The sequence below is a fragment of the Esox lucius genome, chromosome 8 (assembly GCF_011004845.1).
Source record: "Esox lucius isolate fEsoLuc1 chromosome 8, fEsoLuc1.pri, whole genome shotgun sequence".
NCBI lineage: Eukaryota > Metazoa > Chordata > Actinopteri > Esociformes > Esocidae > Esox > Esox lucius.
The window spans coordinates 5,499,227-5,787,584 of record NC_047576.1 but is presented as its reverse complement, the minus strand read 5'-3'; the positions used below and the strand labels follow the sequence as shown (position 1 = coordinate 5,787,584).

The 288,358-nt window shown below is 44.3% G+C and overlaps 10 protein-coding genes across 41 annotated transcripts; 7 read left to right on the top strand and 3 right to left on the bottom strand.

Moving 5' to 3' along the window:
* Positions 1-60,199: 60,199 nt before the first annotated feature.
* boka (BCL2 family apoptosis regulator BOK a) lies at positions 60,200-71,394 on the top strand. 2 transcript variants are annotated; one of them, XM_010896437.3, is made up of 5 exons: positions 60,200-60,454; positions 60,684-61,068; positions 62,601-62,729; positions 67,226-67,389; positions 70,205-71,394. In XM_010896437.3, the coding sequence occupies exons 2-5, from the start codon at positions 60,846-60,848 to the stop codon at positions 70,328-70,330; spliced, it is 642 nt and encodes a 213-aa protein (XP_010894739.1). In that variant the 5' UTR covers positions 60,200-60,454; positions 60,684-60,845; the 3' UTR covers positions 70,331-71,394. The 2 variants fall into 2 exon arrangements, with proteins under 2 accessions (XP_010894739.1, XP_010894740.1); XM_010896438.4 differs by lacking the exon at positions 60,200-60,454 and adding an exon at positions 60,464-60,532.
* Positions 71,395-73,984: 2,590 nt separating this feature from the next.
* Positions 73,985-81,468, top strand: atg4b (autophagy related 4B, cysteine peptidase). 2 transcript variants are annotated; one of them, XM_034293792.1, is made up of 13 exons: positions 73,985-74,084; positions 75,120-75,221; positions 75,454-75,525; positions 75,701-75,799; positions 76,694-76,795; positions 77,335-77,407; positions 77,593-77,672; positions 78,595-78,797; positions 78,970-79,045; positions 79,282-79,427; positions 79,912-79,968; positions 80,232-80,328; positions 80,720-81,468. In XM_034293792.1, exons 1-13 carry the CDS (start codon positions 74,075-74,077, stop codon positions 80,791-80,793), a joined length of 1,191 nt encoding a protein of 396 aa, XP_034149683.1. In that variant the 5' UTR covers positions 73,985-74,074; the 3' UTR covers positions 80,794-81,468. The 2 variants fall into 2 exon arrangements, with proteins under 2 accessions (XP_034149683.1, XP_034149682.1); XM_034293791.1 differs by having other exon boundaries at positions 78,967-79,045.
* On the bottom strand, positions 81,466-99,013 carry dtymk (deoxythymidylate kinase (thymidylate kinase)). Of its 4 annotated transcripts, none has more exons than XM_020048696.3 (7): positions 98,884-99,009; positions 95,770-96,164; positions 95,016-95,147; positions 93,470-93,578; positions 92,615-92,705; positions 92,026-92,223; positions 81,466-81,955 (listed from the first exon to the last, which is right to left on the bottom strand). In XM_020048696.3, exons 2-7 carry the CDS (start codon positions 95,873-95,875, stop codon positions 81,845-81,847), a joined length of 747 nt encoding a protein of 248 aa, XP_019904255.3. In that variant the 5' UTR covers positions 95,876-96,164; positions 98,884-99,009; the 3' UTR covers positions 81,466-81,844.
* A 945-nt stretch (positions 99,014-99,958) lies between these two features.
* On the bottom strand, positions 99,959-107,919 carry agxta (alanine--glyoxylate and serine--pyruvate aminotransferase a). 2 transcript variants are annotated; one of them, XM_010896429.4, is made up of 11 exons: positions 107,579-107,919; positions 106,887-107,079; positions 106,484-106,548; positions 106,030-106,130; positions 105,829-105,899; positions 104,654-104,738; positions 103,974-104,072; positions 103,742-103,811; positions 103,307-103,402; positions 101,009-101,137; positions 99,959-100,192 (listed from the first exon to the last, which is right to left on the bottom strand). In XM_010896429.4, the coding sequence occupies exons 1-11, from the start codon at positions 107,735-107,737 to the stop codon at positions 100,085-100,087; spliced, it is 1,176 nt and encodes a 391-aa protein (XP_010894731.2). In that variant the 5' UTR covers positions 107,738-107,919; the 3' UTR covers positions 99,959-100,084. The 2 variants fall into 2 exon arrangements, with proteins under 2 accessions (XP_010894731.2, XP_010894734.2); XM_010896432.4 differs by lacking the exon at positions 107,579-107,919 and adding an exon at positions 107,412-107,534.
* A 466-nt stretch (positions 107,920-108,385) lies between these two features.
* zgc:103559 (uncharacterized protein LOC494056 homolog) lies at positions 108,386-116,610 on the bottom strand. 2 transcript variants are annotated; one of them, XM_013134793.3, is made up of 11 exons: positions 116,056-116,606; positions 115,288-115,439; positions 114,758-114,872; positions 114,342-114,488; positions 113,293-113,338; positions 113,067-113,160; positions 112,463-112,649; positions 111,770-111,908; positions 109,591-109,763; positions 109,123-109,155; positions 108,386-108,770 (listed from the first exon to the last, which is right to left on the bottom strand). In XM_013134793.3, the coding sequence occupies exons 1-11, from the start codon at positions 116,206-116,208 to the stop codon at positions 108,624-108,626; spliced, it is 1,386 nt and encodes a 461-aa protein (XP_012990247.2). In that variant the 5' UTR covers positions 116,209-116,606; the 3' UTR covers positions 108,386-108,623. The 2 variants fall into 2 exon arrangements, with proteins under 2 accessions (XP_012990247.2, XP_012990248.2); XM_013134794.3 differs by lacking the exons at positions 108,386-108,770; positions 109,123-109,155 and having other exon boundaries at positions 109,637-109,821; positions 116,056-116,610.
* Positions 116,611-121,895: 5,285 nt separating this feature from the next.
* Positions 121,896-186,822, top strand: kif1aa (kinesin family member 1Aa). 24 transcript variants are annotated; one of them, XM_029121574.2, is made up of 51 exons: positions 121,897-122,354; positions 127,467-127,643; positions 142,861-142,934; positions 143,403-143,585; positions 143,763-143,831; positions 144,564-144,742; positions 146,596-146,707; positions 147,158-147,235; positions 147,665-147,730; positions 147,823-147,919; positions 148,140-148,218; positions 148,999-149,141; positions 149,875-149,919; positions 153,672-153,874; positions 154,027-154,106; positions 154,230-154,305; positions 156,210-156,289; positions 156,383-156,489; positions 156,668-156,748; positions 157,614-157,794; positions 158,235-158,307; positions 158,418-158,511; positions 158,740-158,888; positions 159,107-159,285; positions 159,547-159,684; positions 160,566-160,940; positions 164,064-164,182; positions 164,434-164,519; positions 164,717-164,852; positions 165,182-165,347; positions 165,704-165,794; positions 165,907-166,025; positions 166,313-166,368; positions 166,838-167,056; positions 167,879-167,987; positions 168,782-168,848; positions 168,965-169,049; positions 169,360-169,465; positions 172,603-172,629; positions 176,225-176,248; positions 177,117-177,231; positions 177,679-177,812; positions 178,026-178,087; positions 178,251-178,396; positions 178,857-179,048; positions 179,359-179,430; positions 179,573-179,697; positions 180,256-180,414; positions 180,931-181,123; positions 181,778-181,896; positions 182,277-186,822. In XM_029121574.2, the coding sequence occupies exons 2-51, from the start codon at positions 127,538-127,540 to the stop codon at positions 182,317-182,319; spliced, it is 5,817 nt and encodes a 1,938-aa protein (XP_028977407.2). In that variant the 5' UTR covers positions 121,897-122,354; positions 127,467-127,537; the 3' UTR covers positions 182,320-186,822. The 24 variants fall into 24 exon arrangements, with proteins under 24 accessions (XP_028977408.2, XP_028977407.2, XP_028977409.2 ...); XM_029121575.2 differs by lacking the exon at positions 149,875-149,919 and having other exon boundaries at positions 121,896-122,354; positions 164,413-164,519; XM_029121576.2 differs by lacking the exon at positions 149,875-149,919 and having other exon boundaries at positions 160,611-160,940; positions 164,413-164,519.
* Positions 186,823-186,894: 72 nt separating this feature from the next.
* On the top strand, positions 186,895-197,392 carry scly (selenocysteine lyase). Of its 2 annotated transcripts, none has more exons than XM_010896425.5 (13): positions 186,895-187,068; positions 187,836-188,059; positions 188,546-188,655; positions 188,819-188,919; positions 189,087-189,288; positions 189,694-189,821; positions 190,207-190,347; positions 190,517-190,623; positions 190,821-190,857; positions 191,300-191,383; positions 192,255-192,357; positions 194,051-194,126; positions 195,420-197,392. In XM_010896425.5, exons 2-13 carry the CDS (start codon positions 187,839-187,841, stop codon positions 195,571-195,573), a joined length of 1,464 nt encoding a protein of 487 aa, XP_010894727.2. In that variant the 5' UTR covers positions 186,895-187,068; positions 187,836-187,838; the 3' UTR covers positions 195,574-197,392. The 2 variants fall into 2 exon arrangements, with proteins under 2 accessions (XP_010894727.2, XP_010894726.2); XM_010896424.5 differs by having other exon boundaries at positions 190,207-190,359.
* A 104-nt stretch (positions 197,393-197,496) lies between these two features.
* LOC105025638 (espin like) lies at positions 197,497-221,564 on the top strand. The gene is made up of 14 exons (XM_034293769.1): positions 197,497-198,905; positions 200,710-200,900; positions 203,443-203,629; positions 203,846-204,028; positions 204,324-204,455; positions 215,192-215,362; positions 216,288-216,401; positions 217,209-217,313; positions 217,418-217,531; positions 217,676-217,846; positions 218,250-218,414; positions 218,810-219,073; positions 219,496-220,218; positions 220,469-221,564. The coding sequence occupies exons 1-14, from the start codon at positions 198,612-198,614 to the stop codon at positions 220,952-220,954; spliced, it is 3,300 nt and encodes a 1,099-aa protein (XP_034149660.1). The 5' UTR covers positions 197,497-198,611; the 3' UTR covers positions 220,955-221,564.
* Positions 221,565-221,722: 158 nt separating this feature from the next.
* On the top strand, positions 221,723-230,073 carry klhl30 (kelch-like family member 30). Its single transcript, XM_010896423.5, has 8 exons — positions 221,723-221,900; positions 222,665-223,619; positions 223,994-224,177; positions 225,343-225,429; positions 225,785-225,940; positions 226,218-226,406; positions 227,617-227,762; positions 228,670-230,073. Exons 2-8 carry the CDS (start codon positions 222,846-222,848, stop codon positions 228,916-228,918), a joined length of 1,785 nt encoding a protein of 594 aa, XP_010894725.2. The 5' UTR covers positions 221,723-221,900; positions 222,665-222,845; the 3' UTR covers positions 228,919-230,073.
* An 811-nt stretch (positions 230,074-230,884) lies between these two features.
* On the top strand, positions 230,885-287,068 carry crocc2 (ciliary rootlet coiled-coil, rootletin family member 2). The gene is made up of 39 exons (XM_020048839.3): positions 230,885-231,216; positions 231,828-232,038; positions 234,243-234,352; positions 248,742-248,912; positions 250,086-250,169; positions 250,275-250,390; positions 254,090-254,234; positions 256,542-256,648; positions 257,117-257,323; positions 258,389-258,485; positions 259,772-259,861; positions 260,401-260,520; positions 260,990-261,189; positions 261,315-261,497; positions 262,781-262,925; positions 263,841-263,987; positions 264,432-264,662; positions 266,938-267,131; positions 267,402-267,529; positions 268,745-268,914; positions 269,063-269,242; positions 269,786-269,920; positions 270,254-270,397; positions 275,464-275,702; positions 276,034-276,193; positions 276,371-276,538; positions 277,065-277,223; positions 277,452-277,677; positions 278,841-278,992; positions 279,328-279,448; positions 279,701-279,864; positions 280,026-280,219; positions 280,404-280,509; positions 281,025-281,165; positions 283,142-283,291; positions 283,385-283,588; positions 283,966-284,097; positions 285,034-285,213; positions 286,318-287,068. The coding sequence occupies exons 1-39, from the start codon at positions 231,154-231,156 to the stop codon at positions 286,390-286,392; spliced, it is 5,949 nt and encodes a 1,982-aa protein (XP_019904398.3). The 5' UTR covers positions 230,885-231,153; the 3' UTR covers positions 286,393-287,068.
* The last annotated feature ends 1,290 nt before the right edge of the window (positions 287,069-288,358 follow it).

Below are 288,358 nucleotides of genomic sequence, written 5' to 3'. Positions count from 1 at the left end.
TTCAAGAGGTACCCCTAACACAGTGACTATGTTCTTCAAGAGGTACCCCTAACACAGTGACTATGTTCTTCAAGAGGTACCCCTAACACAGTGACTATGTTCTTCAAGAGGTACCCCTAACACAGTGACTATGTTCTTCAAGAGGTACCCCTAACACAGTGACTATGTTGGTTTTCAAGAGCGCTGCGAGACTTAGACTGTTTCTGTTCCATTCTGGAGAATGAGGCAGCTGTACCCTGCCGTCGGGCTGAGCCGTGTGGCCAGATGTTGTTGAGGAACAGGTGGCTGTGGGCAGTCCACGGATTAGCATGGCTCTGACAGACACATCAGAACTCACAGACATCAAAGAAAGGGCTCAGTGCAGGGTCACTAATGATCTGTAGAAAGAGACAAGCAATGAAAAAGGTGAGGGGAGTGGCTAATTTCTGAGACTGAGAGGGTGGAAGACATCCCTAACATCAGAGACTGAGAGGGTGGAGGACATCCCTAACATCAGAGACTGAGAGGGTGGAGGACATCCCTAACATCAGAGACTGAGAGGGTGGAGGACATCCCTAACATCAGAGACTGAGAGGGTGGAGGGCATCTTTAACATCAGAGACTGAGAGGGTGGAGGACATCCCTAACATCAGAGACAGAGAGGGTGGAGGACATCCCTAACATCAGAGACTGAGAGGGTGGAGGACATCCCTAACATCAGAGACCGAGAGAGTGGAGGACATCCCTAACATCAGAGACTGAGAGGGTGGAGGACATCCCTAACATCAGAGACCGAGAGGGTGGAGGACATCCCTAACATCAGAGACAGAGAGGGTGGAGGACATCCCTAACATCAGAGACTGAGTGGGTGGAGGACATCCCTAACATCAGAGACAGAGAGGGTGGAGGACATCCCTAACATCAGAGACTGAGAGGGTGGAGGACATCCCTAACATCAGAGACTGAGTGGGTGGAGGACATCCCTAACATCAAAGACTGAGTGAAAGATACATTTATCTTTTTTCTTATCTGTTCCATATGATAGTTGTATATTTTTGGCAAAATATTGCTTCATGTTTTGTTGATAATGGCATTCGATAGCATGACAGCATGAAACTCTACAACTAATGTGGAAATACAATTCAAATACAGTAACTGAGGTATATCGAGAAGGACAGAGTCATGTCATAATCAATATGTACCAAACTGTGACGCACTTACAGAAAGTTTGGCATCGCAAGACATGAAAAGGTGAAGTGGAGGTGAAGAGGAAAAGACCAAAACTACAAGAGACAACATGAATATCAACATGTTAGCCTGGGCTTGGGAAGTGCTTTTGAAGGTGGTTTTTGGGCAGTGCTTTTGAAGGTGGTTTTTGACAGAATGTAATCTATATGGTGTTAACATCATGAACCATCTAAACTGCATTTTCAGCTGCCTTTGCACACACAGACACACATACACACACACACACACACACACACACAGACATATAAACAGACATGCACTTTCTCCCAAAAACAAAGATCCACCAGGTAGGGATTTTGCAGTGATCCAAAACACATTTTTGCTTGTATTGCACTGCACTAATTTCATTGTAAATGGTCATATAAACTGGATAATATGTTTTTTACATGCATATATGCTTGGACTTAATTTACACTACTGTTAATAGTAGCACTATCACATGAAAACTACAAAAGTGGCGCTATCAAGTGATAACTACATAGCTAGTGCTATTAGGTGATAACTACAAAACTAGGGCTATCATGTGAAAAATCCAACTGTTTCAACTTGTCTTCACAGTTCTCAGAACTGTCCCAACACCGCTGCAGAGTAATGGAGATATGATGATCCTTCAAAGTGAGCAGAAATTGACAAATTAAACACAACCGCAAAAAGCACATCAATCTGGCTTTAGCCGAATTAAGACTGTACGAAACTAAACCTCCCCATACCACTTAAGTGTAACCAAGCGTGAACTTTTCAGAAGTTGACTTGATGAGATGTTTCCCTTGCCAGACTGCAATTAGGCAGGACAAGCCTGAATCTCTCAGCCGCTCCCGACAAACCCCCCCCCCCCCTCGGTTCACCCGTGTCATATTTCCTAGTCTTTGATCTCTACCAACCCCATTCATTAAGCAAATACAACACACTGCCACTTAAGGTTCGCAATGGGGCCCTTAACATCTAATAAATAATGCATTCACCCTGCAATCAAAATGTTAGACGCGCTTTGATGGAAGCACCTTCACATCTTAGCTATGACAAGGCCGAGTGCGGGTTGACTGGGGAGGGAGAAGGCACGAGTACAAATGCTGTGACAATGGTAAGCGCTGAATTACCAAGAGTCATTAGGAAGCAACAGTTGTATGTTTCCACTCGTCTAGGGTGACCAGACTGTCTGAAGAACCTGGGAATGTTGGCGAAGAGACCAGTATAGCCCACCAGACGGAGGCTAGGTTCAGTAAGAAACAGGAAGGGGTGCGTGTGATTGTAAGCTTGAGGGAAATTAGCGATTTAATTGTCACCAGTAGATTGAAAAAAAAAAGATTGATTGACAAACATTTCTAAGTTTCGCTCTGGTGAAGAAAGCTAAAATGTGTCGGGATTATATATATTCTTTGCAACTGCAGACTACAAAACAACATGTTTTCATAGCTTTATACACCATATAATAGATCTCTAGCTAAGTAGTGTATCCAGGTGACCGTTATTCACAAAACAACAGATCAGTTAAAAACCACAAAACCCATAATGCTCTCTGAAAGTACTTTTTATTTTCTAGGGAATGTGCTGTTTACATAAACATGGCACCCGATCCAAGTTTGGGGTGGGCTTCTTCTACCATGTTGATCAGGGCCGGCAGGGGGTCTCTTTCATTCCAGCTTGACTTTATTAGGCTAACTCTGACCCCTTAAATCCTCCTGTGACCCCTCCCTCTTCTGCGCAATGTTCAAATAAACATCCAGCAAAAACTATTATTCCTCTCCCTGCTCAGCGATGTTTTCTGCGGTCCTTCCATCATTTTTATCTCCTATTTGTTTTTCCCTCCTTCATACTGTGATGCAAGACATGCTCTGGCCTTTGCCCCCCCCCCACCCCCCCACCCCCCTTCTCATAGTAGTACAGGCCGACGGAGGCTCTACGTGTTGACTCTGTGTCTGCTGGGTGTGAGACCACAGGCATGATATCGCTTTCATATGTACGAGAGCGTATTCAGTGTTCGCACGGTGAAGTGAACAGAGTGATTAGCAAAAAAACTAAACGGAAAAAAGGGTCCCATCATGCCGAAAGTTAAAGTGAGCCTTGACATGCTTTAAATCTAGGATGACTCCCCGCTGTTCTGTGAACGCCAACACAGGACGCAAGTTTCCTTTACAAAACCCTGTAACTGTTAAATTATCTGTGCCTCCTTTGCAACTCACATGTGAATTGGGTAAAATTGCATTAAACTCAAAAAGGGAGTTAAATAATGCCGCCCTTTGTAAATGGTGGCTCTTTTCCCGCCCTTCTTTTACCTATTTCCTGTATTTTTCGTAATTGGAATCCTGTCTGTAGGCTTCCAGCCTAGGGCCTCCTAGCAGATAATTTCCACAATTTTGACCCCCCCCCCCCCCCCCCCCAAAAAATAAACCATGACCAGGTCCTCCTCTTCTTAGGTGCCGTCGCTAAGCTTAGATATTTTCCCCTTTAATCAATCCCCCCTCCATGTATTAAAGCAGGGTGAAAACAATAACACATGACTAGGTTCCTTGGCTTTAATAAGGACTTTGTTGAATAACTGTCCTCTTTATGCACTTAGGGAGCCCTTCAGTGGTGACACAAGTGGGATTGCCCAGTGTTTAAAAAGAAGAGGGAGGGCGCCTTGAGGGATTGGCTGAGTAATTTAATAAGATGTAATGCCCCCCCCCCCCCCTCCACACACACACACACACACATACACACATTAGCGGCTAATTCCTTTTCTGAGATAGGGAGGATGACGAAAATATTTTTGTCTCCAATGGACTCCAGAATGACTTGATCCTGGGGATGGTATTGAACCCTCTCAAGACTGTTAGTTTCAGGTACTTGCCTGTCTCGTCCCAGAAACAGAGAAGTGAATATTAGGAAAAGCTGTTGAATGTTACTCACTGGGGATAGGTGTTTCCTTCACGTGTTTTTAACAATGCAGGGAGTTCTGTGAGTAACAGGGAAAGTATTTTTGGCTATAGTAAGAACTAAAGTATAATAAAGTCTGGCTTATAATTTTGTTGAAAAAACTCTGCATCATGTATATGTAATTGCCCACCAAATATAACAGAACATGTCGTGCATTGACTTTTGCTATATGTTTCATTTAGGAAATAGTTATTTTAGGATTGATTGGTGATTTATACCTGCATTTGTTTAATGACTCCATGATTATGCATTTTAGGATCAGTGACCATGGGGACCTTAATATTGGCCAGCTAGTCAGATATGAATCTGAGCAGGAAGATACATCGTTTACCTAATACAGCGTGAAAGAGGCACTGTGTTGAATCCTGCCTCAAATCAATAACACAACTTGTCTCCTCCTCGTCTTCCCTTACCAAACAAGACTGGAATAGTGATAGTTAGTCCATGGGGGTTTAGCATGGGAAGGATAATGTATAAAGGGAGTAGAAGAAGGGTACAAGTCAATGCAAACTGATAGGGGGACTAGGGAATATCTCAGACATTCATTTACATTTTGTGGGGAAATGTCCTACAGAAAATATAAACATTACCTTAAAACATTAACTGTAGATGTCTACTGGTCATTTCTACTTGTATTTATACTAGGAGTTCAGTAAAAAAAAAAAAAAGTATATATTGCCCCTTAAATGTAGATATGTCTGGTACTTAAAAAAAGAGAAAAAAGAAAAACAAGAAAATCATAAAATGACTTTGTCACTTGAGCTCTTGAAAAATGTCTTTGGTGAAGCCTGAGAAGATTGCCAGGCCTGATCTTAGTAGGTCTACTAACAGTGACAATGACAGCGTCAGTAGAATGGTAGGGTCATGTGAGGAAGGGAGGGGAGACAGCAATGAACAGTGTCCAAAAGCAGCAACGAGTCCTCGTAAGTGCAAGTATGAATTTCTGTGGTTTAATACAAGCTTCTGATCCATCAATATAGACAGCCTACATGATAGCTCCAGTATTCACCGCTAGGCTGATTTGTTGACTGCTAACTGCTGGTAGCTCGCAGCACGTTCATAAGTAGCTTGTGACACAATTCTGCATGACCACATGTAGACAAACTATCATAAACCAATCTCACAAGTATTCAGACACTGCAGGCTCCGCAGTTACTATTTATTCTACGCAACACTGACTTTAAGTCACCACTATTTAGCTGTTTTTAGCTTAAAAAGCCAAACCTAACACAGTATCTGGCAATTAAATTTGCAGCATGGAGCCTCCTGTCTGTCTGTGTGGGGCAGGCTTTGATCACTCCGTCTGTAGCCAGTTGCTAATGATTCATCGTTCTTGTGGGATGACAGGAATACTTTGAACTTTCCCTAGAACTGCAAAGCTTCGTTTCCCTGGCAGACGTACATCATTTCTATAGGAGTACATCATTTCTATTTACTATTTGTATGAAAAAGTAGAAGCGGGTTTTGAGATTCTTCCAAGACCAACAGGTTATCTCTCTAGATGCCCAATTAAAGAGACAAATGTGCTATTAAAGGTGAACAACTGTAACCTTCTTCAGGAGGATGTGGCAGGACACAGGTTGTTCAAACGAAAAGTGATGATGATGATGATGATGATGATGATGATGATGATGATGATGATGAGGAGGACTCGGATAGGAACAGCACACAAAACAATGACTGACCAGAAACACCAGGGCAGGAGGAAATGAAATAGGGACATAATGAGAGGGAAATGAGATACATGTGAAGGCTTAACTAGACACAGGTTAAATCAATCAAAGAACGTAGAAACAGAACCCTCTAGACACTGAACATAGAAATGTAACAGCCGGCACGGTATAGGCCATACCCGGCTGTTACGACAAACAATAAACCTAATAATGAAACTATTCATATGTAATGTAATCACTCATATGTACTGATATGACAAGAAACAGGGGAAAAGAAACAGAGGCAACATAATTTCGCTTATCTGTTCTAAAAATTCCTCCCACAATCTTAGGTTGAGAGACAACATCACTGCCATTGCCAACACTGAAAACTAGCTGTTAAACCACTATCAACAGCTGTGAATCCTGATCCAGCCTTTACGCATCAGTAGTACAGTCCCCCCTCAGCTCCTCATCACTGTCTGCTTTCTGTCTGGCTGCTGGTCAAACTTGAAAGATATTCGGGGGAAGGGTCATCGGCTGCCACCTGCACTCCACCAAGGAGCTACATGACTCAAGGGCAAGTTTGCCTGCAGAAAAGACCATAACAGACCCCTCCCACCACAGGTAGCCATGGTTCCTGTAATCAGCACCTGTAATGCAATGCATCAGGTAGTACTGGTCAATCATGACTAAAAAAGTCGAGCCACCTCGACAGTGTGGCCATCAGGAAACGCAGCAAGACACATCCAAATCCAGACAAACTTTGAAACAATGCATGCAATTAAAGTAAACGGAAAAGCAATCTCTTCATGCAGGAAAAGTTGCGCTCCTACGGCTAGAATTGGAATCAGGTGCATCGGAACAGGTGCAAATGATTAGAAAAGGAATAGAGGGCAACTTGGGAGGGTCCAGCGTTCCAGAAAGATTACAAACTTGGTTTGGTGTGGTCTTAACCATATGGGTGTGTGGTAACGCATCATGCCAAGATCAAAAGACCCATCCATGGCCCTAAGAAAAAAGATTATTAATGCCCATGAGTATGGGAGGGGTTACAAAGCCATTTCCAAGGACTTCAAAGCACAATCATTCCACTGTCCAAGGGATCATCTACAAATTGACAGAATTCCAGAAAACGGTCAATCTACCTAGGGCAAGATGTCCCACCAAATCCAGGCAAGCTGATTGAAATATGCTTCAAGAGGTCTCTAAGAACCGCAGGGTAACATTAAGGGATCTACAGGCCTTTCTTGCCACAATCATTTTTGAAAGTATGTTAGTCAACTGTCAAAAAAAGAGACTGCACAAACTTCGCCTGTATGGGAGGTTAAGAAGGTAAAAGCATTTGCTCTCAAAACGAATATCCGAACACAACTGGCGTTTGCTGAGACAACACGTGGGTATATAGAGATACCACTGGAAGAATGTGCTCTAGACAGATTAGTCAAAAGTGGAGTTGTATGGTTGCAATGACAGACAACGTGTTTGGCAAAAAGAAAACACTGCCTTTGAAAAAGCATAGAGGTGGTGGCATTATGATTTGGGACTGCTTTGCTGCCTCAGGGTCTGGTCAACTTGATATTATTGAGTCTACTAAGAATTCCATTTAGTACCAGAAAAGTGAGGCCATCTGTCAAAAATGTGAAGCTAAACCGTACATGAAACAGGACAGAATGGCTAAAAAATTATAAATTGAGGATTATGGAATAGACAAATCAAAGCCTCAAAGATCTCTATCCTATCGAAATGCTGTGGCGATTTCACCAAGTGATAATTCTCCAAGTGATGTACTTATTTTTCCCATGACTGTAAATGCATATCTGTACAGACCAGTTGTGTATTGTGGCCCTGTACAGTGAGCCAATGCAAAGGTAGCTAAAAGGAACTAAGAGGGAAAGTTGTGAAGGACACAGGGGAATGTTCATGAAAATAATCCTTGAATGTCCCGGTCAGGTTGATTGTTCATGGAAAGTGTAAGGCAGGACAAGACCCTGCTTAGATCCTTCCAAATCTGGAGTCTGTCACAGCCACGACAGGTCATGTGCATGTGACAACCATGTCCTAACCACACCACCAATTTGGCCAGAATGATAGGTTAGCAAGATGAAAATGAATGCGGCCGACCTGTATCCAATCAAAAAGGTGTGGCATGATTTGACAATTGCCGTCCATCAATGCTCCCCAAGGAACTTGGCAAAGCTCAAATAATTTTAAAAAGAAGAATGGTCAAATTTTCTCAAATCTAGGCTTGCAGCGTTGGTAGCGACATATCCTAAAATACTTACAACTATAATTACTAATAAATATTAATTATCAACGTGTGCAGACTTCACGTACGAGATTTAATTTCTCAAAGATAATTTCTATTCCCAATAATATTATTTTTTTTAAATCCACCTAAATAAATAGCTAAATAAAGATCAGAGGGGTGTAGACTTTTTGTCAGCACCTCAGTTGTGTCTGTGAGCACAGACAGACGATGACCACCAAGGTGAACGTCCAGTGACCGCAGACTCCACAGGTTCGCGCGGGAGACCATTGCCATACTGGATGAGGCAGTGCATTTCAAACGGGTCTCCAGACAACGTTGGCACTGGCCTCCAGGAGAACCACGCTATCGCATTGCTGGTCACCCCGCTCGTGTGTCCGTGTGACAGAGCAGGGACCAGCTCAGTGTAGACGGATGCCAGGGAATTCAGGTCGGTCATGGAAACAGCTGCGGGTTCCAGGATATCCTTCGGTGTCGCAGCAGTCACTGCCGGTTGAGAGAGACTTTCACTCTCATGTCATTATGACAAAGAGGAGAAACCCTCGGTGGAATCATGTTTATTATGTTTATTATTTGTTTGGTCTTCTTTCCGGCACAGACTTGTGCCGATAACTCATTAGTGGACTGGAATGCACGTACGACTAGGCTGTGTGGTTTTCATTTCACCTCTTACAATGTAGGCAATTAGTGTAAGGAGCTCTGGAAGAGAGCCTCGGATGAGAGCTAAATGATTCTGATGACATAGAGCCCCTATACAGTTTAGATACATATATACATGAGTCTCTCTCTCTATATATATACATATGTATGTGTATATTTACAGTATGTATATAATGTAGCCCCTTACAATTACTGATACATGTTTTATTGTTAATTGTGATTTAGCATCTTGTAATGGGTGTATTTTCATATTTGCATGTTGTTCATGGTTTATTGTGGTAATGTGGGGCTCAGCTGTGAAAGAGACCCGGGTCTCAGTTGATTTCTCTGTACGAATAAAGGAAAATAAATAAAATAATAATGCTCCCATCTGCTGCTTTATATGCTTGTATGGGTCAGTTATTGGTGTGTATAGGGTGTTGAAGAAGCCAGGATACTTAGATCAAAAGGTTATCAACGAATGAATAAGTCCAAACATGGAGCGAGATTGGTGTAGCCTGCATCCCACTACTGGCTTGAATCTGAAGGTGAGATTGGTCGGTTCTGGTCAGTCCCTGAAAACAGATGCATCTGCTTGGAGGGCCAGTAAGCTCCGGGGGGATGGGGCAGTATTAAATGGGTGCCCTGACTCTCTGTGTTAAGAGCCCTTAGCAATTATTCTAAGACCATCGAGTCCAACGTAATGATTAAAATGCAAAATAATGATATGATGATTTAGTTGCTTGTCCACAGAGGTAATATTTATCCAGACATTATCTTGGAGGGCCACTCAATAGCAGTGCTGGGAAAGGAACACAGCGCTAATCACATTAGGGTGCGAGGCAAGACTTCACGTGTCCAGTGGAACTCTGCTGGCAGAACACGCCGTTGGCAACACCAGGTGGTGTTCAGTTCTCACAAGGCGGCCACTACAAAAACGGAAATATGAAAACAAATGCCTCTGCCAAGTCGCTCACCAAACGCATCCAAATGCGTTCGGAGGCCTGGTTTCGGAGACGGACACTCCCACAACCACCACACTTTGTGTCGAGACTGTACAAGCTCTTCCCAGTCTTTTTTTTACACAGGAGACACTTGGCCTTCACTACATACAATAGGAGCTAGTGTAACTTGTCTACTACATAATGCCACAAATTGTCTGTAGGCGCCGAGCCCGCCAGCATCTGTAAGGACCGTGATCGAATACCGCATTACCCACAATTCTGCCGTTAACCTGCCTACAGTCCCGGATTGACATATTACCTGGATTGACATATTGAGTGGCTCCACCCCTTTAACAATAACAGTCAACACGATTGGCCTGCTCCTTTAAGAGTTTAGCAGTAATTACGTTCAGAACATTGAGTTCTGTCACCGTTCAAACTACTGTTTCGATAGAATACACTCGTTTCAAAGTAAAAAAAGATTTATGTTTTACTACGTTATAGGGAGAAATTGTCAGTATAAAGATCAAACATACAATATGAATTACTGACCACCAGGTGTCACTACTGTGCACTCTGTTGAAAAGCTTAGACAACATTTATGTTTTTCGACATGTGCCTCAAATGTTTCCTGTCACCATTTTTAAAACATGGCCAACATGAGTGCCCCACAAAAAGAAGGCAAACCAGAATTAATATACACACTAATTTAGGATATGGAGTAATCAAACAACCCTAAATCAGCTCTCAGCTTCTCTGAATCACTGTGCCAAGAGCTCTTAAATATCAGATGGATCAGTGCAGATGAAACCCCTTCTGACTAATTAGGACAACTGGTGTAAAGCAACCTGACCAAAGAGGATGATTTCAATCAATGCGACCAACATGCTAACATCCTGAAGTAAATATTTGTGATTTCTTTAATGGAGAATGAACTAAAAAAGTAATTTATTTCAGTGATTTTGTTGGCAGTGAGTATCAGATGGTCGAGGAGACAGTGGTGACATAAGGGGCTACACTGTGTGAGCAGATATAAAATTGTGACAAAAAATCAAAGAAATATACAGTCAGCGGTCCACTGGTAGGTGTAGATAGGGGAGATTGACGTGTAGTAGTTCTGGGATGACGGTGAAAGAAATGGTTCAAAAATGGCATCCTTGCGTTCATGAGAGCGAGGGAGAACTAGTCGGGGGTAAAATGTCCTGGTGATTGATTGGCCTTTGTGAGTCAAACACACAGTAGAACCAGTTTAGTTTATTCAGCAGAGAGGATGCTTGTAGCCAGGGGGGCCTTTGGTTTGATGCCTTTCCAGACAGGCGAGCAGTCATTGCTGGAGAACTTGCTGGAGACTTTAAGCTTCTTGGCTAACCTATTTCCTGATTGAAGATTTTTTTTGGCTTCGCTATAGAGGGCTCTGTACCTGCTCCAGAGACCCTCCTCTTTGGCATTACCTCTGCAGTATGAGCTATGATGGGTAGGATGGCATGCACTGCATAGAATGTGCCTGAGTGACTGAAAATATGCTCTTCTCTCAAATGTCATGGCTGAGTTACTGTTTCGTGAGTTTCTGCTTCGTATTTTCTATCCCATAACACATTATTGTTAGCATTTTGTTACGTTATCTCTATTGACTTTTTACAATGTGGGGAATTGTAAAATTAAGTATTCAGTTTAACTAAGATCTATACAGTACAATTATTCCCAGTCATGTGAGTACAACACTTTACAGCGAGATATGATACATCAACTTAGTTTTATTGTACTTTTCAATAGAGAATGTATACATTTTGTCACTGAGTTTGGATGGTAAGAAATATGAGTAATTAAGGCAGTCCTTAACTACTGTATAACTTAATGGTTTAGTTCCAACTATCAATACGACATAAATTGTCCATTCTTCACCCATTCAATTCGAGGTCCATTGACAATAATGTTTCCAAAGTTTGCCATTTTTTTTTGCTTCTGGGTTTGTTATCTACATCAATAAACAGAATTGTGAGTAAAGGAATAATTAATTGAAAATAAAAGTTTCACTTTCATTGCCCTGGGCCTTGATATAAATTGTTTACATGCATTTGTACATGAACGGTGTCACTCTCAGATGTATCTAAAAAAACATCAACGTTATTTCTACCATATGTTGAATCTTTAATGTAAGAAAATATCTATGTTATATCTGCAGTAATAATAGAATTTTCGTTTTTACAACATTAATATACCAAAAAATATTTAGGGAGTGTACAGATGTGCATGGAAACAGCCAACAGGGGCAAGAGCAATTCCTCAGTAATTTTCTGCTTGTTCAAATTCTACACGGTTCACTCAATTTCCTTTAAAGTGAAAAAAAAAGCATTTCATAGTTGGGAATCTTTGTGCCATCTCAATCGTTTTTTAAATTTTTATATTTCTATTGTTAAATGCTGTCGCAATAATTAGATAACTTCACACGAAGTGTGAGCACACAACATCCTGACGAATAGCTCACACAATGGACAATGTCCTGTGTAAATCCTGACTTTTCTTCAGGTTTTGAAACCCATTTTATTTGCGCAAAACGTAACTGAATGCTTGAGTTTACCCACATTTCCCGCAGCATGGGTGAAGGTAAGCCACTTTCATCCATCACTGTTGGATAAACACAAAAAAAGAAATTGTATATGCCAAAAAATGTATTGGAAGCTGAGACATTGGCCTAGGTCCACAAAGATACAAAGCAAACAGGGATAAACAGATGTAATATATGTAATTCTAGATTAGGGGGAACATGCTCAATGCTGTTTGTCTTGAACGAACAGAAGCAGGGCCACTGCAATTGCGGGTATTTCATCTGAATTTTTTACCACAATCTGTCAACACAGACACAAAATACATTAATTTAGGCTGAGCCAAGGATTTGCTCTCAACTGATTTGTAATTTGCATATTTGCAAGTGCATACTTCTTAGAAGATGTATTTTCTCCATCCTAGCATCATACTTTTTATATAGCCTTTGATGTGTTTAGAATTCTAAGTAGAATTTTCCTCTGAATCCAAATATGGACATTCAAATCCATTGGGAATAAGTGAAAACACCAGAAAGACATATTTCTTTTTATGAATTCTCAGTCAATTCCAGCACCTGGGCCTCAATCCAAAGGATGTGGTCATTGCAGATTATTCGGGCGTTCGCTGATAACAAGTTAGTCTGACATTTTTGTACGGTAAATCTTTTTTTTAATTATGATGGTTTCACACACCACACCCCTGTTAAAATGCCAGGTTCTAGTGATGTAAAAGAATGAGACAAAGATAAATCATGTCAGAACTTTTCCCTTTAATGTGACCCATAACATGAACAATCCCACTGAAAAACAAACTGAAATCTTTGAGTGGGAAAAATTTTAAATAAAAAACAATAACCTGGTTGCATAAGTGGCACTTTAACAGGGGTGTGTAGACTTTTTATATCCACTGTAAATGAGCTCAGGATGCATTTCCACCAACAGGGTGGGCAATTTAGGATCAGCTTTGCATTTTAGTTCTTAGTGAATAATATTGTATGGACACATTCTAAAACAGCATTTTTATTCTAATACGTTTGGAATATAGCCTTTGCTCTGAATTGATAAATGGAATTTCAGGATTTTAAAACAATCAGCCACAGTTATTTAGTGTATTTTTGTTTTACGTGTAATAATGTATTTACTTTAACCTCATCTCAGGCTTGTTTTCACAACCATATGCATTTGACAGTAAGTCAGCTAAATTCCTGAACAATAAAATATAGGTCAGAGTGAGGGAGAGTCAGTACATTCCTGTATCAGTCATTCTGTTCATAAACAAGGTACTTAACGTCAATTGGTCCCAGGTTGTTGCTGTAAAATAAGAGTATGTTCGTAGTTATACTTACCTGGTTAAATAACGTTACAAAAAATAATATATACAAATTTAAAGTTCCTGGCCGTGTTGACCGTATGTGTGGGGTTTTGCAATGTGGGGATTATTTCATTGCAACAGGCAAACATAACCAAGTGCAGCTGAAGTACTTAAAAAGGATTCTAGTTGAACCCAGGTCTGCAAATGAGTTGGACTCTGACCCAGCAGGTCCTGTGTTCTCTTCTGTTGTTTTGAGTTTGGCGACAATTAACCCAGACAACAGAAAGAGGAGTCATATTGACTAGGAGGGTGAAAGCCGTTCCTTTGAAGTGCAGCCCTGTGACAGTGCATTGGAGCGTGGAGGCATTATCAAATTTGTCAAACATTTGGTGGATTGGAACTTCTCTAATTCAAACGGGCAGACAGACAGTTTGCCGAAGCGCCTTGTGAAATCCAAGCCTTATTTACCCCGCCGACGGATCGGAGCGAATGGAATAAATATGTAAACCCGACCTGGGTCTCGAATCGTGCCTGTCTCTTCTCATTCCCCGTCGTATTCACTCCTGAATTTCAAACCTTCGAGCTCCATTAGCAATAATGAAGTGTAAAATATTCTTTAATACACCTTTTGGAAGGCACAGACACAGCTGAGAGAAAAAAGCACGGCGAAATTCCACGCCACTCAGATCATTTTAGGATGGGGCCGTTTGACGCTTTTGAAAACGGATCCACCGAAAGAGAACCTTCCTTTGTCTCTGGTTTGAATCAAAGGCTTACAGAAATATGTCTTGATGGAAGTAAACTGTTCTTAATGGGAAGCATGTGACTTCAGGCAGTGGCGGAGCACTCCAAGGGAATGGAGCCGGGCACTTTCTCATTAGAGGCAGAATAGCGCCACCATGATGTGCTGCAAATGCTGTTTTGTGGGGTAAAGGTCAGAATGATTTTAAAAGGCTCCTACTTGGTGACACTTTGGAAATTCCTCAAATTGACCTTTAGTCTGGCAATAATATCTCCTTTTAAGCAACTTTAAACAATTCATTCCAAATTAATAAGATGCTGTGGGAATACCATGTGATCAATACCATTTTCTTTTCATTCTTTATTTATCAAGTTCTACCCTCTTTTTTCCCAATTTTTTAGGTCCAATTAGTGGTAAAGACCTTTTCTTTTCTCAGCCACTCCCACTGGGATAGGGAGAGTCGAAATCGAGACGACGTCTTCTCAGCCATGCCTAGTCCACCAGGAAGGAAGAGGAATCGACGCATCGAAGAAAACGCTCCATTGACTAACGACTCTAGTTTTGCTCGTGGTGTGATCAACAACTTAGTTGTAGTCTGCTAATTGGTCGTGTCTGTACATTAGATGCTAACAGAATGAAGTCATTCATAACATTAAACTCCAAAAAAACGCGGCATAGTTGCAGTTGGATGTTTTTAGTCCAGACTCCTTTTTTCTGTCTCTGTAACACTAATTGCAGATGGCCATAAGCTGTCCAATCAAATACATACACATAGCCAGAGTAATTAATATTCCCTCTCTCATGGTCCAGGCAGTCCATTTAATCCCTTGGCAGTTTATCCAGTATAATCAGTGAGTGGCCTCCTCAGCAAAGCCTGTGACTTGAATGCCATAATTAGCATCATTGAATTTTTTTCCTCCCTCCGATTCCGACGTTCAAATAGCCAGGAAACAAGTCCCTTTGCTAAGTAGCCCCTATTGCTCAAAGCACTTGTGCCGAGTCGTAGTTGCAGGCCGAATGAAAGCACAGTAAGTGTACGTGTTTCTGTGTGGAAGACTAGCCAAGCTGTAGCAACTACCAGCAATGGTTAGGAGAAGTGACCAACAGGAAGAGATGGACCAGTCATGCTCAGCCAGGTTTTGTGATTGGGTGTGTGAGCTCACATACCTGTCTCCATCTACTTACCTGTCTCCCTTTACTTACCTGTCTCTATCTACATACCTGTCTCCATCTACATACCTGTCTCCCTCTACTTACCTGTCTCCATCTACATACCTGTCTCCATCTACATACCTGTCTCCATCTACATATCTTTCTACATCTACTTACATGTCCCCATCTACATACCTGTCTCCATCTACATACCTGTTTCCTTCTACATACCTGTCTCCATCTACTTACCTGTCCTACTCTACATAACTTTCTCCCTAACCTCTGCTTAACCTCTGCTTCAACCACCATTGAAATGTTCATTTAGGCTGGACAGCTGAGGGGAAAAAATAGCATCGCTTTGTTTGTTTCAATAGCCCACAGTAAAGTTAAGCTTGAGCTTCAGTTTAAAGCACTAATTACCTCGGTCACATGACACATCTGTCTTCCGGCAAATTGCTTGAAAGATGTGTTTACACGTAAATAGCTTAGGCTAAACTTGTTTGGACTCAAGTTAATGTTCTAATGCACTGGTATCTCATCATCATCTCATCGAAAGCCTCCCAGTCAGTGTTTACAATATCTTGTCAGAAATGACATAAGCAAATGAACAAGCCAAAGTCAATAAGCTTGTGAGTCTCCTCGTATCGGCAAGACAACCACAATATGGTTCATCAGACTAAATTAATGGACAATAGTGTAAGTAGAGCCTTAGAGGTCCTGAGTTTGAACATTTAGAGCAATTATTCATTATCCTTCAGTATTCACTTTACAGAAATTACTGCTGACGGATCGGTGCAGCTTCTGCAGTAATGCAGTCGATGTATCGGTCTGTCGTGGTGAAGAAAGAGCTGAGCCGCAAGGCGAAGCTCTCGATTTACCAGTCAATCTACGTTCCTACTCTCACCTATGGTCATGAGCTTTGGATCATGACCGAAAGGACAAGATCCCGGATACAGGCGGCCGAAATGAGTTTTCTCCGCAGGGTGGCCGGGCGATCCCTTAGAGATAGGGTGAGAAGCTCGGTCACCCGGGAGGAGCTCAGAGTAGAGCCGCTGCTCCTCCACATCGAGAGGGGTCAGCTGAGGTGGCTTGGGCATCTTTTTCGGATGCCTCCGGAACGCCTTCCTGGGAAGGTGTTCCGGTCCCGTCCCACCGGGAGGAGACCCCGGGGAAGACCTAGGACACGCTGGAGGGACTATGTCTCCCGGCTGGCCTGGGAACGCCTCGGTGTCCCCCCGGAAGAGCTAGAGGAAGTGTCTGGGGAGAGGGAAGTCTGGGCATCCCTGCTTAGACTGCTGCCCCCGCGACCCGGCCCCGGATAAGCGGAAGAAGATGGTATGGTATGGACAGTGTTATCTTTCTTGGTGTTTCTCAATTCTCCATTAAACAGACTGTGGCAATTTTTACTATTTACATAGGAAATCAAGGTTTGCTTGAGAGGACCGGTCTATGATGTTGTTTTCTCTGAGTTGGGAACCTGTGATTTCTTCAGTTTGCTATCAGTCACAGTGGTCAGGTAATCCGCTATGATGTGTGATTAGAGTTGGATAGCTTTCCGGTTTACTTGTGGTGTCTTTCCGATAGATTTTCTTTTTACATGCTGTCCTGGGGCTTGGTTGGTTGGGGTTGATGAACTGAGCCTGGGAACCAACTGGCTGAGGAAAATCTTCTTTTTTTTTTACTGCAAGACTATGAGAAAATGTTAAAAGACTTGAATGGGGCAAAACCATGACTATATGTTTGACTGGTCAAACCTGAAATGCTTGTTTTCATATTTTTTGTATTATAAAATTATACATACAAAGGTTCACACCTACTGAGTTCCTTTGTCAGGTCAATGAATACAACAGTAAGAATAATAACTAACAGTACTATGCCCAGATCTAAAACCCGACTGATATCTGTTAAAAATGCAATTTTCTGATAAGAAAGAATGCAACTCTATGTTTACCAAAGACACCAGGATTTCAGCAAGGCAAGACAGTTTAGGAAAAGTATATATTTTTTTTTTTATTACGTTTAAGAATAACTCCAGAAATGAGTGTTAGTTGAATATGTTTATTAGAGCAATATAATAATTAATATGTTGTCATTAATTTAAATCGATTACTAGATTACATTTTTCACTTTGACATTATGGACTTTTTTGTGTTCATCAGTGAACAAAATCTCAACTTTTCAACAGTCCTAGTTAAAGTCTAACTCCGTTCCACCTCCTTTACCCACTCCATCTGAACTGAAAACATTGTGATCATCTGGGCAATAATTAGCATCAGTTGTGTTCTTTGAATATAAAGCTTCAGGTAAGATAATGATGTTTGTCCGGGTTTGACTGAGCTACCTAAATGTTAATGATATCAGACTTTTACGAAATACTATTTAAAGGTTTAACAACAAAAGCCCCTAACTGTGCTAAAATGTTTCAATTCATCATGGTCCTTCTTGGCCAATCAAGCTATAATACTGACTTTTAAGCTTTAAGGGAAGACTAACTTGAAACATTTTATTGAATGTTTATAAAGAAGTATTTTAATTTGCATAATGTAAATTAGATCTAAAACTGTATCTTTGGGACTGTTTAAGCTATCGAAATCTATCTTCTATTCTATTCATAAAGCTATCGTTTATGCTTCTATTGGCATAATTCTCTTCCACGTGATGAATCCTGAGTTTATCTTTTCAATTGCAACATACTCTTGCATGTACAGTTTCAACTGAATGGTGCCATCTCTCTTTCTTTTTCTGTCTCTTTCCATCTCTCTCACGCTCTCTATTTATCCCTCCATATTCAAGCCATAAATGCCACAGAGAGAGTGAGATTAATCCATTTCCGTGTCAGTTCAATAAGAACCTCCCCATCCAGTTAGTTACATCACGGCGACTCAAATCATCTGCCGAACATCCACGGGGTGGTCACGACCCCCCCTTAACCCCCCTCCTGACTGGAGAGTACATGAAGAAGACCCTGGATGAGAGAGGCTTTGTCTTCTTCCCATTAAACATCCCTGCCCTCTCTGTCTGCCCTGATTGCATCCATGTGCTCTGACTGGATACTTGGGGTCAGCACTCTACTTACTCACGCCAGTGAGAACACACACACACACCTGGGCACGGAGACACACATAGATAGGTTCACACAAACACACACACAGACACACACGGTAATTATCCTTGCAGTGGTATTCATGGTGAAGGCCTAAATGGAGACGATCAGTGCTGAGCAGAAAGGAAGGATGATCTGGACGAGCGTGGTGCCGGAGAATACCGAAACACTGACGCATGGAGTCTGTTACTCTGGCACTGATTCTCCACAAAAATCCAACGTTGGGTTCCTGAGGAGATCTGGCAACAATTACAGAACGTGACGTCTCACCAGAACACGGCTTGATAGGCCAAACGGCGTCATCTGCGTTCAATCCTCTCTTCTGTTCTGCCCTGAAGCCACGAGAGGTCGTGGATTTGAACCTGAAAACGGAGCGCAAATTGCAGTCACACTTGCAAAGGAACCAGTCAAGGCCAGTGAGGGAGAAGGAATTAGCCAAACCCCTCCACTTCCCTCAGATCTCCTCTCTTTACACCCCTCTTCCATGGATGTCGGGAATACCAGACAGACTATACATAGACTACACACCAACACATAGACTACACACCAACACATAGACTACACACCAACACATAGACTATACACCAACACATAGACTACACACCAACACATAGACTACACACCAACACATAGACTACACACCAACACATAGACTGTACACAAAGACATAGACTACACACCAACACATAGACTACACACCAACACATAGACTACACACCAACACATAGACTATACACAAAGACATAGATAATACAGCAACACATAGATAATACACCAACACATAGATAATACACAAAGACATAGACTATACACCAACACATAGACTATACACAAAGACATAGACTATACACCAACACATAGATAACATACCAACACATAGATAATACACCAACACATAGACTATACACCAACACATAGATAATACATCAACACATAGACTATACACAAAAACATAGACTATACACCAACACATAGATAACACACCAACACATAGATAATACACCAACACATAGACTATACACCATCACATAGAATATACACAAAGACATAGACAATACACCAACACATAGACAATACACCAACACATAGATAATACACCAACACATAGACAATACACCAACACATAGAATATACACCATCACATAGACTATATACAAAGACATTGACTATACACCAACAAATAGAGTACACACCAATACATAGACTATTCACAAACGCATAGACTACACACCAACACAGACTATACACAAAGACATAGACTATATACCAGATAGACTATACACCAAATAATCTATACACATAGACTATACACCACATAGAAAATACACAACATAGTCTATACAACTATACTATACAACACAGGTATATAATATACATAGACTTAATAAAATACACCCTGCACAGCAATCACACACAAAGAAACATAACAAACATACAGGGATAATAGACATTCAATTCTTGACCTCATCATAACTGTAAGGACATGTTGTTTTAATTAGTATAGCGAACAGTAAGGACATGTGTTTGACTAGTAAAGTGAACAGTAGGGATATGATGTTTTGACTAGTATAGAGAACTGTAAGGACATGTCGTTTTAACTAGTATAGCGAACAGTAAGGACATGTTTCGACTAGTATAGCGAACAGTAAGGACATGTTGTTTTGACTAGTATAGCGAACAGTAAGGACATGTTGTTTTGACTAGTATAGCGAACAATAAGGACATGTTGTTTTGACTAGTATAGAGAACGATAAGGAGTTTTTTTTTTTTTTTTTATCTCCTGACTTCAAAGTATGAGACGTAAAGTTAACGGCATCAAAGCAGCTCAATAAAATATTATGCTAGTGGAAGGGGCAGGTTTTCTCAACACAATAGCCAGTACTCCCGTGTCCATACACTTTCATCTGGGGAAGGGATCATTTGCATAAGGGGTCAGAGTTCAAAGTCATTTCACAACCAGATTTTTTATTTTGCAACTCAACCATTCTGTGCTCATGAAATGAGAACAAAGTGGCTGACTTAACAAAGCCCCTGTCCAAAAAATTAAAACACTTTCTGCTCACTTAATCCATCAAGAGAAATTCTCATCTAAATCCTTGACCTACGAAGCGGGAGCTTAGTGGAACTTTGATTTGTCAACGATGACCACAACAAAGTAGAAGGCCGTTTGATCATTGACTTTCCCACTGCCCTCCATAGCCTCTTTTGGAGGCTGGGTTGGTTTAGGGTGGAGGCTAGGTAGGTTTAGGGTGGAGCGTGGGTCAATTTGGGATTTGAGGATGGGTTGGATCCTGGTGGGGAAGGTCACCATCAAAGAGTTTGCTGACACCAAAGTCCACAATTCTTAGATAGGGATGTCAGCTCACCATTTCATATTTATAGTAATCTGCTGCACGACAATGCATGCATCATCTGAACAGGGGAACACACTCTGGTGTTGTACTGCAGTCCACTGGTCGATGCACGCGTCGTCTGAACAGAGGAATACACTCTGCTGTTGTACTGCAGTCCACTGGTCGATGCACGCGTCGTCTGAACAGAGGAATACACTCTGCTGTTGTACTGCAGTCCACTGGTCGATGCACGCGTCGTCTGAACAGAGGAACACACTCTGGTGATGTACTGCAGTCCACTGCTCGATGCACGCGTCGTCTGAACAGAGGAACACACTCTGGTGTTGTACTGCAGTCCACTGGTCGATGCACGCGTCGTCTGAACAGAGGAACACACTCTGGTGATGTACTGCAGTCCACTGGTTGATGCACGTGTTGTCTGAACAGAGGAACACACTCTGGTGTTGTACTGCAGTCCACTGGTCGATGCACGCGTCGTCTGAACAGAGGAATACACTCTGGTGATGTACTGCAGTCCACTGGTCGATGCACGCGTCGTCTGAACAGAGGAACACACTCTGGTGATGTACTGCAGTCCACTGCTCGATGCACGCGTCGTCTGAACAGAGGAACACACTCTGGTGTTGTACTGCAGTCCACTGGTCGATGCACGCGTCGTCTGAACAGAGGAACACACTCTGGTGATGTACTGCAGTCCACTGGTTGATGCACGTGTTGTCTGAACAGAGGAACACACTCTGGTGTTGTACTGCAGTCCACTGGTCGATGCACGCGTCGTCTGAACAGAGGAACACACTCTGGTGTTGTACTGCAGTCCACTGGTCGATGCACGCCTCGTCTGAACAGAGGAACACACTCTGGTGATGTACTGCAGTCCACTGGTCGATGCACGCGTCGTCTGAACAGAGGAACACACTCTGGTGTTGTACTGCAGTCCACTGGTCGATGCACGCGTCGTCTGAACAGAGGAACACACTCTGGTGTTGTACTGCAGTCCACTGGTCGATGCACGCCTCGTCTGAACAGAGGAACACACTCTGGTGATGTACTGCAGTCCAAGCACCCCGATACATGAAGTCTCAGCCAGTAAAACCCCTCTGGTCCTTTTCTTCAAGGTAAAGCCTTCAGTAAACAATGGCTGACGAAGTAGCTCCTTTCCCACCGGAAAAATGCCCCACACCTTAGATCAAGGGTTCCCAACCAGGGGCACTAGGACCTGTGGGGGTACTTGGCCTAGCCACAAAGTGTACTTGAGAAGACTCATGGGACCATGGGCTTACTGGATAAATGCACATAGAGGGGTACTTCAGGGGTACTCCGGAGAGAACAAAATTTAGTCATTGATACAGACACCAGAAAACCCCCGGCCATAGTCCATACTTTAACTTTCTTCTCCGTGTAGAATGAGCGCAACTTAATGCGTTTTATATTTTACAAAATCAACTTTTATTGGAGGTGACTTTCAAGCTTCAACATCCATCAAATTATATAAACAGAAAAAAGCTTCAGGGCAGCCTGGAATGAGATACATTGTACAATAGCAGCAGCATTGATTGCATGGAGTGGCGTACCTGAACAGAAACCCTCAACACCTTACATACCGGTCAACTCAAACCACATCTGCCAGTGGATGCTGACATATTACATAGACACCATGACACCTCAAGATACAACCGCCATAACATACATACTGTGAGGGCCAAAAGTATTTGGACAGTAACCATCTTTTGTTGTTATGGCTCTGAATCCCTCCAGCACTGGAGGATCTGAGATATTAATATGACAGAGGTCTACGTAGTGCCTAGGTAGTGCCTACGTAGTGCCTAAGTAGACTTTTACGAAAATCGTTGTGAGCACACCGGGTTGTGCAGGACAAACGAATAGCTCCTACTAATGGAGAGGACCTGCCTCTGAGGGAAGAAGGGGGGGGGGCATCACCCCTACCCATAGTGCCTCTGCCCCTCCAGACCTTTTAATGCGAACATACACAAACACACGTACACACACACACAACCACACACACACCTCTTGCCAGCTCTATGCAGACCTGATAGAAACCATAACCAGGAGGATCTCTGGTGGGTTCAGGAACGCCGCACACTAACACAGTTCCAATTACCCTGTAACCTAAGCCTCAACGCTCTGTAGGCATAGAGAGTGTGTGTGTGTGTGTGTGTGTCTGTCTATGTGTGTAGTGAGGGGTTGAGAGAAAGTCGGACATGTAGGCCGCTTGATATAGGTTGATGCAGGGAGGGAGGGACAGAATCAATTAAAAACTGTCAGGAAGAGAAAGGCTGCATTAAAGATATAGAAAAGAGGGCCATGCAGGTAGAGAGAGGGAGAGAGAATGGTTGGACAGGTGAGGAGATAGGAATCTCCATCCTCTGCCAGTAATCAGCGCCTACAGATGCTGTGTCTTCATTTGAGCCAGATTCACATGGCAGGAAAATAACCCTAAATCAACAGGAAACGTGAGGGGGTTTGTACATTTTCTGCTAGAGCAATTCGAGTTCAACTATGTTATAGTTGAAATGACGGACAATCAAAGCCATTTTACAAGTTCAAACACACCTCCAAGTGACATTTCTTCCTTTGCAGAATAATCCTTGGAACAACAGGACGATCAAATTAGGATCCAGCATCTTTATAGCTCAGCCAGGGCAGAATAAGCCTTTTCCCTCACTCCGGCACTCCACTGAGGGCAGTGAATAAATACATGATATAGTGTTCTCCATGATCCGTTATTTAACAGGGGCCGTATCTGAGGAGACAGGTAAGTATCAGACTAAAGATGTTATGGTTACCTTTTTTATTTATTTATTTTTACCTGGAGGCGGGTTAAGAAATAGGCCAGCAATCTGAGTTCCAGTCTACATATTACACTGCACCAGTGAAGTTAGCCTGCCTCCGATATAGATTTTCTTCTGGCCTGGTTTAAAAGGAATGGTTCAGACTCATCTGCCTGTTCTCGACATAGAGGCCTACAAGTAAATAATACCTGGGTGCGGTTTTTAATGCGCTGGCCGGTACTACCACAAGGAATGCTTTAACATTGTACTACAGTGCTCTACAGTAGTGCATCTGGCCATCGACCCTGTCAGGCGGCATTTGAATAACACCTCCATATCAGTCTTACTCAGCAGATACTTCAGAATGTCCCAGGTCCATCTTGGCGGCCCCTGTGGCCTGTCAGGAGGGCCCGAGGTTCCCAGCCATTTAGACGTGTATACACAGCCGACCAAAAGAGGTTGTTCTGAACTTATCCCAGACACCTCACCTTTGACCCCTTAGGGGGACCCCGATCTGTGGGGAACCACTGAACCCCTGGTTCTGCTCGCCGCCAGGCTTCGGCAACGGACCTGACACTCGCGTGACGGAGGTCCCGCGGGTCCGCGAGGTTGAGGAAACGCAGAGCAAGGTGGACCGGGTTCACTCCAGCGGGCCTCGACTCTGAAGCGGGGGGACTCCCTGAACTTCGTGGCCCTGGCATTTGAGGATCTCCAAGATGTCGGGTGGCTGTGCTTAGAGGACAATCCCCATAAGGGGCCCGAAACCTGGGTGAGTGAGAGACATAAGAGCAGAGTTCATACCATGTATACATTCACAGGCCTAGAAAATACACCCTGGCGCTTTGTGTTCCAATCAAGGGGGAGATTACACAGTGACTGCATCACTTCACTCTCAATCTCAACACAACACACGTTACTCGGATGGACAGATGAGCCTTGGCACTACGGCCGCATTTCGGGATTAAACTATTAAATACAAATTCACCGTATATGACCAGAGGAGTCAATTCAAAACATCTGTCATTGCCTTCACCTATTTTCCAGGTCACGTGAAAAGGATAACTGTGCCAGCAAGTGAAATTAACAGCGTACTTCATGTTGACATGCAGACATAGTCTCCTAGAACGAAGAGGGCGATGTTTTGGCTGTTTGCATCAGTTGCTATGAGATGGGGAATTTCTCATTTTGAGGGTCAATATCGTAATGCATATAATTTAGGCCGAAGAGAGCTCTTCTATGTAATTACGATAATCTTGTGCTTTCTGAAGACGACTGGAGATTCTGTCGTCTTGTGCTTGTAGAGCAGAGAGAATTGAAGCTGTCTGGTGAGTATTCAACCTTGCAGTGAGTCTAACAGCATGTATACTAGAACAACAAATGCAAAACATTTCCAGGTACTCTATTATTGTATTGTTTAGTGGGCCACTAACTCCTCCAAATCACTATCGGCTGTTTGTTGTACGTTTATCAGATGAAACCATGTGTGGACTATTTGCCTGTTGAAACGGAAGTACTGTATTTACCTTCTCACCCAAACAAAACATCATGCAAGCACTCCGGTGCACGCACAAACACACACACACACACACACACACACAAAATACCGCACACGGGAACATATGGGGCATTTGATGGTTTAACTCACGAACTGCCCTGTGTGTAGAAAACAAGCTGGACTCTAATGAATGAGGTTAAATGGTGCATGCGTTTTCATGATAGTTCAGAGAAACACAGCAGATTTTTTAGCATTAAAGGGAAGCAGTACACAATCAGACATATTTTTCTCTGGCAACGAGCTCAATGTAGGCAAGCTTAGCTTGATTATGAAAGTGAGTCTTCATTGCAGGGGACCGACCCACCTCGCGGAGAAGTTAGAGCACGATTAAGTGAGGAAATCCCTGCTGACGACGACGCCCCCCCACCAACATCCAGCGATGCTTTGCCTTAAAACCACACCTCAGGCAGAGGCACGGTCGAGGCTTGAACTTAGAATATAGTGACTGAGACCCCTACACCACCTGGGAGACCATCATATTTCTTTCTTTTTTTTATGCAGTTCCACATTGGCTCAGAGGAAGCGAATCCAATTAATAGATAAACTTCAGGACGTGACGTCCCATCAGATTGTAAGGATGTGCTTCTAAAGAGTGCGCTCAAGTGTAAATTAAGGACTTGAATTTATTAAAGCCAGAGTTAGCCAAACACCATTAACCTACTATACCCTCTCCACTGATGCTCTCCACAAGGAAGGCAATATAGTCTGTTTTAAATTGCACAGGGCCCCCGAGATTATGACAAAGTCTGTGGTTCTTCTTCCTTGAATAGCCGAAAACCTATTTTGATTGGTCCTGACAAGCTCTCGTGATGTTCTGCAGGCCAGGAGCACTTCAAAACCTGTAGGCCTTCATTAGAGATGTCGTAATTGTTTTGAGGCGCTGATTGAGTAGGGTGTACTTGAGGACTTCCAATCATGGGGAAACTTTAGAAAATCATACTTTCTCTTGGATCATTGTACTGTAAATATGACATGGTGCCATAATGAATCCTTCTCCCACTATGGCATTGGGACCAGCCTCTTCCCACAGGTCCACATCAGCAAGACCTGAACTCCCTTTCTGGGCAACAAACAATAAATCAAGAGACTTGGAGATGGGAAGAGAACACGTCCACTGTGGAAAGAAGGAGGTGAAGACAAGCTCTGGAGTGGAACTCTCCTCTTTTCACTCTATCACTCTGACCTCTCTTTTCTCTCTATCACTCTGACCTCTCTCTCCTTCCCTCTTTTCTCTCCATCACTCTGAACTCCCTCCTTCCCTCTTTTCTCTCTATCACTCGTTTTCTTCTCGCTATTCTTTCAGCCTTTCCCCTATTTTACCTTCTCTCTCTTCTTCTCTCCCTCTAAACCCTTCACACTCTCAGTTGCTCTGTCTCTTTCTCGTCCTAAAGCCCTCTCTCTCTCACTCTCTCTCTTTCTCTCACTCTCTCTCTCTGGCTCTTCCTCCCTCACCCTGAGCCCTTCTCACTCTCACCTCGCTCTCTCTTTCCCCGCCCTCTTCCCGAGCTTTGATTAATCTCCGCTGTCAGGGGAAGTTCCTGTGTTTAGGTCCCAACAGGCAGGTTGCCCACTCCACATCTGGAACCTCTCCCCATGCCGTCCCCCACACACACACACGCACACACACAGAGAGAGAGAGAGACACACACACACACACACACACACACACAAACAGAAACACCCACACACACACACACACGCACACACACAGAGAGACACACACACACACAAGCATGAAAAGCAACACACTTTTCCAGTTGTACTGCTTCCTTCCGCTCCCATCCTAATCGGATCATATTTGTTTCTTACAAGGGACTTTGTGGGTTCTCCTCAAAAGTCCATTTAACTCTCTTCCTCTTTTTCCATTTTCACAAGGACTCATGATCACACTGCCAACAGTAGGCACAGAAAATACTGAAAATGTTAGCTGGACTCAAGTCTTCCAGTGAATACCAAAGCTGGAATCACTGTGGTATCACTCACATGAACGACAATGAGCCAAGAGAGAAACCTTCCAGAATGACACCGCTATAAGGAAAGACCAGTGAGCTAAGAGAGACACCTTCCAGAATGGCACTGCTATAAGTAAAGACCAGTGAGCTACGACACTGGAGAAGCCTTCCAGAATGGCACTGCTATAAGGAAAGACCAGTGAGCTACGACACTGGAGAAGCCTTCCAGAATGGCACTGCTATAAGGAAAGACCAGTGAGCTAAGACACTGGAGAAGCCTTCCAGAATGGCACTGCTATAAGTAAAGACCAGTGAGCTACGACACTGGAGAAGCCTTCCAGAATGGCACTGCTATAAGGAAAGACCAGTGAGCTACGACACTGGAGAAGCCTTCCAGAATGGCACTGCTATAAGGATTGTAAAAATAAAAAAAACAACCATGACTGTGCCCAAAAGAAACAGGGTTGTTGATGTAGTACACAAGTCTCAAATGGGCCCTGATAACTGTAGAATACTAAGCAATAAGACACAAGATGGTGTGGTAAATGGCCAATATACCACAGCTAACAGTGGTTCTTAGGCATGATGCATGATCCAGAACCTGGACACAGCGCTTTGCTGTGGTATATTCGCCATATTTCACACGATCAGCATTCATGATAAAACCACCCGGTTTGTAAGCATTATATAAGCACTAATAAGCAATTAAAAACTTTAATATTCTCCTTTTCACTGCCAAAGAAACAGGGCAGGCATTTAGCAGCTCATCACCAAAACAGGCTCCTCGCAGGGAATAATAAAAGGTTATATTTTAACATTAATGAACATAAAATACACAAACTTCAGACGCTATTTTTGAAACACATTTCACTGGTCCTTTCAGCATACCGAGGGGAGGTACTCTGAGAATTCACAAAAAAAAAATGAGTTGCATGGGACAGCGGAGAAATGCATGGAGACAGACGAGGGGATGTAAGCTACAGGGCCACTGGGAGCTGCACTCCATCATTCTCAGGCCTGCTAGAGACAGGCCGGTTTTGGACCTTCCACTCTGATGTCCTCTGTCTCTAGACAGGCCTCCTGTAACTTCATTAGGACCACTCACACACAAATGCTATTGTCAAGTGTCACCTGCTGCTGTCCAGGAGTAGGTAAGTGTGGTAGTGTGCGTGGTATTTTGTGTGTGTGTGTGTGGGCTCTGGTTAGTTGTCTTGGGAAGGGTTCTGTTGATGTAAAGCATTGGGCTCAGGCTGTGTGTAGTTCAAGACGGCTTCACAAGGCTCAATCTGCAGCCGATCTGCACCGGGACAGGGCTGCGATGTCATACTGCCTCTCAGTGGAGTGAGGCCAGACTACATGTCATAGGTGGCTTTAAGCTGCAGGCAGCTGCTCTGTGACATCATCACCCATGCCCTGGCTTCTAGTTCCTGATTGGCTGTGGCATATGTCTCCTCCACCTACCTTTGGTGCATCAGTTAGGTGCTACAGTCCTTGATAAAACCACATAAATGCCATGATAGTTTGTCTTTATTCTATCCACGTTAGACTTGTACATCTAAGATGTATCGATACCACTATTATCACTATTAATTAACATTGTTTAATTTCTGTAATAACTAGTCATGTTAATTTCTAGTAACCTTAATATGAAAATGTATATCAGTAGCAGAATCACTACAACAATTTCAATACCAACATCTACTACTACAATTACTACTACCATTACTTCTACTACCACTACTGAAACTGTTACTACTGCTTGTACAACTACTACTACTACTACTGCTACTTGTACTACAACTACTACTGCTAAAACTACCACTACTACTACCACTAAAACTACTAGTACTTCTACTACTACTTCTCCTACTACCACTATTACCACAAGTGCTACTGTTACCACTGTATATTGTGATTATCTCAGTGAGGCTGGAACTAATATATTGTGTAATTGGGCAGACGCTCAATTAAGTTCTGGGTCCATTCTGTGTATGTTAAGAGATTGGAACTGGAACGGAAAGCGCCAGCAGCCACACACTGGAAAGTCTATGTAAAGTCATATCCGTCCTCCGCTTTGCAATAGTGTTGTAAAATAAAGCGCTGGGCTGAGCGAGGATTTTGCAGCGCAAGGTTTTTTGCAAAGCTCTCAGTCCTCTTTTCATCAAGTGGTCCTGAAGAACCACGGGAATTGAGGAGGTTCGGGGGTTATGAGAGAGATGAAGGGAATGAGAAGGTTCACTGGAAATTTGAGTCGCCAAACAAGACAGATTGATGGAGATGAAAACAAGAGCCAACAGATGGTCTAAGGAAGTTTTAATAAAAATTAAAGGTTTTATTATTTTGAAATCAAAACAAAATAAACAAAATTTCTTCTTAGAAAATATGTTTTTGCCTAATATGCCAATCGACGAGGCCCGTGGTTTGTTTCAAACATTTTGTAAGAGGATTTTGGTTGAGATTGTGATGTTTGAAAACAAGACATGTGAACTACTTTGTACTAACTACTTTGAAATAATTACTTTGAACTAACTAATTTTAACTAACTACTTTGAAATAATTACTTTGAATTAACTAATTTGAACTAACTACTGTGAAATAATTACTTTGAACTAACATATTTGAACTAACTACTTTGAAATAATTACTTTGAACTAACTAATTTTTACTAACTACTGTGAAATAATTACTTTGAACTAACATATTTGAACTAACTACTTTGAAATAATTACTTTGAACTAACTAATTTTTACTAACTACTGTGAAATAATTACTTTGAACTAACATATTTGAACTAACTACTTTGAAATAATTACTTTGAACTAACTAATTTTAACTAACTACTGTGAAATAATTACTTTGAACTAACATATTTGAACTAACTACTTTAAAATAATTACTTTGAACTAACTAATTTTAACTAACTACTGTGAAATAATTACTTTGAACTAACATATTTGAACTAACTACTTTAAAATAATTACTTTGAACTAACTAATTTTAACTAACTACTGTGAAATAATTACTTTGAACTAACATATTTGAACTAACTACTTTGAAATAATTACTTTGAACTAACTAATTTGAACTAAGGACTTTGAAATAATTACTTTCGCTCAACATCCCCAGTTGACCCGACAGAGCCATCAGCGTCAAATTGATCGTAGAACTTACTCTATATAATAATTTATAACTTATTCTATATAATCATTTATAACTTACTCTATATAATCATTTTTTGATGGGGGAATTGCGGTTGGTTTTGGGGCGGTAGGGCTGTTGATTTACTAAAGTGGTAATACAACTTTAGATTTTAATACGAAGTCAGTACAGATTACAACACTTTAGAGATTTGACAAGGACAGACAGACAGACACAGACCTGGAAATGAAAGGAAGGACAGCGAGCAGCTAAGACCGGTGTGAGCCAGGGAGAGGGGGGAGAGTGGGGGGGACGGGTGAGTTCACTTGTCCTCCTCCAATTCAGCAGTGAAACAATACTACGCCTGTCAGGCTGTCATCACCCGAAGGCACAGAAGGAGTGCGAAGGCTGGAGAAGCACATCAATGACTATTGTCTGAGCGGGGTTCGGGTTAGCCAAATCTCACTCAGTCACGTTAGTACAAAATCACGACACGGTATGAGTAATGACCCCTGCTCAGGGACTGTAAGTCAAAAAGCTTGATATTTGGTTGGAACTTTAAAAAACTTTGTTCATACACAATCACACACACACACACACACACGTGTGAATGACTAAACACATCACATGCACAGCAACCCACATACGTGCAAGGTGACACCCATATCACACACCCATTCTGTTGCAATCAAATACACACACACACACACACTCACACACACCCACACTATTTGAAACAATGTATTTAATTATATTTACATTACCTTACTCCAAGTTGGGCTCTGTTTTTGATTTAGCCATTTATTGTTTTTTTTGACAGAATGTATTAAAAGTGGTGCAAGGAGGGAGCGGGAATAAACATCCTGGAAATCTGAATGAGTGCCTGTGTGATCTTTAATCCTAGAGCTCCCTGAGGCTCCAGTACATTGTAAACAGGCTACAATTAGTTTTATGCTCTCAACTCTTTTGTCCAACACTGTCTACCAGGACTGTTGTCCAATACAGTCTACAGAACTGGAACCCTGTTGTCCAATAATGTCTACCTTTACTTTATTGTCCAATACTGTCTACCAGGACTCTACTGCCAAATTCTGTCTACCATGAACCAACTCTCCAAAAGCCCAGTGAAACACATGGCCACACAAACACCCCCACTGGTAAGCTGACACACATTTATTTTACCTAACCCCTAACCTTAACCAATACCATAACTTTAACCAAACCCTAACCATAAAATCAATATCCTAACCTTTATTAATTAACTCCTGTACCAAATCCATAATGACTAACTTAACCCTTAAACTAAACTCCAAGTCAAATAAATCTTCTTGTCAAAGTGAGGCCCAGACCAAAATGTCTTCTGCATAATTTTTTTAATAGTTTTTATATTGTAGTGAGTGGCTAGTGAGGACCTTGAGTGGTGAGTTGGTAGTGAGGACCTTGTTTGGTGAGTGGGTAGTGAGGACCATGGGTGATGAGTGGGTAGTGAGGACCATGGGTGATGCGTGGGTAGTGAGAACCTTGGGTGGTGAGTGGGTAGTGAGGACCTTGGGTGGTGAGAACATCTGAAATTGAGGAATTTTGTTGGTGAGGACCTTGGGTAGTGAGGACATTTGGTCCATGTAAATTAACACTATGTCCTCACTACGATAGTAAAACAGGAACACACACTCGCTTCACAGTTTGATGGGTTCAAACTGTTTTTCTTAGTAATGTGCAACAATATACACTCCTTGACAACTCACTTTGTGTCTCAAGGATGAAGTGGAGGAATTTCTCACTAATTTAGTATTTCAAACTTTTTTCTGGATACGGTAGAAAGGCATAACGCTGTGACGCCCCAGGTTTACACACAGTGGTAAAAACCCAAAGTAAAGCAGCGCTCGCCACTTCCTCAGCAATTGCAGTGATATAGACCCAAGCAACTTGGACGTTGTAATGATTCATATTACAATGTAATGATTCTGGTGGTCCACGGTTTATTTAACTTCAGCCCACTACATGTATAATATCGCAGCTCTATCTGACCTGAGAATATCTGACTGTTATTAGTTTTCCGAGAGCCCGAAGAAGCGTCCTGTCCCCTATGTAGTGTGCATTGAGGCCCACAGGGCTCCAGTTAAAGTAGTGCACTATGAAGGGGATAGGGTGCCCTTTGGGCTGCTCCGAAACTCAATAGACTTCTCAGTTCATGTCGTTCATGTAAATCTCCCTCTTTGGTCGTCCCCGTACATACACATCTCCAATGTGGTTCTGGTTATGAAGAGAAATGGGTAGACAGAGAAAGAGGAGAGCCCCTGTGTAAATGTTCCTTTAAGTCAACATGTTTGAGCACACTTTCGCCGAGATTTTGACGTACAGAACTATAAACAGTGTAAAATAAATACCTGCAAACGATAAAGGAGCACTTTGCGCTTTATCAGTCCCTCATGATACATATATGTTTGTGTGTGTGTGTGTGTTTCTGACTTGCGTCGGCAAACTGTGCTTAAATCTGAATAACTTGGGAACTCTTTTCCTGTCCCCATTTTGAAAAATAGGCAATTATTTGGCTTGAATGAAAAGCAATCAAGTCTGGCATCCCCATTTAGCCAAGTACACAAGTGTGTGTGTGTGTGTGTGTACAAGGCTGAAACGGCTTTCTCCAGTTAAGCACAGCATCCTAGACAGAAGCATTATCCTATAAACACCGTCAGCTAATCAGTCAGCCAATCAGTGAGTCAGTCAGTAAGTCAGTCTGCCAGCCCGACATTCCAGCACGAAACTCCTCTTTCCTCCCTCAACCCCAGTAACTCAGATCTGTTTTGATAGTCAGGTAACAGACTCTGCTCTCCATAGTAAGACATTCAGCGACTTGGCTTTGTGTCCATATGTGAGTGTTCCATTGGACGGTTGTCCTAGCCAGGGGACATTTTAGGACATTCTCAGATTCACATACTCTCCCCTCCTTGAGAAGATTGCCAAACAGATTCACATACTCTCCCCTCCTAGAGAAGATTGCCAAACAGATTCACATACTCTCTCCTCCTTGAGAAGATTGCCAAACATATTCACATACTCTCCCCTCCTTGAGAAGATTGCCAGACAGATTAACATACTCTCCCCTCCTTGAGAAGATTGCCAAACAGATTCACATACTCTCTCCTCCTTGAGAAGATTGCCAAACATATTCACATACTCTCCCCTCCTTGAGAAGATTGCCAAACAGATTTACATACTCTCCCCTTCTTGAAAAGATCGTCAGACAGATTCACATACTCTCCCCTCTTTGAGAAGATCACCAAACAGATTCACATACTCTCCCCTCCTTGAGAAGATTGCCAGACAGATTAACATACTCTCCCTTCCTTGAGAAGATTGCCAAACAGATTCACATACTCTCTCCTCCTTGAGAAGATTGCCAAACATATTCACATACTCTCCCCTCCTTGAGAAGATTGCCAAACAGATTTACATACTCTCCCCTTCTTGAGAAGATCGCCAGACAGATTCACATACTCTCCCCTCTTTGAGAAGATCACCAAATAGATTCACATACTCTCACCTCGAGAAGATTGCCAAACAGATTCACATACTCTCCCCTCCTTGAGAAGATCGCCAAGAGCAAAATGTATACATACGTTTCTGCAGGGATGTAAAATTACAAAGTAAAAGAACTTGGTTGTATTCACCAGTTTTGAGAAGTTCCTAATTAAGACTTAAAGATAGGTGAAAGTAGTTTGTAACTGACAAGTGACCTAAATTGTAAATTATTCACTCCTTTTATTGTATTACCCACTGGTTAATTATGAATGCCCTCTACCTGGTGATTTAGGTCTTAATTACAATCGTCCCTAAAGTGGTGAACAAAGCCAAACCCAGCCAAGTACTAATACTTTGTACTTATCAAACCTCTGGACTTCTGTGTGTCAAACATTTTCAAAACAGACAAAATATGAAGTCCACTTTTATCCCAAAAGGATCTTAAGGCAAACAGGGACATATTGTTGAAGACAAAAAATACGGGGCCCAAGGGGCCAGTCGAGGCAGGCACAATCTGCCTCAGCCAGTGGTGTTGGCCCGGGGAGGCCCGGGGAGGCCCGGGGAGGCCCGGGGAGGCCCGGGGAGGCGATCAGCTCCGTCAGATATGTCCCGGTATGAACGTCCTATTTGAGCGAGCTGTGTATTAAGAAGAAGGACGTGTGTTTGGACTTTCACGTCCACCACACCTACAGTGGAGCCGTTTTGACATGGCAAGGCCAACATTCGAAATTGGATATCACGGAAAAGACAAATTACTAGACAACACGGAAAGCCAGAGAACGTGCAGTTTTCTCTGATCCGACATTTCACATCGCCTCTCATAGCCTCGTATCACAGCGTATTCCACCCGCTTGACTGACGCAGCGTTCAGGGGCGCCAGCGGTTTCTGGTCACAGACCACTGAGCACGGCCCTATAAATGTCATTCCTTCTCATGGAGGTGAACTTTGGTGGGGGGGGGGGGGGCTGATGAAAGCAGTATCAGTCTTGTGGTTATGTGTTTCCCAGTCACACCCGAAACCACCTGCCACTCATGCTGTTTCATCCCCAATGCCGGGTGAGAACGTGGATGGTGGAAACCTTGTTAGTGTTGCCTGCAATTAAGGTTCTTGAGCGTCCGCCTCCGCTTGTCCACCTGGCATTTTTGGGCTGTTCCGTTTGCGCCTAGTTGGACCTGTTGGTCTAGGTAATATACAGCTTTCTGCGTTAGAAATACCGGGGTCAATTTCTAGTCCCAGCACCCCCAAGCACCCCCCCCCCCCCCCAAAAGCTTTTCTGCAAGTCCAGCATCGATCCAGTTTCTGTTTGTGGAGATGTGTCGTTAGTGTGCAATGGGGTGGGAAGGGAAAATCAAACATGGTTTGGATCAGGATTTATGAGCAGTCATGAAATTTGTTTGGCACCGCACAGCCTTCTTTGGTGGTTAGCGCATTTCATGCATCGCAGTAGTGAAACTTTACAATCCTTAAGATGGAGCTTTCATTATCCTACTGTGTCACAGCACAATGCCAGTGTTTCTCTGCAATGGGATTCAAGGAATCTTTCGTTTGTACTCTGTATTGTATATGTATGTAGGAGTGTGTGTGTGTGTGAGTGTGAGAGAGAGAGAGAGAGAGAGAGAAAACGTGTGTTTGTGTGTCTGAAGCAGCAGTGGCAATGCTCATCAGGTGGTGTAATAGCACCCTGGTTGTTTCACCTCACCCCCAGCTCTGGTCACCGCTCCAGGCCCGCATGCAGGCTGTCCTGACACCCGGAGGCGGGGCCTCTGGCAGGGTCTTCCCTAGGCGGTGTCTGGTTTCCATGGTTGTAGCCTGTGGCCCTTGAGGGTGTCTCAGTCTGCCTTCGGGCTCCCGCTTTGCTGGCCTGCTCACCTCACTCCGGACACAAGCCCATCTCCCTTAAATTATTCATTCCTGACTTAACTGTAGAGCTGGAGAGTGCGATATAAAAGGACCAGCAATCGGATCCGGAATTTATTCACACCATATTATATCTTTAGACCCGTATAACAGCCCATTAGGTTTCCCTTGAGGCCTGCAACATTTGGCAAATTATTCAAATTTAGATTTTTACATAATATGGAACCAGACCAACTGGGTCTCCCCGAACGTGCTTTTTCCGACAAGTATACAGTTCAGTTTCCATGAGCGTTGGAAAGGGACAGCCTTTCAAGTAACTTCCACTTGAAGATGTTACCAAGGTCACACTATCTTAACTCCTCCATGGCCGCTGGTTACTAATTGGTTGAATAGCGCAGAACAGAACCTCCTTGTCAAGCCCACAATCTTGGAGATCTAGTTTCAGGTGTTCTTTTCAAAAAAAAATTGTGGCCTTGTCTCACAGCCGTTTGTGTTTTATTAGCTTGCATATGACGACCATAGGAACTGGTCATACGGTATACATAGAGTCAGGGGCTACGATATGGTAGCAACAAATTTGGATCTGACCTCAGCACTAACAGAACAGTTTTGTTAGAGCCGGTTCATGCATTCCAAAGAAAGACGTATCTTTATTTGCTTTGTTTCTGGGGGTCATTCTAGATATCACACAACTTTTCCCGTTTTTGTGACACAATCCATGTTTGGGTTTTTAACAACATAAGCTACACCAACGGTGACTAGAGCAGAGAGCAGGGACTTAGCAGCTTTTGCCCAGAACTGGGGAAGTGAGGGAATCCGATGGGATTTCAAAGGAAACTGTGACATTGTGCCTTTCAGTCTGTGCTACAGGAATTAAGAAATGGATCATTATTGTCTGGTGTATGTGTGTGTGTGTGTGTGTGCGTGCGTGTGTCAGTTTTATTAAAGGGATACTGCACGATTCTTGCATTCAGTACCTTTTTCTATAACTAAGAGTTGTTTTCTATCACCAAACCTCTGAGACACCTCTGTTATGTTGCCTATTGAGGTTGGATGGACATTAATGCTTGTTGCAGAACCCACTGCTATCTAGTGGAGCAGTAGAGAATGAGGGAGTGAGTGTCAGGTGAGATGGTTCCTAATGTGTATCTTCTGTAAGAAATCAACCAGCAAGTCTATGGCTACCGTCCTGGGGGCCCCACCTGGCCCAGCTACCAAAAACACCCTTTTTTTTAACATCGTAAATCAAATGGAAATGACTGTGCAATGCAAATAAATATAGGACGGGTGGAAGTGGATTGGAGGCAGGAAGCAGAGGGTCCGGAGCCAGTCCAATCACGGTCTGGCAAATGAATTCTGCTAAGGTGACATCATGGACTGACTATAAACCTTTGGTTCATGCAGCTTGGAAGAGACGGCTGGTTATCTTATAGTCTTGGTTATACAACTATAGAGGTTAGATTACGTTGGGAAGCTCACTAGCTTACCCTCTCACATAATAACAGAGCAATACACACACATGCATATACACACACACACACACACACACAGTTAAGCTCAAGGACAGTCCTGAAAGAGTGTGCGCACTAATGCCTGTCTGTGTACATGTCTCTATGCATGTGTGCTTGTGGGAGGTCGCCACGTTATCCATTTTTGTGAACTTGTGACCGTCTGGCAGAGAGCTCGCCGAAATGGTCCAACCTCTTCCCCTCAGAGCCCGGCATTCACGTCATTCTCCCTTTACCATTCCGTGGCGGCGGTGGGGGTCATTTTAAAGAGAATTACAGTTTATCTACAAGGGATCTGTTAAAAGATCAGGTTGTATGGTAATGGAAGACACTTGAGAAAACTATAGCAGAGCCTGATGTGGGAGGGATTGAAAATGAGAGACAGAGAGAGAGGGAGACAGACAGAGAGGAGGAAAGAGGAAACAAAATAAGAAAGGACCTCCACATTGCTGTGTTCTTACGGTTAGTGGAACTGTGGTCGGCTGGTGACAGCAGCCTGGCTTTCACATGCCCAGTAGGAATCTGACAAAACCCCTCGGCCATAACCAGCGTTGTTAGACTGGCCAGGCTCAGCTAACGCTGTGTCTAATTTCCTGGTTTCTTGGTTGTGGCAGCGGAGGCTGGGGACCAGGAGCTATCAGGACCTTGCCTGGGACGCCAGCTTCCACTCTGCCCACCCACATTTTCCCTGGCTCACCCCCATGCAGCCAGCATGGCTTGCCTGACCGCTGTTTTGACAAGTGCTTTAGACATAATAGCCCGAATGTCACTGGGAACCCTGCTGGCCTGCCAAAAATGCTAACTAACCATAACAGTAATTAGTCAGGAGGAGAATGGGGGGGGTGGGGGGGGGTGGATTTAATGCTAGCAGCAGCAGTGTTGTGGTGGTAGCCAATGTGGGCAGGACTGGATCTGGGCCTGATTGACTGAGGGGAACTGGAGGGAGAGAGAAATTCTGGCGGGACAGACTAGAATTTTCAAGGCCCGCCACAGAGCAGCACTGGAAAAGGTGAGACTACATGGGGATGGTTTGGGTTTTTCATCACCCATCTGTGGAGCGCACTGCGGCGCGTGGAGCTCCCTTGGAATCACTGTCACTGAGGTACTTCTCCAGTTAACCCTAATTGCTCCCCAGAAAGCCAATGTAGCAGGCCCCCTACAATTTGGATGGGTTAATTTAAGAGTAATTGACATACCTGAAGCAATGGAAAAGCACTGTCATCCCACAATCTGGGATGTGGATTATGTAACGGTGCAATCACTCAACCCTGTCGTTTGGACCGTGCGCACGGGATCCCGACTGCTAAAGGGTATGGTCGGAACCTCCAGGGGCGGCGGCGTATATTGCATCATCAGGGGCTGTTACTGGAGCTCTCTACTGCGTTAGACACAATCAGCCACTATTGTCAGCACACGCTAAGCACAATTGTTTAGCCGCTGAAGGGTGTGGCTTCTCTTTCACATCTTGGAACACAAATGATCTCAACCAGACAACTAAGAGAGGCAAGATCTCAGACCACTTCAGGTCTCTGTCCTCTGACATAATATTTTCCTAAGAAGCCTACTTGGATTCTATACGCTTGCATCAAGCTTAAATGTAGATAGACGGGCCCAATGGAACATTTTACCTTTTCTGCATCACTGATGCATCACAAATTCTTCTTCAGGAAAGTCTTAGCTCCTCCCAGATCTAATCTGGTTGTTGGGAGATTTGAACTCAAATAACTACCGATTAAAGACCACTATAAAAAATATTTTAAATTCACTTTTGAAGTGAGCATACACAGTATCTTATCAATATGACATGTTGTCAGCACACCCTCAACAGATCCCATCAAGGCTAAATGTAAGGAGAACCTAGGCCATGACATTTTTATATCAGCCTGGAAGGACTGTTTGGAGCACATTCACACCTTTTCAAACAGTTCCAGACAACCTTCCACAAATAACACTATTCATTTGTGACAACAACAAAACACATGCTATATTTTCTTGAATAGTTATTCCTTTTGTGATTTCAATATAATATACACTCACCTAAAAGATTATTAGGAACACCTGTTCAATTTCTCATTAATGCAATTATCTAATCAACCAATCACATGGCAGTTGCTTCAATGCATTTAGGGGTGTGGTCCTGGTCAAGACAATCTCCTGAACTCCAAACTGAATGTCAGAATGGTAAGAAAAGGGGATTCAAGTAATTTTGAGCGTGGCATGGTTGTTGGTGCCAGACGGGCCGGTCTGAGTATTTCACAATCTGCTCAGTTACTGGGATTTTCACGCACAACCATTTCTAGGGTTTACAAAGAATGGTGTGAAAAGGGAAAAACATCCAGTATGCGGCAGTCCTGTGGGCGAAAATGCCTTGTTGATGCTAGAGGTCAGAGGAGAATGGGCCGACTGATTCAAGCTGATAGAAGAGCAACTTTGACGGAAATAACCACTTGTTACAACCGAGGTATGCAGCAAAGCATTTGTGAAGCCACAACACGCACAACCTTGAGGCGGATGGGCTACAACAGCAGAAGACCCCACCAGGTACCACTCATCTCCACTACAAATAGGAAAAAGAGGCTACAATTTGCATGAGCTCACCAAAATTGGACAGTTGAAGACTGGAAGAATGTTGCCTGGTCTGATGAGTCTCGATTTCTGTTGAGACATTCAGATGGTAGTCAGAATTTGGCGTAAACAGAATAAGAACATGGATCCATCATTCATCATGCCTGTTACCACTGTGCAGGCTGGTGGTGGTGGTGTAATGGTGTGGGGTATGTTTTCTTGGCACACTTTAGGCCCCTTAGTGCCAATTGGGCATCGTCTAAATGCCACGGCCTACCTGAGCATTGTTTCTGACCATGTCCATCCCTTTATGATCACCATGTACCCATCCTCTGATGGCTACTTCCAGCAGGATAATGCACCATGTCACAAAGCTCGAATCATTTCAAATTGGTTTCTTGAACATGACAATGAGTTCACTGTACTGAAATGGCCCCCACAGTCACCAGATCTCAACCCAATAGAGCATCTTTGGGATGTGGTGGAATGGGAGCTTCGTGTCCTGGATGTGCATCCCACAAATCTCCATCAACTGCAAGATGCTATCCTATCAATATGGGCCAAAATTTCTAAAGAATGCTTACAGCACCTTGTTGAATCAATGCCACGTAGAATTAAGGCAGTTCTGAAGGCGAAAGGGGGTCAAACACAGTATTAGTATGGTGTTCCTAATAATCCTTTAGGTGAGTGTATTTACCCATTGAGAAAGGTTTTCACTGTAGAAAGCCTGCGGACAATTCAGGAGAAAGTTTGTGAATACAGATTACAGATTGAATTGGATTTTGTTTTGTTTTCTTACCTACAAAATGTGTTTTTCGAGGAAGATAGTCAGCTGGGGTGTTTGAGGTCTCGTTGGAACAGCAAGCGTACGCGTTGACCGGATAATGACAAGCTGATTGCCCGCGTAACCACATGAGAAGCGTGCAATGGAGCATGAACCCATCCCAGACTAAATGATGTATCTGACTCCTTCACAAAGTGTTGCGGCTTACCAAGAGCTTGGAGTCATTAGCTGAAGTCATCCTTAGGACAAATCAGTCGCGCTGTCGCTACAACTGTGGTGATTAATCACCTTGTTTCGATTGAAGCAATGATGAAAATTTTGATAATCTACTAATGATAATAATCTAGGTAAACTGATGTTTATTAAACATTTTACCAGCTTTTTCTCCCTTCCCCAGTTGCGTCATATCCAATTGTATCTAAGGCTCTGTCTCATGGCTACAACTCCCAATGGAATCCGAAGGGCTAATGATGCACCAAGTCATTCCGCTTGGTGCATCATCAGGTGTGTTACATTTCGGGTTAAGTCAGGTGTGTTACATTTCGAGTTAAGTCAGGTGTGTTACATTTCGGGTTAAGTCAGGTGTGTTACATTTCTGGTTAACCTAATTTTGCAATCCTCTTAAAAATCTATTATTTCAGTACTATGATATCTACAAAATTTGCCTCAGAAGTGTTATCACAAGTGCATCTGTGTTTTGATAGATGTTAGCGGAAGCACATCCCCCTTTTTCATTTCTGAAATTTCTAGGCCGGATAAAAACATGTACCTGTGTATGTAGCTTGGTTTCTGCACACAAATTAAACTATTTTGCTCAATGAAATCTAATCATAATTAAATTAACCCCTTGTGCATAATCACTGTGAGTATAATGCTGCAAATTCACTAGACATCCAACATTGTCATGGAGCGCACAGCAATGTAGATTTATTTGTTTATATTTATTTAGCTTCCCCCCAAAAAAGTCAGGAGTCAATCAGAAATGGATTATATTTGTAGAGTCAAGACAGGTAATAAACCTTACAGCATAGAGCCAGGGGTCCAGTGACCATTCATCTCCTGAAAGTTTGAAAAATGTCCATTGGGTTTAGCTGTTGGATTAGCCAGATTGACCCTTGTTGTTTGAGCTGTAGCATCTCTCCGTCTACCTTGGCAACATAATTGACAGGTCAGCAGAGCCTGATTGTTCATGTAATATATCATCTTAAAGCTATTTCAGCATAATGTCTTGGTCTTTTTGCATAACTAGCAATGTGCATTGAAGTAGTTAAGCACTAGCTAAATATAATTAGTGCTTTTACTAGCTACAAGGATCATTTAATGTTTAATGATTGTGCCAGTCTGTTATAACCTACAGTTGAATACAAATCCCATAAGAAATAAAAGATGTTTTGCCTGCTCACTCATGTTTTCTTTAAAAATGCTACATATATTACCAATTATCAGAGGGTATGCAAACATTTGAGCACAACTGTATATGGTTTCTTCTTTGCACGGTAGAGATTTAACTTGCATTTGTGAATGCAGCGACATACTGCGTTCACAGACAAGGGTTTTCGGAAGCATTTCCACTACAGAATCGTGTCTGTTTTTAATGCAGACACAGAGGGCCCGAAGATTACTGCCATACAATATAGTCTTTTGGCCTTGTCCCTTGCATACAGGGATTTCTCCGTATTCTCTGAATCTGTTAATGATATTATGTATCGACGATGAGATCCCCAAACTCTTTGCAGTTTTACGTTGAGCAATGTCATTCTTAAATTGTTGCACAATTTGCCTGTGCAGTCTTTCACTGAGTGGTGAACCCCTCCCCATCTTTACTTCTGAAGGACTCATCCTCTCTGGGGTGTTCTTTTTTATACCAAAACATGTTACTGACCTGTTGCCAATTAACCTAATTAGTTGTGAGATGTTCCACCAGGTTTTTTTGCCCCTTTCCCAGCTTTTTTTAAATGTGTTGCTGGCATCAAATTTAAAGTGGACATGCAATTTTCAAAAAACAATAACACTTCCAAGTTTCATCATTTGATATGTTATCTTTGAACTCTTTTCTATTGAATTTAGGGTTTAAATTATTTGCACATCATTGCATTCTGTTTTTCTTTACAATTTACACAGCGTCCCATCTATTTTGGAAACGGGGTTGTACAAATGTAGCAACCTACACAATAAGCTGGATGAAAAATAGTTTTCTAGAACAGCTCTGATTTGTGAGGAAGGCTACTTGATGTTGTTCTACGTTTTGCAATGCATGTGGATTCACTGAGGTAATTTGTGGGGGAAATGTTTTTGACAGTTGCCCCGTGCAGCTGTTTGTGTGTGACATCGAAGTGTTATGCATATTAATGAGGATAAAGCACAAGTCTGTGGCACAAGAGCCAGCTGAAGAGGCAATAAACCCAAAATGAATCCGAATTTTGCTACAGTTATTGGCTGTTATGGGGGTTCATATCATTGGGGATGATTAAAACGATATTTAGCTAACATATGTAAACCTTACTAAGATTTCCCAGCCACTGGTCAGCTAGAGGCACAGCCAAGGATCAAGAATGGAATAAAATCTGTTCATTATTATGTTGCTATGATGCTAGCATTGGCGTAGTTATACTGTCCTGATGCTCATGTAGTGAAAACTCTGTCCATGTCTATAAAAATGTTAGAGCCAATGCCAGACCAACACAGACCTTTGTATTCATATCAAGCCACATCAAAAACGAGGCCAGGTTCATTTGGGAAGTAGAGAGAAAGACTGCAATGGTGAGTCACATTGTCTCATAATTAAAAAGCCATTGAAACTGTTAAACAATAACCCTGGTGTTTAATCTCACCGAACAGGCAGAATGTAATCACTGTCTACAAAATATACAGACGACCACACACAAACATGTGCATGGACACAAACACACACCCCCTCACACACATACAAACACACACAAACACACACATTCATGGAACAAAGAGTTATCTGATAAGAGCTACTAGTATTTATTGATTTATAAGAAATAAACACAGAACTACGAAAATCAGTGAGCCACCTAATAACAAATGGTTGAATTCTTGTCTCAGAATCGTCATTACAGACCTACATTTGGCCGGGATTATGACAACTGGCAATGTTATTTCCGGACAATAAGTCCACAAAGAGCTACACAGATTTTCTAGATGATTGGCTTGGACAGACTATTTTATGAGCTGTCCTTCAAAAAACGGATGGCAAATTATTTCAGCCGTGCTGTGTAGAACGCTTAACGCACGTAAATCAATGCATGTACACACGCTAAAACACACAAAGTATAAAAGATATGACGTGATTGCGTGGCAGAAGAGGCGCGACAGCAACCCTTGTCGGAAATCTAAAATGACTGCCACTCGTTGTTTGTCGTGTACATCGTTTATCAAGGGCTTCAACGGAGCAGTGAAATACAGCGTTAACTGTCAGTCCAGACCACTGAGGGAAATATTTGATATGAGAAGCAGACCACGTTAAGCTGATGCACTGGGACTCCTAGCCTTTTTGTTTACTCATAGGAAAATAAATGTGTCTGTGATTCAGGGAAGATGGCTGTTTCCTCTAGGCCAGGGCTTTTCCTACAAGAACTTCTATTAGGCATGGGGTATTGGTCCTGCCTTTTTCAATCAAAACAAAGTGAAAGCGAACAGAATGAGAATCCAAAACGAAAGCCGTTATTGAATGGGAACATCTACATCAACGGTCACAAATCAAAGGTGCAACATACCGCAGAATCAGGATGCAGACATTACCTGAAGAGGGATGAACGTCCTAAAAGCCTGCAGGCCAACCGGAAAAGTATGAATGGGCCGAAGCAGTGTTGGATAGGAGATCTTCAGAAAAACTCCCTCAGGTCGTTTGGGGTCAGGTCACTGCTCGTTCTTAGGCACGGTGACTGAGCCTGCGGTGATAAGTAGCACTCTTCATTCAGGAGCGCTGGGAATAGACGATGACATTTCAGCGAGAAGTAGTGGCCCTGTCTTTGTGTACACATATGACACAAACCCTGTCATGTTACTTCCTGAAACTAGAGCCACATGAGAATGGGATTGATTCTCTCCAGAGGATTCAGGGGGCTTTAAGGGGTCACCTGCCGTGCCATTATGGGAACCAGAAATACGGTAATTAGCTGTAAAAGAAATAGAACATGTTTGAAAAAGAAATTGGAGCGAGCTACTGGGAACTGTGACATCATTGTAGGGAGCATGGAGATAGCATGGGAATATCAGAAACCTCTTGATGTCGAGGAATTTGGTCTCAGTCTTTTCAATACAGACAATTTAGGCACATGGTCATTGTTTGACATGCTTGTCATCTCGGGACAGTTTGATTACAGGCCCAGTGTTTGTTTTATAGGGGCACCGACATCACTCATATGTGGCTCATGTTTTTGTGTACACCAGCAAGAATACTTCATATTGTATCTGCAAATCAACTCCAGAATTAATGTTGCCTTCTTTCCACTTTTTTTGTTTTTGCAATCATAAATTAAAGATAAGACCACACAATTGGAGGAGTTAGCTGTTATTGCTGCATATCAAACTGAGATACTAAAGGACAGTTGGATTTACAGTGTCTTAATTCCTCCATTTGTTTTATGGGCATGGGAACAGACAATAACATACACCCAGACGCAGAAACTGAAATACACACACACACACACACATAGCACAAACAACACACACACGCTCACATACTTCAGAACAGTCAGTGTGACATCTGCTTCTGCCCTTAGGTCTTCTTGAACTTCCAGACGTCTTAACTGGAGGGAAAAACAAATTCACATCACACACTCCTGCAATCACCCATTTGCACACGCACCCATTCATCTTCTCCAGAGGTCTCTTGAACCAACACATCTCCAGTGTTTGCCAACCGGCTGATGTGGAGACTGTACTGGTCGCTCCATGTCCTTATCTCACCGCGCCGTCTACAGACACCTTGATTCATGGGACTGGGTGTTGTAGTCAAAACAATTATTCAGAAATCTATTTCCCAGCGTCCCCACACGCTCATGGTCTTCCTCGCAATCTTCCTCTTCAGTGCCCAGGTGATCACATGCAACCAGCCTATTAAAAATTATTGACTATATTTTCATATAGTTCATCAAATGATGCATAATGAGAAAGAATTGTTTCATATGTTTGTCATGATTTTTATTGAATGACAATGTTGGACAATAACAACACACATGAAGACATTTGGGTAAAATGTTATAAACGTACATTAAATTAAATTGCCCTTCATCCAACCTGTTCTTTCCGAGGTACAGCCCCAAAGAGAACTTGTCAAATAGTCATGGCTTGAGTAAAACATTATTATTAATGACTGATGTAATCTGGTTTCCTTGAATGTATCAGCTTTGATTAATACGTGACTAGAAGTGTATTTGTTGAGACCCAAAATCACCTCAGTTTTTCCACTCAAGGCCTGAAGGGTAAACTGCAGAATTAAAGAAATTACACTTAAAATAAAAACACATTTCAGTCATACAAAAGGGCTTTGAGAATGGAGTGGAATGTTGGCAGGAGCCTTGAGCAGAATTAACTACTTGAAACATCCTTTTCAAATTCAAGTTCCTTATTGTTTGAGTAAAATAGGTTTCCCCTGCTCTCTCTCTTTTTTACACTTTTGACTTTTATTTTAATGGATCTGATTTGTCAAGCAAGAAGAGGTAAATTCCGCATTTTCAAGTGGCATTTGTCGAGCAAACGGCAACATCACTTTTTATTCTCCCTAAAAAGTCTAATCCTCCTTTGTGTCTAGCTGTTCAATAACTCCTAATTTCACCCTCTTTTCCAATTTCTGTAGTCCCAGTTCCCTTTGGCATGAGGAAACAGGCAGCTGTCCAACACATCAACTCTTCTGTCTGTTCTCATCGCGCTCCCACTTCACACACACACCCTCATTAGGGATATTGTAATGATCTTGGCCTGACTATCTGGATCAATCTCTGAAGCTTTAAATCAGATAGAAAGACCCAAGTGCTCTTGTGTTCCTTCATGCATCTAAACGATTGTACCTTCTCGTCAGTCTCTGCCTCTTCCACACTCTCTCTTTCCCTCTCTCCCTCTCTTTCCCCACTTCCTCTTAGTATCTCTCTATCTCGCTTGATCTCAGTCACTCTCTCTCTGATTGCCACACCTGCCTTTCTATCTTTGTCTTTCTTCTCCCACCCTGCCCCCTCACATTTTATCTTCTTTAATTGGAGACAGTGACTGGTTTAGGAAGCTTAAAGACCGTTCCTCACTTCCTCCTGAAGTCTACTATCACATCACATCAGACTTCTGAAAGTTCAACATTGGGGGATGGGTTGTTTTCTTTAATAAAGTTGATGTCTCAAAGTTTGTTCTGAGTATCAGCAGATCCCACTGTTGGGCTGTTCTAACTTGGTAATATCATTCAGGCCCATAGAGAGGACACCATGCAAAGACAAAGGATGCATGTCTGTTTGGTCGGGACCAAACCAGGTTAGAACAGTCCAACAACGGGATCTGAACTAGGGTCACTACACAACTTATCAACCACTACACAACTTATCAACCACTACACAACTTATCAACCACTGCACAACTTATCAACCACTACACAACTTAGAAACCAGGGCCACTACACAACTTAGAAACCAGGGCCACTACACAACTTAGAAACCAGGGCCACTACACAACTTAGAAACCAGGGCCACTACACAACTAAGAAACCAGGGCCACTACACAACTTAGAAACCAGGGCCACTACACAACTTAGAAACCAGGGCCACTACACAACTAAGAAACCAGGGCCACTACACAACTTAGAAACCAGGGCCACTACACAACTAAGAAACCAGGGCCACTACACAACTTAGAAACCAGAGTCAGTACACAACTTATAAACTAGGGTCACTACACAACTTATAAACTAGGGTCACTACACAACTTAGGAACCGGGGCCACTACACAACTTATAAACTAGGGTCACTACACAACTTATAAACTAGGGCCACTACACAACTTACAAACCGGAGTCAGTACACAACTTATAAACTAGGGTCACTACACAACTTATAAACTAGGGTCACTACACAACTTACAAACCAGGGTCACTACACAAACAGCCAAGCTCATGCATGTTGATGGGTGCAAGGTCCAACACTTTATCACCAGCTCTGTGTATTCTCAAATGTGTTCTGGGCCACTTTTGAGAACCAAGACATGTTCCGCCAGAGAGTTTAAAAAGCTCGTTGATGTTAACAAGTTGGAAAGGTTGGGTGGTGTTAACAACCCACACTCGTTCAGTAACACAGGCAATTGATCTCTGTGCCATGCGTAATTAATGAGCCAGTTTTTTTGTGTTAACAGTGAGTTGGCATAGACAGGAAGCCATATTTTACTGCTGCAATGAGAAAAGAACCTGCACAAATACCTTCTCATACATGAAAAGCGGGGAGGGGGAGGATAAGCAACTTTTAAATACATTTATTCTACCTTCTGAAATTCAAAGGCCTCACACCCTTTTGATGACAGTGGTCTGTGGTTCAGATCATTGTTGTCTCTCAATATGAACCATATGACATGTTGCTTCAGAGATGGACAATACAGTCCATAATAAAATCCCTGACTGTTTTTTTTATTTCTTCATTAAACTATTTACTACTTTAATGACCGTACAGTTTTCAACTAACAATCACCCTGATTAGCCACCGTATTCTTTTACATTTGAGTAATTTGGGAGACACTTTAGAAGACACTAAATTTAGACCATCGCAAGATAGTTAGGTGGTATAGCAAAATTAGTATTAATTTCAAACGCAGAATTCTATTCTATGAGTAGCCGACATTACGTGTAGCTAGGCCTAAATATCTTTTCGAGTTTCATTGTCTGCTCTGCCATTAATATCCCTACAAGTACCAGAAAACGTTATTTTAAAAGAGCTAGGTCTACATTTTAGGGCACTTCAAAAACTAGGCTATTAAAAATGTACAGGACCACTTTGACATTACATCCGCTAATTTGGGCAGAATTTGCTAGGACTGATATAAGGCTAACCGATATCTTACAACTCCCGGAGTTTTAACCTACAGTACATCCCTGCCCAGAGACTTTGTGTAGCAAATGTTTGATTGCATCGCTACCCAACACCTAGAAGGGCTGTCACTCCAAATATAGGAGCCATGGTCTGCTTCTTGAGTACCGTGTGTAACGGCGGGAGTGTTTATGTGGGTCAGAAATTCCACTTCAAAGAGCATATTCAATTACGACATCTAACACACTCCAAATAACCCGCAGTTTTCCTGGTGGCACTCAGTTTTGTACTTTTCACTGCTCTTTTGTTGTTTTACCTAGCAAAGTCGCTATGGGTGAAATTGTCTGCTAAATGGCTACATCGTAAAAGTACAATGTTTTTTGGAATTTCCACTCGGCAACTCCCTGGAACCTACACTTTATTTCAAGGAGCTTTCAGATGCCAATAGGGTGACAGAGCAAGCAATAAGCAAAGTGTGTTCCTCGTCACAATTGTGCCTGCCATTACCTGATTAATTGAGCCAGTCCGGCCTGGATGTTTGTTGAGGTTTTGGAACGTGCTGGACACTACTGACCCTACGGCCTCTTTATATGATAGAGAAATCCAGGGCTGTCCGATCGATTAGTGACTACTCTCTAAGCACCTCGCTAATGTCAGAGCTTAATAAAAGCCTGCTGTGCTTTCCACCTGTTCTCAACAGATAGGCAGCCGTGACAACGTCTCCTGGTCGTGCATAGCTGCGGAGGAAGGGGCTGTTGACTGAAAGTTAAATATCTAGCATGTCTGATTGCAGTTAAGTTTTAATGAATTCACGTTGTCTTGGCTTCCTCCTTCCATAGGCGTGCTGGTCAGATAGGAGGTTTTGGATGTGGTTGTTCCAAATAGAAGGCTGTGCACAGCGTGGCCCAATAAAGCCCGGGCGCTCTGAAACTCACTGATAAGAGCTACAGGGAGAGGCGGCGTCAGCTGACTACTAATGCAGCTCCTCTTGTTGTTCCTCATGGACTGTCCTTTCAGTCGCAATAGACTCGTCCGCTCTTAGGTTATTCCGAGGGGTGGGCGAACAACGGAGGCAGTTTACCTAATCCTTTGTCTCTTTTCTTGCTTTTTTATATTTCAGAGCTGTGTTTACTTGATCCTTTAATAATCACATGGTACAGGCCATTTAGCACATGTTTTCATTCAAAGCGATTTACAGTCATTCGTGCATTATTGTAATGTTTGGGTTGCCCTGGGAATTATGTTTGTATTGTATTACATATTACTTTTAGCCATTTATCGTTCAAGGCTGTTTTGTTCCGGTGGTAGCTGAGTTGATGGCACAATATATGTCCTATTGACAAGGGATTTTGAATTGACATACATTTGTGGATTGACTTCAACACGTAGATTAAACTTATATTTAACTTGAGACAAAAAGTAAACCAAAGCCGTGTCTTTCAAGTTAACAATATGTACAGTGAGTAATGTGATGCAACGCAGCCGCCCACTCTCCTTATTCCAGAGCTTCGATAGCAGACATCGACATTTCGGCAAGCAAACAGGCAGAATAGGCGTTATAATCCGCAGAATTGATTTGGCAGTCCTAATGTGTGGAGCACCTGGTGCCGAATACCAACAGCCCAAGTGAAAGCCATTGTGCGCACCGACGATTCCAACAGAAGAGAAACGTCTTTGTCGAGAGCGAGACCATTAGCGTCCATTCAGCCTTCGCATTGCGTTGGTTTCCAGTGTCTCGGCTTGCAAGGCCGGTCAGTACTAAAAGCTAAAACCTCTTACTCTACGATCTGTCAAGGGGCCGTCATGTTAATGAATTCCAACAGGTCTATTTGGCAGCAATAAGGGACTGTGGGGACGGCTGAGAGCAGAGCAGAGCGTGTCTGACAGATCTCTACTCAAGATGGAGCCCCAATGTTTTATTTCAATACACTGCGAGCGAAAGAGAAAGAGATCACAATCCTGTCAAACAACCGTTTTAGCTTACCTACTGCAATGGGGTGGTATTCCTCGCGCATCGCAAGATAAACAGGAAGAGCAAAGAAAATAAAAATAAAAGAGTTTCAAACAAGTTGCTATAAAACAAGATGGTTCTCTGGTATAATGAAAATAGTGCAGGCTTTGCTTGGTGGCACAAACCCGACTTCATCGTGTTAGCCCAAGCACTCGAAAACGATCATGTCAACCTAAATTAAATTATACAACTTCAGTCATCTGGAAAGAATTAGAACAGTAACAATATCTGCCCATGGATCGGCCAGCGTTTAGTACCACCATATTTCAAGGGTGTAATTTCTCAAATTAGTGCAGAGATTGTGCCTTTGGTGCATGACTATAATGTGTCTGCAGGATTTTCAACAGGTAGACAATCACTGGGGACAGTGTTTTGAAATGCCAAAGGGTTTCACTGCCAGTGATAAATATTATGGTGTAATAACTGTTTTGAGTGTTGCCATTTACATTTCAAGCATAACTGATGAGCGAGAGGAAACTACGGTTTACTGGAGACAGGGTTGCCTCGTGATTAGAGCATCGCACCAATAACTGAAGGGTTGCTAAACCGAATCCCATCAAGGGGAAGTCATTTTTTCCCTGAGAAAGATACCTCAAATTGCTCCCAGGTTGTTGCTGAAAATAACTTTGTGTTTTCAGTCCTACTTACCTGCCAAAACAAGAAAAGAACTGACAGAACTCTCAGTGGAGAACTCAGGTTCAAAGACCGGTTGAGATCAGCTGACCCGGACCAAACAAAACAGACAGAACACACACACACACACATATACACACACACACACACACATATACACAAACATACATGCACACAAAAACACAAACACACCCCCACTGGGACACTCTTCCTACATGGCTTTAACAACTATAGGGGCAAGTGGTGCCATACAGGTTGGGAGGTTGAATGTGGACAACGTGGGAGTGTGCATGCGTGTGTGTGTGTGTGCGTGGGTGTGTGTGCATGTTCACACGTGCTCGCATTTGTTCAAGTCCTGGCATAAACATAGAATCAGCTATTTTCTTATTTCTTAATGTCTAACTGCAAAACTACAGAGAATCAGAGTGAAATTATATTTATTGTGATTTGAAGGACAAATCTGATCCTAAACCAGCATTTCCCTCAGATCTTATCACACATGTTTGCATTTCTAACCTTGAGAGTAGACATACCACTTGGAAGAATTCCCCTTGTGAAAAATGCAGAAACCGCTCAGCCCCTCGAACGAACTGTCTCCTTCAATAATTCATACCTCCTTCACCATGAAGTCAACTTAACGAGGCCCCAAGACGTGGTATCATTGCCCCATCTAGTGGCCAGTTGTAAATTGGCAAACGCGTCCTATTTTCACGGTTTCATCTCAAAGGACCGAATCCAGCAGGGAGGAGCACCACACAGCCGGTTTTACTTTAGACCGTCTCGGTAAAGTACAACAACTTGTGACTTCCACCTTTATTCACGTACAGAACCGACTGAACCCGTTCCCGGATCTCCCCGGGCCCTAGAAGCCTGACTCCTACTAGTGTTGTCATGGCAACGACGACTGGAGTTGGCAAGACAACGGGGGAAGGGCGGGTGGGCAACAGTTTTCCAGCTACTGGCCGGAGCTACGGAATGAGTCAGCTTACTGGAGATGGGGAGGAGGTGGTTTTGGTTCAGGGGTTAAATTGGGTCGGGAGCCAGCAGGAGCTGAGCTCCCGCACATATGGTCGAAATGAGACCTAGAGGGAGCTGAGCTCCTGTACTTTCACTGGCCAGCAGTTTTACATTTTAGACACAACTGGAAAGTGCAAAGAAGGGCTCCCCCACTTCCCAAATCTCAATTTAACCCCTGGTTGGGTTCACACACACAGACACACACAAACCACACACAGGAGGTTAGAGAAGGTGGGTACAGTGTTTTCCCCATTCTCTGGGTTTTGCGTTCTCCTATAGAGGGCAACTGGAAGAGGAGTGTCAAAAGTTCTGGGGCAAAATTTCAGGAAAGCACACCGCAGTTTTCTTCCAGCAGTTGGCAGGCCAGACCAGAAGATATCACGCCCCGCCGAGCCAGCAAGCAGACAGATGATGGAAAATCCAGAGTAGCACTGCTTGGATTGCACGCCAAGCATTTAGCTACAAGAGTTTGTTCCCCCTCCACCTGCATGAGTTCACACATAGCCTGAAGGTTCCTGTAGTCACGCGAATAAAAACGCATCTGTTTGTGAGTAGCCTACATCAGCGAGGGAACACTGTCATGCAGAGCACGGAGAGCCGTTCTGACCGACCTGGGTCAAGATGATGGAGCAAGATGGACTCCCAGCGATGGAGTTAAGATAGTGCAGCCTTTTTCCACTGCGAAAAAGGTATTGTACACCTTACCATAGACCACAGCTGCTGGTGGTGCAAGATTCTCAAATGTGTGTCCTTGAGGCCAGCAACTCTCCCAACAAGTCACTAAGACAGACACCTGAAACCAATCAGCTCTAAAGTTTGAATGGATTCAACTGTGAAACGTGTTGCATTTTACCGAATGGTACTGGTCCCCCAAAACATTTGTGGAGACCAATCTACACATGGATCGCAGACACGCACAGACACACAAATGTCTGTCCCCGTTAGAAGCCATGAGTGTGAGCCTGGAGAGCCGGCACTCTGGAGGTGGAGAACTCTGTAATAACACATAACGAGGGCTCACTCACTGGCACGCCCCACAACAGGACATTTTCTGGAGGACCCAAAAGCTTGCTGCGTCAAATTTCACAGTAAGTGACATTTTAGAGGCCTGCCCTGTCACAGGGGCTCCTGCCATTAGGAGCAGATATGTGTCCTGGTGCGTTCGTGGATGTTTTAGTCATCGGATTGGCTGTTTAGCGGTGGTCACCCTTCAGTCAGACCTTGTGTTTTTGTTTTGGCTGTGTGAGTTATGCTCCTGGGTCCTGCCTTCCCTGTTTGATGACATCACCAGAGATGAAAATGCAGACACAGTCAGGGAAAGTGTGGTAACTACGGTAACTTCCTCACTTCCCAAGATATCGGGTTCCTTTATATTTTCTATCTGGAAGAGTAATATGGTAGAAAGTACACATACGGGATTCTGTAACGTTGAGGTAAGGCACGACCAAGATTTAGAGGTGGTGCAACAAGGCTCTTTAATAAACAGGTTTAAATACCAACAGGCTCAAAAACAAACGACTGAAACAGCAACATCACAATAAAACAACGACCAACACCAAACCTAGGGAACTGGGGAAACTAAATAGGGTGTAACAAGGGGGCAATGAGACACAGGTGAAATCAAATACCACAGGGGATTGAAACAAAACATAGAAACACACAAACTAGAACTAAAACACGTTAAACACAGAAGTGCAACAGCAGGCACACACTGGGCATGCCAGGCTGTTACAGATTCATAGAGGATTCCTGAAATGTCTGACTTCTGCTTTATGCTCCTCTTATTATACAACAAGCGTACAACAGACATGTTAAAATAGTCCTTCTGTAGAGTGCTCTGTATGTACAAAAAAAAACACCATGTGTTCTGGAGTACTTCCCACACAAGGCCAGTACATATATATAAATTCACCTTCACATATAATCAACTGTACAAGATTCGTAGGGGATGTTTCCAAAACTGTTTACATTCCGGTCAGAATTATATAACAGTTTGTTACATTGCAATTGATAAAAAGAAATAGAGTAAATCTCTGACTCTGAGCATGAAGTGACAGAACTGGGTGATGCTGTACAGGAGCTTAGCGAACCACAGTGGGAGCTAACTGTTGAATACTGGCTTGGCTATTAGAAGAACTTTTAGGCCTACTCAAGAGTTTTTGTAAAAGCAGTGGAGGCTGTCAGACAGTAAAACTGCAACACAAACTGGCCACACTACATGCAAGGAAATATCAAGAGGAAGGAAAACTTTAAAAAAAAAACTTAAGTGAAACAAATTTAAAGAACAGAACAATCGCATGCAAATTATATAAAATCGGTAAATTCATAGCTGGAACTATCCTTGTGGGGTGTATACTGCTATCCACTTTAGTGACAGGCTAGACAGATTTAATAAATGTCAGTTGTGTTTTAATGTTTGCTTTCAGTGTCCCCTCCTTTGCATTTTATTTCCCAATGACATTTGGCTCATTTAAAATGAAAGTGTCATCCATGCCATGGAAAAACCTGTTACTCCAATTTGGTCCTCATTTGGCTGAGCACTACCACATTAATTGTCCCGTATCCTTTTCCCGCGATCTTACATCCGACACTGTTAAATAAAACAATGTGCGAGTGCTTAAGATCCTGTTCAATCCTCCTCATTGCCTGGTGGCTTTCTTTACTCAATCACGTTAAGTGCTCCTTGTCATGGGACTGTTTGTCTAATTCCTGAGCCGAGCCAGAGCATGTGTTTGTCTTAGGTTTGTTTAAGTGTTTCAATAAATCCCAGGCAACTTAACTCAATTTCCCAGTCTTTATTTGTCCGTTTGCGGGGTTGCTGTCCAACAGCCTGCCCCCTGTTGCTCTACACCCAGCGGGCGCTCGGGGAGAGTCGGTCCGAATCCACAAAGAACGGGCCGTTAAACTGCACTTCATATCCCGTGTCTGCTTCCTCAAACACACGTATTGCTGTGGTCATAATTTAACTTCTTACGCCAATGCATCATCATGATCCGGGACATTATCCGGGACACTTCATCTTAAACCTTGGCCGCTTTTTTTTGGGCTGACAGGCCGGGGGTGGAGTTGGAGTTGTAACACAACACTGGGTGTTTATACTTCGGCTGTCACAATTCAGACCCAATGTTATCACTGTCGTCCCCCCCCCCCCCCCCCCCCCCCCCCATTCTGTTTCTCCATGCTGCCCCCTTTCCCCCAATTTCTGTCTGTCTGTCTGTCTTACTGCCCTTGTCTCTTTATGTCTTTGCCTTTCTTCTGTCTGTATATGATGGTAATGCTTTAAACTGGATGAGGTGAATTAGAGCCAAGGAAGTTGCTCTAGCATCGCTGCTTAATATGGGTCCTAAATGATACTATATTTCCAGAATGACTTACAGCGATGAGGGTTACATGCCTTATTTAAACCAGCAATCTTTGATGTTCCTCAGGGTTCCAGACCAAGGTCAAGGGGTCAAACCAGTGCTGCTTTGTTTACTGGCACAATGTTTTAAATATTAGGCAACTAACTTCATTGGCCACCCCTGTATTGGGTCTGTTGATCTCCACTCAAGCAAGGCACTTAACTCTTGGCGCTCCAGGCTCACGAGTGTCTGACAGAGAGTTGAGACATACAAAAAGTACTGAGTACAATGCTCAAAGGCCCCTTGGTCTCAAAAACAATTTGGTCCAGATGTTCTTCTATTAAAATTGTCCATCGGCATCCAGCCACGGAAACCTAATGACGCCATTTTAGATAGGGTTAGCCACACCGGCATGACCAGCCATCAGTATCACCACACCCTTACATAGACATCTCGTCATTGAATCAACACAGGCAGCACCAAGGAAGCCATCTCAATTTTTTACGTAGTCAGCTGACTTCTTTAAACACCCGATGGCTGTTTGTGGGAAAACCAGTTGAAAAGTGTGTTGTTGTTTTTTTACAGGTATAGAGCCACGGTTGACAATTCACTGCCATCTGCGGTTGAAATCCTAACTCCGGATGACCACGCATTGGGGGGGGCTACTTCTAGCGCACTGCATGGAATCCTGGGAAATGTCCTTAAACTCTAGGACCCTCGAACTCAACTCGTTACCACAAGGCCAGTTCCACTCTGTCTTTTGTGTCGCAGCCCACTAATAAGAGACTGGGTGCAATTTATGGCAAAACACCAGCAGGCTCCCTGCCATAGGAGGTCTGCCCCAATTGTTCTCAAAACTGTTTCAAAACTGTGCACAAAGGCGATGCCTATTCTGATGCAGTCTTTTGCAAACCAATTGCATCTGTCCATCTCTCTAAGTTTTCCTGTGCCCATCTTGGCTCTTTACCAGAAGATGGCAGTGAAGGTCTCATCATGTACATAGCAGGGCTGTTCATAACCAGGGCTCTCCAATGTCGGTCCTGGAGGGACAAAATACTACTGGTTTTCATTAACTCAACTGGCTTCCTGTCTCCCAACACAATTGATTGCAAGATTCTTCTTCTGACCCAGAACACTCTCCCCCACCCTGACCACGATACAATAAAAACTAGAATATGTCTGTAGAAATATCTTTACTAAGTGATGAGTGTTGAAGGAACTTTCCCATATCTAATATGCATTTCAAAATATGTATCAGATACGAAACAAATATTTGACCATGTTCCTTTTCTCAGTAATACAATCCCTCATTGAAAAAGTCAGCATATGCATACCTTGAAACGTCTCTCCTGAACCTTGTGAACGTAACGTGAGAACCAATGCCACATGTAACTAATGCGGTTAATAGTTTGTTGCGCAACTGATCTGGTTCTGACAGTAAAATACTTTGGTCTGATGAAGCAATCAGATCTGATGAAGCAAGTGGAAGTCACAGGTGAAAACAAACAATGCTGTGTTGTCTCACTGCTTTCACATGGTTGTAACACTTGTTTTTGGCCCAGCAGTACAATTTGTAGACGACTGTCAAAACGATTTGTGACAATGAACTTCTCACTCCACATAGCTATTCCATTCCCCCTCCACTGTAAATGCTTTATACTGACTATTACTAGTATTTTAAAATTAGTAGCATGTTGATCATCAACACGGATGGAGCTATGTATAGCAGGCGAGATTATTTTAAAACTTCCTTATAGTTCCCAACTATGGTGAGAACTGTAAGAAGTAAATAAATATACCTGAAATGAAGCTCTTTGCTTTATTACAGGTAAAAGGTTGAATTGTCAGCATGGCATCCTGTATCAGGTCAGTCCGAAGTCCCACTCATCACTTTGTTATACTTGTGTACAAAGCTCTGCTACAAAAATTGTCAGGATGCCTCACTTTCTGTTTAAGGTTCATGGGAATGATTCGTTCTTGAGGATCCACTAGTCTCCACTGATCAAAGTCATCCATCTTTTTTCAGATATGTGCAGATTAAGTTATGTAACCTAACAAAATAAGATGGATGACTGTTTTCTTGGTCGCACTTGTTGGGGGGAAAAACTAAATTTTTAAATACTTTGTTGATACCTTTTTTCACTGAGGCCTAGTAGGTTTTGATGTAATTAACTTTCCTGTGAACTTATGTAAATTGGCAAGTAAAACTCTAAGTTTTATTTGGCTATAAAACTCTTTCTGATTCTAATATCTAGCTACTTAGTTGCGGTCAAAGCTAGCTGTATCAGGTAAACTGAAAATGTTTGCCTACTCTTGTTCAGCAAGCAGTTCTCGTCTGCTTCTTTTGATAAATCCCAGGAACGTATAGCTGTGGTCAAGGTTTATATTTAGGATTGGACATCCATTAAAGATTATAACTGATTGTTCTGGGAAAACCCGACATATTAGACATATTCCCAGATTCTTTTGAATTGTTCTTTAAATGTTTTCTGTTTGAGTGATGTATTTTGTAAAAATGGCACTATCTCTGGTCCGTACAAAGAAGCACCACTCCACAACATGTCCCCTCTGTCAAGTCATCTGGCCTTCGTAACTGCGTCTTTCAGAACCCGACTGTTGTAACTCTGGTTAAAAAGGGATTATTTGAAACGCACATTGTGCTGACTCAATTGTAATTAGCCGTATTGTAATTAGCCGTATTGTAATTAGCCGTATTGTAATTAGCCGTATTGTAATTAGACATATTGTAATTAGCCGTATGTAATGTCCACTTTCAACGTTTGGGATGGAAACTGACCTCAGTATGATATTTCCATCTGTAGGTTTTCTAAAGTAAATGTGTGGAGGTGTGAAAAAACTGATTTTGCTGACGTTGAGATAAAAAAATATATATATATGTGTAATTCTTGCTGTGCTCTGTGGATATTTTGATGTTTTCCTTCGTGATCAACAATGATCAGTTGGGGAATCCTTTGGAAGGTATTCTCTGGGCATGCCTGAACAAAACATCTTGTTCCTCAGAAATGATAGTTTGCGAAGGTGTGGTAAATCCAGGTGTGGTTGTTTTCAATTCAAGCGAATTCTCGCTAAATACACTTATGAGGTATTCTAGCCACAAGGTGAATTGCGTATTGTCTAAAAGATTGGAATCTTTGAAATAGAATTGAGTGTTCTTAAAGTTGTATGACTCACTTTTTCCTGCCTCATCTATTCTGGTAAATGGCATTATTTACATTGAAACACAGACATTTAAATTGATGAGTTCAAATAGTCCATCTCTCGACACTCTACAGACTATCTATAGATTACCTACTAGTAGATTTCAACTATCTACTAACTCCCAACCTTAATCCTTATCCTAACTCAACTCAACCCTTAAACCATACCTTTTTTTTCACTTAGCCCTTACCATAAACGTAGAAAAGCAGTTGCTTATCAACATAGTTTTCCTATATTTTATTGATACATTTAAATGTCTAAATCACACGCGGATGGACACGAGGACTCTCAGAAACATGTGTATCCTAATTCATTACATGATTAAGCTACCAAGTATTGAAATGTGACAGTGAAGCCTTTGACATCCTGCAATCCAATAAACTACTCCCAGACAAAGTCCTTCTGCTTTGTACATCCATTGTTTTGTTTTTTTCCCCCCACTGAACTAAAATCACAAACACTTATAGAGGAGAATAAGAATACCATACTTAAAATCCTGGTTGATCCACCAGGGACAACCATTTCTGATGGCATGTTTAAAAAATCCTCAAGGGCCATCCACAATCTTTGTATATTAGCTGCAGAATTCTTCCTTTAGTTTCCAAAGATAACATTCCATTTCAGTCAGAGCATGTGAGGAGGGATGTCCATAAGGGGCATTGCTAGCCTGAAGGGAAGTGGTGCCCCAGCTATCTGCCCTTTGCCAGGCTGACCAAACACCTTGCTCCAGGAAACGCTTTGCCAGAAAGCTAGTCCTACAGAAATATGTTGCTTCAGCTATCATTAAAAGCTTATATTTTTTTTCACAGTAGGATGTCGTAATTACAAGTTACAACATGAGTTCATAAAATATGTAATTATACTTGATACTATGATTCTCTAGTTAGTGATGGCTAATTTACAGTGTGTAGGGTAAGTATTGTTAATATGGCACATGTAAATCTGTTAATGTAAATCTAAAGGGTTCCAGACCGGTGCTTGTTGTTTATTATTGGAGAAGGGGGTGTACATTTTTATTGACAAGCCATCTACACCATTCTAAAAGAGGATGGCGATGAAAAATAACGGTCATCACTGCCTTTATAATGTTTTTGCACAACATAATAAGGCAACACCTTGTTTGTAAAAAGAAACACTTTCTATTTCACTTATCCGTATCAACTAATGTTTTGGCTACAACTACTAATCATAAGGATTCCCTAGAAATGTGTCACTACGTAAGGTCACGGGGGCTAGTCACCAGCAGATAATGAACTCGTTCGTGTTGCATTTCCCGGAGCTCGGGTTGGTTGGAAATTTCTAATTAGCACAGTTTGATAAACATAAATCGCATGCTTGCTCCGCACACTTTGAGCACCGGACCATGTCAGTCGAACTCACTCGGTGTATGGTTATCTCCGCCTTTTAGACAAACTATCCATAGAAGGAAACTTTGCTCGAGTGTGGGGGCGCGCTTTTGTGCGCACGGGGAGTTGGCAACCAACTGTGGGCCAAACAGTATTTATTGGTCAAGATAGCTTTTCGAATTATTATTAAGGAACTGGAGCCATGAAGACTTCACTGCTGTTTATTTTAACTGAAAACGAATTGCTTTAAAATAAGCGATATGAACAAGTGATATTTTAGCTTGATCCCAACGACGCGCATTGTGCGTGTCTACAGGATTGGATTGCATTGTCCAGAGCCGAAAGGTATTGGTACATTACCTATTCAGGTTATGTCATTGTATCAAAGGAAAGTTAAGTGATATAGCCGTTTATTTTCCAAAGGTATGTGATCATAATCAGAAATTTAGCCTGTGTGTGATAATGTATGTCAAAACAATGTCGGTAGGTCAAATCAGCCAATAATTCAAAGACGATGAGTTTGTGTGACTGCATAATGGTAGACAAATTAAATAATCCCTGCTCTTCCATACAGGGAGCTCCAGTTCGGAACGCCCTTAGCCCAAGGGAGGGGGTTAGAGAAGTAGCGTTCTGGTGACAGAGAGGACCTTACACGGCGATCGAGGTGGAGGCGCGGGCGGATCAGAGCCAGCGCAAGGCGGGTTGTTGGTGATTAACTGCCGCTGGTGACTGGGGTATGGAGATGCTGCGTCGTTCCTCAGTATTCGCAGCAGAAGTGATGGAAGTGTTTGACCGTTCCCCCACAGACAAGGAGCTTGTATCACAGGCAAAGGCGCTATGCAGGGACTACATCAATTCCAGGCTGAATCGAACAGGGATTGGGTGGTCGAAACAGGATAATATGTTGTCTGCATCGGGCGGGACGCTTGGAGAGGTGTCCTCTGTCCTCCTTTGGTTAGGTAAGAGTGCTTCAGTGCGCACTTTGTGTACATGCATTGGTGCGTTACCGCTGTCTGTGCGAATGACCGACGACGGACTGCACACCTTTAGAACTGGAAAGGCCACGTATGTCCATTTAACCAAAACTTAATTTAAAACTGAAATCATGTAAATTTTTATACCTCTCCTTGATATCACTCTGTTGAACATTCGGTTTTCAGAGGATTGTTTTGTTTTCCCGGGGCGCCACAAAAAGCCTACAAGAAAAGAATGCCATTCGTATGTTTTGAAGAGAGAAGATTTATATAAAATAATCTCTTTTACCCCTTAAATAACCAGTAGTTTCTACAGCACCATGGTAACATATTGTCTGCAGTGACATAAACCAATGAAAAGGCTTAATTTGATAGTTAACTTAATAATAGCCTTTGTTCTAATGACGACCAAGATCTTTATGAACACAATCAAAATATTATTATTCCCAATATTTTAACTACTAGTATATTTATTTAACAATTAAAATGACCCCCTGTTGGCAGGAAGGGGATCCCAGAATGCCTGGCCTGCAGCTCTTGGTTATTTTAGCCATATTTACCAGGATCTGTTGAATCCTCTCTAGTGTACAAACATCCAACTGCTGCCATTTGTGGAGGTTGCTTAGGCTGCTCCGTGCTGGACACCACACCGTATGTGTTTTCTTTTTCTCCCTTCGATAAAAGGAATTGAAGTCTGTCTTGTAATACAAAGGTAGATCCACAACTGAATCAGTGTGAAGCCCACATAGACTGTCACATGATCATCCAGACCCCTGTTACTTAGCAGCAGCCAAATACCTCAACCATTCTTGACGAATTATGGTGTAGGTTCATGCCTCTCAAATCTGGTTTTGTATTGTTACTATTTTTATAAATGGCAGCCAATTATATTTAGTCTGCAAATTTTGGCCTGAGCCCCTGGTCAAAGGTAGTGCACTAAACAGGGAATAGGGTGGTATTTGGAGCACCCCATTAGTCAACCTTGGGATCAAAGGCACCTGGTCTGATGCAGCTCAGCTAATAGCAGATACCAGTAAATCAACGGGAATCCAGCAATATAGCTTATTTAAAAATTAGGCACCTGAAGTAGGTTCTGTAGCGCTAGTGAACATCCCTAGCCTGGTTCCAGATCTGTTTGTGCTGTTTTCCCAATTTCTATCATCGACAATAACCTTAGTAGTACACTATTAAGCACATGGTCTGGTCTTAGGCCAGGCTGAGAATCAACTCATTGGAACCTATTTAGTTGTTCCCCAGGTGATGAGTTGGAGTAACTGATTAGCTCATGGCCTGTTCATTTGTTCCCCAGGTGATGAGTTGGAGTAACAGATTGGCCCATGGCCTGTTCATTTGTTCCCCAGGTGATGAGTTGGAGTAACAGATTGGCCCATGGCCTGTTCATTTGTTCCCCAGGTGATGAGTTGGAGTAACTGATTGGCTGATGGCCTGTTCTTTTGTTTCCCAGGTGATGAGTTGGAGTAACTGATTGGCTGATGGCCTGTTCTTTTGTTCCCCAGGCGATGAGTTGGAGTACCTGCGGCCTAACATTTACCGCAACGTAGCTCGGCAGCTCAACATCACCGTGGCATCTGAGAGCGTGGTGTCGGACGCCTTCCTGGCCGTGGCTGCAGAGATCTTCTCCACGGGTAATTAAAGCGAGTGGGACGTTGGAGAGGGCCTGCCTTGTGTTGTCACGCTCTAGGGACCCCTTGTGGTAGGGTGATGCGCCTGCAAGCTCAGTCATGGTTGTTGGTCCCACCTCCAGTGTTTATGTGCCAGCAAATCTCCTCACGGAGCAAACGGTGTGATAAGAAGAGGAAAGCTTTGCAAAATGCTTGTGTTTAAGTGCTGTCTGATGACTAGCCCGGGGCTGTTTGAACAACACAGTCCTGGCTGTCATGTATCTGTGTTACATTAAATATTCACTGTAAGTTTCATGGAGAAGAGAGATAGATGACAGAGTGGATGCTAGGAGCCTTTAGCCATGTGTTTGGTTTAGAAAAGGAACTGAAACTCATTATCCAACAATTAAAAAATTCAAATTTAAAAGAAGAAGTTGGGTTCATTTTAAGGAAGAACGTCTACAGAAATAGAGACCAGACCTGGTACCATTTACAGTGTGGTACACCCACCATGGGCCCTGTCATGCCAAATAGTGTTCCCCGCTAGAAAAAAAACATCCCCCTCTGTGTCACAATGGGATTTGAGTACTAGTTTATGGGACGTTGCTATTACCTGTTAAATTCTGACACAAATTTTGAGTCTGTTGCTAAGCTGGTTGCTTGGTTGTATTTTTCCTAGTACAGTTGGCACATGACTAAGAGGGTGGACGGTTTTAGATCAATTTTACCTGATAAGCGCTTGCTACCTTTGCGCATGTAAAACTCTCTCCAAGGACAGTGTTATTTACAGTTGCTAGCTAGCTAATTTAAATAAACACATTATGTTACCATGTGATTAGATGAACAAAAATCGCTGTAGGAGCCCAGTTGTCACAGAAATAAGAACGTCAGCAGCATTGTTGTGGAAAAATTAGATTTGTTTACATAGTGGAAATGGCTTTAGCATCATTTATGCTTCAATGATCTCAAATAAATTGGAGCATTAGCTAATCCTACCTTTGCTATAGCAGCGGATGATATAAGTTCTTGAACCTCATTGTCACGCTAAGGGGATATTTTTTGGCAGGGGACACTGTTTTTGGCATGACAGCCCCACTCTAAAGTAGTGACTAGGGAATACCATGCAATTTGGATGTCGGCTCTGGTCAAAAGAAGTGCAATATTTAAGGAATACAGTGTCTTCTCAGACACACACCACCTCTCTACAATGTGTAGCCGCTTTTTTACAGATCCGTTTTTGAAACGATTTACTGGAAGATGTCGAGCTTAGTTCCGCAGAAGATGGTGAGAATAAACAATTTCTGGACATTTCTGTCAGAGTACCGTCGTTGCCGCCTATACATTAAGACTGAAAGCTCTCAGAGCTTTGGGGGACTTTCTGATGTCTAAACACACCGTGGCCACCTGGAGTCTGTTGAACAGATGGGAGTCTGAGGCTGCAGTAGATTCGATGGACACTCATTCCTCCTGGAGGACATTTTAAAACCATACTTATCCTTGATCTGATGGTTATAGATGCACTGAAAGGTAATTCATGGATATACAATTGTCCTCTCTTCTCCCCTCACCCAAATATCTTGATGTCCTACAACGTTGTCTCCTTGCAGCAATTCCCTTCACGAGTTGAAGATCGTGTCGTGTCTTCCTCCTAGTCCGGGGCATCTCCACCAGGCATATTTTGTTATATATTCTGATTCCCACACTTCCAACCAGAAAGTCAGTCAGATCAGGAACGTGTAAGGACACACTCATTTGACTGGTGACCTCAGATAACTTTTGTAAGTACCTGAAGTATGCAGGGCGTGTTGGGATCCATTGAGCATCAAGCCACGTGTCAGCCAGCAGTATAGTCAAGGCCTGAACTTAGACTGTGGTGGACCAGCCATATATTTAGAGATCTAAGGTTAACTTTCTAATACAGTTCTAATTCTAGACATTCCGTTACACAGCTTTGGTGAAATATTCTCCATGCTACGTTAATGGAGAGCGGGTACTGCTGGCACAGACTGTTTCAGTGTAAGTGCATCATAGCTCTGAAACTGCAACAACTCTGGCTGGGCTGAAGATGGTCTCAGGACTATAGATAGAAAGCTTTTGTTCTCTGACAGAACCAAATAAACACAGGGCAGAGAGAACCCTGGAACTCTGGCAGAATGTTGCAATGTGAGAGAGAGGGAAATCCAGTTTTGTTAGGCCCCACCCAGCCAGCCAAGACAGTTTATTTCACATCTCTAATAGCCTCTTGTCCTCAGGGACAACCAGAGCTGTTCCCCGACAATCCTTTACCACCATTCAGCTGTAACAGCGTTGAAATGCTTTTTTGACATTTGAAAGACTTTTTCATTTGCCCTAGTCAGCACTTTTATTATTTCCTTTCAGTTCCTGGGCAAGCTTACTCAAGCTTATGCACATTTTGAAGAATTTTTTTAATCCCTGTCTGATCAGTTAAAAAGGCATATGAGGAGTGGCAATGGCAAACCTCCAGCCTGTATTACTAAACCAAACCTACTCTCCCAAACTGCTAAACAGACATAATAGACAGTGTTTACTGACTCTGAATGTCTCAAACTGCTAAACAGACATAATAGACAGTGTTTACTGACTCTGAATGTCTCAAACAGTTAAAAACACAGACATAATAGATAGTGTTTACTGACTCTGAATGTCTCAAACAGTTAAACACACAGACAACTGTGGTTGTAACACCAGGGCGAAATTAGATCATATCTCTACTCCATACATCCTGTTAGTAGGCAGAAAAGCTGCTGAAACTCTCCAACAGCTTTGCCTTTGTAACCAAACTCAGTTCCAAGTCACTCCTCATAGACCTGGACCAATGTGAGAAAGGCTTTCATTTGGGATGGGCCTTTCGACACCCCTGGCTGGCTTTATGGAGTCAGAACTTTCATCAGTGTTCTTTCAGCCAGCGTCCACCACGACTACTTAAGTTGTTGCTGCGTCACAACGTGAACGGTCTGGATTTGAAGGACAAAAAAAGGCAACCTGCATTCACAATCCGTACCAATGGGGCCTTGTTTTCTGCTCCACCCTTCGGTTGGAATATTCATTACTTCAGTGTTCGCCGACTTGTGTGGGAGTCAGAAATAACCGTTGTTTTCGTGAGGTCTGTGAGATCGACAGCTTCGGCTGAGTCACCGCTCGCTCCCCGGAGCCCTGGTTGTCCCCGAAAGCAGAGCTGGTCCTGTCGTCACTCTGCCCAGTGTCCTGGGGAGGAAGCAATGGGTGGTGGTGTCGTAGATTAGCTCTCACTAAAACCGCAGGGTAGAAACTAGAGCCTGATATCCTATACAGTGAGCTACTTTTAATAGGGAAAGGGCTGTCATTTGTATATAGGAAACCGTTCGCTGTCCTTCTGTTCATTGTCTCCACCACAGCGCATCCGACGGTGCGCGAGATATGAAAAGGCTCTCGCTCTGACTGATGTGACCGGTGTCTTTGTTCGTTGTAGGTCCACGCCGTCAGTCATGAGGGGAGGGCACGGCCTAGTTTGGTGTTTCTAAGACCTCTCTTGGGGAGCCCCAGACATTTCACCAATATGTTGTAGCAACAGTGTAGCTTAGCTGACTGGTCCGCACAAAAGCTTGACGATCGAGAGGCAAGTTGAATCTTATGTGGTGTGAAAGACCTGACACCATTGTCCTGTTGGCCTGTGCTGGGCTTCGACACACTGGTCCTGGGCTTCGACACACAATATTTCAACTAAGGAATTTGAAGCTGAGCTACAAATGTCGATGCAGGGCTATTAACATTCCCTGTAGTCTGAAGGCCTCACCATAAATGGTAGCATACTAGATCAAATCTTCACTGAATCCAAGTGGTTCAGGTTTGATAAACATCTACTGTCTGAGCTAATAAGGAATAACATAACCCTCCCCTAGCTAGTCTGACTGTGCTTTCTTGTTTTGCAAGAGATAGGCTGAAAGTCAATATGCTGCTCTGTAGTTACATAACTCATGCTCTTTTTCTGTCTCCCCTCAATCCTACTGTCTCTCCCTTCCTCTCACTCCCACTCCTACCCTCCCTCTTTATCTCCTTTCTCATTCTAACATCTTTTCCTGACTGCCCCCCCCTTTCCCTGTCTCTGCTCCTCTTCACTGGAGGCTGTGGCTGAGATGCCCCTCAGCTCCTCCAACACACTTAGCTCTTTCAGACATGTGACTTAAAGCTTCATTGCATAATGGCCACCCAGACTACACGCGACACGGTCTCGTAAAACCTCAAACCGTGAGCTCACGTAACTGCTGTCCAGTTCGAAGTTATATACATTGGATTAATGATGTTAAGCTTAGCTTAAAAAAAAAAAACACACCTTTTGCTAAAAAAGCAGCCCTGGCTACGTTTGAGACTGTTGTGGATGGTGGAATTGTCAGAGGAGACGGGAAACCCTGTCAATGTGTCCGAACGTCACGTGACTGACATCGAAGACTGAGCAGCCGTTATGACTAATGTCTGTGGGTCTTCCTGGGTGTCCATCCGTCTGACTGTGCATCTCTCCTCAGGTGTAACATGGGGGAAGGTGGTGTCCTTGTATGCGGTGGCGGGAGCCCTGGCGGTGGACTGCGTGCGGCATGGTTATCCCGCCATGGTCCACACCATCGTAGACTGCATGGGGGAGTTTGTCCGCAAGAGCCTGGTCTCCTGGCTGAAGAGGAGAGGGGGCTGGGTAAGAGCAACTGGGGAACTCGACATTGTAGACGTCAACCGAACTGGACGTTGGAGGTCCCAAGCACTTTCTGGATGATGGACAGAGTAGTACACATGATGGACCACGTACAGAGTAGTACACATTATGGACAACATACTGAGTAGTACACATAATGGACGATGTACAGAGTAGTACACATAATTAATGAAGTAGTACACAAGTTAGAGACTCTTTCAAAATTACTGGCTGAAACTTTACAAAGATTTGAGACAGCATTTTTAAAGGTGCTTCAACTGAAAGATATCTCACAGCAAGAGGGCACTACCCCTTTTTTATAGATACTTTTTTTTTTACAATTTCACACATTCTTTTGACACTACAGCAAAATCCATGAAAAACCTGAGCAAATCATGACTCACTGCGCTAGGCTTCTGAAGAGGAGATTAAAGGATTTCAAATACGGCCCCACACATTAATACAGGTCTCTTTTTTTGGCAGTCAGTTTACTAATCAGAAAAGTTACTCTGTACACTGGGTAAAACAAACCGATCTAGAGACAATGAGAATTAACATTGCTTATCTCTTACTTGTCCTCTTTTGCAATGGAGTTTTAAGTGATTGACTGAGTCTCTCTGTTGCTTATGGCTCTTTTTTTACAATAAGCTATGTGTTAATGATGGATAGAGCTAACTTTAATCCAGAATTATACACACCCCCTCCGGAGTTTGAAGTTAGTTGTGAAAGTTGTAATATCATGATGCACTTTGCTGTTGTGAAACAGGGCAGTGTATCAGCAGTTCTCCTGCTTTACAGATCAGATACTGCAGACCGTATATAGCTATATAAGACTTGTCAGCTAACATGTTTAAAAACCCATTGATTTTGTTGTAATGTATAAGTTACTCAGACATCGTTCAGGATCGGTATAGCATATGCGGTACAATCTTTTATTTATTTTTTGTGCTGAACTGCCAAAGAAAGATCAGTGCAGACAGTATACAATTAACAAATCATCTACAGCTCCAGAAATAATTAAGAGACCACTGCACCTTTTTCTTTCCTTTCCAAAAAGGTTTTGAGGGAGGTTTTGAGTGAGGAACAGAAGCGTTCAATTTGCAGTAGTCTCTTAATTTTAACGCTTCTGTTACTCACTCAAAACCTTCCTTTTCAACTTTTTGGGGGGGAAAAGTGCAGTGGTCTCTTAATTCAGAGCTATATATCAGGTCGGGAGTTGTCCTTACATAACCATCTACCTATAAGATTAGCTGTTATCCTTAAGTAGTCATCTGCCTATCAGGTCAAGAGTTGTTCTTATATCCTTGAGGTTTCCAAGAAGACAATTGCTAAAAAATACTACTTCTAGTACATTATCCTTTAAGGTAGAATCACTTTGACTTTTTTAAGCAGTAGTTGTCTCCATAAGAACTACAAAAACAAATATTGCCAAATTTTTGTTAGCCATGACTTGAACCTCTACAGAATGTGTATCATTATATTGCTGCTCAGACAACATTGGATTGAAATATGCAGCCGAGCGTGGTTCTCAGACGGTGCTCAGAGTTGAGGCCTACAAAGGATCATTGGCCCAAATCTGTGAGTTTTGCTCCGTTGGCAAAGTATAGAAGTGAACAAAGAGCCCCTGATCAGCGGGGCTGAGATTGCATCCCCAATGACACACTTCTCCCTATCTTATGCACTCCATAGGGCCCTATTCCCTGTGTAGCGCTCTACTTTTGACCGGGATCACGTATGCCATCTGTACCCAAGTCTTGGCACGGTTCTTTGGTTGGTAAACATGGTAGATCACTGATGATGGCGCTACATGCGCTAATCCCATCCCCACGTTCTGTTGATGCCAGTTGAAGCAAGGTTTCCCAAGGCATCTTGACCTGTCCGTCAACATATTTGTGGGGCATTTGGCTGCGTCAGACGGGCCGTCCAATTCTGATTATCTTTTTTTTCACCCTAATTGGACCAATCACATCAAATCTTTTCACGCCAGGCAGTTTTCGAAGCGGCAAAAATGGGTCAGAGGGAAAAGAAAATGTACCCCAAACTCTAGTTTGGTCTTTGTTTTAACATGCATCCATTGACAACCAGTATGACCTGGACTGGGGAACTCTGTGGGAGGAAAGAAAACACAATATTGGTTGCTAAATTTTGCCTGTTTATTTTGTTTTATGTAATTCTCCTTAGAGGTCTTGATGACTGTTTACTTTATTGGCACTCGACACCTTTGACCCGTTATTGGAATGTAGAATTTCGAAATCCTCCTTGTTAAGATAACAGGGCCAGTTTGGGCAGTGACACTGTGTGTAAGTCATTAAGAGTACTTTTCTCCCCAGAGACATTGTAAAGGCTTTTTTAAATAAACATTTTAACCACTTATCGTATATCCACTTGATAAGACCAACCCAGCATTTCACAAACACATTTCCTAATGTAGTACGTCCTGTGTACATCACTGCTTGCAGTTCACTATGTATCTGGTTACTTACTAACTCCTAAATGGTTCCTCACACTGTAAATGAATTTAACAAGTATGTAGGGCATCCCACAACTGGAACTTTGAACCGTGAGTCTGTGGTGCCCAACCTCTGCTCAAAGGTCCATGTCTGCATCCCAGTCACCCACCCATCTCTCACACCCATTCCAACCTGTTATGGGTGTAGGTGCAGTCACTGGTGACAAGTAGTCAGTGCTGTTTTTGCAAATGCGTATTGGGAAGCTTGAAAGTGCACGCATTGGGCAGCGGTTAAAAGTATTGGGATGTAGCCAATGTCTGTTTTGTGTTGGTAAATAACTCTGTTTTGTCACCTGTCTTCTTTCACAGGTGGATATTACAAAGTGCGTGGTAAACACGGACCCAAGCTTCCGCTCCCATTGGTTGGTTTCTGCAGCGTGCACCTGTGGACATTACCTGAAGGCCGTTGTGTTTTACCTGCTTCGGGACAAGTGACCCTGGAAGACCTTGGTCCCTTGAACCTGTAGAAGATAGGTCAAGCTAGCCTGGTGTCCAATCTGTTGTTTTTCTTGACTTTTCCATTGCTGTCATGTTTGGCATGACAGTGTGTGATGAGGATTTGGCATGATAGCACTAATAGATTCGGGACCAGGGTTAGGACGGCCAGCCACCCTCCAGCTGTCCGTTTGGAACCCATCACTGCTCTAGATATGCTCTTGTTTACACCTGCAGATGATTGCACCGAACCCTCTCTACTGGCACTGATGCTCCATGGGCCTTCACAAACTAACAAGCTACTGGCCTGGAGCGTGAATTAGCCTGTTAGCCTCTGCTTGCACACACTTTATGGTGTTTCATTAATGTTGTAACAGTCATCTTTGTTGACGTCCCTCCAGCTGGATTGTGAGGTAGTGTTCTAGTCATACAGACCCACTATATTACAGAATTGAATACAGCAGATCTAGTCATATAGATCCCACATAAATATAGAACAGAAAACCACCCGTCAAGCTTTGACTTTATTGGGAATTTCCTTTCAATATCTCATTCTGTCCCTGGGTTTGGATGTATATTTTGTCTGAGTTTCCCTCAGAGAGAAATTTTTCTTGCTTGCTTCACGCTTGCATTATTCTTGGACATCCACTGTATGCATGTCAAAGAAATGGAATATGGTCCAGGCAGAGTTCCTGTATAAACCTGTATTTTTCAGTCAGCTGTCTTACTCCCACAGTGGAAAATAATGACCACAAACAATCACTTTAGATGACAACCTATGGATGGTGGTCAGGGGAATGTAAAGTAAATTGGACTTCGCTAAGTGAAATCACTCTCAATTTATAACGAAATACCGTTATAATATCGTGAAATGTGTTTGCCTGCATGCTGTTATGTTCCCTGTATGTGATGATGCACGCACTTGATTTCAGTATTGCCCTTTGACCAAAGTAACTGGAAGTGTAGGATTGGTGTAATGAAATGTTCATAGAACAGTATTCAATTATGAAATCCTCCATCACCTGAAACTAAAATCCCATTAAAAATGCTGTCGGTTTACTTTTCCCCGAAAAATTATTTTTATCCTGTGAATAACTACAAAATAGCTGACTTGTACACTATTTCTGGCATGCCGCACTGAGTGTCTTTAGAAATAAAATTATTTAAATGTCCATGTTTTACTCCATCAGCTGATAGAAATTGATTTAGTACTCTGTATATTTTATTCATTCACAGTGTGGGGGGGGGGGGGGGGGGGGGGGGCTGATTTCTATCTGGACAGACAGAGGAGTCAAGCCTTGTCGGTGGTGCTGTACACAAAACTGATGCACTAAAAATGGCTGCTGTTATAAGTGCGTCTCCAAGAAAACCAGTTTGTCCGAGACCTGCCTTTAATTAGAGACCCTCACAGGGCTGCTGGGTCCTTGACGTTGTCCTTGGAGCATGTGCAGATCAACGAGCGGAAGTGTTACCAGTTATATTTAACCTCTCCCTTTCCCAGTCGGTAGTCACCCCGCCGCCTCAAAATGTTCACCGTCCAAAATGTTCCATCATCCAAAACAGGCCAAGGTGACCAAGCTAAATGACTGTCATACGCACAGCTGTATGTTGCTCTGACAGAACTACAGGGTCAAGCGCCGCACTGAACATGCCCTACCCTGCCTGGACAAGAGGAATACCTCCAGTAATGGAAGGCTGTTTTTCAACAAGAGCTCAGCCGTCGCAACCCCTCAGTGGAAGGCCATTCAGCTCCAGCCCTGGAGGCCCAGAACACATCTGTTTTTCATCCTCTCCCAAACCAGGGACTGATTCAGACATGGGAAACCAGTTGAGGGCAATAAAACAAGGTATTTCGGTTTCCCACAACCAGAGTTATAGCCATTCCATAGAGCCACAGTTCCATAGAGCCACAGGTCCATAGAGCCACAGGTCCATAGAGCCACAGTTCCATAGAGCCACAGTTCCATAGAGCCACAGTTCCATAGAGCCACAGTTCCACTTGCAATGTCCTTTTGTTGTTACTGACACAGCTATGTAGTTATTTCATCAAAGGTTTGGAATGGAAATCAAACAGTTATTGAGGTTAAAGTATTACATTCTCAGTATTTGCTTTAGGGTTTTTGTGTACATTGTGGGTAAAAGAAAAACATCTATAACAATTCTTATCTGGAACATGATCCAGGAGGTAGGCATGGTCAGGCACTGCCATTAGCTGGAAATTTCACCGAAAGGTGCAAACTACTAGTTAGACATGGGAGTTAGATGAATAGACCCTTTCCATTTTTTTTAATTCTGTTTACATGATTTTGTATTTGCAAGTACGTAGATGTACTATTGTGGAGATAGTCATTGTATATAAGATAACATTTATTAACCAACTGCATTGATTAGAAACAGAGACGCAAGTCCTGACAACATCTGCTATAGTTTATGTGACACTGAACAATACAGCTTTTAAAAAAATTGCATGAACATTTGGCCGACTTTAAAATGAATGGTCCAAAAGCCCAAGTCATCCGTACATATTTACATAGCAAACTTATTTATCATGATTTGACGCCACCTTGTGTCAGTTACAAGTACAGGATACTGAGATGAAATGTTTGTATTGTAGAATGCTTGAAAGGTACCGTGGGGGAAAAAGTATTTTCAACTTAATTTCTATTAAAAAAAACATGCAATGTCATGGTTAAAAACAATAGGTATTACAGCTCATTATGCTGAGTAAACAAGAGATCACGAGACAAATTCCTTTGTTCTCTTACTTTCTGTGCTAGGGCTGTTGCAAGTGAGTTCACCAAGATTCGCCGATCGTTATGCTATGGGTTGCAAGAAATCACATTCAGTACATGAGATCAATTCTACTCACAGATCTGCGAAGACGTTGCGCCTAGAATTTCAGACGCCTCTTATTGGATGAAAAATAGTTGCCCCGCCCAAAACAGAACATCCGATTGGATACCATAAATAAAATTATGCAGTCTTGATTTTATTGGCTGTATTATTCATGTCAGTTAGACGGACCAACAACAAGATGGGGGTTAGAAGGGATACAGCATTTTGTTAAAATGACGTCAAATTTGTGCAAAAAAAAGTTTGTGAAACTTGTATACCGACTTCAATTTTAGCGTTTGTTTTTACACAAACACAAAAAGGTTGTCGTTAATGTCGTAGTTGTACTTTGGGTAAATCTCAATCAGGGATAATGACGATAGTTGTCAGATTAGCTACACTTGCTACCTGCGTATCTCAAGGTTCTGCAGACAGATGTGACCAAGCGTAATATTGAAAAAACTAAGTTAACAACCCTAAACGAAATGCAACTGCTCCACAAAAAAAAACGTGTCTACCCGGTTGGTAAAAAGGAACAATAGATATAGAACAGTCATTGCCTTATTTCTATTGAAGGAACTGTCCTGCATTACGAATCAGTCTTTTACCCCAACATGTCATCTAGCATCCCAAAGTCATTACCTTTAGCCAGTATTCCAAGTTTTCTCCCTCATCCCACAAAATAAACGAACGAAAATATAAATGCAACAATTTCAAACATTTGACTGAGTAACGGTTCATAAGGAAATCAGTCAACGAAAGGAATTAGTTAGGCCAAACATCATGTTGAATTTTTGTTTATATCTCGGATGGGAACTCAAACTCCCGAGTAAGAATGTGACGTCACGGACATTAGCTGCATCCCTTCTAGCTATGACCCAACAACAAGGATAGGGTGAAGCAACTGTCGGGATGGATGCAGGTAGGAAGTCTTAAGGAATATCGTTACTTAATGTGAGTGTATTTTTGCCCGCTTCAGAACAAATGCAAGCATTGTAACTCTATTTCTTACAGGAGTCCAAGTTGTACTGTACATCAGTTTAGTTTATCTACATCTATTTTTAATGGGAATCAATGGTCAATAATAGCTACGTTGCCTACACTAGTTAACGCGTTAGCTAGCTAGCTGGCTAACGTTGCTACTAGTACTGCAAGTAGCTGTTAACTAAATAGTCCTAATTGCTTAAAATTAATTGTATAGTTAATTAGTTAGCGATAAACATGTTAGTGAGTTGGATAACTACATCTAATCTGGTATTCAGTGTATGTTGGACTGAAAACAGCTAATATGAAATGAGCCCAGGTTTAGCGAAGGCAATTTCCTATCATAGGCTTTACAGATCCGCGTTGGCTACGTTAGCAGAACTGGGTCTCTGACTCGCAAGGAAAATCGTTGTTTTCGACTACTCTCAAACATTCTCGTCCGGTGTTAGTAGGTAGCCAGCTACCAACAACTGCGGAAAGGGTGGTCTCATAGCTAGCAGTCCAAATATATTGCAGTGTCATTCTCTGTCGCAATCCCATCCTTGGCTGTCCACCTAGACAGCAAGCTAGCTCAGCTGTCAAATTATATTGACTGAGTGAGTATTTTGCAGTGCTGGAAGTGGTTGGATCTTAATTACCTACATTACAGTAGTCATCAAATGTTAGAGAAGTGAATGTACAACAACAGTGACAAAAACAGTCAGAGTGGTAAATTCCATGAGGAAGTCCGACCTGAGTCCGACCTGAATTGTTATTAATGATTTAAACATGGATGTGTACTGTGACAAGGTGTTCTGTTTCAGTTCTGTCTAGTTCACTTTATAAGAGCATAGCGCTTTTAAAACCAGGGTTTTGGTTTCAGTTCCCTTGGGGTCCAGTACTAAGAAAGCATGACAATGAATGCGCTCTCTACTGTTAGTCCCTCTGAATGAGTGTCTGTCAACATGATTGAAATGTAAATCCTGTATTTCAGCTACTCTCACATACGACACACTTCGCTTTGGAGAGTTTGAAGATTTCCCAGAGACCTCAGACCCTGTGTGGATCTTAGGGAAAGAATTCAATGCACTAACAGGTGACCTTAAAGGATATCTTAAAGCAGGACTATAGCATAAAACATTACTGATATGAAATGCACAGAGAGATGGTGTCAGGGGATATCACGTTTTAATCTCAATACATTCACGTGTCATCATCCACATACAAATGATGGGAATGTAGCACAAACACACATAAGCAATGATGTGGAAATGCAAATGCAGCAAAAGGCATATATTTTAGCTAGCTCTTTACCTGTGTTTATCCAGAGAAGGAAGATATTTTCTCAGATGTCACTTCACGACTATGGTTGACTTACAGGAAAAACTTCCCACCCATTGGTAAGTAGCCCAAAGAAACACCGTCATTTTCAAATACCGACTTGTAGTTTTTGGACTGTCCCGCAGCCTAAAAACTACAAACGTTTTACAAATACAATACCATAGCTTTTCAAGTGTATTCAATTCAAATGCATTCAGCCTATCGGGGTAAAGGTTATGTTCCAATGTGTTCCAGGAGGGACAGGCCCTACGTCTGACACAGGCTGGGGCTGCATGCTCCGATGCGGACAGATGATCTTAGGAGAGGCCCTGATTTGTAGGCATCTGGGAAGAGGTGTGCATGTCTGCTTTATTAATTCTGTACTGTGATCGGTTGCCTTAGACTTCCAGTGTCCTTTTGTTGTTATGATGTATTTTTTTTCATCAAAGGTTTTGAATTGAAATCAAACAGTTATTGAGGTTAAAGTATTACATTCTCAGCTTTTGCTTTAGGGTTTTTGTGTACATTGTCTGTAGAAGAAAAAAAAAATCTAAAACACTTCTTATCTGGAACACGATCCAGGAGGTAGGCGTGGTTATGTCAGGCACTATCATTAGCTGGAGATTTCGCCAAACTGTGCAAACTTCTAGTTAGCTGGCAGAATTTTGGAAAAAGGTATTGGGGGCAGATTAGACAAAAAGTACCATATAGCATATTTATGGCTAGAGGAAGGTTTGGAGGATAAAAGTAACTGTCCAAGATCCACAGCACCACCTAATATCTGATTTATGGCAGAAGAGGTATTATTGCTTGGGCATTTATGGCTGCCACTGGATCTGGCTCATTTGTCTTCATTGATGATATAACCAGTGACTGCAACAGCAGAATAAATTCTGTAGAATGCAGAAACACCTTGTTTGTTAAAATACAAGCAAATGACTTCAAGCTCATTGGACGGCGCTTTTTATAAATGGTTTATCCAATATGTACACACATTCCCACAAATACAAGTTGGGAATTATCTACATGTTAACATTATAGTAGCTGTATTATTGTATATCCAAACCTGTGGCTTATATAGAGCCAAAAGAAGAAATGCTTCACTGACCCAATCATTCCTAATTAACGATATGGCAAATTATCTCCAGTGGTACTGGTACATGTCTCCTATTGCACTGTACTAAGTACTTATGTACAATGGAATTCTTGTTTCACACAGTCAATGATAATGGTGGTTTTGTTAAGCAGACTGGAGATGGGTGAGAGGCCAGCCACAGAAAGAAGAGTACATCAGTATCCTCAACGCTTTCCTTGACAAGAAAGACAGCTACTATTCCTTACACCAAATTGGTAAATACTTTATACTGTAGTGGCAAAGGTTTTGGTCATGCTGAATGGTAAACTTGTGTCCCAGTTTCAGCTTTCTTGCAGGGGGCAGGTTTTCGTCTCCTCAGAAGGTCTTCCTTTTCTGTATATAGTTCCATTAATTTCTCCTTATTTTGCTATGATGAGAAACATCCCCATAACATGATGCTGCCACCACCATCAGCAGGGATGGTGTTCTTTTTTTTTTGCTGTGCCATGTTTAATGCTGGTAATCAATTTTAGCTTTTTTGTAGACCCCTGGTTTTGCCACCTAGTTATAGCTCCTAGTAGTCTTCAAATAGGTCAACGAAAGGCTATCTTGATTTTTTTGGCTTTTAAGACCTAGGGAGGCTTACCCATTATGACCTCTCACGTTTGTATTTTTTTTCTGTATAATTAATTGAATTTCACAATTAAAAGCCAAGTGTGGGGTACCCTTTTCATTTGTTGACAAAGTTGGTATAATGGTGTCTCTTTATATTGTGGTAATGCTAACAGCAGTTGTCTCTCTGTGTCTTCTGCAGCCCAGATGGGAGTTGGTGAAGGGAAATCTATAGGGCAGTGGTATGGACCTAACACAGTGGCACAGGTACTCAAGTAAGTAGACAAGGCTTATTACTGCTAATTGCCTTAGACCAAATGCAAATACTCTGCGAAAGGAATTGGAACAATATGAAGTAGTTGGGAATGACAGCACTAACCAGCGGGACCCCAGGCTATGGCTGTACATGTTTTGCTGTAGATGAGTACTGTTAAAAATTGTGTGTCCGGCTTCCCAACAGGAAACTGGCAGTGTTCGACTCATGGAGCCGTTTGGCTGTTCACGTTGCCATGGACAACACTGTGGTAATTGAGGAGATCAGTGAGTAGTGAAATCTGTTCAACTATGGCCTCTGTGTATGTCAAGACATTTATGGTATGTTTGTTCTCGAGTCGTTGTGTATGTCTGGAGGGTGATGTCATCTGTAATCCACAGAGAGGTTGTGTATGTCTGGAGGGTGATGTCATCTGTAATCCACAGAGAGGGTGTGTATGTCTGGAGGGTGATGTCATCTGTAATCCACAGAGAGGTTGTGTATGTCTGGAGGGTGATGTCATCTGTAATCCACAGAGAGGTTGTGTATGTCTGGAGGGTGATGTCATCTGTAATCCACAGAGAGGTTGTGTATGTCTGGAGGGTGATGTCATCTGTAATCCACAGAGAGGTTGTGTATGTCTGGAGGGTGATGTCATCTGTAATCCACAGAGAGGTTGTGTATGTCTGGAGGGTGATGTCATCTGTAATCCACAGAGAGGTTGTGTATGTCTGGAGGGTGATGTCATCTGTAATCCACAGAGAGGTTGTGTATGTCTGGAGGGTGATGTCATCTGTAATCCACAGAGAGGTTGTGTATGTCTGGAGGGTGATGTCATCTGTAATCCACAGAGAGGTTGTGTATGTCTGGAGGGTGATGTCATCTGTAATCCACAGAGAGGTTGTGTATGTCTGGAGGGTGATGTCATCTGTAATCCACAGAGAGGTTGTGTATGTCTGGAGGGTGATGTCATCTGTAATCCACAGAGAGGTTGTGTATGTCTGGAGGGTGATGTCATCTGTAATCCACAGAGAGGGTGTGTATGTCTGGAGGGTGATGTCATCTGTAATCCAGAGAGGTTGTTTAGGTCCGGAGGGTGATGTCATCTGTAATCCACAGAGAGGTTGTGTATGTCTGGAGGGTGATGTCATCTGTAATCCACAGAGAGGTTGTGTATGTCTGGAGGGTGATGTCATCTGTAATCCACAGAGAGGTTGTGTATGCCCTGGCTGGACTACGGGGGAGGAGCGTGTGCGGACCCCCAGGGTGGGATGTCGGAGCCCAACGGCTGCCTGGAGGGGGCCTGTGCCCTGGCTGAGGAGGAGACGGCTCTCTGGAAGCCCCTGGTTCTTCTCATCCCCCTGAGACTGGGCCTGAGCGATATCAACGAGGCCTACATCGAGACCCTGAAGGTGGGGCAGCGGTGTTAGTGTTTCAACCATTACAGTTTCAATTGATTGACTGAATTGGCTGTTTTGGTTGCTAAATGACCAGGACATTACCGGCTATGATATTAAAGCTTGGACATTGCATCGTTGCTGGAGTGCCTCCTAAAATTCCCTCTGATGTGTCTCTTTATAGCAGTGCTTCCAGCTGCCTCAGTCTTTGGGTGTCATTGGAGGGAAACCCAACAGTGCCCATTACTTTATAGGATATGTTGGTATGTTCAGTACACTAACATCACATGGGCCTTTAGGGATTTGAGTGCTAAAATTTGTTATAAAAAATGGATGTGTATATGTAAATAAAATGATTTATAACTACACATCTACAATTATTTAGGCAATGAACAAGCTGTTAAATGTCAGAAGACTCGACTTCTGACATTTGCGCCCCCTACGGGCCGTTCTGGGTAGCTCCCTGCTGACATTGTCTCTGGTGCCCGCCCCCATGCAGGGGAGGAGCTGATCTATCTGGATCCCCACACCACCCAGCCAGCGGTGGAGCCCGGTGAGGACGGCCAGGTCCCGGACGACACCTACCACTGTCAGCACCCACCCTGCCGCATGCACATCTGTCAGATTGACCCCTCCATAGCAGTGGTAAGACAGCCCCGGCACCCTGACCCGGCAACTGTGACTAGGGTGTGGCGTGGACAGGAAAACGCCACTCTCATCCCGCTTACGCAGCACTTAGTAGAAACCAGCGAGATGCGGACACCGACGTTATTTGCCAAGCGGCTGGTTTTGATCGATTGCCTCCCGTAAACCGCCGGAAAAGGTTGAGTCGTGAAACAACTCTGCCGTTCCAGCCGAAACCCTAGTCCCTGTTGCCGAGGGCGAAGTGTTAGTGACCGGATTTGGGCTGAAGATGGCTTGCCTCTGGTTGCTAAGCAGCAGGCAGTAACTTCATGATTGTGTCAGCAAAGTACCACTGTGTTATTTTGCTGACCACCGTTTGAAGTGAAGGACTAAATCGCCCGCTGGTGCGCAAATGGCTCCCGAAATCTATAGAGGTGTTGGCGTTTGCCTTAACAGGGTGTTTTGACACAGTAAAGCAGCCATGCTGTTTTGTCATCCTCGCCAGGGTTTCTTCTGCAGAACGGAGGACGACTTCGACGACTGGTGTGCGCGCGTTAGAAAGGTATGCAGGACAAACACACACACACACGGCTTGTTAAATCCCACTGACGTGACACTGTCTGAGGGGGTGTCACCTCCTTTCCTACCCAGCATGTCTAGAGGCTGCTAGAACGTCCGGCCAAAGTGGGATCTAAATGAACGGGGGGAGGGGAGCCACTGTTGCTGAGGTTGGGACGGGACGGGGCCTGGGATCAGTAGGCGCTGTGCTGCTGCATTCAGCTCAATGTAATAACGATGATGTTTCATCTGGCCCGTCCTCCACAGTTGTCCCACTCTAGAGGAGGCCTGCCCATGTTTGAACTGGCTGACCGTCAACCATCCCACTTCTCCTGCTCCGTGGACGTTTTGAACCTCGCGCCTGGTAAATGGAAAACCCTCACTGACAGGCTGTTTGTTTTTCCTCCGTGGGACGGGTGGGGCGGGAAGGCATTATGAGGCCGGGATTCAGTCAGATGGGCGTTGTTGGCAAGCATGTTGCACTACCGACAAAGCACTTTTCCAAGGCCCTTTCTCTGACTGTCAGGGGGCCTGCGTTCCTGCTAACAATATCTGATTTCAGTGGAAATTACCTTTTAAATGTCAAGTGCTGCTCGTAAATCAACCGCTCGTCTTTGAATCTCGACGAGGACTGTGCGATTGAGTTGTAGAGAATGATTCGATTTCACCTGGACAATATGTCTACTTAAAGTCAATACATATAAATAAATGATGCTGTGTTAACATTTTTAACAGAATGCCCCCTCCCCCTTTAGATTTCTTTGATTCCGATAGGTTGGAGAGGTTCTTTGATTCTGAGGACGAGGAGTTTGAGATCCTGTCCCTGTGACAAAAGAGGACAATGATGAAGAGAAATGATCTGGCCTGGCAGAATCCAAACTATTCCTCGCTGAAGCTACAGGGGACCGGAGACATCACTAACCAGTCTGGCACAGAGGGTGTAGTGGTGCGCCTTACACAGTTGTCTTTTGAACAGCCAGTGACTGACTGACTTACTGCTCTGTGTCCAATGAGACTCCTTGCTAGGAGGTGTTACAAGGTGGCAGGATCTCTCAGGGCGAATTCAGCTTCAGATAGGTGCATCTTCACATTGTCCTGTCTTCATTTTAAGTCTTAACACTTTAAATGTTTACTTTGAAGTGACATGGTGCCTTCCCCCCCTCTTAACAGGCTGAAAGGCCACGCACCAGTTGACTGTGGTGTTTTGTCAAGACCTCGGGTTAGATCCACAATGGCTCACTCTTGGCCTATGTCACTGATATCTAAAGTCTGTTTTAACTGATGTAAAAATGTTAACCAAAATTTGGTTGAGTGAAATGTGTAGATTGCTGGTATTACCCTTGGTTCATCAGGCCCCCTTTTGGACATGAGATGAATTGCCTTCACAAGGACGTTTCTTTTTTTGGACCAAAGTCCATGTTAGGTCCACTTATGTTAACAGGGCCCTTAGGAGTATGGTGGTCACGTGTCAAAAAAGAAAATCACTGTACAGAACACTTGCTCATTTCAAGATTATTTATTTAGTCAATGCATAAAGAATGCTTAATGGACAAGACCGATGGAAATGGGGAAAAATATAGTTACAGCTTGGATTTTTGTGGTCCTCAGCGATTAATTATTAAAATATTATTATACACCATCTCTAATATTGCACAATTTATTTGCAGCATTGTTTCATTTCTTTTTCCCCCCAAACGGTTCGGCTTGTGACGACACGTTAGGAGGACAAGGCCTCCGTGTGATCTGAGGACTTGGTTCCAGACGTGTGTCATGTTCGCACCAAACCGTGGGAAAAAACCCCCCACAACTAATAAGTCTGATGTGCTTTTTCTGTTGCAAACATTTTTGAGACAACATGCCATATTGAACATGACATTAGGTCACTTCCAGAGGTGCCCAATGGGCTGAGTCATAGCAGTTGTAATGGCTTCTATAGTGTGGTTCTTGATGTCTGCGTGCACATCTTCAATGTTCCTGGATGCATCAATAACCTTAGAGAAGACAAAACAACAGGGACGTCATGTACTTTCAGAAAGGCAACATACAGTACATCTTTCTACACGAGACATCAAATTCAACAAAATATTTTAAAGCCCTTTTTAAATCAGCAGGTGTCAGAGCTTTTACAGATAGCCATCCAGAAACCCCATTGAGCAAACAAAAGGGCTTAATTTCAGCTCTAGACCTTGCTGCTGGTTCACCTTTTTTCCTGAGACGAACTGCATTGTGGGATTGTTGACGTGCTGTACCCTGCCTGCTGTTACCTACCTGGCTACCTGCCAAACTTTTTCGAATTTACTCGATATAAACTAATTGGTCAAAATTCTATTTTAGAGTTTTACCAACGCAATATTTATCTGTTGACCTCTTACCCAACTTTTCTACACCGGGACTCTTTTTGGACATAATTAACAGAACTACTCACCCCTGAACACCCGAGGCTAAGTATCATTACAATGCCTTTTCACTGTAATTGTTGTAGCAACAACACGGAGGAGAATGTTCGTCTTAAGTTAAAGATAGCAGAGTTAGAGGCTCGGCTTCTGACGCAAATGCCAGGCAAGGATTATGCTAGTGTAGAAATAGAAAAATCTGCGTCAGTGCCACCAGGTAGAAACGATAGTTTTGTTAGCCCCCCGGCACAGCTCCTGCAGCCGGGCAATAACTTTCTCTTGGTCACTGGGAAGAAATGCCGTCGACCAGTTAAACCTGAATCGTTGCTAAAACCAACTGAGACTTTGAACAGGTTTTCCCCACTGGAGTCGGAGTCAAGACCCGAGCCGTCTTCGGAGGGGAATGGTCGGCAGGCATGTTCTACCGGTGGACTTGAAAAACTGAAAACTTTAGTCATTGGCGATTCCATCACACGCAGTATTAGACTAAAGAATCAGCCGGCGATCGTACATTGTTTACCGGGGGGCAGAGCCACCGACGTAGCCGCAAATCTGGGGTTGGTGCTAGCGAAGTCTAAAACTGGCAAGTATAGAGAGTACAGAGATATTGTTATCCACGTTGGCACCAACGATGTTAGGATGAAACAGTCAGAGGTTACGAAGCAGAACATAGCATCAGCGTGTAAATTAGCTAGAAAGATGTGTCGGCATCGAGTAATTGTCTCTGGCCCCCTCCCAGCTAGGGGTGGTGACGAGCTCTACAGCAGACTTGCGCAACTCAATCGCTGGCTGAAAACGGAGTTCTGCCCGTCGCAGGAGGTAGAGTTTGTAGATAACTGGCCTTCTTTTTGGGACTCTCCCAGAAATAGGGCCAGGCCTGATCTGCTGAGGAGCGACGGACTCCATCCTAGCTGGAGTGGTGCTCTTCTTTTGTCTAGGAACATTGACAGGAGTCTCACTCCTATAGCTTTAACATGAGATAGGGTGCAGGTCAGGCTGCAGGCTGTTAGCCAGCCTGCTAGCATAGTGGAGTCTGTCAATAGCATAGCCAGAGTAGTTAGTACAGCTTTACCTATTGCCACTGTGACTCGTTCCAGGCTGAGAAAAGTTAAACAAGGTAGTGCTAACAAAAACAACCTTATTAAGATAAAGCCTTCCTCCACCTCGGTCAAAAATAAAAATAATTGTATCACTTCGCATCTCAAAATGGGACTCCTAAATATTAGATCTCTTGCTCCAAAGGCAGTTGCGGTAAATGAATTAATCTCTGATCATAAACTAGATGCTATTGGTTTATGTGAAACGTGGCTAAAGCCTAAAGAATTCACTGCCTTAAATGAGGCCTCTCCTCCTGGCTATACTAGTGATCATATCCCTCGTGCATCCCGAAAAGGAGGGGGTGTCGCTAATATTTATGACAGTAAATATAAACTTACTCTCAAACATATCACAGAGTTTCATTCTTTCGAAGTTTTACTCATGAAAGTTAACCAGGCCGATAAATCATTTTACATAGCTACTATTTATAGGCCCCCCGGGCCATACACATTGTTCCTCAATGAGTTTCCAGAATTCTTGTCTAACCTTGTAGTCATGGCAGATAGTATTCTAATTTTTGGCGATTTCAATATCCATATGGAAAACCCCCATGATCCTCTTCAAAAAGCCTTTCAAGCCATAATCGACTCAATGGGTTTCATCCAACATGTCTCAGGTCCAACACATTGCCACAATCATACCTTAGATTTAGTCCTGTCACGAGAAATAGATATTGTAGATCTAATAATTTACCCCCAAAATCCTGGATTATCGGATCACTGTCTTATTACATTTACCGTTAAAACAAGAAATTCACTTGCCCCCCAAACAATGAGTTTCAAAAGCCGTACTATAAATTCTCGGATTACAAATAAATTCCTTGATATTCTTACTAGTTCGCTCTTAAATGACAGAGTAAATAAATCTGTAAACGATCAAATCGAGGATCTAAACTCAATACTGCGAAATACATTAGACATAGTTGCACCACTAAAAACTAAAGAAATACGCAACAAGAAACTTGCTCCTTGGTACACCGACAATACTAGAGCACTTAAGCAAGCCTCCAGAAAATTGGAGCGAAAGTGGCGCTCCACCAAGTTGGAAGTATTTAGACTAGCCTGGATAGACAGTACAGTACAATACCGAAAATCACTCACGTCTGCTCGATCAGCTTATTTCTCCAACCTGATTGAGGCGAACAAAAACAATCCAAAATTTCTCTTTGATACAGTTGCAAAGTTAACAAAAAAGCAAAGCTTAGCATGTGAAGTGGGTCTTCACTTTAGTTGTAATGAATACATGAACTACTTTGATGAAAAGATCGTCACCATTAGAAAACAAATAACTGAATCCCTAAATAGTTATGGTCCTAAAAATCTCGGTTGTCCGGAAAATTTCCGGAGCCTCCCTGATCAGGTGTCAATGGGGACACTTGAGTTTTTTGATACCGTATCGCTCGACACATTTACAAAATTTGTAATGAGTTCTAAACCCACAAACTCTCAGCTAGACCCGATTCCTACAAAATTACTTAAGGAGTTATTTCCTGTGCTAGGTCAGCCAATGCTGAACATAATAAATTGCTCCCTTTCCTCCGGATGCGTACCAAACTCACTAAAAATTGCGGAAATTAAGCCTCTTCTAAAAAAATCTAATCTAGATCCCGACATATTAAACAATTATAGGCCAATATCGAACCTCCCGTTCCTCTCAAAAATCTTAGAAAAATGTGTTTCCCAACAACTGAATGCCTTCCTAAAGACAAAAAACATTTATGAAATATTCCAGTCTGGTTTTAGATCCCATCATAGTACTGAGACTGCACTCGTGAAGGTAACAAATGACCTTCTAATGGCCTCAGACAAAGGTTCCGCATCCGTCCTGTTGCTTCTTGATCTTAGTGCTGCTTTTGACACTATTGATCACTCCCTTCTCTTAGAGAGACTGGAAACCAATATTGGGCTACGTGGACATGTTCTAGCCTGGTTTAAATCTTATTTATCTGAAAGATATCAGTTCGTTAGTGTGGATGGCATATCCTCTGACAAGTCAAAGGTATGCTTTGGAGTTCCTCAAGGCTCGGTTCTGGGCCCATTACTTTTCTCACTATACATGCTCCCTCTGGGCGATGTAATCCGAAATCACAATATTAACTTTCACTGTTATGCTGATGACACACAGTTATATATTTCAATGAAGCATGGAGAAGCCCCTAAATTAGCTATTTTGGAAGCATGCGTTTCAGATATTAGGAAGTGGATGACAGAGAATTTCTTGCTCTTAAACTCAAATAAAACAGAAACGCTCCTTTTAGGACCCAAAAAACAAAGAGCGTTGTTAGCAGATCTCACTGTGAACCTCGACGGCTGCATGGTCGTATCCCAAAAAACTGTAAAAAACCTTGGCGTTACCCTTGACCCTGACCTCTCCTTTGAAGAACATATAAAATATGTCTCAAGAGTAGCTTATTTTCATCTTCGAAACATCGCAAAAATTAGAAACTTCCTATCAAAAACTGATGCAGAAAAATTAATCCATGCTTTCGTTACTTCTAGATTAGATTACTGCAATGCTCTTATCTCTGGTTATCCAGACAAATTAATAAATAAACTTCAATTAGTGCTGCACACAGCTGCTAGAATCCTAACTAGAACAAAAAAATTTGAACACATTACTCCTGTCCTGGCATCCTTACATTGGCTGCCTGTTAGGGTTAGGGCTGATTTTAAGGTTTTACTCTTAACCTATAAATCAATACATGGACTTGCTCCTACTTACCTTGCTGAAATGATCCAGCCATATATACCTACACGTAACCTTAGATCGCAAGACGCAGGCCTTTTAATTGTACCTAGAATTTCTAAACAAACAATTGGCGGCAGGGCCTTTTCTCATAGAGCTCCACTCCTGTGGAATGATCTGCCAATTAAGGTTAGAAATGCAAACTCAGTGCAAACTTTCAAGTGTCTACTAAAAACTCATCTCTACAGCACGGTTTATAATTAGGTGTAGCCTGGCCCGGGGGTGTGAAGGTGACCTGTAGGCTTGATACTGTCCACCCTTGCTGTCTTGCCAGGTGGGCTCTCGTCGCCACTGGGATGCCCTCCCTCCAATGCCCTTCGGGGGAAGAGTCACTGGCTTGTTGTTGATTCTCTATTGCGCACTTGTGCAGTTGGGCTGTACGCTACTAGCAATACTCGGCCCTCATTCAGGGGGGTTGCGGTTGGTGGGTGTCCCTTTGGTTGATGCCTGGCAATGTGGTTGGATTGATTTCCTGCCTGTTGGGCCCTGTCCGGGGCCTCCCCCGGACAGGGCCACAGTGTCACCGGACCCCCCCGTCTCAGTTTCCAAGGTGTTACGCTGCTATATTATTGTGCTGGGGGACATGAGGGATGTACTACTAACTTTTCTCAGTTTCCTCCAATTTTAAATTTTAGAAGGAGATGAGGTCCTGGTCCACACCTGCGGATTACCTGGTTTGGGGGGACCGTTGCTGTTCCTGTCCTTGTCCACCTGGTCATACTTCTGACCTAGTCTAAAATCAAATATACTCTGGATTTAGCCAAGAGAAATTTATTTATTATTCCAATTGGACTCTTAATATCTCACCCGGCACAGCCAGAAGAGGACTGGTCACCCCTCTGAGCCTGGGTCCTCTCTAGGTTTCTTCCTAAAATTCGACCTTCTTAGGGAGTTTTTCCTAGCCACTGAAATTCAACACTACTGTTGTTTGCTCCTTGGGGTTTAAGGCCGGGTGTCTCTGTAAAGCACTTTGTGACAACTGCTGTTGTAAAAAGCGCTTTATAAATAAATTTTGATTGATTGATTGATTGATAATGGACATTTCCAAATAAGGACGATCCTAGTCTCCTCAAAGAGATTATATCAAATGTATTTATAAAGCCCTTTTTAGCAGCAGATGTCACCATGCTTTTACAAAACACCTGGCCTTAAACCCCAATGAGCAAACAATAGTAGGGTTGACTTTCATTGGCTAGGAAAAGCTCCCTAAGAATGCCAAAATTTTGGAAGAAACCTAGAGAGGACCCAGGCTCAGAGGGGTGACCAGTCCTCTTCTGGCTGTGACAGGTGAACATATTAAGATTACAATTGTAATAATTAATAAATACGTGTGGTTTGAGTCTAGAGTCTATTTAAACTCAGTCCAGGTCGGAAGCATGACCTAAAGGACAACACGGGAGGGGGAGGTGTCAGCACAGTGGCAGCTGAAATCGTCAGGCATCGTCTCAATCTGCAACACAACAAGGAGGACTCTGGACAGGGACAAAAACAGGTACCCCAAGCCAGGTACTCCGCAGATGTGGACCAGGACCTCATGCCCTCCTGAGTTCAAAACAGGAGGAGACTGGGAAAATTCAGGAAATCAATCAAATTTCAATAAAAAAAAAATTATAAAGCCCTTTTTACAACAGCAATTGTCACAAAGTGCTTTACAGAGACACCCGGCCTTAAACCCCAAGGAGCAAACAACAGTAGAGTTAAATTTCAGTGGCTAGAAAAAATTCCCTAAGAAGGTCGAATTTTAGGAAGAAACCTAGAGAGGACCCAGGCTCAGAGGGGTGACCATGTATTCCTCATATCAGTAAGGATTTATTGTGAAGAAGGAGAACTGACCCTACTCCCCCAGCACAATAATATAACTGCGTAAGACCTTGGGACTGAGACAGGGGTCAGGCAACACTGTGGCCCTATTTGGGAGAGGCCCCAGACAGGGCCCAACAGGCAGGAAATCAATCCACCCACATTGCCAAGCATCAACCAAAGGGACACCAACCATCTGCAAACACCCTGATGAGGGCCGAGTATTGCCAGCAGAGTACAGCCCAATTACACAAGTGCGCAACAGAGAGACAACAAGCCAGTGACTCCACCCCCAAGAGGCATTGGAGGGAGGGCCTCCCAATGGCGATGAGAGCCCACCTGGCAAGACAGCAAGGGTGGACAGTATCAAGCATTTCTGGTCACCTTCATGACCCTGGGTCAGGCTACACCTAATCATAGACCAGCACGGTAGAGATGAGTCTTTAGTAGACACTTGAAAGTTTGCATTTCTAACCTAAATTGGCAAATTGTTCCACAGTAGTGGAGTTCTATGAGAGAAGGCCCTGCCTCCGGCTGTTTGTTTAGAGATTCTAGGTACAATTAAAAGGCCTGCATCTTGCGATCGTAGGTTACGTGTAGGTATGTAAGGCTGGATCATTTCAGCGAGGTAAGTAGGAGCAAGTCCATGTATTGATTTATAAGTTAACAATAAAACCTTAAAATCAGCCCTAACCCTAACAGGCAGCCAGTGTAAAGAGGCTAGTACAGGAGTAATGTGTTACATTTTTGTTCTGGTTAGGATTCTAGCAGCCGTGTGCAGCACTGATTGAGCACTAATATACACAGGTTATGTACGCCAGGCAACTTTGAAACCGCTTTCACCAGTCCAATCTAATCAGGTCAGCAATTTCTAGGAAATCTGCATGCCTTTAGTTATGCCTTTTTAGCATTCTGCATTTTTATATTTGATGTTTTCTTTGGACCACATGAATAGGGCTGCAACTAATTATTATTTTGGTAGTCGACTAATCTGTTGATAATTTTTTCAATTAGTCGATCAGTCAACGATTAATTTTGTCACGCCCTAGGTCTCTGCTTCCTGGGGGCAGGGCTCCAGTCCATGTTTTACTTAACCTGCTCAACTCTGCACACCTGTGAATGTCACCTAGTTGTCCAGTCTCTGCCTTAACATAACATAAGTTCCCATAGCAAATTAAAATAATGACCCATGAAGCATATGAATATGAAACTTAAGCTTGATAGCTTAATTAAATCTTTGTAACATTAATGTGACCACAATAAACAAAATAAACCCTCCTATTATGCTAAAAAAAAAAAATACATCCACTATGTTATGGGTCAAATTGACCCGCACAATTCAAACACACAAGACAGTCAAAGAATCAAGTAAAAACAGCAACAACTTTTTGTCTTATCAGACATTTCAGAAAGCAGAAATACAAGACATTTTATAAAAAATAAAAAAACGATATTCAAGAACTACTTGTTAAACATATTTCCTTTCTCACAAGATTTTTCAGTTTCCCCAAGTAGGTTTTTCCCCCCTATTGGTCAATAGTATCCCTTCAGTCTTTCTCTCCACATGTTGAACACAGTGTGTGTGTGTGTGTTTTCTGCAGATGTATTTATTGCATTCTACACAAGTGGTGCTTGTTTTACTGTCTTGTCGAGGGGGGCTGAGCTGGCATCTTTTCCGTTTCTTGCCACTGCCTGTATCCACTAGATCCATTTCTGGTGGATTGGAGGCCTGTCTTGATGGTCCATGCAAGTTTACACTTCCCAGTGTAAACTTGCATATTCCATGCATAGCTTGATGTGGCATCATATGCTGCCCATATTTTGATGCCATAATTTGCAGGCTGGTTTGACATATACCGTCGGAAGGGACAGCGTCCTCTGAATGGAACAAGGCATTCATCAACTGTAACATGAGGACTGGGATTGTACAGTAACGGTAGAATCTCTGATTGCAGCTAGTTTGTCTCTTTCACGTCGACCCGGTCTGGTATAATGGTTATCAAAGCGAATCACCCGACAAATTGTGGAATTCTTGTAGAGACATTGTTGCCTGAAATATTGGCCTTCCATTCTCTTCATTCCACAGGCTGACCGGTAGACTCCAGCTAATAAGAGCAATCCAATCCAATGCATGCATGCAAGTCAATCCGGTCCAGTGGCTTCCAGTTCTTTTGAAACACACGGCTCCTCTCCAAGTTGGTCATGTCCAGTACAATCTTCTTTATTGCTAGGGGTGAAAGAGCTCAAAAGCTGATTGTATGTCATGGACTCGAGTGACGGCAAATCGTGTAGGCCCCGGGACCATTTGTATTACATTGGAAGCGGAGAGTCTACCTTGACTTCGTTGTGGTGACGGTGACCATTCAATATGACCATCATTAGACTTTCATGTCTTCTCTTGGTAATGGTTGTTGCATGCTTTCTCGCTCATCTGATGGAGGGGATGGTACGACAGACTCCTCCTCTGAATCCTCTTCACTGAAGACAAAATCTGGATCATCAACAGCATTGTCCTCTATCTCTGAAATGTCCTCTGTCTCTGAAACCTCTTATTTTTCACTGTCACAGTCCAGAATTTGTGATAAGACTTCATTGACTGAAAATCTTTGAGCTAATTTTTGAGTGTCTGTGTCAGAGACCTGCTGCTTTTTCACCCAAACACAATTCAAAAAGTGCAACCAGGACCAGTCAAAACAATAAATCAAAAAGACACTTCCTTTTTTTTTTTTTGCACCTGTGCAAATATATATATACACATGAAAGCCTCCGGGCCAAAATGACCCACAACATCATGTTTGTATACAGAATCTACACAGACATTCCACAACACATCAGTGTCCACATTTTGCAGTTAGGTTCATGACCCTAAATGAGAAAAAGTCATGTAATTTCATGGCGAAAAAGAGTGGTTAACTAGTATTTTAGACAACGCAAAAGTGGAAATGGGTCAAATTGACCCACAACATAAGAGCAGGGTTAAATGAGGATGCTCTCTGTCAAGACTTCAGCCATTTGAGGGGTGTATGAGCCTCTCTTCAGGCCAAACACATCCACACGCATTTGCTTAGTACTACTAAAACAGAAGGAACAAAACAATAAGCTGCATTAATTAACAAGTTGAAGTTTATCATAGCATAGACAGTACCCAATCTGTATTAAACTGAACTCATTACATATCTTACAACTGAATTACTGATATACTCCAACACACAGACTAACTAGCTACCGTTAAGTGGAGCAGGTTTACTATTCAGAATGAACAATAATATCAACGCAAGGAAAGAAAATAGGGAAGGCGAGACAGGGTAGGCTACTCCTATAATTCACTGATTTAATATTGCACTAAACGCGTTAGCTAACAACTGAAATAGCGTTCTCTCAGACAGCACCATCCATGAGACCTTGATTCCAGGCGGATAAACAAAAACAAAAACATTACGACACTAATATTATAGCTAGTTGACTAAAGCACGAAATGCTCCCAAAACGTACCCACCCGGAGCAGACATCACAGCTCCAGGGTACTTGCGTTTATGATGTTTATGCATCCACCGTAGTGCTGCCGTGAAATGTCAACTCTGCTTCACAGCGTTGTTTGCACTGAACTTGTTTCACTGGTGTGTTTTTGCCGAAATGCTCCCGTACTAATGAAAGTTTTTCTGAGGTCTTTCTCTCCGCTGCTCCATCATTCATACTTCTTCATGAGTAATATCGTTGCAGTCATGGCAGACAATGGAAGCGATACTGCCCCCAGCACTTCCTATAGTGCATTGCAGTTACAAATGAACAAAAATATTCTTAAGGTGAAAAGTGCCAAGATTGCCGTCTCCCCCCTAAATACTGAAATTCCGAGTTTGACAAATGTTTATAACCAACGTCGTCGATTATGTCGACTAATCGTTGCAGCCCTACACAAGAGTAGCTGTCATCTTTGGTGTTAGCCAATGGGAATGCAAACAAAACAGAAACCCTGATAGAAACAACGCAGGATTCAGAGTTCAGCTCCCCACAGTGATTAATCTTACCTGCCAGTTTACCGATGAGTCCTTCATCAATTCTTCAAACCTCTGCTGCACAGCCCTCTGGAAGACACTGGTCTCGTATCTCTCTGTGCCGAAATGGCCTCGCCGGGCAGCCTCCGAGGGGTTGACGTTCAGGAACATCACCAAGTCTGGCTTGGGCAGCCCCACGTCTGGGTTCTTGCACCAGTCCAGAGTGAAACCCTGCACACATTCAACAACGAGCGTGAAACCCTGTGCACCTTCAACAACCGACATCCTGCCGTTTGATAACGAACATGGTGCGGACACTTGTAACAAAACTCTAGGAAAGGTTACAGAAGGTAGACAGGAAGCCTAATGGGTAAAGGAGTTTGGTGGAAAATCTGTTTAATTCTTGAGCAAGGCATATAGACCCAATAACTTAAAGGTCTGGCTCAATGGTGGATCCTCTTGTTGTGCCAAAGGAGAGTTGGACATGCAAACATTTTTCACAAATTCTCTACATGACCATGTATGAACAGGAAATGGGCATACAAAGTTGACTAAGTGTACAGGAAAGATGATTCTATTCACCAGCTTGGCACTGGTGAAAACGGTGTGTGTTGGAACTTACAGGCTTGGCACTGGTGAAAGCGACTCCAGAGAAGGCGTATCTATCCACCACTAGAGTGATGCCCTGTTCCAACTTCTCCTTCATCAGAGGCCTGAAGAGCAGTGTCATTAACAACAGCATTAACACTATCACCCAGTCTTTGACTACTAGGCTGATCATCATTACAACACGATAAACACCTGATGTACTTTAAGCTGTTGAATGTGAGGTATGTTTTGTTAATCATATCAATAGGACACAAGGTATCGTACGTTCCAAAAGTCGCAATGTTTTGTCGAGCTGGGGCGGGACAGAGTTCGGGGGTTGGGTTTCTGATGCATCGGTCACGACCACAGCGTCCATATGGTTTGATGGAAGCACACCGAACGTTTGTTTGTTCCCAGTGGAACTTTGCACTGTGTGTCGGTACGTCTGGAAGTATACTAAACCAGCTGATGACTTAGCGCGTGTAGCAATTACACTGACCTCCTGGGGCCAACACATCAGACAGGACGGACACCATGGAGGAGGGACTCCATTGTCCCCTCATGGCAATGCAGGGATCATACAGTGCAAAACAATAAAAAAAGAGCCTGCATTATTCACATGAGAAAACTGGAAAGAAATACACTGATTTTGTGCCAAAAAACATCAAGTTCCAACTCTGCCACGCGCCGTAGGTTCCAACTCCATTGACCATGTGGACCGCTTTACCGAGAACAGGAACGTTTCAATGCTGTCTGGGGTTTTTTGATGGGGGGGGGGGGGCAAGAAACCAAAATAATAAAAAAGGCGGTTTAGAATGATAGCAGGATGTTCTAGAAAGACAGCTGCATAAATAGCAATAAGTGTACTTGCACTACTAAAGTGTCTTACACTTGTTCCCATCGGTTGGCGGAGAACAGCAGATGCACGGTGTGGTCCTCCAGATTGCTTTTCTTCTCAAGATAGGAATTAATAAGTTGTCCGATCATTGTAGTTCTCTCTGTACAAACAAGAAAAACAAGCAGATGCAGGTTTGCAAGCCATTTTCCCCGGCGTTGTTCTTGTCAATTTCTTGCATTTTTCCCCCTTACGAACAACTACTTTGGGTACACTGTAAAAGCTCCTTGTGATTTCTCGGTTTGTGATAGCTTGCAATGTAGAAAATCACTTCCTGCCCTCCATCTGCATTTCGCGCGAGACCGTGACGTCATATGTAATCAAGCTATTGATATGTCCAGCTGTCGTTTTGACTAGTCAGAATAACGTTATAGATATCTTGAATTTGAGTTTTGACTACGCGAAATTATGTTGCAGATATCTGTAAGGAATATCCAGTCTAGCGAATAAATGTTAAAACGGCTTGCCATGTGCATTGTATTTAAGGAGACACGTACTGGATGCATGGGGAATTTTTTAAATCGGTAATTGTACTGGAACTTGGCAACCCCGTGAGTTGATTTATCATTCTGCCATTCATAGGATGACCACACGTACTCTTTTCCGACCTAAAAAAAAATGCGTCCGGACGGGATTTCCAAATCGCCCAAAATGTCTGGGATTCGTCTTTTGTTTTCTAGAGTCGCCATTCATTGTGTGCGTTTTGGGGATTCTTCTTCTGTGGGGTATAACGGCGGTTGGCATCCAACGTTATTGGTGCATTACCGCCACCTACTGTAAAAGGAGTGTGGGTCAGCTCCAGGGAGGACCTAAATTCTTCCTGCCAACCCAGTTTCTCTCAGGAACAAACAGACACCTAACCACAGCATGTGGCACAAAATACCCAAACGCAAATTCACAGACGATTTACAGAGAAGATTCCCGTATTTTCGTCTTGGTCGGGATCCGTGTGAAGCAGAATGCATGACCTGGTGCGTACGTGTCAGTGTCAAATAAAGGTGCTAGCGATCTAGAAGTCCACAAAAATGCAGCTAAAGGAGTTCGTCAGGTAAATTAACTGACTATTTTGTGAGACCAGGTGGACTGACATTAAAGGTGCTAGCGATCTAGAAGTCCACAAAAATGCAGCTAAAGGAGTTCGTCAGGTAAATTAACTGACTATTTTGTGAGACCAGGTGGACTGAAATAGTGTAATTGTTTCATGACAAGTATTTTATTTTAACCTATGGCCATGAAAAGAAAGTAATGTAAATGGTGTTAAAATCTAAACAATTTTTTGTTGTTATTATTCTATTTTTGAGGGCCAACAGTTGAATGGAAAGGATATATTACTTTGTGTATTAAAAGTTCAATAACATAGTTGCATGGTTGTGAACGCATTTGTATTTACCACCCATTATAGCTGTCCTCTTTCTTGAAAACTAAAATATGGTCACCCTAGCCATTCAGTTACAAATTCCATCCATGCATGACTGGGTACAAACAAGTCCTCGGACAGCCAAGCCCTCGACTAGGCCCGTTTTGCAGTTATTCAACATACCTGGGAATCTCATCATTTCAGCTGGCTGTTCATTCTCCAACAGTGCCTGGATTAGCTTGTTACATTGTGTAGTTTTCCCGGCCTTGTCCACCCCTTCTAGGACAATGAGAGCTCCTCTTCTGCAAGTCATTGCTAAAAAAGTTAACGGATTAGGAAATGTTTTTAACGAAACTAAGACAAGTTGAGCTCAAACTAACAATGCAACACAGAAAGACACTGAAGCCATTTAGCGGGCTTTTACCAATCAGCGTATTGTGAGCAACATTAAAGAGACACTACCGGGTCACGAAAATCTGGAATTTTTCAAAATAAAAGAGACCAACGTATATTTCAAAACTGAGATTAATTGAGTTCATTAATTGTTTAAGAAAATGTACCTCTCAAAATATTGACAACAATTCAAATATTATCATATTTAAGAGTAATTTCGATTAAAAAAAAAGTGGGTATTAAAACATGTTCCAAGGGCAAAATTCAGACAGTGCCAATGACTGAATATGGTGATTATATGCACACAAAAAAAAGGGGCACTGTGTATTTGCAATTGTTGCTGGCATTTTACTCCACCCACACCATTGGCCACATTCCAAATTACCTGTTATTCCTTTTGTTAATGGAGGTGATAATCACCACTTGGTGATTACTTAATTCAGCCAACGATCTAATGTAGTTGTCAATAATTTATTAACTGGTCATTAGCCTGTTGTACCACATTTTGAAATGTAGGTCCAAAAGACTGTTTACAGTTTTATACCTTTTAGATTAGCATAATGATTCTCAAATGAATCTTTTCGGCCACTGCTCGTAGGCCCCGGAAGGCCCTGGACATCTCCCTTCCGTAAGTCACATCCAGAACCCATACTTGGGTTTCATACTCCAGGGCCAGCAGTTCTTGGTAATTGCCTGGGCGATGGATGGGCTGGCTTCAAGGTTGTTACCAGGAATGATCAGACATACTATGACTGGGACGAGGCCTCTGGGTAACAGCTCCCCACGAACATCTGCCATCAGATGTGAAACTCTTGCTCCAGGAGTGGACATGAAGCCAAAAGCCATGGTAGGTCGACCAGTGGAATCAGCCTGACTTGGCATGGGGACAATGTTATCCACTAAGGCACTGAGATGAGAATCATCAATGACTAGGACAAACTATAAGGAAAGAAAGTTAAAAATGTATCCCAATAATTACGTTTTTATATATTTAAAACGTAATATGTATATATATAGTTTAGAAAATATGTGCACATCCTAAAACCTTCATAGTAAATTCTGAATGTGGGCTGTAAGGTTTAATCTAAATACAACTAATATGGGGCATTATAACTCAGAACTTAAATCAAACAACATGCAATATAAAAGATGATGTACTAAATGATAACAGGATAGGGTATGCAGTACATAGAGTTACTCATCAAAAGTTGTTCTTCCATCTTGGCTGTCTTAGAGTTTATGATGCTTAAGATAGGCATTGTATTCAGAATGTGGGCAATTTTTTGTTGCATGGAGCCAACATACAGGGCAGACATATGCTATAAATTTGTTTGTCCATGGTGCTTTAAAGACCTCTGGGAATATTGCTATGAATACTTTTTATGAGTTTTATTGTAAATAATCTAAATAAGCCAATAAGGAGAAGCTGTGTGTATTGATTTTCAGCCTCTACATGTTGGCAATACAAATCATTCAATCAATCAGATTGAATGATTTGTATAAATTAACAACATATGCATACCAACATGAATCAAACAGCAACACCAACAAATTGAGAAGAAATTGCCAACCTGATAAAGAAACGAAGCCTCATCAAGTCTCTGAGGGAATTTCTTAACAGTGATTTAGTACAAATGTACATGAACGAGATGCTACCTGGCAACTGAAAAGATTATTGGGATAACTATAGCACAAGTTAATTTTATAGTAAAATATATAAAAGTATAAAATTGATAAAGTAAAAAAGTCATCAGAATGTTTTGTATGCATAGAACTGCAAACAGTTCTATAGATGATCAAAGAAACCCAGTCATGAAGCTGAAGTATTAACATTTTAAATTCTCTGAGGAACGCAGACAAATGCTGAGCAGTGAGCTAGATTTAGCAAAATTTAGTTCAACTGGTAATTACACTACATATTGCAGAATAGCTTGGTACTTTGGTAGTTGGAATATAATTATCTGTTGGGGTTTTCAGTAGTTAAGAAATATTGGTACTGTTGTGATGTAGCTAAAAACTGGAACAACAACAACAATTTCATACAAAGAAAGTATGCAAACATTACCTTTCTTTTCAGTATCACATTCACACATTTTTCTATTTTTACAGATAAAATACTACATCTCTAAAGGTGAATTGTTAAGTAATCACCAAGTGGTGATTATCACCTCCATGAACAAAAGGAATAATGGATCTAAATTGAAGGCTATTCAGCAATTTGGAATGTGGCCAATGGTATGAGCGGAGTAAAATGCCAGCAACAATTGCAAATACACAGCGCCCCTTGATTTTTTTTTATTTTTATAATCACTCTATAGTCTCCTGAACATTTACTACAATACATTCACTGCGGCGTATATAATAGTTTTTTTTCTGTATAGTGCAATATGTATTTCATATCCATTGAGTTACATTGTGGCCAAAGGTATGGGGGGAGTAAAATGCCAGCAACAATTGCAAATACACAGTGCCCCTTGATTTTTGTGTGTACGTATAATCACTCTATAGACTATCCTGAACATTTCCTACAATACATATACTGCGGTGTATAGAATAGTTTTTTCTGCACATGGCAATATTTATTTTATATCCTTTGAGTTACATTGTGGCCAATAGGATGTAGGATGGGTGGAGTAAAATGCAAGCAACAATTGCAAATACACAGTGGCCCTCGATTTATTTGCATATAATTACTCTATCCACTCTCCTGAACATTTCCTACAAAACATTTTTACAATATACACTAAGCAAAGTGTCAAAACAGATACATTTTATATTATTAAACTCGCGTTAACCGCGGACTTATATTTTGAAGGCAAAATCCGAAAACCGGATGTCTTATTGTTGCTACGCAATCTCTAATGTTGCCAGCATGACGCTATAGGTCGTTTATCAACCCGCGTTTTTGTCCGTTTGACGTCATCTTTCATGGCCCAAGTATGGTTCCAATCCAAAGAACGCAAGATGTCAGGAGAACAGGAAAAACTGTAATAAACGTACACTTTTTTTTTTTATTTCAGGTAAACGGTACCTGTAAATCAGCATCTGGAATAAAAAAAAATGGACGAGAAATTGGCATTGTAGTCGCTGAATATTTGCTTATTTTATTTAAGAAATAGCTAATTTATAAATTGTCTCCGACTTTTAGATCAGTTACCTAACGTTATTCAGTGCAGTGGAGAGGCTAGTTAACTAAGTTATTACAGTACCGGTAGAGAGGGGCAGCTTTTTTAGAATTGCAGTTGATTTTCACTTTCAAAAATGGTCATATACAAATGTCATAGCATATGATTATGGCTATAGTCTCCATACAACCTTCTGCCGTTCATTTTCAAATTAATATTTTATTCAGGGACTACGAGGAGGTTACAGCCTTCATAGATGGAGGGGTTTTGCACAATAGCCAAGTACACATGCATCTCAATCCAGATAGGTGGGTTCTCTATCCTTGCGATCTTGCAAGATCGTTCTCGCAAGAACGTTCTTAGCGTACTATGAATTGATAATTAGCCTGTGTCGAAGATCAGAGATCGTACATTGAGGTGATGCGACTCTTTTCCCATTATATAACGTATAAAGCTATAGACCGTAGATAAACGTAATTCATTCCCCTTGTATAACAAAGAACAAGTTAAATATCTCAGAAAATGTTTCTCACCGTGTGCTAGTTCGTGCAGTTGGTTCTGTTATTATTGTTTAATTATAGCCCCATAATGCACCGTTCGACAGTTTGTGATATCCCCAAAATGTTATCTGTTATGGTTATCTGAATAAATATCCGGCTTCATTTCCGGATTCTTCTTTAAAAGGCTAGATGTTTATGTATAGGGCGCCGTCTACCGAAAAATAATCGTATTACGCTTTGGGAGAAGAGATCCGAATATGTCATTCATACTTTGAAGGCATTTTAAAACACTATTGTTGGTGTTACTGTTATTGGGTGTTCAGCAGTGACACTACTGAAACCTCATTGTGTTTCCTCCAGATTTTATTATTATACATATTCTGTACCTGCTGTTACAAGGCCTCGCTGCTAGCTGCTGTTGGACCTGAATCATCAGTGTTCCTTTCTCTCTTAAATCTGCAATGTTTTTCTGTCATTCTCACTGTCACTGTTTAGTACACCTACTAACATGAAGCTTTTCGATTTTCTTATGCTTAGTTAATTAGCCGGCTATATCTGACACTACAGATCTTTTGAGGATCAACCACAGACTGGTCAATCCTAAAAAGGCATTATAAAATCAGGACACAAATGCAGATGTAAATCCCTTATCCATAACAAAATATGTATTTTCTAGACTACATATATAGATTTTCAACAACAACCAAAAATCCCATTATATTTGTGTTTTGCTTGTGATTATTATATTTATTTAAATTATATGACAAGCTGACTTGGAGGTCTGTCTCATAGGCTGCCACGAATGGCACCCTTTGAAGCTCCGTCCCTGCCCCCACACCATGTGAATCAGTCCTTGTTCGTGTATGTCCTCGCAAGGAACATCTTTGCCAACAAAAAATGTAAACGTGGCATTTGGTGCATCTATGGACATATACTGCATATACAGTACGTCTCACAGTGCTAAAGTGTTGCACTAGGGCTAATATAATAGCTGAGTGCTGAACCCTGCCCAACACTGCTTGAAACATGAATTACTATTTAATAAATAAAAGAAAAACCCTACAATCTCAAGAGGTGTATTTCATTAGAAGTTTACACAACACTTGAGTCAATGATAACAAACATGTTTTATTTTTATGACCCTTCCTTTACAAGGTAAGTTGACTGCGAACACTTGGTAGACCCGAAGGTTGACCGTCTCGCTCAAACAAACCATTTTTGTACTGTACATTGGTCACACTCTGCTCTTATGGCAGTGTTTGAGGGCATCTTTCAGGGCTTCAAGCACCATGTCAACACTGGCCTTGCTGCTGTTGCATCCCATCAGACCCACACGCAGCACCTGCAGAAAGAGTCGGAAAGACGTGACAGGGTTTCAGGAAAGCCTTTGCGTGATAAAGGCACTGTTTTGCCCACACAACCATCATCCCAGGATGATCCCAGCCCCCTAACTCACCTGACCAATAAGGATCCCAGCCCCCTAACTCACCAGACCAATGGATGATCCCAGCGCCCTAACTCACCTGACCAATAAGGATCCCAGCCCCCCTAACTCACCTGACCAATAAGGATCCCAGCCCCCTAACTCACCAGACCAATGGATGATCCCAGCGCCCTAACTCACCTGACCAATAAGGATCCCAGCCCCCTAACTCACCAGACCAATGGATGATCCCAGCGCCCTAACTCACCTGACCAATAAGGATCCCAGCCCCCTAACTCACCTGACCAATAAGGATCCCAGCCCCCTAACTCACCAGACCAATGGATGATCCCAGCGCCCTAACTCACCTGACCAATAAGGATCCCAGCCCCCTAACTCACCTGACCAACGGAGGGTCCCAGCGCCCTAACTCACCTGACCAATAAGGATCCCAGCCCCCTAACTCACCTGACCAATAAGGATCCCAGCCCCCTAACTCACCTGACCAATAAGGATCCCAGCCCCCTAACTCACCAGACCAATGGATGATCCCAGCGCCCTAACTCACCTGACCAATAAGGATCCCAGCCCCCTAACTCACCTGACCAATGGATGATCCCAGCGCCCTAACTCACCTGACCAATGGATGATCCCAGCCCCCTAACTCACCTGACCAATAAGGATCCCAGCCCCCTAACTCACCTGACCAATAAGGATCCCAGCCCCCTAACTCACCTGACCAACGGAGGGTCCCAGGCCTCCAGAGATCTCTAGCTTGTGGTTTTTCATTATGTAAGATGTGATCTCTTTCCAGTCATATCCCGGAGGTGCTACTATAGTGGTGACTGTAGGCAACCTGACATTCTGTAAAATAAAAATAAGACTGTTAAAGCAGTATGAGTGTTGTTTTACTGTAAAACACATTACTGTCAGCAATATATTGAACATACTGCACTTCTGTTAAGACACAGACTATTATGAATGTTGCATTTTGTTTGTAGAAGAAGTCCTGAGGAAATTTTTTTAAATGTTGTGGAAATTTCTCTAACCAATTTATTCTCACTGATTAAAAGACTGAGTACCCTTGTTCAAATTAGAAAAGGAATGTGGGGGGATCTGGTATTTGCCTAGGGGGCATCACTGACTGGTATCAGCAGATGAAATGGTTACTCTTTATCTGCGCATCTGTATAACTCATCAGGGCATCTATTGTCTGTCCAGATGCTGTAAGAGCTCTTTAGAGTTCAATAGGTTACCCATGTGGGGGGAGGGACAGCTTGCCAATTGTGTGAAGGACTAGGTAGTAACAGAACAAAGGGAATGTGTTTTATTGACATAGGACAGCTGGGCAGCATCTTACCACACCCCTTTTAACTGTAATGAATATGGACTGTTCATGTATCTACTTCAGAGACTCCTCGGATGATTATGTTTAATCTAAAACAAAAATCAAGAAAATCCCTTTGTATGATTTTTAATAATTAATTTGCATTTTATTGCATGACCTAAGTATTTGATCACCTACCAACCAGTAAGAATTCCAGCTCTCACAGACCTGTTAGTTTTTCTTTAAGAAGCCCTCCTGTTCTCCGCTCATTACCTGTATTAACTGCACCTATTTGAACTCGTTAACTGTATAAAAGACATCTGTCCACACACTCAATCAAACAGACTCCAACCTCTCCACAATGGCCAAGACCAGAGAGCTGTGTAAGGACATCAGGGATAAAATTGTAGACCAGCACCAGGCTGAGATGGGCTACAGGACAACAGGCAAGCAGCTTGGTGAGAAGGCAACAACCGTTGGCGCAATTATAAGAAAATGGAAGAAGTTCAAGATGACGGTCAATCTCCCTCGGTCTGGGGCTCCATGCAAGATCTCACCTCGTGGGGCATTCATGATCATGAGGAAGGTGAGGGATCAGCCCAGAACTACACAGCAGGACTTGGTCAATGACCTGAAGAGAACTGGGACCACAGTCTCAAAGAAAACCATAAGTAACACACTACGCCGTCATGGATTAAAATCCTGCAGCGCACGCAAGGTCACCCTACTCAAGACAATGCATGTCTAGGCCCGTCTGAAGTTTGCCAATGACCATCTGGATGATCCAGAGGAGGAATTGGAGAAGGTCATGTGGTCTGATGAGACAAAAATAGAGCTTTTTGGTCTAAACTCCACTCGCCGTGTTTGGAGGAAGAAGAAGGATGAGTACAACCCCAAGAACACCAACCCAAACGTGAAGCATGGAGGTGGAAACATCATTCTTTGGGGATGCTTTTCTGCAAAGGGGACAGGACGACTGCACTGTATTGAGGGGAGGATGGATGGGGCCATGTATCGCGAGATCTTGGCCAACAACCTCCTTCCCTCGGTAAGAGCATTGAAGATGGGTCGTGGCTGGGTCTTCCAGCATGACAACGGCCCGAAACACACAGCCAGGGCAACTAAGGAGTCCTGGAGTGAAAAGCATCTCAAGGTCCTGGAGTGGCCTAGCCAGTCTCCAGACCTGAACCCAATAGAAAACCTTTGGAGGGAGGTGAAACTCTGTATTGCCCAGCGACAGCCCCGAAACCTGAAGGATCTGGAGAAGGTCTGTATGGAGGAGTGGGCCAAAATCCCTGCTGCAGTGTGTGCAAACCTGGTCAAGAACTACAGGAAACGTTTGATCTCTTTAATTTCAAACAAAGGTTTCTGTACCAAATATTACGTTCTGCAATTCCTATGTATCAAATACTTAAGTCATGCAATAAAATGCAAATACATTTTTAAAAAATCCTACAATTGGATTTTCTGGATTTTGGTTTTAGATTCCGTCATGCACAGTTGAAGAGTACCTATGATAAAAATGACTTCTACATGCTTTGTAAGTGGGAAAACCTGCAAAATCGGCAATGTATCAAATACTTGTTCTCCCCACTGTACGTTCCATATTGTACATAATGTCTTAAGTGTCTGTGCTGTTGGTTTGGCATGTAACAAATCTAATTCCTGTTATAATTTACTACAGGGTTGTGGCCTTTGAAACTGACCTTGTCTTTCACAAACAGTCTGAGGCCCATGTTCTCCAGGCCTTCGTGGAAATACTCCGCCACCTCCTGGTGTCGGCACCACGAGTTCTCCAGACCCTTGGTGACAGAAGAGAAATGGCACGTCATTCATTAAACTCTAACATGGCTACCAACAAGAATACTTTCCTCTACTTTAAAAAAATATTATGTTCCAATACAGTGCCTCAGAAATATCAGACCATGATACTCAGCAGTCTGTACCATTATGGTTAAGATTAAGTCACAAGGCACTACTAGGGTTGCATCATCAGTGGCACTCTTTTAGCCACGGGGCAATTTGTCAGAAGTAACCCGCTGTATAGGGAAGAGTCCAATTGGAATTTACACCAAAAATGATTTGGTAAGATCAGCTAAAGTATGAATGGCGTCACGATTCAGAATCCAGACTGAAGTCACCTGTTCAGCGAGTACTGCCAGACTCTCCCTGAGGGAGTAGAAGTTAGTCACAGGCCCGGTATGATGATATCTGCCCAAGAGAAGATCAGACCAATCAGACAAACCTTGAGCTGCAGCTATACTGGCACCGTGACCAATGACCCACGAATCTGAAACCGTGTCAAAGTGGGTTTTCATTTGTCTGACATGTGATCATAGAATGTGTGTTACGGGAATATTATGGGAGCCTCACATCCTAGCAAGTTTGCCATCACACCCCCAGTAGTTTGCCAGCCAGCTCATATCCAGGAAGAATGACACCGGCTTTGTTTTCCGGTTGAAAACTTTCTCACTGGATGGACGTGGAGAAGCACAAGTGCTCTTAGACACAAGCCATTGATTCATTCGTAATACATCTGTAAGTAATGCCTGTAAGCACTCTATAAAGGTAATTTAAAAACAAACTGTTTTGGTTCCAGGTGTGGAACTTTCTAAACATTAAGGATAATAAAAAAGGAATTAAGCAAAAACAGCTGGCTTCAATGTTGAGATGTAGTGTGAACAATCAAATTACAATAATATATAATATTTTGGACAACAATCCCACCATGGTCAGTGTTACCACACACACCTGGCTTCTGGTTAAAGGGGAACATCTGAATTTGCACATAAGTACCTTGTAAGATACTTCTCAGTATCTTGGACGATATGTGTGACAGTTAAGTCAGCGGACACTACTATCCAGAGAAACTTGCAATAGTGAGTGGATATATTTCTATTTTGGCCCAAGTGGGAACATAACCCACAAACCTGGCATTGCAAGCCCCATAGTCTTACCGCATGAGAAACGCAGGACCTTGGCCAGTAAGTCATTTACATCATTTACATGAATGGACAGAAGGATTTGTACACAAATCAAAAAGTGCTACTTGCCATGCTCTTTCACTGAAGGAGATGGGTGCTGTCCCTGGGGGAGCGTTCAGGACTTTCTGAGAGCCAGTGTACAGAATGTCAATACCTGAAAAGACCATCAACCAAAAACACAACCGGACAGTTTAACCCTCTGGCGGCCTCATGGGGATCTACCCTGCTGCCATAACACATACTGGTATGAGCAATGGTTTATACACCACCCAATGCCGTTCTCAGTCCAATCTAATACAAATCAGGAGAAGCAGAATATATTTTTTTTTAAATGGGAGCTGCACAAATACAGGGCTTAACTGCAAAAGAGACATGATTTTATTGTGTAAATTTAGCAAAATAAATACAAAACATTTTCAAGCAGACCCTTTAGATGGTCACAAAAACGATATGCTAATACAGGAGGAAAATAAGTTAGAATAGTAAAGACTCCCTGACTCATGCTATTTTAAGTTTTCCACAAATGTAGAAATGCTGTTCTATAGACATAATTACAAATTAATAAAAAAAAATATATGAGCCATCAATCAACACATAATACCCCATAACAACCATGGGAAAACATATTTTTAGAAAGGTGTGCCAAATAATTTTTTGAAAGCAGTACTTTGTAGAAGTGCCTTTGGCAGTGATCACAGATATGAGTCTTATTGGATATGTCTCTAATAGCTTTGGGTCTCTCCTGAGTTGTCTTGGCTGTGTTTTGTCATGCTGAAGAATACATTTTCCTCCTCCCTTAAAACTACAAGGTATAAAGAGAGTTCCTTAGGCTTTGTGGCTTGGCTTTTGCTCGCACTGTGAATGACCTAATATGAACAGTCAGAACTCATACAGACATCCAAGTCCAATCAATAGAATGTGACATATTTGGACTCCCAAGGATGACCAAAGGACACAGGATGCATCTAGTATCAAGATTTCATTTTAAATTACAAAAACGAGTTCTCACTTGTCAATATTCGGTATTGTGTGTAGATTGGGTATTGTGGGTAGATTGAGAATTGTGTAGATTACAAAAACAAACATAATCAATTATGAATTCCACCAAAAACAATATGAATCAATAAGCAGTTATGAATTCTAAATATCTACAACAAAACAAAAAGTTTAGAGGGGACTGAATATTTTACGAAGGCACTATATCATTGTTTAAATAAACTGTATGGCAAAGCACAGCACCAAACCTTGTGTATCCATGTAAAGAGGCGCCCCTCCCATCGAAGCCACACAGTCAACAACAAACAGACAGTTGTGCCTTGAACAAAAAACGAAAAGAGAGGTGAAACTTTGCAAAAAATATCTCACTGGTATTGTAAAATGTTTTCTGCAACCATTAACGAAAAGGGTGCGTGGTGAAAACTGTGGATGTGTAGTTTCGTTCTAACCTGTGACATATGTCTCCAATCCCATCCAGTGGATGAAGAACTCCTGTGGACGATTCCCCGTGTGTGAAAAGAACAACACAAGGTTTGTGTCTGGCCAGGGCCTGTGGAGGAACGGTATCACAGACATAAAATATCCATGCAACATAACACAGGATGGTGAACCGGTTTAATGACTGATTAGGAAAACATCGGTGATGCTCCATAGCTAGTTAGTTGATGGCTTGTTGGCAGAATAACCATCTGCTCATAAGCAACTGATTCATGAGTTTATTACTGGTCCAGAACAAGGGTTAGGGAAATGGCTAAGGTCAGGGTTAACGTTACCATCTAGTTGAAATGACCGCTAGTATGTAGTCTGACTGTGAAATGAAGTCTTTACAAAACGAGGGCACTATACTAGGAAAAAAGTGCAGGTTGGGCATAACTGTCAGTAATTTGGGATTTGTGTCAATACCTGATTAATGTCTTCGTTGGTAAAACAACTCCCCGCAGGTGTACGAATGGTATTTACTCTGGCCCCTGTTGCATCGACCAGAAATATATTAGGTAACACATATACTAGGTAACACGGAAATTCGCGTGAATTCAAAGAAGTAAATCAAAATCAATGAAAAACAATGAAATAACTGTTTCAGTTAAACGCATCTTGGAATGTAAAACTAAAAATGACCGACCGAGATTGTTATAATGAAACAATTTAAAACAGGACGTGTCATAATCTGGTTGCTTTGCCCGATGGGTCATGTTTGTTTGAGTTGGACACAGTCAGTCCACGGTCCATAAACCCTTCGGGCCCGGTCTAAACTATCACAGGTAATAAGGTGCCGTTTGGGATTGATCTCATGACAATGAGGTACCTATCCTCTCAGCTATCTCCGCTGCCCGCTCTCCCCAGATCCCATTGACTGCCATGAGGACGTCCTCCCCTGGCTCCACAGCGTTGAAGATGGCACACTCCATCGCCGCGTGCCCAGTGCCGCTAACTGCGAGCGTCACTTTGTTCCGCGTCTGGAAGGCATACTGAATCCCACTCCTAATGTCACTCATTATCTAGAAGACAAACAGACACTTGTCTGGTGATCAAGTCCATACCGCAAAACACTTTTATTAACTGGTAACACTTACACTTAACCTTATATAAAAAGCTTTCTAAACCTAATCTTGTCCATCTGATACGAATTTGTTACCCCCAGCTGGCTGATTGGCTAAATCAGGTTAGGCTAGCTCCCCAGAAACAGGATTGGTGCCCAGGCTGTACATGAGGGATAAACATCGAAAATGTTAATGAATCGTGTTTGTGCAGCTGGAGATAACTTTCTAGAAATGCTTCTTAATACCGAAGCATCTAAACAAACATGCAACTGAATGTTTTACAAACTTACAATATGTACTCCTCTGGATCAAATTCCAGCACGAGACATTAGGCTACTCGAGTCACTCGCATAAGTCGTGCGTAACAGTTCGGCGCGCACAGCAACCTCCAATAAGGAATTGAATAAGGGTGGATTATTCATTGTCAAATTTTAAGCAGCAATTGTTTTTAGCATACCTCAAACATTTCTGGATGCATGTGACCAATGACGGGCTCGGCCCCAGCAGCTAAGATCCGAGGGGGGACATTGGACGGTCCGGGTCCAAACATGTGTCGCTGCGGAGCCACAAACCTCTTCTCGAGACATTTCGGTGGAGGGACATATAGGGACGACATGGCCCTAGCCCGTTAACGGCAGTATGGAGATAAGCCACTGAACAGCTACACAATAACCTGCCTGCCAGAAGCACCATCTGATCAACGAGACCTTTAAACACCGTCACTTAGCCTCGCCTCTGTGAGTCTGTTTGCGTACTTTGACAGTGAAAAAGACGTTAATCGGACAACCCAAATTGTTTAATCGTGGAAGAGGTTTTCAATTTGAACCCGAAAGCGTTGAAGCACAAACGTTTTGCGAATCAAACACATTCAAACGTGTATACTGATTAATCGTTGCAAATCATGTATCTTAAATGTATTCAACACATCCACATTTATCAATGACTTACTAAGACTACATGTTTTATGCTATACCATGTATAGACGTCATTCATGTTTGTTAAAAAATATTGAATAGAAAGACATACTTTTATTCTAGCATTTCTAGTAAACAGATATGAGTTATCGTCTGACGACACTGGCTTCATTGATGCAGTGTTGTGTAAGCTGATCTGGTTCCTTGATTTCCCCAGTGGTTGTTTGGTCAGTGTTTACACAGTGACAGCCATCTTCTACAGGTACTAAGCGGGGGGGCAATGTAATAAAAACACCAGTCTTTATTGAAAAGTGTTGATTTGTTTATTAAATAATATTATATTACAACAACACCAAAGCATATGTCCCTTCATTTCATTTAAATTGTATTTATAGTAGAGTAACAATATTGCTGCCATCCTGGACACTTATGAGCCAAGACAGTCAGTAACAGGCCTTGTCCATTGTTCTCCAGGGAATCACTGAGGCCTTAGCCTGGTTCCAGGTCTGTTCGTGCAAACATACTGCTCCCCTCTATACATGATAAGGAGAGGCAAGTAGTTGAATTTTAGCACAAACGGACAGGTACCTAGGTCAGAGATTCCTTCCCCTGGGGGAGGAGGAGGTGCTTCCCCAGAGGCAGAGGAGAGAAGGAGCCCCGCTTGTACACCAGTCTGCCTCGGACAATGGTTGCACACACTTCCCCTCGCAACCTGAGACCCATGTAGGGGGTCAACTAGAGAGACAGGGAGGGAGAGGAAGAGAGAGGGAAGAAGAGGAATCGAAATGCATTTCCAAAACCATGTTATCGCCCGGGATATTTTTCTTGAGCACACTGAAGGCTATGACTGACGTGCGTAATGCTGTTGTTACTCAGTCGTACCGTTGTTGTTATTTTGTCCTAATGTTGTTGTTTATTCGTACTGTTGTTGTTATTCAGTTTAATATGGCGTACTGTTTATAATACATTAATATCTTGGTGCTGTTCGGGGCTTCATGACAGACTTCAGGGCCAGTACTTTGTGACAACTGCTGATGGAAAAACTACTTCATATAATACATTCGACTGATTGTTGATTTTGGCTTACCTTATGTTTGTGATGTATACTTGCTTCTTTCAGCTGCGGAGTGTGACAAAAATGAAATAGTATATTTGTATGATACCAACGAAATAATAGGACAGTTAGCAGCGCCTTTGGCGTTTCAGTTCCTCAGACCTGACTTATGCAGACCTGCCCTGAAGACAGAAATGAATGTGTTTGTTTGAATCAATGGAGGGTGTCGGACTGGCATGGCTGAGTGTTCCAAATGAACATACAACCAGGGTAAGGTCTAACCCTATACCCTAATGTTAACCCTTACCCTAACAATTTTAGAATCAATTCAACTCAGAACTGGAAAACATGCCCCGCCTCTCTGTTAAGTCAACCAATCACATTGGTTTTCCTGGCTTCGGAGCAGAACCAATCTGCAGGATATGTCTGAGTAAGTATGACTCCCAACGGACATTAAGCAGAAATACTTCATCTTTGTGAATCCGGCAGATAGGTACTGACCTCAAACTCCTTCTCCGGGTCCCATATGACCAGGTCAGCGTCGTGACCGGGAACAAGGCTGCCCTTCTGGTTGTCAAGGCGACAGAGTCGTGCGGTGCTTTGGCACAGGAACCGCGCAACATCGGGCAGCGTGAAACCTCTCTTACTGGCAGACGTCCAGAACAGAGACAGACCTTAAACAGATGTGTTCAGAAGCTTCACTGGACTTGGTTGTGGAACATCGAGAATTATCTGGAGATGGAGGGCATTTGGAGTCTTATCAAGACAGGGATGTGATACTGTGTAGACATGCAACGTCAGGTTTGTTGATTCGTAATTCCCAGATCACCTGTTGAATTCAGAATTCAACCGAACCAAGAAGGTACATTTGTTTCTGATCAAATGGAACGCTTAAAACAACATGCTTGGTTGGGTTGCACGCTTGGTTAGAGCCTGACACCTGCAGTGCTATGGTTGTGGGTTTGATTCCCACGAGGGAAATATATGTTCTCCATACTGTACATCGCTTTGGATAAGAGAATCTGCTAAAATATGAATGGTGGTAATGGGTCCCATCCTGCTGACAGTAATCCTCTCATGGACAGAACAGACAACATATAATCTTTATACAACACGTGTAACCCTACTATTGGTGCACATCCTGATTTTGCAGGTACGCATATTTCCGGTGTCGTATATAGATTTAGATTTGGGGGGGTGAAGTCCCAGTTCAAGTCCCAGGGCCTGTGCATTACATGGGGCCCCTTGCAGAAAAACGACATTCGTCAACAAATATTACACAATTTAATAATATCCTGGAAATCCTCAAAGTTTGCGTTGGTAATTTTATATTGTACCGTTCTTGCGATACACCTGTAACAGAGTCTCTGGCCAGGGAACGGGCCCGGTACTCAATCAATCATATGATCCATTATACAAGACCATGTCTGGGTTACGCAAGATCTCGTGACAGTGTAGAGAAAATACTTTAACCAGAACCCTTCACTGTTCACAGTGACTGTGGTTAATCATTATACCATTCTGTAAACTACTGCTGAATCCATGTTTATCTCCCTTTGGACTTAGTCCTGTTGCAAAACAGTGATCAGGTAGGGAAGGTTAGTTTGAAGAGGGAATCAGCAGTTAAACCAATACCAAGGCCTCTCCCAGCCCCTGTTTCAGTAAAAAGCGGGGGATGGGGTTGAAGAAATGAAACCATTCGGATATTCATGGACAGAGATAACGATGCAAGAACTGACCCCACTCATGAAATCCAAATGATTGTTTGAACCATGTTTAGAGGCTGAGGTGTGTTACTTTGTTTACAAAGGTTCCTATTGGGTTCAACAATTAAAATAAGGTAATGATGCGTGTATTAGTAATAATTTTAAATAATCAGTGAATAAATATCAGAAATATCACGTTTAAGTCTGGAAATTTAGGTAGCAACTCTGCTTCAAAGGTCTGTAGAATTTACGATTTCATGATGTGGCGCGGCAGCCCGATCAGCCTCACAGCCCGCCCCACGACAGTGTGCCGGCAGTGGTGATTCAGGACGTTGGAGACCGAGCCCAGTGGCACGGCTTACAGCCAGGAGAGGATGTCGAACGCAGCTCTCCAAGTCAGACCCAACAAGGCACAGCTGCTCTCAATCAAGCCTTGTGAGCGCAGCAGCCGCCGGAGCTCCCAGAAAAGGGTTAGAGCCGCAGAGGTTAGATTCATGGCCTGTAAACAAATGTAACTCTCCACAGACAGAAACAAGACCGACCAAGACCCAGCCAGACCCTGGAGACATGTGAGCTGTCAGAGCCTGAAGACATGGTATTCAGTTGGCCTGCGGTATTAAAAAAGGGTCAACTCGCCCCAGTTCTACCTCTGTGTCCTCTGCTCTCCCTTGCTACAACATATGCCTACAATGTGTTGTGTATTCAGTAGAAAGAAAATACTTTTCATGGACATTTAGCTTTGGTGCCGTTTAGCAAAAGCTCAGATCCAAAACCACAAACAGGAGCAGTTAAGGGTTGGCAGTCTTGTTCAAGGAAAGAACAACAGTTTATTTTCCCTTCACCTCGTCCATTTAACCTGGTAACATTTTGGTTACCGATCAGGTTCTGAAACCGCAAGGCTGAGTGTGCCAACATGACCGCAACATGGCTAAGAGACCCCGGAAGCAAGTGGACCTCTAATGGATCACTCTTACCAAACTGCAGGGAGGAGATCCCTCCCCATGCCTGAGTGAAGTCCCCAGTGTCCAATCTCTTCAGGTCTGGTGTGCAGGGGGAGTGGTCTGAAACCACCATGTCGATGTGACCATCCTTCAGGGCCGACCACAGCTTCTCCTGGGGAGGTGCAGGGCGACGCGGAGGTTATAATCACTCAGGCAATCACACTCATGTATGGAAATGATTATCTTTTGGCTCCATCTTCTGACATCTAAAGTGACTCGGATTGAATGGATGAATGGAAGGGAGGGGAGAACTTTAACCAAGACTGGACCCCAGGTGTAAGGAGTGAATGACGCATTTCCGTGTTGGGTCACGGTGGATCAATCATTCTTACGAATACTGATCATCATCTTCAGGTCGGCCTGTTTAAGCCTAATGTGACGTTTGCACCTGATTAGCTATCCCAACCCTAAGCCTATCCCAATCCTATCCCAACACTAACCCTATCCCAACCCTATCCCAACCCTAACCCTATCCCAACCCTATCCCAACCCTATCCCAACCCTAACCCTATCCCAACCCTATCCCAACCCTAACCCTATCCCAATCCTATCCCAACACTAACCCTATCCCAACCCTATCCCAACCCTAACCCTATCCCAACCCTAACCCAACCCTAACCCTATCCCAACGGTGATTACCTAACTGACCCTAGCTGCCGGTCGTACCTGATTGGCTGCCCCACGGATGGGAGGGCAGCATTTGAACTGCGTGGCCCCAGCAGGGATGTGCTCCGCGGACAGGCTGAGGTAGTGGTGGGTGGTCTCCACTGTCAGTGGGGCTCCGGCCTGCCTCGCTGCCTGGATGAGTTCCAGAGGCTGGGCAGAGGACAGGTGCACTATGTGGCAACGCACCCTGGAGGGAGACATACAGACCGGATAAGGGCTAGCAGCCGGACAAAGGTTGGGTTCACTATGCGGCAACGCACCTCACAAAAAAACAGACAGAGATTCTTTGCCCTGACCAAAGGGGAACACAGCTGAATTCTGGCACTGATCTGTAATGTTGTAGCGGATCTCAATCTTTGTGGGTTACTGTACTCCGATCACAATTAGCTAAAACCAAGATCCCCCTCATGTTTAGTATGTAGCCCAGCAGTTAGGGCACCTGACCAGAACCAAAATGTTTTCTACATAATTTTTTTGTTGGGTCCCTGAGTAAAGCCTTTACTCTGTTTTGGCTCCCTGGTTGTTGCTGCCAAATGGAATGTGTTCTTAGTCAACCTACCTGGTATAATAAATAAACACGCGGATCATTAGGCCTGGTTCTTACTGGTAATGCAGGCAGAGGTCAGTGACGGTACGAATGGCCTCCAGCTCCATAACGTCTGGCCGTGAATTTAGGAAGGTGGAGTAATCTTTGGGGTCTGGACGGTACCAATGGGGATAAAAGTGGAAGAGGGGTGTCAGTCTTGGATAGACGTATAACAGAACACGCCAGGGGCCCTTTGAAATACAGTTTGATGGTCTTGTACTGTAAGCATTTAAACTGTTCTCACCAGCATCTTCCTCTGACAACAGGGGGACATCCCTCTCAGCGTGAAACTGGAGCCAAGGCAAAGCAGAATCATATAGTATATATTCAATCACATCTGACATTACACACGCACTGAATAAAACAGGATTAAATGCTAACTTGTAAGCCTCTTCCCAACAAAGCAGTAAGTAACAGTGACAGAAGCTAAATATGAAACATAGTAAAGCTGGAACGCTACTGTCTAAGATTATTATACTTGAACAGGTGAAATGGTGTTATGAGTATGCATACTGTGAACAGGTGAAATGGTGTTATGAGTATGCATACTGTGAACAGGTGAAATGGTGTTATGAGTATGCATACTGTGAACAGGTGAAATGGTGTTATGAGTATGCATACTGTGAACAGGTGAAATGGTGTTATGAGTATGCATACTGTGAACAGGTGAAATGGTGTTATGAGTATGCATACTGTGAACAGGTGAAATGGTGTTATGAGTATGCATATTATGAACAGGTGAAATGGTGTTATGATTATGCATACTGTGAAATCGTGAATGGTGTTATGAGTATGCATACTGTGAACAGGTGAAATGGTGTTATGAGTATGCATACTGTGAACAGGTGAAATGGTGTTATGAGTATGCATACTGTGAACAGGTGAAATGGTGTTATGAGTATGCATACTGTGAAATGGTGAAATGGTGTTATGAGTATGCATACTGTGAAATGGTGAAATGGTGTTATGAGTATGCATATTATGAACAGGTGAAATGGTGTTATGAGTATGCATACTGTGAAATGGTGAAATGGTGTTATGAGTATGCATATTATGAACAGGTGAAATGGTGTTATGAGTATGCATATTATGAACAGGTGAAATGGTGTTATGAGTATGCATACTGTGAACAGGTGAAATGGTGTTATGAGTATGCATACTATGTTGGAATAAGAGGTGAGAGAGGGATGGAGGGAAACAGGAAGATATACAGAGGGAGAGAGAGAGGAAGAAAGACAGAGGGATGAAGGGGAAGAGGGAGAGAGACTGGAAGATGAAGGGAGAGATAGTTACCAGCAGAACGCTTCCTGTGCCCTGTAGCTGTTCCATTGCAGTGTGCAGGTCCTTGTCAGTCACATGGGGGAACTCCTCCACTCCACTGTGGATCAGGAAACACTTAAAACCAGCCACCCCTGCCTGGATCATGGGCTTCAGCTCCAGCTGTCAGAGACAATGTTTTAAAACTGCCATTTAGCAACTATCCAGAATGAGTCCAGCCCAGATATCCTTGTGCTTAAGAGCGAGCTCTGATAGTTGTGGTCATGCCAAACATGGAGATCAAAATAACTGTCGTATGAGTGGGACAGGGTGACCATTTTTGTTTTAGGGTCTAGTCCTTGTTTTTAGGGTCCAGTCCTTTTTTTTAGGGCTAGTCTTTATTTTAGGGCCAGTTATTTTTCTGGCCATAGTCTTTCCATCATGGTAAGTACCTGGTTGCCAGGGATGACCCCGCCCCAGAAGGCCGTATCTACAAAGCACTTCCCGGATGCTGCCTCCATTTTATCCTGTAAGTTATCCAGGGTCGTGGTTGGAGGGATGCTGTTTCTATGGGGACCGAGAGAGGAATGCATGTCAGTTTGCACATAAAATGATTATACACAGTCGGTTCCAACCAAAACCAGGATTATTTTACCTACGGTCGTTTCCTGACTAAAACCAAAATCGTTGATCTTTTAAAATATAAACCTTAGGTGATATCTTTGATTATGACAGTTCTTACAGGGACATGTCTACTATGGGGATGATCTCACAGTTCTTACAGGGACATGTCTAGTATGGTGATGATCTCACAGCTCTTACAGTGACATGTCTACTATGGTGATGATCTCACAGCTCTTACAGTGACATGTCTACTATGGTGATGATCTCACAGCTCTTACAGGGACATGTCTAGTATGGTGATGATCTCACAGCTCTTACAGGGACATGTCTAGTATGAAGGTGACCTTACAGTTCTTACAGGGGCATGTCTACTATAGTGGTAACCCCTCCTGCCGCAGCTGCCCGGGTGGCGGTCCAGAAACCCTCCCAGGAAGAGCGGCCTGGCTCATTCACATGGACGTGACAGTCCACAATGCCAGGCATTACCAGACTGTCTCCTACATCCAGGACCTGCAATATAATTATAGCACCTGCTATCACATGTTCCAGCACCTGCTATCAAAGCCACGCATGTCATAGCATCTGCTATCAAAGCCACGCATGTTATAGCATCTGCTATCAAAGCAACGCATGTTATAGCACCTGCTATCAAAGCAACGCATGTTATAGCATCTGCTATCAAAGCAACGCATGTTATAGCACCTGCTATCGAAGCAACACTTTATAAAACCTGCAATCACATTGACACATAACAACACCTGCCATCACATTAAAACGTGTGCTTTATTGCTTACATATGATATTATTTATGATATATATGTTATAACATGTTTATAATATATTTTGGACATAGCATCCCAAATAACCCCTGGTCCAGTCCTGATATAGGGGACCACTACCAGCACCCACATTAGGGAAACAGCAGGTTATACATCTACGGGTTAAATGTATTGCAGTCTGTATGGAATAGGCTGCTATCTGGTCTCTAGAAACAGTTATACATATGTTATTAACATGACATTTCTATTCAACAGAACAAGGATGTCTGAAAGAATCCACATAATAGCCTTCTTGCAATTCGGTATCTTTTCCACAAAGGAGAACCAGAGAGCCACACAGAGCCTACCTCACAGCCAGCGTCATCCCCAGTAGAACCACTGGAGCCTGGGAGAATGCTGTGGACCTTCCCTTCCCTGATGACAACGAGAGCTGGCCCGATCTCAGTGCCACACAAAACCCTCCTGCTCCTCACCGCGCTGACCATCGACCCGGGCTCCATAGTTTCAGGCTATATGAAAGAGTATAATGGAACTGCTGGGCACTGGTTGTGGGTTTGGGATGTGTGGGCTGTTGCGATGGGACCTCCCCATATTGTGAAGGCTCCTCCCCCTAGTGAGGCTTAGGCTCCTCCCCCCGGCACATGTGTCTTACGTAACAAAGTGGTTACACATTCAGTGTCAAAGGTACCTATGTACTGTGAGGACAGTATGAACATCTATACTGCAGCTTGAATCAATGCAGGCAAACTTATAGCAAACTATTGATACGAAATCAGTGGTCCCTACCCCTGCCTGGTGCCAGACCCAACATGCGCAGCTTCATGCTCAGCAGCCCTGTCTACTCCCTATCTTCCCATCCCCTTACCCCTGAACCAGTTTTGTCTGTCCATCCCCATACCCCTGAACCAGCCCTGTCTGTCCATCCCCATACCCCTGAACCAGCCCTGTCTGTCCATCCCTATACCCCTGAACCAGCCCTGTCTGTCCATCCCCATACCCCTGAACCAGCCCTACTCCCTGTCTGTCCATCCCCATACCCCTGAACCAGGTCGACTCCCAACTGAAGGAAATGAGCAGCATTGTGTTGAATGACATGTCCTTTGGCATAATGGCAAGGGGTCCGTGGGATTTTTTATTATTATTATTATTATGAAAAAAATAACAATTATTAAAGAATTCAAACACTAATTATTTTTTTCACATAATAATCGTTATATGAAACAAAAACAGCCTACAGACTATATTGGATGCTGGAAAGTCTGAAATACTGAGTTACTGTATAAGTACTGTATAAGTGATTGAAGTTATTCATTAACGTTGAGAATTTTCCAATCAAATTACATTTGGACTGTAAAAGATGGCCTTTAGCCCATTTCTTGTAATGGGTATTAGTCTTGCATCAAATGGTGAATTCCACTTTATGCATCGCGCCAATACCCCATCTCCCCAACACCTCTGGGTGGGACCCCATGTAATATATTTTCATGGGGGCCAAAATCCCTGGCGGGACACCTGATCGCATGCATGGCACCCCCGATCGCATGCATGGCACCCCCGATCACACATATGGCAACCCCCGATCGCATCTACGGCACCCCCGATCGCTCGCATGGCTATGTACTTTATTGGGACATCGGAGTATATTCGGGATCATTCCGCTGTGTATTCTATTCCCTGCAGTATGTGAACGTTAACGCTGTTGTTTCAGTGAAAAATACAACAATGTAAAGTAGAGGCGTAAGCAGAAATGTGTTGCTGGGTGGGCCTGCAGACATTTGAGTGGGCAGAAAGCCCTTAAAGCATAGAAATCATCTTTTATACACAGTATAATGTCAAAACTGCTACTCACTCTGGGTGGGCCATGCTCTCATGAGGGCGCGTGCCCACACAGTGCCAACGCCCCTGGAGGGACCCTGCAGCCACCTCTCGCTGGCCTTCCTTTTCAACATTTTTGGAAAGGAAAGAAAAAGGTGCAGTGGTCTCTTATTTTGTTCCGGAGCTGTAGTTTCAGAATACTGGAACTAATATTGGAGTAGAGCAGTACCGATTTAAACCACTAGATGGACACCTTTCCAATTAATTTATTTTGTGGTCATGGTACAACGAGACTGTTGTTTTTATCTTGTCTCTGTAGAGGTTATAATTAAAATTCTCAAAAATATTTTTGCATATTATGTTAAAAATGATTAACCTCTTCGCTATGGAGATCTGGAAATGTTGTCAGATGTTACAATATCACCTGACCTGTCACTATGGGGTTCATGAATGTGGCCAATACTTGAGGTGATGTGCACTGTAAAATTCAATATGCAACACAAGCATACAGAGAAGCTGACTGTCAAGTGCTCCCATTGATATCCATCGTCTCTAAACATAATCAAATGTTCCAATATCATTTGAGTGTTTACTGCGGAGGTCATAAATGTAGCTATGAAAATGTAGGTGATCTGCATTGTCATATGAAACGTGAAGCTCAAGTAGAGAGGCAGATGGTTAGATAGGGACTCTCTTGATTTTCGAGGTCAGAAAACATTATCGAACTGCATAATATAATTCTGGTCATCAGTGACAGAAAGGTTTTCTATAGGTTTATGTCAAAAAGTACACTTGACATTCTCCTCAATTTACTGTGTTATGAAATCATTAATATTTTATTACATAATAATGACAAAGCCAAAAACATGTTTTGAAATATTTGAGTCAACATTGAGTTTGAATTTTAGACCGGGCTCAATCTGTGACTGCGAACCTTCAAGAGGAGGTTAAATTCCCTGTTCAGTGGTATTGCGGGTGGGGTAGACATGGCGTGCTGCGTCTCTTTAAGAAAACACGTCAGGCCCCGGCCTAGCAGTAACAACTCCTTCTGCCAATAAATGATTCAAGCCCCAGAGCTGTTAAACTGAGCTGTGGAGGAAGGGAAGGCAGGACACCACCAACCCGTGGCTCTGCTGTTAATACAACATGCTCCTCCTGGAGGAGAGAAATGTGGGGCCCTGAGCGCTGAGGCGGTGTGTTTCCAACTGCCCTACTTCAGAGTGTTCACTGGGGCCGGCTGATGCCAGTGTGACTCTGATTCACACCACAATGCGTCCATGTCGCGGAGTTAAAGAAAGCGGTCGGAGAGTTAATCGGAGCGAGAGACAAGGTCAGGACAGGAAGGGAGAGAAAGAGGGAGACGTACTTGCGAGAGGAGGTGCTCAATGGAAACTGGGGAGAGAGACAATGGAGAGGGAACGAAAAGGAAAATGGAGACACGAGAGAGGGAGAGAGCTCCTAGCTGACAGTAGCTCGCGCATCTGGTCTAGATGAAGCCTGTGCGCGTGGACAATCAGGTCAGAAAACACACTGTCATTGTGTTACAGGCTGACCGAAACCTGAGAGTTCCGCCTGCATGCCTTAGCGTGGTACCTTCCAGAACAGCCCTTCCATGGTACCTTCCAGAACAGCCAGCCAGACACTATACAGTCCATCCTAGCCACTATTGTGGTGCCAACCACACATTAACAATAGATCGTTGCCAGGCCTGGCCACTGCACAGATAACACAGCGTCACGACACCATTATTCTGTGGGGGTGTGTGATCCTGCGAATTGATCCATGTGCAACACTTCCATATGAATCCCCGTCCACAAAAATAGATTCAGTCGTTTATCCAATTACTTTAGGCGAAAGACATAATGTCAGTGTAATTATATGTATTATTTTATACCATGTTTACCAAACAGACGATAACTTTCTTTTTATTAATTCTTTATTGATGTTATCATAATTTTTACTACTCCATCTAATAGTCACCAAGTCTCTTTTGCACTCTTGACAGGATCGAGGTTCGTAGACCTAGATGTGCATTAAGGTGCCTGCACACGGGCGGGTGTGGCGGTGAAGGTCTCGTACACTTTCAATTGGAGTAGGGCGACGGGCGGCAAACCGCAAGCAATTTAAAGTCTATGAGACCCTCACCACCACCGCGGCCCGTGTGCAGGCACCTTTATTTGTAGCGCATTTTAATATTGCTCACTCTACCAGGAAGTACTTGCCAGAACCTATGGCCTTGGAGGAGGACACAGCATCCACCATGGAACTTGCAGGCTCCCCACCTACTGTGCAGAGATGTAGGCTCACAACCTACCATGCAGAGATGTAGGCTCCCAACCTACCATGCAGAGATGCAGGCTCCCGACCTACCGTGCAGAGATGCAGGCTCCCGACCTACCGTGCAGAGATGTAGACTCCCGACCTACCGTGCAGAGATGTAGACTCCCGACCTACCGTGCAGAGATGTAGACTCACAACCTACCGTGCAGAGATGTAGACTCCCGACCTACCGTGCAGAGATGTAGACTCCCGACCTACCGTGCAGAGATGTAGGCTCACAATCTACCGTACAAAGATGTAGGCTCCCCACCTACCGTACATAGATGTAGGCTCCCGACCTACCAATGCGAAGTTGCAGTCGAGCGACGAGACAAGGCAGCCTTGTCCAACACCAACTCCAGCTAGACCATCACATGCAAGGCCCCTGTCAATGGGCTATTATGGTCAACCTGAAAAAAACCTGTTGGAAAGACCTAAATCCACCCCTTGTGAGGTTAAACCAAAGCTGACTCAACAAGATGAGCTCTATTCATGGTTTCTCGCTCAGCTCGATTCTCCAATCCCATTGAGATGGCATTACACGGGTGTATTGCAATGAGATTTACTAGTAAAAGTGCAGAAGGAGATTTTCTCTCTCATTTTGGGGATGGGTTTAACGATGGATATAAACTGAGGCTCAAACGCCATCCTACACCCTTTGCAGTTCGCTACTTTCAAACAGAGCACAGGTGAAAAATAGTGGACGATATAGAAAATATGATGACATTTGGGATGCACACGTAATCTCTATAGTCCAACCGTGAGAGAGGACCCTTAGTATGCGCAGGTTGAGAAGGCCAGACAACAGTACTCTGCAGGACTGCTGCCACCATAAATGGAATTGGTCCAAATTAAATATAGTGCTTTTTATTCTTGACGGGGACATTTTTTAAAGGACCTCTTTTTGCAGTCAGTTTTGTATCTAAAAGAGTAAGTGCAGTGATAATTAATTGATTAAAATATCAAAGGCAAATTGAGAGTAAAAAAAGAAAAGGAATCGGTCTACAAAACAAACACGGTTATTTGGGCTCTTTGGTAATGTTACCACTGATACCGGAGTCCTGAGTGTTTGCCATGACAACGTCTGGGCACCTCTCGGTGTGAGGTCTGACATTATTGTGCTATGTGCCTGCTGTCATTTTTTAAATCCTGATTACTACTTGGTGGGCGACCCAACCACCACCGGGCCTGGCAACAATGACGAGGCATTTTCGCGCCACAGACGTCTGCCTTGACGCCTCACGGCTGGACGCCTCGGACTCGACCAGGATTGAGTCTCCATGCGGATCAGAATGCTGCTGCCTGTCGGCGTTCCATTGACCAGGAGACTGATGACGTCAATGTGCTGGGTACTTCACTAAGAATAACCTTTTCCAAGTTCTCTTTATTAACAGTTGTAGTGTGCCGTGATGGCCTTAACATGGGGTAGCTAAATAGGTTCTGTTTGCTGAGACTGGTGACTCTTATTCTGTCTGTCTCCATACTGCTGCTCATCTATACCTAGGAAATAAGGCACGAAGGGGCGTGGTCGATAGCCAATGTACGCCAGCTGAGAGCGGTTGTTGAGCACAGTGCAGTGCCTTGACACAGCACCTGGCTGTGTTGTTTTGGCCGTACGCTCTGGAACAAACCGCTGAGATGTCTTACTGCTACCAGTTAGCAGCTCGGTTACAGTAACTAGTGATGTATTGTCATGCCCATGGTACACTGTCTCATATACACACCACCGCTTAATTCCAATCAGCATTCAAACCACCTAGTGACCTAGATTATAACACACCACACAATGCTCTGTGTCATACTGTACTACCACAGCTAGGATCTGTACAGAACTATTCCTATTCTGAAGCAAAGAGACCCTAGAGAACAGCCCTGTGTGTGTGTGTGTGTGTGTGTGCGCGCGTCCTACTCCACTGACGATAAGCTCTTGTTCTCTTCCCTCCCTCCTCTCCCTCTCTCTCTCCCCCTCTCGCTCTCTCCCTCCATCCCTTTCTGTCTATCTCTACACGGTGCACAGGCCTCCCCCTCCCCCTCTCCCTGCTGCATTGATGCTGCCACCTCCCTCAGTGATGACATCATCGGCTCAGCATCCTTTCCGGAGGCAGCAGGCCGTCAATAGAGCAGAGCCATTTTGGCTTCCAGCACGCAACGCAAATCCTGCTTGTTTAGACACAACCTACCGTGGATGCCAGGCTATAGCAGGGTATCTAGGCTGTACTTGTATACCCTCTGCCGGCAGTGGCGTTATTTCTACCTGGGGTCTTCTTCCTGATTGGAGGGAGGAGTGGAAAAGGGAAGGGTTGTCTTCCAGCTGGTCTGTGACAGACCCATAGCCAGACAGACAGAGAGAGAGAGAGAGAGAGAGAAAGATAGACAGACAGAGAGAGAGCTAGAGGAAAGCAGACTGTTGGTTCAAGAGGAGAGAGAAGACCTGGCGCAAGGAGACGGACGATAAACAGAAAGGAAGAGCTGAGCAAACAAGCCTCTGAGACCGGGACGAGGCATTAAAGAGGTAGGATCCATTGTTCGGGTCATTATGCAGTATTAATGGGGCCCTGTGAGTGTTTGTTTGGTGGCGGGTCTCCTGGGGACGGGCTGGGAGAACGCTGTGTGATAGGGTGCGGCTGTTGGGGAGCTGTCAGCAGCTATGACCATGTAAGACCGATGACAAAACAAGGGGCTTCAAATGGTCCTCCTCCTGCTGTGGTTTTTAATACATTATTCTCACCATGGACTTTTTGTTTCTCTGTTTTTAATTCAAGCAGTCTGACACAAAAGAAATGCCATGTCATTAATGTGGCAAGGCTAGGCAGCACCACGCGAAAAGTAGTGCAATTGACCGTCTGGTTTGGAATTAAGCTTGTTTATCAGGTTAAGTAATGAATTGTGAGGATGTTTCATAGCCCATAATCCTGAAATATTATTTAGAATAACATTAGAATAACTGCCCGCAGGCGAACATACTGACCTGATGTAAGAATCAGGCTCGAGCACCTGCATGTTATTCTAAGTGTTCACTACTACTGCGTAATAACTTTGTTATAACACTCTCTGTCCAAAATGGCGGTCATTTCGCATAATTGAATTTGGGGGAAAATGCCGTAGCCTAACCCTCATGTGCGGGTGGGGGTACAAACCCGCCAGACAGGTCAATTATGTCGCTGACTTTTTGCGAGGCTATTTTCCTGAACAGTTTATTCGTTGCCATTATTTTCTCTTGTCGATACCTGCAACGTCATTCAATTTTAATCTGATAAATGAGCATTGTTCCAAACCTGGTTGTTACACCGAACCTGATATTCAGTTGGTCGGGACCCATGGATGTTCTACAAGCTAGGCTACATAGAACATTCTTGGGTTTATTTCGAATTATATATATATTTGGGGGGGCTTCTTGCCAAAATACACAGCATAGTCACAAGATATATAATTGGGAGGGGCCTATGGGAAGAATATATTGAAATTATTTCAGAAAGTATTTTGATAGCATCACTTAGGCCTAATTAGTCAAATACCTAATATACCATTGCGATCGGGTTACAATGGTGAACGCCATCCGAAAGGTCTGGTGAAGTTGCATTCAAAACAACATTATGGTCTGGGAAGTAAAGAATGCGGGTCACCCTGATTTGGATGCGATGTAGCCTTGTTGAATGACGGTTGCTGCCTGTCATATACCATAGGCCTGTCACTAAGAAGGTTCTAGAGCGATTCTTTTTCCATATCTAGACAGCCCTCCCCTGAGGCATTGAATCTCATTGTCAACATCAATTGTCTTCTCTTTAAATCGTATTCATGGTTTTAACGCAAGATACAAAAGGTTACGGTGCCGTTTCAGTTAATCGTTTTATTAGAGAAATTGCTTAACTTGCTGATGCAAATCTGTTTTATGAATCATGAATGGCAAAGGAACATAGATTTTAGTAAGTCTGTCTGAAAACTTGTCATTTGGTCTTCTATCAAAGCACCTACAGACCTACAGTATGAGCAATTATGCCTGGGATTGCGTTGCACCCAAAATAAGATGAAGTTGCAGGGACTGCAATATTCCAGGCATGAGATGACTTGGATTAGTGCTCGGATTAGTACCTGCGCCACCTTCTGTGTCAAGTAAGGACACGGTCTGACAAGGTTGTAAAGCATCAACCTGCAAGAGTACGTCACTGCCTTGATGGTCACAGAGAATGTAAGGTTGTTTGTCTGTAAGGACATTGATATTTGAAGTTAATGTATTTGTTAGATGTGAAAGATTGCAAAAGAGGGGGATGAGTGGCTGTTCATGTAATATCAACATTTCCGGTCATGGATGTGGCCATAAGACTGAGAAATGTTTGCCTATTATGATGGGTTTTTTTCTGAGAGCTTTTCTCTCTCAGTGGTATTCTAAGATGATTTGGTTGAAGCATATTTATATTTCTCTCAGATCTCTTCATGTTGAGAAATCGGCCAAACTGACTTGGTAGTTGGATGACAGCTATTCAGAAAAATCAGAAACACAATCTTTTTTCAATTTCATTTTGATTAAGCCTTTTCCTTCCCACTTTGTAAAATAATTTCTAAAACAGTCTTTTCAACGTCTTTTAAATTAGGAAGACGTCTTTTCATTTTATTTTCAACCCCCATTTGCTCAATGGGATAGTTTTATTACAGACTCCACTGGTGATCCTTCAACCATTTGGAAAACATGACCACCTGTGTGAGGTTGTCTCTCCCTCTTGGGTTGTTGTTTTGGACTCCAGCAACCTCATTACGGACAAAACTGAGAGAACAAATGCAGTTAAATCACATTGTATCTTGACAGGCGCCTTATTTGAAGGAAATGTTGGTATAGCGGTTTTTTCCGCTCTGCATTTTTATTTGTCAGACTCAAACCTAGACTTTTTTGGCCAGCTTATTGCTATGGAAAAACTCTGGGGCGGCCCAATTTAGCAATTGTCTGAATCTTGAACTGATGAGTTTGCTGAGATATGTAGAATCATACCATGATTCTTGCTTGGAGCAAATTGTTTATATTTAAATTTCAATCTCCATTGAAGTTTTCTAAACCTTCTGTTTGAAACGTGCCCTAAGGCTGGAGGAACCAGTCCAACAGGGGCATGTCAGACGAATGCCATTTGTATGTATTTCTTTTTTCTTATGTTTCTGTAAGATTGTTGTAGGTGAGCAATTGTAAGGGGTTTGTAAAATACAGGTGTACTATGCAGCAGGGCCCCTTGTGAAAGAGGTCTTGGTGTCAGTGTTCTAAAACAGATTGATGAATTATGACCATGAGGCTGATTGGCTAATAGTGTTGGAACGTCTATGCAGGGGATGCTGATTGGCTAATAGTGTTGGAACGTCTATGCAGGGGATGCTGATTGGCTAATAGTGTTGGAACGTCTATGCAGGGGTGCTGATTGGCTAATAGTGTTGGAACGTCTATGCAGGGGATGCTGATTGGCTAATAGTGTTGGAACGTCTATGCAGGGGATGCTGATTGGCTAATAGTGTTGGAACGTCTATGCAGGGGATGCTGATTGGTTAATAGTGTTGGAACGTCTATGCAGGGGATGCTGATTGGTTAATAGTGATGGAACGTCTATGCAGGGGATGCTGATTGGTTAATAGTGTTGGAACGTCTATGCAGGGGATGCAGCTATTTTCTATAGCAAAGACTTGTATCATTAACTGACTGAATAGCTAGCTGACTGACTAACTGACAGCTGTCCCCTTTTTTGGTATGGGTTTGGAGTTATTTAAATCACCTTGACTGACTGACTGACTGACTGGATTGGTCTTTGTTTTATTCGGTTAGTTGTGTGACTGATTGATTTGGTGTCTATGTTTTTGGGCTAGATTTGTGACTGACTGACTGGTTTGGATTCTGTGTTTTTGGGCTAGATTTGTGACTGACCAACTGGTTTGGTTTCTGTGTTTTTGGGCTAGATGTGTGACTTACTAACTGACTGGTTTGGTCTGTGTTACTGGGCTAGTTTTATGACTGACTGACAAGTTTGGTCTTTGGGATATTGGGTTAGTTGTGTGACTGGCCGACTGGTTGGGTGTCTATGTTTTTGGGCTAGATTTGTGACTGAATGACTGACTGGTTTTGAATCTGTGTTTTTGGGCTAGATTTGTGACTGACTGACTGGTTTGGTTTCTGTGTTGTGGGCTAGATTGATGACTGACTGACTGGTTTGGTCTCTATTACTGGGCTAGTTTAATGCCTGACTGACTGACTAGTTTGGTCTCTGGGATATTGGGTTAGTTGTGTGATTGACTGACTGGTTTGGTGTCTGTGTTTTTGGGCTAGTTGTGTGACTGACTGAGTGACTGGTTTGGCCTCTGTGTTAATGGGCTAGTTGTGTGACTGACTGAGTCACAGGTTTGAGCTCTGTGTTAATGGTCTAGATGTGTGAATGACTAACTGGTTTGGCCTCTGTGTTAATTGGCTAGATGTGTGACTGACTGGTTTGGCCTCTGTGTTAATGGTCCTGCTGTGGTAATCCCAGGAAGCGCACTGTCATTCAGCTGCGACTGCACTTCTATTGTTGCCGCTGGGCTAGGTATCCATCTGTCCCCTACTGTAGCTGACCATGCATGCCCCTTTCATGGTCTATTCAGCCAGCCGAGGGAACGTGGTCTGGACCGGCCCCAGGGGATGTGAGGCCTAACTGGTACACAGTCAGGTCCATGTCTCACTCTCTCTCTTTTCCTTTTTGTCTCTCACTCTTTCCCCCCGTGACAGTCCGTTAACATAAAGCCATTTTGAGCATCTTTGTATCTGTGTCTCACTCTCTGTCTTTCTTTCTCTCTCTCTCTCTCTGTGGCTCGCACTCTCTGTGTCCCTCTGTGGGTCTCACTTTCTCTGTGTCTCTCTGTGTATCACTCTTTCTGTGTCTCTCTGTGATTCACTCGCTCGGTGTCTCTCTGTCTCTCACGCTGTCCGAGTGTCTCACATTCTCAGCTGTCTTACAGCTCAGTGCCATCTACCTTAATTAAGATTATAGATTTCAAAGTGCCTGATGACTCTCGGAGGAGCAGGTTGCCATAGTGATATAGATGGGCAGATCAGAGAGGAAGGAGGGAGTCTACTCTACAGCTGAGTGATCTCAGATCTTAACCGACATCTTATCCTATAGCTGAACTAATGGAACCAACGTCACCTAAGAGCCATATCCTCCCTGGGTTGAAGCTTCCTCAGTCAATACAGCTCTCTCTGTGGATCTCAATGGGAACACAGCAGAAGGACTCTTGTGTGCATTCCAAATGGCGCACTACATTTGATCAGGGCCCAGTCAGTGGGGGTCACTTAGGACGCTGCCCTGATGTGTTAGTAGTTAACAGTCCCACCAGAGGAACAGAGAAGCGAAACAAAAAATAGACACACCACTTACGTTAGTAACCATGTGCGAGGCCGCACATTCATTCTGTGATCAACGTGTCCACTCGGAGATCAACCATAGGTTAAAGGTCATCGGGTTGTAGGGTGTTTGAGCTGAAAGGGGTTGTGGGAGAAAAGAAAACGCACAACTGGTACACGGTATCTATGCCTGACATGTTTTTAATTGCTAAAACACAGCTGAGGTCTTGGGTGAAGCTACCAGTCAGCAATACTAACCCTGTCTCTCTTCTCCTCGGACAGCTGGTGCCGCCTGTACCCGGGCCCGTTTTTGTGAGGCGCTCCGTGCGGGGAGGCGTAAGGCCGGAGACACCATGGCAGGGGCCTCCGTGAAGGTGGCGGTTCGTGTCCGCCCCTTCAACTCCAGAGAGATGGCGAAGGACAGCAAATGCATCATCCAGATGTCAGGGAACACAACTAGTGAGTGTCCGTAATACACACACGCGTACACTGTCAAACACACGCACACAAACACTCAGGCGTTTTTTCAAACGAGTCACCACAAACATTCACATGCAAACACATGGTCTCGTGATGGTGTAACTAACAGAGAAACAACATACGTAATCAAATTGTTTGTCTACTAATGTCTCACATTTGAAGGCTGGGATGCCATTTTGTGTCTATGCTATTCTAACTATTTTGGGGTTTAGAGTTGCAGCAATGTATTGTGAGATATGTTTACTCGTGGGTGGTTGCTGTGCTGTGCAGATTTCTGTTTTATTATTTTGGTTTCCATGGGCTTAAGGTTGTGCTGACAGAATTGTACAGCGTTAATGAAGCGAAGCAAACAGTAGGCAAAGTGTATTCTTTTTTACGCTGGAGTTAATTGCCTTTTACCGATAAGAAACGGTTAGAATCAATATTTATTGTACGGCCAGGAAGAACCTGAGGTAGCTGACCAGGTTTCAAATCAACATATACCAGCAGGGCTTAACTGTCCTTTGGTGCTGTCCAAAGGGATGTTAGGGTGTGGACAGGGCTTAATTGGCCTGTAGAGCTGTCCAAGTGGGGAGTTAGGGTGTGGACAGGACTTTACTGTCCCGTAGAGCTGTCCAGTGGGGGAGTTAGTGTGGACAGGGCTTAACTATCCTGTAGAGCTGTCCAATTGGGAATTAGGATGTGGACAGGGCTTAACTATCCTGTAGAGCTGTCCAAGGGGGAGTTAGTGTCTGGATAGGGCTTATCTCTCCTGTAGGGGTGTCCAATGGGGAATTAAGGTGTGGACAGGGCTTAACTGTCCTGCAGAGCTGTCTGATGGATGAATTAAGGTGTGGACAGGGCTTAACTGTCCTGTAGAGCTGTCTGATGGAGGAATTAAGGTGTGGACAGGGCTGAACTGTCCTGTAGAACTGTCTGATGGAGGAATTAAGGTGTGGAAATGGCTTAACTGTCCTGCAGAGCTGTCTGATGGAGGAATTAAGGTGTGGACAGGGCTGAACTGTCCTGTAGAGCTGTCTGATGGAGGAATTAAGGTGTGGACAGGGCTGAACTGTCCTGTAGAGCTGTCTGATGGAGGAATTAAGGTGTGGACAGGGCTTAACTGTCCTGCAGAGCTGTCTGATGGATGAATTAAGGTGTGGACAGGGCTTAACTGTCCTGTAGAGCTGTCTAATGGAGGAATTAAGGTGTGGACAGGGCTTAACTGTCCTGCAGAGCTGTCTGATGGAGGAATTAAGGTGTGGACAGGGCTGAACTGTCCTGTAGAGCTGTCGGATGGAGGAATTAAGGTGTGGACAGGGCTTAACTGTCCTGCAGAGCTGTCTGATGGAGGAATTAAGGTGTGGACAGGGCTTAACTGTCCTGTAGAGCTGTCTGATGGAGGAATTAAGGTGTGGACAGGGCTTAACTGTCCTGTAGAGCTGTCTGATGGAGGAATTAAGGTGTGGACAGGGCTGAACTCTCCTGTAGAGCTGTCCAATGGGGGAATTAGTGTGTGGACCGGGCTTAACTGTCCTGTAGAGCTGTCCAAGGGGAGTTAGGGTGTGGACAGGGCTTAACTTTGGTGGTGTGGAAGCTGGAAGGAGACTTGATATCCAGCCGGTTCAGCAAGGCAAAGACATAGGTCAATAATAGATGAGTCGCCTTGAAATATTTACAGTTCGGCTTAATTTAGCTCATCTTCCCCGTTCAACCCGCGCCTTCTTTATGCCGCGGCGGGCCAGAGAGCGCAACTTTGCCTCCTCTTCCTCGGACACCCGTTTCATTTAATACGGAAGAAGACACAAAGGTTTGTGTAGATACCAAATGCCACAGTTTCCCGAACAGTCCTCAGAGTAAGGGAGTGTGTTTTACTGCTGTTTCCGTTTTTCCGTTCACACGGTTGATCAAAGAAATGAAGCACAGGGAGGCATTCCTAGGCTGATATTCAATGGCTTTGGTCTAGTCTCAGGCACACAGAATATTGACCGTCACACTAGCGTGATTGAGTTCCATTACCTGTCACCTGAGTCCCTTTGTGTTTGTGCGAGTCACACCATTTCTTTTTACCGTGTTCAGTGGAATTTTTGCGAACCCACGCGACATAAGCCATTACAGTACATGCATTACCAGAAAGCATGATTTGCAGGTGCCCTGACAAGACCGAAGTCACTAAGAGATCTGAAAATAGCCCACTAATAGTGAATACTCCGGGACAACAGGGATGTTTTCCTAATGGCACCCTGTACACTGCGCAGTGCAAACTCTTTGTGGTGTCATTTGGCACGCGGGCTAATGTAGATTAGCGACGGTCCCCTGGGAAACCAGCAGTGAGGACAGATGACATTGGGATGTCCTTATACCACTTATAACCACTTCTTCTGTTTGTACTGTATTGCACGTGTAAACGCTAGTCAGGGAGTCTGCACCCAAACACACACACACACCCACAGGAGGCCACAGGACCGCCATTTCCCTCATGTGATAACATCTTGAAAATAAACAACAATTTGCTCATGCTGACAGAAGGCAAGACACCATGCGTGAGGTAATGATGCCTTACGAATCACCGAATGTCATCTGGCACCAGACAAGTATTATCCCCGGACTGACACGGGCAACAACCGAACTGACAAAGGATGGGCTCAGAGTGAGGAGGAGGGGCTCAGAATGAGGCGGACTCAGGTTGAGAAGAAGGGGCTTAGGGTGAGGAGGAGGGGCTCAGGTTGAGAAGGAGGGGCTTAGGGTGAGGAGGACGTGCTCAGAGAGGAGGAGGGGCTCAGAGAGGAGGAGGGGCTCAGAGTGAGGAGGCGGGTCTCAGAGTGGATGAGGCGCTCAGGGCGATGGCCGCCATTGGAATAAAAGAAACAAACAATATCAAACACATTATACGCTTCGCTTCCCTGTGTCGTTGGGGCTTCGTTTTGGATGGCGTTTGGCAGACAGCTGCATGTGTGGTCTGTCAGTCTATATGTTTGTGCCTCTGCCCCCCTACCTGTCTGTCTGTTGTCACCCTCCAGCATGGTAGCAGCGCCTGGAAGCTGGTGAAAGGGTGGGGGGGCGAGGAGGCTGTTAATGGCCCGCTGATTCGGGTAGCCTGGTCCTGGGGGGCCAGGGAAGAAAAGGGGAAGCAAAAGAAGACTGAGAGCTTGCTGGAGGAGGGGAGGGCACTGGGGGGTGGGCTTTTGTGCACTTCCTTCTCTGCTTTGTGTGTCTTTGTGCTTCTTGCCCGGCTAGAGATTGTTCAATACGCTGGTTCCCACCAAGCAGAAGAAAGGCAGCGATCTAAATGAGTGGCAGGACTGGCAACAGTGATCCTCCCAGGGCCTGCCAAGGTGCCAGGCCTCATATCCCTTTCTGAGGTGGATTAAGCTACCAAGAAGAACTTGGTAAAATGTCATTAGCAAAATGTCAGTGGGTTTCTGTCAGTGGCCCTCTGTAAGTGCCACTTTGTCAATGGTTCTCTGTCAGCAGATCTCTGTCAGTAGTTTTCTGTCAGTGGTGTGGGCTCTCCTCTAGCCTCTCACCATCTGATCTGTTCTCCGTAGCGGGAGAGACTCTGCCCTACCAGTCTGTCTATCTCTGTGATTCTCAGGGAGGTTACAAACCAAGGCCAAACTCTCTAATTTCTTTTCTCAAGCCTCTCTCTCTCTCAACCTCTCTTTCAGCCCCTCCCTCGTAGTCTCTCCGTCCCTCTTTCTATCATTCAGCCTCTCTTGGTTGTCTCTCTCCCTTAGAGTTTCCCCCGTCTCCCAGTAGGGTTGCATCTGTGCTGACATACCCATGACGCCACTCCCCCCTCCCCCCCATCCTCTGTGACTGACGGAGCAGCAACCCGTGGTCTACCGGCCGCGTGGCCATCAGTGCCACTAGGAAATACTTGCACCAAATACACTGAAGGAACATGTTCAGTTTTTTAAGCACATTGGACCCAATTTCCTATTTACTTTTAGTATTAAAGCGACATCCAGTCTGATATTTTTTTTGTCTGCCTGGTTGCATAAGCCATATATTGCAGTGTCCGGACACGTGTCCTCGGAATAAACAATGCAGCCATCTCGTGTCTCTGATGTCTACAAAGGCATGTCAATACGAAAAGCACTTCAGTTTTTTTACTATTACGATCATAAATGTGTCCCGCTCAAAACCGCTTGCACTTACAGTTTTGTCCTTTATTTATTTCAGGATCCAGGCACTGCTAGCTTCGTGTAGCCACACTTGCAAAATCCCATTGGGCCTGGTTCTCAGAGCTAATACAATGTTTACATTTTGGTGCTATGGGTTCAATCCGTCTTTCAGGATTTGGAGCCACACAGTCTGTGTAGGCAAGCCAGAGGTGACCTGCCAACTCATTTCATCAGTGAGTCGAACAACACTGGCTGAACCACGGCTGAAGTAGCTAGTCTATTTTCTATTTTTGTTTCAAATGCACAACTAGTGATGTTTGCATATAAAAACTATATAACATATTTAATAAGCCCCCCCCTCATTTAGAATTGTATGTGGAGACAGTTAGAACACATTTGGGTTATTGTCCGATATACTCCATTATTTATTCATGCATTTCGTTGGTATTGGGGGACACCTGCAGATGAAGTCCAGCAGCTGAACAACATGTCTTGACAAAACCCATCAGATTATTTGGATCAATGACGAGGACCTGCTGCTAAACATGAAGTCACATTGTCAGAAGCAGAAAATTTAATGGGGAAAAGGTCTGGAAATGGAATAACCCGACATGCGTCACCCTCTCACGTCACAACCTCGCCAGTGGTTAAGAGTGGAGCGGCCTGCTGCTCTTAACTCGATGGGCTTTTCATTAGAACCTTTATAATGATGTTTGTGTCTGTCACTGACAGAGAGATCTGGCCTCCAGCCCTCTATGAACTCAACACCTTGACATTACAGCCTGAGTTTCCGACATAAACATGTGGGCGGACTGGAGCACACACACACACACACACAGATACACACAAACAGATACACACACAGACACGAAGACGCACACACACACGCAGAGAGGGCAGGCTGACTCATCTACAGGATCACAGTACTACGTGAGCAGTAGGCACTCCCTTCTGCCCTCATATCCTCACCTCTCTTCTGCCCTCATATCCTCACCTCCCTTCTGCCCTCATATCCTCACCTCTCTTCTGCCCTCATATCCTCACCTCTCTTCTCCCCTCATATCCTCACCTCTCTTCTCCCCTCATATCCTCACCTCTCTTCTGCCCTCATATCCTCACCTCTCTTCTCCCCTCATATCCTCACCTCTCTTCTCCCCTGATTCCCTCCTCTCTTCTCCTCTAATTCCTTCTCCCCTCCTCTCCCCATCTCTTTTCTCCTTTGCCCTAAGCCCTTCTGTTGTCACCTTGGTTAATAAAACATTCAGATAAATTTGCTACAGGTAAATTTTTGCCATGTTTTTGAATGATTTAATGATGTCACACGTTTGTCCAGTTTGTATGGGACGGTATGGCAGCCTAGTGATAGAGAGCCTTGGGCCAGACAATGGAAGGTTGCTGGTTCAAATCCCAGAGCTGACATGGTGAAAAACACTGATGTTCTGTCCCTGAGCAAGACTGTTAACCCTAACTTCTCCCAGCTTCTTGCTGTAAATAGGGATATTTTCTTGGTGTACTTACCTGGTAAAATAGATCCTCATTGCTTTCCTGTGCTAATGGACGGGTGTAGAAATCCTGGTTAACCAGATGCAGCTCAGAGAGGTAGACAGTCCACGAATCAGCGACTGCCACTGTGGTAAGATTATGTTTTAATTATGGCAGCCATCTTGGATATATAGTCTCCAGCAATTCTAAAGGTCAGTGGTTTACTACGTCTTCATCCTCTCCCCCTGAGACCATAGATGTTGCCGATGTAATTGCTAGACCTTTTAGAGGACCACTTCCTTTTATTATTTTTTTTACTGGAAATTCATGAATCTGCGTTCGCTCAGGAACCGGAGCGACAGAGAGAGAGTGGAAAACAATCATGATTGTGAGAGATCGAGAGACGGAGAGGAATAGCGTGGGAGCCTACGAGAGAGAATTTGTGATTAAGAGGGAGGGGAAACCAAAAAGAGAGAGAGGCAGATGGAGAGATACAGAGGAACGGAGACCGAGAGGGAAAAGGGGAGAGATGGAGTGCAGGTGTGAAAAAGAGAGAGAAGGAAGGAATACAGACGGAGGGAGAGTGAGAGAGCAGGTGTAAGAGCAACATTGTCACTGTGTAATGGTGAGATGCTGGGTGTGAGGAGAGATTTGATGGTCAAATCCGGTGTTCCCTCTCAGGTGGAGCCAGCCTGAGCTCTGACTCGCCTTCATCACTGCTGGGCTAACCATGTCGTGTGAGGGCACATTTATATAGGCAGCCCAATTCTGAGCATTTTTCACCAACTGATCAATCAACCACATGAATCTGTTCTTTACTGTCCATCATTCCCAAAGTCAGCGTGTGAGGAGAGAACCAGAGCAGGCTAATGACAAATTAAAACCTGGTGTTACCATCGCTTCTGTTTCTGAAAACAAGCCTGGAATCACGTACAGGTTGGGGCAGAGAGGAGGGCCAACACAGGTTGCCTTGCGTTGATTAAATATTCAGCCTGGACAGTCACACACACATGACTCCTCTGGATCGGCTCTTGCGTCACGATGTGACGGGGGTGGCCCATCCCATCACAGTTTCCATGACGAAGTGAACACAACACTAGACCCAGGTGTTGGGTGATTAGTGGACAAGTCAAATCAAGCGTGCCAGCTCTGGAGTAGAGATCAGGGACCTCCCAAACGACGGGAGGTCCCTGATCTCCATGGGTTGATTATTGAACCAATGTGTGGATGGCTCCGAGAGAGACGTCGGCCCTGTGTTAAGGCCGCGGGCAGTCTATCAACAGACTGGGCGAGCTTGGTAATGTTTCGTGGGAAAAAGGCTTCTACCCAAGCATAGATCCCAAGCTCATACACAACCCCGGCTGGATTTTGAGAAACTGGTATAAGATAGTGGGAAATTTAATAGTACCTTTCTAGCTTTTGGTCTGACACGTCCGAGTGCGACGAGCGCGTGAGCGGCCTGTCAGCTGAAGGGTTTTTCTGAGAGATGGCAGCGAGGGCCCGGCAGGTTGAGTGTCTCACAGCTGCCTGCATCCGTAATGGTCACGGTGATGCTCTCAGTCCGATCCCCTGGGCTCCAGAGGTGCCGGCGTCCCAAGTGGCACCTTCATCCCGATATAGTGCGCTACTTCTGACCAGGGCCCGTGCCACCAAAGTTACCATTTGGAAAGAAGACAGAATAGCTCTCGCATCTATATTACTCAACCACCCCATGTCTAGAATGGCTTTCATCATTGACACATTCGATGGATTTGTGGAGTACCTGACCGTCTGGCTAAGATACAGTCATTCAAAAAGACCCTGGTCTGGCTAGCATGCCTTTGATGACTGGGAGCTTGGGCAGTGGTCGTTAAGAGACTGTACTTGCCTTAGTAGATGGGAACTTGCAGCTTTAGGACAGAGCCATATTAACAGAATTTCAGGACTGGAGTGCCCCATGGGTATGGGAGTCATGTTAGCACCAACAGCAAGATAGCATGGCTGTCTGTTGGAGCTAACCTATCTCCAACAGATAGACAAGTTAGCTCCAACAGACAGCTTTGCTAGCTCCAACAGCCATGCTAGCTCCAAAATACAGTGTTGCTAGCTCCAACAGCCATGCTAGCTCCAACAGACAGCTTTGCTAGCTCTAAAAGCCACGCTAGCTCCAGCAGTCACGCTAGCCCCAACAGCCATGCTAGCTTCAACAGACAGCTTTGCTTGCTCCAATAGCCATGCTAGCTCCAACAGACAGCTTTGCTAACTCTAACAGCCATGCTAGATCCAACAGTCACGCTAGCTCCAACAGCCATGCTAGCTCCAACAGACAGCTTTGCTAGCACCAACAGCCATGCTAGCTCCAACAGACAGCGATGTTAGCACCAACAGACAAGCATGTTAACTCAATCAGTCAGGCTAGCTCCAACAGACAGTCAGTTAGAAACAACAGGCAAACATGCTAGCTCCAGCAGACAAACATGCTAGGTCCAATAGACCGTAATGCAAGCTTAAATAGACAGCCTGTGAACTCCAACAGAGAGCCATGCCTGAGGTTCTAAAAAGGAAGTGCTCTGTCATCAAGTAAAACTAAAGAGAGATGCTCATAGGAAAGCATGGTGTTCAGTTCAGTATATATCTTGGAATGAGAAAATTAAGTTGCAGGTGCATGAGAGCTTAACAAACACTTTTTAACAACTGTCCAGTCCATTTATTTTTTAAACAAGCCCCTCTCACATTAAGTGGCCATTGCAAGGCAATGATTCAGAAGTACCAACGCATTGTGGAGTACATTCCTCATCGTGAAATGCTCACTCCAACAGACAGATACACTACGTTCAATGGCGTCCTTAGAAATCAAATCAAACTGAGTGGAAGAGCAGGGTTGCATTGGAGAACTAGGGAAATTGAACTCCAGATGGGCCACTCTATTCCGGATAAGTAGTAGGGTTTTTGTGGCACACGCCAGAAGCCCTACCAAGAGTGAATTCCATTAATGAAGACATGAAATGACAAGTGCCCGTTGAACCTGTGCCGATTCCTGTGTGGCAAGGTCATACTGCAGGAGCAAGTCACTCTGACATTTCTTGGAGCAGACAGGCCTTCCTTTCGAAAGAAGAGCAGCTCTCCCTTCTCAAGGTTCAGCTTAATGTGGTTTTCCGACATCCAAGCAGCCAGGCCTGCAGAAGAGTGTGTCGCCACTTTGGTGTCAGGAAAGGAGAAAAATAGCTAAGCATCATTTGCAAAGGATACATAGGAGAGACCATGTGGGGATCTGACAGAGCCAAGAGACTTGGTGGATAGAAAGAAGATGAGATGGCCTAGAACCTAGCCTTGGGAAACGCTGGATGACTGCCCTGTCGGGTAGGATGTAATCCAAGATTGTGCTGAGCCCAAGACACCGAGATCCGTCAGGGTGTAGAATATGATCAAACAGTTCACAGTCTCGAAGGCAGCAGATAAATTCAGGAGAGTAAGAACTGTGGGGAGAGATATTAGCTTGAGCATCATAGGGGGAGATCAGGTTCGGTCAAGTGACCAGTTGAAGCCTGACTGATTAGGGTTTAGGAGATCATTCAGAGAGATAAAAGAGTTGGTTGGAGACAGAACACCCAAGTGTCTCGAAAAGGAAAGACAGAAGGGACACCATTCTGTAGTTTTGTCAAAGGCATCCGTCAAGAGGGAAGAATAAATGTATTTATTAGTTGTTCGAAGTTGCAATGTGCCGACATGTATGTTATTATGATAATCCAGGAAATGGTTAAATTAATCATAAGAAGTGTGACTGTATTTATGTTTTTTGTTGGCTTTTGTGTGTGTGTGTGCATGTTTATTTCTTTGTTTGAGCTTGTTTTGTTGTGTTTGTTTTTTGTTTGTTCGGGTGTGTCCCCGATGACTAATGGATTACTGGCTGGTCGTATGTGTGTCTGAGGTCATTGGGGAGAGGAATTCTCCATGATGACATGATGATCTTGTGTTACATTACGCTGCAGTGTGTGTGTGTGTGTGCGTGTGTGTGTGTGTGTGTGCGTGTGTGCATGCGTGCGTGCATGTGTTTGTTCTGTCCTCTTACGTGTGAGTGTGGCTGGCTTCCTGTAAAGACCATCCCTGATCCAATAAATGAGCTCACTCATGTATTTAGCATGGCCTGGAATGGGCCTGAAACCCTAAACCCTAATGTCACACTGGCCTACTGTATATTCACCAGATCCATCCCAAATGGCACCCCATTCCCAAAATAGGATATTACTTTCTTCCAGGCAGTATGCAGGGTATAGGGTGCTGTTTAATTAGTAGACAGTGGGTGTGTCAGAAAGAGGAAAGTGTTTCTGCATTTCTCCACTAGATAGCCTGCTTAGTCCCCTGGCTGGTTAATCAGTTGAGTGCACCAGCAGACAAAATGGTGTCTGGTCTGGGGGTCCTGGAAGTAGGGAGGGGCTTTTGATAATGTGGTCAGGACAATAAACACCACATAAGAGCTGCTCGGTGCAGTAGTCAGTGGCTGCAGAAGAGGAGTTGTTTTGGGCTTGACTTACGGAGATCAGTACGCTTTATACAGTAACACGATTATGAGATAGGTACGTTGGAAATATGCTTGAAATGCATGTCTTGCTGCTGGATTCCGTTATGACTGGTACTACTGTCTGTTATGACTGGTACTACTGTCTGTTATGACTGTTGCTAGAGTCTGTTATAACTGTTGCTAGAGTTGGTAGAGTTGGTTATAATATACATTTCAGAAACAGGTAATATGGAGTCTATCACAAAATGCTTTTACAGATATCCAGCCCAAAGAGTTAAAAACAACACATCTACCCTGAATGTATTGCCAACATGCCAACAGACTACCAACCATTCTGACTGAGCTGGTGAAGAACTGGAGCCCGGCCGGCATAGGAAATGGTGTTCATTTATTAAGCGTCCTCAGGGAAACAAGAGCCACCGTCGTCTGAGGCTGCGTGTGATCTCCTTTTACTGGGACCGATCCATCTGAGCTTCCTCAGGAAATGCGTCCTGAATGACGCCCTATACCCGATACAGTGCACTACATTTGACATGTACCCGTGGGATGCTGGGTAGGAAACAGGATTCCATTTAGGACTTGACCGTGCTCTTGTTTTCAGTATACGTCAGGTTATGAAATCTACTAGGGAGACAAAATGACAAAAGGGAAGATGTCCTCTGTAAATCCTTTTGACGGTCGGTTGTTTGGTTCCTTCTGGTAGCGTCGGCTCACGTGCCTGTCGATCCGGGGCCATTGTGTCGTCTGGTGCTTGTTCAGGACGCCGTGCTGCTTGTCCTAGTCATCTGTGTTTCCGTGTTCTTGCAGATGTTGCTGTGCTAGTGAATTTTCCAGGAGGATGGCCTGTGCTTACAGAGCATCTGTGGCCCCCGCTGGTCTGTTTGGGAGCAGCGCGGGGAGGAACTCGGAGAGAATAAGAGCCCCCAGGACAACACATCAGATGAGATTGAATTGCAATGGAAGAGATGATGACTGTGAAACAAAGAGGGATAGGAGAGATGGAGGCAGGCAGAGGAGAAAGATGAAAGAAAGATTACGGAGGGAAAGAGAGATATAATGATGACAATGGACTTGACTCACTGGATGAATTAGACCTGAACAGATTGTTCCACCTTTACTGTGAGGACGTCAGAAATACTTTCTGATGTGGGGCATCGGTTCTCAAATCTCCCTTATGGGACCCCCAGAAGGTACACAGTTGAGTTGACATGAAATAGCTTTCCTGATTCACTTGTCGTGGGCTGGATGACTAGTTGAGTGTGAATCCGGTGGGCTAGCTATGGAACAGTTCAAAAACATGGAATGGCCGGGGCTCCCCGGGGGGAGAAAACCACTAATGTAGAGTGTCCATTCATCTCCAGCAGGAGTGATTAAACAGAACATTACCTCCATGTCGTATGATATTCAGGGAATTTCTAACTGATGTCATGTTCATCAACCACACAATTTGAGTTGATTTGTCCTCTGTTAACTTTGTGAAGAGAATATTCATTTCACCTTTTAGCTACGTGTATATGTGCCCTCCCTACTGTGAATTATAATTCATACGACCCAGTGTCTGGTAATCCGCTTGATATTTTCGTCCGAACTCTTTGATAAGGGGTGACTCATTGAAGTGATTCATCAAATTTGGTGGGTGTGTAAAAGAAAGCCCTTTTTTGTTGAATACAACCTTCTTGTGTTGAATACAACGTTGTTGTGTATAATACACAAAGGTTGTGTAGAATACAATCTTGTTGTGTAGAATACAATCGTGTGGTGTTAAAAATAACCTTGTTTAAGCTCTGGATGGTTTTATGGTGGAAGGACAGCTAACTAGCAACTAGTACGCTCTGTTGCTAGGTGGTAAAAGTATCCATAGCGATTAAAGGCTTTAAGACTCATATAACCTTGATGGAAGAGTAGGACTGCTATGCTGTGTTGTGAATGATATAGATGCTGATTGATGGAGTATTTCCTCTATGTTTACTGACATTGTAGGTTATATTTTTCTATATTTCTCGATGGAGACCCGTACAGGCCAGGAAGCAGACGTATTCACATTATAAAACACAAATTAGATTAGATTCAACTTTATTGCCATTGAACAAGTGCAAGTACTGAGCAACGAAATGCAGTTTGCCTCTAACCAGAAGGGCAAATAGAGAAAGGCAGAAAATGCACAAGTATTAAATATATGTATGTACAAGTGGAATGTATAGATGTCCAGTTATTGCAAATGCATTACATATGGCCATTCTAAATGTGCAATGGAAGCTGTTATGGACATTTTTAACTAATTTGAGAAATGTCTGTCTTTCCATTGGCTGGTATGTAGATCTTTACTTTGGTAGTGACACACATGTCTGTATAATATCAGAGGATTAACAGGTATTTGGGCCATGTCGTCCTGCCTAGAAGAAGGGAGTCAGTCTTTTGTTCCTCAGGAATGTGGTCCTTGGGGGGAGTAAGGTCAGTTGGCCCCTTTGGGTAAACACTACAGTAAACATTATGGCAGGAAGGATAAGGTGGGGGGACAGCCCACCCTTTGGGTAAAACCTATTTGACACAGGACAGATGGCAGCATCTTACCACACCCCTTTTTCTATGTAATAAATACTGATTGTGCATGTTTTGAGTCAGAGACTCCTCAGACGATTATGTGTGTGTAAGCGGTTGAAGCGTCTCTCATATTTGCATAATAGTTAATAAAACTGTTAGAATGTGCTGAGAGAACTTTGTCTCTGTGTTCCTTACTCTGAGTGTCGATACATGGAATTACCATCACAAAGCAAATAGAGGTGGGCAGAACATTTCCCAGTATTAATAATAATGTATGTACAAGTGGGATGAATAGTTGTGCGGGCACAAATGGCAATTCTCAATGGTATTCTGAATTTGCAATCGAGGCAAATTGAAGGAGTAGGGTAGCATGTGCAACTGAAATGCAAGGATAGCAGCAATGAGGATCCTGAGGTAGACATGTTTATGTAACAGTTGAAAATGCAAGTACAGTGGCAGTTCTAAATGTGCAATGAAGGACATTTTAATGTGCAAGTTGAGCATGTGCAAACGAAATACAGGAATGGTAGCAATGGTAGACACCTGCCTGTAGAAAACTGGAAACTTCCTTATCAGACTTTGTTAGGCAGTGACAGAGTCCAGTAGTACAAAAGGTGGGTATGGTTAGTGATGGGAAGTCACGGAGTTCGGCAGGGTTACAGCAGATGAAAAGAAACTATTCCTGAGCCTGCTGGTACAAGAACTGAGAGACCTGTACCACCTGCCTGATGGGAGGAGGGCAGATAGTTTTTGGCATGGATGTGAAGGGTCCATGCAAGGGACTAAAACAACAAATGATATCCCAGCAACCCCCACTCTTTGTATGGAGATAAATAACATATGGTATCATAAACATAAAGGTTGTCCTGTTACACTCTCTTAATCACATGATCAATTTTGACCAGCAAGAGCCACATTTGGATCTTAGAGCAAACTTTTAGTTATGCTCTGACTGAATGATATCAATGCACCATTCGAATAATAGTTACGTAGCTACTGAAGGCCGAGCCAATTAGCCTGGTTGATGCAATCCACACGTGGCTCAGAGTCCTGGCAGAGAGTTTATTGCAACCGCAGTGTGTGCTCAGTAAACGTGTGAGCGCTTTGACGGCTCTTACCCACTGGCTATTTGTATGCACAACGCCCCAAGCTTCCTCATCCAGTCGCCAGGCGGATGTAGAAAATATAGTTTTGTTTTTCGAGAGTTATGCTTTAGGTGAATGTAGATCATGACTTGTTCAATTCAAAAATGGGCGTTTCCAACTAGTGAAGAATGAGGGCACCTGCCCTTCATTATCAACACCTCTGACTGACAACCTTCAAGCAACCTTTCCAGGTCAGGAGGTGAAGAGTGAGGTGTCAGCCTGACCGTTAGATCTCACTAGGTAGAAGTGCCCATCCTGGATAGTTCTTTTCTCCTACACTAACCCTTGCTTTTAAAACAAACTGAAGCGATTGAATCACACTAGTACTGAAAATTACAATACAATAATAATAGTATGGTATTAATATTATCGATTAGATGTGATAGAAAGTTAAACAATATTTAATTCTAAAACCACAATTTATTATTTTACAACCGTTACAGGCCCTCTGTGTTCCTGTAGCAAGATGTTTTGAGAAGGTCTACTGAAACTACAGCAGGGACAGCCTAGTCTCACTAGGCCACACCTCCGATCTCATCTGGCTTCCTAGGCCTGGTTTAAGATGCTAGGGGAAGCTCTACACTTCATTTGTGCTGAATCTCGTTTGGAGAAACAGGCTCTGGTAATTTCAGCTTTGGAAGACTTGTCTTTCTGTATTTAAATACAGAATACGGTTTTAGTGGATGGTAGAACACATGGGCACATCCCAATTGCATGTACCCTGCATTCATTCAGTATTCTCATAGTCTGTGTGTATTAGAGCAGAAGGTTATTGAACCTAACAGTCTGGCTGTATTAGATCAGAGGGTTAATGAATATAACCATTTGTCAAATTGTCTGTTTAGCTAACTGTCTGTCTGTATTAGAACAGAAAGTAACCAAACAGTCTCCATCTAGCTATCTCTATCTCTAGATATCTGTATTAGAACAGAAGGTAATCAAACAGTCTCCATCTAGCTATCTCTATGTCTAGATATCTGTATTAGAACACAAGGTAATTTTACAGTGAGTCTGTTCTCTGTGGTTCTCCAAATGGGAACCATCTGTCTGTTTAGATGTAGGTTCTGATTAGCATCCCCATTAGCTGTTCCAGAAGCAGCAGCTACTTGTCATGTAGACTGATGTCCAGTCTAAATGTGCAGGGAATCACTGAGCTGGTGACTCAGCATTTCTCCTACTCACCTCCCTCTGGCTGTAGACACGGCGTGCTGTCTGAGTCCCAAATTCCACTGTATGCAGTGCCCTACATAGGGCACAGGGCGTGAACTGGCACACGGCCAACAATCAGATCTAGTTTCACACGGTACGACAGCCCTCTCACCCAGTTCACCCTCTCTCTGACCCCTGTCTCTCTTTCACCCTCTCTCTCGCTCTCTTTCTCTCTCTCCATCCCTCTCTTCCTGTCCTGTCTGTTTGTCTTTCAGCAATCCTCAACCCTAAGCAGCCCAAAGAGAACAAGAGCTTCAACTTTGATTACTCCTACTGGTCACATACCTCGGTAAGTACCTGTTTCTATGTCTGTCGTTCTGCCTGTATGTCTATGACTGCCTGTATGTCTATGCCTGCCTGTATGTCTATGCCTGCCTGTATGTTTACTAGACCAAAACACTACAACCGGTGTGTTAATACACAGCGAGTAGCCCGCCCTTTATTAAATGAGTTTTAATTAATTGGACCTGCACACTATTTGATGTGACAGAGTATTTTAAGTCAGATTGATAGGACAAGAATGTGGTAAGCCACCTTTAGCAGCACTGACTAACCAAAACACTTCCTGTAGTTATTGATCAGTCTCTCACGGCGCCATGAAGACATTTTTGTCCCACTTCCTCCATGGAAAACTGATTTAACTCAGTAACATTTGTATGTTTTCAAGCATGAACATTTACTGTATAGTGTAAATATGCAGTATATATATTTATTTATATGTATATTTACATGCGTCATGTTCATCAACTCCCCACAGCCCAAGGACCCCAACTTTGCCGGCCAGCAGCAGGTGTACAGGGACATTGGAGAGGAGATGCTCCTCCATGCTTTCGAGGGCTATAACGTCTGTATCTTTGCCTACGGCCAAACCGGATCTGGGAAGTCCTACACCATGATGGGCAAGCAGGATGTACCGGATCAGCAAGGAATCATCCCCCTGGTACCCAGAATATTCTTCAGCCAGTCTGAGGACGTGTTTGAAATTAATGCATTTAATTCTGCGGTTCAAAACCTTACATGGTTGTTTGGTCAGCGTGTCAACATGTTTATTTGTCCTTGTAAAAACCATCAGTAAATTCATTTTTTAATATTAAGTTTGCTAATTTTCTTCCCACAGATGTGTGAAGACCTCTTTACCAAGTTCAATGACAGCAACAATGACAACAGCAAGTCCTATTCTGTGGAGGTACGTACAGGAATCATGCAGCGCCACCCATTGGTCCTGGCTGATGCATGATGTCACATCCTTACTTCCTGTTAGGACCTCTTATTGGTCCTCACAATCGCATGGGATGGTTGTCTTCAAATATAGAACGCTGAGCTGTGAAACTTCACCAATTGCTCTTTTTGAAAGTACACGCGACTTACACATGACCTTCTTGAAAACTTTCTCTGAATATTTGTTGAGGATTTTATTATTCCATGAAGGGTGCTTCTACTTGATTAAATACGCATTGCAAAGCCTGTAACACCATCAATTTTATGTTGCCGTGGCCCATAGGGTGATCCAGCATTCTAAACTGCTGCTTAAGTGCATATGTACTGCAGCTATATGGGTTTGATCCAACCCACAGCTCTTTCACCAAAAACGTGGGTCCTCTATCGTTCCCTACAGTCTCACTTATTGCCTGAAAAATCTTATGTTGCCAAAATGTAACACTCTAAATTGACCTTCATACGGAAACTCCACTCTTGGTGGCTGAAGAAGAAGAACAACACCTGCTGGAGAAAACTGATTCTCTCGCTGTGCTTCTACATCTCTGCTTCAGTCTTTCCAAAATACTAAGCATGAATCTATGTACTTCCTTCTAATAACCCTTTGGATTAGTGGATCATTGTCTCTCCCTTAAAATCTGAGAATGGTTTGAGAAAGGAGGAGGCCTTTGAGGTGTTCTGACTCATTGTCCTCCCTCCCTAGGTCAGCTACATGGAGATCTACTGTGAGCGCGTGCGTGACCTTTTGAACCCGAAGAACAAGGGGAATCTGCGTGTGAGGGAGCACCCCCTGATGGGGCCCTATGTGGAAGACCTGTCCAAGCTGGCTGTCACCTCCTACAACGACATCCAGGACCTCATGGACTCTGGGAATAAGGCCAGGTGAGGGAGGGGTGCAGAGGTTTAAAAAGTAAAAAGTGCTCGGCTGGGTTCACCAGCTAAGAGACGTTCCTAGTTTTGGCCCAAATGGACAGGGAAAAGGGAGTTGAGAGCTAAGCGGTGGTCAATGAAATGATAAGGAAGTGAAAAATTATCAGTACATTGTAATTCTTACACCTCTGGAAGGGTCTAGAGCATCTGTGGGGGAGGGGTGAATAGGGCATCTTTAACTGAAAGTTTGCTATATAAAATTCTGAGCCAGCTAATTAACAATCAGAGAAGTTTTGTCCCTGAGCAATGCAGTTAAATTCAATTGCTCCCAGGTCAGTTCGGTAAATGAGAATGTGTTAGAAATTAAGGGTAAAAAATAATTAATACTGTAGTTGAGGTCTTTCCAATCCTGTTCCTCCAAGGGATCTGCTTTCAAGTAAAACTGGATAATTCTACAAATTCAGGTTTTTGACACTGTAATATTGTAACACCCTATTCCAGGTAGCTTATGAAAATTTAATTGCCTTTTTTAATTCAGAGTTTGTGCTTTTTAAACTCTGATGGGCTCTGGCAACAACCCCACATGATTGTGCTTGAAATAATTGAAATGTGGATAGTTCGGTTCACCTGGGTCATCTCAGTTCAGCTGGGGTTTAACCTATAAACTCTTTTTGGGTATACCTCGACCAGCTTTGCACTCCTGGATTTGGGCTGTTTCTCCCATTTATTCTTGTACTGTAGATCCTCTCAAGCTCTGCCAGGTTGGATGGAGAGCGTTGGCGAACTGTGGTCTTGAGGTCTACCCACAGATGTTCAATGGGGTTCAAGTCTGGGCTTTGGCTGGGAACCTCTATTCACAGACTTGTTTGAAGTGTGCTTTCAGTCGCTGTCAGGTGGAAAGATGAACATTTGGTCCCAGTCATCAAGTGTGCTCTGCATCAGGTTTTCTGCAAGGAGCTCTCTGTATAACACTCCATATTTCATTTTTCTCTCAATCCTCATCAATCTACCTGTCCTTGCCGCCAGAGAAGCATCCCCATAGCTTGATGCTGCTGCCACCATTCTTCACCGTAGGCACGGTGTTAGCCAGGTGATGAGCAGCACCTTGTTTTCGCCAGACGTAGCACTATGCGGCTATGAATTATAATGCGATTGTGGTCTCATCACACCAGAATCTTTCTCCTCATGCCGCCTGTGTTGATTGCATTTGGACATTGGAATGCAGAGGCGGACGTTTAAGACATGTTGGGTGGGTGAGTGGCTGTCCATGCTGCAGTGGGTTGACACCATTTTCTATAGTAGTGCAACTGACGTGTCCCCATGCCCCCTTCACACTGCGTCCCATGTCTCCCTCACTTTGCTGCTGACCGGCCAGCAATTTAGCATCCCCCACAAATTAGCACATTATCATGTGTCGTTAGCGTTAAACTAACCGTGGCCTTTAGACAGCAGCAGAACCCGCCAATGACAAACTGGCTTAAACTGCCTCATAATGAATGGAATGTGTCGTCAGGCAGCTGATAATTTATGTTTTGGTGCCCGTAGAGTGTCAGTGTAAATTCTTTCAAATGGAACCCTCCTTCTGCTTATCTCGTTGCAATTGTTTCTGCGCTCAGTGTGGGTAGATTTTCCCTTTTGTAACTGGTAAGCCATTTGTCAGGGATTCCTATGGTGTTTCATTATATAGTATGTTTTTTTACCTGACATGTTAAATTACATGTAAGGCTCATTCAGTGGGACATAAAGGGCAAATAAACATTTCATACTGGACAACATCAGGAAAAGTGAGGCTGTTCTTTGTTCGTTTTTCTTCTGTTTTCGGGTTGCCCAAAAAATGCAATGCAACATTGTCTTCCTCTCAACAGGACGGTGGCAGCAACCAACATGAACGAGACCAGCAGTCGTTCTCACGCCGTCTTCAACATCATCTTCACCCAGAAACGCCACGACAGTGAGACCGATAACACCTCCGAGAAGGTAGGGGGTGCCCTTTCGTATTCATTAAAATCGATTACATTTCAAGGAGAGCTCTATCCTCTTCCGTGTCCTCTCCTCAAATCCTCTCCCATGGAGGAAACGGAGGAAACACATTTGAAGCCCGGCCTCTTTGTTAGCTGCTGGGATGCTGTGATTTTAATAAGAACAGTGAAAACATTTCCCTGCTTTTATTGCTCCATTTGGAAATGTGAGAAAGTTTCAATTACTGTAGCCTTATCCTCTCCATGTAGCATTAGTAACAAACTAAGTATATAGGCGTTGGAGCTCATTGAGAAAAGGAATCCGTCCCCCTGTCTGTGAGTGTGAGTGCGCTTTGTAACGTGTCTGTGACATTGGGATGTTGCCGCAGACTAAGAGAATCATGACTTCAGCTGCGTTTTCTGTCAGCTCATGCATTTCCCTGCGTTCTCATTGATGTCTCTGTCACAGGTCAGCAAAATCAGTCTGGTGGACCTGGCTGGCAGTGAGAGAGCAGATTCTACTGGAGCCAAGGGGACCCGGCTCAAGGTGAAACATCTTCCTCCTCCTCATCTTCCTCACACAATCTTTTTTTTTCCTGTCACTTAGTTTTTTCAAGTTATTATAATTTTTTTTTTGGTGTCATGTGTAGGGTTAAACAATTCAGGGAGCTTTCATTAAATCCCTGGTTTTGCTGAAATCCTGGTTAAAGGATGTCCAGAATCGTGTGGGAAATTAGCAGGAATTGTGGAATGCTCCAATCTGGATTTCTGTCAAACCCTCAGAATTTATTGAAAAGTTCCTATAGTTTTAGAACCCTAGTTAATTGTAAGGAATATATTTGAAATCTTGCAGTCTTCTATAATGCTGGGGGGGGGGGGGGGGGTTTGGCTTATACCAAATGCATGTGTGTTTGTGGAGAGGTAATTAAGTTGCGCTTATTCTTCAACTTCCACTGACAACTCTCTTGTTCTACAGGAAGGAGCTAACATCAACAAATCTCTGACCACTCTTGGAAAAGTCATCTCTGCTCTGGCTGAAGTGGTATGAATGACATGAATTGACATACAGAATATTCCTTTCTTACAGACGCAAACACGTATATATGTATAGTCTTTTATCATTCACCCCTGTAGGATTCTTCACAAAATAAGAACAAGAAGAAGAAGAAGGTGGAGAGCCACATTCCTTACAGAGACTCTGTGTTGACCTGGCTTCTGAGAGAAAACCTAGGTAGGAACCTTTACCTTGCTCAGCTGAACTTTACCCTCTGAACTATAAAGAACTTCACTTAACAGAGCTTAACTAAACCGAACTTTAATCTCTGAACTTGCAGAAAATTGACTTTACTCACTGACATTAATTTTTCATACACGGTCAGACTTGTTTACTAACCCAGTAAAGACCGATCTATTCACGTCTGAGGCATGTATTGACTGGTCCTGTTGTTCAGGCGGAAACTCTCGCACTGCGATGGTGGCAGCCCTCAGTCCAGCTGACATCAACTACGATGAGACACTCAGCACTCTCAGGTGGGAACAGTAGGAGTCACAAGTCTCTCTTCTTCCTTTCCTTTTATTTTGCATCCTCTCTCGTGACCACCCCTCTTTCACTCTCATCCTCACTTGCTCTCCCTCCCTTTTTCTCTCCTTCTCTCCCCCCTACTCTCTCCCTTACCCCTTTAGTGTCTCACTCTCTGTCTCCATCCTTTCCTACGCTCTCTGTCTCTTCATGTCCCTCATTATTCGGCCCAGCAGCTGATCAATGCTGAACTGAAGGACAAGCCCACACAGTGACCAAGCTCAGTGCTGCATAATGACATTATGGTCCTTGGTTCCCACTTTAAACTCCCTTCAGCTACAATATTAAACTGCTGATCATCCTGCCCCTCATCCATCCCCTCATCCATCCCCTCATACTGCCCCTCATCCTGCCCCTCATCCATCCCCTCATCCATCCCCTCATCCTGTCCCTCATACTGCCCCTCATACTAAAGGTATATTGTAGTAATATGTACAGGTATATTGTAGTAATTTGTACATGTGTATGGAAGTAATATGTACAGGTATATTGTAGTAATTTGTACAGTTGCACGGATGTAATATGTACAGGTACTTTGTCATATAAATGTGGAAATTAAGACTTTTTGTCCAGTCCTCACTTCTAGAAAGCCTATTTTGTGTGTTTGTGTGTGTGTTTGGTTGCATGTGTGTGGTTGTGTGTGTGGTTATACCTGTGTGTGTGTGTGTGTGTATGTGTGTGTGTGTGTGTGACCTAGTCTCATCATGTCAGTTATTGTGTCCCTTTTGCAGGTATGCAGACCGAGCCAAACAGATCCGCTGTAACGCTGTGATCAACGAGGATCCTAACAACCGATTGGTCCGTGAGCTAAAGGAGGAGGTGGGACGTCTGAGGGACCTGCTCCTATCACAGGGCCTGGGAGACATCCTAGAGAGTAAGGACTCAACCAATCAGCTACCCCGGCCTAGCACTGCCATTTTGACTCGACTGTACTAAAATCAGGTGTAAAATGCCTGAAGTTGACCTGCTTAAGGAACATATTCACTTAGTCATGTGTTGATGTTAATGAGAGAAGGGACAATGTGCTTGAAGTGGAAGTTAGGATTTGTACATTTCAGTGTCAGAAGAACACATTCACCAAGTAAACCACCGTCACTCACCGTCCTTCCCACACCCTCTATTCTGCACACTTTCTTGGCACAGTTGCTCCCTCTTTCTCCCCTCTTTTGTTTTCACTCACTCACCCCACAATCTCTCACAAGCCTTCTTCTGTCTGTGTGTGTCAACAGTTAACAAAAGAGCGTGGATTAGTCTAATTTACTCTCCTGGCAGAACTCTTAAAACCTGTGACTTTCACTGGCAACTTAGCTTGCAAACAACACATTGTGTGAATTAGAAGGAAATGCGAATGATTGAACTAAGACCGAGCTCATTATGAACAAGTCTGATCGCTGCGGAGGTGATAACAACCTACGCGGCCACTGAAAGTGTGTTGTTCTGCAACTTTGGTCAGCATTACTAGGCTAAGGATGTTTTGTTCAGCTAACACCGAGAATGCCTGAATCTCTCACAGTGCTATTTTCCTGTCTCACGTCTTTCTCTCTCTCTCTCTCTTTCACTCTCTCTCTCTCTCTCTTTCACTCTCTGTCTTTCTCTTTCTCTCCCAGCGTACAAGGGGCCAGCGCTTGGCACTGGCGTTGTTGGTTTGAAATGTGTGTTAATTTTTTTTCCTTCTGTTTCTTAGTGTGGCTCTTTGCTTTTCCTTCGGCCCTGTCGCTGTGCGCTCTGCTTCCTGCAGCAATGCGGCTTGATATCACCAGGCAGCGTTGACATTGCTTCTCTCTCTCTGCAGCATTAGAGTGTTCGTACGAATGAATGCGATCGTGAAAGGTTACCAAACCGGAAGATGTAGAACTTCTCGATTGTTCACATGCACATGTAACTGACCTATAGGTTTGGTGAATTAGCCGTGTTTTTGGAACAGTGCCGGCGCTGTCGGCGTGTCTTCAAGAAGGCTCCAAATCACGTTTAATCTATTAGCTGCATGTAGCTGCTCTGTGGGGCCGATGAAGTAGAACGGATGGCGTGCTTTCTGGTGCTGTGGGGATGGGACTGGGTTTGTGTAGTTGTAGCGCTGGGGTTTTGTTTTCATAGACCCACTAAGCAGGCCATCGTACGATTAGCACCGTCTATAGCAGAGCTATGGATTATTAAGAGAGTTTGTCTAGCTTACAGAATGGTTTCCCTGGGGGCACTGAGTACTGAAATTAACACTTTTATTCACAGTTGAGATAACATCTGTCAACCTCTTTGCTAAGTTGTGGAGTCAACAAATTGTAACTCTCCTTTTCGAGGGACATCTTAATAGGCTTTGAAAACAAGCAAGCCTAGTTCATAGAAAGTATTGCCCTCCTGATATTTGAACCCAAGTTGCCCAGATGAAAGGCTGTGTCACTAACCACTAAACCACAGAGATCTACATTTGACAGGTGTCAGTATAGCCTCTTGTGTCAGTGAACAAATCCACTTTTGCCACTGGCCGTTTTAACAGCTAATTGGCCATTCGTGAATTACATTAATACAGTTAAACTGACTAACGTTTCTTACTAAGTTTATCTCCACCACAAATAGTAACTTTTGCCACTGGCCGTTTGAACAAATTATTAGCCAGTAATAGGATTTACCAGTATCTAGTAACTTACTGGAATATTCATAGGAATTGAGCAATTGCTAGCGAGTCTGCCAAAGCTATTTCATTTCATGGCATAAGAACATATTTTTTTCTTTCATGGCATAACAACATCAAGAAAGGTGACGATAACAAATTTTTTATCAAGTGAAACGACAAGAGAATCGTGGAAATAAAATAAATAAATGTCGTTGTTCACAATAGATTTGAACTTGAGCCTTCCACGTGAGAGGCACTGTCTTTAACCATAACGCCACAGCATTACGCATTTCACCCGTCGCTTAACAATATTGAGCATTGTGTTAAACTGACTAACGTTTCTCATTAAGTTTACCTCCACCACAAATAGCATCTATGAACTGTTAGCTTTTGCCACTGGCTGTTTGAACAGCTTATTAGCCAGGAATAGGCTAACTTGTATCTACTAACTTCTTAAGAATAATCATAAGAATTGAGCAATTTCTAGCGAGACTGAAGATGAACTTTTCCATGCCAGAAACAGTCGCAATATAACCGTATACAGTTTTAGTTAAGGCTTACTATAACATAACTACTGTAGCCTATGTTGTAGCCAGCAAATGTGTTTGTCTATCCTGACCCAAAACGCATGCACGGATGCGTACCAGAAACAGTCGCACTATAGCCGTAAACCGTACGTTTTATTTCAGGCTTACTATAATGTTGTCACTGGAGGTTTTAGCCAGCAACGTTTTCATCTATATGGAATAATTCATAATGTGTACTTTGCTTTGCCTGCGAAAAGATTCAAATTTGGGACCTATAGTTCGCAAGTCCAATTCTCTAACCACTACACTATTTAACAAGGGGTAGTCAGTCAGTCAGTCACTCAGTCAGTCTCTCAGTAAGAGACATTCACTCTTCTTGGCCGGCTCCGCTTACTTGGAGAAACAGTAAAGCACAAAGTACTTTTAAAAAACCTAGAAAGTAAAACCTGTCACTCTTGAATGTTCAGTTTCAGACCACATTGGCAATACTATCTGGATACATATGACTCAGTGGGCTACAATATGTTGCCTATGTCAGAAAGAGTAGGCACTGATGCCTTCAGATGAACTGAATATTTGACTAGAAGACTGTCCCCAGATGGATGTGTCTGAGTAAAGACCTGGGCACTTTAAGGCTGTCTCATTCTGTTTCTGTGTTCAGTTGACTGGATGCCTCATTCCGTATGCTTAGGTCACAACACAGCCTGCTCCCATTCCCTCTGCAGACAGGCCTCTATGCTGTCACACCGAGCTGGACATATCGCCCCCTACTGGCTGCTCTTAACCCGAAGCTATGCAGAGGTGCTATGACAGGTATCACAATGTCTAATGGGCAGGACAGTCAGAGGCTTTAAAAGGATCAGGTACGAACTGAGGAGTTGGGTAGTTCGCCTGTTTTTATGACATTGCCATTAGCTGCTGGGTTCCATGCAGGTATTACCTAACAGATGTTTTTTAGCGCTTTGGAAATTTGAATCGCTCCATCATTGCCGGCCGTGGCAAAAGGAAAGGACCTAGACGGGGGTGGTTTTCTGTTGCTGGTCGGTGTCACCTAGCGGAGAGTCAGGGAAGGAGAAAGATAACGTTTAAACTGGGGGAACCTTCACTACATTCTCAAAAAGTTGTGAACCTTCACTACATTCTCATAAAATTAATGTGAAGCTTGTGCCGAAAAGGGGACACCACAAAATCCCCCAAACAATGGCTATGGTTAGTATCTGTTGGCACAGTTACCATTTCCTAAGAGTAAATTTGAGAACGAAAAGTGTTTCTGTAGATGCCCTAAAGATTATTAACCCTAACCCTTACACTTATCTTAGCCTTTATTCCAACCATAACCTTAATCCTTCAGGGACCCAGGGTTCTAACCCTAACCTCATGTTTTACAGTTGATGGTGGATCAGTAATTACCGTTTTACAGTTGATAGTTGATCAGTAATGAGGCTTTCCAGTTAGTTGATGGTGGCTCAGCGATGATGGTTTTACAGTAACTGATGGATCAGTAATGGTGGTTTTAGAGTTGATGGTTGATCAGTAATGAGGCTTTACAGCTGACAGTGGATCAGTGATGAGGGTTTAGTAGTAACTTTAGGATTGTTAATGACAGTTTTACAGTTGATGGTTGATCAGTAATGAGGCTTTACAGTGGATGATGGATCAGTGATGATGGTTTTACAGCAACTGATGGATCAGTAATTACATTTTTACAGTTGGTGGTAGATGTAGATGTAGGCATCTTTAGATTGAAAAGTGTGGTTCTCTACCAGTGTATGTGGTATGATGCAGTGGGGAACTGACCTGTGAATCTTCACAAAGTGGATTCCAAGACGGATGACTTGGGTTGAGTTCAAAGAAATCTGAATGACCTACTGACTGGTAATGCTTTGCTTGAAGCTTAATGGCATCAATTGGATATGGCTTAATGTTAGATGTTTTTCTTTCTGCTCAGCCCCTACTGTTTTTCTGTCTGTTGTATAAGTGCTGCCATACATTTTTTGTTCTTTTTGTAAGGCTGTCTTCACACATGGGCTGCTTAATATTTTTCTCTTTGTGTCCTTACTTGCTCAGTTCAAGTATCGCTTGTGTTTCGGTTGAAGTCTGAAGCTATATGTGTTCTTCTGTCTTGTTCTTCTTTTTCTATTTTTCCTTCTCGTCCTTTCTGTCCGCTTCTCTCCGCTTCTCTCCCGACTCTCCTACCTCCCTGTTCCTGCGCGATCCCCACTTCCTGTCCCGCTTTCCCTTGTTTCCTGTGCCCCCCCCCCCCCGACAGACCTATCCGATTTCAAGAACAATAACAATAATCGCCAAGCTGTCAGTCAAAAGGATGATCTCTCCACAGTGACCAATGCCATGACGGGGATGAGTCCCTCCCCCTCCCTGTCCGCTCTGTCCAGTCGGGCCGGGTCTATTGCCAGCCTCCACGACCGCATCATGTTCAGCCCTGGCAGTGAGGAGGCCATTGAGAGACTCAAGGTGAACAGAACAGCGATTCGTTGGTTGGTCGCTCCGTGTGTCGTTATTCTGTGAAAACCATTAAGCCCTGAGTGAACGCATCACGTATTGTTGTGGTGCGTATGTCCTGATTCTAAAACAAAGTTTTTTTTTTGTTTCTTTTCAACTGTCAGGAAACCGAGAAAATCATCGCCGAGCTTAATGAAACGTGGGAAGAGAAACTTCGTCGAACCGAAGCCATTAGAATGGAGAGGTGAGCTTGTCACTTACTGCCCTCAGCACTAGAAGGGGCCAGAAAGATTGAACACTGTTGTTTTGGGATCTTTCTGTAGCAGGGTTATAAATACTGCCGTTAAATATAGTGTTGTCTCCACAGAGAGGCCCTGCTGGCTGAGATGGGTGTAGCCATGAGGGAAGATGGAGGGACAGTTGGAGTGTTTTCCCCCAAGAAGGTGAGGAGGGATGGCATTCATTGAACAAGTTGCTGCAGAGGAAGCAGCTATGGGGTTCACACTCCTCATCGGGTGCAGGTCTAGAGTATCATCTTTATTTTCACTTGATGCCCTGATGTTGATTTACTTTGAAGCCCTCCTCGTCAGCACAGCAGAGCAGAAAGCCTGAAGCAGTGTTCATTGACACGGTGGGGTTGTTCTCACCCAACGAGGTTGGTCTCTGTGGAGTTTCCTCCTCTCTGAGTGCTTCTCTACACTGAAACCTTTAAAGATCTTTCTGACTTAACTCTTAACTCGTTTCCTCTAGTTGGGAATTTTGGCAACAGCCGTTTACTTCTTCGGGTCAGAAACTCAGGGACACCAATTTTTATGTTGCTGCCTTCAGTTTGGAGGAAGTTGCCAACTAGCATTAGCGCAATGACTGTAAGTCTATTGGAGCAGTAATCATTCTGGTAATGCAAGTTTGCAGACCTTTAACTTCTTATCCACAAATTAGTCTGACTATCGAAGTAGAAAAAGGGCTTGTTTAAAATAAAATCCAGAACCTTTGCTTTGGGACAGAAATCCTTCCCAAAAGGCTTCAGTTTGTAGCCGGTCAATGGCAACATATTCTCTTTGCCCTTTGGGAAAGTGTGTGGAAATATATAGAATTATGTAAAATTGTGCAGCAAATGTGTATAAAATATTTAAAAAATGTTTCCCTCCATCCATTGGCAACAGGGCACCTCCTAAAATGGAGGGTAGGGCTGTGGTACATACGTGCTCATACGTTTTCATACCCTCACAGAAATTGTGACATTTTGGCATTGATAGTCACATAGTTGTTTGGCTCCTTTTTAAATCATAATGGTAACACAAATCACCCAAATTGCCAAATCATTTCCTTCATCAACGTCAAACCTCCCTGCCTTAAAAATAGAGGGCGTGTCCAATCTGGCCGTTTGTCAGCCCGTTTGGAAATGCTCTGAAACGCGGACCCAGCTTACCTACCCCGCCCTTCATTTCTGCCAAATGGAAGAATGGGGCAGAGGGAGTCGACACTTTGGGGAGCAGCTGTATGCCCCCTGGTATCCCCTCCATCTACCATGTCAGACGGTGTTCATTAGTCTCTGTCACTCTAATTAGCCCCTGATTGCTGTATGATATTAGCTATGGGCATTCCAGCCGAGGAACAGGTCAACCAGCTGTTCCCTTTTCGTTCAGTCTCGTTGTCTAAAGAGGACTCGGATTTACCCAGTCCTCTGTCTTAATCCACTTCACTGTTCACAGCAAACAGCGACATTAGGATTCGCTGTGCTTAAAGAAACAGGGAAATGTAAACACAGCAACGCAAACACTCGGAATATGCTTGTGACTACATTTAGGAAGATCTGTGGCAGCATTTGCCAGTTTGCCAGCTGGTGTTTGATGGGTATAAATGACTCACGCTGCCAATCCACAGGATGTCTTGCTCTTTGGATTTCTTCAACTCGCTCATTTTCTTGAAGAGTGAATTTTTCAATGCGTTCCAAAATGGCACCCTAATCCTCGTGTTTCCCGGTGAAAAGTAGTGCGCTAAACCGGGATTGATGGTGCGATTTTGGCCATGTCATCCTCGTTTCTCTACTTGCGACCGATCAGCGCATGCATGGGTGTCATCATCGTTTCTCTACTTACGCCAGATCTATGCATGCATGGGTGTTTTTGCTCACTTTAAATGTGATTGGTTTGAATAGGTCCCTTTAAATGTGATGTGTTGATTTAAATGAACATGTAAGTGATGCAGCAGATGCGGTCATCCGGCACAATGTACAGTTTAAGTCCTCACAAGTGTGAAGGCAGCCGGTAAATGACAGCTAATTGAATAACAGATGAGTTGAATTAATGAATCCCCCCCCACCCCCACCCCCCTCTTCCTGGTTTAGACTCCTCACCTGGTGAATCTAAACGAGGACCCACTGATGTCAGAGTGCCTTCTGTATTACATCAAAGACGGCATCACCAGGTAAGGACCTTTTTCATTCATCCAACGTTCACGTTCCCGATGTGGCTGCGTTTCGTGGCCGGGCCCCCAATGCTTTCGCAACCGTGTTCCCAGGGTGGGCCGGGTGGATGCCAGCAGCAGGCAGGACATCGTCCTCAGCGGTCACTTCATCCAGGACGAGCACTGCACCTTCACCTCCACCACGGGACCCACGGGGGAAGGTGAGCCGGGGGGGTCGCAGCGGGCGGGGGGGGGGGTCGATCTGGCGACTCTCTCTCTTTCTCTCGCAGCACTCTGTTATTTTTTTCGAAGAGGGACTTGCTCTGATTTCAAAGCGGGGGCTGTTGTTGTGCCTGGCGTGTTCCCGCTTCATGCCCGTCTCTCGTCCCTCCCCGGCAGCTGTCGTCCTGGAACCGTGTGAAGGAGCGGAGACCTATGTCAATGGGAAGAGGGTCACTGAGCCGACCGTCCTCAAATCAGGTGGGGTAGTGCTTCTCCGTCACCCTGTCACCCTCTCCACCCATCCTCTCTCTTTCTCTGTCACACTCCCTCTTTCCCTCCCTTTTTTCTCCCCGCATTTTCTCGGTGTTCCTCTCTCTTTCTCTTTCCCTCTTTGTCTCTCCCTGTTCCTCCTCTCTCTCCACCTCTGTCTCCACCTCTCTCACTAAGAGCCTAATATGACTAGATCAGTTGTTGTGAATTTAACCGAGTCGAATGAATAGAATTTCAGAGTCTTTCCAGCAACGGGAACGTCTTGCTACACCATCCGATGAAACGGGCGCTTTGGCCCGACTGCTCACCTGGAAGACAACTCGATCGACCATGTTGTTTCCATGGTAACGTGAAGCGCTGTAGCTGGTCAACTGTTTCAGTGCCGCTGTGGTGATGCTTTTATTTCTGGCTCTGTTTATGGTGCCGGGAGGATTCACAAAACACGACTTCGCCTCTCATTCCGCTCCCACACACTGGGAACGCGAGACGCCGTCTTTAGGTAGCTGCGGGGATCTGTCGGGAAAGGGTGCCACGTTACCTCAAAAGCCATAAACACATCTCAGAAAGCAAATCGGCCATCAAGTCTCGTTTATCTAAATAAAACTGTTGCAGTGTAAACACACTCTTATATTTCAGTTCTCTTCGGTCCCCTCTTGCGTCTGGATAGTAACTAAAATGTAGAGTGCAAATGCACTCGTGTCGGTAGGTGCAAGGTGTTGGGTCACACAGACCAGGCTTAGTCTGGGACATAGCCGGGCCTTCCTCTGCATCCGCCCGACCGATGCCAAACACGGGCCACACCACCCGAGCCCGGGTAGCTAATGTGCTTCCCGAATCCAACCCCTTCCTCCAGGGAACCGCATCATCCTGGGTAAGAGCCACGTGTTCCGGTTCAACCACCCAGAGCAGGCGCGCCAGGAGCGGGAGAGGACTCCCTGCGCAGAGACCCCCGTGGAACCAATGGACTGGGCCTTCGCCCAGAGGGAGCTGCTGGACAAGCAGGGCATCGACATGAAGCAGGAGATGGACCAGAGGTGAGAGACCTAGAACGAGGAGAGGCCTGGGTCTACAGACTGAAGACGTCTGGAGACTAGCAGAGAGAAGCTAGATTACAGTAGCTCTAGAAAGATGAATTGTTGTTTTTTGTTTTTTTTTGCGTTTTCACATTTTCACAAGTCAAAAAACACAATTATGTTCATAATCATAACAATAATTTAAATGAATAATTTTGGGTTCCCAAGGACCCTTTGCAGATGCTCCATGGCCCCCGGGGCTCCCCAAACTGCTGATTGAAGATCCCAAATATAAACAGATCATTCTATTTGTGGTAATTCAGTGAATTTCTTGTTAGAGGGGTTTTCTTCCAAATCACCCAGCCCTAAGGACAAGTTCTCATGTAATAGAGAGGAGAGGGTTCTCACGTCAGTGTGAGGGAGAGTTCAGATGCTAGCTGTGTGCTTATGTCTCTCTTCAGGCTTCAGGAGCTGGAAGATCAGTATCGTAAAGAGAGGGAGGAGACCCATAACCTTCTGGAGCAGCAGAGACTGGTGAGACACAGGAACAAAGCCCCCTGCGTCTGTTCAAATGTGGTTTTACAGAATTAAGTGGAATTGAGTCAGAAACACATTATAGTGAAGTCTGATCACAATCTCCACAGGATTATGAGAGCAAGCTAGAAGCCCTTCAAAAACAGGTGGACCGATATTATCCAGAGGCAGTAGCAGAGGAAGAGGAGGAGCCTGAGGAGGAAGGTAAGTCAATTCATGACATGTTTTGGGTTTATGATCGCTGATCAAAATAAAGTACTCCACGCACTGTACACGCATCAACAATAATTACTCATCAAGTCCAGAACAAATGGACAACGCTTTGTTTGTCAAACTATGCCGCTGTGGCATGTCCTTCAACGTTCAGCATGTAATGTAGGTCTTCCTGGCCTGGGTGTGTGGTCACCTTGCTGCCGCTCCTCTGCCCCACAGTGCAATGGACGGAGCGGGAGATGGAACTGGCCCTGTGGGGCTTTCGGAAGTGGAGGTGTTACCAGTTCACTTCTCTCAGAGACCTGCTGTGGGGGAACGCCATCTTCCTCAAGGAGGCCAACGCCATCAGTGTAGAACTCAAGAAGAAGGTTCGAGAAAGTCCTTCATGTCTGTCACCGCAGAAGTGTTTATCGTATGTTGTGTTTGTTTTGGCTGAGATTCTTTGACGCATCGATGTAGCCCTGCTCTGGGGGGACAGACAGGGTCGGGCTTTTGAGACACTTGTTCCTGTTGCTTCCGACAGGAAAGGTCTCGAGGCTCTGTGTTGTACAAACTCTTCTGTCGTGTCTGTCTGTCCGTCCCCCAGGTGCAGTTCCAGTTTGTTTTGCTGACAGACACCCTGTATTCCCCGCTCCCCACTGACCTGCTGCCCCCAGAGGCCGCCAAAGACCGGGCCACCCGGCCGTTCCCCAGAACCATTGTGGCTGTGGAGGTGCAGGACCAGAAAAACAGCGCTACACATTACTGGACCCTGGACAAACTCAGGTAATCATTCTGCCACGTCCTGTTCTGTAGTCCACGTTAGGAGTAGTAGAAGGAGAAGTCATAGGAGTAGTATTTGTAAAATAATACATTCTACTACATTCATTCTGGACATTGCGACACATTATCAGGGGTGATTCTATTTCTATCAGGTCAAAAGTTCAAAAAGTACAATAATAACACATCAAAAGCCAAAAACCAAACCTTCCTGTGTCACGTCTCCTTGTCCTGTCTCTGAGTGTTTCTGCCTGGGGCCCCTTGCAGGCAGCGTCTGGAGCTGATGAGAGAGATGTACGACAGAGCCGCGGAGGTCCCGAACAACTCCATCGAGGACTGTGAGAATGTCATGACCGGAGGGGACCCCTTCTACGACCGATTCCCCTGGTTCCGTCTGGTCGGCAGGTAACCCGCGCCAGAACCCCGGGGAGAGCATGGTCAGACAGCATGGTCTAGTCACGGCAGGGGACCACACATGAGCCCCACATGAACCCCATGATTAGTTAGAACATCTGAGGCGTGTGACGAAATCACCATACTCAGCCCTTCCTCCAAAGCGACTCCCTATTCCCCGATGAGGGCACACCTTTTGGGTTTGCCCTGGTCAAAAGTGGTGCTCTTAATTGGAAGAAAGGCTTTTGCGATGCAGCCCGTTGAGGTGTTGGAATGCATGGGGGGGTGGGGGTGGGAGGGGGGGGGTGAGGACCTCTTCACACATTTAACATCGTCTTGATGACTAGTTGGCAAGCTTAAAGACGGACTCCAAAATACATCAGCTACACTGAGCAGCTGGGGGCTCCTGAGGAGAGGCCTGACAACCACGTCCATTAAAGCAGGGAAACAACAGCAGTCCTTGACTGTTGACCGAAGTGTGTCGACCGGCCAGATCCGTCGCGACGCCTTCTGCCTGAAACCTGGAGGGAGCCAGGGTCATGTTCATTACACCACAGGGTAGCGAAACGTTCACGCTGTTGTACCTCCTCGATTCCTTCTGTTTCGGACCTTGTTTCCGTTTTGGACCGGTGAACACTGGACTGGTTATTTTGTGCCTAGTGAACACGACCGTGGTTTTCTACAGCACCCCCGGCAGCTGGTCCCCTTTCTTTTTCGCCCGTCTACAGATGTGGGATCCCAATTGGAAAACCAGTTCAAATACAAACGTTACTGACTATGCATTTCCTGCCGTGCTGAAATATCCCCCCGACAGCAGAGACGAGCGATCCAGTAACGATCCGACATCTGTAGATGTAACCTGCCAGTGTGTGTTTCTATCTGTCTTGTTGTAGGCCACTAACTAACCACGTTCCAATGTTTCTGGCTGCGTCTACCAGCAACCCCCTATTCAACGCATGCATGACAGAGCGCATGAGTGACCCCACCCCCTCCCCCACCCCCTCCACGTCTGAGATAACTGAGCTGGCAGACGCTCGGCTGGAGAGGCGCGGAGGAGGAGGAGGAGGGGAGGAGGAGGACGGGGAGGAGTTGGAGGATCTGGACGATGATATCTTTTTGGACGACCCGTGTTCGGAGCTCGGGGATGATGATGAGGATGATGAGGAGGAGGAGGATGATGATGATGAGGGAGCGCTGCGTCGAGGCAGCTCCGGCGAAGGCCTGGATCCCTTTTATGAGCGATCTCCGTTATTCAGTGTAGTGGGAAGGTTGGTGAGGTTTCAGGAGCATGCTGGGGGAGGAAAGTAGCTCTTTCACGCAGAGACGCGCAGGGTTTCCTCCACCGCTTCCCGGGAACACTCGCAGGTGTGGCAGACACACAAACACGCGCACACACAGTGCGTGCACAGACATCCACACCACACCCATGCCTTCACAGGTTAGGGGAACTGCAGGAAATCAAAACATAGGAACAATATGAAAACTTGATGGAGTTTTTGTCTCTGTTGTGGCAACCAGGCTGCCAACGTTTCGATTGACCTAAACTAGTTTACAACTGTAAGGGGCAGTCCAGTCTGGCAGACTTTAACTGTAGTGTGAGAACACGTTATGGGGAGTGACATCATTTTGGCTGGGGCTACCCAATAGAGAGATCAGAGACAAACTAGACAAACCTAGAGTCACTCGTATAACTCAACACTGCGCCTCACATCCCGCTAGCCGTTCCAGCCAAGGCTCTTAGCCTACTAGTTCTGAAACTACCTGTGTTACTGGCCTTTTATGGTGCAAACCTCATCTATAATTCTATGTCTTACTGACATCCAACTCATGCTTGCTGTTTGGTTCACCAGTCACATGCATTCTTGCCTCAGCCTGTAGTGAATTCTGAGGGATCGATGTCCTTGGTTAGTCCTACATATTTAGCTACCATAGATCTCCTACTCAGTTTAGGTAATCTAGCCAGCCCTTCTATGATCTCCCTGTTCTGACATAGGCCCTACCAGCCAACCTACCCCTTCACGAAACAGGACAGTAGGGGTACTTCCCGATAATTCTAGCTGTTAGTGCTCTGACTTACACTGTCTAGCTTTCTCAAGTCAACACTGCCTGAGTTGTGAGGGAGAAATGTCACTCTTCAAAGAAAAAGGCTTCTTCTAAATGGTTTTTCGTATTTCCTAAAAACCTCACAGTAGAAAATGACTCCATCATTCTTATCCCATCTAATACTGAAATACATTTCTAGACATTTCGGGGCTTATACGCTTTTATCATTTTCATACCTTTGAATCTCATCTAGAAGGACTTTGTGAACACATACCTCAAGCTCTTTCCTACTATCACATCATGTCTGGATGTGTACACAGTACAGTAAATGTGGGATGGGGGCCCCTTCTCTGGGCCAGGTGTTGTTCCATTTCAAATCCAGTCAATTTGGGAAGTATGCTGATATACTTAATGTCAACGCCAACGCTTTTCAGTTAGCTAAACGTTGAATTTAAGTTTAGTCACCTTTTTTTTATTGACTAGAATTTAATTAGAATGAACCCCCACCCTGGTCATTGTTACAAGTTGACATGGCCCTATCTTGAACATGTTAGCCGATCAATCCATGCCACATTGCTGAAGTTAAAATCCAAGCTTTTCACAATGACTGCCTAACACGTGGAACCTTTTTGTCGGTCTAAAACACAAACATAATACATTTATTTGTAAGGGGGCACCATCTGAAACACGGACATGTCTCATATCTGTTTTTGTATACCACGGACAGCACCCACCCACGAATATTGTCTTGATAATAAGTATAAATGAATGATCAAATGGTTAAACCATCAATTTATCTGAAACAACTGATCCAGAAAGCGATAAATCTCAAAATCTCAAGATGAAAGAGCTGGTTTCTACTGCAGCTGTCTCTTTTAGGCATGCCCGAGCACAATATTCTTTATTTTGAACCTTTTTTTTGTGTCAAATTTTACATGAGAATTGGCTCCCACTTCTTTTGCACAAACCAGTACCCAACCTCTTGTGGTAAAGGGTTTATTTGTTTATTAATGCTGTCATATTTTTTCTTATTTTTTTGGACGTAACACATTTCAAGATGTCGGCCGTTGGTTCAAGCTTCTAGCCTTGTTCCGTGTTATGATGATTTCTGCTTGATTGTTTTTTTTTTTTTCAAATTCATTTGAGCTGAGAACCCAAAAGATCTGCATTTATTTTTTTCGCCATTTTTCCTGACCATGCCTTCTTTGCACCTCACCAATCTTGTCGTAAACCTCCCCTTTTACCACACCTCTATCCCCAAATGTCTATCCACTCCATTTTGGGAAATGTGGTCCATGACTGCAAAAACCACAGACCTACAGTAAGTTTCCATAGAGATAATACCTCCAGAAACAGTGTCCCACAAACCAGACTATTTCACGAGATGCACCCCCCTTCAACAAAATGCAATTCAGTCAATGAAAAGTGGCAGTTCACCCATTTCTATTGGGCCTCATTGTCACTCTTCAGGACTTGTAGGTGATCCTCAAAATCATTTTCAGTTAATGAGTTGCTTTGCAGTGTTTGGAGCACTTTATACTGTTTGTACAGTTGTATTTTAATAAAAGTGATGCCAGTAATATGCAATTTTGACTGTAGAAAATCAAAATATCCCAAAATAACTGGGGACCGACTAAAAACACAGAAGTCAAAATGAAGATCCCATGTGAAAATAGGTATACTTCCCCCTCTATTTCTATTATTCACAAACTACATTTGTGTATTCCGCAAAATCACATAGAGTTCAGTTCATGATCCTATTGTTATACAACAATAAAGTGTATATAGGATAGTGAAGCCATAGTGGTTTCATTGTACTGTCGATTTGCTGTAAGGGATGTATCCAGTAGTTTATAGTAATAGCATGCTCTGGTCAGTTGTCTTAACTTAGTTTATTTACACTGCTTGGTATTGAATGGTGTGACAGACAGAGATGGTTTCACCTTAAATACAACATGCTCCTTAGCCTCACCAAGCTCTCGAAAACAAAACTAAAAACACAACTGGCACCCTTATAGGTGCTCTAGTGAAGGGCAGCCGTGACCGTCGCTAAAGCAGTCCAGACCAGTCCCGGCTTCTCTTTGGTTGCTTTGCAGCTTGGTGTTGTGTTAGTCCAGTCCTGTGTTGTGTTACTGTGTGACACTGGTGTCACTGTCTGTTGTCATATGACCTGGTGTCTCTAGGCCCCCTGATGGTACGCAAACATTTTTCTTTCTCTGTCATTCAACCACTCTCTTTCTCCTTTCTTTTTTATTTTTGTCTCTTCCTCTACTTCTCTCTCTCTGTCTCTGTGTCTCTCTCTTCTCTCTCTCTCTCTCTCTCTCTCTCTCTCTCACTTTCCTCCACAGGGCCTTTGTGTACCTGAGTAACCTGCTTTACCCTGTGCCTTTGGTGCATCGCGTGGCTGTTGTCAGTGAGAAGGGAGAGGTCAAAGGATTCCTCCGAGTTGCTGTACAGGCGATCTCAGGTAAGGTCAGGACCTCAGGTGCCCCCCCCCCCACCCCCCCACTACACACTAACAGCCAATCAACCAATGAATCAATTAACCGGTGAAACAAAACACTAGCGAATGTCTACAGAACTGAAGCACAGACCCAGTGTGTTGATCTGTTTCTCGGTAAGATCCGCATGGCCATGGGCCTGGTAGGATTCAACTGGGGCAGGCTGAGTTTGACTTCTAGAGGAAGTGAAGTGAAGGCGTTTTGTGTTTCCCTCCAGCTGACGAGGAAGCCCCGGACTATGGTTCCGGCGTCCGCCAGTCTGGAACAGCCAAGATCTCCTTCGAGGATCGGGAGTTTGAGAAAGTACGTCTGCTCCGCAGAAACACTGGGGAGACATTGTTTCACGCTGGTTTTAGCTAGCTAACAGTCGTAGTTAACTCCCTTAGCTGTGCGAACGTTCAGCGCCTAGTCTGTAGCCCTGCTAACTGTACGCTGTCTTGTGGCTGATCGGTGACTACATAGCCTGGCACTGCTAACTGTACCCTGTCCTTTACGGTCAGTTCCAGGCTGAGTCGTGCCCCATTGGTCTGTCCCGTATCGGCGCCTCCCAGGAGGAGCTTCGTTTTGTGGAGGGGGAGGGTCAGAACTCGGGGATGGAACCCTCAGCCGATGAGGTCAACAACAACACATGTGCGGGTAACGACCACTGGCTGTCTCGTCTCTCAGCCGTTGTGGTGTCATCAACCTGTTTCCAGAGAGGGACTGTCTGTACACAACCCTGAGTTGGTCTGTGGGGGCGTGTCTTGTCTGTGGGGGAGTGTCTTGCCAGTGTGGTCATGTCTGTATGAGGGTTCGGCCTGAATGTGTGTACAGTCTAATGTATTCTGTACATTGGTTAGGTAGAATGTTCATGATGTTACACCATGTTGCTTAAGTGAAGGTGTTGGCTAGTGTGGTACAGAATCAGTACACTATGCCCGATGGCTCTTTATATAATGCCATGCTTCTACTCCCTCGCATTGTAGCCAGTCTAGATGAGTTGGAGAGCCCGCTGAAGGCCAGCCTGGAGGGAGTGGGTCAGGATGAGGCTCTGGAGCACCTGAGGATTGGTAACGTCTTCACCTTCAGAGTGACTGTCCTTCAGGCCTCAAGCATCTCTGCAGAGTACGCAGACATCTTCTGCCAGTTCAAGTAAGTTATAAAGTCTTTGTTTTTGCTTTTTTTGTTATTCTTTTATCTAATTAGCATGCGCTGTTCTCCAGAGCTACTTACATGAGCAATTTAGGTTAGGTGCCACACCCAAGTCCCACTGACAGATGGTCCACCTTGTTCGATAAGGGATTCTGACAAGTGACATTTTGGTAACTGGCCTTAAAACGTACCCGCTATCCCACTAACCCCCTAGCCATCTGCCACACCTTGTTCTCTGTGTTCTTATTCTGCTGCTTCTAATCCCTCCTCTTCTTTTTCTTGGTAAGCCTGATCGGATCTGTATGCCTTTCAGCCATTTTACAGAGCGAATGACAGTCACTGTCTTTTTGCTTCAGTTTTATCCACCGCCATGACGAGGCCTTTTCCACGGAGCCGCTGAAGAACACAGGCCGCGGCCCTCCTCTGGGCTTCTACCACGTGCAGAATGTGAGCGTCCGTAAAGAGTTTCGCATGGAACACCAAGCGAGAAGACATCTGCTGTTTGACTGTCTGATGTATCTTGTTGTTTCCAGCTAATGCCTTTTTATTGTTTGAACAGATCGCTGTAGAGGTCACCAAGTCCTTTGTGGAGTATATCAAGACTCAGCCCATTGTGTTTGAGGTGTTTGGTCACTACCAGAAGCAACCTTTCCCTCCGCTCTGCAAGGACCTCATCAGGTACACAACTCGGTACTGTCTTCTGTGAAGTGGTTTGACAATAAATTGGTGGCAACAGGCAAGTTTGTTGACAATGCAACAGTCAGGACATAGTTGGTGTCAGGGTTTTGGGCATCTCCAGTCAATTCAATTGAAACAAACTCAATTAAACAGAATTGACACCAAGGCTGTTTGGGATTGTCCTGTTCACAATAATACCAGTTATCACACAGAAATGCACGGTCCAATCGTGACGTTTGTCTGGTCTCATGTGGTCATGACATTCCCTGCCTGTCTTTCCCCCACAGCCCCCTGCGTCCCTGCAGAAGGCAATTCCCCAAAGTCATGCCTCTTTCCAAGCCAGGTAAGCAACCAGGAACTTGATATTTGTTATTCTGCAAGTTGACGAACAGATTTAAAAAACAAAAGGAAATAAATGCTTTCATTTTGTGTGTAAATGTGAAGCTACACTACTTTACATTATGTTCATGACTCTGAGAGTATTCGTACCGTGCCAGCGGTTTTCAGACCTCTCCTCAGGGACTCGCAGACTTGGTACAGTTTTGTTCTAGCCCTGAACTTCCACACCTGATTCTCCTAATCAAGGGATTGATGGTCAGTTGACAAATCCATTCAGGTGTTAGCTCTAGAATAGATCAAATACATGGAATGGCTGAGTGTCCCTGATTAGGGGTTTGTGACTGTGCAGATGTCCAGTGTGTTGATGTCACCATGGTAGTGCTGTTAATTTGGTATACCACACTTTATGGCTGCGGTTTACTGTGTAATGTCAATGTTGCTGAGTGCTTGTTACTGTACGTATGACTGTAAAGCAGCGGACGATGACACGCCCCCTGACCGAGAGAAGACGCTGGAGCTGATTCGCTATCTGGTCCCAGAGGTGTTCAATGGGGCATTGGTAGACTCTCTGTCAGGCCACGCCCTGTCTGCTGCTGGATTGGCCGCCTCCTTTCTCCTGGAGGGGGAGGAGACACCTAGTCTGCCAGCCCCGCCCCTCTCTATATATTCGGTTATAAGAGCCCAGAAACCGGGTTGGTTACTATCTGCGTGGCTGGGCCAATGAGAATCCCTGAAACTAGCTTCTCATTTTATCAGTTTTCATCACACACATTTTTTTTTACAAAATATTACATTGTAATTCGTATATACAGGACAGATTTTTTTCTTTTTTAATCACTACAATACCAAATAGATATTCATAAATGAGTGCTCCTTAGTCCTGTTATCAACAACAAATCAGACAAAGACTTCTTGAATTTGGACCAGCTGATATAAAATGTGCAGGTTGTTTTTCTGGGATTTTCCTCAGATGTGTCTCTCTCGTCGTGTCTCACTGTGTGTAATGGCTACTGTTTTGTGGATTTTTCCTACAGTTATTTCCTTCTGTGATCTCCTCCTGAACAACTCTTTGGATTTTTTTTTTTATCAGCTCCAACAAATCCTTTATAGCAAACAACTACATAGATGTCACTTGGCTTCAGCGCATGTGTTTGATCATTCACAAACTCTCTCCTATTCCTTCTCAGCACCTGGCCTACCTAGTAACTCAATATTTCAGACTCTTTCCATGGGATTCTTTCCTTTTATGTAGACACAAATATCATGGTGGCGTCCTCACTTAGAACTAAAGGATGACCGTGCCACTCACTGGGCTGTGTGTCCATCCAGTCACGCCTGTCCCCATCGCAGGACTATTCCGAGCCGTTCCTCTCCTCTTTCTCTCCTGGCACATCTCTGAATCCCTCTCTTTTTCAGCCCTCTCCCCTCCACAGCTTCCCCCCCCCCCCTCTGTCCTCTGATACTGGAGAGGGGGCCTGCATGGCGGTAACCCTCCTGTCCTTCTGTCCCCGTAGTCCCTGCCACCAAGCTCACCGCCCCGATGCGCCCTTCAGCCGGTCCCTGCCACTGCAAGTACGACCTCATGGTGTTCTTTGAGATCTGCGAGCTGGAGGCCAACGGAGAGTGAGTATTCTTTCGGGAAGATTCTCGGACGACAGGTTGCAGAGTTGCGTGTGTCCTTCGTGTGCTCTTAATTTCACGGACATCACAACAGAACGTCTTTATAACGTGGCCTTAGGCAACAGCCCAGTAACCAGGAGCACACCCTAACAACTCACTTTGGTCTGCAGTGTAGGGTCTGGTTTCAAAGACGGGCTGTTTTGGCACAGAGGAACAGCTTCGCCTTGACCTCTTGGAAAATATGAAATGAAGGTGGTGGATATCTGAGTCCACCTTGTGATTTGTTTTGGGGAGTCGTCTGTCTCTGAAGAGGACTCGCCTGGACATTTTTTTCCCCTTCCACTAGCAAAGTCGCCAGGAGAGTCGTTCATTGAAACCAGACCCTATTGTCTTGCCCAGGGTGGAAATAAACTGACTAAGTGCAGTAATTGTCAAACACTTCAACCAGCCCCCCCAGTGGGAAACAAACCCACAGCCAGTTTGTGGGAACGGGGAGACGATCGACAGCACTTCTTCCCCAGATGACTGGAGCTGATCAGAGCCACAGGGTCTCAGTTTCACCTCAACAGACATGGCTAATCAATAGGCCCTGTTTTAACGGAACTGTAATAACACGGTCCAAATGTTGTATTGATTCACAGACAGTTTACGTTGTTTTCAGTTTTTTTTTTTTTTTTTTACAAAATCAGAGCCAGCATCAGTGTCATCCATAAAGGAGAGGCTGCTGTGATGTGAAATCAATGTGGTTTTTGGAACTGTGTGGTAGAGTGATGGAGTGTTGCTTCTGTGTCCCACAGCTACATTCCTGCTGTAGTGGACCATAGGGGCAACATGCCCTGTCATGGGACATTCATGCTTCACCAGGTAAGCCGTTCAGGAAGTCAAAGTTCAAATAAGTCATCATTTGTACTGCAACTGGACTTCATGTTTTGTGCTGGTCACACCAGTGAGCTTACAACGTGTTTCTCTCTCTCGCCCAGGGTATCCAGAGGAGAATCACTGTGACAATCGTTCATGAGACAGGTGGAGACATTGTGTGGAAGGATGTGAGGGAGCTGGTTGTGGGTGAGTCTAGCCAGCCGGTCACCACAGGGAAAGAGCATCATTAGGGAGGATGGGCTCATTGCAATGGCTGACACAGAATTACTGGAATGGCATGAAACACACCACACACACACACACACACACACAAGGTCTCCGTGTTTGATTCCATTCCATTTATTCCACTCCAGGCATCACTACCCATCCTCCTGTCACCAGCCTCCCATGCTACCGACCATAGGGCTACAACCATGAGCACACCAGTCATAGTTCTCCTCCTATTGCTTCTTCTGCTCCCCCTTTTTTCTCCTTCCCTTTTCCTTCTCCTCTCTAGGGCGTATCCGTAACACCCCGGAGGGGGATGACGCCATCGTAGACCCCAACATCCTCTCTCTCAACATCCTGTCGGCCGGGTGTGTGAGGCCCACGCAAGAGGACAGGTACGTATGCCTTCATAGGGACCCAACCGCACATAGCTCCCCTGTTGTCTTACCCTGGTGTGACTCCCCCGTTGTCTTACCCTGGTGTGACTCCCCCGTTGACTTACCCTGGTGTGACTCCCCCGTTGACTTGCCATAGTGTGACTCCCCCGTTGTCTTACCCTGGTGTGACTCCCCCGTTGACTTGTCATGGTGTGACTCCCCCGTTGACTTGTCATGGTGTGACTCCCCCGTTGTCTTACCCTGGTGTGACTCCCCCGTTGTCTTACCCTGGTGTGACTCCCCCGTTGTCTTACCCTGGTGTGACTCCCCCGTTGACTTGTCATGGTGTGACTCCCCCGTTGTCTTACCCTGGTGTAACTCCCCCGTTGTCTTACACTGGTGTGACTCCCCCGTTGACTTGTCATAGTGTGACTCCCCCGTTGACTTGTCATAGTGTGACTCCCCCGTTGACTTGTCATAGTGTGACTCCCCCGTTGACTTGTCATGGTGTGACTCCAGAATGGAGCCATATAATATAATGAAGAAATCGGTGGCAATTAATTTTTTCATTTGTTAGATTATATATGATTTGACAGTGTAAAGTTTGTACATTATATAAATAACATGCAACATTTCAATTGTAATTTCGTTGGATGTATAAAATGACATTTCACTGAAGCGTGGAAGCTAACCTTTCTTTAAAGTTCTGAAAATGCTACGTTAACCTCATAACCAAATGAAGCCCACTGATATCCCGACAATGCTTCGTTTTTATCGTGTTTCTCTCTGTCTTTGAATTCAGCGTCCTCACTAGGAATTCAAAACTCTAAATGCACAGCCCACAAGGAGACGCTAACATTAGCCTGTGTTAAGCGCAGGCTTAGAGGTGTTACGGAGACATCCTCTCACCCAGGGGAATCTGTGTCTCTCCGTCTCTTAACACTAATTGGATCACCCCCCACCCAACTAGCCACCATCCACCCCGTCCCAGAGGAGTACAATCTGCGCTCTCCAAAACTAAATGGCACCCTATTCCCTTCCCGGTGGGCTACTTTTGACATGCCGCCTTTCAAAAGTAGTGTGCTACTAAGGGAACACTGCCGTTTGGGGTTCAGTCAGGAGCGCTTCAGACAGACGTGCTGCATGGGTTGATGACACACTGCACCCGGGCTAAAGCATGGTTCCCACAGCGCAGGCAGGCGGAAGCCAAGGCTCTGAATGCTTGAAGCTTGCACGGTCGACACATGCATCCTGAACGATTAACAGACCCTTTAAAAAACGGTTTGCTCAGCAAAACAAGGTGTGGTTGGGTCAGCCTAGACGAAAGGAGGTCACGTGATCAGTGTTAGGACACGGCAGACGAGGAAACCCCCAGATATTCGGGGGAGAAAAAAAGCAAACAAATCCCGATCGATCCCTTTGACTGCGCCGCAGTCATCAGTCCTTCCCGTGGGATTTCTGTAGGCCGGTAGAAATACGCGTGGTTAGCGGTCCGTCTTCAACAACACTCTGCTTATTAGGATGGATGCTACGTCACCTCTAGTCCTTCTGCTGCTGTGCTTTGTCCGTCATTCTCAGCCACCAGACTGTCTCCATGTTGCCTGTTGCCATGGTCACAGTGTCATCCTCACCTCTGGTCTTTGACCTTCACACTCATCGCCATCCTATTGCTAAGCTCCACCCTTCTCCACTTACTATTCCACTAACGCCATGTCCGCTCACACGCCTCCAAAAGTCAATTGAGGAAGTACACGGGAAGCGCCGATTCCAGATCTCTGCAAAGCTTTTAAATGGTGGACTTCTTTATATTGCAGCTGAAGTGGTTCACTTTCTGAAAACTCTGGAATGTAAATCAAATTGGGCTGATGTGAATCACCATAGTGGGGTCATTCATGCTATGGAGTACATTGTTAACCAACCAATCAGAATATTTTCCAGGGTTATCTCATAGTTCCTAGTGGTAACTATGATTAAACTCACTTGCCATCCTCTCATACATCCATAATCCATTGAACCATATGGAGAAAGGCTAGTTTCTAACCATGTCATTGATCCTAGTTAGATATACGGATATACATTCACTGTGCGCTGGTAATGACACAATACATGCAACAAAAAACCCATGCTAAGGCTAATTCAACCAATTTAACTAAGCAACACAACTCACTCAAACACAGTGAGCTTCACAGGCGAATCACACAAACTCACTGAGCATCACAACTAATCTAAACTCAGTAAGCAAGTAACTCAACCAGACTCACTATCACATTGAATTCTCTTAAAACATTTTAACAACCCAACTAAATCATCCAGTCTAGGCAACACAACTAACTCACCAAAACACACTGACGTAACATGAAGCAACTTATCCCAACTCATTAAGAATTATAACTATGTCAACCGTTTTAAGCAACACAACTAACTCATCCATATTTAATAAGCATTACAACTAACTCACCCAAAATAACAAATAATCAAAACTATCTCACCCAAACTACTAAGTAGCACAACTAATTCCCACAAACTAATTTAACATTGCAACTGAATCATTCAATCTAACTAAGCATGACTACTAACCTAATCACCCATAATAACTAAGCATCTCAAATAACTCATTCACTCTAACCAATACAACTAACTCACCAAAACTCATTGTATTACAACTAACTCATCTAATCCAAGCAGCACTACTAACTCCCCTAAACTCACTAAGCATCATAACTATCTCACTCAGTCACCAAGCATCACAAAGCATCACAACTAACTCACCCAAACTCATTAAGCATCCCAACCAACTCTCTGAAGCATTGCATCATGCTGGAAGAGCTCACCATGTTAATTTATAAACCAATACTTCTGGTTCGAATATGTATTGTAAAATAAATGTTGTTTTCTAGTGATAACACTCTCAATTTTGTATTAATATATTTCGCTCTTGACCTCCGCTCTTGGTTTAACCACACTGCTTTTGCTGATAACCTTTTCCCACTAAGTGTAAAAAATCCTTCTTCAGACATGGGTTTGCTTGTCATCACAAAGGACCAACACCAGAGCCTGTGAGGTCATCACTAAGGGACAACATGCTGATACTGCTGCTGACATTCTTCTCCCTAAAGTCGCCTCCGCTAACAGAATGTTGTTTTGTGTTTTTGCAGACAGTTTCTTGATTCGGACATGCCTAGGTATATGATTTATATCACATCCCACTCTGCTTCTGTTCAGATATATAACCTATCTCCCGGTCCTTTACCTGTAGGATCTATATTTCTCTGTCCACTTATTCCATTTTAAAACACACTATTCATCCATCCATCACTCAGTTCCCATCGTTTTCCACTGTGGTTCATGGTTCTCTTGGTCCTCCTTTGCTTCATTTTCTTTGGTTTCCTTCTATACCTCATGAGGAAATGTGAGGGAATGTAAGGTATCTTTGTGCTCCTCTCTCTCTCTCGCTCCCTATCGCTCCTCTGTATGTGTGTTCGTCGCTGAGCTGTTGTGGGTCGGAGGCTGACGTTGGGGCTTGGGTTGCGGCTGAACGTTGATGGTTAACAGGGACTGCATGCATGGCTTGCTTTGCTTCCTACAGTATGTGCTTAACTCGCCCGGCTGCGTCTGTCGGAGGTGTTGTGAGACCAGAATTTCAGCTTCTGTCTTCCGCTTTTGGACAGGACTTCTGTCAGGGACGTTTACGGAGTGAACCTACATAGCAGATTGTAGAGATTTCAGGGGTCATTTACAAGTCAACTATGGTTTAACATACATTCGGTTCGTTGATATTCGGGTATTTTGGACGTCAATGGGCCTACTGTCAAATTACACACAGATGATACATTGTTACAGCCCAGCTGAGTTGCTGTTGGCCATTTTACCCATTTACTGTTTCCACCTCTGTTGAGCTTCTAAATATCACTAACCTCTGCAGTGCCACCAGGGGGCGGTAGTGATACAGCATATATTTACTTTGCATCCTGCTGAAAAAGCTGAAGCATTGATAAAATTGTTAGACATCTTTACAGAAAGCCACTTGAAAACAGTACTGTCAAATAACAAAACAAATGTATTTGGTGTAAAGTTATGGAATACATTTTCAAAGCATTGTTGGGTTTCGAAAGATGCAGGAAGCTGATAGCATGTCTTGAGTTTTTGTAGATTTTTTCAAATGCTTGTGGGGTCGTGTGTGGACCATGATCAGAGAAAGCCATTTTAAAAATCTGTTAGTCTCCATGGTATAAGCCCAGAGAGTGGCCCCCTTTCTAAAGCAGCGAATAATGACTTTCTCCGAATCCCAAACCTGGCTCTCAGCCCTATACACCTGATTCATTTGTCGCAGGTTGCTGAATAAACTCGGAGGACGACATCCGGAGATTGGCAAGGGGTTCTTTAAACCCATCCACATATTTTACATGAATCAAGTCTAGGGGGCTCACTAATAAATGCATGTGTCACGCCCATCCAATCCTATTCTTTCCTTTGTGTGAAACGGCCTTTAAAATAATGTGTTGCTTGCTCGCTTCGGTAGCACATACACTTAAATAATGTGTTGCACACTCTCTGGAAGGGCCCCTGGGAAGGGGGGGGGTGGGGTCTAATTTGCCCCTACATCCTTGTTCATTGTCAGTCGGCTTACAGAGCTTAGGGCAAAGGGTTAATTAAGAAAAAAGCACAAGGAGTGCTATGTGGACAGTGTACCCCAGCTAGAAACTGCTCCTGGGCACCACGGACTCTAGTGTAAACACTGTCAGGGTGTTTGCTTAGCAACTACCACTTAGTCTCAATTTGGCTCCCAGGGACCCATGAAACCAGGACCCGTACCTCACAGAAACCCCCTCGCGATAAGTCACGCCATGAAGTGGGGACAGTCGAGGTCGCAGGAGGAGGTTTCACGGTCCCCCGCATGCTACCGTCCGGCAGCGTAATGTAACGCTGCGCTGCTCCCAACACACCCCCCCCCGGCGGCGGGAGACAGTCTCACCAGGGAGCGGGAGAGTGTTGCGCCCGTGTCGCTCAAGACTCGCCGTCTGTAACGTGCACCTCGCTTAACGCGGTATTCCGTGCTGGCAACCGGCGTCAGGGTGTTTGGGACCCCGATGTTAGACCGCAACCCCCGGGAACCGTTACCTCAGCGGTAGCTCCTCCCCCTATCGTGGTCTCACAGGACAGGGTGTGTGTCCCGAATGGAGGCCTTATTCACTGCGTGGTGAACTAGGGGTGCCTCTGACGAGAATGGTGCACCGCGCGCGAGGGGGGGGGGGGGGGGGCACTGTTTGGGATGTCGCCCGGTGGCGCGCTCGCCGCTGTGTTCCGAAGTTGTTCAAATCCCCCCCTTCGCCTCGGTGAAAACGAGCCAAACAGCAGAAACAAATGTTTCTTCTCATGTGGTGCCAGGAGCCTGACTGCGGACCTGGCACGCGGGGGAAGCGGGAGATGGATATGAGGGGAAAAAAGAGAGGTTGTGAATGTAACGCTGGAAAAGAAAATCCCTCTGTTTAGCACGAGGGCCTCATCACTCCAGCGTCGGGGCGGCTGGGCTTGTATGTGTGAAGCAGCAAGGTCAGTCGTTAGAAGTTGACTGGCTGAGAGGCTGAACTTCTCATCCTCTCCGCTCCTCCCCTCTCATCTTCTCCTCTCTCGTCTCACTAAATGATGTTCTCCTTTTTACGGAGTGTGTGTCCAGCACAACTCCGTCCATTCTCCTGACGGACATGCCACTAGCTTTCCCTCCATGTCAGTTCTGTCCAAACAACAATCCTGACCTTTGACCTATGAACCCAGATCGAGGCTGTTCCATCAGAAACATTAGTTTCCTCTTACATTTCTCCAATGGGTTGAAAGTTTTCAGATTTGAGGCCATGCCGGGCGCTGGGCCAGAAACGTGCAATTATTTGCTCAGCAGAAGACCTCATATATCGATGTACGCTGTAAATCATGTAGGATGAGGAGGGAGGTGAATTGTCCTGTTTGATCTGAAGCCACATGAAGTTAATTGACATTCTCACAGGAGGATGAGAATAGTAGATGGTTTTCATCACCCATAGAGTCGGGTTGGATGACAGTTGGCAGCAGGTAGTCTGGCACATAGTGTAAGATCTGTATCTTAGAGGTTACATCCGTTCTTCTGCCCTGGAGCAAGGCATTTAACTATCATTACTCTGGTGACGCTCAATGTAGCAGCCTGACACATCTCCAAATGAAAAGGTTTGGGTTAAAAGCGGAAGTGTCACGTTTTAGGTGGACCCAGTTAGACTGCTGCTATGTACATTCCCCATCTCACAGATGGATGATAACTGGAAGCAATTACAACTAAAGGTATGGATTGCTTCATTCAATATAGAAAGTGTAATTCTCAAGCGTCTCTCTAGGCTTGAGATGAGTTGGATGAGAAGTCAGCTGGGCCTGAGTAGGATGAGGTGGTGTAAGGGATTCTATCCTCACGACGAAACAGAACTGGACCTTTTCAACTGCTCAGATACAATATAGTGTATTGTTAACAATCTGATGTTAAAATCTATCTTATGATCTGGTATTAGCAGTGGACGGGAAATGTCTTGTGGTCACATTTTGCAATAAAGCACAAAAATGCTGGGAAACCAGGCTATACTGGGAAACCAGATCATGGACCAGGCTATCCTGGAAAACCAGATCAGGTACCAGGCTATCCTGGAAAACCAGATCTGTTCTGTCGCTCTTAATCACAACAAAGCTCACATCCAAAACAGACTCTCTTCTTGACTCACCTTTTATTGTTGTCCTGGTTCTCTCCTTCCTCTTTTCTCAAAGCATTTCCCTGGGAATAGACCATAGGTATTTCTACTCACCCCTGTCCTGTCCTATCCTGTCCTTAGGGTTGCAAAATTCTTCTAATTCAATTTACCATAATCTCAGTTTTCCCGAAATCCTGTTATGAGGATTCACAATTATTTTCCTGGTTCTGGAAGTCCACCGACATGGATTTCTTGGAAACCTGTGGATTTTGAGAAAATTACCAGACTTTTACAACCTTACCTGTTCTCCTCTCGTCTGTCATCTTTCATCACTCTTTTGTTCTGTGAATATTTAGCCATTGTTCCTCATGGTAATGTAAGACAACCAACTGGGATTCTGTTGCATGACATTTCCTGTCCTTATCCCCAGACTATGTGACTCCTCTATTTAATGTGTGTCTTAGAAAATCTATGTGTTTCTTTTTTTGTGTTAATGATCTAACATCACTGTCCCTAGATACAGATGCAGTTAACACAGGAAGTTGTCTAGACAATGTAGAATAGAATAGGACCTTCCAATAATCTTGGTGTACACTCTCCATCTCACACACACACACACACACACACACACGTACTATGAGGCCAGTTTGTGTACACAATACCATATACTGAACAAGACATACCATCTTGAAAACCACAAGTTCCTCTAAACACTTCCATTAACACAGTAACAGTAAACCCATGTCACATTCTGTATATTTGTAACACACCGCCAGGGCTATTGACAAATCCACCCATCTTGAATCCCACTCATCGTACGCCCAACGGACAGAGTAGCTTTCATAGGCCGGTCGTGTTCATTAGTCAGACGGGCGGACCAGAGGAGTTCAGACAGAGGTCGAGGAGCTCTCTGTTCTCTCCGCACCATTAACTCCTCTCCTCCTCCATCCCTCTGCACTCTTCCTCAGGACATTCTATCGCTTCGAGGCAGCCTGGGACAGTGCCATGCACAATTCCCTGCTGTTGAACCGTGTCACTCCCTATGGAGAGAAGATCTACATGACCCTGTCAGCCTACCTAGAGGTACAGTAGTGCGCATTGCTGTATGGTTCCCTGTGTTTCTATGGAAGTGGACACGACATGTCTTTCTAGCTGGAGCCACGCAGACCGTGTGAGAAAAAACACTCAACACTTGAGTTAGATTTAGTCAGCTGTGGTCGGATTTCAGAACGGCGTCCCCCCCCCCCACCACCCCACCCCCCACCCGGCCTAAATGTCTGATTGGTCAAACTACATGTCCCTGTAAATGCATCAGTGGGGGTCAGGGCTCTCAGGTCTTGACTGTCCGCCTCCCAAGAAGCTCTTAACGTGATCCTTGCTCTTCATTTGTCGTACGTGCCGCGCCCCAAAAGATCAGTGTCTGAAATGCCCAGCGATCATAACTGACTGCATCCAGACTCAAGCTAATGTGGCTGATGGTAGGATTTTAGAGGCAGGGAGATGAGCTTTTGAACCCTTTTCTTTTCCTAGATGGAGAACTGCACTCAGCCCACCGTCATAACCAAAGATTTCTGCATGGTGTTCTACTCCCGAGACGCCAAACTGCCTGCCTCTCGTTCTATCCGAAACCTGTTTGGCACAGGAAGCCTGAGGGCAGTGGAGGGGTGAGTCTGGCGTCTCTCGTTATTATGAACGGAAACATTGGCTGTTGCCGTCGTTGTTCCTGGAAGATGGCCAGAGGTCAGTTGCCATGACACAAACTGGTCGTCACCACGGTGACGCCTTTATTCCTGTTGTTACCCCCGGGGAGATGAAGTCAGTGGAAACACTAAGCGTGACATTAACCCCAGAGTTGTGTTTTCCTACCGTCTCCGCAGTAACCGGGTGACTGGTGTGTACGAGGTCAGCCTTTGTCACCTGGCGGATCACGGGAGCCCAGGTGAGGACCTTCTCCCCCTACTGCTTTGGGGACTTGGTGTCCATTCTTCTTTCCTTGATTGTTTGCCTGACTCCTTTAGCTGAAGGTCTGATGGGTGAGGAGAGTGTCTTCCCTTCAGCTGGGATGACCTCTAACCTCGTCCCTCTGACCCCCCCTTCCCCAGGCATGCAGAGGCGACGTCGACGGGTGCTGGACACCTCAGTGGCATATGTGCGCGGCGAGGAGAACCTGGCTGGGTGGAGGCCTCGCAGTGACAGCCTTATCCTGGACCACCAGTGGGAGCTGGAGAAACTCAGTCTCCTAGAGGAGGTATGCGGTGCTGAACCATACGCCCTGTAACTGCACCCTAAACCATACACCCATGCACTACATCTACACCCTAAACCATACACCCACACCCTATCTCTACATCCTACAACTACACCCTAGACCTCCACAACTGCACCTGACACCCCTACAACTACACCCTAGACCCCACAACTACACCTTACACCCCTACAACAGCACCCTAAACAATACACCCACGCACTACATCTAAACCCACACCTTACACCCTACCTCTGCACCCTACAATTACGCCTTACACTCTACAACTGCACCCTACAACTGCACCCTGAATCCTACATCTGCACCCTACAACTTCACCTTAAATGTACACCTTACATCTGCACTAGATAAAAATCTGTCTAACTCATCTCGAAGCACCAGTTGGAGCTCGTTGATATCAGGGTTAGATAGTTCCTGATGATGTTCATTTGTGATGTTGTAGGTGGAGAAGACGCGACACTACCTGCTCCTCAGGGAGAAGCTGGAGTCCACCCTGCTGCTGGCTCAGGAGGGGCTGCCGTCCTGTGTGTCGGAGGAGCGGAGCGACTCTCCCCAGGGGCCCGATGGCCAGGCTCAGGCCCTAAGCCCCGTCGGCGAGGCTCCCAGTGAGAGGCAGAGGGAACTAGCTACTAAGGTCAGTGCCAGTCATGTTCAAAACTAGATTAAATCAGAGACAGTACTAAGAGACAGCCACGCCCCCGGTGGTCGTGTCATCCAGTCAGCGCTCGCTCTGTCAGATCTACAAGTGAAGGGGGCGTGTCTGTGACTCGGATGTCTCCGTTCTGTACTGTCTTCATTTCTGAAGGTAATGCTGCTCGGGTGTTCCTTTAGTGATCCGTCGGCTCAGTTAAGCCTAATGTTTAGAAAGCCACGACGGTAAACAATGTGTGGCAAAGCGTGGTCCTGACGCTTAAAGCCCTGCCTGTTTCCTCCCCCCCCACCAGTGTCTGCGGCTCCTCACCCACTCCTTCAACAGGGAGTACAGCCATGTGTGTGTCAGTGCCAGTGAAAGCAAGGTGGGCCCCTGCACCGTATATCTATACATCTATATATCTATGCATCTATATATCTATACTCTGTACACAATGTTAAGTCCTGTCATTTGAGGAAGCAGTTTTCCAGACAGTATTTCGACCCACTGTGTGTGTGTGTTTTCAGCTGTCCGAGATGTCAGTGACTCTGCTGAGGGAGTCGCCCTCTGCTGTGGCCTTCAACACCCTCACCCCGTCTTCGACGTGTCCCTCACTGGTGGAGGGCTGCTACCCCAAGGCCGAAGGCCTCCGGTCAGTCGCCATTAACTCAGAGCCAATACATGTGCATGAGATCCCATCAGCACCATGCATGTGCATGAGACTCCTTCAGCACCATGCATGTGCATGAGACTCCTTCAGCACCATGCATGTGCATGAGACTCCTTCAGCACCATGCATGTGCATGAGACTCCTTCAGCACCATGCATGTGCATGAGATCCCTTCAGCACCATGCATGTGCATGAGATCCCTTCAGCACCATGCATGTGCATGAGATCCCTTCAGCACCATGCATGTGCATGAGATCCCTTCAGCACCATGCATGTGCATGAGATCCCTTCAGCACCATGCATGTGCATGAGATTCCTTCAGCACCATGCATTTGCATGAGATTCCTTCAGCACCATGCATGTGCATGGCACTCCAGCATTCTATGGCACCAACGTTAGCTTACCATTGAGCCATTGCACAGGGGTATATTTAAACAATGCTATGTACTGCAACTGAATGTCTACGATTAGAGCAAGAGAAAACGTTCAAAATGTTATCAAAATGTAGCTTATCAAAATGTACCCTCCATCTGTACCCAGAACCCCCACACCCCGATCCCGCTGCGCCAGCCCCAGCCCTGACTGCTCACAACGGGACGGAGAGGTCAAAAAGTCCCCCGGCCCCAGTGGTGTCACTGCCCCTGAGGTCAAGCCCAGGGCCCGCCGCTTCGTACCCGATATCCAGGAGATCCGGGTCAGGTAAATGTCTCCAGACGTTGGTTGGTTGACTGATTTATGGTCATAGAGATTGGTTGGTTGGTAGGTTGGTTGAGTTGTGGTCACAGTGATTGGTAGGTAGGCGGGTTGAGTTGTGTTCACAGTGGTTGGTTGGTTGATTGATTGAGTGTTTGATTTATGGCTCCAGAACAGGAATCTCAAACCAGCAAACTGCCACTGGCCCTAGATCTATATTGCTGCTGATTTCAAGGCAAAGGAAGAGGAAAATAAATGTTACCTATTCCAAGGATAGCTGGTGTTTAATTTTCATGTCCAGAAAATGTTGCACCCCAGCTCTAGGTGTATCGTGGGTTTAGACAAGGTAGTCTAATTGACATCATCAAAGTGTGGACTGGTCGACAGAGCGTGTAGCTTGCCCGCAGTTGTAGGCTTGACTGCCCGAAAGGGGCCAGTAGAAAAGGACGCAGTTAACCTGGCTGGTTAGGAGTGTCTGTCATTTGACTGAAACGGGCAATGCGTAAACGTTCTCCCTGTCAGTCCCATCGTGTCGAAGAAGGGCTGCCTACACTTCCTGGAGCCTCACACCAACGGCTGGGTGAAGCGCTACGTGGTGGTGCGCCGGCCTTACGTCTACATCTACAACACAGAGCGGGACAGTGTGGAGCGGGCCATCCTCAACCTCGCCTCCGCCCATGTGGAGTACAGCGAGGACCAGCAGGCCATGCTTAAGGTTGGAAGCACTCCTCACCCCGACCTGAAATCAATAGCCATATTCAAGGGCACAATATTGATTTAGCCTAGCACTGAATTATAGCGTGATACATGTTGAGCAAACAAATAGGTATTAGCTGCATCTCCACATATTTGCCCAGTCAGAGATCAATAGCCAAATATAGGATAAATATTTTGTTAAATGACATTACATTATAATGATTATCCTGAAATATCTGAAGATCAAAACAATCCACTGACTGTAGCTTCTTTGCCTACTTACAGTGTTCGAATTAGGGGGAAGTGTGGGGGTGTTTGACCCCCATAATTAAGACTTGTACCCACCCCTAAAGTGGTAAAAACAACAGGTCCGGGGAGTGGAAACATGCCTGGTGGAATAGTTGATCCCCCCGATTGTCATTGTAAAATTTGCACACTGCATACATAATTGGTTTTCGATTTGATGACACTGAGAGACCGTGAACCCCTGTGCTAAAAGCAATAAGCTCACGATTCATCACAACATTGCAGAGTCTGAAACGACCTCCGGAGCGTATCATGTTCTCCCACCAAAGATCTAAACCTCCCTCTCACTCGTATGCGGGCTTGCCCCCCCCCCCCCCCCCGTCAGACGGTCGTAACGATACTGAGAACCTCTCTGTCTCCCCGACAGACCCCCAACACGTTCGCAGTGTGCACAGAGCACCGTGGCATCCTGCTGCAGGCCAGCAACGACAAGGAGATGCACGACTGGCTGTATGCCTTCAACCCTCTCCTAGCTGGATCCATCAGGTAACGTGGAGCGCTCTCACAGCCACACAGGAAACCCGGGGTTATGAGCTTCCTTTCCGCTAATTGCTATTTGGGTGCCTGGGTTGCTCAGAGCGTGTAGCGGCGCACTCGCATCGGAAGGGCTGTGGGTTTAATGCCCATAGGGGACCAGTACAACAAACTTAAAGTATAAAGCAGTGTGAACTTTGGTTTAATGCACTGTTTGTGTCTGCTAAATGTAAACATAAAATATAAAATAAGCGTGAACATTGCGCCGCTGGATGATTCATTACTCACAAGTATACCATATGCTATCCTGGTGTAGCTGGTGTAACAAATGAAGACATATTTTAATTGTTGTTTTAAATCGACTGGTATTTTCTCCCCTTGGTCCCTCTCAGATCAAAACTCTCCAGAAGAAGAGCCGGACAGATGAGGATGTGAAACGCTCGAACGACAACAACACATCTCACGGAGAAGAGTGAAAACAACAACAACACGTCTTACGTAAAAGAGCGCGAAAACCGTCGAGAGACACCCAGAGACTAACGTGTACATAGTTCCTCCACACCTGATGACTCCCGTGCTGACCCCTGACCTCCCCCAACCCCCCCCACCCCGCCCGCTGCACCAATAACCAACCTGCTCCAATCTCCTTCTGCACACGCTCAGTTCACTACGAGCTGACGTATGCCTCCACCGCTGTCTGTCCGTCTGTCAGCCCTGTGCCACTGTCTGTATGTGAGGGCCTTATCTTCTGTTTGACGCCTCCCAAAGACCCCTCCCAAAGACCCCTCCCAATTTCTCCCTCTTCATTCTGCCAGCTCAGATGTGTCGGTGAGGTAAGGACGTTTGGGGTTAGACCGAAGTGGGACCATGTTACTTTCACAGGTTCCTGTTCAAGAGTGGTGCACTATAAAGGATATAGGCTGCCATTTAGGACTACACCCAAGCTGCGTTGCCTTAGTGGTATGCTTTGTGCTTGGAGAATGAAGGACGAGAATTGGAGGGGTAGTTTCCTGGTCCCTCAATTTTATAAACCTGCATTATGATGTACTGTATTGTAGTCGTCAGCAACACTTTGGGCTTTATGAAATAACACATTTATTACTGTAAGAAACAAAACAAAAAAAGAACAAGTAAATCAGGAGCGTTGAAAGAAATATCGCTCCTTCTAAAGCTGCCCTCTAACAATGGGCTTCTCTTCACCTAGCTACATTATTGCATCTCAGCTTACCCTACAGACAAAAACTGTGCTGGATGTTCCACTGACTCTAGATATGTTTTACTGCTGCCCTTCTATTGTTACTCTACACAATGTTTAAACAAGCTAGTATTCAAAGTAAACAACAGTTTTCAGCAAACTAGGATGTACTCAAAAAAAGAAAAAAGAAAAAAAAAAGAAAACAAGGCTGAAGAACTGCAGTTGACAGTTGTTGCTCGTCTCGTGCCTCTTTTGTCCCGTTTCTCTTTCCATACCAGCCCCGCTCAGTTTGGACAGGACAGAGCAGCTAACGACAAATACCTGACATAGTGTAATTTTCCTGTCAACAAACACCAGTGTCCCAAATATCACACTAGTACTAAATATGTAGCACATTACTTTTGACCAGGGACAATGGGGTGTTTGGTCAAGAGCAGTGCACAGTGTGGGGAATAGAGTGTTGTTTGGAACGTACCCAGAGCATGGCGAAAAGATAGAACGATTTGGCATTGATCAAACGCTTGCAGTGCCCACGCTGGTGTTCGGACACAGCCAGATGACAGTGTGGCTAATTCATATGGCCATAAGACATCTTACCGTCGGCATAAAATAACATTATTATGAAAACCCTTCCAAATTTAACCATGACTTGATTCTAACTGATTCTGTTTTTTCTTGGTATTAAGATGTGATATATTTAGATATTTAACAACATTATTATTTATTTCCGCATGTATTTATTTACAAAGACATTTATATTTCTAAAGTAGTACAGTGCAATTTCTGCACACGGCACTTTTTTTTATTATGAGTTCCTCTAACCTTTTGATAACATGACCTATGACCTACCCGCATCTTACTGTGGTTAGTAGTGAATAGTGCTATCCCCATAGAAACAACTTTACAAAAGCAGCTTCTATATGTTGGGGTGTAGTTGCTATACATTACTTGAATCATACCATCGCATAGATGGGTTTTAAAGTGTTTTGCCTGGCCCACAATTCCACTTTACTAAATACAATATTAGGTCCTCTACAGAGATTGTGCGTATGATGGACATGAGTAACAACTTGAAGCCAAGACTGGATGATCCATCGAACAATCCACGGTCCTTTACATTGTGAACAGAGTTATGAAATGATTGGGCTTCCTGTCCGTGGCGACGATGGAGATGACGACACAGATTCTTTCCCGAAAGAACGATTTGTAAATTAAATACGACGGTAGTGCCTCTCCTCAATCAAACCATTATATCTGAAGCCGCCAGTTGCTTCTGGATCTTTTCATCTCTGCTGCTGGTTTTACGTTCTCCATCCCTCCTTCCTTTGCTCCACAGTCACGTTCGTTGTGTCAAAAATGGCATCCGTTTATGTGTTGGGATGTAGGCTGCCATTTTCGATGTGGCTATTATCATGTGACTTTCTGTCCAGGCTAATCTTCATCTCGTTATGTGCACAGCAGGCTAGTAGACATTGTATATGTTTGGTGATTGATATACTGTGGGTGTATGCACTTGAAATGTATAACGCACTTATAGACTGACTATGAATTGTCATATAATGTACGGCATTTTCTAGACATTATCGACTAATGTATAGGATGAACAATTTCTACCAAAATGTACCCGATAGTTCGTTAGAGACATATCGCCAACCATTCCAGCAAATGACGTATGGAGCTTGGGCTGGTCTTTGTCAATGACTTGTTTCAACGTTAAATATGTCGTCACTTGTGAAACTCATGCTTGTAGTTTTTGTTCGTTGATGTAATTTCTTTCTGGTCCATTTGTTTTCCATTCAGCTGCACTAGTTGTATTCTTGCGGATGTACGCATCACAGCTGAATGTGATAAGTATGTATACAGACTGTGGTTTTGCGTTGACCATACATAGCTCAGATCAATTATAAGTCAATCGTGGTATAGGAAAGCAAAATAATGACAAGTTGGTGATCAGATGTAGCATATGATGCCATTAACAAGGTTTTGGGTTCATTGAGATTAACATGCTATTACATATTATGTCTTGCACTTACAGTTGAAAGAGGACGTGGTTGTTTTCAATACACCTAGCACACCTTAGCGGCAAACAGCCTTCTTCTTTCACATTTTTGTCAGTCCCAGGGAGCCTGTGTTTCAATGGGCTCTTCCACCATCAATGGCCAACCAGCCATTGGTGTTAGCAAAGGTTTGATTGATGCAGGTTTATCAGTTTTCTTCACAGAGCTGATTGAAGGAATAAGTCGTGTTTAGGAACACGACTTGTGTTTAGGAACATGCCTTAGGCCAACCAACCTACAGAGCATGCTCAATAAGAGAAGGAAGTGATATAGCACTTATACTATTTGCGGAAAGAAGAACTATACTGCCTGTGTAAAGTGGAAGTAAAAAATAACCTATTAGGACGATATGGTTTTGAGCTGAGTCTGACAGAATATTATTGAAAGGCTGTTAGTCAAGACGAAGGAAGTCAAAGTGAGTTTAGGGAGAACTTCAATAATCACGTGTTGATGGAGATGTGTGGATTACAGCATCATACCACCGGCAACATACCCATATCTCTTCTGTTGCCACCTAGAACGTTCTCTGGGTTGTAAATGACATTTGACTGAACTGTAAGGTTTAAACGTAATCAGAGTTGTAATTTTACCCATATCGGTGTATGGCCCACTGCTCAACGACACACATTATGCTACGTGTGTATTCTGAAACCATTATCCTCCCGTATAGCATCAGTGGAAAACTGTCAATGTAATACAACTATGACCATTGATCAAACACATCTGGCTGAGGTGACTACTCATGGTCTTTCATGTGTCCTGTACTCCAGGTATTATCCCGCGCCCAGACGATTGGATGGTTACTGGCACGTTCATGTTGAGGAACGGGATTCTGGCTTTGTTGTGTCGTTAAGAGGCTATATAATTCTCTGTGTTAATGTGTCCTACACTAACTGTGTCTGTTTGAGTTCCTTAACATTTGTCTAGATCGACTAAATCGTAGAAACCAAATAGACTTGGATGACGACGGTGCATCAAATCGTACACAGGCCTTCAGAATGTACATTGTGATTATTATTAATATATCAGACTTTAAATACATTTGATTGCAGTGTGTGATGGCCGTATTTTGCGCTGGTCTAAGTTGCATCTCTCAGTTAACAATATTGGGACACTGAAGTTACACAGGATAGTACATAATAAATAGACTCTTAATAGCGATTCCAGAAGAAATTAATATATTTGGCTTAACAAAATAATCCTGTTCTCGAGGGGTGGGCCCTATCTACCATAGTGCACTACTTTCCACAACAGCTCTTGATCAAAACTAGTGCACTACAGGGAAAAGGGTCCATTTGTGACATACCCTACAAACCTTTTTGCTGTCTGGACACGATCATCAACATCCACCTAATTATCAATTTCACCTTCACAAAGCAGCTTTTTTTCTGTTTACCTATTATCTTCATCGTAATTATTTTTGATTTTGTTTGCTTCCATATTTAATCAGAACTGATGGATGTTTTAGCTCTGACAAACTGCACCCATACATTTTTATTTTTAATTTTTTTTCTTTCATGTTATTTTGCATTGTAAATAAATAAACATGATTGCTGTGAACAGTGTATCATAAAAAGTAGTTAAAATCAATGTCTCTATTTGAGTGTTGGAGTAAGCATCAAAAGTGTGTGTACACGGAACACATTGTCTGATATTAAATAAACGTGGAACTTATGCAACACTAAATACTGAGTGTCGATTTTTTTTTTTTTACTAGGATTGTGTTGATTATGTGCAATTTAGTAAATATCCGGCTTTATTTTGGGTACTCAGACACTGCGTGAATACACCACACCGCCGGTTACAGGAAGGAAAGAGTTAACAAAAATCGTCGTCCCTGCATTTCCCGGTTGGGAGCATCTGAACGAGTCTTGGGGAATCATTGACAAAGATATAACCTTCAGTCTCAGCCTCCGTAGCTATCTAGCCAAGGTACTTCGAAGAAGCAATAAATACACGTACTTACAGTGATGTCCAGAATAGATGTGTACTGTCTGTTGTTTACTACCGGTAACAGAAGCTATCTAACGTAAACTAGCTTAGCAAGTGTATACGGTAGGAGCCTATGACTAATGTAGCTGGTTCAGGCAGTACTGTTGCCACGTGTAGCACTGACGATTAATTAAATTTCACATAACATCTTCTATTTAGTTATCAATACAGATTATGTGCTGAATTTACTTAAAGTGTATAAGGCATTGCAAGTGTCTAATATTTCTAACGTGCCTCAAATGTTAATGCTTCGCAAAACACCAACAGGCTTACACTGTTAGCTGTGTCTGGGTAACATTATAAGCTACATTATACAGTACCGTCCAGATCCATATATTTAGAAATGTTAGACTTTTGGAGTATGTTCACGAACTCTTTCCCTTACTCACCGCTATCCGTAACCCGGCTATTTGACAGGGCAACGCTCATGGCAACGCTAGCCTCACCGAGAACCGTGTAATCTCGTTCCCAGCCTTGGGAATTATTCTTACGCGAGACTAGGCAACGTGGACCCTGAACTGGGGCATGTGTTTATTAGGGTCTCCCTGGCCTAACGGAGGGGGTCAATTGTTTCTATCCTAGCTCATAGAATACGTGTATAACGCCTTAATTACACGCACCAGGTATCTTTTGGCCACTTAGTAAATTCAGCTAATGTTGAGGGCATGTGCCTTGCTGTAAACCTAGGCTCTTGCTTGCCACTTTAGGTGATGAGTCAACCAACTAAGGGAAGTTCCTTCACAAGAGACGGTGATTCGAGGGACCAGAGTCACCGGACATCTGACCACCGTGCACGACATACAGAGTCGTTTGGTCACCACCATGCACACACACATCCTTCTGGAGCATTTGATGACCACGGACATGCAAATCTGGGTCGTCCATTCGATGGCCTTGTACACACGTATATTCCAGACATGGATGAAGACAAGTGAGTGCAAGTGTGTGTGTGTGTGTGTGTGTGTGCATGCTTGCATGTTGTCACTGTGTTTCAGATCAGGTGCCTGCAGTACATGGGGCTACTCAGAAACCCAGAAAACCCTTCTAAGTGGCTTTTCAAGTCGTGCTTCACTCTAGTCCATTATATCTTGTTTTATTGTATTTATCTTCAAGTCAATCTTTGCATTAGATTTGTCAATCCCATGCTATTCCATTTAGCTTTAACTTAGACCATTTAATAGGTCAACCCTATTCTATTTACAGTAGATTTAACTTAGCCCATTTGATTGGACAACCCTATTCTATTTAGCTTTAACTTAAACCATTTGATTGGTCAACCCTATTCTATTTATAGTAGCTTTAACTTAAACCATTTGATTGGTCAAACCTATTCTATTTAGCTTTAACTTGGCCCATTTGATTGGTCAACCCTATTCTATTTAGCTTTAACTTAGACCATTTTATATTTGTATCACAGGATCTACATGGACTACAATGCCACCACCCCACTAGAGCCAGAGGTGATCCAGGCCATCACGAAAGCCCTGCATGAGGCCTGGGGAAACCCCAGCAGCAGTTACACAGCAGGTCCGGGATCAGCACTGTCGACGTAAACGCCTGAGTATTCACTGGTTGACTCCAAGCGTAGACGTGTTGCAGAGGAGAGAAAGTCAGAGAGGAAACCGGTCGCAGTCAGAATTTCAGACAGTTTTTTTTAAGCTGTCGTCCGTGTTGTTTTTCCTCTTCGCAGGTGTGAAAGCGAAGGCCGCCATCGCCCAGGCCAGAGAGAATGTGGCAAGGCTGGTTGGCGGGAAACCAGAGGACATCATATTTACCTCTGGGGGTACTGAGGTAAGGGCGGACAAAATGAATCTTTAACTGGATGTTACTTAGTTCTGGAACACAGACTTGAAGTCACGCCAGAGTAGGAAGATTGCCGGTGCGTTTCAGCCTGTGAAATGTAAAGCCCCGTGTTTTATTGTCAGTGGCAACCCTTTTCCCTCGCTCTTTCCCTTCAGGCCAACAACCTGGTGTTCCACAGCGCCCTGGAGGCCTACAGAGAGAGCTGCAGGACGGCAGAGCAGGGAGGCGACAGCCATCATCACCGTGACAACAGCCGTACATCCTCAGCCTGGCCTCGTCCACACCTCATCATCTCCAACGTGGAGCACGACTCTGTGCGCCTGACCGCGGAACACCTGCTGAAGGATGCCCAAGCAGGTCGGACCGAACACCCTGTCTGTTTCTGGTTTCAAACAGGACTCAGTGTAATTGCGGATGATCACGAAGGAAGGTGTTTCGTTCGGTCGTGATGACGATTACAGTGACAAGTAAGAGGATGAGGATGTGTTAATGGGGATTTTGACGAGAAAGTGGAGCTTGGTGATATGATGCTGTTGATGGAGAAAATCTTGGTGTGATGTTTGTAATGATACAGATGATGAGGAAGAATTTAAATATGAACTAAATGCAATTTGAGTGTGTGGTGACGGAAGCCCTTCTCATCAGCTGTAACTGTCACGGCGTAGCTTCGCATCCAAAAGTCTCCGTTCTGTTTTGCTGCCTCAGTCTGCTTGTTACAAGCCTAGTGGTCGTCGTCACCTGACTGCCGTGTTCTGGTCCCAGATGTGACGTTGGTGGCGGTTTCCAAGGTGACGGGGAGGGTCGAGGTGGAAGATGTGTTGACGGCTGTGCGACCCAACACCTGTCTAATCTCTATCATGATGGCTAACAATGAGACCGGTGTTATGATGGTGAGGGAGACACACACGTGGATTCGGTTGGAGTTTCGGCAGTTTATCCGACCTTGTTTGCCAGTTATGTTGAAAATCTCCTTTTGAACCACTTCCTACAACTCTGCACATTTTACCCTGACTTTTGCCTGTTCAATATGATAACAAGGATCCCCTGCAGGCCAAAGCAGCTCTGTCTGCCTGCCTGGTCAGTACTCTGCCATGGTTACGACCAGAAGTGTAGACAGACACCCAGACCAATAAAGCCTCTTAGATGGCCACTAAAAACTATTCAGCCTGGAACTGTCTCTATACACTGTGCTCATGTGTTATAAAACATGGGATCTGAAAGGGTTCTATAAGGGTCTCTTTTTTAATGGTTTTATTTTATATTTTCACCTCACAGCCAATCAGAGAGCTTTGTCAGAGGATAAGATCCGTGAGCGGACAGCGTCATCATAGAATCCTCCTGCACACTGATGCAGCCCAGGCCATAGGAAAGGTCGGGGTCGACGCACGTGACCTGGGAGTGGATTACCTCACCATCGTAGGTCACAAGGTCAGGGGGCCCTCTTAGTGGTTGTTGTCCTCATTTCTGTAAAGTGCAGTTTGTGTTGCATCCTGCGAACTGGACGTCTTGCGTTGCATTATGTGATGTTGAAATGTGACTTCTGAGACAATGACAGCCTTTGCGTTCTGTCACTGTGCTTGGCCAGTTCTATGCACCGCGGATCGGAGCGCTGTATGTGAACGGCCCTGGGTCCACCACACCGCTCCACCCCATGATGTTTGGAGGGGGACAGGAGAGGAACTTCAGACCGGGGTATGGTTGGAGACCCATCCCTAATGGCTCCCTATTCCCCACGTAGAGCACTACTTTTGGTCAGGGCCTGCCGGGCTTTGGGAAACAGTAGTGGATGGGGACTGTGGTGTCATTTGAGACGTTAAAACGCTGCTGTTCATGTATGAGACCCGTCATGGTTAAAGAAGTGAAATGTTTTGTGCTTTGGATTGTTTCAGCACGGAGAACACGCCAATGATTGCTGGCCTCGGAAAGGTAACGTAGACGGTTAATACTGCAGTGTTTTTTGGTCCATTTCAGAAGCCACAAAATGTGATGTGTGGTTTAACCCTCCTTCATATTCCTATTATTGGACTTGAACAGTTGGCCATAGACTGGTGTAGTCAGTCATGAAAGTAGTGAAACGTTTGAGCATGGACATCTTCACCTGAACGTTGACCTCAAAGTCCATCCTCCTTGCCGGGCTTGAAGGCAATAACATTGGCATTTAATCAATAACCACGTTCTTCATTGCATTAGATCAACATGTGTAGATTAATCAGGGATTTTGTGAATTCACTTTTTTTTTGCCAAACGGACCACAATTACCGGAGAATCTTTCCTTGGTAAAAGGCAGCGCTGAGTTGAAATTTCAATGCGAACCACGTTCATGGTGCCTATATGCTGGTGACCTCTAACCCCTCTCTGTGTCTCCTAGGCAGCAGAGCTGGTGATCTCTAACCTGCCTGAGTATGAGAGTCACATGTTGGATACGAGGAAATACCTGGAAGAGAGACTGCAGGTACCAGAGTCGGGGTCAACCGGTGTCTTGTACACATATTGGAGATATTTCTCTTTTTGCCAACTGAGATTTGCCTTCTGTGATTGACGTTTCCCCAACCGCCCCATATTGGAGAAGTGCAGGGAGGAGTTAAGGTTAACTGGCTTTCTCACTTATTGTAAGAGCAGAGGTTTTAGCCCTGGTGGCCTGGCTATACAGTATATTCAATCATGCCCTCCTACCTATAGAAATAGCAGTGATTAGAATGTCACATTAAAGGGATAGTTTGTCTAAAACTCAAATTTATCCCAATATTCACTTACCAAAAGTTAGTCCGGAATGGACATAATGTTTTTTTTTCCAAGAAACAGTTATTCAGCTCTGTCCCCGGCTGTAATAATCGAATGGAAACTGTTGGTCCCACTACAGCAAAGCTGCATTGCAAGCGTGAAACTACTCCAAAAAACTCCCAATTCCATCAAACCGCGTGTTCTTTCAGGAAGAGGAGGTGTATATGTCACAGTAAACAAAAGGCAGTATTCGCTAGCTAGGAAGCAAGTTACCTATTTTGTCGTTGATATTCACCAATGGACAGTCAAAGTTTACTTGCTTGAGAGACAAAGGAAAATACATACTTTTTCTGGGGGATAGAACCTTGTTCGAACCAAAGTATACAGAGGATAAATTGACCGAATATGCAGTGATTTGATACACTGCCGATTTTGCAGGTTCTCCCACTTACAAAGCATGTATAAGTCTGTCATTTTTATCATAGGTACTCTTCAACTGCTGATTCTGGAAGTAGTGTGGAGATTGGTCGATTAGGCTTAATCTTGATCTTGGGGGGGTTCAACTGTTGCTTGAAATGAAATCTTCTGTTTTGTGTTGACAGGCTGTTTTTGGGAAGGAGAGGATCCATTTCAACAGCCACTTCCCTGATTCAGAATCTCTACCAAACACCTGCAATGTCTCCATCCTGGGTCCTAGACTACAGGGTGAGTTCAAATGAATGTTTAGTTTGGTGGCAATATTTTAAATTATCTTGTGTTTTCTTATTCAGTTACCATGTGTTTTCAGTTCCTTTAATTAGTAGAAATGTTAATGAATGTAGAAGTGGAAGGTCTATTATTTAAATTATTGTTACTTACAGTTAACACATTTTGTTTTTTACACATTCGAGATGTCCTCTAGGGATTTATCTTCCTGTTGAAAACAGAAATAACATAAATAAGTTTGTAAATACAATTATATACACACAATAATGGGTAAAGCATATGTTTTGAGCAAAATTTAGTTTTTCATTAAACAAGAACAAGATGAAGGAAAATGTCATGAATTCTGTCCAAAAACAGAAGTTAGCGTGTTTTGGCACCCCAAAATGGGCGGACTATGAAGAAAATAAGTAATTTTGAGTGCCCTTAGCTGGCATTCTGCACTTCAAACCCATAGTCATTTTTTAATTTCAAATCAAAGTGCTGGAAAACAAAGGCAAAAAACTGTTTAGAAAGCAAGGAGGCCAAATACGAGGCCCACGATGCTAACATGTCAAGGAGGAGAGTTGATGGGTGGGGAGGCAGGGAATGAGGGTGAGGTGATTGGATGTAGATGGGATGTGGGGCAAGGGGACACCATGACTGGATCTTTGTTTACAGTGAATACATTGCATTTGCTCATGAATAAGTAAACTCTTTATGTTTTGGCTACCATTGCCTTGAATCATTAACACTTGCGTGAAGTTCATAGGAGCTTGTCAAATGTGATGTCAAACAAAAGGTAAGTGCTATATTTGAGAAATGAAAGCTTTCCTTTTTATTACCATTTTGATTTCCAAAAGTTACAAATATGCAAACTTTGGTTTCTGTTAAAACAGATGGAAAATGTTCCTTAGAAAACAGGAAACAGTGTCTCTGCTACATTTACTGCTTCAACTCTGTGACTTAAGCGTCATGGTGTCTCGCTCTTCCCCCCTCCTTCCTGGGTGATGTATCTGTCATCAGCCTGCCACCCCAGTACAGTATTTCTAATGCCACTGTGTGTGTCCGCTGGAGGTCGTGCCCTGCGTGGCTGTGGCTATTTATAAACTACTGTGTCATTTATAAACAATTTAAACACTAAAGTGGTTGTTAATGATTCATGTCTCCTCTGTGATGTTCTGTAGCCTGGTAAACCCCCCTGATATCTACTGTAGCCTGATAAACCACCCTGATAACTACTGTAGCCTGGTAAACCACCCTGATATCTACTGTTGCCTAATAAGCCACCCTGATATCTACGGAACAGTAGCCTGGTAAACCACCCTGCTATCTTCTGTAGCCTGATAAACCACCCTGATATCTACTGTAGCCTGGTAAACCACCCTGATATCTACTGTAGCCTAATAAACCACCCTGATATCTACTGTGCTGTTGCCTGCTAAACCTCCCTGATATCTACCGAACAGAATCCTGGTAAACCACCCTGATATCTACTGTACAGTAGCCTGGTAAACCACCCTGATATCTATGGAACAGTAGCCTGGTAAACCACCCTGATATCTACTGTACTGTAGCCTGTTAAACCAACCTAATATCTACAGTACAGTAGCCTGGTGAACCACCTTGATATCTACGGTACAGTAGCCTGGTAAACCACCCTGATATCTACGGAACAGTAGCCTGGTAAACCACCCTGATATCTACTGTGTTGTAGGGAGGAAGGTGTTGTCCAGCTGTAGACGGCTACTGGCCAGTGTGGGAGCGGCATGCCACACACACAGAGGAGACAGGTGAAGGTCACACACACACAGAGGAGACTGGTGAAGGTCACACACACACAGAGGAGACTGCTGAAAGTCACACACACACAGAGGAGACTGCTGAAAGTCACACACACACAGAGGAGACTGCTGAAAGTCACACACACACAGAGGAGACTGCTGAAAGTCACACAAACACAGAGGTGACTGCTGAAAGTCACACACACACAGAGGAGACAGGTGAAAGTCACACACACAATGTCCTAGGCTAGTTCATAACACACATAACATGTGTAGCTCTGGACTAGTCAACTCTGGTCCCAGAGAGCCAAAACACCTGGTGTCCCTGGTCTTAATCAGTCTCTTATTAGAATTAGACGATGGAAAAACTGATGTTTTTCTCTCCTTCCAGGACAGTGTTGCTTTAGCTCATAATAACATTAATGCATATTTCAGTTTTGTATTTTTCTTACAAATATTTCCCGACATAACACCATTGTCACCTTACAATCATGTATTTTGAGTTTCACTGTAATAAAATAAGATACCAAACAGAGCTAAATGACAGTGGGACATTTGTAATTCAGTAATATAAGAGAATTGGTCAGGGGGTCAGAATACTTTTGCAAGGCACCTAAATGTACAGCTGAGGGTAAAGGTGATGGACTGGCCAAGCATGTCTCCAGACCTAAACCCTATTGAGCATCTGTGGGGCATCCTCAAACGGAAGGTGGAGGAGCACAAGGTCTCTAACATCCACCAGCTCCGTCTTCATGGAGGAGTGGAAAATGACTCCAGTGGCAACCTGTGAAGCTCTGGTGGCCCAAGAGGGTCAAGGCAGTGCTGTAAAATAATGGTGGTCACACAGAATATTGTCACTTGGGGCCCAATTTGGACATTTTCACTTAGGGGTGTACTCACTTTTGTTGCCAGCGGTTTAGACATTGATGGCTGTGTGTTGAGTTATTTTGAGGGGACAGCAAATTTACACTGTTATGCAAGCTGTACACTCACTACTTTACATTGTAGCAAAGTGTCATTCACTTTTGTACTCACTTTTGTGAAATACTGTATATTTAGGTGCCTTGAAAAAGTGTTCTAACCCCTGACCATTTCTCTCATTTTACTGAATTACAAATGTCCAACTGTCATTTAGCTATGTGAGGGGTGTACTCACATTTGTGAGATACTGTATATACCTACAGCCATTATTGAAAGTAACTGTGCACATTCACAGTCAAAGAAATCATAGGCATGTTATTATTACTCAAGCACCATGTAATGGACAGCACTAGTTTTCAATGTGCTCTGTTTGTCCCTCAGGCCCTCCCATATCCTGCTGAGCTGTGGCATTCCGGAGGAGGTGGCGGCCAATGCCCTGAGGCTGAGTGTGGGGAGGGGCACCAGCAGGGCTGATGTAGATGTAGTGGTGGAGGACCTGAGGAATGCTGTGGAGACGCTCGAGAGCCTGAATTGATCACAACGATCGGTTTGGTTTGATTGGTCGGTTTTATCGACTGACTCTGGGATTGTTTGACTGACTCTGGGTTAATCTATTAATTTGTCAGTCACATTTGCTGATTGACTCATTCATTGGTTGATTGATTAATTGGTTGATTAGTTGGTTGTTTGGTTGATTGATTGATCTGTTGATTTACGGTATGTCCAGCCGATAGTAATGTTGTCTACTGTGCTCTATTGCATGTAGTAAGTATTTTAAAGCCATCTTAATCAGTAGAATTTATTAGTAAGTTTAAAGTGATTTATCCTCCTCTGTGGAAGGTTATCATATTTGTACATAGCATATTCTCTGTAGAGCTAATTTGTGAATTACTGCTGTATTTAATTAACTCAGGAGAAAATGTTACAGCTTTGAAGAGTAAGAGAAGGAATTCAAACTGATTTGAATGATGATGATGGATGAAGGGATAGATGGGTAGAGAGATATATGAAGGGATTGATGGGTAAAGAGATATATGGATGAGGGGATAGATGAGTAGAGTGATGTATGGATCAAGGGATGGATGGGTAAAGAGATATATCAAGGGATAGATGGGTAGAGTGATGTATGGATGAGGGGATAGATGGTTGAATGATGTATGGATGAAGGGATAGATGGTAGAGTGATGTATGGTTGAGGGGATAGATGGTAGAGTGATGTATGGTTGAGGGGATAGATGGTAGAGTGATGTATGGATGAGGGGATAGATGGTAGAGTGATGTATGGATGAGGGGATAGATGGTAGAGTGATGTATGGATGAGGGGATAGATGGTAGAGTGATGTATGGATGAGGGGATAGATGGTAGAGTGATGTATGGATGAGGGGATAGATGGGTAGAGTGATGAAGGGATAGATGGTAGAGTGATGTATGGATGAGGGGATAGATGGGTAGAGTGATGTATGGATGAGGGGATAAATGGGTAGAGTGATGTATGGATGAGGGGATAGATGGTAGAGTGATGTATGGATGAAGGCGGGAACTTATTTATGAATAGAGGGATCGTTGGATTGATGATGGGTTAGTTTGATGGGTGGATTATAGATTAGATGGAGGCACAACTGGATAAAGGGATAGATTGGTGGACAGAGGAATAGGTGAATAAAGGGATGAAGGGATATAAAGTGTGGTTGGATGATAGAGGAATAGATGGATGAGTAGAGTTATATATAAAGGGATAGATGGATAGACAGATGGATATATGAAGGGATAGATGGATGGGTAGAGTTATATATAAAGGGATAGATGGATAAACAGATGGATATATGAAGGGATAGATGGATGGGTAGAGTTATATATAAAGGGATAGATGGATAAACAGATGGATATATGAAGGGATAGATGGATGGGTAGACTTATATATAAAGGGATAGATGGATAGACAGATGGATATATGAAGGGATAGATGGATGGGTAGAGTTATATATAAAGGGATAGATGACATGTAATTCAGACTACTGCTACATACTTACACATACTGTAAATGGCATGTTATTCATACTACTGCTACATACTTACACATTCTGTAAATGGCATGTTATTCATACTACTGCTACACACTTACACATACTGTAAATGGCATGTTATTCATACTACTGCTACATACTTACACATACTGTATATGGCATGTTATTCATACTACTGCTACATAGGTTTACATACTTTAAAATACTCTGGTACACAAGTATTGGAAAACAAGTATTTGCTGTAAATGATAAATATGTTTTTGAACCCAGGTCTGGAACAGTACATAAAATCAGCTACCTTCTTACTCAAATAAAGCATTGGAAATCAACCCCAGCTTCTCTCGACTTTTTCATATTCGAATGACCTCGCATGACTAAGAATGTATGTTTTAACTAATCATCAGATGCCTAATCCCGTGATGGCTGTAACCCGATGACTAGCGCGGTAGTGTTTTCACTTTCCATCGCTCTGAGGTGGAAATTTTATTTAATAGTAATCTGATGTTAATCCCCCGCGGCTTCTCCCCTTACTCCAGTTTCCATCGTGCCCCATCTACAGAATACCTCCTCCGCCACACCTCTGCCCGTTTAACGCTGCGCCCCATTTTTTTTACTTGGTCCCCTACTTTTGACCATAGCCTGGTATGAGCCTGAGTGCACTACAGGTAATAGTCAGGGTGGCATTTGGACCTCGGTCTCCAGTGGACCAGGGCAGCGTGAGGCAGCATGTGTTCAGAATGGCACAGAGAGAAGCCCGAGAGCGACGGGCCTTTGTGTCTCCCGCCCGTCTTTCATTACCTTTCCAGTTCACTGAGCCACTGTGACCCTCTCCTCGTTCCGCTTCCCTGCTCGCTCGGCACGGCCCGCCAGCTGGCTTCTCCCACGGTGTCGCTTTTCTCCGGTTGGGTGGAAGCCTGCTGTGTGTGTGGGTCCTGTGGTCATGCGTGCCCGGTGTGTGTATTGGAGAGAGAGAGCAGGAACCCATCCAGGAGACAGTCGGTGAGAGTGGGACCCAGGCAGGAGACAGTCAGTCAGAGTGGGACCCAGGCAGGAGACAGTCGGTCAGAGTTGGACCCAGGCAGGAGACAGTCGGTCAGAGTTGGACCCAGGCAGGAGACAGTCGGTCAGAGTTGGACCCAGGCAGGAGACAGTCAGTCAGAGTGGGACCCAGGCAGGAGACAGTCGGTCAGAGTTGGACCCAGGCAGGAGACAGTCGGTCAGAGTTGGACCCAGGCAGGAGACAGTCGGTCAGAGTGGGACCCAGGCAGGAGACAGTCGGTGAGAGTGGGACCCAGGCAGGAGACAGTCGGTGAGAGTTGGACCCAGGCAGGAGACAGTCGGTCAGAGTGGGACCCAGGCAGGAGACAGTCGGTCAGAGTGGGACCCAGGCAGGAGACAGTCGGTCAGAGTGGGACCAGGGCAGGTCAGCCAGACTAGACCCACAGGGACAGGCCAGATTAGACCCACAGGGACAGGCCAGACTAGACACACAGGGACAGGCCAGACTAGACCCACAGGGACAGGCCAGGTGGATATCACCCAGGTGTGATGGTTCTTCACCAGGTGATCCGGGCGGTCCGGGAAGGTGACCTCGCGGCCCTAAGGGAGCTGTCCTCCTCTGGGCACCTCACCGCCTCCATCTCGGACGCCCAGGGGGCCGGCCCGGTGCACCACGCCGCCCGCTGCGGCCACCTCGACTGCCTGCGTTACCTGGTGGCGGAGGTGGGGCTGGCGGCCGATGCGCGGGCCCTGAACCGGGCCACGCCGGCGCACGACGCTGCCGCCACCGGCCACACCCGGGAACTCCGGTGGCTGGTGGACCAAGGAGGTTGCAATGTTGAGGTGAGATAACCGGCACGCGCATGCCCAGGTGTGGCTGAGTCAACTGGTTTGGAGCGAGGGCGAGCGGAGGCCCTGTGACGTTTCGGTCAACATTCGACCAGAATCCCGGGAAAAAGCAGGGAGTTTCTGGAAAGTTCCTGGGTTTAGTTTCAGGCTTTAGATGGATGGAGGGTGAACAGGAGAGGAGTCCATTTCAATGTGGCTGTATTTCCCAGGGATTTCGTGTGATCTCTCGCTCTTGCTTGACTAATGGCTGTGCCCAATGTCAGTGCCAGCCCACAGTTACTGGGCGTCTTTGGGGGCAGTTGAAAATTGGGTCTTTAAATAGAAGATTGCGTAATGAAGTGGTGAAAGGTGAAGTTCCTCTACAGAGGTATCACTAGCTAGCTGGTTGTGTAATACACTGGTTTCTTTTTCTTGTGGCCCACTAGTATTTCCCTGGGATCCTGTCCAGAGGCGTAATGGGTCTTTCCTTCATCCTTCTATCTTTTCTCTTTCTCCTTTTTCTCTCTCCACCTATAGACCTCCTCTCCTCCGTCTCTCTATATAATGCCTTTCTCTTCCCCATCGCTCCTGCTCTGCCCTCCTCCCTGTCGCCTCTCTCCCCCCTCCTCTCTGTCGCCTCTCTCCCCCCTCCTCCCTGTCACCTCTCTCCCCCCTCCTCCCTGTCGCCTCTCTCCCCCCTCCTCCCTGTCACCTCTCTCCCCCCTCCTCCCTGTCACCTCTCCCCCCTCCTCCCTGTCGCCTCTCTCCCCACTCCTCCCTGTCACCTCTCTCCCCCCTCCTCCCTGTCGCCTCTCTCCCCCCTCCTCCCTGTCGCCTCTCTCCCCCCTCCTCCCTGTCGCCTCTCTCCCCTCCCTCCCTTCTTTTATCAACATGAGTTTGTTGACAGTGGAGTGTAACTCAACCTCGTCATAGGTTCTAATCCAGTTCTTTCTCACACTAACTCAAACCGGCCCGTCTCAGCCTCACAACCTCTCAATCTCATTTAAATACAGCTGCTCCAACTTAGCGAACACATAGACAAAGTTTCCTCGTTATCCTCCAGCACAGCAGTAAAAAAATAAAAAAAATAAAAAATAAATTCTAAGTTGGTGGTCTCCTGGAACCTGTATATTTTCATATTAATGTTATTGATAACAGGAGGTCAGAAAAGCAAGAAGGGTTTTAAATAACAAATAACCAGTCACTCTCAGATGATAAAAGAATACAATAAATCATCATCAGTTGGATAATATTGTGACTGACCAGCGTGAACCATGGTTATGGTCCGAAGACCCTTCAGCATGTGCCAATCTGTGTGTTTAGATAAATAATTATTAGGATTATGCTGTAATACGAAATGATGGACTGTTCAAGTGTTTGCTCACTATTTGTTGATGCTGAAGTCTATAAAACTACTACCACTATTAATACCTTCGTGGATATGTGGTATTTTCTAACTCTTATATATGTATGTATATAATTCCACATACAGAGGGTTGCCAATGGAGGTTTTTCCAGTTTGGTAGTTATAGCCAATTTAGTTACTCCGACATTGTTCAGTGAGGTGTATTATAATGACAATAATCCTGAATATATTATTATGCATGTCATGCAAAGTGTGTGTACTGGTATATATGTGTGCATGTATGTATGTTAACGTAGAAAATTAAACAAAAGCTGATTGCATGTGGACCTGTGTTTAAAACACTTTTACAGGTATAATGCATTATAGTGCATGCAAGACCTCTACAAAATGTTTAATACGCTGCTCATATTGGTCTTGACTGAGTGAGCCAGTTTTCTCTGCTTGGTTGCGAAGGACCAGGATGCAGCAGGGGCGACTGCGTTGCACCTGGCCTCCCGGTTTGGCCGCATGGAGGTGGTCCACTGGCTTCTGTCTGTTGGCTGCGCGGCAGAGGTGTCCACTGACTGTGGGGCTGTACCAGCCCACTACGCTGCTGCCAAGGGAGACCTCACCTGCCTGAAACTACTGGTTGGACATGCCCCCGGGTAGGACTCATATTAAACTACTGGTTGGACATGCCCCCTGGTAGGACTCATATTAAACTACTGGTTGGACATGCCCCCTGGTAGGACTCATATTAAACTACTGGTTGGACATGCCCCCGGGTAGGACTCATATTAAACTACTGGTTGGACATGCCCCCTGGTAGGACTCATATTAAACTACTGGTTGGACATGCCCCCGGTAGGACTCATATTAAACTACTGGTTGGACATGCCCCCTGGTAGGACTCATATTAAACTACTGGTTGGACATGCCCCCTGGTAGGACTCATATTAAACTACTGGTTGGACATGCCCCCTGGTAGGACTCATATTAAACTACTGGTTGGACATGCCCCCTGGTAGGACTCATATTAAACTACTGGTTGGACATGCCCCCTGGTAGGACTCATATTAAACTACTGGTTGGACATGCCCCCTGGTAGGACTCATATTAAACTACTGGTTGGACATGCCCCCTGGTAGGACTCATATTAAACTACTGGTTGGACATGCCCCCGGGTAGGACTCATATTAAACTACTGGTTGGACATGCCCCCTGGTAGGACTCATATTAAACTACTGGTTGGACATGCCCCCTGGTAGGACTCATATTAAACTACTGGTTGGACATGCCCCCTGGTAGGACTCATATTAAACTACTGGTTGGACATGCCCCCTGGTAGGACTCATATTAAACTACTGGTTGGACATGCCCCCTGGTAGGACTCATATTAAACTACTGGTTGGACATGCCCCCGGGTAGGACTCATATTAAACTACTGGTTGGACATGCCCCCTGGTAGGACTCATATTAAACTACTGGTTGGACATGCCCCCTGGTAGGACTCATATTAAACTACTGGTTGGACATGCCCCCTGGTAGGACTCATATTAAACTACTGGTTGGACATGCCCCCTGGTAGGACTCATATTAAACTACTGGTTGGACATGCCCCCGGGTAGGACTCATATCAAACTACTGGTTGGACATCCCCCGGTTAAGAATCATATTGAACTGCTGGTTGGACATGCCCCCCACCCCCCCCGGTAGGACTCTCATTACCTGGCACCCACACACAGAGCATATTAACTGCATTAAGAGGCTTTCTGTACAGACGACGTGACCCGTTGTGTTGTAATCAGGTGTGTCACTTCATTGACCACTTCTCTTAGGAGACAGAGTGCCAAGTGGCAGGGAGAGTGATAGGCCTCGTTAAATGTACCCACCCCCCGAGCCACTACTCCCCCCTCCCCCTGCCCTTCTGAACTGTTACTGCATGAAGAGGTCAATGGCCCACAGACCGTCATTAGTGCAGGGCCGGAAAAATCCAACAAAGTAAAAATTTGTCAAATCTGTCTGATTTACTAACAGACGCACAATGTGGTAACTCAGGTCTGATTTTGAGGTATTTGGCCAATTTCCCTGCATAACATTAAGGTTGTCGTTTTCAGGTTTGGAAGAAGGCTAAATGCTTTCCCTGATCATGAAAGATGGTCGCATAAAACTAGCATTCAGCAATCTGTGTTAGTAGTCCAACTATCGGTTAGGCGTAATGGGGTTGATTGGTGACCGTTGGCTGACATCAATTCAAGCAGTGCACCCCTACTTTTCCATTGTTTTGGCCGAGTTCCACTGACCTCTTTACAGCAGCTATTGGGAATTAACTATCAGCTGCTAGCGTTGCTAACAAACACCCTGTCATGCAGAAACCTCCATTAAGTCTCCAGACACACTAACCTGGCTGCAGACGAGCGTGGAGATCTGCAAGGATGGAGTGTCAGCGACCTGTCAGAGGTACCCGTGTCCCAACCGCTGTCAAGTCATGTGTGATGATTGCAGTAATGCTTACACCTTGGCCTGGGGCTTTATTGGAGAGCTCCCCGCCCCTGCTTGTCCAATTCAACAGACGTCCCGGATGAATCTCTGACATTCGCCCGAAGTGGTTTAGCATTCCTGGGTTTTGCAGACAGGCAGGCGGACAGGCAGAGCGCTCCTTGACTTTCTTCTGCTGAACACACTGCACGTCCAGGTGGAATCAGAGGCTGTTATTCAAGTGTGTGGGGTGGGGGCGGGGCTTGCCGCTGGCATGCCCAGATGAGCAGTATTCATGTTACTCCAAGTTGACAGGTCCTGGATGCACAATTATAGGAGACCAAGTTTCACACAGCAGTTAGCGTGATAACTTCACTCAAGGAGATGAATAGGATCAGCTAGTGCTCTGCAATTTTTTGAGGTATGACAGAAGTAAAGACTGCGCTCTGGCTTTAAGGAGTTTTAGTGTTTACACTCTAGAACTATCTGTTTTCAACTGCCCCCCCTTCCCCTCCATGGAGAACAAAGCCATGTGAACCATAGAGAAGGATAGAGGAAGCACCCCTACAGGTGTGTCATTATGGATTCCCGGAATTAATCACATTCACCATCATAAAAGTGTGGGTCTCCTTTTCCGCTTCAGTCTCTTCGATGACCCTGAACCCGCTCTGCGGCGAGAAACCACTGTTTCGGCAACACCATCACGATGTCTAAATTCTCCCTGACCAGGTGTGTGAACCGGCAGACGTCGATCGGCGCCACCCCTCTGTACTTGGCCTGCCAGGAGGGGCACCTGCACGTTGTGGAGTACCTGGTGAAGGACTGCGGTGCCGATGTTCACCTCAGGGCCCACGACGGCATGACAGGCCTCCACGCTGCTGCCCACATGGGACACCATTCCCTGGTCGTCTGGCTGGTGAGGGCCACTGTTACATTCTGGTCTGTAGTTATTTGTCCCTCCCAGGCCACCTTAACATTCTGGTCTGTAGTTATTTGTCCCTCCCAGACCACCGTTACATTCTGGTCTGTAATAATTTGTCCCTCCCAGGCCACCGTTACATTCTGGTCTGTAGTTATTTGTCCCTTCCAGGCCACTGTAATATTCTCTTGCCCTGTTGGTTTTCTGTACCAGGCCACATTCACAGACTTGAGCCTGCAGTGCCAGGACAGGGAGGGGGCGACTGCTCTGCACTTTGCGGCCAGTGGGGGGCACCATCGCATCCTGGAGAGACTGCTCCGCATGGGGGCAAAGGTCATCAAAGACTACTGGGGAGGAACCCCTCTGCATGATGCTGCAGAAAACGGAGAGCTGGAGGTGACAGATGATGACTCATTTTTTATTTAGCCAAACAGATGGTGATGATCCAGGATGGGCTACGCCTTGTGCCGTATCATCTGATCACAGAAACCTAAAAGTTAAAACTCAACTGTAGTCAAAGTCTTACTCTTAGACACTTGGTACAGTAGAAATGACGCTTGGACTACTGGCCAGTACAGACTGTGACATTGCTGAAATTGTCTACTGTAGACTGAAGTCATGTTAACAAACGACTGATATGGTCTTTGGTTGAACAGTTTGCTTCTCACCACCCCACCCCCCCCCCCCCCAGTGCTGCAGGATTCTGTTGGCCAATCAGGTTAGCCCGTCGGAGCAGGACGTGGATGGGTTCACGGCGGCAGACCTAGCCGAGTACAATGGACATTACGAATGTGCCGGCTGCATCCGTGCCTTGGAGGCATGCGTAAGACCCAGAACCTTTCATTAACCTACCAATGCCATCTTTATTCAATTCTTTGTCATTATTTCTTTTAAAACTTTTTTACATTTAATGTGTTGTTAGTGGAAGTGAGAGAGTAGGAACCCCGAAATAGCAGCAGAGCTTAATTGAAACCTGCACTATTTTAGGCCCTAGGGCAGATCCATCATTCTGCTGTTCAGATTTTATGTTCTTGTTCTGTGACCCCAGAAACAGCATCTATTTGCATTAGAAGTCAAAACAGGCAAGAAAAAAAAGTTATGTTATGGACCAGTTGCGTGATTTCCGTCTTGTTGCAATTGTTGAGCACTGTGTGCGTGTGGGTGTTGTTCTTGTATATGCAATTTTCCCTCCGCGTAGATTCAATTGACAGCTAGTGAAGGCGAAGCTGGGGAAGGTGGGAGGAGCACATTGGTGTGTAATTGCAGTGGCCTCCCAAAAGGCATCCTATTCCCTGCGTAGAACACTAGAAAGAATGTTTGTGTTGTTGGTGAGAACATCTGTCTCAACTCAGTAGCTGCCAGGTCGACCCAGAGTTGACCAGTCCTCACATGAACGACAACTATTACAACATGAACAACAACCAATACAACATGAATAACAACCAATACAACATGAACAACGACCATTAAAACATGAACGACAACCATTACAACATGAACAACAACAAATACAACATGAATAACAACCAATACAACATGAACAATGACCATTACAACATGAACGACAACCATTACAACATGAACAACAACAAATACAACTGGACGACAACCAATACAACATGGATGACAACCATTACAACATGAACGACAACTATTACAACATGAATGACAAACATTGCTACATGAACGACAACCAATACAACATGTACGACAACCATTGCTACATGAACAACAACCATTGCTACATGAACAACAACCATTGCTACATGAACGACAACTAGTACAACATGACTGACAACAATTACAACATAAACAACAGCCATTACAACAGGCTCCATTACATCTGACTCATCGTTTAAAATACAAAAGGGGTTATAATTGCGTGGTTCCAAAATGCTTGATTGTATTTTGGTAGTAGAGGTTTTGACCTCTGTAGAGTACAGAGTACAATAACCTGGCCAGTAGCAGCATTCTGACACATGGAATTGGGGATGGTCAACATGGTCCACATCTGCCAAAGCTGCATCAGAGGCAGGGACTGTTTTCCATTGTTTCTTCCTCCCAAAGTCCTCAAAATTATCTTTGGCCCGAGGGACCTTTCTCCTCTGTAAGTTCAAGAAGAGGGAGGCTCTGGCTGACTCTCTGACCATTGTATCGTCACAATTTGCCATGTTCAGCAGGCTGGTCAGTCTGGTAGCAGTGTTTCCCTCCACGTTAGACGGTGCCAAACCCTCCTATTTTTGGCTCAGAAAGTTAATGTCACATGTGGGTTGTTTAAACATAGTCACTTTCTCACCACTTGACCACTTTGTCATTCATTTCCCTGTGAACCTTTTGCGGGATTTGCTCATTGGCAAACATCTTTGCGAGGGCAAACTCTCTTTACCGCTTCTAGCTTCATGACCACAGACAGAGGGGTCCAAAATGGCACCCTATTCCCTATTGGGTCTAGAAAAAATTACATACATTTTATATGGGGTCATTTGGGACAGACTGCTTCAACTTCTTCTAGAATAATTCTACCTCCTCCTGCTAACAATCGGACAGCTAATTAGCACGGTTAACAGTGGGACTGCTTATTAGCGTGGCTGACAATGGGACTGCTTATTAGCGTGGCTGACAATGGGACTGCTTATTAGCGTGGCTGACAATGGAACTGCTTATTAGCGTGGCTGACAACGGGACAGCTAATTAGCTCTGCTAACAATGGGACATCTAATTAACATTGCTGACAATGGGACTGCTAATTAACACTGTTAACAAAGGTACAGCTAATTAGCAGTGGAGCCGCTGATGCTTCCGTGTTGGAGCTGCCATTTGGAGCCTCTGTGAGCACCTGGGGCCTATCAGTTACCCCGTGACAGGTAGCTCAGGTGGCGGGGCGAGGGCTTGGCCTAGGGGCTCGAGCTGGTTATGAGATCTGAGGGCTTCAGTTTCACAGTTTTCACCTAAGTTCTGATGCCTGGAACCGTTAGTGGCAACTCTATCCCTTGGGAGCAGGATGTCATGTAGATCGCTGGCTTCCAAACCACGTCCTCCTCCGTTTGATTATGTGTCATGTTCGTTTTCCAGATCCCAGGGAGTGGTTTAATTATCAGCACTCATTATACAGATGACTGATGTGATATCGTGTTATGGTGTTTGTCTTTACCAATAGTTCTTACTGCAACTTAAAGAGAAAATGAGATTTCCCCCAGAGATCCACGTCCCAGAAGTATAGATGTCGAACCTTTTTTTTCGTCAGTTTAGGTCATGAAATGAAAAGCATCGAGTCAGTAGTTCTGGGGGGGGCGTCTCTGCGACCGCTGTCATGTTTTAATTACATCTCCCTCTGTCACACATCCTCGAAATGCACCGTAGTTCCAGGGTTTCTGTGTCAGCCCTTCAGCAGCATCTCATTCCCCATCGGCCGCTTTAATGGATTGCGTGGGCGACTGGCCAGAGAGTTTGCGTGCTAGGCATTTTCTCATGTTTGGTTCTCTCCCACAGAGGTCACCCGCCCTCCCTCCTCCTCCTCCTCCTCCTCCTCCTCCTCCTCCTCCGCTAGTTAGCGTTCTGCAGTCAGTCAGTCAGTCAGTCAGTCAGCCGGCCAGCCGCTCTACTCGCCTCTCACCAACAGCGGTGACTCTCTTTAGCAACAGCTGCTGCCAAATAAACAACCCTGTGCCATTGGATTTGTTTTACACACATCGAGGGCTGTGTTCTAAATAGCACCTTATTTTGTGTCAGGCCAGCCCTGGTCAAATGTAGTGCACTAAATAGGGAATGGGGGCCCTGGTCTAGAGTAGTGCGGTATATAGGAAATAGGAGGCCGTTTGGGAAGCAGGATAAGACATCCGCTCTTCATTCACTCAGAAAGGCAGTGAACTCCCTGACATGTTTATTTAAAGGAATATACGTTGGACAGTCAAGAAAGAGCCTCACATCACAATCATTGTGAGGATTAGCAGATCCTCCCTTTTCTGGAAGTGAAATTATGTGCTGGTGTTTTTCGGGGGGGTGGGGGGGGGGTGGGTGGGTGGTGTTCATTAAAAACACACGACAAACAACAGATTTTTTGGCGGCAGAACTAAATGCTAACAAGGACGGCGCGCATACACGGACCGGACAACAGACGGACAGGTGTGGTCCTGATTCTCAAAGGTCTCCAGATCTGAGTTTTCTGGATAAATACCGGCTTTGTACATACACTCTAATTGGCCAGTGTACATTAGCCATTACAATTAGAGTCCCGTGGACACAGAAAATTATAAAAATAATCGACGCCGGTGGCAAATACAACTTTGGGGGTGTTCGGGGACTACCTTCGATTGCCAACACAGCAGGGCAGTCCCCCCCAAGAGCCACTGTGTGAAAGTTCAAAAAAGGTAAATACCTCACAGAAATGGTTTGACTAGAAATAACTGAGAGACACGGCAGCAGAACTATTCAAGCAAATGGGACGAGGCACGCCATCGGCTCCTCTCTGTTTGGCTTCATTGCGAGTTGCCTTTTCTTCCCTGCCTCGAGTTGCCCCTTGAGAGCCCTAATGGCCGCTCCGTAGTCAATGCAAACAGAGCAAATGCAACCGAGAGCAAGATTTCAGTGTCGTTTTATGTCAGAAAACGGACTGGGTTTTCTCCTACGCAGTCGTAAACTGCAGATTTCAATGGCGTCAGTAAACGAACACACCTCAAACGGATACGCCAGCAAGCCAGATACATGTCAATGTACAACAATCAGATGCGGAAGTGAAATATTGACACAACAGTCAAATAGCACAAAGAGAAAAGCAAGCAAGGGAGACTTCAATGAGGTTACCCTGGAACCAACTATGTACCCCCTCTAGTGGATATATACCACTATTCGTACTCCCATAGTGGTTGTAGTGCAACACTGCTTTTTTGTCAAACACAAAGGAGCTCTGAGGCCGGCACAAAAAGACACAAGTCTCCGCCCCAGCGTACATATTGTAGAGTGTGGAGGCGTTGGTATGATGCTGATTCAGCAGGTGTTGTGCGTTTGCACCACACATCTCTTACGGATCGCTCGTGCACTCTCTTTTCTACCATAAGATAAAAAGGTTTTGCATGCTTGACACTGCTCTGTCTCTGCATTCCATTTTCCAAACTTTAGTTAAGAGCTACTTAGTAAAGGGCTACTTTTTGCTAGCTAGACAACTAAGGTTTATTTTTTCTGTCTAATGTAATTTTGTGTGAAGACGGATCCAAACTGTCTTCCCTTAGGAGTGTGTTCTTGCGCTAGGTCTCAGTCAATGTAGAAGACTGGGGAGTATATTCCCTTGGCATAAGAATTACGGTATAGACTACCCAGCAGTGTGAGGCGCATGATAAGAACCGGAACAACATCAAATATGCTTTGAAAGACACATCTCAACGTCAGCTGTCCCCGGTCCACTGGGTGTTTCTGCGATGTGGCAGTGCCTTGATCACAAATTGGATATCACAAGACAGGGGTGAAAATAAATATATTGGATGAAAGGGGTGGAGATGGTGTTTAGTAAGCAAGTATTCTTACACGCTAACATAGTCATGCTCATCATTGCATATGAGGAAAAGGATAGAAAACACAAAACATGTATAGTACTGTATTTTTCTCTTTTCACATCCATCTGAGATTTTTCACATAATAATTTTTTTGGTATGGGATTATACCCTCCTCTACTCTCTCACGGCCCAGAATGAGTTCAAGTCTCATAATAATGTGTTATCTCACTTTAATCTGCGGCATGTAGGAGGACAGATTCATCTCTGCCGGGAGTTTAAACAGATCACCACCACACACCCTCTCGCTCTCTAACTCTTTCTCCCTCACTCTCGCTCACATATCTCAACGTACCCTAAACTCAAAAATGATCCCGTAATCAACCGGGCTGACGTCAATGTTATCATTCGCCGTAACCCTTCACGGGTGACAGTATGTCAGGCTTGCTACTCTGACTGTGTGGTTTTGCGGGGATAATAAACCTGTTAATTTGGAGGGAGGCTAAAGCGACGTTGCGGTCACCTGACACTGAGGATGTAACGAGGTCAGAGGTCGTCACAACATCCGTGCTGTCACTAGCTCTGGCCATGTCAAGTGGAAGTAGACCAGGCGCTCCCTAATTACTTGGATACAGGAGCTGTAGGTTCTCGTCTCTCTCGGTCAGGCTCGGTCGCCTTCAGGTTTAGATTGAACGAATCACGCTTAGCTTTAATTTTTAACCTGCTTGCATTCCAAATTGCTACATAATTTCTACCTAGTAGACTTGGCGTGGGCCACGCTCACCCTGCCATGTCTCATTAGGTTCATGTATCCAATCCGGGGATTTGATTACATTCCTCTGAATGTGTTTATGCGGGCCTGTAAGACGCTGTCTCTCGCCGTCGGACTACTAAGGCCGCCCGTTGACGTGAACGAGCTCTCCTTGGGTGGGTTTCCCTCTGTCCGCCTCGGATGGTGGATGGCCAAAACATCCTCTGATTCCACAGAGATAGCGATCGGCCGAGTCGCTTCGTTCCGTCGTTCATTGGTTCAATGGTTCAAGGGGTTCGGAGGCCAGGTACGGTGGAAAATAAATCACCTGAATGCATTGGCTAGTTGGAGGTTTAAAGTGTCTCTTTACCAGCTGCTTTGTGTCCCGTATTACACCCTATTTCCCCCCAAGCACACTCCTGTGTAGTGCCCCCGGGTCAAATGTAGGGTACTATGTGGGGTTCCATTTCGGACACATCCTTAGTTCCGTTGGCAGTTCCCTGCCTTTGTTTGGTGCCACAACAGCAGAGCTATTGGTTTGTTTCGGCATTACCCGCCATCCTATCCTTTGCCTTAATAATTAACACCTTTCTTCAATCAGTCGTTATTGTTTATTGGCTGACGGGGCGAGCCTGGAGCCGTGTGTCTGTCCATTGATGCGAGTGTCAGACGCCAGCCCGCTTGGCTACCTGCTGGTGGCTGTGACCAGAGAGTTCTGCCCCTGAACGGCTGTCTGGCTAGACAACTAACTGGCTGACTGGATAACTGATGAGCTGACTGGATAACGGATGAGCTGACTGGATAACTGATGAGCTGACAGGAGAACTAATGAGCTGACAGGAGAACTAATGAGTTGACTGGCTGGATACCTAACGAACTGACTGGAAAACTAAAGAATTTGACTAAATCCGAAATTAACTAACAAGCTTACTGACTGGATAACTAATGAAATGGCTAAATAGATATCTAAGAAATAAACCGACTAACTGGAAAACATCTGCATTCCTGGATAGCTAACTAACAAATTGTCTGACTATAGATAACTAATGGACTGACTGACTGGATAACTAATGAACTGACTGACTGGATAAGTAACTAACAAACTGTCGGACTGAATTACTTACCAACAAACTGTTTAAGTGGATAACTGACAGACCCACTTACTGGAGCAGAAAGCGTATCTGGTCCGTAAGTTACTGATTAATTGACGTCAATGTTCACTGTGGGTGTATTTGATGGTACCGGGCTATTCGGTCAATTGTGTTTTAAGCTGTATTAATGTGCCTAGATTAACCCAATACAACAATACTGGGGTCTGGGCAGTAAGTTTCTTACTATGTCCCACTCGTGGCACCTTAAAGTCAGATGCTTGTCAAAATGTTTGATTGATACTCGATTTTAAGTTCGTTTTTTTGCCACTGTAATTTTGATTGGAAGTCTGTAGTTAGCTGGTGTCATGTATTTATTGAGGATTTTTATTTTTTTATTTTATTAGAGTCACAGAATTAAGTAGAGAAAGTGTGACCACTTTCTTTGTGTTTACACTTAATGTGTTGTGTACAGTCATGCATTACATAAATTTTGTCCACTCGTTGTTAAAGTTGCGTCGTGGAGCCAAAAAAGTTGCGTTGTGGTCCGCAAATGACTGTGTACTGTCCTGCGTGTGTCAATATCCAAACCACATGGTTTCAAACTTGGAATGTCATGTCTTACTGACATATGATTGACACTCTACTAATAGATAATGCACATATAAACAACATGTTACACATGCAGACCAATTTAGGAGTTAAAAAAAAAAAAGTGTTATTCACGTAAGTCATAGACTGCATTTTTAAGTTACCCTTAAGGAAAACATGCTTAACTGGAGCTTAAATAATTCCACACATCTAATCTTAATTCAGAACTACAACTTATCACCAAGCTACTGCCAACTATAGCTACATTAATAGTTGAACAACATTAGTCAACTACTCTCTGTGGTACTAATTGTGTGTTGTGATGTTCAGTGTTGCAACACAGGCATGGGATGGTTGAAGGTGGAGACATGTTTCCTCTCAGTGTATAAAGCATCCGTAATTATTTTTTGTTCTGCCTAATACCAGCATGAATTTGATGAATGACATGTCGTTGTCACCTTTGCCCTGCTTCGGCACGAAAACCTGAGAGATTTGAGAGGGGCTAGTCTGCAGCACGTTAGCAAGGCGTGTAGAACGAATTAAAACTCTGTGATTTGTGTCCCACGCTAGCATGTTTTCGGACGGTGAGACTGGTAGTTCTGCTAGAAACAGAATCCCCACAGTGGATGAAATATGTAGCATGTTACCATGAAGAGGGTGTAGTGTGGACGAATAAATAACTCTGATTTGTGCTTTGAAACGGAACACTGGTCTCATAGGACTGGGTTGGATTTAATTCAATTTACAGGCACACCAATATGTTGTTGAACACTGGGATTCTGGTAATATTTGTTAGTCACCCCATTACAGTCAGCTTTGTGTTCATGACTAGCAGCTGTGTTTGGGCTGGACCCATGTGTGGCTGCTGGTATTACATTCAAAAGCATCAATCCTGTCGATTCCGGGCCACTTCGTGGTTTTAATGTGCAGTATTTCCATGTAGAGTGAGTGTGGCGGGGACATTTCTACATTGAGCTTCGATGTTTATCATTTACACCTACAGTACTGTGTACATTCCACATTACAGTACTGTGTACATTCCAAGTTACAGTACATTGCCGTAAAACCTGAACCTTTTATTTACAACAATGCATGTTGTTTTAGAAACCCATGTGTTTTCCGCTGGCCAACGCATTCAACGGTCTATTAATGAACGGTCTGAAACTGAAAGTCCAAACCTCTCGCCGTGGCACGTCAGAGGCGTTGGAAGAGCCCAGGTTTAGTTTGTTGCGGTGCTAATTGCAATGCGTGGCAGGAGCGTAACCGGTGGTTGGGTCATGTGAGTCTGAGAAGAATGGGCTCCCTCTGAAGTTGTGAGCGTAGCGGAAGCCTGTGGCTGCTTATATGTCTTTACGGACCCGCCAGTGTGTCCCCTGCTACAGTATTTGCTAAATAACCTTTCGCGAAATAAATGGTTGTTTCCGTAGCCAATCTGCCCCTTGTACCTAGTGACCGTTCATGGGCAGTATACGAAGAAGCTGTACCGGGGGGGAACCTTGGGCGCTTCTACAAGCCTGCCTAAAATCTGATGGTGAATTTTATGATGATTCCTGGAATTGTGATCGTTTGCTATCGGCTTGACGTCCTGAATCCTTCAGAACAGGATTTGTGGAAAACCGGGGAGTGTTTGGGAGGAATGTTGTAATCCTAACATGGAATCCCGCTCGATATGAGTTGTTAAGATCAGACAGTTTTCTGTCTGTGCCGAGGTGAAATACATTTTTCTCAAGGTTTACGTGTTCTAACGGAGGAATCCAGCGGGGCTTCCTGATGAGGGAGAGAAGCAGAGTTTACGCTGGAACTGTGATCTTGGTCTGTTGACCATTTGAATCAGCTCTTATGCAGCCACTCTTCAATAGCTGATACAGTTACTTTAAAAGCCACGTGACCTGTGCTTGTCAGTCTCTGTCTGTGTCTCTCTGTCTGTGTCTCTCTGTCTGTGTCTCTCTATCTGTCGGTGTCTCTATGTCTATACTGTGTTTACAGTATGTCTCTGTCTGTGGCTCTCAGTCTGTCTTTCTCTCTGTCTGTCTGTCTCTACCTTTGTCTGTGTCTGTGTCTCTGTTCCTTTCTCTCTGTCTCTCTCTGTCTGTCTCTGTGGCCATAGCAACAGGGAGCATAGCAGAGGGGGATCAGGTTAGGGGTCTGTCAGCGTCGGTAGGGGTTAACATGTACGGTTAGGGCATTAGCCTGCTGATGATGACAAACTGCTGATGAAAATCAAATGCACTGCTGCACCTCTGGGTTTAAATAAACACACACATTACCGCAGCACACACACTCCTACCCCTGCACACACACACACACACACACACACACATTCCTACCCCTGCACACACACAAATCTATTACCCCACAACACACACTCCTACCCCTGCACACACACACATACATTACCCCACAATACACACTCCTCACCACCACATCCACTCCTATCCCACCACACACACTCCTGTCCCACCACACACACCCCTACTCCGACACACACACTTCTAACCCACAACATACACTCACACCCCAAACAAACACACTCCTACCCATCACCAAACACACTCCCTTTTCTCCCACCGTGTTAGTCAATGGACGCACCACGCTGCTTCTGGGAAGTTCAGTGAGCAGCGAGAGCAGCGATGTCACAGGATATTCGCTGCTGCTCCACATCAAAGTGGCATTGCCAGCGGAAATGACCAGGACCACCTCTTGGAGTCAAAGCACAACAGCATGCTGCAGCATATCTGCCCTGCCTTTGATGTCAGCCGTGTTCCAAATGCCCCCCCTCCCACTTCCCTGTACAGTACAGTGGAACCATATGGGGCCTGGTCAAAAGTAATGTGCTATAGGGAATAGGGTCCCGTTTGGGATGGTCCTTTGGGAGTTCGGATCTTGTCCTTGGAGAGAGGAATTTGATCTGCCTTCTACATGGGCTCCATTACAATGCTACAGGTTCATTAAGGCATTTAAACGCTTCCATATATCCTGCATTCTCCCGAGGGGTGTGTGCAACTCTGCAAACACATTCAACACTTGTTTATTTCTCCTCCTCCTGTTTTCTTCTCTGCTCACCTCTCTCCTCTGCTTTTCTCTCCTCTAGAGGACAATTACAATGGTACATAGGATTTATAGGTCACTTTTGAAAGACCCAAGTCTCCTCTGAAATCAATAGGGGCTTTATTGACGTGAATGGAATGCTGAAGCTATTGCCAAAGCCAACATGTTTAGGCAGCAATGTGGTTACAGAAAATGTGAAAATAACTAACACGGACTATTTTAAATAGAAAAGAAAACAAATGATTAATAAATCAGAAATGCGCATTCTTGTTTGTAATGACAGGCCAGGACATATTCAGCTGAGAGGTCTACTGTATGTTTTTGCCAAGGAAACTGCTAATTTGTTCCTCAGCAGATGGGTCCAGAAATATCAGGAAATCTTAGGAAATAAATATATCTTAATGAATCCTTTAGAGCAGTGGAGTAGGAAGTATTTTTTTGCAGTCATTTCACCTTTCCAATCTGGGCTTTTCTCTCCCTAAGGGAATAGCAGTTACCGACTCTTGTGTTTGCTCTCTTTTTGTTGGCACTCTTCTTTCTTTGTCCCTCTCTCTCTTTGTCTTTTGCACTTTCTCTGTCTCTCTTATCCCACTCTCAGCCATTCTCTGCAAACCTGCCAATTGAAGAGCTAGGTCCAGTGGAGGAAGATGTGCAAGGGAGACAGGCTGTAACATGGCCGCCCAGTAAAGAGGACTACTACCGATGCCTTAGCGACACACGCCGGGACTACTTCCACAGTTTTAACAGCACAATGACGGAGAGCTTAGAGGTGAAAGGTCAACATTATGGGACTGTCCTGGGCCTAATCTTGAAGCCTGATTCCTCTCTAAGTATTTTCCTCATCAATGCCCAACCTCCTCCGCTTCCTTCTTGGTCACCGTTTGATGTTGGTAGATATAATTTTACCTCAGGGCTGTAAGGAGGTGAATTCTGTCCTTGTGAGGGTGATTTACTCCTGGTTGGTAAAACAACCTCCTTGTCCTCCTTTGCTCCTTACAGAAATTAAGTCAATGAATTTGAAATAAATCCAGGTAATATCAGCTAGTACCACCTGAATAGATTTTTGTATTTTTAAACTGATACATCAGGCTGATGAAGTGATAAATAGTTTATCTTCTTTGTCTTGTACAGAATAAGAAGGTACAGAAAGAGATAACTGTTGATCTCACCAAAATCCAATTTGGTGGCAAAAAGCTCCATTGTAAAATGAAATCTTCAGTCGCTGCATCAGTAAGCCCTTATACTGGATTAGGTCTTCATCTGATATTTTTGAAGACATTTCCTTTCACTATTTTAACAAATACAACTGATATAGCATTATGTTTTGTTGATAAGAGACATTGGGTTTCCTCTTTGCACTCCGTCAGATTTGGGTTCTGGGTTTTTAGGCCAATAATCCAATATATTAAAATGTGTATGTATTTGGAAACCACCCCTGAAACTCAAGCTGTCCAAATATGGACACCTAGGTGTATTAACTGATGAATATAAGAAAATAAACTGTCTTCTGAGGAGCATATAATTTATCTGACAAATTTTCTTGGGCATGATGGTTAAAAGCAGATGTCAACAGACACATCAAAAGTCCACAACTCTGAACTGAACAGATATTTTGTTGTCTGCTCTTGGACTTCCACATCAATTAAACCAAGTTGTTTTTGTACTGATATGAAGCATTGCCTTGTTTTCAACAGGGTAAAATGGTGGTGAGAGGCAATATTTCTGCAGAAGCTGTCAATATCAACAACCGGCTTGGTGACAAAACGCATCTCAAGGAAATGAGTGCTTCAGCCACTTCAACAGAAGCCGTAATTCCAGCTACATATTTTTTCCTCTAAATATATTCAAAATGATCTTCTTTGACTAATACACCAATTCCTTCTACTGATGCGTCAGACCTCACAACACGATTTATCTCAATAACTGCTGACGCTGTATTTATTGGAATTGGCACAATTCCATGTATTTAGTTGAGTTTTCGACTCTGACATTTAACATATGTCTGGTGTAGAGCCATGTGGAGCCATGGAGGTACGTGAAAAAAAAGTGCTGAAAGCCAATTGGCTCACTAGTTACAATAAATAAAAGAAACAGGCAATGTCAGAGAAAAAACTGAGTTTTGCTGGAGGCGCCGCAGAATGAGGCACAAGTAATTATCTGATTTGTAACTGCATTTTTTAAACGTCTTCCATGGAATAGAGTGGTTTTGTAAATTCGTGACATTAGGGATGTATTATTGTATCTGGGGGGCACTGCTTTCAACAAAACACAAACAGACATAATAATGACAAACCGATTGGTCACTGTTTTGTGTCTATTGAGAGAACTTTATCTCAGGCCAGTAAGGAGCAGGGGGGCTTGTCCATCTGACTAAGGTTTTAGAGTTAGACCAAAACCTCCTGGTTGGTAAGAATAACATCCCTGTCCTCGATGATGAAAGGCTCCATGTTAATGAATTTAAAATAATTCGAAAGCATATGAGCTTGAATCTGTCATTGCCAACAAAGCAGTAAGGTTCACATTACTTTTTCCCTCAGATTTTTCTCTTTGTATTTTTAAAATGATATACCAGGCTGTTAAACTAATAAACATTTTCTCTTCTTTGTCTTGTACAGAATATGATTCTACAAAAAGAGATGACTATCGATCTCACCAAAATTCAGCTTGGTGGCAAAAAGCTCCTCACTGACATTAAATCTTCAGCGGCCTCAACCCAAGCAGTAAATCTTAACATTTAATCTTTCACAGTTTAAAGTTATTTGTGTTGTCGGACTTACACATCAATCCCTCCACGTGATGCATAGAATTGCTTTGTCTTCAACAGAGTAAGATGGTCGTGATGCACTCATTGTCATCAGAAGGAGCCAGTACAAGCGTGCCGGTGACAATTGATCTGACCAAAAACGTCCGGATAGGAGCTAAAATGCTTTGCACTGAGGTAAAGTCAGTGGCTTCAGCAAACTCAGTAGGTCCTCAACATTTCAGTACGCTACATTTTCCTCTCCACGTTCCATTTCTGCTCTTAAGCTAATTCTCCTTGCTGCCATAACATATTCATGGCAACATGCTTTGTATTGAACAGAGAAAAACGGTGGATACTTTGGTGGTGAAAACAGCTGATTTGGCCAGTGCTTCAGACGAACACCTCGTGGTTGGTAGAAAGCTCCTGGGGGATGCTGAGCTCCTCAACACAATGAAATCCCTCACGTCCCTGACACAAACGGAGATAATGACTGTGGCCGCTGCACAAGCAGTAAGTGTGTAAATATTCCGTTCTACAGTACGGGTTTGTGTGCCTGCACTGGCCTTGGAACTAGGACCAAGTCTATAACAAGACTCTTCGTAGGCCAATTGACAGAGCTGTATCATGAATCAGTGATAAGGCAATAAGCCGACACCTCCAGAATGAGTTCTCCATCTCTTGGTTAGAGATTTCACATGCCGAGCAGTTAAAATTATTTAGTTTTTTTTATAGCCCTCCAACCTGTGTCCAGTAACCCTCAACGTGTTCAGCAGCCCTCGAAGCTGTGTTTTAAAATCAGCCATCGTGATGAAAAAGGGCCACAAAGCTAATAGCTCTATTGCCAGAATCTGTTCTTCGAGTTGACGCCAGTATTCTGTACATGTATTGAATATAGTTCCATTGCCTCCAACAGAGCAGGATGGTTGTTTTGCCTATGGAAGAGGCCAACCTGTCTGAGATTGACTACCTGGTTCCCACCCACGACGAGCAAGGTCAACCAATCGCTGAGTGGAAGAGGCAGGTCATGGTACGTCAGTTACAGGCCAGGCTTCTGGACGAGGAGGACCAGAGGAGAAAGGTGAGGCCCTCTGATTGGACATTCCATATCACCCTATCACAGCTCTAATTGGAGATCCCATTTTACCATGTAACAGTCATGATTGGATTTCAAAAGACAGATTCCTAAATACGCTTTCATTGGAGAGTTTCCGTTTTGGACAGGCCATGAATTTATGTTTGTCAGTGGCCCTTTCAGAGAACCCCCTTCCTCAGACCTACCTCAATATTGTAGATGTTTGGGTAGACTTACTGCAAAACTTAATTCATTTTAGTCAACGAATCCCTGCTCTCATGAGGTCTGAGGTGTGTCCTGTATGTCTGTCCCTGACATGGACTAAACATTTAAGATCTATGCGCTCTGATCTGCAAGCGCTGATCTCGGATCTCTGATCTTATGCATCTCCTCTACCGCAGGAGAACGGAAGCACGTCCAAAGCAGTGACCTGGCGGTACTCTCAGGCTCACAACGCTATCCTGGGCCCGTTTGGAGAGCTGCTGACCGAGGACGACTTGATCTATCTGGAGAAGCAGATCCAAAGTGTGTCCAATCAGAAGAATAGCGAGGTATATGAGACGGAGCTGGCCCGCCTGGCTGAAGAGCTCAGAACCATCCTACCCGCTCCAATAGTCAACATCACTGCCAGCACCCAGTTCAGGAACCCCAACCAGCAGTCTCAGGTGATTTAAAAATATGCGCATCCTAAAGGGATGTTTTTTTGCGTTAGGTTACGATTTCTTTTAGCAATTTAGTCCTTTGTAGTTTTCAGATTCAGATGAACTTATGAATGCCATTTTTGTGTCTCTGCGTTATGTTTGAAAGAAATTGGTTTAGTGCAACTGCTAACACGCGGAAGTCAACAGGAGCAGCTAGCCCACGAAGCTACCGCTAACCTCCCTCATACTGTACAATTATATTCACGACTTAATGTGACTTCTCTCCAGCGTCGTGCTGTATTTGAGTGCAGTTCTCTTTTGGTTTAATGTACTTTTGTCTTAGTGTGTGTGATGTTCAGGTTAGCTTTTTTTACTCTGTGTCCTTGGTTGTCTTGAAAGGGGGAGCTGTTGAAATGTATTGTTCTCATTGTTATGACTCATTACAGGTCCCTCTGCCCGTGTGGTGCAACCGGATCTCAGGCATTGTGAAGAGCATGTCTCTCCTGATGACCAACCTGACTGACGCACCGTACTCCAAGATGCCCAACACGGAGCTGTCCACTGTGTTCACCCTGACCCCCGGCAGACACCCCTCCACCAGGGGGCGCCGGGAGAAGATAGAGTCAGAGATCCACCAGTTTGGAGTGTCTGTCCGGAATCTAAAGTCTAACTTTGAAGTTCACGAAGAAGCCAAAGGAGAAGTGAACACAGTGTCAGCCTTGGGAGATCAGAGGTTGGATGTCACGGGAACACAGGACAATTCCAAAGAGACGAACCCTGCCCCCCAAGCAGACCAGAACCGAGACTCGGGCATTGACTATGATAACAACGTGATTGATGTCAGAGAAACCACCAGTCTACGTAAGGAACGGATCGTGGTTCTGTTCCTGGGCCACTGGAAGAAGTCCGCTTATACGGTGACCCAAAGGACCCGAGAGGCCGAGAGGAGGGCCAGCGAAGAAGATGCCGGGAAGCCCAAAGGGAGTGCCGACGGGAAGGGACCTGGTTCTGGATCACATGTGCCTCTGGGACATTTCTTTAAACAAAGGAGCGTCATCAACAAGATGATCTGTGATTGGAGGAGCATGATTTCTAGCGTTCCGTCCAGACAAATCCGTCGTCTCAATCGGCAGCAGACACCTTACTCCCCAGAACAGTTTCTTCCCAAGGTCACACACACACTCACACTCACACACACACACACTCACACTGGACTAACTGAGTGGTTAATGGATTTAATATGTGGTTCTTGATTTAAAAGTAGACTGTTATATCTTGTACAAAGCCCAGGGAAATTGCATGATGATACGTTTTCTCGTTCAGATTGAAAACTCTGTTGTCCCTTCTTGAGGATTGACTAGTGTCTTTCTCTTTGTTTTTGGACTCTTACTGTTGCTCTGATTTCAATTCTTCCTAAAGGTGGACGGATCGACGGTGGACTACGACAGCCTGACCCTTGACCTCTTCATGCTCGGCTACTTTCACATTCTGGAACTCGAACTCCCAGCGGACGAGAGGAAGATGAGACACCTGCTCTGCTTCGAGGTGTTTGACCACGTCGGCCGTTTTACCTGGGAGACCGTCCGGGAGTTCCACAAGGCCGTCATGCTCGACATCGAGGCCGGGAAGCGCGAGTGGAAGGATGGCTTCGAGGACATCAAGGTCAAATTCTTTGGGAATGCTTCGACAAGTCAGTCTGAAGTGCCAGAGGTTGAAGAACAACATACCCTACCGGAGGTCAAGCCGGTGCCTAAGGTCATCATTCAAACACCAACGCCAGATGAAGAGGCTCTGATCAAAGGATCTGATATCTCCAGTTTCAGCAATGAGGAGATTTGTAAATACATAGACAGGAGCTTCGCTTTCTGGAAAGAGAAGGAGGCAGAGATCTTTGATTTCGAATAGTAGCCGTTTTCGCTATAATTTCTTGTGGTTTTATTTTTGTATAATTTGTAGCCTGTTGTCATTAAGTTATAGTCAAGGCGAGCAATGGCTGTACTGTACATTTTATTCTCAATACCTTGGTGTTCTTTACAAATTGCTTTAAGAGTGTATATTATCTAAAGACAAAGCAGTAGGTAGATCCGAGGTGGAGAGCCCCGGTTCCAGAGTTCATAAAATGATTAAATGTAAGATATGTTACAGCTCAGGTTGTCTGGCTCCTTAGTTCCTGTTTTACATCTGTCCATCCACCTCCAGGGCTGGCTACTTATAAAGATCCACGGTTAACTTTCCATCATCACAAAATGTCTGATGCATACTACCCCCTATAACATTATTACAATAAATGAACAGAATTAAAATCTGTACTGTGATTTATTCTGAGATGACCCTTTACTCTCTTAGTATGATGTGGATCTATCTATATCTCTGTGTTCATTTATCATCTATGTTTCTATCTGACTTTCTATCTTTTGTCTATCAGTCGTCAGGTGTCATGGCAATAAACCTCCATTTCTCCTGAGAAGTAAGACAGAGAAAATCTCCCCTCCCCCCCGGCGTCTTTAGCAGCAGGTGTTGACTGTGTTTGGAATCTGACTTTATTCCGGAAGACTCCGGAAATCCTAAAAATAGCCCTTCAAAAGACCACCAGTATGCTGCCCCAATGACACCCTATTCCCCATGTAGTGTACAGTTGTCCCCCCGGCCCCTAGTGAAAACCCACAGGGCTCTGTTTAAAAATAGTGCCCTACTTGGGGAATAGTGTGCCGCAACAGTCTGCCCCAATGACTTGGCACAAGCAGTTGTCCTCCATACTGCCAGATGCATGTTGTTCTAACTCGACTGTCTCTCAGCCACTCGCTCCGTTTACAGGAAATATGAGCAACTATTCCCTTCATTTGCCTCTTTGGTAAGTCTGTCATTTATTCTCTCCATTTCAGCGTGTGTTTGAAGATAGGAAATGTAATTTAATGTGTTCCGGAGGGAGTGTAAGAGACATGACATAACCTCAGTTGGTCTCCGACCAAACGGTGAGCTCTGTGACTGTGATTACCCATGTATTTCCCATAGAACGCCACGGCCTTGGTTAAGATTCTATAGTTTAGAACAATATCTTCGCCATGCAACAGTGTTTTACTCCTATGAACTCTACATAAAAAAGTATTTATATTCAATGAGTGTGACGTTTGAGTTTTTTTTTTTTTATACAGCACTTATACAGTAACTTTTAACATTCCCATTTTTTTCTGGTGACCCTTACGTTCTCACAAGCACATTTGAACCCACTCTAAAACACTAATGGGGTAGGAAATAACTCCCAATTTTTTAAACGTTGTGAATTCATTATAAAATCCACTTCAAAGTAATGTTGTTATTTTAAACTTCACAAAAAGCCTTTGGCTACCACCTGTTTTCTGAGCTTTGGTTATTGCAAGTGTTCTATAACGCTCTACACGGATAAACATGACTTCATTCTTGTGTACTCTGGCCAATGTTGAGTTGTTGTTGTATAGACTTTGATGATTTGGCAAACCTTTCCTGGGTCGGCATTCACAAAATGGTGAACGAGGTGGATCGGTTAAGTCAGTGTTACCTCCTAAATCATAATTATGAGGTGAACTTGATTCTAGATCAGCGGTCCTACTTTGTTATTCTGTCTGAATATGTTCGCAGGAATCTACAGCACAACATTCAACGTTCCTACAAACAGATGCCAATCAGTGTGGAGCAGTTCGGTCTCAGAATTCCCTCCCTTCATCTCTCTTGAAGATTAACATTGACCTAAGCGGTTGGGTCTGAACAGACTGAGAGGTTAAAGGTCAGGGGGTGAAGGTGAAGAAGGAACTCGGTCGCCATGGTGCGTAACGTGGACGACCTGGACTTCTGCATGGCCTCCCACCCTCAGACTGTCCTGGAGGGGCTGCGTTCCCTCCGCCGCAACCCCAAACTAGTGGACGTGACCCTGGCCGCGGGCGGCCGCGACTTCCCCTGCCACCGGGCCGTCCTGGCTCTCTGCAGCGTGTACTTCCACTCCATGTTCTCCGGGGACTTTGTGGAGAGCATATCGGCCCGGGTAGAGCTGCACGACGTGGACCCTGACGTCCTGGCGTCTCTTCTGGACTTCTGCTACACCGGGAAACTGACCATCAACCAGGGCAACGTGGAGGGTCTGATCCAGACGTCCAGCCAGCTTCAGTTCCAGGCGGTCCGGGCGGTGTGCAGCCGCTACCTTCAGCACCAGATCGACGCCACCAACTGCCTCGGCATCCTGGAGTTCGCGGAGGTGCACGGCTGCCCCGAGGTGGTGGCCAAGGCCTGGGGATTTCTCCTGGAGAACTTTGAGGCGGTGCAGTGCTCGGAAGAGTTCCCGCTGCTGGAGAAGGAAAGGCTAGTTGCGTGTCTATCCAACGAGAGGCTACAGACCCGGACCGAGAGCACCCGTGTAGAGGGGGTCCTGGCCTGGGTTAGGTGCCAACAGGAGTCCCGGCTCCCCCACCTCCCGGAGCTCCTGGGGCTGACCCGTCTGGCTCTCTTGACCCCTGACTACCTCAGAAACATCCTGCTAACCGACAGCCTGGTGCTGGCTTCTCCCAGCTGCGTGAAAGCTGTGGAGATGGTCTGCAGAGAGGTATACAAACAACTTTCTGTGACAATAAAATCAACCTCTACATGCTGGTTTTAGTTTTTTATTCTTAATTTGTAACATATGATTTCTTATGTGGATTACCGTAAATGAACATATTTTTTAAGCCTTGACACATTTTTCCTTGTGTATAAATTGTTACATTAGAAGTCTCTTTAAATCCTTAAATCCAAAACATGTCTGCATGTCCTGCTGTGCAGGACAATTCCTGCAACAACAGGATCTTCTAATTATTACATGGCATATGTAAGAATTTAGATAATAAAGTAACCAATTGTGTAGTATTGTATGTTGTTACACAGCAGTTCTTTCATCAGGGTAGGAGATTTTCAAAAACAGTACAATCGCTGTCTTTATAGAAAATGGATGTGAAGCCAGGAGAATTAGCTCTGAACAACAGCCAGAGCCCTCAACCCAACCTACAGGAAGTGCTGTTTGTGATGGGAGGACGCTCGCTGGATGATGATGATGAAGACGGCGATGAAGAAGATAGAGATACCAGGCTGCTACCTAGGAACTGCGGCTTCTACAACCCTAAGACACGTATGTTTGCTCTTCCTCATTCATCTCCTTTTCCCATACGCTCTGGCCCGGTGGTTCTCTGGTGGTGAAGGGCTGCTTGTGAAAGAAGTGTGCCTTTACGGTACAGTGGTAGTAATAACATAATCATATCACTTTACAGAACAGTGGTAGTAATTACATAATCATATCACTTTACAGAACAGTGGTAGTAATTACATAATCATATCACTTTGCAGAACAGTGGTAGTAATTACATAATCATATCACTTTGCAGAACAGTGGTAGTAATTACATAATCATATCACTTTACAGAACAGTGGTAGTAATTACTTAATCATATCTCTTTACAGAACAGTGGTAGTAATTACATAATCATATCACTTTACAGAACAGTGGTAGTAATAACATAATTATATCACTTTGCAGAACAGTGGTAGTAATTACATAATCATATCACTTTACAGAACAGTGGTAGTAATTACTTAATCATATCTCTTTACAGAACAGTGGTAGTAATTACATAATCATATCACTTTACAGAACAGTGGTAGTAATAACATAATCATATCACTTTGCAGAACAGTGGTAGTAATTACATAATCATATCACTTTACAGAACAGTGGTAGTAATTACTTAATCATATCTCTTTACAGAACAGTGGTAGTAATTACATAATCATATCTCTTTACAGAACAGTGGTAGTAATTACATAATCATATCACTTTGCAGAACAGTGGTAGTAATTACATAATCATATCACTTTACAGAACAGTGGTAGTAATTACATAATCATATCACTTTACAGAACAGTGGTAGTAATAACATAATCATATCACTTTGCAGAACAGTGGTAGTAATTACATAATCATATCACTTTGCAGAACAGTGGTAGTAATTACATAATCATATCACTTTACAGAACAGTGGTAGTAATTACATAATCATATCTCTTTACAGAACAGTGGTAGTAATTACTTAATCATATCTCGTTACAGAACAGTGGTAGTAATTACATAATCATATCTCTTTACAGAACAGTGGTAGTAATTACATAATCATATCTCTTTACAGAATAGTGGTAGTAATTACATAATCACATCTCTTTACAGAACAGTGGTAGTAATTACATAATCATATCTCTTTACAGAATAGTGGTAGTAATTACATAATCACATCTCTTTACAGAACAGTGGTATGAGCTGCCTAGTTTCCCAAACCACAACAAGTATGGCTATGCTGTGGTCTCTCTGAATAATGAAGTCTATGTCACAGGTGGGTTGGCTTTTATTCAAGGTATTTCATTTTAGTTTAAAGTGTTCATTATGCAGTTCTAGTGTGCAGTTCTTGTGTTTCTCAATAAGTATAATTGATGTCTACATTACATATATCTCAGTGTCTAGAATAGTTGATAATGATCTGATGTCTACAGTCTTCTTTTCCTTCAGTCCTTCTTTCTCTCCCTCTCATTCTCTTTTTATCTCTCTCTCCTCTATCCACGCGCATGTCTTCTCGTTCACCGTCACTTTCTCTGCTCTCTCCCTTTTCTTTCCTTCCCTACCTCCCTCCTCTTTCCCCACAATCCCCTCCCTCTCTTCCACAATCTCTCGCTCCATCAATCTCTCCTCAGGAGGCTCCAGGGGTTCCCAATCCAACACTTGGTCCACTACGGAGACCTGGAAGTACATAACCAGGGAGGGGCGATGGGTGACCGTAGCTCCGATGCTGCGGCCCAGGACTAACCACACCTCGGCAGCCCTCAACGGAGAGATGTACGTCATTGGCGGTGAGAAAGTAAATGCAGGCTTTCTTCCATGTGGAGACGCCACAGAAGTGACATGGAAAACCCACTGAGAGGACTCAACTCCAATGGGTCATCTGTTTTTCACTTGCTTTGCTGGCAACACCTAGATTTCTGTTCAGAATTAGTCAAAAAAAACGATGTGCCTAGGTGAGATGAGAAGTTAATGTGGGACAGTTAACGAGTAGACAAAAGTGACACTTTAGAAATATATATATATATATATATATATGTGTGTAAAACACTATAATTCTCTTCACAGGCACCACGATGGACTTTGTAGATGTTGAACACTATGACCCGTACAACGACACCTGGGCCCGAACGTGCCCTGCTGTCAAATATGTGACAAACTTCACTGCCACCGCCTGCCACGGGAAGCTGTACGTGATTGGCTCCTGTGCTGTCAAGTACAACGCTCTTACCATGCAGTGCTACAACCCTGTCATAGGTAACAACAAGGAAATAGCCTGCAACGTTAGCTTAAATGTTCCACTGGTCTTGCTGCGGGTCCAAGTTCTATTGACCTCTTTACCACATCTATGGCAAGTGTACCCGAAGTCGGGATGGGCCGTGGGAACAGCCACCATATTCGGAGCATAAATCTATAAATGTTGGTGATTTGATGAAAAGTGAGTGTATCCAACCATTAGCGGTAAACAGAACAGTGAATTTCACAGACTGATATTTTTATTGCGTATCCAATTTTACTGGACATTTTCATAGATAAAATTTTAAAAAAGGAATTAACAGCACCATGCAGAAATGTGAATTACTGTGCTGTGAAATCACGTCCAGTGATCTGCAGACCTTTCTCGCCTCAGCCAAGGCCAGTATATATGACGCCACCATCAGAAAGACACTGAGCTAAAATTGGCTTCATGGCAGAGTAACAAGGCAGAAACCACTGCTCAAAAGAAAATGAATGCTTATCTTTAGTTTGCCAAAAAAGATCGGAAATGATCCTCAAGAGTTCTGGAACTAAAAAGTGGAACTTTTTAGGCAACACAGGCCCTGTTATGTTTAGCAAAAACCAAACACTGCATTCCACATTAAGAACCTCATACCAGTGGTCAAGCAAGGTGGTGGGAGTGACATGGTTTGGGGATGCTTTGTTGCATCAGAACCTGGACAACTTGCCTTCTTTGAAGGAACCATAAAATCTGTTTTGTAATCTGAGATTTCTACAGGATAACATCAAGTCATTCATCCATGAGCTGAAGCTGAAGCTCAGCTGGGTCATGTAACTAGACAATCTGAAATAATCCAGCAAATCTACATAAGAGGTACATTTTTGAAATGTCCTAGTCAAAGTTGACCAAAATTCCTCACTGACTCTTTGACAGAAAATACATTTGTTGCTGCTAGAGGAGGCATAACCAGTTTGAGTCTTAGTGGACGATTATTTTTACACACAAGGGCATTTGGTATTGCGTGACATTAGTAAAACATGAAATAATTATCAAACTTTGTGTGTTGTTTCTTTACTCAGGTTCCCCTTTATCTAATATCCGTTTTTGGCTGACGATCTGACACTATTCAGTGCCCAAATTTTTTTTAAATAGCACTGTACCTAAAATGTATTGTAAAAGAGAGCCACTCAATTGTTTAACCTAGTCAGTTGCTCCTCTTAAATTCCATTGTGTCCCTCTGTCCTTCAGATACGTGGAATATTATCTGTTCCGCTTTCCTCCCAAAGTACCTGTCCTCCCCTCGTTGTGTCTCAGTGGAGGGACTCATCTACCTGATGGCTGACAACACCAAGAAGGTCTACTGCTACGACCCACTCGCTAACATGTGGCAGAAGGTAGGTTTGGGCTTAGGGGCAAAAGTTAGCGTTAAGGAAACAATGGTTTTCGGGAAACATACCAATACCAATATATTTGAAACACCTTCTCTGGCCAGCTAATAACTACTGGTCATTAACATTGGACTTATTTTGTTTAGTAAAAACTTCTGAGGTAAAAAGACCCTGACCTTTTTTGGGGGGGGCGGGGCTTACTTTCTGACTGACTTTCTAACTGTAAAAGCATGGTGTAGGTTACCAGTACACAAATGAAATATGACCATCTATACACTCACTACTGTAAGTGGTCCTGGATAAGAGCATCCCCTAAATGACTTAATGTTAAATGTAATGACTTGCTTTGGCCAGACTGGTCAATCACCAAATTAGAATGAGTATATACTACATATGGATCCGGGAGTGTTACTGAAGGACCAGATACATTTTTACTGATTGAGTGACTAAGTGAATGACTGATGAAATGACTGATTGACTGACTAAGGGAATTATTGACTTACTAAGTGACTGACTAAGGGACTTATTGACTTACTAAGTGACTGTCTAAGGGACTTATTGACTTACTAAGTGACTGACTAAGGGACTTATTGACTTACTAAGTGACTGACTAAGGGACTTATTGACTTACTAAGTGACTGTCTAAGGGACTTATTGACTTACTAAGTGACTGACTAAGGGACTTATTGACTTACTAAGTGACTGACTAAGGGACTTATTGATTTACTAAGTGACTGACTAAGGGACTCATTGACGTCCTATGTGACTGGCTACGTGATTAATTGATTAATGGAATTAGTGACTGACTGACTGACTAAGTTACTGATTGATAATTTGATCCCAATTGACTGACTGAATGATTGACTGACAGTGTGACGGATCTTTCTTTGGGCTGACATGCTATGTTCCTCAGATCCAGCTGCTTCACATGCTCCATGAGAACGGCAGCCTGGTGGCGGTGGACGGTCAGCTCTTTGCCACGGGGGGTCACTGGAAGGGCATGGAGGGAGACTATGGCGTGGAAGTGGAGGTGTACAACAGGGCTTCTAACTGCTGGAAGGTGGAATGTTTCCTACCAAGGCTCTGGTTCTACAGCGGAACCTGTTCTGTCTTCCTGGACCCCTCCCAGTGGTCTACCACGTTCCCCCTGGATGAAAACTAAATGGGGAATGGCCTGAGGCATTCAGCGCCCAGTGGAGAAACGTGTAGCTAGGATGCACGTTAGTGGGCGTCGATTCGGGTGATGATTTTTTACTTATTTAAAAAGCACAATGTGCAGTTTTTGTGTAGGTTTAGCCTGCAGTAGAAGTGGTGCTAATGAGCCAAAAGGCTCCCTGTTTTTGTGTGCTACACCAATTTTGTATGTTGCAACATATATATATTACAACCTATTATTTGTACGATATGTAACTTACGTTCAGTGATTCCTAGGGTATTATAGGAATTTTGAACCCACAGTTTACGTGTTACAACAAATCCAAAGGATAAATTATGTAGTCTCTGACTACGGTACACCACTCTAATTCTGGGCCATTATGTCAAATTAATGAATGCCTTCATAATTAGGTTGTAAAGGCGTACTTACAGTTACTTTATGCACATCTATCCACAGATGTTTCACCTTGTCTGTACCAGCTAGTTTTTCCCTGAGCTGCTTGTATTCTGCCTGTGTGCCCAATTCTTTTTGTCCTCTTTTTGGAATGTCACATATGATAAGTCAATTTCTGTTGTTTCTTCCTGACTGTGGGAGCAAAGACATATCTGTTTGTTTTAATTAGTAGTTTTTTTGTTGGTTGACATAGTACCATTTAGAAAATGTACTGTGAATTATTACATGTTTGTAGATAATGTGTTATTTAATCGATACATGTTTGTAGATATGTTGTTTTCTATGGTAGACTGCACAGAGTGTTGAAGTATTCAACAAATTTGCTTTTTGAGACACATCTAACTCCATAAATCAGTGTTTTTTCAATCTGTTGTCAAATGGACTATCATATTCAGGAAATATTTAGCCCTGATTGTACCTACTACCAACATGTATGATATTTCCTGACCTTGTCATCATGATATAGTGGCTTAATTTGTAGACAGGGTAGTCAAAAGACTCATTGTGATCTGGTACAAAATTGACTACCCTATAAACCTGTGTTTTTTACCTAAAAAATTGGATGTCAGAATTGTTTTTATTTCTAAACTAAGACTAAACATTGCTGATAGTTGTACAGGGCCCATGAAACACATATCGGCTTTTGGATCTAACAGTTTTTAATTAATCTCAGTTGTACAGTGATTAATAAAAAACTTTGGAACCTGTTGTCTGTTTAAAGAGCTTTTTTTTTTTTTTACTTCTTTGTAACACTGCTAAAATGCTAATTCACACTTTTGTTACCTTGGGACCAGACTACTGAAATGCTCTTCTTTCTACATGTAAGACACTAAATGTCAAATAGCTATTAAACACTAAATAAACATCAAATATCTGTTCAGTCAGAAGACACTAAATAAATGTATTTCTAAATATGCCTTCTAGGATGTTGAACAAAAACATATCATATCATCATTATGTAAAATTATGTAAAATATATGGATGGTGAAACTATTAAATTAGAATAATCACAAATAAATACTAAATTAAAATAGTTTACAATAAATACAAATATATTTCTTAAAGAATCTTTGAAATAACTTCCACACATGGCCTTGCCAGGACATCTGGTTGAAATTTAGACAGGTAAGTGTCGATTATAGATACAAAAGCCGATCAATGTCAGCAACATGTGTATAAGATCTGGACAAGGAACGGCTGTAAAAGGATACATTTTCCAGGCGGCTTAAACTGAACCATTCCGATGCGCTACGCAGTGTTTAGCCCAAGCCAGGAGTCTGGGTAGCCAGGCAAGATATAAGCCAGGCTCATTAGATAATTATTAGTCTAATAAAGTTAACATACCCCGCTTAAAGTTTATTTCTACCCGCAAAGACAGCAAAACCACCCTGTTCTGTACCACTGAACGCAGAGCGTCTCTCTCACCATGGCAACAGCCAAGCCAACATTCCATTACCATGGAAACAGCTCAGAGCGTCCGGTTACCCAGGCAACTTCTGTACAGATTTGTCTCGCGGTTTCCCACTGTTGTAGCCATCAAGCTAAAACTTTCTGTTGATGTTTTTGGGTGACTCGAAAGTGAGTCGATATTCGTCGGAGAATGCTCATGCACCGTGAAATATAAAGGACTTGCACTTTAGTTCATGCAACTTTTCTCTTTGTTTTTAAATCAATGTTTTCAATACGTAGTATTGTTTTTTACCCGGCCTATCCACTGGTGTTTTTTTCATTTTCCCTAATTGTCTGTTGTGGGGCAGTGTCAAAGCAAACCTTCTGTCCATTTTGACAATGAGTTCTCAAGGAGACGAAAACGAAAATAGTACATCCCCTGGACTGGAGGCTGTGATTGAGGTTTGTGCATCAGTTGCCTCATTTGCAAATCATCCAGTTATGATGCTTTTAGAGAGGAAAGCTGTGGCTTGTTAAGAATAGATTATCTCTGTTCGATGTGATGGGTACTCCTAATTATATTGCACAATTGTGTACAATTAAAAAACACCTAGCTACATTCACTAACATACCAATTAATCCCTGTAGGTGTTAGACACTGGGATGGTGGAATAGAAAATTTCTCACTTATTTATTCTGATGAAATGTTGTCCCACAAATATCAGTTTTTCTTAAGAATGTGCCTTATGCCAAACATGCTGCACCCCACATAAAAAATGTCCCTGCATGCACTAGTGCTGTTTCCTTAGTCCTATGATTTCTGAGAATACGTTGTAATGGACCAGAATATACAATTATGCATTGAACTATTGCAGATCCTTTGACCACACTGTAACTATAGCAGGTTCTTGTGATGGTGTCATGTCACATCAACGCACTGTATTCACACGCACACACAAGCGCGCATGCACACAAGCACACACACACACGCACACACCCATGCACGCACACACACACACCCAGACAGATCCACACAGCTATGTTAACGCTGGGACGTCATGTTGCGGTGGTAGAAGCTCGAGGCATCTCTGCGCCAGTCTGGCGGCAGCGTCGATGAGCGGAGCCCGTCACTGACTCAGGGAGGAAATGGACGGGACTCTGCAGTCACACCCCCGGCCACGCCCCCTGTCACATCTCCCTCCGCCCCCGCCCGCTCTGCAGCGTCACCCGTCTCCTCCCGGATCAGACAGATCATCACCAGAAACCTGGCTGAGCAGCCTGCTGGTAGGTACCTCTGTGGGATCACAGTGAGGTGAACACCATGCGCAGACAGCAGACGTAATGAATGAGAACATGATGCTCAGACACCAGACACAACGAATGAGAACATGTAAGGGACATGTGAGTACAGTGGAAAAACAGGTGCTTCAGCACGCGTGAACGCAGAGTAGTTCCTGAGCAATTCACATCCCATAAAGTTCAGGGTCAGAAGATGTGGCGCAAGTCCTGTTGCCTATTATTCTGGCTAATTCGCCTACAAGGACAGATCAGTGACCTCGAAGGTAAGGGCTGTAATCTGGCCCTCTGGTTGGGTGTGTACGGACCACCCTTAACCACAGTATACTGACCATTTTGAAACACCTTCTCGGGCCAGCTAATAACTACTGGCCATAAACATTGGACCTATTTTGTTTAGTAGAGACTCTCATCCAGAGCAACATCCAGTCATTGCAAGCATTTATATATGTTGGTGGTAAGTAAACATCTGCCACAGTTGTAACGGCCAGTCACAGCCTGTCCTGTTTCTATGTTAAGTCCTGTTTCTATGTTCTATGTTAAGTCCTGTTTCTATGTTCTATGTTAAGTCCTGTTTCTATGTTCTATGTTAAGTCCTGTTTCTATGTTCTATGTTAAGTCCTGTTTCTATGTTCTATGTTAAGTCCTGTTTCTATGTTCTATGTTAAGTCCTGTTTCTATGTTCGATGTTAAGTCCTGTTTCTATGTTCTATGTTAAGTCCTGTTTCTATGTTCTATGTTAAGTCCTGTTTCTATGTTCAGTTTAGTGTCGTCATTGTAACTGGTTTCCCCTGATCCCGGTTATCCCCTTGTTTAGTCCCTATTTAAGTTCTTCCTGCCCGAGTGTTTGTTGTCCATCATTGTCTTATGTTACGGTCGTTGTGTTATGTCGTGTCAAGTCTTTGACGTGAAGAGCCTTTTATTTAAATCCCCTCTGCACCTGTGGCCTGCTACATCCACTCGTGACGAGAGTTTGATGCAATAGAATAGAATTGACTACCGGGGTGTAGTGTATGTAAAACGTTAGTACACCCCCTGGAAAGTTGTTGGACACATGGATATCTGACTCAAATTCCAAACACATTCACTGAAAGTTGGTACACCCCATCAAAAATCACATAAAATAGCAAAGACTAATGAGGTGCAGCATAACAGGTGCAAATGATTAGAAGACCATTAGAAAGAAACTTGGGAAGGTTCAGGCTTCCATGAAGATTAGAAACGTGGTCTGGTTTGGTCTTAACCATATGGGTGTGTGGTAAAACATCACAGCCAAGACCTATTGTGCTCTGGACAGATCACTGCAAGGTGGAGATATTTGGCTACATTGCCAAACATTTTTGGTGAAAAGAAAACACTTCCTTTGAACCGAAGAACCTCATACCAACCATAAAGCATGGAGGTGTTGGTTTGGTTTTGGACTGCTTTGCTGCCTCATGGGCCTGGCCAACTTGTCATCATGGAATGAATGATGGCATGAATTCCACATGGTATCAGAGAATTCTTAAAGAGAATGATCCAAAACACACAAGTGGAGCTAAAACAGAATGTCTAAAAAAGAAGGATTGGATTGTTATGAAATAGCCAAGTCAAAGCCCAGATTTCAATCCTATTGAAATGCCATGGTGGAACTTGAAGCAAGCCGTGCGTGCACGAAATCCCTCGAACATGACAGTTAACTTTGTACTGTAGAGAACTGTGGGAAAAAATATTCACAGTTCATGTGAAGGACTGATAGACAGTTACAAGAAATGTCCACATGAAATTAGTTCAGCCATTTCTGTAGATCTTTTGATGAATGAATAATCAAATAGTATAATCTCTCAGTGTCATTTGTTAAATTAGGTTAGCTTTATCTGTCTAGGGTGTTGGAGTGAAGATTACATTTCCAAAAACGTTTTCAAGTTACTGTACATGATGTTGGGAGTTTAAGAGAACACTTTTGTAATCAGCCACTCTACAGACTGCAGCCATCTGGGCCAGAGCTCTCTAACTTGTTGTCGTTACTATGCAGACATGACTGATATTGACTGATGGTATAGCATTTTGTCGTGTTTAGCACTTGTAGATAGGCTGATCATATATTTGACTTTTTTTTTAAAAACTGTATGACACATTTCATGTTTCTGCTTACCAAGATGTGCAAATAAACCCAATTCCTAAAACCAAAACATGCATGCTCTTTACCTCAGATAGGGACACCTATGTTCTTGAGGAGAACAGGGTCCTGAAGGAGCAGCTTTCCCAGACAAGGATGGATCGGGACCAGCTACTGGTCAAACAGACACAGCTCACAGACAGGGTACGAACCAAATCACCTGTTAAATTTCTGTTCAAATTTATGGGTAAGAATCAAAGCATATATACTCAACGGACAGGCTAGGATACAGGGCTGCATGACAGTCATGTCAATCCACATAATGCTTGACATTTTGCTGAGAACCAGATGCCAAGTGACAGCTGAACTTCTTAAATAAAACGAAGGGCGTGTTTGTCCGAGCTACACCTGAAGGACTTATCTACAAGGAAGGTCCGTGGGATTCAGGTACTGGCAAAGGAACTCAATCTCACCACGTGATTTTACTGAAAACATCTGTCTAACACAGAAGATAGAACTTACAGAAATAGAATCACAGTCACTCAGTATTTATGGCTGTTTGTTAAAGCGCTAGGCCTACACAATGAAGAATGTCAGTGGCCAGACAATGCCTGCATGGCATGGCTCTAAATTTCCTTCAGCATGTGAGACTCGACAAAACCAAAAGCTGCTTCTTAACCTGATTGGTTAACGTACTTCTCTGCTATTTTATTTCTGTAGTGAAGATCTGAGATGGTTTGCATCCCATTAGTGCAGATTCATTCGTAGTGTTTAGGAGATCACCAGAGGGTCTAAGCCAACCTGGAGCCCTGAGAGAGTGATGGAGGGACAGATGTAGAGATAGATTGGCAAGATGAAACAGAATGTCCTCCTCCAGCAAACATCACGTTTAGGTCTTAAATGGCACCCTTTTCCCGAAGTGGCATCCTGGTTTTGACCAGAATCCATGTAGGGAATAGGGTGTTATTTGGAATGCTCCGTAAGTTGTGTTTCCAAGAGGGGAAAAATATTTGGAGTTTGATAAACAAACAGGGCAGTGAAGTGGCATGTTAACACGGCTCCTTGTGTCTCACAAACTCTAAGAAGCTAACCTGTTCATTTCTACCTAAAGCTGAGCATTAAAAAACATTGAAGAGACCAGAAACACTTTTGTAGATGAATGTCAGGTCATTTGGCAAAGCACTGTTTACAACAGCATATATCTTCATGTTTTATATATTTCTATGTCTTAATTGAACCTTGCAGAGAAAATACTGTGTACAAATTAGTGGAGTTAGTGGTATCCATTATGTCGTTATTTTGTTTATGTGTGTGTGTGCACTTAGTACATATCAAGTGTGTGTGCGTGTGAGTGTGTGAGCTCGTCTTTGTGGGCATGTGTGTGTCTTTGTAAGATCCATGAAGGGTTTCCTTGTGGTCTGTCCAACCAACATTAGACCCCCTGTGTTTTCTGTGACCGGGGCTGACGTCTCCCCTCCATCCATCCATTCCTCTCCCCCCACCCGACCTAGGTGCTGCTGTTTGGGGGGAAAACTAGAAGGTCAGTGGCCTCTTCTCTGGAGGCCTGGGAAGAAATGGCACATTTTCCGTGTCATACAAAGCAGTCGTTTGTGATAACACTGCCTTCTTTCTAATGACCTCCCATTGCCTGGCTTACTGGGGGGGACATATTTTAAAAACCTACAGCTATAAATACTACTTCATTAGTTTTGCTTATAAATAGAATATTTATTTATTCGGGAAATGTTTCGGAAGGTGTGAAAAGACGCCAGAGAAACTGAGAGAAAGATAGAGGGACTGAGACAAAGAAAGACTGAGGCAGAGGGAGAGCAGGAGGCAGAGAGAGAGGGAGAGAGCAGACTGTCAGATGTCCGGGCCACTGGAAAGTAAATGTGAAGTCATTCATGGACAAACGGAGACCTGGCATCAGCCTGTCAGTTACTGCAGTCCTGCGGAATGAGGACGCTTATGTGTTCAGCTGTAGGTGTTTGTCGGGAGGAGTCACGAGAATCAAGAAGTGAATTCACCTTCAGCAGCTGGCCCATGCTGTGGCCCGTCCGTCGTAGTGCCAGATGCCCTCACCTTTCCTCTCCCCTCTTCTTCCTCTTGTCTTTCATTTCTCTCTCATGCCCCCCCCCCACCCCCCCCTCTCTAACCTCTCCCCTATCATTCCTCTCCTCGCTCATTCCTCTGCTCCCTCTTGTCCTCCTGTTACCTTCTGTTCGGGGCCTCCCTGGTCAGGTGGTTCCCCTGGGGATCAGGACGTCTGGCTGTAGCCAGTGTTTCAACGCTGCATCGACACCCATGTCCTGGAGCAAATCTGCCACCTGACTGTGGTATGAAGCACGCAGAGAAAACGGAGCCACGGTGCCTTCAAAATGGCTCCCCTTTTCCTACAGATGCCGTATCTTTATTCACCCTGCTGTAGAGGGAATTGCAAGCATAGTGGTGTGGAATTAAAAAAAGGTCACTGAAGTTTTAAAATCTCAGCCGTGGTTTGCCCTAATGTAAAATGGATCTGCTCCTCCAAGTGAATATCCATTCATTGTAATCCACGTAACAATCTGGATTTCCTCTCGTTTCAGTATCATTATCCAGCTGTGTGAAACTGGCTCATATTAGGACACGACCTGGCTGAGGTGTGCACTGTTTCTATCCACCAGAATAGGGAGTGATTTGGGACACCGGCTTTGCCTTAACATTCTTGTCTCTGACAGCAGGCCTGCATGTCTGCAGGGATGACATATCACTGCACCATCTGATATACCGGAGGTGTCATCCCTCTTCAAACTCACGTCAAACACAGTGTCCTCCACTGCATCTGATTGAACTGCCTTCCAGGCAGACCGCGGGTGTGTCCCTAAAAAAGACGTCCTACTCCCGAAGTGCACTCTGTAGGACTTAGGGTGTCATTTGGAGCGAAATTGTTAATTTGACTAATCGTTGACTGGTGTACAAACGGGGATATTATCTCCCATTTTGGGTATCCTGCTGATTCAAAGCAGCCGTTCGGAAAGTCTCTGGGAATTTTGTATGTTATTCTTCTCTCTTATTTGTGTCATACGTTTCGTGTTAATGCATTTCTATGATTAGTGACTGTTGTAATAAAAAAAAATTCACTGGCCATCGGAAAGTATTCAGACCCCTTCCCTTTCACCACGTTTTGTTTGAGAGACTTCATTTATTATTGATTAAATATGTATTTTGTGCCATCAGTCTACACACAGTACCCCGTAATGGCTAAGTGGAAATATTTTGTTCAAAATTTGTGCCAATTTATTGAAAGTTAAAAACTATGATATCTCATGACAAGGTGCGCTAGCTTGCTCTTAAAGGGTTAGTTAACTATTTTACACCTGGAGTGGTACACACTGGCCAGCAGTGCTCTGGGTGGGGAGACCTCTTCTGGCCGGGGTTTCCTCAACATAGTTTGGGCACCTGCAAGCTAAATTTAGGTTTTGCGTAAAGGACTGTGACCTTAAAGGCACTGATTCCAAAGAAATTTGTTTTTGGTAAGTGGTGTGAAACAAAACCTGATCGCTTGGCCTGCTATACTGGAGGAAGCATAGTGCAATATACAACATCAAAGCCTTTTCAGTGTTGCTGCGACAAGACAAGGTTGTGAGTAAAATGGAATGTCCCAAAATATTAGAGAAAAACATCCATACACATTCCATTTCTTCCATATATTTTTAGCTAGTCGTGGCGCATGCTTGTGAAGGAAATGGAACCATGGATTACGGTAAGTATTGATCAATAGACTACTTTTAGGGTGAGGAATGATCTACCACTTACTTATTTATTTAGGACAGCCCAATTGAGTTGTAACACTGTGAACAAGTCCTTTAACGCTACAGCGGTCTACATGAACCGGTCCATAGCTTTGGTAAATTGACCAGGACTAAACACTTTACAAGGCATTGTCAAATGACTGTCGATCTGCACTGCAAATCGTGTTGCTTTCTTTTCCTGCTCAAGTCATCCAAAACTGAGGATAAGACAATTGTGTGGTTTGTCTGAGGACAAGAGGTACCTTGATATAAGTAGCCATCAAATTCTGCCTTATTCTAATTATAATGCGCTACTTCTGACTAGCAGTGGAGTGTTGTTTTGACCACTGAAGAGAAGAACCTCAGAGCTGCCCCCAAAACCTCCACTTACTGTCTCAGAAGACAACAGGAGGTGGTGGGGTTCACTTCCCACGGCTCCCTTCTCTGCTTAGTGCCCCAGCCATGGTAGAGAGTGGTGGACATGGGGGATAGGGTGACATTTGGGAGGCAAACCATCTGAGGTGACCCCTGAGCCCATATGACCCCTGTCACACATAGCAACCACACACACACGCATACACACGCATACACAGTTAGCAGAACGTCTCAGAGGAGCAGAGAACAAGTCTTTGTGAACTCTGACCCCTGTGTTGATGTTGGAGCTCTGCCAGCACTCAGTCTCTGTTTCTCAGGCCGGATAGGTCTGTGTGTGTATGTGTGTGTGTGTGTTTGTGCTGCATGCGTATATTTTGCACTGCGAGCAGTTTTGGAAAAAGCTCACAGGGGATATCATTTCTCAGGTCTGTTGTGTTTTTTTGCGTGTACAATCGTACAGTTGTGTGTTTTTGCGTGTACAAAACAAAACAAAAATAGTTAGCCGTCTAAACTAGTGTGGTTAAAGTTAGTGTAAGTCGTGACTCGCTCTCAGTAGGGCTTTCCTAGGATCTTGAATCCTCTTCGGTTTTTAGTGTTAAAAATTCTGTCAAGCAAGGATGGATATGATGAGGTGTGCTTTCAGGGTGCTCCTCTCTCCTGCCCCTCCCTCCCTCCCTCCCTCTGTAAAACCATTCAGCCGTGCTGCAGTTTCAGTGGATTCCAGCCAGACTGTGACTCTGTCAGCTGTCACAAAATGGTAAAAATAACTGGGCCTCCGAGGAGCAAGACATAATGCTGTGAAACCACCCGTTCATCCATCCCAGCTCAGTGTGTTTAATGAATAGGTTCCATTTAGCCATTTCAACATTTGATATTCATCACAATACGCCCTTTCCACCCTTTTTTCCTTCGTTCCTTGAACCCAAACCCTTGCTTTTTCCTTCTTCCCTTCCACCCCACTGACTGTTAATGAGGCTTTATCTATCTTAACACTGATCTTTATCTTCAAAGATCTGATCTTGTATTATTTTTCGCTTTGCAGTGCTTTGTTGTGGTGTGATGTTCTCTCGTGCTGTGTGTGCGTGTTTGTGACATGCACACACACGCACACGTGTGCCGTGTGTTCATGTGGTTGTGCCCCCCCCCCCACACACACACACACATGCCGGTACCCCCCAGCTCTGAATGTTGTCATTTCTTGTGTAATCCCCCTCAGTAATGGTGAATATGAAGGCTTTCACAATGAGCTGGGCCTCTTCCACTTCCACACATCCATGGCACTCAAGGGTTTACCGAGGGGGAGCATCGTGTCCGTGGGTGGTTTGTGTTTGTTTGTGAGTGTGCGCTTTCGTGTGTGTGTGTGTGTGTGTGTGTGTGTGTGTGTGTGTGTGTACTGGGGGGTGGACATCCGCTCCAGCTGTGTTTAGGAATCTGACAGATAGTGTCCATTAAGTCCCATTATTAAGCTTCTGGGTACTAGCCAACTCTATTATGGAGACAGTACTGTATTAACCACAGAGACAGTACTGTATTAACCATAGAGACAGTACTGTATTAACCATAGAGACAGTACTGTATTAACCATAGAGACAGTACTGTATTAACCACAGAGACAGTACTGTATTAACCACAGAGACAGTACTGTATTAACCACATAGACAGTACTGTATTAACCACAGAGACAGTACTGTATTAACCACAGAGACAGTACTGTATTAACCACAGAGACAGTACTGTATTAACCACAGAGACAGTACTGTATTAACCACAGAGACAGTACTGTATTAACCATAGAGACAGTACTGTATTAACCACAGAGACAGTACTGTATTAACCACGGAGACAGTACTGTATTAACCACATAGACAGTACTGTATTAACCATAGAGACAGTACTGTATTAACCACAGAGACAGTACTGTATTAACCACAGAGACAGTACTGTATTAACCACAGAGACAGTACTGTATTAACCATAGAGACAGTACTGTATTAACCACAGAGACAGTACTGTATTAACCACAGAGACAGTACTGTATTAACCATAGAGACAGTACTGTATTAACCATAGAGACAGTACTGTATTAACCACAGAGACAGTACTGTATTAACCATAGAGACAGTACTGTATTAACCACACAGACCGTACTTTATTAACCACAGAGACAGTACTGTATTAACCACACAGACAGTACTGTATTAACCATAGAGACAGTACTGTATTAACCACACAGACAGTACTGTATTAACCACAGAGACAGTACTGTATTAACCACATAGACAGTACTGTATTAACCACAGAGACAGTACTGTATTAACCACAGAGACAGTACTGTATTAACCACAGAGACAGTACTGTATTAACCACAGAGACAGTACTGTATTAACCACACAGACAGTACTGTATTAACCACAGAGACAGTACTGTATTAACCAAGAAGACATGTGGGCATTGGAAAAGTGTGATTCATGAAAGAAAACAATCAGAGATTGAAAAAGAGGTATAGATGACATAGTGTCAATGTTTGAGTGTATGCCAAAAAAAATATTTGTCTCAGCTACAGCTCGCTTGACTGGTACAAATCGAAATGTTGCTACAAAGAGAGAACTATTATGACAACTCAAGGCTCTTTAGCATTGGCACAAAAAAATATTTCCCCTGGGATAAGTGTGACTATGAATGCATTCAATTCTTTTTGGCAACAATCTGGGAACAATTTGTGTTACCTGCCTTGCTCAAGGTCAGAACAAAATATCTTTCACCTTGCTGGCCCTTGGATTAGAACAAGCAACCTTTTGTTTACTGGCCCCGTTCACCACTAGGATGCCCTGCCGTCCCAAAAGTATCAGTTCCACCAGACCCAAAACAACGAAAGAGGTGTGCTGGGGTCAAGGTTATCCTGGAAACACCAGTCAAATCCCACACCGGGGGGGGGGTACACCACTGAGGCCTCCAGTGTGAAGTCCCCCCGAGCCAGGGCCAGGAGCAAACCGTTTGAAAATCCACTGACTCCAAGAAGCATCGGAGACGCTCAGAGCAAATTCTGCTAGTCACATGACCAGGAAGTGCCAACTTCTTGAGATGCTCCTCCCATCATGCTGAATAACAGCGAAGTAACCTTAGCAGTGAGGAAGGACCAGCCCCACTCTAGGAGCTCTGAAAGGGACAAATTACACTGCAACCGCAGGCTCTGATGGGAATACTCCCTGGATCAACCTGAATGAAATGGCCTGGTATGGCTGTCCCATCCACCCTAGCGATCGTTCTGTGTCTGAGAGCACACAGGCTCCCGGAACTGGTTCCCAAGAGCAACCACAGCTCCTTGGACGGGTAAAGATGCCTGTAGCGGCTCATAAGTCTCCCCCTGGGGTACGAGTTCCTCACGTCGACAGTCTTTTCGGGGGAGCTGACCCCAGGAGTCTGAGCCACATACACCCAGGGCCACAGAAAGGGCCTGTTAGGCCGCCACCAGCTCAAACCAAACGTCTTTCCATCCCTCCGGGGGAAACGTAAAGTATCGGACCTACCGGCTAAGGATACGACCATCCGGAGGAGGGAGAAAGCTGTCCAATGGAAAAAGCCTGGGTTATTTGTAACATATTGTGCAATTCAGGGCAACTCAGGGCCTGCATATTAAAAAGGGGTTTGATAGTATGATCACATAATTGCGAATCACTGGGGAAAGTGGGGTGGCAGCCTCGCTGTTGAGTCCGTTTTTAGAACGAGGTCCTTTAGCCTTTGTAGTCTCCATGCAGATTCCATGCAGAATGAGGTCCTTTGGCCTTTGTAGTCTCCATGCAGATTCCATGCAGAATGAGGTCCTTTGGCCTTTGTATTTTCCATGCAGATTCCATGCAGAATGAGGTCCTTTGGCCTTTGTAGTCTCCATGCAGATTCCATGTAGATTCCATGCAGATTCCATGTAGAATGAGGTCCTTTGGCCTTCGTAGTCTCCATGCAGATGTGGGACCTTAATGGGAGCCAGTTTGCCAAATCCGCTAAATAATCCTGCAGGCACAGGAAATGTAAATTATTACGTGGTTTGTAATGAGTGGAAAAGACATTTGCAGGAAACTACGACTTAAAAACCTAAACCATGTGTTACTATGTCTTGCAACAAATGATACAAATGTAGTTATATTATATTTCTAGGATAAAACAAAAGAAATCGACACCTGTCTTTCAGAGCAAATTGTGTTCAACTTCTCACCATGTAGACCAAGTAAAAGTCTGGAAATGTGTAAATGCACTTAGCAAAAAAAAGGTGGTTCTGATTGTGATCAAAAGAAAACACTCTTGAATTTGTATATTAGCTGTATTAAAGCACTTCAGCGAGTGGGAAGGGTGTATAACCTTCTGACCTAGCATATACTGTTGTTCTACCTCTCTTTCTGTGAGTGAGAGAGGTTTACACTTTGACCAACACTAAATCATGGAGGGTTTGGCACGTAGACGCATAGAAATGAGCTTTCTTCCCTTGTGCGATATGGCATCTGTAAATGTGCATTACAATGCCGGACGCGAATTACATTCTTCATATGTGAGGCAGATATTTTCAGATCTGATCTGATTGGTCAATAGACAAAGAAGTGAAAAAAAAACTATAAGAATTGGGCTGCCTAAGCAAACACAGCCTTAAGGCCATGGCGCACTCCGGAGATTTTAGACATTGCAACTGCTTGGCGCTCATCTTACCTACGATCGCCAACTCAACTCACCCCCCCATGGACATTTTTCAACCACCATAAACAGAATACACACGGCGCGTTGTTAAGAATTGAGAGATGTGCCGAAAGCTCCCCCCTGCAAGCGATGGTTACTCAAAAGGCTCTTCTCTGTGGCGCTTCGCAGGACTGTTTACATCTTCAGAGAAGCGTGAATTAAGTTGAGAAGTAGTCCGTGTGAATGAAGCAATTGCTAATCGGGACGATGTGTTAATTGTTCTTGCGTCGTACGTGTGCCCGAGCTTTATGACGTCTCTCTGCAAGAAAACAGTCAAGCCTTTCCTTTCATTTGGATCATGTGGGACATCCTCTTCTGGCTAACATATTGTTAAAGTATTTTATCAAAGGACCGACTACTATAACAATAACTTACTTCATATGGTGTAATATGACTTGATTTTAAATCTGCCACATGAAATTAATGTTTGAGTTCAGAGAGGCCTCAAAGACCTCTATTGTTGCCTGTTGGCATCGGAATCAAAGCACGGTAGGCCACTGATGTAGTTTGAAATATTTATCAAATGAGACAATATAAGGAGTGACACAAATCATATACATCAAAACATGCAAAAGGGCCTTGATGAAAAACACATTTTTATAAAGAGTATAAAAAGTAGAGCCACTCCCATTTGAAACACAAGCTGGACCGATGACACAGCAGAAAGAACATAATCGTCGAAAATATTTTGGCATGAACATGGTATGTGGCCGTCGATCGCAGCTATGTTGTCTCCCAAATGGCACACCGTGTCATTGATTTGACTGGATCCAGGTACACCAGGTCTGCCCATCGCTACTCCTGGAGATGTATTGTCTTGTTGGTCTTCTCTCCATCCCTAATTTGACAAACCTGATTCTGAGTGTTAATTAAAAGAATTTGGTTACTTTAGAAATGCCCTGAATCTGGTTAATTTCGATCTCCAGGAACTGGGTCGGCCAGCTCTGGGCAAATAAATATAAATAAATAATAATAGATGATATTATCAAGACTACAGCAGAGAACGCAGTGGTTACAATCTGCAATGCACATACTCGATAGCTAAAGATTCGATTTTAAGAGACAAGATAGATGTGCTAAGCTAGTTTATATTGTAGCAAACTCAACATAACCCTAACCTAACATGGGAAGACCTACAGGAACGCTTGCGAAGCAGGCCAACCGACCAGGGTTCAGTTTCACGTCTAAATGGTAGCCAAAGCCTTAAGCAGATGAAACTGTCCTAATTGGACCCAAAAGACGCCTTTTGATTTGACTTCAGCGCATGCGGGACTGTTAGACCCCATGGCTGTTTCCGAACGTCAGCTGTTTTAACTAACGTCACTGTGACTTTGCCTACAAGTGAGCCTGGGGTTTTATATGGAAGCAGTTTTTGCGTATCTTCACACTAAAGCATTGTAGAGGTTATCCTTCACCATGGGGTGAGGTGCAGGCAGGGATGGTTTTTCCTGGGGAATACTCAATCATCTGTGTCCAACATGCAGAGTTTATTCAGGCTGTCATGGGTTCCTTGTCGTTGAAAAGCAACATGATGTCATGTGTGGTAGCTGCAGCAGTTGCACAATTCTGGTAACTTTCCCAAGATTCCCTGGTGTTCCATAAATCCTTGTTGGAGGATTCCAGGATTTCTATCTTATTTCATGAATCTCACAGTAAGGGCTTTGTAGAACACCAGAGTTAACTTTTCATTCCAATTTAACTAAGCGTTTTACCCAAGCGATTTCACACAGTGTTATACCTCAGCAATTTAACACAGTGTTTTACCTCACTGATCTAATCCAGGGATTTACTTCAGCAATTTAACACCTTATTTTACCTCACTGATGTAACAGCATTTTACCTCAGTGATTTTACAAAGTACCTCAGTGATTTAACACAATGTTTTACCTCAGCGATTTAACAGTGTTTAACCTCAGTGATTTAACAGAGTACCTCAGTGATTTAACAAAATGTTTTATCTCAGCGATTTAACAGTGTTTTACCTCACTGATCTAACATAGTACTTTACTTCAGCAATTTATTCCTCACCGTCTAGTATTTGACACGGGCCAGAGATGTTCACCTACTTTTTAGGTTATATTTTCTGACAGTCTGACTACCGTGTGTTAATACCAATGTTTTACCTCACCTATTTATCACAGAGGTTTTGCCTACATGATTTAACAAAGCGTTTTACCTCAATGATCTAACACAGTGTTTTACACCAGCAAATTATTCTTCCTCAGCATCCTGTATCTGACCTGGGCCAAAGATGTTCATCTACATGTCAGGCTGTATTTTCTGACATTTGAATACCTTGCCATTGTCTTTGAAATGCCACTGAATTCTTCTTCTTAACTATATTTCTCTGAATGTTTAAAAAAAGATATTGACCCCTGTGTTCACAATAGCGACAGCCTGCAATTCTCAAGTTGATGTAATTTTCCTTGGCTGACCTGCAGTTTCTATGTGACAACATGGTGAAAATGATTTACAAAGACAGTTGTGTGTACAGTTCTGTGAAAAAGTGTGAATTAAACAGAGATATGTGTGAAAACAGGTGAACAGTGCTTATGGGTAAATAGTCTTCCTTCTGGAATTTAGCAAACTGGTCTTGTGTTTATGGTTCAGTGTGTTACTGCTTGTGAAAAACTGTAACACATGATTTACCTCAGTGATTTACCTCAGTGATTTACCACAGTCATTTTCAACAGTGATTTACCACACTGGTCACCTCAGTGTATCTTTTGTACAGGGCTTTTGTAGTGTAAAAGGTGCACTCCGTCAAATGATCATCTCTTTTCAGTTAAAAAGTACCACCTCGCAAACCAATCATTGGTTTGGAAGACAAAATAGGAGTTCTAGCCTATTAAAACACAGAGAGCAGGTCGTCCCCCTTCCCAAACCTGCTGCACACCTGCACCTCATTTTGACTGGGATTGGGTTTGGTGGTGATCTGTCAGAGACAAAGTGAGGTCACTTTTACACCATGGGTGATTGCTTTTTTAGAACAATGTGTTTTTGAAGGGGCTTGGCACTATCAGTGGGTTGATCATGCGACTGGAGTTCACCTTTAATAATTGTGATGAAGAAGCTGCTTCAGTTAAACAGTGTTAATAATAGCGGTGAAGAAGCTTGCTCAGTTGAACAATGTTAATACAAGTAAAGGAGGCTGGGTGTTTTGTAAAAGCACTTTGTGACAACTGCTGATGTAAAAAGGGATTTATAAATAAATGTGATTTATTGATTGAGGAGCTGGCTCTGTTGAACATAGTTACTACTAGTGAAGGAGCTAGCTCTGTTGAACAGGGTTAATACTAGTGAAAGACCTGGTTCTGTTTAACAGAGTTAATACTAGTGAAGGAGATGGCTCTGTTGAACAGAGTTAATTCTAGTGAAGGAGCTGGCTCTGTTGAACAGAGTTAATACTAGTGGTGAAGGAATTGGCTGTGTTGAACAGAGTTAATACTAGTGAAGGAGCTGGCTCTGTTGAACAGAGTTAATACTAGTGGTGAAGGAGCTGGCTCTGTTGAACAGAGTTAATACTAGTGAAAGACCTGGTTCTGTTGAACAGAGTTAATACTAGTGAAGGAGCTGGCTCTGTTGAACAGGGTTAATACTAGTGAAAGACCTGGTTCTGTTGAACAGAGTTAATACTAGTGAAGGAGCTGGCTCTGTTGAACAGAGTTAATTCTAGTGAAGGAGCTGGCTCTGTTGAACAGAGTTAATACTAGTGAAAGAGCTGGCTCTGTTGAACAGAGTTAATACTAGTGGTGAAGCAGCTGGCTCTGTTGAACAGAGTTAATACTAGTGAAGGAGCTGGCTCTGTTGAACAGAGTTAATACTAGTGAAGGAGCTGGCTCTGTTGAACAGAGTTAATACTAGTGGTGAAGGAGCTGGCTCTGTTGAACAGAGTTAATACTAGTGAAGGAGCTGGCTCTGTTGAACAGAGTTAATACTAGTGGTGAAGGAGCTGGCTCTGTTGAACAGAGTTAATACTAGTGGTGAAGGAGCTGGCTCTGTTGAACAGAGTTAATACTAGTGGTGAAGGAGCTGGCTCTGTTGAACAGAGTTAATACTAGTGAAGGAGCTGGCTCTGTTGAACAGAGTTAATACTAGTGAAGGAGCTGGCTCTGTTGAACAGAGTTAATACTAGTGAAGGAGCTGGCTCTGTTGAACAGAGTTAATACTAGTGAAGGAGCTGGCTCTGTTGAACAGAGTTAATACTAGTGAAAGACCTGGCTCTGTTAAACAGAGTTAATACTAGTGAAGGAGCTGGCTCTGTTGAACAGAGTTAATACTAGTGAAGGAGCTGGCTCTGTTGAACAGAGTTAATACTAGTGGTGAAGGAGCTGGCTCTGTTGAACAGAGTTAATACTAGTGGTGAAGGAGCTGGCTCTGTTGAACAGAGTTAATACTAGTGGTGAAGGAGCTGGCTCTGTTGAACAGAGTTAATACTAGTGAAGGAGCTGGCTCTGTTGAACAGAGTTAATACTAGTGAAGGAGCTGGCTCTGTTGAACAGAGTTAATACTAGTGAAAGACCTGGCTCTGTTGAACAGAGTTAATACTAGTGAAGGAGCTGGCTCTGTTGAACAGAGTTAATACTAGTGAAAGACCTGGCTCTGTTAAACAGAGTTAATACTAGTGAAGGAGCTGGCTCTGTTGAACAGAGTTAATACTAGTGAAGGAGCTGGCTCTGTTGAACAGAGTTAATACTAGTGGTGAAGGAACTCTGGTTCGAACAGTGATACTATTGTCTTGCTCTGGAGCCTGGTGGACATATTAAACACACTGAGAAAAGATGAGGTACTGGAGAAAGGGGTAGGAGGAAAGGAGGGTTGTAGGGAGGGAGAAAGAGAGGGAGGAGAGAGAAGGGAGGAGAGGAGCAAGAGAAGGGCGGGGGAGAGAGTGGAGGAAAGGAGAGAGGGAGGTTGGGGGTAGAGGGGCCTTGGGGATGCTGGAATTATTGTAGGGAGTTTGCGTGGTTGCTTTGGTAATACTAACTGTAAGTCGCTCTGGATAAGAGCCTTTGCTAAATGTGTTGATCTCTCTCTCTCTCTCTTTGTCTCTATCTGTCTATCTGTTTCTCATTCTCTCTCATTGTCCCTCCCCCCTTCTCCGTCGTCCCCCTTGTTCGCGCAGGCAGAAGTAATGTAATGTAGCGGTGTGTTTCATGGTTTTGTAGGCCATGTGTTTTGTGTTAGCAGGGACAGGGTTTCTCGTACCCAGGACAGGGGTGGGTGGTGCGCTGGGAAGTGGGTTGGAGGAGGGTGTTTAAAGAGCGTGTTGGGGGAGGGGGGTAGTAGAGTACAGGTTATAGGAGAATTTCAGAAAGCCAGAAATATGTTAGTGTTGATGTACACACAGACACACACACACACAGTCTCTCACACACACACACACACATTCACAAGGGTTCATGTACACCCACGTACTGTAAGCAAACAGTCCACCCCAACCTTGTGTTGATGAAGGCTTGACCCCTTATTGATTGGTGATTACGTCACATTTCTATCAGGCAAAACAAAGATGCTTGGAAAACATCTACCGAGGCCTTACATAACCAAGCCATTTACCGTAAGGACAGCATCATCACTGACTGCGTCATTATCAACGCTATGCCAAGCCATGCTTTAGAGCTGTTGTAAGGGTCAAAGGTTAACCTCCCTCCCTCCCTGTGTGTGGGTGTGTGTGGCGTGTCCGTGTGTGTGTGTGTGTGTGGGTGTGTGTGTGTGTGTGTATACAGCTGGAGCAGATGCTGGCGATGCAGTCAGCCGCCAGGGACTCGGACCAGGGGAGCGGGTCTGTAGAACACCTGCGGTTGCAGAGCGAGGAGAGGGCCTACAGACTCAAACTACTGGCCTATCAGGAGGCTCAAGTCAGGCAGACTCAGTTGGTGCAGAAACTACAGGCCAAGGTATTAAATACTACTGTTATGAAAGTACAGGCCAAGTTATTAAATACTACTGTTATGAAACTACATAACAAGGAACTAAATGCTACGGTAATAAAAACTACAAGCCAAGATAATAAAATGTACTGTTATGAAAATACAGAACACGCTAATAACTACTACTGTTATGAAACAGCCGCATACATTATACAGAGCCATAATTTTGTGGAATTCCCACACCATGTAAGGAGTTACTCTAACTTACAAGATATACCAACTAAACACTATAAATATCCTTCTATCCACAATGCCTTGCACCTAGCTCAACAATCAGAGCCTGGATGAAGATGTGACGCATCAGCAGAGGTCGCCTCTACAGTATTTAGAACTTCAGGAAAGCTTGAAAACAAGTGTATTGTCTATATAAAGCCAAGAGATCAGCATTTAAAACTTTGTTTGTTCAGACATGCGCTGCCAAAGTCATAGCAAAATGTGTGCTATTTATACCTTGAGCTCTGGTCATGATGGTGTGGATTTCAATCACTATACGAAACGGCTGATTTCCAACAATGGGGTCTCTGATAATCTGATACATTTGCTAACACAAAAGGGATCCAAAAAGTTTGAGAACCACTCCTAATATAGCACACATATATTCACACACAATCTACTTTTTATTTTATTTTTTTACATCATACATTTGTGTGACTGTTCTTGTCTAGTAGTATGTCCATGACCTTTCTCAGGTTTTATTATTGCGTTATTTGTCATGTTTTGTGTGGGTTGCTTTGGCAGGAACTGATTGGGATTCAAATAAACACCAACCAAAATAACTAGAAGAGACTGAGTCTGTACTAGCCCATACTTGTCAGGAGTACAAACAGATCTGGGACCTTTTGAAGAACTCCTTTACATTTTCCTCAAAGAACCATTTGAAGAACATCAAAGGTAAACCTCAAATGGCTCTTGAAAAGATTATTTGAGGAACTATAAAAGAGCTTTGGGGGTTTTCCAAGTTTGAACTTGAAGCATCCTCCAGGAACCCTGTCGGTTCTTTGAGGAACCTTTCCGTTGATGAGTTTAGGAAAGTTGCAATTGGGATGTATGGTACAGCCCTCCCATACAAAAAAAAATGCAAAACTGTGTTGTTCCGATTCAACATGGCTGCCTTATCACTGGTTCTGTGTGTTTTGTCAGGTGCTTCAGTACAAGAGCAGATGTGGTGAACTGGAGGAGCAGGTGTTGGATAAGGCCTCAGAGGTGGAGAAGCTACAACTCTCGGTAGGTGTCAGAGTTCAAAGGGGCTGTTTAAGCTCACAACTATCTGAAATGATTGGCACTGCCTTGGCCAACTTCATCCATGTGTCAGGTCTTGGTTCTGTTCAGCTGCAGGCCCATTTAAATTCGTCAGCCAACCATCTGCACCGCTCTGAGACCCAGCTCCAGGAGAACAGCGTGACAATTCAGAAAAAACTGGCCCTGCTGGAGGAAGAACAGAAGAGGTGGGTTTCTTTTAGCAAAATAGTAGGTGCCTGAAAACACAACAAGTAGGTTCTAAAAGAGCAGAACAGGAAGATTTAATATAGCATAAAAAATATATGTTATTTAGAGAACAGTCTAAAAAACGGGGTTACATAAGGATTCTTTTGCTGCCTGTTTAGGAACCCATTTTTATTTCCAGAAGAACCATTTGGTGTTTCTGGTGCAGATAGCAACATTTTTAAAACACACCCTTGGGTCCAGAAAACACAAACCCTTTGGCCAAAGTAAAACAAACCCTTGGGTCCAGATAAAACAAACCCATGGGTCCAGATGAAACGAACCCTTGGGTCCAGATGAAACAAACCCTTGGGTCCAGATGAAACGAACCCTTGGGTCCAGATAAAACGAACCCATGGGTCTAGATGAAACGGACCCTTTGGTCCAGATAAAACAAACCCTGGGGTCCAAATCAATCGAACCCAGGTAAAACAAACCCTTGGGTCCAGATAAATCAAACTCTAGGGTCCACACTTAGTCCATAACTATCTAAAAGGGGTGGAGCACTTGGTTGCACTTGATCCTTTTTCTATTTTATCTTTTAACAGGTATAGGGCCGGTTTCACAGACACAGATTATGCCTAGTCTAGGACTAAAATAACAAACTCAATGGAGTTTCCTATTGATCTTTTAATCCTAGACTAGGCTTAATCCGTGTCTGCGAAACCGGCCCACGGACTTCTAGGTTAACCAAGATTAGCAAAGCCGGCCTAAAACCCACATGACTCGCAGCGAGAACAAGCTGTGACACGTCGAACAGCCGGCCGTTGTTAGGGCAACATTCACACAGAAATATGCTTTCTGCATCTAGTGTGCTGAGCTACGATTGGCTGTCTCTTTTTATTCCGTCCTGGGGGGTTGAGAGACTGCATGTTGTTTAGATTTGGAAATCCAACAGTCGTTCTGGAAGACGGCAGTGCTTGGCAGCTGTGTTTGACTGTCCATGTGGGTGTTTCAGGGAGGAAGACAGAGAAGTTAAGCAATCAGTAAAAAAAAAAAAAAAACACATCCCCATTGTTATTGACACATCATGCCGACAGCATCAACGATTCAGGTGGATTTAGGATATGGTGTTAGCCAGACTACATAAACAAAAAGGCCTTTTTTCCAAAAGGGATTAGAGTGTCATTTAAAAAATAAAGTTAAAAAGATCTTAAGGGGACATTGTCTGAGGTAACATTCAGTACAGTACGGAATTGTTGGAATTGTCAAGAGCCTTGCCCAGCAGTGTGAGAATGACTTGGAACTGAAACCCAGAGCAATAAATGAATGGAAATGAGGATGATAAGCTGGTTAGAACTCTGCTCCCGTTCACCCCATTTTTTTAAACCCCCTTTTATATTTTTTCTCGCCTTCAAAGGAAACAAAAACTTCAAAGCATTGGAGAGGTTTTTCTGAGAAATTGTGTGTAGGGAAAAAGGGAGAACGAGAGAGATTCCCAGTGGATCCCTCTCTTAGCTTTCCAGCTCTGTTTCCTCGTGCCCGGGGCGGGAGGCTGGAACGGCGAAGAGGAGGAGGGAAGCTGGCCTTGGTCCTGTGGATGCTTTCGGCATCCAATTTGTCAGACTTAATTAGCTCAGCCCTGTTAGCACAGCGGACCAGAGCACTTTAACGGTGCCTCACGCTGAGCACGGGGCAGGCCCGGTGACCTCCACACCTGACGCCAGCCGTTCAACAACCGGGATTTATGGGGCCAAGCAGCTTTATTGAAATGGTTGAGACAGGCGCTTGGCAGCTCGCTTGCCAAGGCCCTGTCACTTTTATAGCACTGCCCCTGCATGGAGCTGCCCTCTGATGCCCACTACAGTGGAGTCAGATGCGAAGCCTCCGCGTGGAGCTCAGCTGAGGGGCCTACTGCAGAGTAGGCTATAAAGCCTCCGCGTGGAGCTCAGCTGAGGGGCCTACTGCAGAGTAGGCTATAAAGCCTCCGCGTGGAGCTCAGCTGAGGGGCCTACTGCAGAGTAGGCTATAAAGCCTCCGCGTGGAGCTCAGCTGAGGGGCCTACTGCAGAGTAGGCTATAAAGCCTCCGCGTGGAGCTCAGCTGAGGGGCCTACTGCAGAGTAGGCTATAAAGCCTCCGCGTGGAGCTCAGCTGAGGGGCCTACTGCAGAGTAGGCTATAAAGCCTCCGCGTGGAGCTCTGGACCAGTGTCACGGACATGGTTCTATTAGAGCTGGTTACTGGCACCGGTGGAACGGTTGCAGAGCCGCCTCGTCCAACTGTCACTTAGAGACAGGCTGTCCAGCACCTAAACTTCTAAAACAAGTCACCTGTTAACAGTTGTGCTGGAGTTACAGTGGAAACAGATACCCCCCCTCCCTCTCCTCCTCTCTCCTCTTCTCCTCCTCTCCTCTCTTTCCTCAGATCTTCCCAGGACTGCTGTTGTCAACTGTTTTTCTGCGTCCCAAATGTCTACCTATTCCCTGTCCAGTGCACAGACCTTCAGTCTTCTCGCAAAAAAGCTATATTTGGGACGCGCCCTTGGTTTGGCTCCCTGCTTGGCGCTGACCGCTCCTCTTCCATCAGATAGCTTAAGAACACTGGGAAAACACAGCGAGTTGGCAGCACTCTGCTGCGACACACAAGGCGTGGAGCGTGAGAATGATGTAAACATCTCTGTAAATGACTCTGGGAGAGAGCTCGGCCTGGTACGGATTAGGACCGAGTTGACACAGACTTTATGAAAGTGTCACACGTGTTGCGGAGCGTAAGTGTGCCTGGCAGGGGGGGGTAGATTTCATGCAGGGGTTAGGAAGCTAGTAAGCATGTGGATGATGCGGTGGCCGCACGTTTGGTGGAGGACAGTACTGTTTCAGGAGGAATAGAGGAGAACAGGAGGGTTGGAGGAGAAGTGGAGGGGGAAAGGGGGGCTGGAAGAGGAGCAGCAGCAGGGTGAAAAGGAGGCGGTGGAAGATTAAATGAGAGGAGAGAAGTTGAGCAGGAGAGGGAGAGGAGTTGAGGTGAAGAGAGGAAGAGGAGTTGAGGTGAAGAGAGGAAGAGGAGAGGGCAGGGGGATGCAGGGGAAGTGAAGTCGAGGTTGGGAAAGGAGATGAGTAAAAGAAAAGAAGAGGGGATGACATAGGACCAGGAGGAGCGGGAGAGGAGCGGGAGAGGAGTAAAATAGTATAAGAGGAGGAGAGGAGAGAAACAGGGGGAGTTGAACTAGAAGGATAGGAGGGGTAGAAGAGACACTTTAGAAGATGCCTGTCCTCCTCCTTGTGTCGCCTCCCTCCTGGGGCCAAACCTCACAGTCATGTGATTATCTCAAATTAATTTCACCCATTAAGTTTGCTCCCACTAAATCTCATGTTTGAATTATATCCCAGGCTTTTAGACACTGTGTGAACGGCCTCGGGATGAGGTCATAGCATGGCTAAAACAGCGCCAGCGTATAACTAGTATAACTCGCACCAAACGGTCATTCAGAACGGACATGTTTCGGCCGTCACGCCTTTAGTCCGCCCTGTTTCCCACATAGTGGCCTTATTTTCAGCGAGGACCATATGCATGTTGTGCACTACACAACAACTAGAACACCATTTGGGAGCTGAGGCCAGATTCGTGAGCGATCCGAGATCTCTGGTCGCGTCCTTCCTGTCACTTGACAAAGTCCCACGTCACCGGTCACTAACGAGTTCATGACGAGGCGTCCCTCTCCCCAGGTGTTCTGCCCTGGGCCAGGTTAACGTCCTGCTCAGAGAACAGCTGGAACAGGCTGGCTTGGAGAACCAGGCCCTGACGGAGAGGCTGGGCCGCGCCCGAGACGACCTTGAGCAGAAGGAGGCTCAGCTTCGCAAGGAACAGGAGGTGAGAAAAGGCAGGATGTAGTGCCTTATTCACACCACAGGCTCGTGCCGAGCTGACCCCCTGTAATCCCTGAAGACAGCAAGGTAGGTCTCAGTTGGACCCTGCAGTGTGAACCAGGCACGGACGAGGAGGGGAGAGTCGTTGAGGTGAGGGGTCAGACATTTTCACACCACACGCTTCGGTTGAGGTCTGCTGGGAATAATAGGAAAGAAAGAATAACAAAATCCAAGTTGTTATCCTGTTCTCTGGATATTCACGTTGTGCAACGCCGCTCATTCCCAGAGAGGGTCACATGGGGTGGGAATTCCATTCAGAACCCTGTTTTGTCAAATCATTCTCATTCTTTGTTATGATTTTCAAGCTGTTTTTTCCTGTGAAAACATTCCAAAGGGGTTGGAAAAAACACATTTTTTTGCACGGCACAAACAATCTGGCGACCGCTAGGAACTCAGGATGCAATCGGCAACATCTGCTGATACAGGGGCAAGAGTTCAGTGTGTGTGTTTGTGAGTGTGCATGCATGTTACAGCAGTGTGTGTATATCCATTTAGAACAGCCCCTAACTACAGTATGTATTTGTGTATGCATGTGTGCATGAGTGAGATAAACTGGGCAGTTAAACCTTGGATTGACATTGTTATGGGGTCTACTGTACAGGTCTACTGTACAGGTCTACTGTAGATGTCTCCTATAGAGGTCTACTATAGATACCTACTGTAGAGGTCTGATGTACAGGTCTACTATAGATGTCTACTGTACAGGTCTACCAAGAGGTCTACTATACAGGTCTAGTAGTTTAATGTCAAGGTCTACTACAGAGGTCTAGGGGTCTATTGTTGAGGACTTATTTTTATCTTCTATAGAGTTCTACTATGAGATCTACCATAGAGGTCTAGTGGTCTACAATAGAGGTCTAGTGGTCTTCAATTGAGGTCTACTGTTGAGGTGTACCTAAAAGGTCTAGTGGTCTTCAATAGAGGTCTACTGTTGAGGTCTACCATAAAGGTCTAGTGGTCTTTAATAGAGAACTACTGTTGAGGTCTACCATAGAGGTCTAGTGGTCTTCTATTGAGGTCTACTATTGAGGTCAACCATAGAAGTCTAGTGGTCTTCTATTGAGGTCTACTATTGAGGTCAACCATAGATGTCTAGTGGTCTTCTATGGAGGTCTACTATTGAGGTCTACAATAGAGGTCTAGTGGTCTTCTATTGAGGTCTACTATTGAGGTCAACCATAGATGTCTAGTGGTCTTCTATTGAGGTCTACTATTGAGGTCTACAATAGAGGTCTAGTGGTCTTCTATTGAGGTCTACTATTGAGGTCAACCATAGATGTCTAGTGGTCTTCTATTGAGGTCTACTATTGAGGTCTACAATAGAGATCTAGTGATCTTCTATTGAGGTCTACTATTGAGGTCTACAATAGAGGTCTAGTGGTCTTCTATTGAGGTCTACTATTGAGGTCAACCATAGATGTCTAGTGGTCTTCTATTGAGGTCTACTATTGAGGTCTACAATAGAGGTCTAGTGGTCTTCTATTGAGGTCTACTATTGAGGTCTACAATAGAGGTCTGGTGGTCTTCTATTGAGGTCTACTATTGAGGTCAACCATAGATGTCTAGTGGTCTTCTATGGAGGTCTACTATTGAGGTCTACAATAGAGGTCTAGTGGTCTTCTATTGAGGTCTACTATTGAGGTCAACCATAGATGTCTAGTGGTCTTCTATTGAGGTTTACTATTGAGGTCTACAATAGAGGTCTAGTGGTCTTCTATTGAGGTCTACTATTGAGGTCAACCATAGATGTCTAGTGGTCTTCTATTGAGGTCTACTATTGAGGTCTACAATAGAGGTCTAGTGATCTTCTATTGAGGTCTACTATTGAGGTCTACAATAGAGGTCTAGTGGTCTTCTATTGAGGTCTACTATTGAGGTCAACCATAGATGTCTAGTGGTCTTCTATTGAGGTCTACTATTGAGGTCTACAATAGAGGTCTAGTGGTCTTCTATTGAGGTCTACTATTGAGGTCTACAATAGAGGTCTGGTGGTCTTCTATTGAGGTCTACTATTGAGGTCAACCATAGATGTCTAGTGGTCTTCTATTGAGGTCTACTGTTGAGGTCTACAATAGAGGTCTGGTGGTCTTCTATTGAGGTCTACTATTAAGGTCAACCATAGAGGTCATATTGGCCTGCCGCTACAGTAGTTTCCTAGCGCTGCTCTAAGTCTAGACCCCGTTGTCAGATCTGTTGGAAAGCAACTGATCCCAGGCTCCTGATCCTTCCTGTGTCCCGTCTCCCTCCCCAGACGTGTGCCTCCCGACTGGGTCGAGAGCAAGCCCGTGTGAGGGCCCTGTGGCGCCAGGCGGCGTCCCTACGGAGCTCCTTCACCCAGCTCCGGAACTTCACTGACAGGTTTGTGCAGCGCCTTGTCACTCTACCACCCCACCCTCGAGCAGCCCTGGGGACAGGTGGCTCTGGGTACCATCCATCAGGATCGAGTTGAAGCTAAACTCTTGGCTTATGTCATGTGTAAACCTCTGACTGACTGGGGCATCGTTGAGTAATAAGCTGCAGTGAAGATTTATTTGCTTGTGGTCGTAGCCGTTGATGGTGTTTGAGGCCTGGAGTACAACATAAGACAGCCCAAGTTCAAAGCGAGCTGCATGGTCTGGAGCCTAGCCGTTAGAGGCATCCATCAGGCCCTCAACAAAAACTACCAAGCCTTTTTCCTAATGAAAAACCAATGGGTCACAATTTCAAATCCAAAAATATTGGGTGTGTATTTTGTTTTCTTGTCAATCTCTGTACCACTTGTGTGGGTCCAAAATGTTGTGTTATTACCTCTGTAAACATGTTAAACCCATGTTCCTCTGTCCGCAGGAAGCTGTCTGACATGTGCGGGGAGTATGTCACTGCAAGTCGTCGTCTGCATGTAGCTTGTATGTCCCTAGAGACCAGTGTGACACAGCACAGCACCCCTAGTGGCCAGGAGGTATCGGAGCTAGAGAGACAGCTGAGGGACAAGCTGAGGGAAGCCATGCAGCTCCAGGGACACTGGGACGCTGAGAAAATAGAGCTCAACTCACGGTCCGTCTGCACTCCTGTCTATCTCTCAGTCTGCTTGTCTGTCTGTCTCTCAGTCCGCTTGTCTGGTCTGTCTCTCTGTCTGCGTGTCTGTATGTCTCTCTTGTTGTTTTCATTTCATTTTAGTAAATAACAATACCTGCACAGAGCACATCGGTGTTGGTCATGTCTGGTGGACTTAACTTTCATGACAACCTGCGGGCAGGCAAGCCAAAACGCCTCTTCCTGCGTTGCATATTGCCCTGTTTGAAGGTCGTTGTCCAACTGAGCAGTCTACCCAGTGCATCTGCCAGCCGGTCATCTGTCACAACGGACTGAGACGCAAACAGAAGGCATTTGTTTCCCACACTGGATTCAGTTTCCTCTGTTTACTGGAAGGGCCCGTGGACATCAAACGTCTTGCATTTGATTCTCGTGCCTGCAGTTCTTGCTTTAGAGTGGCCAGCGATTGCGAACAATGTGAAAATGAATGCAGAGTTGTTTTTACTGTGTTCTGTGCCAGGAACCAGCAAATCTTTGGTCCTCGTAGGATCCCTTGCCTGAAGAAAAATATTGGCCAGCTCATTTTATTTAAAACACATCTGAAACAAGGGTAGCCCAGACGAATAAGGTTGTGATGTCATTTCATGCTTTGCACAGCAGATCCTAACCCTATACTGATAAAATACTTTTTGTCAATTCAAGCAAGTCGGGTCTTTTGTCAGTTTGATCAAGTCATGTCCATTCTGTGAAATGTCACCCTGGCAAGCAGAACTGCGATCCAGGGGGGACATACTATGATCTGAAAACCAGGATGTTCTCTGTTCCACAGCCAAAAGCCATCAGAGAATTCATCTTTTCAATCGCGTATGGGAACCTCAATAAAGCTAACACACCCATCAAAGAGTTCACCTTTTCAATAGCACAAGGAATGTAAGACGTTTGTGGGTTTTCTTTTATGAGTACCAGACGTTGCTGTTTAATGCCTATGTAATCTAAAAAGTGTGTGTGTCTGTGTGTCTCTATGTGTTTATGTGTGTGTCTGGGTCTCAATATGTGTGTGTGTGTGTGTCTCTGTGTGCTTTATAGGATTTTGGAGCTGACAGACATGGTGAAGAACCTCAGAGCACAGAGCAGTGAGAAGGATGCAGCCCTTGTCATCATGCAGACCAGTCTGGACCGGATGGTGGGAAAACACACACACATAAATACACACACACACACACCCACCCAAAGGGACACACACCAACAGACAGGATGTGGGGACTCCAGGGGTGTCTGTGGGGTTGAAAGAGCAGGTTTTAGTCTGTCGTCTGGAACCGTAACTCTTGATAAACTCCACCACTCTGCTGACTCTCTGGAGGTGTCGGCCTTCTGCAGTCTGGAGTACATCACGGGGGTGTGGGGATGCCTCCCGCCGAGGATTGTATGTCAGCAGCACCCCCCCCGGCACCAGGCTGACCCTCATGGCAGACCCAGCAATATATATATATATATACATACAGTATCTCACAAAAGTGAGTACACCCCTCACATTTTTGCTAATATTTGATTATATCTTTTCATGTGACAACACTGAAGAAATGACACTTTGCTACAGTGTAAAGTAGTGAGTGTACAGCTTGTATAACAGTCTACATTTGCTGTCCCCTCAAAATAACACAACACACAGCCATTAATGTCTAAACCACTGGCAACATACGTGAGTACACCCCTAAGTGAAAATGTCACAGTTAAACAAACTGTTCACTCAATACTTTACATTGTAGCAAAGAAGAGATATACTCAAGTATTTACAAAAATGTGAGGGGTGTACTCCCTTTTGTGAGATACTGTAAATGTATGTATGTGTGTATATATATATCAACATTCACCAATCAACCGCATTACAATAAAAAACTACTTTGACTACACCACCGATTTCTCTATGCTAACTACGTCTCCAGCTGAAACAAATTGGAATTGGCATTTTGCAGCCATTTCACGGGATAATCTCTAAATGTAATGCTGTGAAAACAGCCAAATGTGCTGTACCGTACCAATATGAAAATATTGTAACTCCATTGTGGTCCTAAAAAGTCTAACAAATTACAACCCAGCAGTCGCTGATTTTACAATACGAGACAGTCTGCAACAATGAAGTGGCTCATCGTAAACATGCAATAAAATGAAGCTAAATGAACAGATCCTTTTATTAAAAGCATCCGGCATCATTTGATCCACTCTATACCTTATTGTGGTGTCAACAAGTTCCTTGTCTGCTTTAACAGGATGTCATCATACATTTGGTAACTAACGTCTAAATCAAAACCCAGAAGTGTGAATCATCACTTAGCAACAGTTCTGAAGGATGGGAGCAGGTGCACTGGGCAAACTTTAGTACATTACTCTGATTGGAGCCTAAGGACTACCTGTGTTCACCACATGATTTCATGTATTTTAACCTGATGATTTCCTGCTCCAACATTACAGGAAGCAAGCAAACTAGATGACAAGGCTGAGATGGATGACCTGCTCTCAGATATAGGCCATGTCCAACAGATCTTAACCAGCGTCACAAAGGTAGACCACATCCAACAGGTAGACAGTGTGGAACAGGTTAGCAAGCCCCCAGCAGGTAGACCACCTCCAGCAGGTGGACCACATCCAATAGGTAGACCGCCTCCAACAGGTAGACCACCTCCAACAGGTAGACCACCTCCATCAGATCAGCCACCCCCAAAAGTAGACAATATTGTAATTGGTTTGTATTTTATTGTTATTCGACACCAGTCGTTTACTAACAAAGCGTGTAACAACAAAGTGTGTAATTTCATTTGATCCAGTAGTACATTGAACTAATCTCACGGTCAGGGGTTTTAGATCCAGATTCCCTGACTAAATAGTCCCTGACTAAATAGTTCCTGACTAAATAGTTCCTGACTAAATAGTGGTTCCTTAATAGCTCCACTATGTCACTTTAATATAAAGTCTACTACGTTTGATCATGGGACGTCATTTGAGTGTCATCGTCTAACACTCAGTCAGAGGTAGAAGCCCCCCTTCTTTTGGCTCTATTTCTATTCTGTTGCTCCAACCGTTCTGCTCCGTTTTCTCCTCAGGGGGTTTGTGGTGATGGCGACCGTGGTCAATCTTCCTCAGCCCCCTCTCATCCCCGGGTTGATTCTGCTCAACCCAAGAGCACCTTGAAGGCTGTCCAGGGTGTCCTGTCCCAACACCAGGTCAAACTCACGCCATAGCCCTCACGCAAGACACTTCTTTTCCCTCCCGGACTCTCTCTCGTCCTCATCCTCAAAACCATTTGGACGAGGACGTCGGAGAAGCTAAACAACTGCTGAGTTAACAAAGCTTGATTCATTTAGAATTAAGATAAGGATCCTATTTAGCCACCGCTACAAGCAGCAGCTACTCTTCCTCCCGCCCACACACATGCCTTAATACACAACATAAACAGACAAACACGGAACCATGGAGGGATGTGTAATAGGCAATCCAGTTCGGGACCTGTTAGTGGTATTTTTGTGATATGAAATACAAGAAAACATAGTTTTTCAGTTAGGGATTTGTTTTTGCCTAACCTTAGGATCTGACTATCATGTAAATATTCACATCCGTAGTAAATGTTAAAATGAAAACACAGTAATAGTGCCCTTTCCCTTCCAACAGTGTTGTTATGTAACGGTTCAACAGGGCCTGCACTGTCGCCTGGAGGCTTCCCTGGAGGAAGTTAACACACTCCACACTCGTCTGCAGGAGGCCAAGGAGGCGAGAAGGGAGCTGGAGGGACGGATCAAGGAGCTGCAGGAGGAGAACCTGCAGGCTGAGAGGAGCCTGGAGAAGAGCCACAAAGACAGCCAGAGATGCAGCACCTCCTTGGAGGTTTTTGCGAGGTAACGACAATGTGTTGTCTGAACTTTGCTCCCCAGTGGCCAGGCCAAACGGGTGAGGATGGTCGTGTCTCTGATGTGCACTCACTTCTCCTTTCTCTGTCTGTCTGTGCTGCTGTGCTGTGTAGTGACAAAGCCAGGCTGGAGAAGACGGCTGTGAGGCTGCAACAAGAGGTGGAGACCAGGGGGTCAGAGCTGGAGGTCATGAGGGCGTCTGCCGGAGATCTCCAGAGACAGAGAGACCTCCTCCGCCAGCAGAGAGATGACCTGGAGAGACAGCTTGCACGCCAACGCACCGAAGCCCAGAGAGGGTACGGGCGAGAGGAGGAGGAGGAGAACAGTGGAGAAGGGAGGAAGGAAGGGAGGGAGAAAAAGTGCAAAGGGGGGAGAATGGAGAGGTTGGAGAAGGGGAGAGATTGAGGGGGTGGTAGTAGAGGAAGAAAAGAGACACGTAAAGTAGGAAAGAGAGAGAAAGAAAATAAACAGATTGATATCAAGACGGAGGACGAGAGAGAGAAATGCTTACTCATTTTTACTACACTGCACAGCTTATAATATGAAACTCCATATGCCTAAGACTTTTTCAGATTTATTTATTGTATTTTTGTTTTCACCGGTTTTTGTTTTTACTTTATTTCAACTCGCTTGGGCAATGTAAACAATTGTATCCAGTGCCATTAGCTCTTTAAATTGAAAACGGAATTGAAAAACAGGGGAAGACCGAATCCGACAGAGGTAGAAGGAGACAGTGAGAGACAGAGAGGGGGAGATATAAAGACTGAGTGAGAGACAGAGGGGGGATATATAAAGACTGAGTGAGAGACAGAGTCATTACATATCACAGCGCCATTAATTGTGATTGTTTTGATTCTGTTCATTTACAGTTCAGATCAGATTTTCTGAGACCACAGCCAGACCCATCACTCTTCATGAAAACATAAATCCTAAACTTTACATGGCATTACTGCGTTATTAGGCTTATACTCAACAGTTGTGAGAGAGTGGTTGCAGGACTTGAGAAAGACTATATTCGTGAGGTTTTTCTTCTCTGTGCAGAAATGTGATTATGTGAGAATGAGAGCAGGACATGCAATCCAGGGATCCAGGCTTGAACTTAAAGTGACATCTCACTGCGGACGCATGTCTGTTTAGGGACGGTGTTAATGCAGCATGTTGCGTGTGTGCCTGGTTGACTGTGTGTGAGTGTGCATATGAATGTCTGCCGGAATCCTTTTCATGTGTATTCGTGTGAGTGTGTATGTGTGTGAGTTTGTGTGAGTGTGGTCCTTACTATGATAGCAAAACACGGACAATCGTGGAAGGATCTGGCCAAACGGAGTCCTCGTCCTCACTTTGACAGCAAGCTTAGGATCACAGTTCAGGATAGAATTTGTCTCAGAATTAGGGTGACGGTCAAGTTTATGCATTAGGGTCAGGTTATGTTTAGGCATGGTTACGTTATTGGCATTAAGGTAAGGGTTCGGTCTAGGTTTAGGGGTTCAGTATTATAAATTTTTAATAGTACTTATTTGCCGATTCACATATTGATAGTAAAACAAATGTGTGCGTGGGTGCGTGTGTGCGTGTGTTGCAGTGAGAGGAGTCTGGAACAATTGGAGAGGAAGCACAGTGACCTGTGGTGTGAGCTGGTGACATTCAGGGAGGCCCTGAGTCATGTGACCCTGCAGAAGGAGGTTCTGGAGGATGAGAAAGTTAGCATGACCCTGGCTCTCAGCAAGGTAACCAAACACTAGCTGTCGTTAGCGACCGGTCGTGAGAATGTCTTTTTGTGATGCAAGTTGACTGGGAACGTATTTTAATTTACAGCAAAGTCATGGGAGGAAGTTAAGTTTACCACCGGTCTCTGGGATGGGACGACATTCTTTTAAAATTGCCGCCTCTGGGTTTCAGTCTAACAACCTTCGATTACTGGTCAGATTTAATGACAAGGCCACCTGCAGCCACTAATGCAGCCATTAAAAGTGTATCTTGCTTCTGTAAAGGAGCTCTCATCTTTACATCAGAAAGTGTAATTTTCAATGTTCCAGCTCTATTTGCAACATGTTCGTCATGCACATTTCTACAGATGTCTTGAAACGTTGTGATCAAAGCCAAAAGAGATTGAGTCAAGTGACTCTGAAACATGACCTCTGTTTCCTGACTCTGTGTAAGGTGACTCAGCAGTAGAACCTAGAGAATCTGGCCCCTAACCCACCACTTCTAACCCCTGATTCTGTGTCAGTTGGCTGCAGACATAAATTTCATATGATGAGAAAAGCAGCGTGACCCAAGCTCTCAACATGGTGGGCAAACCCTTAAACCATAACCCTTACCGAACACCCGACCCATAATCCCTGACCTGTGAACCCTAACCCTAGCTCTTTGACGAAGGTCCTTCCTTCCAAAAAGCATCAACAATAGATATTATTAATAGAAAATCATGTCATCCAAGTATTTTCTTTGAATTATGTCCATTTAATTCAGCCTTAGAGCTCTACCTCTGCCTACTAGCAAAGTTAAACAGTCCGGGGCAATATCCCCTGACCTCTGTCATTAAACCCTGACCTCTAACTCCACTGTTAATTAATGCTGCATCGGATATACCCCGGTCGTCATGATGCACCCCGGTCATCATGGTCTACCCCTGTTTACAGATGGAGTCCCAGAATGCAGAGCAGGAGCTGTGCCTCACCAAGACACAAAGCCAGGAGGCGGGACTTAGAGACTCTCTGGCCAAGATGGCTGCCCTGAGTGAAGGCCTGGCCAACGACAAGGTGGAGCTCAATCGCGTCCTGCTACAGGTACATCCGATTCTTGGATAAGGGATCTGTCCCGATTGGCCAGTGTTACAGCCGTGGTAAACAGCTAGGTAGCTGCCAGTGGATGGAGGCGGAGCCAATATGGAGCTACCACTTGTGCTGGGACTACTATCTGGGTTCTTGGCACTGGTATAACTTACACTCATGCTAATTGCAGATCTTCAGGATTATGGTATTGTTTGCTGCGAGTCAATTTTTATGTTCTGTGATCGAGCAAAGGGTGACTATCACTATCAAGTACATCAGGTTTCCCGGACACGGATGAAGCTCTCCGTTGAGCTTGATCTTATAGTCCAAGACTAGGTTAAGTCGGTGTCCGTGACGTTGGACCTATATGTCATTCCGAGTTCAACACGGACACGTAGCTAAGAGACGGAGAGACAGAGATTCTTTTTTACGGTCCAAGCTGTCCGATGTTGTCTCCAGGCGGAGGGTGAGAAGGCAGAGCTCAGTGAGCGTCGCCGGGAAGCGGAGGGGGAGCGGGCAGCGGCCAAGGAGGAGGTGGGGAGGCTTCAGCGAGAGCTCCAGGACCTGGCGGCAGACAAGCGGGCCCTGGAGACCTCCCAGAGTCTCCTGCAGGAGACCAACCACAGGCTGGAGGCCGAGCTGGGACATCTGCAGATGGAGAACAACCAGATCCTGGAACAGCATGCACAGGTCAGTCTCAGGCCGATCTTATTCATCTTCTTATTTTTCTTCTTATGGTCTTAGAAGGGAGTGTGCTAAGTAGAACCACGTAGGGTGTGCTTTGGATGAGATAGAACAGAAAACCAGCAGGTTTCAGGTAAGAGTTGAATAGCCCTCGTCCAGGGCACTGGGATCACCTTGGACTACAGGCAAGAGGGCTTCGAACTAACTCGACAATGCCAACAGCAGCGTCCAGTGTCCCATTCAGGGACCAACCAGGACAGACCCTGTTTATCTTCAGACGCTAGCCAGCAGAGAGTTCTAAGGTGTCATGCTGGCAGCACTAACAGATTTGATTAGCTAAATAAAAAATTGTTTGTCTCTCTGTGGCGAAAGACACAGTATATATCAACGTATCAAAGCACGTGAAAAAACACAGATACCAAAGAAGAAGATTCTGAAAATAGCCCCGCAACCGAGGAAGCTGTCCGGGAACTATCTTGTATGATTTCATGTAGAATGTTTCTTGGCTGCCAAAGAATCGTCAAGGAACCCTTCCTTCCAAAAATGGTTGACAATTGAAGCTGGGATTGTAGGTAGAATACTTTGCCTTACAAAGAACGCTTGCCTTAGAAAGAGTTTACCCCTCCGGCTTTTCTCCCCTTCTATCCCTAATTTTCCTCCACACCCCCTCCCCACCTCGTCCTCTCTCCCCTTTCTCCTATAGAGGAGTTACGCTGCCAGTGATTCACAGCTTAAAGCATTTTTATGGGTCTCGTTGTCACATTAAAAACCCAATAGGAGATATTGGATACATCTGCCCTGCTACTCAACACCTCTTTCTCTGATGGGATGTGAGTCTTGGCTCTCCTCTGTGTTTTATGAGGAACATGGGAGAGGGGAGGTTGTGGAAGCAGGGGATCCTCTTGTACACATGTGAGCTGGGAAGGATAAATAGATATTACAGACATGTTATATCTCTAGAGAAGGGGACGAGTGAAAGAAACAATAAATTAACACCTGTTCTGCTTTCCACCTCCCTCCGTGCTCCCTCTTAAACCTGATCCCAGATCTCTCCTGTTCTGTTTCCTCCAGGAAACAATGGAAAGAATTCAGTACCTGTTTTATTATCTGTTCTGTTGGAGCCATGGAACTGTGTGTTGAATTTTTCCAATTCTAAATATTCTATGTCTTATTAAACGTTTTAGGTAACTTATCTGTGAAAATAATTTCGCTGTGTGTGGAACAAGCTCAGCAACTGCCGTCGGATCGTGTTTCGTTCTCTTATAGGGAGCCATGCAAACTCATAATATTGTCCTAATGCTTAATGGGAGAGATTCAAACTCCAAAACGTGGGTCTCATGTCTCCTTCTAGTATTTATCCAAAGAGAGTAGCAGTGAGACAGCCTGCAATAATATTTAGTTACTTCATTTCCCCAAAACAAATGACAAACATTATTGCTTTATAAACCGTGCTATTGTTGTGAAATATTAGATGACATGTGGCCGCTGGAGTCAGTGAACGGCTGAGAGGCACAGATGGGCTGTCCACTAAATAGAGCTCTACGTTTGACCAGAGGGGCTGTCCACTAAATAGAGCTCTACGTTTGACCAGAGGGGCTGTCCACTAAATAGAGCTCTACGTTTGACCAGAGGGGCTGTCCACTAAATAGAGCTCTACGTTTGACCAGAGGGGCTGTGGAAGGGGTCCCTGAGAGTGGATTAAGGACCTGGTAAAAACTGGTGGTCCATCTATTTTGGGAATAGAATATTGTCCATTTGAAACGCAAGCGTGTGAGGAGGTGGCTTCCTGGAAAGCTCTGGAATTCCAGGTTTGTGTTATGACATCACATAGCGACAGGTTGTGCGTCCTAAATGGCGCCCTGTTCCCAGTGTAGTGCACTGCTTTGTCCTTTGTACCCTGGTGCAAAGTAGCCCGCTTCGCTAGGCAGGGCCATCACCTTGGCTAATCGATTCCGGCCGGGATAACCAACCCTGTTGGACACGCTGTTGATTGACGTTGCTGCGTGTTAGGTGAGTAGCATAAGCGTTTGAATGTTGCAAACCTTTGACCCTTTAGGGTGTGAACCCAGACCACGTTATCGCAAGACTGGTTGAACACTTCTCTAGAATATCCCGGCGTGTCTGTGGTGCTGGTTGAATATCCCAGCGTGTCTGTGGTGCTGGTTGAATATCCCGGCGTGTCTGTGGTGCTGGTTGAATATCCCGGCGTGTCTGCGGTGCTGGTTGAATATCCCGGCGTGTCTGCCATTGCTGGTAACAACGTGTGCCTGTTGCTGTCCAGATTACCAAACAGTTGCAGGCCCAGAGGGACCGGCTGTCGGTGGTGCATAAGGAGCTGGACAGCCAGGGTGTGACCCTCCACAGGGCCCAGCGGGACAGGGAGGAGCTGGCCAAAGACAAGGCCAGTCTGGCCGTCCAGCTGACCACCGCTGAACGCAAGGCCTCAGGACTGTCTCAGGAGCTGGCTGGTCTCCGGTAGGGTGGTGTGTGTGTGTGTGTGTGTGTGTGTGGGTGTGTGTGTGTGTGTGTGTGTGTGTGTCCATTGTTTTAATTCATCCATGTACTGTACAGCCGTTGACAAATGAACAGCATTCTGATCTCCCTTCTTTCCGTCTCCCGTTCTCTCCCTCCTCCCTCCCCTCTTCTCCCTCCCCTCTTCTCCCTCGCTCTCTCCTCTCTCTTATCGCCGTTGTCCTCACCTCCCTTCCTCTCTCTCCATTCTCTCTCCATTCTCTCTCTTCTCAGAGCGGAGAAGGTATCCTTGGAGATGTGTGTTTTTGAGGGGCATGAGTTGGCCTCCTCTCTGGAGGGGGAGAAGAGCCGGGTGGAAGGAGAGAGACGTAGCATAATGCTGGCTAATGAGGCCCTGACGCGTGAGTCAAGTAACACACTGTAGTAACACATTATAGTAACACACTGTACTAACACATTATAGTAACACACTGTAGTAGCACACTGTAGTGACACATTATAGTAACACACTGTACTAACACATTATAGTAACACACTGTAGTAATACACTGTAGTAGCACACTGTAGTGACACATTATAGTAACACACTGTACTAACACATTATAGTAACACACTGTAGTAATACACTGTAGTAGCACACTGTAGTGACACATTATAGTAACACACTGTACTAACACATTATAGTAACACACTGTAGTAATACACTGTAGTAGCACACTGTAGTGACACATTATAGTAACACACTGTACTAACACATTATAGTAACACACTGTAGTAATACACTGTAGTAGCACACTGTAGTGACACATTATAGTAACACACTGTACTAACACATTATAGTAACACACTGTAGTAATACACTGTAGTAGCACACTGTAGTGACACATTATAGTAACACACTGTACTAACACATTATAGTAACACACTGTAGTAATACACTGTAGTAGCACACTGTAGTGACACATTATAGTAACACACTGTACTAACACATTATAGTAACACACTGTAGTAATACACTGTAGTAGCACACTGTAGTGACACATTATAGTAACACACTGTACTAACACATTATAGTAACACACTGTAGTAATACACTGTAGTAGCACACTGTAGTGACACATTATAGTAACACACTGTACTAACACATTATAGTAACACACTGTAGTAATACACTGTAGTAGCACACTGTAGTGACACATTATAGTAACACACTGTACTAACACATTATAGTAACACACTGTAGTAATACACTGTAGTAGCACACTGTAGTGACACATTATAGTAACACACTGTAGTAATACACTGTAGTAGCACACTGTAGTGACACATTATAGTAACACACTGTAGTAATACACTGTAGTAGCACACTGTAGTGACACATTATAGTAACACACTGTAGTAATACACTGTAGTAGCACACTGTAGTGACACATTATAGTAACACACTGTAGTAATACACTGTAGTGACACATTATATTAAAACACTGTAGTAACACATTCTATAAAACCATTCTAGTAACACACTGTAGTAACATATTATACTAACACACTGTAGTAACACATTATAGTAACACATTCCAGTAACAAACAGTTACCTGACCTGTGTGTCTGTCCAGGTGAGGTGGCCCGTTTAAAGGCGGAGGTCGAGCTGCAGGTGTCCCGTGCGGAGCAGGAGAGACAGATTCTGGAGGCTAAGTTGGCGCTGGCAGAGAGGACCCACCAGACGACCCTGAGGACCAGGGAGCAGAGTCACAGAGAGCAGCTGGAGGCCGAACGCACTGAGAAGGTACAGATTGGCTGCTTGGACTGTCAGTCGAGTATGTGACAGCTCTACTGATAACTGCTCAGTTAATTGTCTGTGTCTGTGTGTGTGTGTATCTGCGTGTGTGTCTGCGTTTGTGCGTGCGTGTGTGTGTGCTCTCGGTAATGTCCAGGAGCAGCAGCGTGTGGACCTGACCCTGCAGAGGGAGCGCTCCGAGGCCCAGCTGCAGGAGGTCTGTGAGGAGCAGAGACTCCGTAGCTTGGCAGAGCTGCGACAGCTGCAGGAGGACATGGTGAAACTACAACAGGAACACAACCGCAAACTGCTGCAGGCTGAGAGCGACAAGCAGCAGGTGTGTGTTTATGAGCACAGCGTGTGTGTGTGTGTGTGTGTGTGTGTGAGCGCCTAGCAACAGTTGTGTGTGTGTGTATGACCACCTCATAGCAGATCTGTGTGTGTGAGCACCAAGTAGCAGGTGTGTGTTTATGAGCACAGTGTGTTTGTGTGTATGTGTATGACCACCTCAGAGCAGATCTGTGTGTGTGTGCACGTAGTAGCAGGTGTGTGTGTGTGTATGTATGAGCACCTAGTAGCAAGTGTGTGTGTGTGTGTGAGCGAGTGTCTAGTAGCAGCTCTGTGTGTGTGTGTGTGTGTGTGTGTGAGAGCATCTAGCAGCTGGTTTTTCACAAACAAACAAAATGCCTCAGAAGAGTGTGGCTGATCATGGGGCTGATGTTTCTTCAAAATGTTATTTTCAAGGAACTTAAAGGTGAAACTGATCCTAGATCAGTGGTGCTTCTACACTATCTTGTGTGTTCATGATCTTATTCCTTCCATTAATTTAGCTCTCTTTTTCACACACACACACACACACATGTCCCTCGTCTTTGTCTAGGCCCTGTCACAGAAGGAAGGAGAGAAGGCAGCTCTGACCGAACATCTGACGGGCCTGCAGCAGGACCTGGAGACAGCTGGCCTGGAGATGGACATAGTCAAGAGACAGGCTCTGAGCTGTCAGCAAAAGGACAGGGTATGTAGCACACAGAGGCGGCTGGTGGCATCCTAACTGGGGAGAATGGTCTCATATTATTGGCTGGAGGGGAACAAATGGAATGGAACTTCAAGTTGTTGTTTTTCCTAAACCCGTCCGCGGTTGTAGGATCACTTAAAGCTCTGTGCCTTTTTTTTCCTCATCTCCTGATCTCTGACCCATATTCTCCTCCCCCCTGGTCTCTCTCTATCTCTGCCTCCTCCCCTTTCCTCCCCCCTGGTCTCTCTTTATCTCTGCCTCCTCCCCTTTCCTCCCCCCTGCTCTCTTTCTCTCACCTCCTCCTCTCCCTCCCACTCCGTCTCTCCCTTTCAGGAGACTATATTGGGTCTTCAGGGTGAACTGCAGGTACTGGGGGGTCGTTTTGAGGAATCTCTGAGTTGTCGTGAGTCAACAGAGAAGAACCTGATGGAACAGGTCAGAGAGCTCAACCAGCTGAGAGAGGCAGCACGCATCGAGGTGAGATACGATTAATGAAACATCAGTCCATCAGTCAATTGATAAACTAACCAATCAGTGCATAACAAGCCGCCAAAGAGTAGATCAATCTTTCAAGTGACTGCCATGAGGTGAAGCTGTCTTTGAACCATCCACCGACCCCACCACAACACCAACACTACCAATACCCTGACTTCAACTACCACCACTACAACTATCAACACTACTGAACAACTACCAACACTACAACTATCAACACTACTGAACAACTACCAACACTACAACTATCAACACTACTGAACAACTACCAACACTACAACTACAAACGCTACAACTATCAACACTACTGAACAACTACCAACACCACAACTATCAACACTACTGAACAACAACCAACACTACAACTATCAACACTACTGAACAACTACCACCACTACAACTACAAACGCTACAACTATCAACACTACTGAACAACTACCAACACCACAACTATCAACACTACTGAACAACTACCAATACTACAACTATCAACACTACTGAACAACTACCAATACTACAACTATCAACACTACTGAACAACTACCAACACTACAACTACAAACGCTACAACTATCAACACTACTGAACAACTACCAACACCACAACTATCAACACTACTGAACAACTACCAACACTACAACTATCAACACTACTGAACAACTACCAATACTACAACTATCAACACTACTGAACAACTACCAATACTACAACTATCAACACTACTGAACAACTACCAATACTACAACTATCAACACTACTGAACAACTACCAATACTACAACTATCAACACTACTGAACAACTACCAACACTACAACTATTAACACTACTGAACAACTACCATCACTACAACTATCAACACTACTGAACAACTACCAACACTACAACTACAAACACTACAACTATCAACTGTACTGAACAACTACCAACACTACAACTACAAACACTACAACTATCAACACTACTGAACAACTACCAACACTACAACTATCAACACTACTGAACAACTACCAACACTACAACTACAACACTACAATTACCAACACTACTGAACAACTACCAACACTACAACTACAAACATGACAAATATTAACACTACTGAACAACTACCAACACTACAACTATAAACGCTACAACTATCAACACTACTGAACAACCACCAACACTACAACTACAAACACTACTGAACAACTGCCAACACTACAACTACAAACGCTACAACTATCAACACTATTGAACAACTACCAACACTACAACTATCAACACTACTGAATAACTACCAACATTACAACTATCAACACTACTGAATAACTACCAACATTACAACTATCAACACTACTGAACAACTGCCAACACGAAGTACCAACACTCCAACTACTCCCCAGCACATCTACAAACTCTAAAACTATCAACATTTTAATTACCGACACCACATCTACCAAAACTAACCTGATCAGAGCTAACTTGTTAAACTAACCAAAGGAACCCATAAGTACCCAAAATTCAACCATTTTATAGTCAAACTATTAGCGTAACTGGTCAGAGTTTGCCTAAATCTAACAAGTGTTCCGGGAACTTTCTCAGATGTTCTGAAGTTAGTGTATTTGTCAATGCTGGAAGCTTAGCTTTGAATGTTTAATTGTTTTCAGATGGGGTTGTACTGTTCCATATTGCCTTTGGGACCTCTTGTCAATTGAAATGTCTTCTATTTTGGTAGTTCTCATGTTCATACAGGCATTTGCTTATATCAATATAGTACAGCTCAGAGATGGATTTGAGCTTACGTGTTACAAGTACATTTGCCTTTTGGGATCTTTTGGGTGCCATTGGAGTCCTTTGAGTCCTTTTAGATACTTTAGTGTGTAGCTTTGTGTTCTTTTTGGTAGTTATGTGTTCTTTTGGTTACTTTTAGGGAACTGTTTGGGGTACTTTAGGTTACCTTTGGAATGTTCTTGGTGGTTCATTGTGATTAGTTTGACCCCGACTACTGGCATTAAATCTGTCACAACAATGTCTAACCCTCCAGCTAAAGCCGCCACTCTCTAAGCCGTGTGTGTGTGGAGTGTTAGTACAGATAGGATCTTAATTAGAGAACCCCCGTGGTCAGACAGCCTTCCTGCACCGCAGGAAATGTAAAACCTGTAGTGCACTTGAAGTTTTAAAAAGGCTTCTAAAGTTTGTTGTTTCTACTTTGAAGCGTGAGACTTGAATTTCCCTTGTAACATTTTTTATTAAGCCGTTGGAAAAAAGTCAATTCATTATATTCCACGCTGATAAATAACTCTGCGTGTCGCTACAGGATGATTCCCCTGCTGTACGAAACTGGCTCAGGTTAAAGTAGTACATCAGTATCTTCTAGATGGGGGACCAAGCAGATGTATCCGAACGTTTTAAGGGCCTATAAGACAAGACAAATGGGACAGGAGGTTCTGGTGGTTGTTTAAGGAGCTGAGCGCCAGGAAAGCTGGTACTGTTTGTTTGGGTTGGCATGCTTGGTCACGAAGGGAGGTGCTGCCAGGTCAGTCGGACTGAAGTTTGTACCAATTAGTCGGGTGCCATTTAGCGCAGGCTGCTGTTGACATTGGCAGCATCCGCGGTCCTTTAAAACCATGAATGCCACCAGTGGGGCAATGTTACCTGGTGCCTGGACGGACTACAGACATGCACCCATAAAAGACTGAGTGGGGAGGGAGAGTCTGTTCGGAGGGGTGAGGGATTGGGGAAGATTGAGTCTGACTTCCTCCTAAAGGCCTGCTGTCTTTAATCTTGATCTCTCTCTCCCTGGTTCAGTTGGCAGCTTACGAAGTGGGGCCGGACTAGGCCTAGTCAGGGACATGTTTTCCCATGTGTTGGGTTTTTAATCACCCGGCTACAGCTTCACCCATGTACTAAACCTAACCTTAACGCTAACCTTGTCCTAACCCTAATCTTAACCCTGACCTAATCCTAACCGTAATCCTTTCTTTTATAAAGTCTGTGGATGTAGATATACGCCCATAGAATTAATATCTCCCCAGCCTAATCCAACACCCCCTTTATCATCCACTTTGCTAGCTTGCTTGCTTACAGGCACCTTAGACGTATGAGCGGAATAGTAACCTCACTGTCACGACAGCGTTTTACAACCCTGACCTGACTTGTTTAAATTAAGAATGTTCAAACTGTCCGCCTGTTTAAACTCCAGTTATGTCCGCTGTTGAGGATGGCAGTTAATTCCGACTGTGAAGAACGGGAGACATGGAAGATGGTGACCGGGGGGTGAATGTGCTTCGTGTCTGCGTCCCAAATGGCTTGCGTAGTGCATTAAGCCATGCACCCCGGTGAAACGCGGTGCACTTAATGGCATGCCATTTGGAACACAGGCCGTCTGTCAGATCTGCCACGGCCTTCCTGCTCTTGTTGTGGCTGAATGTTTTATGAATCCACGATGATGATAATGATGATGAAGAGAAATATACAACCAGGACTACTAAAATAAGGAGAGGAAGAGAAGACGGGTGGCAGAAGCGAGGAAGAGTGAAGAGGGAGGGAGGAAGAGAGAATGAAAAGAGGGGGATGGGGGAATGATAGAGATGAGAGAGATGGTTGGGGGTTAACCCCTAATGCAAAGAAGCCAGTTGGGTTCTTGTTAATTTTCTGCCCGGCTGCAGAGAGAGGCTAGCCCCGGTCGGACGAGTCAGGTTCCCTGGCTTCACTCTCCGCCCTTGGTAAGGCCCAATGAGAGGCCTCTCCCCCTCTCCTCCCCCAAACATGGGTCCAACCACCATTTGAAATGTTCCCAATACTCTATCCATGCTTGACTGAGCTTGACAGTGTGAGGTCCACGGATGGTCAAACACTGCCCATCTGGCACTGGAGACGGGACTGGAGCAACATTAGCGAAAAGGTTCTCAAACACTGTTTAAACCTTGGCCTGCCCCCACCCCCTGAAAAAAATAAGAATAATAGAATAGATAAATAAATAATATATTAGGTATGATGGGTTGGAACGAGAGATTGTGATTTTCTCTCACATTAGAATTTATGTGAAGAAAACATCTTGTGTGGGCTGGGCGAACATTACCCCTCCCTCACTCCCCCTTTCTCCCCCCCTGTTGGTCCTGATCCCTACCGAGGGTTACTCACCCTCCCATCATTCCTGCTTTCTCCCCCTCCTATCCTCCCGCATCCTCCCCCATCCCCTGTTAGTCCTGATCTTCTCTGAAGTGGGAGAGAGCTCTTAAACCCACCGCTACCTCCTACCGTCCCTCCGTTTTCCCCCATCCTCTCCGCCCTCTTTCCTTCTCCTCTAAGCTCCTCCCCCCTCCCCCCCTCATCCTCCATCCCTGCTCTCCCATATTTGAGAGAGTTTTTTTTTCTCACCAGTCCATAGGCAGAGGCTGTAGGCCAACTAGCTGCACCTGGCATCCCGCCCAAACTCCTATACTCTTATCCATCGCCAGATAATGTGCTCCTGCCCTCCCTCCCTCACTCCCTCCCTCCTGCCCTCCCTCACTCACTCCCTCCCTCCCTCCCTCCTGCCCTCCCTCCCTCACTCCCTCCCTCCTGCCCTCCCTTCCTCCCCCCCTCTCAGGCTGTGTTAACATGACAACATTATTATGCCTTAAGAAAACACTATATACTGGGTCTAATGATGGTACTGGGTCTAATGATGGTTCTGGTCTAATGATGGTACTGGGTCTAATGATGGTTCTGGTCTAATGATGCTACTGGGTCTAATGATGGTTCTGGTCTAATGATGGTACTGGGTCTAATGATGGTACTTGGTCTAATGATGGTACTGGGTCTAATGGTGGTTCTGGTCTAATGATGGTACTGGGTCTAATGGTGGTTCTGGTCTAATGGTGGTTCTGGTCTAATGATGGTACTTGGTCTAATGATGGTACTGGGTCTAATGGTGGTTCTGGTCTAATGGTGGTTCTGGTCTAATGGTGGTTCTGGTCTAATGATGGTACTGGACTCTGTTCTTCGCCACTTCCTAGGCTCTGTTTTCATCTCCAATTTGCTCAGTTGTTCTTTTAATGTCTTCCGTCCCCTCGCGTCTGTTTAGGTGGAGGGTCTTCGGCGGGACCTCCAGGAGGCGGAAGATGGTCGCGATGCAGGGAGGAGGGGACTGATTGAGGCCCATCGGGAGCTGAGGGAGATTGCTCAGGAGAGGGACGACCAGAGGAAGGAGGTCCTGGATCTTAGGAGGCTGCTGGGGGATGAGACGCGGGACAAGGAGGCCATCCAAACCTCCAACCAGGAGCTCAGATCGTCGGTGAAGCGAGCTGAGAGTGACAACAATAGGTAAGTCACTGATGTTGGTGAGACTCTTGGGCAGGGATTTTCCATTATTTCACCACTAAGCTGAAACTCTTGAGAGATTCCTTTTTAGAGCATATTGTATGACAGTATACTTAACCTTGGGTTGTAAAGATCTCTGACAGCAAGCTGTCCATGGGTTTCTTGAGTTTTGACTGCCTCTGCAGTGTCCCCAGAAAACTAAAACCTCCAGAAGTTGGAACTCTGGTCAGCTGTTTCTTTTATGGCTGTCCTGTGGGGTTTTGATTAAACTATAGTTGCATTTGTAATCAGTAATCTACCTACTCATTTGTGTCTCGGGCTCCGTGTCTATCAGTCTGCGTCGTAGCTTGGAGGAAAAGGAGCAGAAGGTGGTGGTCTTGGAAGACTGTAAGACCTCTCTGCAGCAGGAGGTGTCCAAGTTGAGGAGCACCATGAGAGACTTGGAGAAGTCCCGACTGCAGGCACGCAGAGAGCTGCAGGAGCTACGCAGACAGGCAAGGCTTTATCTTCTGTCGTTCTTCTTCTGTCCCTTCTTATTCCTCTGCCTCTTCTGCTTCTTCTTTTGGTCCTTCTTCTGGTTCTTCTGCCCTTCTTCTGCTTTTTTGTCTCCTGCTCTTTCTTCTAATCTAGGTTTGGTGTTGTGTGAGTCATTTGAATCATTCTGTATCTAGGTGAAGATCCTGGAGGGTGAGGCCTCCCACCGAAGGGGGGAGCTGGGGGAGCTACAGGCCAGAATGTGTCGGGCAGAGGTAAAGGAGGAAGAGGCGCTGAGGGAGGCCTTCAATCTCAAACAAAGAGTCCTGGAGAGCGAGGCTGGAAGGGAGGCGGCCATAAAGGAGGTATGTAACATACAGGAGTAGTGGAGCCGATGTTACGTTAACGGCAAACCTCCACTCCATTCACCTACGTTTGCCACAGCACTTCCTGTGGGGATTACAGTGCTGTGGTATGAGAAGGAGCAGCCTCGTCCACCTGATGTCCCGTCAGTGGATGGATGGATGGGTGGGTGGGTGGATGGGTGGGTGGGTGGGTGGGTGGATGGATGGGTGGGTGGATGGGTGGATGAATGGGTGGATGGATGGGTGGGTGGGTGGGTGGATGGATGGATGGATGGATGGGTGGGTGGATGGATGGGTGGATGGGTGGATGGGTGGATGGGTGGATGGGTGGGTGGATGAATGGGTGGATGGATGGGTGGGTGGATGGATGGATGGGTGGGTGGGTGGATGGGTGTATCCTGGATTGAGTGGCACATATTTGACCGTGTCACTCTGTCCCATTTGAGTGAGGTTAATAATAATGTAGTGGCTGCAATACGACCACCCCTCTCTCTTTTCCACCTCCGTTTCGGTTTGGCTGCATCAGGCTTCCCGACTGCAGGGTTGCATGTCAGAGCTGGAGGAGGCAGTGTGTCAGATGAAGGAGGTGGTAGCGGAAGGCGAGGCGGAGTTACAAAAGACTCTCGTTCTGCATCGTGAAGAAACCTCCAAACTCGAGCAGGCACTAGAAGAGCACGCCACCCAGGTGAAAACACTATTGTGGCCATTTATCAATTTAGCTGGAGAGAGAAAAACAATGGTGTACAGCTACTTGTGAGTGTTTGTGTTTGAATAAAAGCAGGGGTCTTTTCTAACAGGTTCAGTGACGTACGTCTGAGCCGATGTAGAGGTTTGGCAATGTTCTTTGCTAGCTCCATCTTTTTTGTTGTGTGTGCTAATGAGAGAACCCTCCTGGTTCCCTGCCCTTCCCCAGCTCAGGGAAGTCACCCTGAAGGTCAGCTTGGCAGAGGGCAAGGCACAGAGTCTGGAGGAGCAACTGGGAAAGGGGGACGTTGCGAGGAGGGAGCTGGAACACCGGCTAGCCGGACTGACCTCAGCCCTGAGACAGACCCTTGGGGTGGGCAGGACCAGGCGCTCGCTGACCCCTGGGTCCAGGGGGCGAAGCCCTTCCCCCTGGAGAAGTCGCTCCCCTCTGAAAGGTACACATCCCACCCTACAATGATCACACGTAACAGGTCAAGACTTCCGTGATGGTCTTTGTAACGGCTGAAAAGTACACATCCCACCCTACAATGATCACACGTAACAGGTCAAGACTTCCGCGATGGTCTTTGTAACGGCTGAAAGGTACACATCCCACCCTACAATGATCACACGGAACAGGTCAAGACTTCCGATGGTCTTTGTAACGGCTGAAAGGTACACATCCCACCCTACAATGATCACACGTAACAGGTCAAGACTTCCGATGGTCTTTGTAACGGCTGAAAGGTACACATCCCACCCTACAATGATCACACGTAACAGGTCAAGACTTCCGTGATGGTCTTTGTAACGGCTGAAAAGTACACATCCCACCCTACAATGATCACACGTAACAGGTCAAGACTTCCGCGATGGTCTTTGTAACGGCTGAAAGGTACACATCCCACCCTACAATGATCACATGTAACAGGTCAAGACTTCCGCGATGGTCTTTGTAACGGCTGAAAGGTACTCATCCCACCCTACAATGATCACACATAACAGGTCATGACTTCCGCGATGGTCTTTGTAACGGCTGAAAGGTACACATCCCACCCTACAATGATCACACGTAACAGGTCAAGACTTCCGTGATGGTCTTTGTAACGGCTGAAAAGTACACATCCCACCCTACAATGATCACACGTAACAGGTCAAGACTTCCGCGATGGTCTTTGTAACGGCTGAAAGGTACACATCCCACCCTACAATGATCACATGTAACAGGTCAAGACTTCCGCGATGGTCTTTGTAACGGCTGAAAGGTACTCATCCCACCCTACAATGATCACACATAACAGGTCATGACTTCCGCGATGGTCTTTGTAACGGCTGATAACTCACAGCGACAGATTCAATGTGGATGTCACTTGTTTTCTGAGTGATATTCTGACCTTCAGCTGCACCCTGGATCTGTGCTTCAGTGCCAGTGTATTGACTGCAGTTCTTCACCTAGTGTTTGTACTGTTCATATTAAATGCCGGTGCTCCACAGTGCCTTTTAAAGTTATTGTTCTGTCTGAGAAACAGGACCTCAGGCGTCAGCACATGATCGGGGGCAGCACTCAGCCCTGGGGAACTCCTGTCAAAGTCAAGCCTTGGCTCTATGTGCTGTCCAGGTAGTGAGCGTGTCACAGAGGGAGCCAGCCGATCCCCTGGAGGCCCTGTATCATCCACACCCCAGGGTGCAGAGGGGGAGCTGGATATGGACGCGGTGCAGACAGCCCTAGGGGACTTCCACCAGGAACTCAGAGACGCGCTGAGAGACAAGGTACAGGATGATACATGGAAAAAAGAAATGCAGTATAATTTTTTTTAATGGCCCCAAAAGTGTCTAATTTACACTTTTAAATGTAATTTACTTAAATCTTTATATAACACTAATTAAGTTGACATTAAATACTCATCATTTTTTTATGAGTATTTTTATATATATTTAAGTTACTTTTTTTTATCCTATTTTGAAAAATGCACATATTTATCTTATTTATGAATACTAATTCAATACTTTTTATAGAAAAAACTTCCTGTTCATATAGAACTAAATAGAAAAACTTCCTGTTCGTGCTTTGACTGACGAATGCTTGGTTCATCATCCCACTCTAGGATGAGGCTAAGATCCAGGTGGCCAATCTGAACCAACGGGTGGCCGAGCTTGAGGCCAGCCAGGACAGGTCTGAGACACGGATACAGCAGCAGACCGTGGCCCTGAAGGAGCTGGAGCAGGGTGAGAGAGCATGGGACCTGACACCGTTCATGCAGTCGATTTTCGCACTGACGAGCTGAAACCAAACAGAGACCAAAAAAGCTGTCTCAAACTGGTCCGGTTAGACAAAACCCCGGTGTCTGAAATAGTTCGGGATGTTGCGGTTTAGTTCAGGATAAGCACACTTGTGTGCAATAACGACAAACAGAATACAACGTTTGCTGTGTTATGTATGGGATATGAACTGTATATGTGTGTGGGTGTGTTCTCCAGGTAAGAGAGAGCTGCTGGAGCGGCTGTATGAGGCCCAGACCTCACTCTCTCTGCAGAAAGAAGCGGCACATCGAGGAGCCCGAGACAGGAAGAGCCTGGTGGCAGAGGTATCCAGACTCAAGACCAGTCTGCAGACCGCTGAAGCTGACAGTAGGACACTCCAGGTAGAGTTAGCTTGGCTGCGAGTGATTGAGATTGGTCACATTGGGATAAAAAACATTACACCATTGTCTGACTGACTTTAGGCTAAATGATTGACTGGCTGACAGTAGGTTAAATGACTGACAGACTGACCAACTAATGTTCCGACACGTTTGAACTCCAGGAGAAACTGGATCGTTCCCGTGTCGCAGAGGCTCGTTTTGAGGGGGATTGCCGTACGCTGAAGGAGGCCCTGGAGACAGCGAAGAGCCGGGCGTCTGGTCTGGAGGTCAGCCAGAGGACCCAGGAGGGGGAGCTGCAGAGGGCCCAGCGAAGGGCAGCCGAGCTGGAGGGGGAGGTGTCCGTTCTGGGGGAGAAGTAATTGTTTTTGCATATTTCTAATTTATTATGTTTATGTTGATCGCTATGAGCGAAGACCCATCCTCCACGCCGGCCTGAACACCAAGACCACAATGGAAAGTATTTAACAATTTCACTGTGTCCGTAATTGTTTTGTGTGCTTTAAATTAATGAAATCAATCCAATGAATTTGAACGAACAGGCTGGTGGAGCTGAGGAAGCGGCTGGGAGAGAGTGAGGACCGGGCGGCCGGGCTCAAGCTGAACGAGGAGAGGTTGGCCGAGGCCCTGGCCCGGGCAGAGACCCAGGTTTCGTGCTTTATAATTAAACTGTCTCCAGGCTGATGCTTCCTAGTTTATCGTGGTGTTCTTGAAATGTTTAATACACTGTTTACACTGCATGTACTTTCTATGTGTAGTTTCTATTGTATAATAAACTCCATTCCTCCCACCATCCATCCATCCCTCCCACCATCCATCCCTCCCACCATCCATCCTCCATCCATCCCACCATCCCTCCCACCATCCATCCCTCCCACCATCCATCCTCCATCCATCCCACCATCCCTCCCACCATCCATCCTCCATCCATCCTACCATCCATCCATCCTCCATCTATCCTACCATTCATCTTCCATCCATTCTACCATCCTTCCATCCATCCTATAATCCTACGATCCATCACACCACCCATCCCTCCTACCACCACCCATCCCTCCTACCACCATCCATCCTATCATTTATCTTACCATCCATCCTACCATCCATCCATCCCCCTATCCATCCATCCTACCATCCATCCATCCAACCATCCATTCCTCCAGGAGGGGTTGCTGAGGGACCAGCTCCAGGGTCTGTACAGTACTCTCAGTGACAGTAGTGGCAGAACAGAAGCCATGCAGGAACAGGTTGCCAGACTACAGAGGGCTCTCACCATCTCAGACCAGGACCGCAGAGTCATTCAGGTAATACATAATATCACTACTACTACTATTACCACTGGTACTGCTACCATTACGACTATTTTTACTACTACAATTACTACTACTATTACCACAACCACTACTACTACTATTACCACAGCTATTACAACCATTACTACTACTATTACCACAGCTATTACAACCATTACTACTACTATTACCACAATTATGACTGCCATTACTACAACTATTACCACAACTACTACTGCCATTACTACTACTATTACCACAGCTACTACTACCATTACTACTACTATTACCACAGCTACTACTACCATTACTACTTCTATTACCACAAATACTACTGCCATTACTACTACTATTACCATCGCTACTTCTACCATTACTACTACAATCACCACAACTACTACTACTGTTACTGCGTATACTACTACAACTATTCCACATACTACCACTACCTCAACTGCTGTCCTTCAAAATGTCTAATGCAAATTGGACACCCTTCTGTGTCCATCAGCAAAGCATACTGCCGAGACTTCAGACCGACCAAGTGTCACTGGAAAGGTGCTGGTTTAAATAAACTTCTATTGAATATTTGTTAAGCCTGGAAAGGGGGGGGGGGAAACCTCAGATAATTTATTGTTGTGTATACATTTAATTACGTAAATGTTTTCCAAATCCCACCTAACCCCACCTAGGCCAGGCTGTCTAATTGAAACTTTAGAAAGTTAAATGAACTTTTCCAAAACTGCTGTTTGATTTATAGTCCAGCTATGTAACCTTTTCAGTTTCAAGTTTTTATTTATTTACTTTTCCTGAAGCGGTTCCCCTAAGGGGCCAGGGCTAGGGATCAAAAAGCACCCTATTCCCTTGGAAGTGCACTATTTTTGACAGACCTAGTGGGCCATGTGGGGAATAGGGTGCCATTTGGATACTGGATGATTGTGAAGTGAAATGGTGGGACTAGCTCATTAATTTTCCCAGAGTTCCTCAGGAGAGCCTTAAAGGCCTAGGTTGAGGCACCAGCTTTAAAGATGCTGTGCAAACAAAAACACTCCAACGCTCGGTATAAATCTATTTCATTTTGTTCAGGACCTGTCAGCCGATGCCAATAAAAAGCCTGGAAAAAATCTAAACTAAAAGGTCTCTGTGACGCTTTCTCGACCCACATCTCTGAACAGTATCTAGGAGGCAGACATAGAGAGAGATAACTGAGAAGAGGGATAGAGAGACAGAAAGAGAGGCAGACAAAAACAGAAAGGAGATTGAGGAGACAGCAATGGAAAGAGTATGGGTAGAGTGGAAAAGGGAGACAAGACTACAGGAAATAGAGAGTATAAATCTGGATAGGTGAAGAGATGGATGTCAATAGAGGTTTTATATGATGTATTGGATTGGAGCCAAATCTGTCAGTATACATGATTTAGTCAACAACCAACCAAGTCAAGCAACAAATCATTCATTATAAATAGGGCTGTCAAAATGAACGTGTTAATGCATGCGACTAATTAAAAATGCTTATCGCTGTGAATGTTTTTGTTGCCATTAAAATATTTTGTTATTTTTTACAGCCTCAGAACCATAGTTAGTGCTTGACTTGAGCGGCACTTGTGTAGGAGCGGTCGAGAATGCTTCACATTCGCTATAACATTGTAGAGTAGCCTACGCATATTTACTCGCCATCGTGAATTGTATTTACTCGCCATCGTGAATCGTGTTTACTCCCCATCGTGAATCGTGTTTACTCGCCATGTCTGTGAATCGTGTCGTTAAATGGAGCGCTTAAGCGTTCACACGTTTATGTGTGAATAGGGGTGTAACGGCACATTAGTACTCATATGTTAGAAGGCAGTCTGTGCTGTCCCAAGTTGGATATTGGAATATCTAGTTTTGGGAGTGTTTCTGAGACTGTGCCACCAGAGTTGATCATGCCAGATTGGCTGGATTAGCTACATGAGTACCAGTCCTTCCTGTGTGTGTGTGTGTGTTCCCTGTAGGAACGGCTGGATAAACTGCGTGAGGCCCTGTGTGACAGCAAGAGGCAGAACCATTTCCTGACCGAGAAGCTCCAGAATGTCCAGAGGGCACAGGAGGATGCTGAACTTCAGGCCTCAGAGCTGCAGAAACAGTGCTGGAGTCTGAAGGAGGTGAGCAGGGGGCTGGCCTCCTCCACACTGGACCTAAAGTATCACACATTTGGTGTGTCTGTGTCTTTTTCTGTGTGACTCTCCTCCATACAGGTCCTGAAGCAGAAGCAGGAGGCCGCAGATCTTGCAGCCCAGGAGAGATCCACGCTGCAGCAGAAGGAGCGGGAGGAGCTCCAGGAGAGGTTGACCTGCCTCCAGAGCACCCTGAAGAGGATGGAGGGGGAGCGGGCAGAGCTGGAGCGGACGTTGGCCCGTCTGGCGAAGGACAAGGCGTCGCTCAGGAAGACACTGGAGAGGGTACGTTGCAACGGTTTGCCGGCTGGACCTTCCCGACACATTCCGGAGGATGTCTTCCCAGAGTCCAAGCCGTCGGCCGAGCAGAGGCAGGCTGGCCAGGAGAAACCAGGCAATGTCCCAAATGACCCCCTGTCCCCTACAACAAACAGTGAAATACGTTAGCGGGCCCTGGTGCACCTCAGGTTATATGATGGAAATATTCAAACGCCCGGTGAGAAACCAGGTCCTCAGTGCTGCTACTTGCATTACTACTGCTGGGACACAGAATTGCCTTCATGGGGAAGACATTCATACTGGTGTGTGTGTGTGTGTATGTCTGTCTCTGTGTGTCTCGGTGTGTATGTGTGTGTGTCTCTGTCCCTGGGTCTGCGTGTCAGGTGGAGCTGGAGAGACTACGGAGAGAGGAGGAGGCAGCGTCGGCAGCCAGAGAGAGAGAACAGCTGGGACAGACGGTACGCAGCTTGGAGCAGGAACTCAACCAGCAGCACCTGGAGAGGCAGACACTACAGGTAGAGACAGACAAGACAGGAAGACAGACAGACACTGCAGGTAGAGACAGACAAGACACGAAGACAGACAGGCAGACACTACAGGTAGAGACAGACAAGACACGAAGACAGACAGGCAGACACTACAGGTAGAGACAGACAAGACAGGAAGACAGACAGACACTTCAGGTAGAGACAGACAAGACAGGAAGACAGACCGACAGACACTTCAGTTAGAGACAGACAAGACAGGAAGACAGACAGACACTTCAGGTAGAGACAGACAAGACAGGAAAACAGACAGACAGTCACTTCAGGTAGAGACAGACAAGACAGGAAGAGAGACAGACAGACACTTCAAGTAGAGACAGACAGATAGATTGTGAGAAAGTACCGAATAATGTGATATACAATAGAAGCCAGAGAGTTTTGAAGTGAATAAATATGCCACTTAACAAACCTTTTTAATGACAGTATGATAGATGCTTGACCTAACGACCCTGGAGTGGCTAGAACCAGCTAGAACCAGCTAGAACCAGTTAGCACCAGCTACAACCAGAGGACTACCGCCTCTGAGGTCACACTGACTGACAGGAGAACTGACAGACAAACTGAAATTCAGACAGAATGGCAAACATACAGACTGACTGAAAGACAGACAGGCAGACAGACTGACTGACAAACATACAGACTGACAGGCACACTGAAACACAGACACATTGAAAGAGAGACAGACAGACAAACATACAGACTGAAAGAGAGACAGACTGACAAACATACAGACTAAAAGAGAGACAGACAGACAAACATACAGACTGAAAGAGAGACAGACAGACAAACATACAGACTGAAAGAGAGACAGACTGACAAACATACAGACTGAATGACAGATGGACTAACAGACAGACAGACACTCCCTCTTTGTTGATTTTCTGTGGTGCAACCTGTGTCCTCCAGGCCCAGATGTCCCAGTCGGAGCATTCCCACGCACAGCGCCTCCTGGAGGTGACGACCCGCCATCATCAGGAGATGGAGCTGGAGACGGAGCGGCTGAGGGGGACCCAGCAGCAGGCGGGGAGGGCCCTGGAGGTCAGGGAGAAAGCCCATCGCCAAAGGGTCACGGTTCTGGAGGAGCAGGTAGTCACAGGGTCTGACTGGTTCTCAAAGAGGATCTCTTTGTTCCTCGCATCATTTTTCCTGCTTTCTTTCCACTCCTTCCGTTGAAAACATCTGTGAGAAGCCATGAGAGACATGTACACATCTGTCATTGTTTGCTTGTTTAGTTGCTCGTAGTGAATATTTGAAACAGAAGCCACGACGGGGTTAGGAGAGAGGGCTGAAAGGAGATGTGAGGAGAATGAGGACGGAACCAGGAACCATTACGTCCAGTTCAAAGGGATTCATTGGCATGTGAAACATTGTCAAAGCAAGGGGCGAATAAGAAAGATAAAATAAATATATAACAAGGAACAATTCAAGTGGAAGAAAAAACAATAGTAATGCCCAGTAAAAATACTGTGTATATGTATATAAGTAAGTTGAGTTTTGGCAGGAGGAAACATACTTGGCTGCCAAATTTTCACACATTTTTCACCCAATACAAATTAATTTTTTTCTTCTCCTCGGTGGTTTCAAATTCCTTGTAGTGACCGGTTTGTTCAGGTCTTGGTAGTTCTCATAATGTAATAGAATATATACCCCTTACCCTGTCTCTGTCTGTCTGTCTCTGTCTGTCTGTCTCTGTCTGTCTGTCTCTGTCTGTCTCTGTCTGTCTGTCTGTCTCTCTCTGTCTGTCTCTGACTGTCTGTCTCTCTCTGTCTGTCTCTCTCTGTCTGCCTCTGTCTCTGTCTCTCTCTGTCTGTCTCTGTCTGTCTGCCTCTGTCTGCCTCTGTCTCTGCCTGTCTCTGTCTCTGTCTGTCTGCCTGTCTGTTTGTTTGTGTCTCTGTCTGTGTCTGTCTGTCTGTCTCTGTCTGTGTGTCTGTCTCTCTGTCCGTCTCTCTCTGTCTGTCTGCCTCTGTTTCTGTCTGTCTGCCTCTGTCTGCCTCTGTCTGTCTCTGTCTGTCTGTCTCTGTCTGTCTCTGTCTGTGTGTCTGTCTGTGTGTCTGTCTGTGTCCATGTTTTGGTCTCAGATGTCCTGTGTGTCTGTTTTGGTCTCAGATGTCCTGTGTGTCTGTTTTGGTCTCAGATGTCCTGTGTGTCTGTTTTGGTCTCAGATGTCCTGTGTTTCTGTTTTGGTCTCAGATTCTGACGCTGAAGGAGCAGTTGGAACAGGAGATGCGAAGAAGGCAAGCTTATGTCAACCAGATGCTGAGATAATGGGGTGTTGGGTCAAGGTTGGCTGTATGCTGCCTGGTGACCCCTGGACCCTGAAAGGTAAAGGGTAAACTAAACGTTTGACCCTTTGATGACCTCAGTGTAGCTAGTTAGTGACCACTGACCTCTCTTCAACAGACAACCCTACTCAGACCTTTTTACACAAATACAAAATCCCATGCACGCACACACACACAAATGCTAGCACACACACTGACAGGTCCACATTAGCATCCAGACATTCTGAATTAAATAATCCTAATCTAACCCTAATCTGCATGGAGATCTTAAAAAACAACAAACAATGAGGGTGCTGTTTCTGTGTTCTGAAGGCTGGACGTTGCAGACTATTTTAAAGGATTTGCCCTATCCAGGCCAGCCACTAAGTGCTGCTAGTTCTCCTGTTGTCTCATTGGACAGATCCCCACCAGCATAAAGATCTGTCCTTGCCAACCATCATCCTTTACTCCCTACAATATCGTTTTAGTCATTCTATTATTGATTCTATCATTTAATACTTTCTTTTAGGAATCATCACATTTGTTGCTATTTTGTATTGCTTTCAACCAGCAAAGGATTATTGTGGTGTCATCGTAATATGAGTTAGTTACTAGAATCATTTGTACTGTTATTTTGGTTTAAATTTATTTAAAAAGGATAAAAGAATCAATGTAATGTATTCGTATTTCAATGATTATGCCGACTATTCTTTAATATCAGAAAACCATGATTTTATGTTTGAGACAAAAAAAATAAAAAGGCTGCAAAACAAACATTGGTGAGTTTATTCTGCTAACACCACCTCCTTTGTCTTTGGAACGTATCCTGTAAATTACAGTGTGTGTGTGTGTGTGTGTGTGTGTGTGTGTAAACAGCACATTCAGTCATGAACAACCATCCAGATCAGAATGCAGTGATCCCTCATTTTTTGTCTTCCATGATTTTTTTATTTCCCTCCTAGTCTGAGAGTGGAACTGCTTTTGTTGGGCGATGGAGAAGTTGTGACCTTTTGTTGTCCTCAGCAGCATTCACTCTTTCTCTCTTTGTCTTTTCAATCTCTTTTCTTTATTTCACCCTATTTGTTTCTCTCCCTCTCTCATGAGTTGCTTTTTTTTCCTCTCACACGCATTACTGTTGCAACTGATTTAAGTTATGCTGGGAAGAACCCGCACATCAAGATTTATGGATTTTCATTTACTGATCATAAACTACAATTGTTAAGCTTGCTTCCTCCGATCTCCAACAGCTGGAAAAAATAACATTTGTTTTCCAATCTAAATCAGCTGATTTGCCTATCTCATCTTCCCAAGCTTTCTGGACATGACTCCTGAGTTTGCATTAAAAACACTGTATACATGAGACCACTATTTGTAACTTTTGGTTGTGAGTTTTCCCAACAGCATTTTTGAGCAAACTCACAATCCTATGCATCTACTGTCATTGCCTAAGTGTTACAGCACCTTGTGACACACACTTCCCGAGAAAGAAAAGTCTGTTTAATATACAGGGGGTAGTGGGGAGAACAGTCTGTGTAATATACAGGGGGTAGTGGGGAGAACAGTCTGTGTAATATATTGGGGTGTAGTGGGGTGAACAGTCTGTGTAATATATTGGGGTGTAGTGGGGAGAACAGTCTGTGTAATATACAGGGGTGTAGTGGGGAGAACAGTCTGTGTAATATATCGGGGTGTAGTGGGGAGAACAGTCTGTGTAATATATCGGGGTGTAGTGGGGAGAACAGTCTGTGTAATATATTGGGGTGTTATGGGGTGAACAGTCTGTGTAATATACAGGGGTGTAGTGGGGTGAACAGTCTGTGTAATATATTGGGGTGTTATGGGGTGAACAGCCTGTGTAATATACAGGGGTGTAGTGGGGTGAACAGTCTGTGTAATATATTGGGGTGTAGTGGGGTGAACAGTCTGTGTAATATATTGGGGTGTAGTGGGGAGAACAGTCTGTGTAATAT

Excerpts from the sequence above, each read along its gene's own strand:
- dtymk (XM_020048696.3), bottom strand. The coding sequence starts at position 95,875 with ATGGGTTCTGGATGTGACTTACGGAAGGGAGATGTCCAGGGCCTTCCG. Across the intron at positions 92,224-92,614 it reads CTTTCACCAGTGCCAAGCCT|GGTTTCACTCTGGACTGGTG; the intron begins GTAAGTTCCAAC and ends GAATGTGTGCAG. Across the intron at positions 81,956-92,025 it reads ACTCATCGGTAAACTGGCAG|GTTATTGATGCATCCAGGAA; the intron begins GTAAGATTAATC and ends GTCTTCTCTAAG.
- zgc:103559 (XM_013134793.3), bottom strand. The coding sequence starts at position 116,208 with ATGGAGCCCGGGTCGATGGTCAGCGCGGTGAGGAGCAGGAGGGTTTTG. Across the intron at positions 109,156-109,590 it reads ACCCGGAGAAGGAGTTTGAG|CTGAAAGAAGCAAGTATACA; the intron begins GTCAGTACCTAT and ends CACACTCCGCAG. Across the intron at positions 108,771-109,122 it reads GTATACATCACAAACATAAG|TTGACCCCCTACATGGGTCT; the intron begins GTAAGCCAAAAT and ends CTGTCTCTCTAG.
- kif1aa (XM_029121574.2), top strand. The coding sequence starts at position 127,538 with ATGGCAGGGGCCTCCGTGAAGGTGGCGGTTCGTGTCCGCCCCTTCAAC. Across the intron at positions 142,935-143,402 it reads CCTACTGGTCACATACCTCG|CCCAAGGACCCCAACTTTGC; the intron begins GTAAGTACCTGT and ends AACTCCCCACAG. Across the intron at positions 154,107-154,229 it reads GAAGCCATTAGAATGGAGAG|AGAGGCCCTGCTGGCTGAGA; the intron begins GTGAGCTTGTCA and ends TTGTCTCCACAG.
- crocc2 (XM_020048839.3), top strand. The coding sequence starts at position 231,154 with ATGAGTTCTCAAGGAGACGAAAACGAAAATAGTACATCCCCTGGACTG. Across the intron at positions 275,703-276,033 it reads GCTGAGAGTGACAACAATAG|TCTGCGTCGTAGCTTGGAGG; the intron begins GTAAGTCACTGA and ends CGTGTCTATCAG. Across the intron at positions 279,449-279,700 it reads CCTGAAGGAGCTGGAGCAGG|GTAAGAGAGAGCTGCTGGAG; the intron begins GTGAGAGAGCAT and ends TGTGTTCTCCAG.
- atg4b (XM_034293791.1), top strand. Across the intron at positions 75,800-76,693 it reads TTGTAGGCATCTGGGAAGAG|ACTGGAGATGGGTGAGAGGC; the intron begins GTGTGCATGTCT and ends TTTGTTAAGCAG. Across the intron at positions 79,046-79,281 it reads TTACTTTATAGGATATGTTG|GGGAGGAGCTGATCTATCTG; the intron begins GTATGTTCAGTA and ends GCCCCCATGCAG.
- boka (XM_010896437.3), top strand. The coding sequence starts at position 60,846 with ATGGAGATGCTGCGTCGTTCCTCAGTATTCGCAGCAGAAGTGATGGAA. Across the intron at positions 61,069-62,600 it reads CTCTGTCCTCCTTTGGTTAG|GCGATGAGTTGGAGTACCTG; the intron begins GTAAGAGTGCTT and ends TTTGTTCCCCAG. Across the intron at positions 67,390-70,204 it reads TGAAGAGGAGAGGGGGCTGG|GTGGATATTACAAAGTGCGT; the intron begins GTAAGAGCAACT and ends CTTCTTTCACAG.
- agxta (XM_010896429.4), bottom strand. The coding sequence starts at position 107,737 with ATGTCGTCCCTATATGTCCCTCCACCGAAATGTCTCGAGAAGAGGTTT. Across the intron at positions 106,131-106,483 it reads CCAACGAAGACATTAATCAG|GCCCTGGCCAGACACAAACC; the intron begins GTATTGACACAA and ends GTTCCTCCACAG. Across the intron at positions 105,900-106,029 it reads ATTGGAGACATATGTCACAG|GCACAACTGTCTGTTTGTTG; the intron begins GTTAGAACGAAA and ends TTTTTGTTCAAG.
- LOC105025638 (XM_034293769.1), top strand. The coding sequence starts at position 198,612 with ATGGTTCTTCACCAGGTGATCCGGGCGGTCCGGGAAGGTGACCTCGCG. Across the intron at positions 216,402-217,208 it reads CAGCCACTTCAACAGAAGCC|AATATGATTCTACAAAAAGA; the intron begins GTAATTCCAGCT and ends TGTCTTGTACAG. Across the intron at positions 219,074-219,495 it reads ACCCCAACCAGCAGTCTCAG|GTCCCTCTGCCCGTGTGGTG; the intron begins GTGATTTAAAAA and ends GACTCATTACAG.
- scly (XM_010896424.5), top strand. The coding sequence starts at position 187,839 with ATGAGTCAACCAACTAAGGGAAGTTCCTTCACAAGAGACGGTGATTCG. Across the intron at positions 189,822-190,206 it reads ATGAGACCGGTGTTATGATG|CCAATCAGAGAGCTTTGTCA; the intron begins GTGAGGGAGACA and ends TTCACCTCACAG. Across the intron at positions 191,384-192,254 it reads ACCTGGAAGAGAGACTGCAG|GCTGTTTTTGGGAAGGAGAG; the intron begins GTACCAGAGTCG and ends TTGTGTTGACAG.
- klhl30 (XM_010896423.5), top strand. The coding sequence starts at position 222,846 with ATGGTGCGTAACGTGGACGACCTGGACTTCTGCATGGCCTCCCACCCT. Across the intron at positions 224,178-225,342 it reads CTTCTACAACCCTAAGACAC|AACAGTGGTATGAGCTGCCT; the intron begins GTATGTTTGCTC and ends ATCTCTTTACAG. Across the intron at positions 227,763-228,669 it reads TCGCTAACATGTGGCAGAAG|ATCCAGCTGCTTCACATGCT; the intron begins GTAGGTTTGGGC and ends TATGTTCCTCAG.